Source organism: Lampetra planeri, chromosome 15 (assembly GCF_965212315.1).
Source record: "Lampetra planeri chromosome 15, kcLamPlan1.2.h2, whole genome shotgun sequence".
NCBI classification, from domain to species: domain Eukaryota; kingdom Metazoa; phylum Chordata; class Hyperoartia; order Petromyzontiformes; family Petromyzontidae; genus Lampetra; species Lampetra planeri.
The window spans coordinates 7,660,213-7,881,877 of record NC_136121.1 but is presented as its reverse complement, the minus strand read 5'-3'; the positions used below and the strand labels follow the sequence as shown (position 1 = coordinate 7,881,877).

Sequence of the window (221,665 nt, the reverse complement as noted above, 5' to 3'; positions counted from 1 at the left end):
CCACTCACTCCGCGCCGCCTCGTCATCTGTCACTCCCGGCGCGCGCGTCCACACCACGCCCACAACGCGTGCCCAACCCCGCACCCCGCGCCGCCCCGTGATCCATCACTGTCACAGTCGGCGCACGTCAATACCACCACTACATCACCCCCTACCACATAGCTCGCAGCCGCCCCGGCTGCTACAAAAATTACAGACCCTCCCTGTGTGCCCCGTAACACAACACAACAACAAGAACAACAACTAAGCTAACAACACAACACGACGCGAACACCACCATCCGCAACCCTCAACCAATGCCACCGCGACAACAGAACAATATATACAAACCGGCGAGTGACAATAGCAATGTGTATACAAAAAAAAATAAATGGAAAATATTTTTTTTCTTTCGACTCGTGCAGTGTCCCCTTTTCTTCCGAGCGTCCCTACAACGGGACATTATCCCGGCAGAGGGGAACACCGGGCGAGCTCGGTGTAGAGCACAAAAAAAACCCGTCCTCATGAAAATTGTTGAGACCTAGCCCGAGTCCGCCTTGCCGGTCCGTCGTACGGCACCAGACGCGGTTGAACGTCCGGTGGTGCCGGCGGTTCAGGAAGACATCGGCCAGGCATCGAGGACTCGTGCGTGCCCCGGGGTTCAGGCTCTCGATGGTCAGCAGCCGTCAAGCCCGAGGCACCTGGGGGTGGGTCAGGTGGAGACACGTGAGGATCAGCCTGCGACACCTCCCTCCCCGAGTCGACGGTCACATCACACGCCCGGTCGTCACGGCACAGAACGGGGTCACGCGGTGCCGCATAGGGCTTCAGTCGGGAGGGGTGCACATACCAACGGCGTTTCCCCCATTTAATCTGTATACTCTGGGGCCGTGCAACCCGCACAATTTCCACCGGTCCCCTCCAAGGTCTCAACAACTTGGGGGACGTAGCCAACGGTGCATGTGGACAATGCAGCCAGGCCTTATCGCCTGGTTTCCAATCATGCGTATGCACCCTCCGCTCATGCAATTTCTCGTTTGCAATTTGCCGCGACCGCGAATTCAACCTTGCCCCCTCCCGCGCTTCAGTCAATTTGGCGATATTAAATTTGATGTGGTCTGCCAATTTAGATTTTGCACGTGGCTGGGAAATCCCCAGTTGGACGTCCATGGCCGGATCGGCCTCCCGCCCATACATAAGAAAAAATGGGGAAAACCCTGTCGCCGCATGAGGGGCCATTCGATAGGCCGCGAGTACCCCCGGCACCTGTAAGTCCCAATCAACCTGATCGTCGCAGACCTGTTGGCACAACATAGACGTAATCGTTCTGTTCAGACGCTCAACCATCCCGTCAGTCTGCGGGTGGTAGGGGGAAGTACGCACTTTCTTTGTACCCAACAGGTCGCACACCTCGCGCAACAAAACGCTCGAAAAATTCTTCCCTTGATCCGTCAGCAAGCGTTCGGGGGCGCCCTTGTCCAACACATAACCCTGGACAAAGGCGTCCGCCACCGCCGCAGCCGACTGGTTGGCGAGCGGCCATGCCATAGGCCATCGGGTGAAGTATTCCACGCCAACCAGCAGGAACCTATTTCCCCTTGGTGTAACCGGAAAGGGCCCCAAGATGTCCAACGCTACCAATTCGTTTATACGCGAAACCTGAATGGATTGCAGCGGTGGATTAGCCGCCAATGGTGGCGGTTTCCTTTTGGCGCACTCTACGCATCCCTTAAGAATATTCGCCACGTCGTTACCCATCCCCGGCCAATAATAGTCTCGCTGGATTAGGGCGAGCGTTTTGTGAAAACCCAGATGCATGAGCCGTTCATGAGCTGCCAGAACAATCCTACCCCGCATAGCAACAGGCACCACGAGCACGTGACGCCGGGACATGTTGTCCCACCTCATCAACAGGCCCTGTCTGCACACCCAGGAACCGACCCGCGCCTCCCCTTGTTCGGGAGCGCCAACTTTCCGACGCAGCGTAAGTAGGGAGCTGTCGGACATCTGGAGGCGGCCCCACTCAATGAGGGGCAACGACAACAGCGAATCCCTCCCCGTGGGGGCGTCCTCTCCCGGGGTGTCAGTGGCGGCGAGCGCAACTCCCGGGGCGCCGGCGACCGGGGGTTTGCACCGCGCTGATCCCAACAAACATGTGCAGTCCGTGCACGGCGGCAACCGCGACAAGGCGTCCGCGTTTGAGTGCCGCAACCCTTTTCGGTAAATCGTCGTGAATTGGTAGTCTTGAAGGACCTCCAACCATCGGGACAATTGGCCCGATGGCTGCGCCACGCGCATAGCGTATTGTAGAGCCGCATGGTCCGTCCGGACCGTAAAATGACGGCCGTAAAGATACGGCCTGAATTGCTGTGTAAAAAACACAATGGCTAACAATTCACGACGAGTTATGCAATAGCGTTGTTCTGCGGGGGAAAGAACCCTACTACCGTAGGCGACCACCCGTTCAACCCCCCCGACCAACTGTGAGAGCACCCCCCCGATACCCGTATTGCTGGCGTCCGTGTCAAGCAAAAACGGTTGTGTGAAATCGGGGTAACACAAGGGGGGAGCCTGCACCAAAGCGTCACGGAGGGAGCAGAACGCATCCTCCTCCTCTGCCCCCCAGTGAAACCTCACACCCTTAGCCGTCAAAGCGTGCAGGGGCTTGGCTATGGTGGCAAATTGCTTGACAAAACGACGGTAATAGGAGGCAAAACCAATGAAACTACGAACCTCCGTGACCGAGGTTGGCGTTGGCCATGAGCTGACGCAATGCGTCTTAGCAGGGTCCGTCGAGATCCCTGAACGACTCACGATATGGCTCAAATACCTGACAGATTCCCGAAGCAGAAAACATTTAGCCGGTTTAAATTTTAGCTTAGCGGAACGCATCCTGAGGAACACCGCTCTCAGTCGCTGGAGGTGCTCCTCGAAAGTCCGACTAAAGACGATAATATCGTCAAGATAAATCAAACAGGTATCCCATTGGAGGCCTGACAAAACCAATTCCATGAGTCTCTGGAACGTGGCGGGGGCGGAATGTAAGCCCATGGGCAAACGGTTGAATTCAAAAAGGCCCCCAGGTGTGCGGAAAGCAGTTTTAGGTTTAGACTCGTTATCGAGTGGCAATTGCCAAAATCCAGAAAGCAGATCGAGTGTGGAAAAAAACTGCGCTCCCGCCAAGGCATCCAGCGACTCATCCATCCTGGGGAGCGGATACGCATCCGCCATCGAGATTTTGTTTAAGCGGCGGAAATCGACACAAAACCGCAAGGACCCGTCCTGTTTCTTTACTAGGACAATAGGAGCACCCCACGGACTAGAAGAGGGCGAAATGATATCGGCCGCCAACATATCATTAACCGCCGATTGCACATGTTCCTTCTCGGCCGGGCTGAGCCGGAAAGGATTCTGACGAATAGGGGCCGCGTCCCCTGTAGCTATGTGGTGGCGCAACAGGTCAGTGCAGCCGATATCGTACTTATGTTTGCTGAACACGTCAGCAAACTCGATGAGCAAACCCCTCAATGCTCCCAATTGCACCCCGGACAAGTTAGCAGAACCCGCACACAGCGAGTCCAACCACTCAGTCCCCTCATCACTTTGAGGATGCGACTCGACAGTAAAATCTGCTTGAGCCACGAGCCGTTCCTCAACGGGCAGCGGCGCGGCGTGAGCCAGCACCGTTCCCTGCGCAATTACGGCCGGCCGCGACCCCGTATTCAGGACCATTACGAACGGCTCACTGTCCCCTCTCACCATGGTTTGAGCAACCGCTAAGTCGAGGCCCTTACTGGCTCTGTTTGACGGCCCCAACAGCACCCCCTGTGCCTCCGCACCCACCTCGAGTGGCTTCCTGAACCGAAGGGGTACTAACATTTGCGATCCCGGGGGTACCCGTACAGTGTGAGTCGCCAGCGCCTGCACCGTCGCACAAACCGTGCGCACTTTGATAGGGCTCGACAAGAAGGCAACCCGCCGACCTGACGGAAGCTCTATGCAGGCCTGATCAATAAGAATTTTGATGGGCATTTTTGACAAAAAGTCCGTACCTAGCAAACAGGGAACGGCCAGCGATGATGATACAAAAATAGGGCCCGCTAATTTAATGTCCCCAATGCAAATAGTCGCCCGAATCTGGCCGATGATCCCCAGGGATCCCCCATTCGCCGCATAAAATGGCACGTCTACCGGCAGAAGGGGTCTACTTTGGACGGGAAGGATGTTATAAATAAGGTCCGAGATGATGGTGGCCGACGCACCCGTGTCAACAAGCACCCGGACCTCAACCCCGTCAATGAACCCCGTTACCACGGACGACCCGGCTGACGCAGCCACGATCCTGTGGGCCAATTCGGACCACTCGACTGCTTGCGGGCCGCGTACGGACCCCCCCCACCGAATTGAACCCCCGGCACCCAGCCGCGAACCCCCCACCGCGAAGCGGCGACCCGAATGTGCCGTGTTTGTGGACCGAACGTGTGAGGTGCCGCGACTTGCCGGGTTTTGTTGGGATGACTTGTGGCCCTGGTCGTCGTCCCGACGTGGTCCTGCGGTGCGCGGACGCGGGGCCCGGCACCCGGCTGCGACGTGACCCCGAAGGCCGCAGTTGTAGCAGACGACGGACGTCGTAGGTTTCGGTTGCTCCAGCTTGCGGGGCGAACGTGTGGGCGAACGACCTCCCGTTCTCCACTCCCCCGGACACGGTGCAGCGAAGGCCCGCTCCTGCACCGCAGCTGGCTGAGGTTCGGCGATCGTGGCGGCCAGTGCCGCATTCCCCGGCCATTTGCAGACGACCCCCGGCTTGCGTTTGAGGACCTCGTACGCGTGAATGCTCGTGGCGATCGCCAGGGAGCAGATCTCCATCTCGTCTGCCACGTTGATGGGGACCCCCAACTCGTGGGCCAACACCAGCAGCTGCTCCGTCACCATGGCGTCCTTCCCCTCCTTATCCATGCGGGGAAAAGCCGCGTCCGCCAAGGCGAGCAGTGCCGTGCGGTAGGCTAGCGTCGTTTCCCCAGCCACCTTCCGCCGATCGTAGAACTGGTGGCGGCACGTGGAGGGCGGCCCGAACACCTTCGCCATCAGGTGTAGTGCGGCCTGGAGCGTAGAGCGGGACGACCTTGCAGCAGATGTGAAGGCTGCAAGCGCGTCGTCGTCAAGCATCGCTGGCAACGCACGCAGGGCAGTGGTGTCGGACCACCCCGACATCTCCTGATGAGCGAGGAACCTTCGTTGGAAGGCTCCCCAGTCGCCCCCATCCGCCTTGAACGCCGACAGCGCGGGCAATCTTTGCTGGAGGACCCGATCGTCGTCGACGTCGGAGAGATTTTCCCGCGCTCCGCTGGAGTTGTGTAAAATGTCGGCTCGGTTGTCAGGCGCAAAATGGAGGGCTCCGGCGCGCGCCGATGACGTGGGCTGCGCTGCGCGGAGGTGTCCGGCCACGTGGCGTCCGTCTTTCCCGCCAATCGGTGGCGGCCCCCCAAAAACGGCGGCAACTTCCAGGCTTTTGGCGCGAAGCGCCCTTTGGCGGGAATCCTCCACCGTCGCTTCCTCCACGACCCCCGCAGCCGTTTTTTCCGCTCGCCGGAACGGAGATGTCGGCCAAGACAGCGGCGGCGGCGAGTAGCAACTCCGCCAAGCGGGCGTGCGCGTCCTGGAGGCCGGTGTCGGAGGCAAGCGGAGCGTCGGCCATCACCGCGAAGTGCTGCATCGGCGGCAACTCCTCGTCCTCTACTCCCGAGGTCGGTGTCCCCGGTACGCCGTCGTCATCCCGACCTCGCTCGTGGGTACGGGTAGTCTTCCTTGTGTCCATACTTCTTGAAGACAGGTTTACTTCTGACGCCAGTTGTAATGTAGTAACTCCACGGGAGACGACTTCACGGGTAACACACTCTTTATTTTCTCAAACTTGGTTACAGGTGACTAACACCTACTTTGTATCTCGGGTGACAAACACCCACTTCGCTACTTGGCGACTAACGCCCACTGAGTTACTCGGATGACCAACATCCACTTAGTACTCGGGTGACAAACACCCACTTAGCTACTTGGCGACTAACGCCCACTGAGTTACTCGGATGACCCACATCCACTTAGTACTCGGGTGACAAACACCCACTTAGCTACTTGGCGACTAACGCCCACTGAGCTACTCGGATGACCAACATCCTCTTAGCTACTTGGCGACTAACGCCACTGAGCTACTCGGATGACCAACATCCACTTAGTACTCGGGTGACAAACACCCACTTAGCTACTTGGCGACTAACGCCCACTGAGCTACTCGGATGACCAACATCCACTTAGCTACTCGGCGACTAACGCCACTGAGCTACTCGGATGACCAACATCCACTTAGCTACTCGGCGACTAACGCCGCTGAGCTACTCGGCTTCACTAGGTCTTCAGCTCCGTCTTCGGGTCTTCAACTGGGTAACTCTCCCCGAGTGCTCTCGCGCGTCCCCCTTTATACCCCACCTGCGGACGTCGCTGCGAGCACCCACTTATTCGACCAATCGCCGGGTGCTGGCTACGATCCTCTTTTCCCACATCTCATCGTGCCTCACCACTCACTCCGCGCCGCCTCGTCATCTGTCACTCCCGGCGCGCGCGTCCACACCACGCCCACAACGCGTGCCCAACCCCGCACCCCGCGCCGCCCCGTGATCCATCACTGTCACAGTCGGCGCACGTCAATACCACCACTACACATACGTAGGTCTCTAAAAGGACTCAGCATTCATGAAGACTGTGGAGGCATCCTGATATTCTGAAAGTGGCTGTCAAGGGACCTCTGTTCTAAATGTTTGAAATCCAGATGTTTAAAGCAAAGTGCAAAAGAGCTGTTTATTATAGGTATTTGGGATGTACCAATGGATTAATACAATGATGATTACTATTGATTCTTTGGCAGAATTCTGTAAAAAGTCAAATAAATGTATCACCAAATCAATAGGTAAACTTGACAACAGCACAATTCTCCTCAATGTTCTCCCCTAATTCCCAACAACGATCCTGTAACTCGCACCCATTGTTCCCACACCACAGCAAATGACCCCAGTCGTGAAAGGCGACCCATTCGTTTGGGGACAATTTCAGTTGTGGGAAATTGAGTCTGCTCACAAACCAGTGTGTTGTGCTGTAATGTAAACCGATTGCTTCACATACAGATACCATTACAGAGGTGCAGAAATGATATAGTTTCCTCAACACGAGCTGTAGCAGGGGGGTGTCGTTCGACATCAGCCTACGCCGACTCTAAATTAAGCTATACACTATTTTTTTATTTCAACAGGTAAGGCTCTTCTTCGGAAGCGACCTGACCACAAATGATAGCTCAACGAAGTGGCTTATCATGTGGAATTTTTTAGCAGCCACATACTCTCAACGTCTGCTTATGAATGTGGAGGGATAACCAGGAGGACCCGGAGGAATATACAGACGTCAGGGTCGCAATTGAAGCCACAACCTCCTACATACCAGGCGAGGGAATTAACACCATTATAGAAGTAATGAGATAGTTTCCTAAAGCAAGATGTTGCCCAGGGGATTTCCAATGACGCCAGAGGAATCTCGCTCTCTCTGACTCCCTTTCGACATCAGCCGTGCGCCGACTCAAAACCCCAAGGATGGAACCCAGAATAATTTTCCCTCTGCTCTGTGTGACTTCAGATTTCCTCACGATACTTTTTTGCATGAGAAGGAATAGGATCACGTATGTTAGAATCGATGTTTAAAAAAATAAATGGTATATGGTGTCAATGGGTTCACATTGCCCCTGCATACACTGTGGCCATTTACATTCACCACAATGTAATCGGAGAAATTTCCTGATCGTGTCAAATAATTGCAGTGCCGAGGGGGGGTGAATCATTCCAGATTTATTGCATAGGTTGCAGAATCATTGGAAGTCTCTTCACTTATTAAAATGCCTTTGTACGACAGCGGGATGTTTATTTGCCCTAAGACACCCAGTGCTGGTGCTGCTATTAGGAATATACTAACACAATATATAACCCTTGACTGTAACCTTCTATCATTTACGAAAATAATGATTTAAAATTAACCACATGTATATCGTGTCGTATACAGTAGACATATTTTTTTTTTACATCTGGTGGTTTGTGGGGTATATACGGAAGGCAAAATGTTGAGCGTGTCGTTTCCTCTCAGCATGAATTCCTGTATTTTATTATTTTATACAATCAATGTTCTCGTGAAGGAGCATAAACCATCACGTCAACTCCGCTCATCCTCACAGTGGCTTTTGGCTAGCGATCGAACAAAGACGGTCACTGTATCGCGCACTTTCAGATGTCCTTCTGCGGCCGTTTGAAACGGTCTTCCGATATTAGGAAGCTGCTGGAGCTACGCACTTTTAAATCATCTACATTGAAAACTCATTTTTTAATAACTGCTTTTTGTCTTTCATTTTGTTGTCCTTCCCCCACACCTCCGATTATCACGGTTGGCTATGTACGGTGTGAAAGAAGTTCAACATACGTATGTACAATGTATGTGTATGGGGCATGGTTGCTGAAGCAGAAAAATGTATTTCCCCCCACCCACCAACTTCATGATGCACTGGACAGTCGTGGTTGATTATGCTCAAATTATATCTGGTGATGCCTCTGCGTTGCCAGCGGTGCACAGGCATAATTATCAAAAATGTCAACACATTCGCCAATAACACTGTGGCTTTAACAGAAAATGTATACAATCGGCGACAATCCAGGCAATGGGGTTTCATATTAATGTACATACATTGAATAGATTAGATCTCCAGGATTGTTGTATGGAAATAGGAGTGGAGATCAGAGAGAGCCCTCTTTATTAATTGTATGCACATAAAATGCACAATGCAAACAAAGAGTCATTGCCCAAAACGTCGCCTGTTATTTATATTTCCTTTGAGGCAGTGTGATTGACGAATGTGTTGAGTTTCATGGTTGATTACTGCATTGTTTTATTTGTGCTGAATTTCATTGTGAAGTGTAATTATTTCACGAGTAAAAAACAGAAAAGAAGCATCCAATGTGTTCGCATTCACACTGAGACGGGTTTTTTTTTCATACATGGGCATCTCGGAAATGCAATATTTCCATTCAAGTCACTCATAAGCATCGCAAAAAATCTGAACCTACGCAGAGCTGAGGGGAATTGATTCTGGTTGCCACCCTAGGAGTTTTGAGTTGCGGTGGTGAGATGTTAATTCCCTCGCCTGGTATGCAGGCGATTGTGGGTTCGATTGCGATGCTGACGTCTGTACATTCCTCCGGGTCCTCCTGGTTTCTCTCCACATTTAGAAGCATACGTTGAGAGTATTTGACTGCTATAGATTTCCACATGATAAGCCACTTCATTGAGCTATCATTTGTGGGCCAGGTCGTTCTGAAGAAGAGCCTTAAACTATATCATCCCTGCACCTCTGTAATGGTATCTTTATGTGAAGCAATCGGTTTACATTACAGCACAACACACTGGTTTGTGAGCAGCCTCAATTTCCCACAACTGAAATTGTACCCTAAATGAAGGGTCGCCTTTCATGACTGGGGTCATTTGCTGCGGTGTGGGAACAATGGATGCGAGTTATAGGATCGTTGTTGGGAATTAGGAGTGAGGATCAGAGGGAGAGCCCTCTTGAGAAATTGTGCTGTCTCTTTGTGATGTTTACCTATCGATTTGGTTACACATTTATTGATTTTAGTTTTTACAGAATTCCGTGGAAATTTTTCCTGTGAGCATCCCATAACGTTGTAGCACCTCGTGTGTGAGCAACTAACACTATCTCTTTTTTAATTAATCCCTTGCCTATTATAGAACGCAACCTCCTTAATTAAGACCACACCCTCTATTCTGTGGAGAGATAATTTCCTCCCTAAAAAAAATGTACAATTACCGCACTGCTAATGAGAATAGCTCAATTACAAGAGAACGAGAGTGATTTGCTACACAATTCCCACTGCTTTGCAGTTTATTCTCCGTGGCTGTCTTCGTATTAAGTTTCCATTTCCATTCCCCATAATTGGTATGCTGTGGGGCTAAGAGTGCACATCAAAATAACTTGATGATGACTTCACTGTTTCCCCAGCCCTTTACAGCTTATATTCAGCGAGTTTCAGTTGCATTGTGTGCTGCATGGATTATTTATCATTATTGCACAGCCATTCGATCTCAGTGCTTTTTTTGAATGTGAGTAGCCATGCAGAAAATTCCGTTTATTTTCTGTTATTCATGAAGTATTGGGAATTTAAGCACTGTTACCAACGTTTACTGGAATGTGTGATTGATTTTTTTAAAAGTTGTTATGTCTATGAATTCAAGTACGCGATCATCGTTTGCTGCACCTCTCTATTAAACACCTCGCAAAAAATCCCATTGTAACATTTTATATTCTGTAGTTATAGTAATATAATGCAATTTCATGAATCGAATGAGTTTAATGTGTGCACATCGCTGCAGAGCGGTCACGTGATAACGATTTAGTGACCTAATAAAGGTGTAGACAGAAACATCTTCAGGAGAACTTAATTAAATAAAAGATATCGATTAAGACATCCTACTACAGGTAGCAGTTATATAATATACAAACTACATGATGAGGGGATGTAATTTTTACCCAAAAATCGAATTGTCGGTGACTTCCTATGTGACCCAGGTGGCCCTGCGTGACGCACTGTCTCGGCACTTGCGGTGGGGATTGATCATGTGCCCTCAATTGCGTGAAGGACAGAAAAGCAAATCTTTGTGTCACACTATAAGTCACCAGTGCTGCAGTTACAGTTCAGTTTCATTTATTTGGTATTGCCCTGTGAGCCATTCGCCTCTTGAATCGGGTGCAACCACAACAAACAAAAACATGAACAAGAAACATCTTAAAGTGATATTCTTGGTTCTTTCGGTAAAGTCACGTATAAGGGAAATACAATAATAAAAATAAAACAATAAAAATTTAATTTTATTACTTTCCTTCTATGTGACTTTACCGAAAGAACCAAGAATATGAATCCCTGCAGTCACGAAAGCTTAAAATCGAACAATCTTAAAGTGACTACGCGCAACAGAAAAATTCAGGGAAAAAACAGCAACGTCCTCCAGAAAAAGCACCGTATATCAATGCTGTGTGCAAAAATCCCCAGTGGGATACAAGTGAAACAATAACAACCATAAGACAATTTTGATTAAAGTTACCAGTCTAACTCTGTACTACAACAGGACACGGAGTGGCCCCTCAACCTGGAACGCCGCCCTCCTTCACATTCACAGCGCTGACTCTTTTACTTACCTTTAAGCGCCTTCTTGAAAAAAAAATATTTCTATTTTTGACTTTTACTGAGCGGATCTCTGAGCTGGGCTCTGCACCTCAGGTTCGCTGCCTTCGGTCAAGTGAAAATTGTGCGCGATACAAATTAACATTATTATAGAAGGGCCCTTGGGGTTTCAACATAGCTCAGGCATGCTGCCCAACTTAGTGAGGATACAATTTCAATACAAGTAGTGGAGCTATAGTAATAATGCTTAAGGGAGTATACCCATAACATCATTGCAGAACTAACTATTAAATGCAATTTTATATAAACGTCAAACTTAAACCGCATCTCAAGACATTGGCATAGAAGTGGGTGACCTGGGCACAGATATCTGTGTCCTGCTTGCTGACTGCAATCCTGTTTAATGCAAACATTTATTTAAATAAATTAGAATAGACTGTTGTTTAAGGTGTGGGGAGGCCCTCATCCAGCAGTGGATTGACAAAGGGCTGTATATATATACAAAGCTTGTTTGCTGTGCCACTGTGTGTCATCTTCATCCGGAGAAATGTTGTGTGTGCATCCTTCCCTGCCTCACAAACATACCCTCCTCGGTCTCTCTTACAAAGTCTGGATGTGACAGCGTGCCGCTGCGAAATTTGTAAAGCACCGGCGGATGCGGTGTGACATGAATACTGCATTTGCAATGCTGTTGAATTTATACTAATTGCTTCCAGTACACGATGGTGGCACGGCGCAGTGGAAACGTGGACACGCAATTAATTTAATACCACGGTAGAGGCGGGCAGCCCTTTGCCGGGTTATGGTGCTGGGCCGGTGGCCAGAAATCACCTCCCTAAGGCTCAAAGAGTTAGTCCAGCTCAGATTCGGTGAGGTGTGGAGAGAAAAAGAAGGGAAAAAACACCTGGATAATTACTCTTTGGTTCTTTCGGTAAAGTTACGTCGAAAGAAAATAAATTAAGTAGTAGAATACGACGTTTCGATTGCAACACAAGCAATCGTCATCAGGTAGAACAAAATTTGAGAAAGAGACAAAACACAGACACGGAGACACACAGACAGACACACAAGCAGAGAGAGACAACACAGACACAGAGACAGACACGAAAACTTCAAATCAACCTCGATAATTGTCGTCTGTTCACAGAATCATTGTTATTTATATGTTTCACAGCACACAGATGTTAATTAGTGATTTAGGCTAATTATGTTTTGTTAAACTTCTGTTTGGGAGATTTTAAAATTCCATCCTGGCTATATTTGTTGTAATTTTAAGTGAAATATTCGGGCTGCGTATGGTTTCATTGTTTTGTTGTCTTTTCAAGTTAAGTCTTTGGGTTGTGAAGTAATTTTCAAAATCAACAAATCTTAATTAGAAATGAGAAATGCACGCTGTTTTGTTAATGCATTTGTTTTGTAGCTTTTTAAAAATGTCTTTATTGTTTTAAAGTGAAATTTCAGTTGCGTCTGGTTTGTCCTTGAATGAAGGTCACTTTAAAAACAATTCTGAGGATCCATTAAATGTAGTGATCTACAGAGGTATCTCATCACCAACACCTCACTGGTGTCTCTGTAGGACACCAGCTAACATCAGGTTGACATGGGTTTCCACGAAGCGTCCTTGCCTCGAGATTATCTTTCAAGGTCACTCTCCACTGAAGGCAGAAGTTCATTCTGTTGCGCTTAAAAGGAAATGGTCAAACTTAACCAGCCATGTTGGACACCTAATTGACCATTGCAGAAAGGCACACATACGAACGATCTGCTTCAGTGGCGCTTGAGATGTTTATAATTGCAGCCCAACAATATCAGCCTACAGTTGTGGTCCATTTGTTATTACGACTAAACAATGCATCCACACAACACAAAGGCTCCATCCACATTGCCTAGTCAATCCATCTTGAGCCATTTCCACACCAATGGATGCCCAATTTACCCACTGGGGTGTTGTGCATGGTCCATTTGCTTGTGTAGTAGACATTATGACAACCATCACTACTGCCAGACGTTGGATAGGTGCCCATGAATTAAGCCTCGTTCACTCTCCGCATGGGTCTACAAATGCTAATGCAGGCACAGTAAGTAAACCTTCTTCGTTGCTGCCTTTCAGACATGGGCTTGCACCGGGTGAGAGTCTTCTCAGACCAAGGAGACTGTGTGTTTTTTTCTACTTTAATGAATTCGGCAAGAGAAGCCCAAGGTCTCTGCGGTGCTGGCTTTTTGCTTTGCATTTTAATTTGAAGTTGGCAGAACTAATATAATTGCTGTACCTGGAGCTGGCTTTTACCTAAACAGCCATGCAAGCACAGTTATGCTGTTATGCAGTCCAATGTATAATTTTATGCACAAGAACAAAATTATCAATTCCCATTTGTTTTACCGTCCAAAAATCTATCTACCGACGATTTGAGTAAGGGCATGATTCTCAATTGCCACACTTTCTTTTATCCTTCTGCTTTCATGAGAAATGTGATGGAATGTGGAGGATGAATGATATGGTTAAAAAAGACTATCCTAATCTGAAATGACTTTACACTTTCTGAACCATGACACCATATCACAGTTTGAGATGATATAGTACAGGGCTTATCTTTGATATGTGTGCTACAGATCACCTGAGAAATCTTTCAAACGGCCTGAATAATAAAAAACGGATAATGGATCGTTCCATCGGTGATAACACAGGTGGTGCAGTGCTACGTACGGTGCGAAAGAAGTTCAACACATACTGTGATGCCATAATTCCATAAATAAATGGGTTTAAAACAAGGGCATTGCCATTTGGGTGTACAGCACTGTTACTATACTCCAATGTCTTTGCTCCCCGCTTTTGCTAATCCGCACTGACCAGCATGGTGAAATATGGGCAAATGACCCCCACGACCCGCACGACGTGGAGTGGCCCTCATCCAGCAGTGGATTGACATAATGAATACAGCATTGAAACACAGAACTTTAGGGTGGAAACACCCTGGAAAACGTCAATGATTTCAGTTGTGGTATTTGTTTGGGGTGTTCTGGCGGATCGATTAATCAATTTTAAGCTCACGGTACACGCATTGAATTGCGTGTTTAAAAATCAATGTGTTTTTTTGTTTCGTGTTTATTGTATGTAAATCAATAAAATGTATAGGAATCGTGATCCCTACAGTGGTCACTACATATACCCCATCGTTACAAATCATAGATTTTGTTGTCTTCCTCAACATTTTGTTTTATTATCCTTGTTTGTGCAGTCACCATCACGTCGGGAGACAAAATAATCCATTCAGAAGTCGTCCAGAGCAGTGCATCAACCCCAGAGACTTTAATAGTAGGGTTTTACCCTTTCAACTGGTACAAAACTGACACCTTTATACAAGGGATCATGTTTGAAATAACCACAACACAAGCAGTCAAAATGCAAACAAAAAGAAACTCTGATAATGATATGCACTGTCATTATATGATATGCACTGTCATTGATAATGATATGCACTGTCATTATCAGAGTTGTTTCTTTTTGTTTGCATTTTGACTGCTTGTGTTGTGGTTATTGCAAACATGATGCCTTGTATAAAGGTGTCAGTTTTGTACCAGTTGAAAGGGTAAAAACCTAGTATTATTTATACTCTTAGGTTTTTCTCGGTAGTCACGTATGAAAAAATTAATAATAAAAGTAAAAATAATAGATTTTTTAAAATATTATTTCTATAATTGTTACTTTATTTATTTATTCATTATCTTTATTATTAATCTTTACCTACGGGACTTTACCGAAAAAACGTAAGAGTATGGGACCCTTGCAGTCACGAAAGCTTCAAATCTATAATTAATACCTTCCTGAATTTCCAAGCGACGAATATTCCACAACACTCCCCCACCCGCCTTGCTGCGCGGAGCAATGTTCGTAAATGTTATCATTCACCGAGCTGGAATTAATTGAGCACAACATCAAATGTGATAGACACGTTCACCAACATTTGAGACCTCGGTTTAAATCACGGATTATTGCAGCGGTAAGAAGCTCAAGACTACGGACTCGAAGCCACGTAGCCACCTAAAACATAATAATTCATTCTTGAATCGGTGGTGGTTGGTGAAGGAGGGGGGGTGGAATGAGCTGCATCTTTACACCACAGTACTGTTTACCACCTCTAGTTACTAGGATGACACAGAGAGATTTAGTTATAAACCTAAGAATCTTTCGCGTTTTCGTTCTCAGCATTTGCATTCGGGGACCCGTACACAGTGGGGGCGGTGTAGTCAGGGCGGGGCTAGGTGTGGGTGGAGGGGCGGGGGCTCGTGGGGATTGGGTGGGGCTAGTGGGGGCGGTGCTAGTGGAGGTGGGGCTAGTAGGGGTGGGGCTAGTGGGGGTGGGGCTAGTAGGGGTGGGGCTAGTGGGGGTGGGGCTAGTAGGGGTGGGGCTAGTGGGGGTGGGGCTAGTAGAGGTGGGGCTAGTGAAGGTGGGGGCGGGGCGAGTGTGGAGAGTGAGAGTGGGGCTAGTGGGGGTGGGGCTAGTGGGGGTGGGGCTAGTGAGGGCGGGGCTAGTAGGGGTGGGGCTAGTGGGGGTGGGGCTAGTAAAGGTGGGGGCGGGGCGAGTGTGGGGAGTGAGGGCGGGGCTAGTGGGGGCGGGGCTAGTGAAGATGGGGGTGGGGCTAGTGAAGGTGGGGCTAGTGGGGGCGGGGCTAGTGAAGCTGGGGGCGGGGCGAGTGTGGAGAGTGAGGGCGGGGCTACTAGGGTGGGACCGCCCACTATTTGCCCTCAAGTCCCCGGCCCCGCCTACCACCCCCACAGCCAGGAGACGACAGCGGCGACGGCGGTGGTGGCGGTGGCGGCTACGCGGATCCAGCGCTTTTGTTTTTGTTGTCGTCGTCGTCTCTTGATGTCTCCGTGTTGGAGATAGCCGTCAAAAACAACAAGCAACCGTGAGCCGCGTCTCGCGACCCATACCTCGAGCTGTGAGACCTCCCACCTGGACCCCCTCCCGTTCCACACAACACCACACACCACCACAACGTTGAAAGCGGCCAGAGCGACATTCAGTGACTAACAGTGGCGCACGTTGATAAATAATTAACCCGCAACTTGAATCGCTGGAAGAAGAAGAAGCATAAGAAAAGAAAACATCAACATCGGCGCAACAATGCGTTTACTTCACCTATCGTCATAACATCGCCGTAACGAAAACAAAAAAGGAGGGGGTGGGGGGGGTAGCGTTCCCACCGTGTGCTGTGATTATTCCGTGTAGGAAGTATCATCATTGTGTTGGTGTATTTAGCATCGTGAATGGCGTACGTGCTGGTGGCCGACGCGGGCCCTCTGGCCTCCCCGCTGCTGCGGGCCTGTGCCCAGGGCGACGCGGCGGCCGCTCGCCGCATGCTCGAGAGCGGCTCGGACCCCTGCGCGCCCGACGCCCGCGGCCGCACTCCGCTGCATCTCGCCGCGGCCCGGGGTCACCTGCCCGTGTGCCGCCTCCTGCTGCGGCACGGGGTCGACCTGGCGGCCACCGACGCGCAGGGCAACACGGCGCTGCACCTGTGCGGACACGGGGACACCGTGCGCTTCCTCGTGGCCAGCGGGCTCAGGCCGGACCTCGGGTACAGGGGTTGGAAGGGAGATGTTGATGGGAGAGGGAGGGCAAATGTCGTGGTGGTGGTGCTGTTGATTATCTCTTCAGCACACCGGTGGGCTAAAGAAGTGAATTGTTTTGTCCTTTGAAAAACGTGACACATTTTTTTACTGTTTGGCCGTGTCGGGTGGTGGAGGGTTACGACACATTTATAAATAACGCGATCTGACCCAAAAACCTATACTATGAATATTATGGGTAGTGGTGGTGGTGTTGAAGGTGCTGGTGAGGTTGAGTTGTATAGTGAGTGTCGTGATGGTTGAGTGTGGGGTGGGCGGGTGTGAGAAGTGCCTGGTGCGGTGTGTTAACATCGCCACTGGGGGAGACAAAGGCGGCCGGGCGTGGTGTTGGACACCCACCCCCTAGTGTGGCCGTACCGGCGTTTATAGTGCATAGGTGCCACTCGCTAACAGTACTTGCCCCAACAGTCTGTTAAGGCTATACGGGGAATCTTTTGTGAGAATGTTGTGCGTGGTAGTGGTGAAGGTGGTGCTAATGAGGATGGATGGTGGTGTGGGTTAATGATGGTGATATGGAAGGTGTGGTGGTGACGCGTGGCGGTGAAGACGACGATGATGGTGGTGGGTATTGTAATGCTGTGTTGTGGGTGGTGTATGTGAGGTTGGGTTTGGTGGCGAGTCATGTAACAGTATTATTGAGTGCTGTCATGTTGAGGGTTCTGGTGGTAAGGGTGGACCCCCGGGGGTCAGGATAGTGGTAAAGGGGGGTGGTGGTGAGTGCTGTGGTGGTGAGGCTACAGAAGGTTAGGGTGGTGGTAATGAGGGTAGTGGTCAGTGCTGTGGTGTAACTGCCATGGCAGTTGTGGTGGAGATGGAGGACATGAGAGTGTTGGTGAGGGTGGCATCACAGTGGTGAGTGGCATGGTAGTGAAAGTGGTGGTGAGTGGAGAGGTGTTTGTAATGGTGAGGGTGGAGGTGTCGGTAAGAATAAAGCGGAGGTGATGAGGGTGAATGTAGTTTAGGGCTGGTCATTGTAGAGGTTAAGCTGTTGGTAGTGATGATGGAGGTTGTGGTATTGGTGGCAGTAAATGTATGTATGTTGAACTTCTTTCGCACCGTACGTAGTCAACCGTGCTAATCGGAGGTGCTGGGAGTGGTGAGAGTGGTTGATGCTGGTTGTGGTTAGCTGGTGGTGGCAGATGCATTGCTTGGAGTCGGAGGTGGTGGTGGTGAAGCTGCTGGAGTTGATTGTGGAAGTGGTAGAAGCTGCTTGAGGTGGAGGTGTTTTGGTTGTGGTGGAGCTGTTACAGGTGTGGTTAGTGGTTGAGTGTCTAAATGTGGTGGTAGTGGTTGTATTGGAGCCACTGGTGATAGTGGTGTTGTCATTTAGTTTATCGTGGTAGTTATGGTGGATTTGCCGGAGGGAGCTAGGTGGTATTTGCGGTTGCTGAAAGTGGTTACAGAGGAGTTATTGGTTGTGGGGCTGCATTTGGAGGGTGTATTTTTTTTAGCAATATTTAGCTTTAGGAGCAATATTTTAAATGCCTGAGATTAATCACCACAGATATTATTGGAAACTCTTTTATTTGGGTTATTCTTCAATAATATGCTTTATTAGATTAACATTGATTCATGCAGTTATTGATGGGATTATGGTTTGGAAATTGAGATTGCATTTAAATCAAATTGTTTGTGCCCTGAACTTTAATATATTTGACCATGTCACTGCTCCTTATTTAAAAATAATAGCAATTAATTGAGTCGTTTTCTTATGAACATGCGGCGTAGGCTGTAAGGAGTAGTGGTGTAAAATGTATTCCCCCTCCAATTCAGTGAGCTTTGCTTTCTTCAAGCATCGTGTTTGTTTAGTATTGTCGTGTTTGTAATGGCCTTGTGGTTGCAGGGATCACTGGAGCATATAAAATATATAAAGCAAAAACATCCATTCTTATGCGAGTGCATATGTTGTGACTTCAATAATCCATTATAATTGATGGCTCGGTGCATCTTTGGATTTCCTTTTAAAATGTGCGTTTGACTGAAGCATGTGATGCTGCTGTGTGACAGACATTAAACTGCACAGCAGGACACCTTTTCGAAGGCTACCAAGATGGCTTTTGTGTCTGCTTCTAGACATTATAGGTCCCGCTTTGCCAGTTACGAGGGAAGCATATGTTGTACTCATCTTTGCTATGATAACTTAAAATGTTCACCCCTTGTGATATTTCCCAGTAATGATATGTACATAATTATCATTTTCTTTAATGTGCATCGGAGAATGTTTGAACCTAATGTGTCATGCCAGACTATCTAAAATAGATGATTACTCCGTGTCCCCACCAGGGCTACGCTGTAAGGGTGCGCTCTCATCTCGCTTGAACATCGTGCCACAATCAATATATGTGTGTGAAGATGACAAGTCTTGTGACATGTGAACCTCTGGCGTCTCATTATCTCCAGAACCGCCCCATTATCCAGGCGCACTGCGTAATTACTCAAGGCTGTATATTTTCATTTCTCCGGCCATGAACTTGGTTGTGCTGTTGAGTTGCTATTAATTTCCACAGTGCCAGCAACTATCCATATTCACTTTGTCATTCTGCTTGGAAACAAGCTTATTGTATGGACATTGCAATCACAAAGGCACGCTTTTATCATCCAGATTTTAGTTTTCTATTTCATAGTGTTTCTTGTGCTAACGATATTGCAATGTACGGTGCATTTTTTTAAGCGTATGGTCCATCATGATTGTTGTTGTCTATTCTGGACGTGCATAATTGTACATACGTTTCTTATCTTTCTGATTCTGGTTGTGCTGTTGAGTTGCTATTAATTTCCACAGTGCCAGCAACTATCCATAATATTCACCTAATTTAGTGTCTCCAACAACATCTGCTCTCAAATGTGGACGCTCCTTTTGATTGTGCCTGATGTCTGATCCAGCCACGATACTCCCTATTGGCATAGGGCCACTCATTATGCATAAAGGAGGATGCATATAACAGTGGCACGGAGTACAGTGTCTGCTTTGAAGAATTGTTTGTCTGTTTTTCACTTTAACGCCCCTACGTTATTTAGTGCGACACTGTGCTGCTGAATATTGATGTGCTGTGGCGATGGGCATTGAGTGATTTTTTTTGTTCTTTTTTTTCTGCACACAGCAACCACCAGGGTGCCACCCCACTGGTCCTGGCTCGGAGACGTGGAGTGTGCAAAGAGGTGCTCCGTCTCTTGGAGTCTCTGGAGGAGCAAGAGGGGAAGGGGCTAGCTGCTGGCACGCCACCCACCATGGGGAGCATGGGAGCCATTTCACTCGCCGAGAACGAAGGGTACGGCTCGTGTGTGCAGATAAACAAGCATTTTAAGTTGCCGATTGTGCCGGAAAAAATATGAGAAGGCCAGTCATTTGACTGCATGCTCACAATACTGGCCACATTACAAATTGCATCAGGTAATGCACGTGTAATCAGGGATGTCTCTGTTTGGACACAATGGTACTTATTTTATGTTGAAATTATTTGGTCCTTGTGCACAGATATCCATTCTAATTGTTTTCATTGTACATCATTAAAAGTACTATCGGAGGTTCAGCTTAAAAAATAGCAATTTACCGTATTTTCCCGCATATAGCCCGCATACGCATATAACCCGCAGACGCATATACCCTGCAAAAATAGCGTTTTGTGTTAAACAAATTTCAGATAGTCCACATCGTCATATACCCCGCATGCATTCATATCTTTAACGTCGTTACCGCAGCTTAATTCCATCATATTAATACAAAGTTTACATTTTTAATACATTCCACTATCAATAACATTCATATAACGTGCACAAAGAAAACAAACTAACTGGAAACGAGCGAACTTAAAACAGTAAATAAGTAATTAAAGTAAATATCCAATAAATAAGTAGCACATAACTGGTAGATAAGTAAGTAAGCGTACTATTAGGCTTACCAGCATTCGAACTCATCATATTATAGCTACTGGACCGGTAGTTACCCCTGTACAGTTTCAGCACTGGTAGATTGTGCACTGCGCAGACAATAGCGGCACTATGGTAATGTCATTGTCTCCTGGCAACAAAGCCATTGGAAGTTTGAAACAAAGCTCATGGTCGCGACTGTTTAGTGCTCAGCCAATAGCAGCGATCTAAGGGACTCGGCAATTATGATTCCGCGTCTGGTAGACGCTTTTTAAGGCCCTTCCCATTGCACAATGTAAACATTGTACGAACAATTCGAATAATTTAAAACGTGATAAGATAACATGTGCAATTTTAATATTAGTGGTTTATTCAGCAGTGCTTTAGTCAAAGGTAAGTGTTGCATAGTGGATAGTCCTACCATGAACAAATTAAACGAGTTATGACATGTCACACGTGTAAAATATTTTTGGGATAGCCCGCATCTCCATATACCCCGCAGGGTCTTGTTTTGTTTGTAAAAAGTGGTATACCCCGCGGGTTATATGAGGGAAAATACGATATATATGTATCGCGTACAAAGACTGCCTATATAGCAACTCTAGAGATGGCTTTATGCATGCATACTAACCTAGATGAGGCTTATAACTTCTCAACTGGCTTCATAAGAAGCCACCATTATTTTGGATGGTGGTGCCATTTTTATCCCAATATGCAGGGTGCTTAAAATTTGTTTGAACACTTGTGAGGATATGCAACAATATACCACAAGAAATGTGCCTCCGGGCTCTAGAGACCACCTGGAGAAGCTATTAACATACATGTGTTATCATGTTACAGTATATTATCCGTTGTTTTCCCATTAAAAATGATAGTCCCATATAAGTGTTAACATATTTTGTTAAGCACCCTGTACATAAGGTCTGATTTAGTTGCTTACAAAGGCAGGGCACTTTAACAATTATTTGAATTCCCAAAAAGGAACAACGGTTTGTGAGGTGTAAGAAGGGCACTTGAAAGAGGAGAGGGCCTGGGCATAAGCCCAGCTGGCAACCCTCTCCTGCATGTGTTTCTCTCCAGTGATTGCGCATTATGATGTGATTTTCATTTTTAACCCTGACATCCACTTTCTGACTGAAAAATTTACTCCTGACCTTCTAAAAAATATATATATAAAGTGTCATCATTTTTACAAAACCACCACTTCGGGATTTTGCACAGATTTTTGTTCGATTGTCCACTCCTCTCTTTTGGCAGCTGCATTTCCATTTCGTGTCTATAACCGTTTTTGTTTCCAAAACATGAAACCTCTGTAATGTTTTGTTTGGCCTGAGGTTATGCCAGTATTTTTTTTTTCAAACTCATGGTAATATTATGCTGTTTCTTTGTAATACTTTAAACTCTACTCACTTGTTTTGAACATCTTAGGCTCGAAACGCAAGATACACAGTGGTATTCACCAAAGTTTAAGCCATATATACCTATTTTAAATGAATGGTAGCCTGAATGAATATATAATGGAAAGTAAATGTAATTTAATTGGCAATCTCTTTAATGTACTTTAAGCTAAAACTTGTGTAATATTTAACAGCCTAAAATGTAATCTTATTCAAGACATTTTGGAAAAATCGTGCAAGGAATGTTAATTGGTTTGGCTGTTTCAGGTAAAATGAATTAAGTAAAGTATTTCATATATGGTAGTACATGTGATTAGGGTTTAATTTGTAATAGGTATTTTGAACAACTTTATAAATCTTCTCTTGGTTCACTCCTTGAATGTTACATAGCCTCATCACTGCATATTTAGAAAAACAAAACCAAATAATATCAAGGTAATTTTTTGTTACACGTTTTGCTGCTGTGGTTTGTAACTTTAATATAAAAGTCAAAATTGTATCACTGCACCACATTTAGAAACTGCTGTTATGCGAGCCATATACTGGAAATTAAAATAAAAACCATAATAGGTACTTGGTGAAGAAATTGTCCTTGTAGTAATGAGGTTCCTAGTACAATCACTCCTCGCTTAACATCAGCCCCTTTAACGTTTCGCTGCAACCTCACCGATGAATCACTACCCATTTAAGCATTTAACGTTGTGTGGTATCGCTCTAACGTCGCTGCTGGTGGGCAACTAATTTCCATGGCTGCATGCCACGTGCATTGCAAGGCGACACACGCTACTGGCCCAGTGTATATCTACGCGGCCAGACTACTGCAAGTCCTCGCTTTCTTGGGCTACATGGGTGAGCAAAATGATACAGTATGCGGAATTATAAAGTACGGGGCGGCGTACCCTCATCTCGGTTAATTTTAGTGATGTCATCGCCACTTCGTAGCGAATGGCGGTTATTGTTGTGAATGGGGTGGCACAGTGGTTGGTGAGCTGTGCATACAAACCCGGCAAAGACCCAAGTTTAATTCCTGCCCACAACCACCACTATCAACATCAGTGGCAGCGATTATCTCAATCATGTCCTGGGCCTCCCATAGTTCGACTCAGCCCCAAATGAATACCTGGTGTGGTGTGTATTAAACGTCGCCACTTGGGAGACAAAGGTGGCCGGGCGTGCGTGATGCTGGCCCACCCGCCTCCTCGTGTGCCGTGCCGGCCTTCACAAGTGCTACTCGCTAATAGCACTTGCCACTAGTCTGTTAAAGGCTACAGGGGGGTCTTTGGTACAGTGATTAGTGCACTGTGCTACGAACCCAGCTGACCTGAGATGAATTCTCCCAAAAAATTAACTCGACACATTCGTCAATGATCCACATTGTGTGTGGCCTGAAAAGAAAACTATAAAATCGGCGACGTTTCGGGCAATGGCCCTTCATAGCACACACGGGTGAGTGTTAACCTAAACTAACCTTTTCTCTACTTCTAGCAACGGTTAATCAGTAGTGTTATTAGTTTTTACATTAAATGTATATGTTAAGAATGTTTATCATATTCTTAAGTGTGATAGGAAATTTCACAGGAACATGACCTCCCCTATTTGCATTGTTTCTTATGGGAAAGTAGGCTTTGCTTCACGTTGCTTCACTTAACGTTGCTTCAATTTAAGTCACATTTTCCAGGAATGCAACCCCGACGTTAAGCCTGTAGGTTATGTGTTGGTTAGAAGCAGCAGCAGTACACATTCCTGGGATTTGTTCAGGGTGCTTGCAACCATAGATGCCAGTTACTGTTTGCATATTGTATTTCACATATCTACAGGAATGCTTCGAACCTGTATTGGAAATGCATATAAGGTGATATGCAATATTACATTTTGTCCAATTATCATATTAATGGTATAAATTAAGTTGTGTTTATTAAAGAATTAAAAGGTTAAAATTAGTCCTCTTGAAATTATTACACAGTAGACACATTCTCTTTAAACAAATTGTTTTCAATGGATGTATAACGTTTTGTAGCTAATAATTAGTTTAGTAAATTATTAATTTTGCTGCGTATGCATGTTGTATGTTCAGGAAGTGCTGAATTATTAATACAAAAAACTCTAGGCGAGTTTAACATAACCATAAATTAAGGAAAATATGAAGAAGTGCTGTCAAAATGACACCATAAAATGTCATTAAATCTACATTTTAAGCTTTGGTTATAAAAATTAATATGAATGCTCTAAAATAATTATAGGCATATTGTTTATGCATAAACAAAACGAGTTTATTACAACAGTGATCATTGTTTTCTCACTAACTTGCATTTGCCCATTCTAAGATTTTCCATGCATACATTTTGAAGGACATTTTTTTGCCAGAGGCAGCACTAAATAACAAATATCCTCTTGGGATGTGAAACAATTACTTTAATGGTCTGAATATTTAAGGTAATTAAAACATAATTATAACAAAGAAATCAATGTATGGAAAAGCATACAGGTATCTAATTTTTTTAAATTAAACTATTGTATAAATATACGTGAGCAGGTTTAATAAATAGTACATCATTTTAGCACTTACCCATTCATGTGAACAAATTCGTATCCTACTTGTAATGAAATAATTAATCTTTAGTTTCTCCACGTTAAACCTGACACTGAACATTGTCATGGCCGTGTAGCCGTTGGGTGGGTTACGATAATCATATTTTACAAGACATGTTAGCATGGGGAAAGTTCGTACACTTTTTAGTGTCTTAATCGACAATAATGGCAGTGTTGTATTATGACTTGTTTTTTTACGTTTTTATATTGCTTTTATCCCCATGACTTAAGTATCATGAATGTTATATTCAAATATTTATTAAATTATATTGATTCTATTACATTTATCTTTAAACTTTTAATGTCCTCATTGTTAAAGGTAGTTTAATGATAGCCTCAAAATACAATGTCTACCAAATATTTTCAATGTATATTGTATATAGTTCTGCACAGTGTAAATACCATACCCTTTATTTTCACTGGCTGAAAATATTGGTTGACAGCTATGTAATATATGTGTATCCTGCTGATAGACTAAAGATCTTACATATAAATTGGTGGTCATACTTATTTTAAATGCAAAAGGCTGAGTGTACAAGATGATTTTATGGCAGTCCATTGCAATCCATTTGTCTTCTCCAAAACAGATTTTCTGTTATATATATTCTTGAAGTAGGTAATTTATGGCACCAGTGAGTATCGATTTATGAAGGTGTCCCTTGTGCCCGAGGCTTATTGTTGGCTAGCTGGCTTTAATGTCTGATTGCTTTGTTCTTTGGGTGGCCAGTGAGAAAGTGTGTTTGCTACGTTTGGTGCGAAATAAGTTTTGCATGCATACTTATGTGAGGTCAGGCAGTTGAGTATTTTTGTATGTAACTTAGCCCCGACACTAGGGTGCATCTATGATTACAGAGTATAATGATGGAGCAGTCCCCACAGATTGGTAAAATAAACAATGAAAAAGTTAGCAGATATAGAGAATGGATCACATAGCTCCACATAAAGCAAGGGGGTAAACAAAATTAGACTTTTAGGCAAAATATTAACTTGTTTTCATATAAACAACACCCAATTTTGGGCAAAATATTAACATGTTTTCATACAAACAACACCCAATTTTAGGCAAAATATTAACATGTTTTCATACAAACAACACCCACGTCGAAAAGACAAATAATGTATGAAAAAATATTACAGATTATGAATGAAAAAATATTAGAGATTACACTTGTGGCTTTACTGTTAGTTTTTGGTTGTGATTGGAAATTTAATTGAAAATTGTTCCTGAAAAATAATGACAGGTGAAATTATATGGATATTACAATATTTAGATCTCTAAGCGAAGCTCACTTACTATATTGATTCTTGTAATGGCATATGGAAATGAACAAGATTAAAATAGCACCGACTTTCCACTAAGTCACACTCACTTTTGTGTATTCAGCATATGTACATAATTATTTATGAATGCATTAAGTTCATAGGCAGATTTTATATTTTGTGTTCACTATCAGTTTTTGTTCTAAATACAATAATTTCAGATATTAGTATACAACGTAGATGTACAAGAGTACGCATGTGATGTTGGTAATTAAATGCCATAAATGCCCCTGCTGACTTGAGTAAAGCCTCTCTTTTAGCGCGTGTGATTATGGAGTATTGTGAACTGTGTTGTAAACAATGTCTCGAAGCCATGTCACATAACACTGCTCTCTTCTTGAGCTTTTGCAGTACAGTCGACCTGTGTGGATGTGTTCTGTTCATTTTGAATGCCGATTAGGCACGTCATGTATTTCTCTATGTAAATGCAATCATCCGAGCAATGAAAATTGCATACACTGATTTTTCAGATTGGTGGCATCTCGGTGAAATGAGTGTGTCACCTTTGTTTTCATAATGCAGTCTTGTGTAGGCGGCTGCTGGGTGTTTATATGTTTAATTGAAGACGCCAAGATAGCCTTAATTCGCAAGAGTGATCTGGGTCATCAAAATGCCAAAAGGACAACAATGAAGGAAAATAGAAATAGAAACAAAAACAACTGTCACTTGAGTGCTCTAAAATAGTGCACAAACATAAATCATTGCAGAGTAATAATTTCTCTGGAGCCTAATATGGCTGGGGCAGAGTACAATTACCAATTAGGTTACAGAAATAATGAACAGTTATTGGATGAAAATTGCAAGTGAGGTTATCAAAGAATTGACAGTTTAGCTTCAAATGTTGATTTACATGGGAGAGTAATGGAAGACATTTCTAAAGCGATGGAATTTCGGGTGTTTGGGATATGAACAGAGAATGACTGCTTGATTTAATACACGTTAATGTTGTGGGGCATCTAATATTTCAAGGGCTTTGGTTCTGAATAAACACTTTGGATAGGTAAAGGACAGAGTTATGTGCGTATGGATTATAGAATAATAGGTCCAATGAATCTCCCGAGTTGAACGTGGTTGATAACCAGCCTTTGAGTAAAGATCACAGTGTTGAGTGGAGTAATATGTAAGATGAAGCATAACGCTGAATAAAAGATAGACTTTTGCAAATTCAATGTCGTTTTAAAGGTTGATTTGTATATGATGTCAGTATAGTCTAGAATATGCATAAAGGTAGTAGCTTTTAAATGTCTTGGTGGAGAAGATGAGAAACGTATCTGATTCCCAGCATTTCAGTAATCCCAGTTTAATTATCACCTGGTTAAGCAAAATAAAGTTCAAGCCTGATCCACTGCTTATTATTGTAGAGTTCGAATGGTCCATGTTGTTTTTTTTATATGCAAAATTTAACACAGCCTACAAGCAACCTTTGCTTATAAGTTACATTGCTTTAAGCAGATTGCAAAACTTGATATTGAGATGCATCATTTTATAAATCTGCTCCAGTCATACCCTGATTTATGTCTCACCCTTTTTACATCGATTCGCAAATAAGTCGTCACTTTATTAATACCCCTACCTGATTTGCATCGCCTCAACCGACACTGAAGTCGCTGACCGCATTGTCCGTCCTGTCTCGTTATCCGTCGCCTCTTAGCCTTCGCCTCCACCACCTACCCTGTAAATCTCATTAATTGACGCCGTTTCGATATTCATCTTACCACTATTCAGGAACGCATCCCCGGCGTAAACCGGGGTATTACTGTATTCTACAAATGTCATGGTTGGATGTTTCCTGTGGAATGAGAGAGCAGCTGGGGGTGAGGAAAAAGTAGCATTTCGCAAATATATGTCCTTTAAGCAGAGTCAATCGAAGCAGCTTTAATGGCATCTGTGGATACAGTACTTTGGAAATGGGGAGAAAATCACTTTAACAGCAGGAAATGGGGCCCACCAGAGTGAAGGCCACACTGAATTTAATCTGCCTTTTGTATACATCGATACTTTGCATATGCTGTCATCTGCTTCGCTTTAATGGCACATTTCTGGATTCTTGATATTTTTCATTCTCTGTTGGATCCTGAATATAGGATTACCAAATGTTTTACACCTCACTTGATGATTAAGACACCCCTACAAACAGATCCTTCTATAAAACTCTTTACCACACAGTAGTTGATTTTATAAAAAATATATATTTCATTCTGCTGATTACTTTTTGGAAGGTAAAACGTTATGGTTAAAGTTTAATTGACTAAGAATGGGTGTACCACTGGACATGTATAAATTCGATAAACAAATGCAGATAAGTATGCATGCACGTTGAACTTCTTTCAAACCGTAAGTAGCCAACCGTGCTAATCGCAGTGAAACATTCCACACAAGCCAGTCACATGAGCCTCAGAGGATTGTTTATTCTGTCTGAAGTTATACCTTTAGCTATGCCACCTTTTAAATTCACTGCAGTAAATTAACAATGCAACTTTAGCCATGATGTGAAGCTGTCTGTTTAATCATGGGACCTCCTTTGCAGTACCAAAATATGAGAAAATGTTTTCCCCTTTTTTCTGGCAACAAAACAGGTGTTTTAACATCTTAACACCTGTTTTGTTGCCAGAAAAAAGGGGGAAAACCTTTTCCTCACGTCTGTTTAATGTTACAAGGCAAGATAATAGTTCATCACATTTGTTTCAGAGCATTAAGTTATAATCTTAAGTAATTTTTTAATGTTAAAATGAAAGTCGGACAACACCACGCTAAAAAGTATGCATAACATGTCTTAGATCAGGGGTCGGCAACCAAAACAAAAAGATACATAAAAAAAATTTGGTTAATAAAAAAATGCAATATATGTGAATAACGTCACAAAAAGTCCTTAATGAGCCACATACGGCTCCGGAGCCTCAGGTTGTCGACCGCTGCCCATGGTGAACTGGACTTCCATGGTCAGGGGTCGGCAACCAAAATAACAAGAAGAGCCATTATTTTCGAATTTCAAGAGCCACACTGCAGTCCTTAAACGAGCCGCATGCGGCTCCAGAGCCGCAGGTTGTTGACCCCTGTCTTAGATATGTTTTGTGAAAGTCTGCATGTGTCTGTGTGTGTGCCAGCACTTGTGGCAACAGTCTGTTAAGGCTATCCTGGGGGATCTTTGTCTTTATTTTTGCCAGGGTAATGGAGAGCCTGCTGAACCCAGGCGTTCTACGCGAGGAAGGAGTGCTGTCCAGCGTGCGCTCCACCTGGCGTGAAGTCGTGGCTGACCTCGGCCTTGGCAAAGTCCTGATGCTTATCCTGGCCATTGCCCTGCTATCACTTGGCGTCGCCTACTACGTGAGCTCTGTGCTGCCGTACAACGTGGGCCACGAGATCCTGCACTAACCAAGCTCGCTGCCATTCTGAGTATTCATTTTGACGTCCAAGGCTGAGAGAGCCATTGAGGCATTCTGCAAGGACTCATTAAAACAACACCCTGACGAGACATTGTTTAAGCCAAACCTTGTTTGAAAATGTTTTCCTTAAATTTTGTTCATAAATGTACATTGGGTTCTAAATGGCTCTGTGGTCCAACCAATGAGAAGAAATTGTTTATTTTGAGAAAAATAAATTAAGTTAGTTCTTTGCAGGCCTTATTCTATAACCATCAGAAGGCACTGATCTATACTAAAATGTGGTCCAGAATATTAGTTACATCTAATGGTATCGTGGAAGTAGTAAATGGCTTCGTGGGTTAAACCCCTGCATGGTTATTACTTTTCCAAGTGTCACTGTGTCCCAAATGTATGTTCCCATCAAGGGAAGAATAATATAAACTCGCTGTGAAGTAGTAATTTCACAGCACAGAAGTTGACGATATAATGCGGTGATATAACATTTGTTCAATTTCATCATGAGACACTTTCCAAATGGTGAGCAGAAGGTATGAAGCTAATGCAGCAGTGTTCTCAACCACATTTCGAAATGCGATCATTATAAAAATGCAGCATTGCAAAATTGGTTGGAGTATGACATTATTGATCTCATAAATAAAAGAAAATTCACTGAATACAAGGAGCCACTGCCAGGTGGAAGAATCGCTTTGGGAAATGTCATAATTTACACAACTATCTTCTGAACTTATTTTTAGAAATATGAAATGAGGTAGGCTATGGCCTCAACTGCCTTACACCATTTTTTTTTTACAATGCACCATGACAAATGTGAACATACAGAATTCCTGTCTCCCAGAAACGTCGACAAGGCTGCCATGTTTTTTTCCTGCAGAAAACGAGATGGCTCGAGTTTGAAATGTTTTCAAGCCATAAGTACTTGAAATTCCTTTCCACTGTACAATTTAATCTGGCAGGCGTTGAGTTTATCCCAATAAATCACTGTAAAGGTTGTCAACGTCAAGTTGATGCCCTACGAATAAGTGAAAAAAATACAATAAGCCCAAGAAGTAAATCACACTTGTGGTTTTTTTTGGGGTTCTTTTATCCTCATAATATGTTGGGCTGTAGCACAATAAAAAAAATGTGCTTAAAGACATCATGCAAGTCAACTCGCATCAACAAGTTTGACTAATGGCGAGCATTTGTAGGCGGTGGCACTGCGGCAGACTTGAGAGTGGGCAGCTTTCGTGATCAAGCTGTCGGTCTGCGTTTAGCGTGCGAGCACTTGATGTAATGTCAGGAGGTATAATTAAACATTCCTGGGTAAGAAAGTGTTGGGAGGATTTGTCAAACCTACGGCTACTGTGGATAGAATTTCCAATTCCACGTGTACTTTGGAAAGTCATGTGTTGCTACTTGTTTTTTTTGCTACTTTGAAGTTTCCATGAAAACTGAAAAAGAATACATCCAGTACCATTTCAGGAATTGTCACATGGAGGCATTGTGCCAGCTGTGTGTTCTTGTTAGTTTCTGACAACAATCATGTGTTGCTAAACAGCAGAATACATGCCAAAAAACTGACTGCAGCATGTTCTGATGGTCAGCACTCAAACAGGGACACCAAATCATCGATCAAAATGAGGTTTGGTTACTATCATCGTTTCCATCAAGATTCTTTCAGATTGCGCTCATGGGAAAGGCTTGGATAAAATCAGAATGCTTACTAATGGGACATCTTATGATACTTCCTCTTGGTGACTGCTGTTTGCCATCGAGAGAATGTTATTTGCTTTCCTGGCAGTAAACTTCATTGCAAATGAGAACACTGGAAAAATCCATTCACCTTCTTTAACCACCCCTTTACAAGTCAGATGATTACATGTTTTGTGCCATCTGCTTGGAACTATTATTTTGTGATAAATACTAAAACGTCTCAAAGCCGGACTAATTAGGGGAGAGTATTTTTCTGGTGAGGTCGGGATTTCTATTATAATGCCAATAATTTATATTTAGCAATTTAACTACATATCAATTTAATTGAACCATAATTAACACCTAATACATTAATGAACACTGAAGAACTATTAAAAATATCAAATGTGTGCGATTTTATGAGAATTCCGAAATCACTTGTGTACAGTTTAAATCCAGTACACCATCACCATGAAACACAGGTGGAAACTGGGGTGAGGGAAGGACTGAAGAGACCTTCTGATGGACCGGTTTTACCACGTGGCCCGGTGATGACATTGTGCTCTGAATTTTTTTACATACATTTTCTAAAATAAATGTTTAATTATTTAAACTTCAATTTTTTAAGAAATGTAAATGTATTTAATTCATGTATGAAAATAATGTCCAACAGAGGGTATTAAATCGTCACCGGACGACAATGTGGTAGACTGAGGCATTGATTGCAGAATCCCATATCCTACCACGTGCACCCCAATTAGCACGCAAATAATGTTCCAGTTGGAGGTTTTAGTTTATTTAATTTGATTATTTTATTTATTTTCAAGTAGCGACTTGGCTCATGCTGAATTCTGGCTGACTTAAACTGGCTTTGGGAGGTTTTGCTGTAAATATCACAATGATGACATGACGGATAGTGTTGCAAACATTAGGTCGACAGTTACTAAACAAAGTCGTTTTTCTGCCTTATTGTTTTGTGCCAGTATTTTTAAGAAGAATATCTTATACTTTTATGCAATTCTGGGTGATTCATTTACCTGCTTGTTCTTACATCACTAAATTGACAACACATTTTAAATACAGTAATATATTTATCGTCTTAATCAATAAGTTAACTGAAATTAGATTCGCTATGTGTTAGCTATTCTTATTTACTTGTTCTTTGAGCAAAGTTTGTTTTTATTCACCGGATAGTCATTTGAAATCTATATTTTTAAATAATTTTGGTTGGCAAATTTTCTTTGCTAAAAATATTCACGTGAAAATAAATAATAATTAAATCTTAGCTTGGTAGTTTGTGCATCAATGTGCACAACTTGTATTGCTTTTTAGTCTACTACTGTCAACTTAAATATTTAGTTTTGCACATTTAAACTGGTACTGTAGCCACACTGTATTATGTTGCATATCTTAATGCATTAGCAGGGCTTGTAAAATATTGGTTTTCCCCCAAATAATTCGTCTTTGTTAATGAATTAATATGTATAGGCGCGGATTGATATTATTAATGTTCGCTAGTCCAATGGATTGTTTTTTATTTTTACATATTTAATATCCACCTATATATTTTTTTTGCTACAGATGCTTCTGTATTTCGCTCATTCCCTACACAGCCATTGACGACCTAAGTGGTTCATTGTAATTATTTTCGTAGGTTTATCAAGCACACGTCGGGGAATGGGTTCAGTTAATGAAATTATTAAATGCTAAATTATTGCACAACAGCCCATTTTGTGCAACACCTTTTGGGAGGGTGTAAAGGACCAAAAGGGCCTTTTAGTATTTGCTCGCGAAAATGATAATGGATGCCCCCGAAAGCACCATCGTCATAATACATGCACCTTGGGAAACATTTGTATTCCACCTCCTTGGGTTCCAAAACAACAATTGAATTAAAACAATGGCAATGATATAAAGCTAGACTTTAATGTAAACAACTGGAATAGCTACATCTGATTAATTTGCGTCACTCGTGGACTGTATACATCAATTTGGATTTTTACTGTTCCTTACACAATGGACTTTTGTTCCAGTTTTTGGTTCTTTGTATCCACACTGTTATTTCTACATGTATGTATGTTGAAGTTCCACCGGACGTAGCCTACCGTGCAAATCGGAGTTGTGGGCGGACAACAAACTAAACACAAAAAAGCAGTTCTGATGCAACAAATTATGTAAATTGGATGTTAGGTGTTTTAACATTTTGCAGTTAATGAGGCGGCACAGCAGCCGAGAGGCAGTTGACAAAGGAGGGACGTAATTCTTGCCCATTGAATCACTCCAGACCCCCCCCCCCCATCGTGCATCCAATGTGCATGCTCCATACACGATGCACATCGTGTGCACGTGTTGTGGAAGGGCACGGCAAGCCAGGTTGAGCCCCCTCGGTATGTCCTTTAACACCCATCTGGCTGTGCCACTTGTACAATGCTATTAATGCTTATAATTAAAACATTGTTGTCTTTACTATTTTAATGATTTGCCTCATTGAGTATTGTGGGTACCATTGGGCTGTTTTTATTTGATTTCGAGGTTGCATTTTCATTTAAGAAATGTTTTTAAATGCTTTATAATGTTTGTAACGTTTTCAGTGTCTTGCATTTCACCCTCCCCCTGCCAGAAGTTCTTTTCAATTGATGATGACACCACGTCGTCGGGACATTTTTTTAAATAACATTTTTAAAAATTACATTTTTTGAATTGGAAGAAATTTATTTCAGTTAAATCATAGCTCGCACTTTTACTCGACAGCAGTGTATGGACCAAATGTTTTCTACTGGTCAATGAGATAATTTTATATGGATTTTTTGGGTAATTCAGAAACATTTTAGTGGCAATGTTACGTGGGTTGAAATGTATTTTGTTTCCTTGGGGAAAATGTAATTGTATTTTATGGCTTTTGTGTGTTAGTCATTTTTTTGGTTGTAATGGGAAAAAAGAGAACCATTCCAGCATTAACTCCCCAATGGCTTGATCATATGCACCTTGTTCTATTTTGGAATACAGCCCAGACAACTGGAATTGGTATGCAGCTTCTCACAGACAGTGATGGTGCGTAAGTTTAACGATTCAGACTTTAAAACACTGCCCGTAAAATGTTGGAAAATTAAACCGTTGAAAGATTTCTTTGAAATGCTGAAAAGGGTTTGAGTTTTCATTCACTGTGATGTCCCATCTAAGCCACATGCACAGTGATATGCCCACCTACATAATAATTGCCATACATATTTGGAAGCCAATGGGCAAATAGTGCAAGCATATATCAATAGTGGACTGTTGCGACAGACAGCGTAAACAGGCTCGCACTGAATCGCTGACATTCCATGAACAGCAACTTTGTTCCCTGGTAAAATTGTATATTGGTAACATGTTCAAGTGTCGGTTGTTAAACTATGTACCGATGGTGTTTTGTAAAGTAAACAATGTTGAGAGAACTGGGTTGTGTTTCTCTTTCGTGGCATTGTGCTAAAATGTCTTAGCTAAAAGCAGTTTGTCCTCCGTAACCATCCTCTCCCACAAATGCATTTCTTTGCAGTGTTATCCAGATGTGTAGTGTGACGGTAGTTTTATTTTTGAGTGTTGAAAAACCTCATCAATATTTACAAAAAAATGTATCAATCCACTATGGGATGAAGGCCTTCCTATGCTGCCAGTTGTGAACGTCGTTTGACCATACTTCACCTTGCTGGTCATTGTAGGTTGAAGTCGGGGACCCAGGGTCTTTTCACATATCACTTGCCACTGAGTTTCGCCAAGGCCGGGAATAGAACTTTGGTCCCTGGGTTGAAAGTGCTTTGCACTCATCGCTGCGACACTGCTGCATTCTATTAAACTCATTGATAATCTATAAATAATGACAATTTTTCTAGTTATATGAATTTGTGTAATTGCATTAACATTTTTTTGGAAACAATTTGAAACATTTTACATTATTGTATTGTTTATTGTCATGGCTTAGAAATGTTCCTGCAGTGCCACAATGATTTCATGCATTCCTGTAGATGTATTACAATAAACTATATAATTGTCTTTCCCTGAAGTTTTATCTTTATTTACTTAAACTTGCACCCAAATAGTGCCATATATTTCCAGCTATTTTTCTATTAAGTTATCAACAATTCGTATGGCTGTTTTAAATTCTTGTTTGGTGCCTTTTTAAAGTGTTACAGTATATTTTAATGACATTTTTATGCAACTTCACACTGCTGATACCAATTTGTGTTTATACCCAGAGTTCAATTAAATATGTATTTTGCGTAAAATAATTTTTCTAAAGAATTTACATGTAAAATGTATAACGGATAATAAGATGGTAATTTTATTTAGTTTTTCGAATGTTATGCGTCTTGGTACCAAAATGCACATGTGATGGATAAATGCACGGTTGGCATATGCACATTACAGTTCTGTGCAGTGATTTACAGAAAGTCCCCTTAAATAAATTTAAAGCTGATGCGGTAATCAAGTTTTTCTCCCTCAAACAAATAACGTTGCATTTTAGCTGTGTCACAGCTGGCTGCAGCTGGAGTCTTGCTGTTCTAAAGGAGGATAACCCCATTTGGTAGGTGGTAGCTTCACTAAAGGTTTTAAGCTGCTTGCAACCACCGCAAAAAAAGAATGCCACAGCAAGGGACGTACAATATGCATTTGGAATTTTAAAAACGTACAACGACCAGGCAGATTTAATGAAAGGAAAATCAAACCAGTGTGGTCTAATTATTTTATGCCACAATTTTGCATGAAAGAAGCAGTTGATATGAAGTGACTGGGTTCTACTGTATACTGTTTTGTCATGATTGAAGGTTTTGGCACAGTGCAGCCAATAAACTGCAGGGAACCAGTTTTTTTTAAGGACAATTTGTATTCTTTGAGCTTTTACACTTGTGGGTGCATACATGCATGATTGAAGAAGATCGACTGAGTGGTCATGCTTCTTATTACCCAAACTGTTAATGTAACCTTGCCCATAAAGGCGTTCGAGTGCCTTTTCAAGTCTGGACTGGAGTTTAATTTGGATTGTTGGAAGAGTCAGTTATGCTTTAATACATGTCCTTAAAAGTTCCTATCAGGATGTCCTGTGCTTGACGTTCTGAACTGGAGCCAACTCAATGGCAGTATCTTCCAATACGACTGCCTTCCAAGATATGGTCTTACCAACACAAACATGAGCTTGTTCGTTCATATTTCACTATTTATTTCAGTTTGTGGTAGCTTTAGAGCAGCAAAGGCAATGTACTGGGTAATCCAACGATCAAAACATGGGCTGTGGTAAGCCAAGGTGAAGACTGCACTGAACATGTTGTGCATTAAGCATACCGAGCAGTGGTTCAGTCTTTCCTTTCCATATAATCCAATACATTTTTCCACAGCCACCATTCGGAGAGTGAATTGTTTCACTTTCTCAATGGGAATCCTTGTTCGCAAGTCAAATTTATCCCGATGGCCATTTTATGGATGATAATGTTTTTGATGAAGTAATGGAGACACCATTGCATAGAAATCTTTTTTATTCTGATTTGTTCAGGTTCGTTAATACAATTCCTAAATGATATAAAACAATTAATTTTCTACAGTTGCCAAGTTGTGCCAACCAATTGACACTCACCTTGTGCGTTGTCTTGTTACAAATTCATTGTAATGCCTGCCCAGGAATGTGCAGTATTAGCAGACTTGAACATGCGGACATATCTTCCATACATCATGCCTCTCGGTTAGTGTACATTAAAAATACATTTCAAATCACTGGTGAAAATTCTTCTCAATTCAATGCGTTGTTAATGCATTTCAGCTGTCATAATATGCTCCGAAATAAGATCGTCAAGTAGTATGTACCAGTAATTATGATAGGCAGTTTTATCCAGTTCAAATTAATCTTGCTTAACCAGATGAGCACTAACGAGACCAGGAAAGTCTCAAATGCAAAAGTCACCAGCGTAGCGATATTAATGTATAGCTGTGCAATGCAAAGGTTATGCCTTCAGGGTTTTTTAAGTTGATTGTGTTTTTATTGATCTTCAAAAGTCACACTAAATTATACACTATCGGTGGCCGATTAGGTTTAAACAAATGATTTCGCACATTATCTTATCTACATGATTTAGATAATGGATAGAAATTTTATATTTGCGGACAATCTGTATGTCATCAGTTGCAGTATGGGTTGCCGCAGGAAGAGCATTTTCATTTTGCCCTTCAAATGTCTGTTCATGTTTCATCTTGTCCCCTATAATGCAAAGAGCAGGCTGTATTCATGTTGTGCTCAGACAGAAAAAAGGCGTGCCATCAGTGCTTTTTATTTTTCATAGAATATAGATGATCATTTTTCAAAAATACAAAAATCATAACTGTACAAAAGCCCACCACTGTTTGAAAGCAACTTAAATCTTTCATTTAAACACTTCCAATCCATAATGTCCCCGAGTGATTAACACAAAAATGCGTCCCTGCACCTGCGTGCTTAGAATACAAATGACTTGCATGCATTGCATGGAAATTCACTGCTACTCCCGGGAAAAGAAAAAATATATGATTCAATTATGCTTTTTTGGCTTCAGGGTGAGCTTGTTCAGCACACACAGCCAAACTGGCTCAAGTAGGTCGTTAACTGCAGGGGAAAATATCCACACAGTCGACATGCTGAAAATGCAGCCTGGTGTAGTCTCAATTATCTAACCACTTGTACGCAGGAGATTGTCATTTCCAAGCACAATTATCTCATTGTTCAATGAATGCCACGATTCACTTTAAATTTAAAGCCACGACCAAAAAATTGCCACCCATAGTTCAGAAGTTTACAGTCCATCCTGTTATGCGAATTTTTCTAATGGCTCATCTCAACCTCGCACCGATGGTAAAGTAACTTTTAAGATTTCACGCAATGGCAAAATGTCTTTAGCCTTTTATGTTGGTTCTAAAGAAAACTTGAGAACAGATCATTTTTGCTTAGTCCGGGTGGCATAAGACACTAGTTTCCCAATTTCCCAGCAGCCTGTAACACAATCTCACAAATATTGCTGTTATGTTTTGCTTTCTGTTCATTCAAATATGGCAAATACAGGACTTAAATTTAGAAAAAAAAGACAGATTCCTCTTATAGCCTTAACATACTGGTGGGGCAAGTGCTGTTGGCGAGCATTTATGAAGGCCGGAACGGCACATGAGGGGGTGGGTGGCCAGCACCATACCCAACCGTCTTTGTCTCCCCAAGGGCAATATTTATACACTACACCGGGTACTCATTTGAGGCCGAATCGACCTAGGGGAGGCCCGGGACCGGTTCAGATAATACCGGTAGAGTAGGCAGTATCACACATTCATTTGTTAATGGTCATCAGGAATATTGCAGTGCAATCTTTCCATAATAAAAAAAATTGTATCACACTATTGCCACTATACAGTAATCAGATGTTCCAACCACTGGGAATAATTTTACAAAAGTTCACATTCGCAATCATTAAATGTGAAATAACCTTGATACATCAGATATTCCCTTAACCAATCAAATTTCCAATCAGCTCTAATATAGCACTAATATAACTTGCCGAGAATGGATTCACAGCTGAACGGGTACACGAGAATACATTTTCGTACCGCTACAAATCGAGATTCCGACTGTCGCCGATGAACTACCGTAAAACCTTTGTGGCGTCGGGAACACGCTGCAAGAGTTTCCAATTGAGGGAAATGATGGTGGACACGACGTCGGGCACCGTGAAGTCCGTGCCAATCACGTTTACACAAGCGGGGGCGGCACCCGGAGTCTGCTGCACGAGCCACTCCATGACGGCAGGAAGCGCGCCCTCGGTTATCTGACGGATGGAGCCGCGCAGGTTCTCCATGATGTACCGCGAGTCTGGCGTCAGGTTCATGCCCGCCACAAAAAATCCATCTGCCACAAATAATCCACATGGATGCAGTCAAAAATGTCAAAAGCATGTACTGGCGCTCAAACAAGCATTAGGCAGAGCGCATATCAAATGACAATCCAGAGTCAAGTCGTGATAATTACATTTCTACGATAGGAATTAGCCTGTGTGATAACCACCATCATCTTTTACAAAGGAGGTAAATTATTTTATGGACCTGGAACACATGATGATGGGCCAAGTCGTCCGCAATCAGGATTTGAACTCGTGACCAGTGACTAAACATTTGCCGTGCTCCCACAGCGCCACCCAACCGACATCAATGTGCATTGCAGCATATTTTAATATTCGTGTATCAATTTATAGCGACGCGACACCACCTTCGGGCTTTTATCGAGGTGGTGGCAGCATGCTCCTGTAAGTTATTATCGGATTGCTCTGCACCACGCAGTCCTGTACTGCGCATGTAGTCGTTTGGATCCCCCTCTCCCCTGTGTGTGGCTCACCCCTCCGTCCCAGCTGCAGCTCCCGGTTGAGGTATTCCAGTAGCTTCTTGATGTCCGTCGTATCTCCCCATAGGTACGGAATGTTGTGCCACAGTTGCTCGTGCAGAGACACGCTTTCCCGGTTGTCGTAGAAAACTATCACCTGGTATCCGGCGCTCCACATCCAGCGAAGGGTCACCTGCTGCTTTAATAGGGAGAATGGTGATAGGGTTGACATTCAACTTTTTTTTTTCTCAATGAGAACTCAGACGTTCACGTATGCCATCAATACAAATGTCACGATCCTTTATTTATACCGCACTTCCAATGCCGTGCACCGAGAATTATCGTAAATAATGAAAGCTCCGTCAGTCCGCTGCTATGGCGAGGCTTCCCCACGCTGTGGCGGTCATAGGGATAGTTTCGATCATACACGTCGCCTAGCTAGCGGTGAACTCTCGGGGATGGCCTGCGCCTCAACACCTGCTCTTGCCGTGGGCACAGCTTGGAGCCGAAGGTGGCCTTCAAGGCAGCGATGAGCATCTCGTGCATCTGGCTGTTGACGTCGTAGAATGCAGCGCAGTCGAGGAGCAGCACTTCGCGTGGGTGAGCGTTGAGCCATTCGCGCATCTCACTCAGACTGTCCTGGGAGGGCAAGAGGTGGTATCGGGTTGGAGGAGGGGGGGGGGGTTCTTCACTGATTGAAGAATGCTTCATCGAGTCTCAAGACTTGCAGCTAAGTCCCCATGTTGTGAGATGTGGACAAGTATTTAATCCAAGGTTTGAATGTTCAAGCAAGGCATATACAGGGACAGAACTCGAAAATTTAATACACATGTAATAATGTTCCAGGAGACTGGACGCCGGGGTTTGGAGGCACACGTATTTATTTCGTGTCGGTACAGCACAACACTGACATACAACACTGGAGGGGGTATCGGCCCCCTCACCCGTCTAACTGGGGATACACTCTCTAGCTACGCCTAGCCTACCTCTGGGTCCTCCACTAACGGGCTAGGGGAGGCTAGCTAGCCCGACACTGGTAAGTCGGGCTCACGGTACCCGGAGTCCCAGACCAGCTCTTACAAGAGCACCGGCTCTGGCTCTCGGGACCACGCCACTGGCTCGATCCTGTTCGGCCCTGATAAGGGCGGCGATCCAGGGGAGTCCAGGGCTCTATCTACGACGATCTTCAGCCTTCACTGGTTAGCTTCAACATCTCTCCCCGAGCCCTCCGGCTCATCCCCTTTTATACCAAAACCCCCGCTGAGGGGTGGGGCCCCGGGGGATCCCAGCTCCGAGTCAGCCCCCCAGGCTGCCCGATGCGGACGTCGCTGGGAGCACCTTCCCGTGCACCGACATAGCCACGCCCACTGTTTTTTTCCCATCTGATCCCATTCTATAACAGCCCCTCCGTAACACCCCTACACACATTTAACTAACAACCTCCTTCCTATCCTGTCATCTGTTGGGCATCTCCCATCTTGATAGGCTGGGAATCGCATACAAAGACCTTTATCTTTATATACGGATGATTATGGCAAGTGCTGTTTGTGAGCACCTATCGCACGAGGTGGTTGGTATGGCCAACACCACACATGGACACCTTTGTCCCCCCCCAGTGCTGTTTACACACTGCCACATACACAGTATTAATTTAGGCGGAGTCAACCTCGCGGAGTCAAGGGACCAGTTCAGATAATCACCACTGGTGTTACCTGTGCTAACCATTGGACTACTGCTCCCCATAAGTCACGCACACACACACGTCTATGTTGGCATGAACCAACAAAACTGACTCCAAGGCTAGGGGACTACAGGTGTATGCCTCCACAACCAGCAGCTCCATCTCATTTGCACACACAGCAACAGAACTCCTTCCGCACCTGCACGGTGAGCGTGGTGTAGAACCCGTGAGTGTAGCGCAAAATCTCCGTGGGGTCCTTCTGGTAATGCGCGATCCGCAAGTCGAGGTAGCGCACCCCAATGTCGAGCTGCCCGCTCACACCGAAGTCCTGCGCAAGGGCGATAAACAGTCAGGGTTCAAGTCCCGGATCTCCACACAGTCCTGTGAACCGGCACCATTCCTGGCGGTTCAGGTGACGACCGCCTTTTTACACATCATCGTGTGTCCGTGAGCAGTTTCTATCGAGCGATGCCAATGCAACGCCACAAAATTAAATGGCAAAATTGGAAACGTTCTACATCGTTTTCATGGGCAATTACTGAAGTGCATGTTGGAATTGAAGACTTTTGAGCACTTTGGAAATGCCATTTGTTTCAGACAGCTAAACTAACGCACCCTAACAAGACAAAGGATGTAAGAGTTGTTGAAATAAGACGGCATACCCACATATTTATTACACTGGTAAAGTTCATTTCAAGCAAGCAAGCAGGCTTTTATAAGTGCACACCACTCAAATGAATGATAACCAGTGATTACATGTGGGGAAGATTGGCTCCTCACACTTGTTTGAATGTGAAGATAATTAGCCTTTCTTTATTATTATTATTTTGTTAATGGAATGTCAGCCAAGGCAAGTAATTAGACTTATAGAGGGTGATGAATGGGAGATGGAATCTGCGTGCTTTAAGCAGCTGCGCCAGGACTAAAACTGAGGCCGTCGGCACGGAGAGAGGCTTCAAACTCAACGACTGCCCTGGGACTCGTTGGTGAATGGAACCCGGCCTCCCCTGAAAAACCTCTGGGGAGGTCCTTTTTGAAGGGCCCTCACCCCATGTGGATGTTCAGATATCTGGCTGCCCTGGTTGTCCCTGGGACTCATTAGGGGGCTCATTGTTGCTGGTGCGGATCCCTGGTTGCTTTGTGACAGGCTGTACCACGGAATTGCTCCATTTCGCCTCTCCCGCACTTACCTCCCTCGACCCCCCCCCCACATCCTTTCTATGTTGACATAGTAGTTTTTCACATTTGTAAAGTGCCTTGAGAAGCAATTGCATTTATATACGACTAGCTTTACTACCCGGCTTCACCCGGGACTTGGATTCACCACGCCCCGCCGCCTTTGTCTCCCCAGTGGCGATATTCACACCACAGCAGTTACTAGTTTGAGGCCGAGTCGACCTAGGGGAGGCCCAGGACCGGTTAAAATAATCGTCACCGGTGGTGGTCGTGAGCAGGAATCAAACTCGGGTCGCCGGGTTCGTAGCGCAGTGTGCTAAGCACTACACTACCGCTCCCCACACGCGCGTCCACAGGTACACATACACGTGCTTGCTGCAGACAACTTTCAGGGTGCGTACGGCAGTAAACGACTGAAATAATAAAGCAATGCTGCGCGAAGAACGCCTTAGACCAACACATTTGTATGGCACTTTACCCGCGGAGGGTTAGGGGGGTGACATCAGCAGGCACACTGCGTGACGCTTCCGCACACGGGTCACATGACAGATGTGACGTCACAGCTCACTTGCCGTGCAAAATATATGCATAATTGCGCCCTCCCCCCCCCCCCAAAAAATACAAAAGTCTATTTTTAAAAAAAATTTCATGGTGTACAGTCTGGCAAATTTCAAGTTTGTTGATGTCGGGAAGTATGCTAAACATTTTGAACAGACACACATATTCACAAATTTCCCTTTTATATATATAGATATACATTGAAAATGCTGTTCATTGGACCACGAGTGGCTGGCCAAGCCGGTTTACATGGGCAAGCGACGAGCACTCACTTGCGTGTAGCTGTAGCTGTAGATGATGGGGCGCGCGATGCAAGGAATCACTTGCAAGAGCGTGTGCAGGATCTGTGGCTGAGATGGCTCAAGCGACGATGTTGCATCCAGGTCGAAGGTCATGGTGTCGTGGCTGCCTGCCGACAGACGTAGCCACACTTTTAGGATGAAGTCCAGGAGTAGACTGGGAGGTGTGAGTGCTTCAGCAACAGGGCTGTTCCCTCCACACAGTGTCTTCAACCCCCAACTGACTTTACATAATAACCTTTATTAAATAAGGCTTGAAGTGAACCTCCATTCTAAACATTTTCTGAATCAGCATTTAAATAATTCTGAGACAGGCATATTACCGCACTTTTAAAATCAAAGTATTGGTTACGGATTTAAGACTCTTTAAAAAAAGTCTTAACATCTGATGTAATTTTTTTTTAATTATAAACCTTTGACAAACACAATTACTGACCAACACATGGAAATCATGGTTGTGATTTTATTTATTATACCAAAGACACATTTATTATTGGCCAATGGAAAAGACACATTTAGGAGCTGTATGCAAGCCGAGTCATGCATCTGATAATGGATCTAAATTAATTTCAAGAGACAGCATTCCAAACAAACAAACCTCATTGCAGATACATACCTATGCAGTGTCCAGGGTTATCCGACTCAAGTTATTTTTTTTATTAAGTAGTGAAAAGTATTTTTTTTTCATCACAGACATTAAGTGACAGTGCTCTCGTGACAAACTGCATTGCATTAAAAGTATTTGTGAAATCGCATTCACATCACTTTTGTTCGTATGGCAAATAAAAAACAACTGTGTGCCCGAGTCTGGTAATCCATTTTATGGCATGAGAAGTTGTATGATGTAAAGTATAGCGTCCATACCTCCTGTGTAATCCTATGTGTAGTGGTCGGTTATGTAAGAATCAGAATATATATTTATTCGGAACGAATCCAAAAAACTATAAAGCTCTTTCTCAGATGTCCAGTAGAATAGATTTAACTTTACCACATTTACAAAAGGGAGACTATTTTTTTTATTTGTGAATGAAATAGCCGCACCTGTTGTGCTTTGTTCAAACAATTACACGCAGCCCCATTGGCTTCTTCTATACTGGCTGAAGCAGCAGGTAATTCCCGAATAGGATAATTAATTTCAGAATGAGTTTCAGAAAGAGTTTCAGAATGACGCACTTGGCCATAACTATAAAAGTCTATTTTAGTAACAATGAAGCGTCAAACTCCTTTCGGACAGAAAAGGAATACACGTCAACCTAGATGTGTATCTACATTAGCTGTTAGCTTTTTGTACTGCATCTTCCTCAAATGGGAAGCTACTTTCACGTAATAGCTAGCAAACTAGACTTCCAATTCAGTTCTGTGGGTCAATCTCCTGGCATGGCAATTGAAACAATGGTAAGGCTTAATAAAAAAAATCTCCCACCTGTAAAAATGATAAAATAAAAAAATAGTATAATGGATACTGTACACCACAATGGGTATGATGTTACAAGTGGTGGGTACACCCACCTCTTCCAAGATGTCTGGTCAGTGTGGAAGAGTAGGCCAACATATCCTCCGTCGTGTGGAGGCACCTTCCTCAAGCAGGATAGTGTGAGAGCAAACACAACGCAGGGCCCGCTGCAACCTTTAACCTCACCATCATTGCCGTGCTCAACGATTCATTTACCTGGGATGGCGAGGTGACACAGGGGGATATCCCAGAGAGCTTCAGGCAGCCCCGCCATCCAGTCGCTGTTTGGGATCCGTCGAGTTGCCTTGACCAGGGCGAGGTCTTCCTCCAACACGTCTACAGTACAAGTGCTCATCTCGCCAGAGGTCAGCTAACAGGGGTCGTTCTCTAAAACAACAGCAGCGCCAGTCTTAAAAGACATCAACAATACCCAAACACCGCTTCTTAATCACGGAAAAGAAGACTTGAAATGTACTTGTGTGTTGAATTTCTTTCGCACCGCACGTAGCCAACTGTTCTGATCTATACCGATTTAACCCTTGGGGCTAAAAAGCAGTCGCTCTTTGGTCAAACGAGGTACTGGCGACGGAATTCTCGTTCACGCTATATATAGCACGACGCAGTGACATTTGACAAATGACTCGGTTCGTTCAGAGTCAATTATTCGTTGCAACGCCAGCCTGGTTTCAACTACGACCGCAATCGAGCCCGGTGTTTGTTAGCAATGACAACATTCTCATCAGCTGGCTCTCGGTCTAGGCGGTCAAACGAGCCGCGCGTATCGTGCATTCGTTGGGCTTTTTTTTATTTCCAGCACCGGGCATATATACTTTAAACCAAACCCGAGCCCTCTTCACAGTGCAGCACAGCCAACTAATTGTCTGGCTCGACGCCCACCTTCAACAAACCCGCATTAAACCAGGGCGGTGATGTATGGTCAAGGAACCCCTCGGCGTGGGGAGGGACTAATCTAGCAGCGGGTTGAAATGGGAGCGATCACCGCATTAAAGACCCCCCCCCGCCGCCTCGACAAAGGTGTTCGTGCAGATCAGATCGCAAACGCGTGGTCATTAAAATCACCGCAAATGCAAACACATCTACACCACATTACGACGCAGACGTTGCCCGTTTAAATAGACAGAGTTGCGGAAAAGCGTTGTAAAAGTTCCCCTTTAAAGGTTTAAATACACAACACGGCGAGGTAGGCGTTACAGTCCCCATTAAAAAGTGTTGACATGGACACGATGCGCGCGTGTGTGGGCGTACTGCCAACGCCGGTGCTGCGCTAGTCGTTTCAAAGAAAGACTGTACACCGAGCAATGTCATTTGTCGCACAGATCTGCACAGACGAATTCCATCCCCCACCCCCACGCACACGCCTCCTCGTTGCGCTTGTTTGGATTTAAAACTCTTAAAACTCATTATCCCGGAGAAGCCGGGATAAATGACAATACGCGGGGATTACTATAAAACTACTGGGGAATTTTTTTCTTATATTACCAGGTCCTTAAGGCACACTTAACTATAAAGTTATTTGTTAGATGCGACCTGGCCACAAATGATAGCTCAACCAAGTGGCGTGCCATGTGAACATTTATAGCAGCCAAATACTCTAAACGCGCTTTTCTAATTCTAAATGTGTTAAATGGAAAAACCAGGGTGGGGATCGAACCCAGGTTCGCCTACATACCAGGCGAGGTAATTGACATCACGCGAACATGGCGCCCCTAATAATGTTAGTAGTCCACGAGACCTCTACTGCTGGATGAACGCCTCAAGCCGTAGGCATTTCCCACGACCCGACGACGTAACAATACAGCGAGCACCTGCACGCGAGCCATCTCCTCGATTGACGAACCCTATAGTGCGTGTTCTCTCCTTTGGCTGCCACTCCGTCGTAAATCACGACCCCCGGCTATCAATCTTCTACTTCCGTGTCCTGCCCATGATGTATGCACTTTAATCCATGCGTTCCTCTTCCCGTCTCAGTTTAATTCCAAGCACATCTTCATGCTTCGTCGCGCACATTTCAGCGCCTTCCTTTGCTCATGACGGTTCTGAACAATGTCACCGGTCACGCACACAAACTGATGGACCTTAAAAATAGAAATCGAAACAATAACAATAATACTGGGATGCTTCAACAGAGCACGCTTTAAAAAAAAACAGAGGCTAATTACCTCGCCGCGTTGTCTCGACAGCTTGGCGTGCGATCTGTCGTCGTATACTTTGCTGCTTAACTGCTTCCGTTGGAAATCGTCCAACAATTAACTTCCTCGCTCCAGCCTCACCCCTGCTGTATTTTTATACGCGCGGTGGCAGCGGCGGCCGCTCCGCCCACGTGGCGGCGGCAGCGGCGGCTCCACCCACGTGGCGGGCGGGGGGCGGCACCCGGAAGTCGGCGCCGCGCGTCACTCAAATCGCGGCCGTCCGATTGGTCGCCGCGTGCCCGCTTGAGCCCGGCGCGCCGCGCTCCGATTGGTCCGCGAGCTCGCGGGGCGGGGCTATTCGAGCGGTGAATTGAAGCGGGAGAGACGCTTTACGTGAGGCGATGCCGGTGTGACTTTCGGTATTTTTGTCGTTGTTGTTGTTAAGCGTAAATAGTTTGAAGTGAAGGGGACGTTTACGTGAGGGGGTGCCAGTGTTGCTATCGATATATTTTTGTTAAGCGTAAATGGTTTTACGTGAGGGAGACGTTTACGTGAGGGGATGCTAGTGTTGCTTTCGGTATTTTTGTTCAGCGTAAATAGTTTTACGTGAGGGGGTACCGGTGTTGCTATCGGTATTTTATTGTTAAGTGTAAATTGTTTTCTTTTTTTAAGTAAATAATTTCCAGCCGTCGGGTTCTCTCTCCGTAATTTGTACTCTGTTCGATTGTTTTTTAGCGTCGTTAGTCGAGACGGGAGTGCGTCAATTGACACCAGGCCGCACCCACCGGTAATCGCGGTTTGCACGTGAAGTTAACACCCTCATTGCAACGATTGTGAACGTCCACGTACACCGTCGATGGCTCGTGATTTGTTGTCGATATGATTTGCCGTTTGGCAGTGAATCCACGGATCGCGAGCGATGAGCGCTGAGGATGCGGCGTTCCTGAGGCAGCAGGGTGAGGAGCCGTGTTGCCACGGCGACACAAGCGGCGTCACGCGATTTCCCTTCCACATCCATCATCATCATTATAATAACTATTATAGATATTATTGGTTCTTTCGGTTATAAGTCACGTAGAAGGGAAATAATAAAATAATACAAATATAAAACAATAAAATTCTCACAGCGTCGCGAGATTTCCCTTCCACATCCATCATTATTATAATAACTATTATAGATATTCTTGGTTCTTTCGGTAAAGTCACGTAGAAGGGAAATAATAAAACAATACAAATATTAAACAATAACATTTTCACGACATTTCGACTGCAACACAAGCAATCCCAGAGGTCGCAATCGGGTACCCTTACCCTACCCGATACCCGGCCGGGTACGGGTAGCCGGGTATCGGGTAGGGTACGGGTACGGGTACCCGTTTGCGACCCTGGTGCGGCCGGGTACGGGTAAGGAATCACAACCCGTTTGCGACCTCTGGTGCAGTGTACTATCCGCTGTGCCACCCAATATACAATGCATTTGCATTACAGCATTATCATTCAACCCAGGGTAAACCCATGGAGAACTGGTGCAATTGTTCCTACGAATGCCTATATGTCGTGCTAAACAGTAATAGTTATTTATTTTGAGAGCCCAATAAGAGACTGTGTGTGGCTCTTGCATGAGGCAGATCCAGAATTATACGAATAACTAAATGTGATGCGGTGGTCTCGTGTCCAGTGCAACGGCTCAACGCAGTTCTCAATCGGTACCAGGTCAAGTACTTGGCCCCACCTGCCTCCACACCGGTACGTGCTGCATGTTTCCACATGCTGGCTGCTCACTCGAGCGAATAAATACACTTTTCTCAGTCTATAGGCTTAATTTATTTCACACATAGTTTGCACAGGCAGTGCATATTTAGTATGTGTTCATCTAAAATACTAGCACACAACACGATGTAACTAACCCATTATACAGGGTGTTTCAAAAAGATGGACCCGATTTGAAATTGCTATATCTCTGCAACCACGAACCGCCCATGAATGAAACTCTTACCACTTGAAAGGGCGGGGTATAGAGTTTTAAATGATTACCGCTAGATGCCTCTCCCAGCGCACTAACAGCCCCTAGCCTCAGTCATTCGCAAGACGCGCTGCCTCAACGTTGGATGGGTCGCACGGGACCCCAAGACTTGGCGCTACAATAGCCCCCAAGATCCCCAGACATCACACCCTGCGACTTTTTCTTGTAGGGATTCGTCAAAGACCGTTATTTTGTGCCCCCATTAGCGACTAATCTGGATGACATCAAAAACAGAATCACGGCAGCGGTGACTTCAGTGGAAGAAGACACTTTGAGAGGCGTTTGGGACGAATTCAACTATCGTCTCAATGTTGTCCGTACAGCAGGTGGAGGGCACATAGAGCATTTATAAAATGGTTAGTAAAACTTGATAACTCATTCAACCGTTTGTGACTTTTTGTGTAATTGTAACATGTTGCCATCGTGAAATATACTGCTTTGAAATTGGGTCCATCGTTTTGAAACACCCTGTAATTTAATCTGAGAGCTAATTTGTTGATAAGCAGCTGTATTCACTATTACTGTATGTAATTAGAGTAAGAAAACATGTCAAAGCATGAAATATCATACCTGCTTGAAAGGTGCTCCTGACTGACTGTCCGTGCATCCAGTTGCAGACTGGGCAGTGTAATTTTTTCAACGTGATTTTTGTAATCCGCTTTTTGAATGTATTTATGAACTTAACCTCCAGCACCTGAACCAGCACCTAATATACATTTGCTCTGTTGATAAAGCTGAATAAATAAAGACAAATTTCAACATGGTTGTCCAGGCAGGAGTCTTTGGTGAGGGGGACCCACCAGCCCCATGGCTGACGGACAAAAGGTGAGCATATTTACACATTCGCGGCCGGTTTGAGCATTAACGGCAAATTTCAGAAGGCGAAGAAGCAAACAGTAATTCCCAGGCTTGGTCAGTGTGGCAATTCATTGCACAGTTTGTTGACCGTCCGTTTGAGCCAAAATATTTGTACTTGTCACGACAGCCTGCTCGCACCCCTCATGGCCGAATACGACCGCCACTTGGAGGAAATGGAAGGGCAGCTCCGCAACTACCAGGTGGGTGGCAATGGACCCATCCTGCATCAAACTCACAGCACAAGACCTGTCCTCTAACACGGCAACATATTTGTTTTATATCAACAAACAACATGCAACGTCTTTATAAATAGTTTGTTCTTAAGCCGTGTAATAAAAAAAAAAATATTGAATACCTTGTTATAAATCAGCCATGATCTATCCACTGTTGAATGGTGGCCTATCCAAGTTTTTGCCTTCTTTCATGGTGTCATAATGCAACGATCCAGCTTCAACATATGAGTTTATCTCATCCCTGCATCTCATGGAAGTTATCCTCTTGGACTCATTCCCTCCTTTAGCTGCCACTTTCCTCACTCTCAATCATTGCCCATCATCCCTTTTTAGCCATGCTTTCTGCCTAAGAGCATTTATTTTTCTTGACAGTCAGTGTGATGTTGATGCATCTCTTCATGCTTCTTTGTGCGCTTTTCAGATTTTGTTCCATATTCTTTATCTGTTTGTATATATGATGAGACCATAACCTTGTTACACGTGAGAACCCGGTTTAATCATGGATAGATTTAACCTTGATTCGAACCTTGATTTGAATCCTGCATCTCAGCAATGCCAGCTCATTGCCTTGACTTGGCATTATAAACGGTCACCAGGCCACCTAAGATTCAATAAAAAATATTGACAGCTCCAATGTTGCCAACTTAGAGGTGTGCCTGGCGGTGCCCTCACCTGCTGCTCCTATTTGCAGTTACTTGGCTGCTGAGACTGCTGGGGAAACTGTAATTTACTGCATATTGCCCTGATGGTTGTGTGTGTAATGTGCAAGTGTATAATGCATTTTATTGGCTCATAGAGCACATTGTGGTTTAAAGTTAGCGCTGTTTTGGGGGGGGGAGAAAATAATGGAGCGGTGCTTAGATAAGCCATAGCATTTAGCTTGCAGTGGAAGGTGTTCATGGCAGATCGATTGGCGAATGTGCTCATTGTTCCGTCACATCGTCAAAGCATGTCTCATAAAATCCTCACTATTTTAAAAGCTCGTGAAGTAACCACACTTCGTTGCTGAGCCCACTACACATTACATTATGCAGCTAATCTTTGTTTATATTTAATGCTAATTCTTTGCAGTACTGTTATCAGGACTTGCGTGCGAATAAATGTATGTATGGCTTTAAGTACACCGGGTATAAAACCTAGTGGCTCCTGCCAAAACCACTATATTTTGGCTGCTTTGATTTATTATTTTATATAACTTTGTGCTGTTTTCTTTTAGGCTTATTGTTGCCAGCCCAGTGAAGCATGACCGCCTTGTAGCTTATTTTTAATGTTTGAGCCGGCAGCAAAAACACTTTTTGTGGCCATATCGCCCCCACATAGTCTTGGTGTCACTATTGTGAGAGGACCCTTGAAATGCCTTTTGTGGGCAGCTCCTCTAAAGCCTGCAACCGTGGGTCGGCTCTTACTAGAGACCTGCACCAGTGCTGTTGTGTACGATAAGAGAGGGTCTCTTTTCAAATGTGTGCCTCTCCTCCTCAGAGCCTGATGGGCGAGATGAAGCTCAAGATGGATAGAGTGGTGGTGGAAAACGAGAGGTGGGACAACTTGTTTATAAAATGTAAAAATATGACAGCGATTCTAATTCACCTAAACAGTAACTGTTCAGCCAATCATTTTGCGAACCGAATGCATCCAGGTTACTTTCTGCATATGTAAAATCACCTTCTTCTTGAGTGCAAACTGTATTTTAGTTTTGATGTATGAGACCACCATAGCACAATGTACAATAGATGGTTACTCTGGACACTAAGTTTAAGGAGGCCTAATTTTAAATTTCCTTACGCTTTCCAACCAAGGTTGACATCGTTAATGCATTATAGCTGTCTGTCTGTATCCATCTGTCTGTAAGGAGGAAGCACGGTAACGGTCGTAAAGATAAACCATCATGAACAAAAGGGTCCTATAAAGTTGTGTTGCTATTAGAGACGTATCCTATGGAAAACCAGGAAATTTATCCAAAGGGTTATTCATACCCTCTGGGGCCTGTTGTATCATCGTAGCCTGAGGATGTATTGTTTCTTGCATGCATGGTCTGAGACCGATCATTATTTGAGCTAATTAAATACTTCCGAGGACAAATGCATCTTAGAAAGCGATACAAAATCCATGTACATGCATGATTCTCTTCCTTGTTTATCTTCTCTATAGGCTGCATGCGGAGCTGAGGAAGAGTGTTGAAACACAGCTGGATGGTGCGGCCACAAGTCTGGGTGTGCTCACTTCTGACCTTACAGAAGAGGACATGGCCAGAAACCTGCAGCAGCAGGTCCAGTTAGCCAATCAGGTGAGAACAGCATGCATGATGACACATTCTCGGACAAACCCTGTTGGGTGCAAATACAGCGACTTTATGTGGATAAACACAATCTTTGTCGCTGTGTGTTTGTGTGTGAGCATCTTGTGCGTGTTAGTCCATGCTGTGCGCAATCGCCCCTGCTTGATTGCCACTGCGCATTGGCACACTTTCCACTTGGCACATGGGGCATTGGTAGGCCTGTTATGATTCATCCTGTCCATGATTCAATTAATTGTTGCAATTAAATAAGAATGAGACCCTCTGCACACTATGTAGGTCATGGGGAATATTTGACCATACTTCACCACACTGATCACTGCAGGTGTTCTGCAGAAGGTGGCCAGAACTGATTCGGATATCAATTGCCACTGATGTTAGCCGTAACTAGGAGTTTAGCTCAGTCTTTGGGTTCATCGCGCAGCACGCTAACCACTGCGTCACCGCTAATACAGTTGTATAAGAATCATTAAATGCCTTTGGCTTACATGTACTTCCCTCCCTCGCACCTACCCCATGACCACCGCTGTGCTCGGCAGGAGAAAGAGCAGGCGCTTCAGATGTGGCGCATAACCTCGGAGGAGCTGGAGCAACTGAATGAGCTCTACCAGGAGCACGTGGGCGACGCTCAGCTACACCTGCAGGAGCGGCAACACTACAAGGTTCCTCCTCTCGCTGTCCGGGAGCTGGCAACAGAACCACCAGCAGCTGCAGCCACTGTTATTAACTTCCTTTAGTCTAGTCTGCACTTCAGCTGCAACATATAGACATTAAGCAATCTAATGTCACGTGCTCATGTGCATTGTAAAACATATGCTTATAAATAATGGCTTTGATACTGGGTTCTTCAACAGGCCCTTGGAGTGGCCTACCAAGCTCTGGCCCGCAGACAGACATGGCGTGCTGGAACAAAGAGAGACAAATTAGTGAGATGACGGAGAGAGGGTGATAAACAGGCAAGCTGTAGGAAAGATATAACGAATTGTATGATGGAAGAGAGTAAACAAGGGAGGGACAGATAAGAGAATTTGAGATAAGAAGTACACATAACGTCATGTGACATAACCTTTGTCCACTTAACCTATGTTGTCATGTGGCCCTCCAGAACACATGCATAGTGTCACATTATTACGTAGCCCGCTGGAAAATATAGTTGAAGAACCTACCTTTAATCAAGGTTAGGTCTCTTTCACTCTGGCAACACATACATACCCACCTTCTAGGTTAGTAAACAACCAGTGAACAACATGCATTGGTATGTTTACAAAGGATCAGAGTTCACTTCTGTTCTCTTTATCTTGTGAGAACCTATTGAGACGACTATGTTGTAAAGAAACTTTGTGTTCTCTTTGTTTTCTTTATGTTGCTGAAGTACTGTTGGTACATTATTGCCAACATTTGTTCCCCACTGATACTCTTTTGCACGTTTTCGAGCGTGCTGTCCATACATTTATATTGCGACACCTTAAAAAATCTCCAGCCCAGGTTTTTGTCTGGTGTTAAGCTCAGGATTTGGATTACCATGATCAAAGTTACGCTTTTCCCTTTACATATTCAATACCCTGTTCTCCAGTGAACACTCACGAATACATCGACACCCAGACATAACTTAGGTTTGTCACAGGGGCTTATGCAAGAGCTTAAATACATAATTAAGGCCCGAAGGGAAGTCTAAAATTGGGAAGAGGATTTGAAAGTTAAGCCCATATGACTTTCGGGAGCCCGAGGCTAGAGTTTGGATTTTCTAATGAATTTAAACACTTTTCCAGAGTACTCATGGCTCACTTGAAGTATATCATTCTGATGATATCTTTCAGGTATTTACCATTATTAAAAGTAGCAAATGATATGGGAAGTGTTTGATGGGCTGCACAGTATTCCTTTGAGCAGCATTTTCCACAAGGGAAAAATAGTTGGAAATAATAAAAGTTTAAAGGTCAAGGTTTATGATGTAAAAACTTTTGGCACCCTGATTCTATCCGCTGATGCTGCTGCTGTGCAATATTTATGATGCAGTCTTGCTGCTGACACATGTCTTCCTTAAAACGAACAACAAGCTCTGTCTGTGTGTGTCCTCCTGCAGGAGCATCTGATGGAGGTGCAGCAATTTTCTCAGCAGCTGCAAGTCGCTAAACAGAGGCTAGAAACGGTGAGAAAAACACAAGTCACCGACGGGCATGTTGGTTTTCAATAACTTTGTTTGACGAATATCTTTGAAATGTAACGGGGAATATCTAATTTTGGGTGACTGTACTGTGTCATTGCAGAGCAACCAGCAGCTGGCGAAAACACTCGGTGACCAAAATGTGGAGCTGAATCAGCTGCGCCTTCAGCTCCGGTACGGTCGACTCTGGCGTGCTGCACCTGGCATCGCTCTACTCTGTTTTGCTTCATCCTGCCTCATGCTCACCCTACTCCGATGCATTCTCTCTATCCACCCTGCTGTGTTGCACCCTTCCACCCTCTTGTACACCATCCTGCCTCAGTCCACCTTTTATAGCTTCGCCCGTTTGTCTTGTCTTGTCCTGCTGTGCTGCATTCTGCTTCAGTGCACAACCCCGTCTCACACTGTAACCTGTGTCACACTGCTATGCGTCACTTCTTATTCCATGAACATTTATTTAAGGCATTCATTTGAAAAAGTAAATCAATGTAGAGAAACAAAAAATATGTAAGTTGTAACAATGGTCATACATTTGAACACAGTACAATAATTCAATTCATGTGAAATTCAGTCAGAGTAATTGCTGTTGTTTGTGTTTTCATTTGCTTCAGAAATAATTACATTCATGTTTGCACATCAGTGGTGTAATCTGTAAAGTAATATTCGATGGAGATGTCAGAGACGGTGTAGTGGAAGACAGCCCTAAGGCTCCGATGTGCCGTACCCAATGCCATCACCACCACTGCCCTTTTATGGTGCCCACCCTGTATCACCCACATGTGTAGGCAGGCCAAGATGGAGCTGCGCACGTCCGATGCTAAGTCTGAGGAGCTGGGCAGGGCAATGCAGAGTCTTCGCGAGGAGCTGCTGAAGAAAGTCAGTACAGTCATGCAATGCTTGTTTCTTACATACACGGTACAACTAATCCATATATGCACGTATATCCCTTTTTTGTCAATCCACTATTGGATGTAGGGGCTTCCTCACGCCAATGAAGTTGGTGGGAGGTGGGGGGGCACTATTTGATCATGTTCACCATGCTGATCAGTGCAGGTTGGTGAAGGGGGGGGGGGAGCATAGACATTGTACAGTACAACGATTGATTTAGGTGCACTGCCATCTGCTGCTCACAACGTAACCACACCATACAATTTCCAAAACATTTTGCCATTCAATAATTTAGGAAAACCTCTACGAGTTCAGAGACACAAACACATTGGAATTTTTGACAAACGCTATTTTATATTTTTTAATGGGATCGGAAACTGGAGTTCCCAAAGAAAACCCATACAGTACATTAAATAACTACAGGCTCACACACTAATTTGCTGTACTGCCATCTCCTGGCCACCTCACAGACCAGTGGGCTTGGAGTCGCACTGTGCCGGATGACAGGCATGGACTTTCTCCTGGCATATATGGGTTTTTAACGTGTCTGAATGCGACCCCATCTCAAAATTATATTTCAACAGGGGGTCCATATGGATCTTGGGAGCTATAGTAAGTGGAACATGTTTAAAGATGGGAGGTGGAGGAGATAGTAGGCTACAGGGATAAGATGGAAAGCCAACGAGGGTAAAGGTGAGAATAAAGATTCTTCACCGAGTGAGACACTCGTAGTCAGTGGGGGAGAGGAATGTTCAGCCTGGACTTGTTCACAGAAAGGAAGTTGGCAGTGCAGTAGGTCAGGCAGAATAAGTACCAGATAACCAAACTTCCATTAAGCAGTGTACGTAACATTGCAGTGTACATACATAGTATTACTACTGTTATAATAAACATAATAAGGTTTATTATTCATCTGTGAATCCTCAGTGAGCCTCAGTGTTTTTGCCTGGATTTTTGTTGTTGTCAAACAGCAACCTTTATGTTTGTGCGTTTTTCAGCTGATTCTACCTCGATTATCTGGAATTTCCTTGCTTTAAAAGCAGGCTGCCTATTATTTACTGTTTTTTTTAAATGAGGTGTCTTAACTGCACTTCCGCGACAATGTAATTCCAACTCCCTCTCTGGTCTCTAACTTCCTCTCCTCAATTAAAACCCTCTTAAAATTCTCTACATATGCACAATTTCCCCAAGTTTGTATAGCATCTTGGCATGTGGTTGAATTTTTATGGTTTAGAATCCACATGGTAATTGCCATTCTCCAATATGTGTGGTCTTTTTACTGGGCTTCCCAGTTTCCTCACCCAAGCAAACATTAACAAAAACATTATTGGCCAGAGATCCCAAGCTGGGTTGTCATCATAATAAAATGAATCTGCTTGTTCTTGGGTAAACATTTTAAAATGGCTCTGTAGTAATAGTCTAGACTCTAGCATATATTCGAATTTTACCATAGGTATAGATCCTGGGAGGGCGATTTACTCATCAATGTTGCTCATGACCTGTGTAGGCGTCGTCACCAGTTAATTGTTGTGAAATAGGCAGGGAGAACAGACACCAGTGGAATAAGAGAAAAGGGTAGTCTGTAGCTGTTGGCATCATTTTTCTACAGCTGTCCCCACTGGCTCTGCTGCTCTTTGTGAGATCAGTCTGCTGAGTAGGGATGATGTGGTATGCGACCAAGATACTGGTTATTCATGGGTCTGAGTGATGATGTTCACAAGTCATGCAACAATAACTTGATTAATTAAATGAAATTAGTTTTTGTGCTCACGACCAATGCATCTTATTGTGAACATGAAAAATCTGTTATTAATGGTTTCTGCAAATGCTATGCAATTATTATGCTCGTGTTACATTTAGGCTGTTTGAATTTTTTTATTTTGACCATCTTATTTGTACTCTTTGGTAAAATTTTCTTTAACTTTCTGACATTTCTCTTCTAATTTTTATTTAAAAAATTCTAAGCAGTATAAATGAGAGCATTTAAATAAGACAAAACAGAATCAACCGTTGATTCGAATTCCTACCCTGAATCAAACAATTAATTTGCTGGGCAGACAGGGAGTTGGGGGTAAGGCCCACTGAGCTGTATAGATCTTTTTCAGTAGCGACCTGGTCACAAATGATTGCCCAGTGAAGTGGCTTATCATGTGGAAATGTATAGCAGCCAAATAGTAAACGCAAGTGGAGGGAAAAACTGGAGGACTTGCAGAAAAATCCATGTGACCACCGGGAGAACATGCAAACTCCAAATATACAGGTGCCGGGGTTGGGATAGAACTCACGACCACCTGCATACCAGGCAAGGTAGTTAACATCACGCCACCGTGGCACCCATGTTAATGTTCATACCCGCGCGGTGCCGCAGGAGGAGGAGGACACGGCCATGCGGGGGCAAGAACAGGCGACCGAGCGCCGCTCGCAGCAGATGCGCAAGACAGTGACGCAGCTGGATGCCAGGTATGGCCCCCCCCTCTCTCCCTCTGTAATGTCACTATAACACAAAGCAAGCACAGACACACAATCAGAGCTGTACGTTACTGTATATGTACAGCCCTTTTGTCGAGGCACTGCTGGGGGAGAGTCTCCCCACGCCGTGCCGGTTGTGGGGGCAATTTGACAATACTTCACCATACTGATCAGTTTGTGTTGGTGAAGATGGGAAGCGTAGACATGGCAGTTTCGAATCGAGAATATCAATGGTTTTTCAGCACTACCCTCTGCTGATAACGTAGCCCCTCGGTTAGCTTACAACACCTGCTTTATGCATGGCTTAGCTGTCGATATCTGATGGGATTCGTCGTGTTCCAGGTGATTTGGTCATAGGCAACAAAAGGAATAGCTGTACGTAATCCACACGGATTATATTTAATAAAATGTACGCTTTGATTTAAAGCTTTCGTGACTGCAGGGATTCATCTTCTTGGTTCTTTCGGTAAAGTCATGTAGAAGGAAAATAATAAAAGAATAAAAATAAAGCATAATAAAATAATTCTCACGACGTTTCGCCCACAACGCAAGCAGCCGTCTTCAGGTGGAGAACAGGTCTGTCGACAGACCTTTTCTCCACCTGAAGACCTGATCTCCACCTGAAGACGGCTGCTTGCGTTGTGGCCGAAACGTCGTGAGAATTATTTTATTATGTTTTATTTTTATTATTTTATTATTTTCCTTCTACGTGACTTTACCGAAAGAACCAAGAAGAAAAATGTACGCTCTCTATTCTTAAATGACGATGTACATTGTCAGCATTGCTTGCATTCAATTGCAAATGTGAAAATAAAAACTACAGAAATAATGTTCTTAAAGCTGCTGTGTGTGGGCAGACAACTGATTATATGATGTTACTGTGTTCTTCACAAACCTCACGAGAGAGTGCGAAAAAAAATTGCCCAGTGACATTTTTACACGGGTAATCCATTCTCATCTGTCATGTCTATAAACGTGATTTATTGGGCCAAATTCACTGCAACCCTTTTCAATTGCATACCACCAGGCAATATAACTTCATATCGTTCCAATGCATATTTTTGGTTTGATAGATTACATTTTAAGAAATATTACATCCTAATTTATTAACATCCAAGATAGAGTAGTGGTGCGTGCAGCTGTTAGCACACTTGGTTTTGTAGCTTGCGAGCTGTGTTTAATTCCAGGTCATGGCTATCATCATGAGCGAGTTATATGTAAACCAGTCCTGAGCTACCCATCCTTTATCAACCAACATTGACGAGCATGGTGAGGTATGGTCAAACAACCCCCCCCCCCCTTGACTCATATGCTGTGAGACAGAAAGAATAACCCAAGAATTACAAAACATGTGAAGATTGGTCAAAATCATATTGGCTGTTTTGTTATGAAAGTGGGCTTGGCAGGACATGTCATGAGAAGGGATAGTGCCCATTTTTCGTGACTGATGGTGGAGTGGAAGTCTAAGCATGCATGGTGGTGGAGTCATGACATCAGCTCGTGCAGAAGCTAGAGGGGTTGTTGAATCATGGGAATGTGAGGGATGGTGATGCCTTGGGGAGGCCTTCATAGGTAGAGTGTGGCAGCTGATGATGATATCTCTCACCCCTTGGTCAACTCTCTGCTCCTCTCTGGCTTCCTAGTCACTGTGGTGGTGGTGATGACCATAATGACGGCGGCGGTGGTGGTGATGATGATAGTAATGGCGGTGGTGACGATGGTGTTGGTGTCAGTGATGACTGCAATGATGGTATCGATAATATCGATACAGGCTACGGTTGGCAGCACAGGATGGTGACTCGCTGCGCAGGGAGCGTGATGCCCTGCAGGCACAGCTGGGGGAGGCTGCACTCCGAGCAGCCCAGCTGGAGGAAGAACGTTTCCAGGCAATGCGAAGGGCAAGTGAGGGTCTGCAGCTCCTCGATGAGGCTACGCTGATCAAGGACCAGGTGAGCCAGTTGCACTGCGAAGCTTTGCTGTTTGCCAAAAAGTAGGGATGCAGGCAGTGTGCCTTCGTCTTCCGGACATGGTGCTGATGATGCTCGTCTCTGATCCGGTAACTCGGACATACAGTTGTTAAGTCACAGACCCCAAACTGCACAGCTATGCAGTGACTTGTAGGAGGTGGAACAGCAAGTACGCTTTTGACCTGTCTGTGCATATTTTTATGTGTTATTACATTTCTCCGAGCGCTCTGGTTTATGCATCCTTAGCGTGAGTAAAAAATATATTATAATATTTTTCTCTCCTTAATTCTAGACTGCTACCCTGTTATACTCTACACTAATCCAGTTGTTGGGTCTGGAAGAGCTACAATAGCAATAATATATTTTTACTCACAAATGGTGACTTATCACTCCCTTTATTTAATACGATGCTAAAGGTATGTTATAAGGTCATGCTAGATCCCGTGAATGTATACCATAGACATTGCGCTAGATCTCTTTGACATGGCTGCATCCCAGTGTTAGACACGCGAGGGTGATTCTGCAGTGCCCGTGACATGGAAGACACGCTGTAAGTAGGGGATGTCGCACGTGTGATGGTCGTGATGGAGTTTTTTGCCGTTGGCTGCAGGCACTCCTGTGTGAGCGGCAGAAGGACGAGGAGCTGGAGAGACTGAAGGAGGCCATGGCACAGCTGGTACAGGAGGCGGCTGTCAGGACCCGCAAAGAGGTGCACACCTCCGAGCCAGGGCTGGACCCTCTTTGACTTCACGGTTGAGCGTTACAGTGGACACAACATGGCTGAGGGACCGGTATTGAAATAATTTTGGCACAAACAAGAATGAGGCCACTTTATTCACCCTGAACATTCTCAGCAATTCATGGGAAAACACTGTTTGTAGAGAAACGAGGCTCCTGATAATGGACATGCCTACAGCAGCCCAAAAGAGAGAGACATCCAATGAGGTGGCTGAAGATTAGGCCATTAAGGCCACAGACTGATGGGATTTAACAGCCAGGCACAGGTATGCCTGACTCGTTCAAGTCGTGTCGCGACGCCGAGTGGACGTAAATGTAACCCACATGTATCTTCGATCTCGTTTTGTGGCCGGGCAGGTGGAGAACGTGAAGAAGCAGTGCAACGTACAGATTTCACATTTGGTTGCGGAGCTGTCCAACCTGCAGATGGTAGGTCTTATGGCTGGCTGCAGCAGCCCTGATGCTTTGGGAATTGGTGTTTGGGCTTCGACCCTGGGACTCGTTGGTGCAGTCCTGGCTGACCCCGGTTGTCCCTGGGGCTCGAATTGGTGTTGGGCCTCGGTTGCTTTAACCCAGGATGTGCCGTGTTGTTGCTCTGTCTCTCCTGGTAGACGCAGAGGGGCATGCGTCACAAACTCTGCTCAGTTTAATGGGAAAGAAGACACTGTCCTCAGCCCCTCGACTCTGCTACTTCCCTAAATATATTTCATTGAAGCATCCTGAAATATGTTAGTTTAATTTAGACGTTACATAAATTCAGATAGTTGTTTATGTTGTGGCGCCGGTGTCACTATAGGCGACTATAGTGACACTGAAAATGGCAACCGCTGCTCTGCTGTGGGACCGCAGAGGCAATCATGATTTAACTAAGGGGGTTGTCCTAGTCGGTGTCACTTCCCTTCATAACAATAGTTTGAATTTATATAGCATAGAAATGCAATGATAATTCTGTATGGAGACACCATGTCTGCATTTAGACGCTTTCTAAATTATAATTGTTATTGCGACTCCAGCGATGGTGACATAGAAAATGTGAACCACTGCTGTAGAATATCGATCTGCGTTACACGGAGTCCTGTTTCATTCAGGGCAGGGTCAACGCGGCAGCTCGCTCCCGTTGTTTGTGACGCACGCCCCTCTGTGTCCACCAGGAGTGCAGTGACAAGCAGAACCTGATGGATCGGGCCATCAGGGAGAAGAGGGCAGCCGAAGATGAGCTGGAGAAGGTGCGGTATTTGTGTTGTTTGTCCATCATAAGTAACAGGTGCAATAGTAGCATGTGAAGTCAGAGATTATATTAATGCATTCTAATAGTAATGATAATTTATATCGCAGCGCAACATGCCAAAACACATTACAAGACTGCTGATTCATCATCTTATGAATCCCACTGGTATACTCACATTGGGGTAAATAAAAGTCAATGATGGCCTGAAAGCAAAACAGGCTGCTTATTAAAAATAATAACCATTATTGTAAATGTTAGCCTATTACATGTTTTTTTGTTACAGGGAAATATTAATGATGAATCATTGTGAGTTTTTTTTTTATGTGTTTACCACTGACAATGAATTAACTATTTGGATTGTGTTTAGTTTCTACGATGCACCAGTCTGCCCAGAGAGTGATGATTGATGGCAATGAGCGACTGAAGGCCACAACACTCAGACTTCAATCTGTAGAGAACCTGTTGCAAAACTGTTTGCTAGATCACCTCCTGCAGGCACCCCACCCAATTATCTTACAAGAAGTGTTTAATTTGAGCCACCAATCCCGTCTCTACGTCACTGAATTTAAATGTATCACCATTATACCTGGACCAGGTCTTCTTTTGTGCATCATGTAATCTCAGTGAGCTCTTACCTGTTTTAGGGGTCTATTGATTAATACATGTGAGGGACGTTTTAAGGAACAAGGCTTTTTTTTTTTATTCCATTTGTCAGCTCTACCGGGAGGGCCACGGGACCGAGGGAGAGCAGCGCAAGTCGGACGTGCTTCTTCAGCGCTGTCTGGTGGCAGAGAGAGCCCGTGACGAGATGGTGCTCAGCCTGCAGGCCACGCAGGCGAGGCTTAGAGCTGCCGAAATGCAGTGAGTGGGCGCTAACCAGGGCTTCGTTCATCAATGGTCATTTTCCAAGTCACTGGTAGACTGGAGTTGGTACGCGAATAGTAGGCACAGTCATAGGTAAAGGTATATTGGATGTGGTGTGCCAAGTGCGGAAATATGAAGTTAAGCTCTGTCGATAACCATCAAACACAAGCATGCTTGTACACACACGCACACACAAAGACCGATAATCTGTTTAGCCATACAGACTTCTAGGGCAATGACATCTTCAGGCTGGCACGGCACTCCAGGATGTGAAATATTCAGCACTGCGCCCAGCTGTCTTTTTTTCCCCCAGTGCTAATATTCACACACTGCCAGGGACTCATTTAAGGCTTAATCGAGTTCGGAAATTAGGTTCAGGACAAATTCTGCAGCACTTTCCACTAATGTTATTGACAATCTAGAATCTGATTGTAGCACAGGGCACAAACTACTGCAACACAGTTGCCATTACACAAATGTCTCAACAGACATTGAACACAGTACTATTTTTCTGCATGTTGTGTTATTTGTGTTTTCATGTCCTCTTGTGTTTGGTTGCCATTTTGTGCAGTATTGTATCTTTGTTACACTGTGTTGGAGTATGGCATGGTATGTCATGTTTTCATTTCAGGTTGTGTCGTATGTCATGCCATTTCCTGTTCAATATTTGTATGGTGTATCTTGTTTAATTTGTCATGTCATGCTGTTCTGTAAAGATGCACTGCATTCTGTCTTGTTGCATCGTGTTGTCATGTTGTCTCGCGTCATTTCAAATCACCGTCTGCATGGTGGTGGCGGCGGTGGCTCAGGCTGGAGGAGGAGCGTTCGCGTGCGAGGGCGGACGCGCAGACTCTGCGTTCACAGCTGGAGGCAGCGCGGGCCGAGTGCCAAGATGCCGGCGAGCAGCTGCTGGCAGCACAGCGGCAGGGCGACGAGCTGCGGCGGCATGCGGAGGGGATGCGCCGCGAGGGCCAGGAGGCGACGCGAGCCGCACGCAAAGAGGTGCTCGGCCCAGCGCCGGATGTTAACCGAACTCTTCTTTCGTATGGCTGATGTAGATGCAAAGAAACAACTACAATTTCATATTCAGGTTGTCAAGCCAGATAACTGCGTCAGGAGCAGCGGGGCGTATCGCTGTGATGTATATGTGTATCGGGTATTGCATCCTTGTACGATATGTGATCTGTTCTGGATATTAACCATTGCGTGCCAGCAGGGATGTGCAATGAAGGTCCTGGTGATAACGTGGCTCATTGGTATTGTCGCTCGTTGCTGAGGTTTGTGGTTCGGGTCCACGGACAGCCGTGGTTAATGTTGCGGTTGTATTAACCATATGATACATGCCGTTTTTATTACACTGGATGTTAAATATCCCATGTTACTTTCTAATGAGTCAGGGGGGTGTCAGGGGCATAGTTCAGTCTGACTGCCAAATTTAATCAATTACCCACCAGTTACTTCATTGGAAATCCACATAGCAACATCGCCCCAAACTGGCACACGATTGCCCATATGTTGGCAAGTGCAGCATTTTTGTCTCATTAACCTTGTGTCTCTCAGAGGCAGCTGACACAGAGATGTGCTGTATGGGAGACGTGATAAAAATCTTAAGCGGTGATGATGATGCGGTATTGATAGCATTCTGGCGTGGCAGGTGTGGCGCATGCAACACGACAGCAAGGCACAGGAGGCAGCGCTGGAGGCACGGCTGAAGGAGCTGCAGATGGCGGGGCATGCGTCTGTCGAGGAGCTGCACCGTATGTTGGGGGCGCAGCAAAGTCTCACCACGCGCTTCCGTGAGGAGGCGCGCAATGCCACCGCTGCTGCACAGAGGAAAGTCGCCAAGCTTGGGTGAGTGGCGCTCTGTGGGTGGGGACACGAGCCGACACGCGGTTCGTCTGGTGGCAGCAGCAGCCGCTCGTCTTAACATGCCACCAGATGCGCACTGCTGCTCAACTCTTATTGGTAATGCTTTGTGCCATGGCTGCTGGTTTGCGTTTCTGGTTCACTGTTAGGCAATGGCAATGTTGACGATATCCTCAAAAGAAGAAATTCTTGCATTGGTTGAAAAGTCAGTTTATCTTTGCCAGTGGACAGCACAGAGGCAAAAGTATGTTTGAAGCAATTTTATGTATCAAAAATACATTTGTATCAAACCAATGCAAAAGGCAGGGGTGGGGAACCTATGGGCCCCTCCTGGGACAGATAGAGCCTTTGACTTAATTTCATACGACCCGTAGCCACATGAGGCCTCCCACTTTGAAACGGCCCGCAAACGTTACTTATTCATCACTGCATCTCAACCACACGAAACTTGCACCAGAAGGGGATATTTTTGGCCTGGAAACATTTTATTTTTTTGCTCAATGCTGTCACTGCAAGGACTTGTTTGTGCTTATGCGGACATTGTTTTTGCCGTGATTATTGCATAATGTTCACAAGTGTAAATGTGTGGCTCACCAAAGGGATTTCAGAGTCCTATTTGGCCCTCGATAAGGAAAAGGTTCCCCACCCCTGGCATATAAATCATAAAAATAATCGTGTTGTTATATTTGTGTGTGCGGCAGAGCGGAGCTGAGCCGGCACAAGCAACACGCACAGGAGCTTACCGCTCTGCTGGAAGCTGCCCGCATGGATTTGGTTGAGGTGAGTTAATGTGTAGTGCATGTACATGTAAAGCCCTTTAGTCAATTGACTGCTGAATGAGGAATTCCTTCATCCTGCTGTGTAAATAAATTACATCATTTTACTTTCACAGGTCTTCCTTATTAAAGCAGACGTGGTTTCAGTGGGCACATAATTGACTTAACAGAATCGTTGGATGAATACACGAGTGCACGAATTAGGAATGTGGAAGTAATGATATTGTCACCCCTTGCCCCCCCCCCCCCCCCCCAGAGCCAGCAGCTGCAGGCTGAGAGCCAGGAGAAGGTGGAGCGGTTACAGAAAAGGTTGGCACAGGCAGAGAACCGCGCCACCGCTGCCACTCAGCAGGTAAGCGGCCCTCCCCTCTGACCTCCCACGCCGGTGCCCGCCTGAGTGCCCATGTGACTCACTCACCTGAATCTCATATCCCCACGTGGCATAGAGCCGCTGGGGTTGCCATTTCTGAGGTGTAAAATAACGGCATCATGTCATGTGAAGGATTTTCTCTGGGAAGATTTTCACATTTCCTAGGACAGCTACTTCCTGGAAAAGCCATTTCAAGTGGCAATCCTAACAATGGCACGCGTTCCTCCCGTTCTGTCTTCACCACGTGTGCGTGCAGCTGAATCGCTACTCGGCCCAGGGGATTCCGATCCGTGATCGTTGAGCCTAAGACGGCGACAGCCACTGCATTAAGTTTACATCGTCACAGTGAACATGCCCACACTTCACCGGCATCAGATTGGCATGGCATATCAGCGCATATTTAACATCAAGTACAGAAATCTAGTTTTAACTAGAAAAGGGCAAAGTTTTGCCAATGTATAATGATAACTATAAAACTGTTACCTCAGGGAATCTTGGATTCTTTTTATTTCGAAAGTCCTGCTTGGATTGACAAATAACTTATGATAAAACTTTGTAATTACGTAAAGGATGTGTATAGGTCATAGCAAAACAGTGGTAACTTATCGGTATCTTCTCTTCGTATCAACTATAGACCATGCAGAGAAGTCTGTTGAAAACGGCCTCCCAATCCCCCTCCTATACCTGTCAGTGTGAATGGGGCTCTCTCGTGCCTTTCTTTTCACGGCAATGTGAACACTGTTTACAATATATATCTGTAACCACCAGGAAGCCATTATCTTCTGATACATGACAATGGGGGGCTTCCCCTGTGACCTTCCTCTTGCCTAATATATGGTGCAGATGGAATCCCCTCTTTTGTCAGGCCTCGGCTCATTACTTGGGGAGGTGGGTGGGAGCCCCGTAGGTGTTGCCATGGCCTGCAACAATCCTTTATCTTTGCACATCCTGGCAGCCACCCACAGGAGTAGCCGATAAGTGTATGTGTACAGTTCTCAATCCACTGCTGGATGAGGGCCTTCCCATGCTGTTCTGGTTGTGGATGTTATACAACCATACTTCACCACACTGGTCAGTGTCGATTGAAATTAAGGAGCATAGAAGTAGTGCAAGTGGATTTTGCTGCACTTCATTCTAATTCCCACCACAGCCCTGCAGCCTATAGCAATTTGTGCATGGCCGTCACACACCAGAGTACTGCCGAGGCTGAACCTTGCTTAGAAAAAGAACATTGGGTGCATTGTGGGAGACTCGGACATGGGTAACTGATAAGTATAGGAAGGGAATTGGAGCTGGCTTTGTGAGACTTCTCTGCATGGCTTAACATCCATAGTAGATTCCCATTACTACTGTGGGTGCTGACATGTCCTAAAACGTTTGTATCTTATTTCAGACAAAATGATCTTGGCCCATAATTAATTGATTTATGTTTATGCAACAGTTCTGCCAAGCATAAGGACTTATATTCCACTATTTAAGTAACACACAATTATCATTTGTGTTGTTTACCTGTGGATTTATGGAAATAATTGTAATTAAATTAATGCAGATAATGGTATTTGTAATATGTAATATCGGGACCCCTCTGAGTTAGAAGGCACAAGTATGTTTTATTTTTTATACAACTGTGAATGTTACATAAGTTTGCTGATGTTTTGTAGCAATACCATTTGTATTTTTTCACATTTTACTATTTCGTATGATCTGTCAATATTTTAGAGATATACAATTTTAATAAGTGATCGTGCTTGCTGTAATTTGACTAAAAATGGATGGCCAACTTTTCATTGTAAAATGTGCATGAAATTGCAGTAATTATTTCTGAAAATTATTTCAAAACAAATTTGCTCATAAGAATTCACCACTTCTGGGAACTGACATTCATATTTGATATTGATACAGCATTTATGTTCTGTACAAGTGGGCACGTGTGCAGTATTGTGGGCGGGTGCCTCTAAATATTTGTAGTGCTCCACACTGTAAAGAGCTGACATTGACGAAGGTGATATTCTGGCTTTTTTGTTACTTTCTGCTTGTTCATATTTCCACAGTTTAAAGGTTTCTCTCTTTTAAATAATTTAACAGCGTCAACTTAAAAGTGACTTAGAAAATTCAATTTTACTTTCAATGGACATCCTTTTTAAAGTGATATTGATTGACAGGCGTTAATGCACCAGCACTCGCTTATCTGTAGAACCCAGTATAGTAGAAAAAAGTAAACAGTCTTTAAGGAGGGGGGGGACACGCTAATTTATTTGGCATCTTGAGGTACAACCACACATTGCAAAGAAAAATGTAAAACACCGACATTTATATGCAACATTTGTAAGCTTAACTGGTTTACACTGTATGCATATTAAACAAAATTTGTAGTTTATGCGCATTAAACATTCCAATTATGGATGTGTCATGGATTTAATTTAAAGTTGCTTATTTTGCACCTCATTAGCAATAAGCATCTCTCACGAATTAGTGCAACGTTCGGGCCAACATGAATGCATGCAGAGTCTCCAGTATGGTGGCTGGAGTCATTTTGGATGTATCATTCAAATCAAAAGGTGCTGTTGGAGAAAAACAATAACTCAAGTGACCTCTGGCCGAGTTTCAATGGTTACAGGAAGCTAAGAGACCAACAACCTCTGCTGTATCTTTTTCTGCTTTTACTACCCACGCCTAGAGGAATTTAACATACAAGTTGGCCGTTGCATTATTTTGGTTCTGCACCATATGTCCCATATATTCACATACCACGTGTTAATTATGTATTATTAAATGTAATGGGAGTCTTTTGTTCAGCATTTACCAAAATGATCAAATATTAGTCTTGAAAATGGCTGTTACAGAACAATATTTACAAAAGTGGAATTCTGATTTATAAAATTAACTGTTCAAAATTCCACTTACTATTAGGCTTTTTTACTGTCAACTACAAAACAAAGCAGTGAACTTTAACATAAAAAAATCAGGTTACACACTTTTAAAAAATCACATTGGAAAAAATAAGGCTGTATCAAAGCAACGTTAAATGCACAATAAATAACATTTACAATTTCCAGAATACATACGTTTTGTACACAATCTAAATAATTCAAAAGTGTGTGCCACCCTGCCTTGCAACACCACGTGGCGCTTATGCCATGGTGGTGTTAGTTTTTAATTCTTAGATTTGCCCATTACTTGATCTGCACCAGAATGGGTCACTATTGGGTGGGTTGATAGAATTTACTTTCCAATGTTTATACAAATAATATACCTTGAGTTAATTCATGTTTGGTAACTATTGTACATATTTACTCATGCTTATGCCAAGAAACGCTTTAAAACCGTGAAAAAACAGAGCAATTGGCGATTTAATTTGTCTCGTCAACAGTCATTGAGGTTGAAAACTAAGCACGCTAACGAGTGTTATTGAACGCTGGCTCCACGTTCAGAGAAGGCATGGTAACATTAACCTTCTTTAAAGAATGCACGTTGTTTAGGTCGCGCTGGTAAGCTCCACGTCCGTCTATTGTCAACCTCTTAACCAGAGGCCGTAGAACTGGGCGAGTGGGGAGGTGATGTCCATTTTGCAAACTGAGTTTACACAATGTAAAGTGCGCGGTTCAACATAATATTGGCTGCAGCGTTATACACGCAAACGTTGGATTGGTAATTTAAAAGCACCAATGGCTGGTACTGTAACTAAGTGAAGACCTTCAAATTTGTTACAACAAAAAAAAACGGTGGCACAAACATCTCAGTGTTTGCTTTTGGCAAATGCCAATTGCACGTTCCTTTTAGTTGGCCATTATGTACATGGGGGCAGAACACTGATTTATAGGCTTACCGACTTATGTGCAATCTCAGTCGATTTAATAACAAAACTACACCTGAAGATCTCTACTCTGGCCCCAGCACGCTTCTCTTTTGGTTGAGAATGCACTTCCAAATCGCAGCGACTAAGATTTTAACAAAACATATATTCACATGTTGACCTCTTAACAGGCTTAACCTAAGATCCCTTTTAAGGAACAGACCACAAGTTAATCTTGCTCACCATGTAAAATGACAGTCTACTTTAAACATTTCATAAAAACCAACGAAACAAAAGCTCCAACGCAGGTGCGAATCAGTTTTGGCAGGGCCACAAACACATTTAGTCCGTGTCTTACTTGGGCTGGCGATGACACAACTGCGTTACGTACGTCCCTGCTGCTGGTCGCGCCACTAGATCAGTCAGGCAGATCGATGCACAGCTTGGGTGGGGGTGCCAGGTACTTGCCGGGGCTCTGGGTCACCACTCCCCCCATCTTCTTGCTGAAGATGGGCGGGATCTTGTGCGTCTCGTACAGCGGCGGGTCCTCAGGGTCGTCGGCAAGCGAGCCTCCTCCATCGCTCGTGTCGCGCTCGCTCTCGTACGCGATGTTCCCGTACTCGCGCAGCGGAGGCAGCAGCTCCAGCAAGAACTGGCAGAAATCCTTACGGATTCCGAACCACCCTGGGTGCACAGCCAGGAAAGGGTCAGGGGTGGTGGAAGAGACCATGTTCATGGAAGATGCAGATTAAATAAACTATAAAAACTAAGCTATTTTTATAAATTTTACCAGGTAAGGCCCACTCGGCTATATAGCTCTTTTTCATAATCGACCTGGCCACAAATGATAGCGCAAAACAGTGGCTTGTGGACATTTATAGCAGCCAAATACTCTAAACGCATGTTTCTAAATGTGGAGGAAAAAACCGGAGGACCTGGAGAAAAATCCACGTGACATGCATACTCCAAATATACAGGTTTGTACCCACGATCTCCTGTTTTCCAGGCGAGGCAGATAACATCACCACCGTGGCACCCACAAATGGCCCTTTCCTTGTAAGCACATATTTTAACTGTGTGACCATGCCTCTGTGTAGCATTTCATCAGCATATCCTACGCACCACCCTCGGGGCTAAAGCCCTGCCACTTACAGTGATTCCCTCCCTTCTGGCCAATGGTGCTGATCATGAGCGTGAGGAGAGACAGCCAGAGCGGGATGAAGATGTGGACGTAGGAGAGCGAGGAGTTGCCATCTATCTTGTGCACCAACAGCACCTGTAGAGAAGGAACGGAATACAACTTTGTAGCCTTTAAGAGTCTACTGTGATTTTATAAAATTTCACAACCGGTTAATCACTCGCTCGTGCTCTGACATTAAGATGAATGACACGAATCCGGTGTAAATTCGTTAAGTGCTCACGATTAAATCATTATGGAGTGGACAGCACAATTTGGAACATCAATTGCTGTTTTAGTGAGAATTAATTTGCTCAGATTAGAAAAATTCGAATTAACAGTTTAACATCACAATGGGCATCAAGGGATGAAGAGTGGATGGGCGTATGAGCAGGTTGGCTGATAAGTGGGTGAATGAGTAGTTGGTTTAAAGAGTGAATGGGTGCGTGTGTGTTGGTAAGCATGGCTGGGTATGCAAGTAAATATTTGGATTTAGGTTAGAATGCAAATGTATAGGTTGTGGGTTAGTATGGCCTCGTGTTGTGGACAGTGTACGAGTTGGTGTGCACATGTTTAGTTGGCTATGGGTTAGTGTGCAGGTCGGTGCCGTGGTTTGATGTGCGGCTAAGGGTCTGAGTTGGCATGAGTGGACCGTGGTTGTGCGAGGCCAGGCCGGCGCACCTCAAATGCAAGGAGCGGCACCACAATGGTCATCCACGTGACGGCCATGGTGACGTGGCTGCGGCGCTGCTCAGCCATGACCTCGAGCGAGCGTAAGAAGAGAAGGGACCACACGATGTAGTAGAGCACCACGAGGCACAGGAATGACATGAGGATCCACAGAGGCACGCAAACCACCTGCACACACAGGAATTGGAATGCGGAACAGGGGCTCCAACAAACACCATCTAACCAACAGAATGATCCTATGTCTGCCTGTCTTAGGCTTCGAGACTGTATGGGAAAATACTGTTAGCGAGAATTAAGGCCAGAAAATTGCCTGGTCGTATGTGCATCAGTTACTCATGGAAGCAGTAGACAAAGATGGGTTAATATCCGTGTTGCATCAGTGGCGTGGCTCTCAGGCCCTGCTGTGGCTCCATCGGCAGTGTTAGGACATTTTCCTATTTTCAATGAAGGTTTTTTTTATTACAAATTCTTCTACATAAACTTGAGGTAATACTGCATTTCGACTAAATGTTTGTTTTTGACATTGGGCATGCCTAAGATGTAAAACCCAGTCAGCAAGATTGTACGCTGACCTACCATTACAATAATGCCCTCAAGACATGCAGGCACAGTGGGTTTTCCCGATAGTGCACATTACAATACAATTTGGAATGTTAAATGTTTCTCAATGTGACTTCACCCACTAGTGTGGCCTATGCATTTTTATAATGAATCGGCAGCTTTAGATGCAATAGTGGAACACTATACAGACCACGGTTGATATGGATTCCGATATGTATTAGAATTACGACTGGAAATAGCCGAAACACATTATGACGCGAGTTGTGAGTCATATGGTTAAAAGTCTTAAGTATGATTCATGGTAGGGTGTGTGTTGTATCCAGAGGTAAAAAATAACATTAACAGCTGCCAGGGGCTACACGCTTGCAAAACAACTCACCATCCAGGGCCACGATATGATGCTGTCCAGTCGCAGGGCGATGAAGATGAACTGCAGGATGTTGACGGAGCACAACGTCTCCAGCTGTGGTAAAGGGACAACTTGCACATTTGTGACATGGTCAAGCCTTCCCCGTTGGACCACTCCCACTGTTGATATAATTTGTTTTTAGGTCTCATTTAAGCACAATGATGGTCATTAAGCAAGATATATCTGGCTTGTGACCAAATAAACCTGAAAACGCCATGCAGCAAAACACATTGCTGTCCTGTCCTTGTATGATCCTGCATCTGATTCCCTCCACCTTCACTAAGTGTTGAGCAGTGTGGTGAAGTATGATCAACTAACCCTCATGACCCACAAAAGCATGGGAAGGCCCTCATCCAGCAGTGGATTCATAAAGGGTCGTACATCTACACTATATTTGGCTGACAAAGGACAACACGGATGGTCACGGGTGCACTTTAAGTAACAAAGCACCGGGACTGGAAACTCAAGGAATGATTTAATCACTAAGACGATAAGGCAGAATAGAGCATCCGAGTCTCCACCCCACAGCCCAACACACAGGTTTCATTGAGCCACACGAGTGCAATCACCACCACCGCCACCGCCAATTACCTCGAGCGAGCGGTCATGGCGGAAGCCCCAGATGCACGCGGCGACGGAGACAGGCGAGATGAAGAAGAGCGGCATGAAGACAAGCAGCCAGAGGTAGCCGTGTGACTCGATGCGGTCACACACGAGCACCTGGAACATGAGCAGCAGCAGGTGTAGCCCTACGGTGATCAGCATCGCCTTGAACTCCACAAACGCCTCGCCCTCCGTCCTGGGACACGGCGAGAGTGGGGGAACGCGATACGATATGGGAACCGTGATGGGAGAGGAGGGACATGATGAGAATGGTGTGGGTGGGGGGGTGTAAAGCGAAACAGGGGGGCATGTTGATAGGGAGGACAACGAGAGTGGAGGAAATGGGGAAAAAACAGCAACAGGTTAGATCAATAGAATGAAGATGCTGCCCTCGTATGTAAAGTAAGCTGAAACGTCTACATAAGTGTTTAAAATAAAACAAATGGAATTATTTTTAATAAAAACTGATGAACACCTTTCTTCAATGTGACGTGCATTTCTGAGATGTTTGTGTATGTCATTTTGTGCTTGGCAAATGAAGGAGCAACCACACTGGCACAGTAACATCAACCCCCGTACCCATACTAACAACAAATAATCTGTACTGCGAGATGAATATCCACATTGATACCCTGTTTTCACCTGTACCGTGCATTACAAAGACAAATATCCCTGTAAAACCTTCAGACTTTTTAGGCAAGTGCTGTTTTGGAGCACCTTTGAAAGCCGGCACGGCACACGAGGTGGTAGGTGGCCATCATTATGCCCAGCAACCTTTGTCTCACTACACATCACCCCAGGTACTCATTTGAGGCTAAGTCGACCTTCGGGAGACCCAAGACCGGTTCAGATAATCACCACTAGTTTTGGCCATAAGGGGAAATCGAACTCGGGTCTTTGGGTTTGTAGTACAGAGCGCCAACCACTCTGCCACCGCTCCTCACACAATTACATACCCTCACTAACACCCTTGGTCTCACCTGTACTGGGGGTTGCGAACCCATACGACCAGGCCGCTGGTGGCCCCGGCAAGCACGAGCAGCTTCCACAGCCACAACGGGATGAACACGGCCCAGTAGCTCCACTCGATGACATTATCAAGCCGCAAAGCAAGGAGCACGGAGAAGAGCAGCAGGCAGCAGTACACCAGGAACTTGCTGCGAAGGGCACACGACACAAACCACTCATCAGCAATACAACAGCACAAAAGCACCGAGATTGTCACGTCGAGCTGCATCGATCAACCCACGTCGTATCACGCCACTTGGCACAGTTCGCGAATGTGCAGGCGGTGCAACTGTACCCGGGACCCATGGGTAGGAGGAGGGGCACAAGCACTGGTATACAAATAGGGGGGGAATTAAACAGGGGGCCCAATTTAATTCCTTGCACTAGCGCCTATGCCAACCACACTATGCCTCTGCGTCATTCTCGCCATATTGTCCACCCCTTATGAGAATATCTGCCAGTGAGGTGGACTGCGAGGCCTGGAGTGGCTGCCCCACCCAAATAACTTAGCCTCACTTTGCTGTATTGACTAATTATGAGTCGGAGAGTTTATTTTAACAGGGCTCTTTTATGATATTGACCTGCTCAAGATGGCTATAGAAGTCAAACAAAGAGAATACAAGCAAACAATGTATGTTAAGTGAGCATAAACATAGATGTAAGATAGAATAACGTAATTAAAGACTTACATCATAACCATGTAACTTTACCTACACCCAGGTGATGTGGTGAGGTGCTGCCATCATGCCACATGATTCACTTTACACATACAATTTCGAGTTGGATAAATTCAAAATGCAACCGTATCTCAAGATGCTGTATTGTAATGTGTAGAAATAAATACGCAGTACGTCGTAGGTAGAGGGAAAACAGGAAGGTATTGAGCTTGGACTTGAAAGGGGACAGTCAATAGCACGAATGGCAGGGGGAAAGGCAGTTCCAGTCCTGTCATAGCCGATTACCGAGAACGTGAGATGTGTTAACAGAGACACACTTTGCTCAATCACTTTCAATACGATTTAAACTGTGCTCTGAAAAGGGTCCGTACCCGAAACGTTGACTTACCACGGTTTCACTTAGATAGGTGGTGTTAAGTCATAACGAATGTTGAATATTCTTTAACAGAGATTAAACCAATCGAAATCGATTATTCATCTCTATCATTGTTAAGTCAAAGTCCTGATTGCTTTTTTTTTTACGTGAAAATTGTCTTTCGTAGTCTTTTGCAGTTACTGGAAATGTCACGTTCCTATACCAGGGACCACCACACTTAATTTAACGTACCAACAGCCACTGTTGTGTTCTAATGAAGTGGTACAGGCTCTCTGGATACTGCAAATTTTACCAAACACGAAGTGACGATATCGTCGTACAGTACCGTATTCGTGGAGAAAATAGAACGTTAGTCGTAAGAGTATAGTAATTGTGATGTTTATGGTGATGGTATGCGTAATTCTCATGATATTGGTAGCGAGGGTCTTAATCATTGTCGATGATAGTAGTGGCACTTAAGAATGAGTCATGGTGGTGATATGGGAAATGGTCATCGTGATGGTATTAGTCATATAATGATGAGCATTGGTGACGATATTAGTAATCATTATGATGTTCATGGTGAGAGTATTAAGTGATGATGATGGTATCAGTGATTGCCAGCAGTGGTCAAATTCACATTAAGGGTGATGGTGCCGGTGGTATTATTGATTTTGTACTGTAGTGTGGTATTTGTCATGATATTACTCATGTTAATAGTGCCAATTAAAACTATGGCACTACACCATCGCTCACTGTTACACTACTGCACACTCTGTACCCAACCAGCTAAACCAAATTAAGATCCTTCACATTCCGCCTCAAGAAAATCACCACCGTCAACATCGCCGCCACCATCACACAAACACAACCCCATCACCCCCTTTATAAACACAAATGCCACGACTGTTCGTCGTCATAAGCCACGACGATCAAGCCACTGGTGGATGTAGGCCTCACAAAGCTGTCGTAATATTACAACCTGCTGCTTTGTAACAATCAACCCCAGCACCTGCACGCGAGCTGATTTCATCGCTCCATCTCCTCCTATAGGCAAGTCTCTGGGAAGCGTGCCGACCATCGCTCCTACTGCGTTATCATTCTTGATCATCGGCCGTCACTCCTTCCACCTACCGTGTCCTGTCCAAGCGCTCTTGCTATTAGAGAGCACCCATTAAGGCCGTCACGTCGCATTGAAGGGCTGATGTGACCAGCATCACGCCCGGCCACCTTTATCTCCCCGGTGCTGATATGTACACACCGCGCCATGTGAACTCACTCGCACGAGACTGTGTGAACTTAAGAGAAAGCTTCATAAGGGGATTAAGATCGTCGCAATTGATGTTGAATAAAATCCACTTCCCGTATCGCATTGCGCCAACCACTGCGCCACCGTTCGCCCACTCTCACACACAACCGGGGCCCGGCAACAACGATGAGGTAGGCCGATGGGGGAGTGATGATGACGACGGCGTCCTCTGGCGTGAGAGGAATGCGGGAGGAGGGTCGTAGGCACCTGGGGTTGAAGTCCTGGAAGAGCCCGCGCAGGTTCATGTCGCCTGCTCGGCCACCCCGCGCCGCCACTCGCCGCTGCGGTTGCCGCTGCTGCTGCTGCCCGGTCCCTAGCGCGCGCCGATTGGTCGAGACGCGGTCACGTGCTGCCGCAGCCCAAGCACTGAGCCAATGAGCGCAGTTATAAGAGGGGGGGTGTGACGTCACTTCCTGGGGAACATCCCGCCCGGGATGACGTCATGTACCGGGCTGAGTTAAATGGCCGTGACGCTCGGGGCGTCGTGGTAAAAATGACGTAATGTTACCAGCTGTCTCGGGTTTAAGGGTTTATTTTTGTTTTAAATCAATTGGCGCGAACTCAACAACAAAATCACGAATTGTCTGCAAGAGTGACTGGCCTGTGTCAACTAAATGACAAGAGCAAGACGGTAAAAAAAAAAAATCCAAAGTAGAACAATGAACCAAATATAAATTTGAGGGGAAAAAACCCGATAAGAATCAGACCAAACACAGCAGAGAAATAAGAACTAAAACTGCCGCGTTTCAGAATCATTCGAAAGCAATGCACAACCATTCTAACCACTTTTACTGGTAGGAACCCACTGGTTCCACCAGCCCACAGAGGATTATTGTGTCCGTCGTGCAGGGAGGGGCTGGGTGAGGAGGGGCTGGGTGGGGAGGGGATGGGTGGGGCGGGAGGGGATGGGTGGAGAGTGGGGAGGGGCTGGGTGGGGAGGGTGGGGAGGGGCTGGGTGAGGAGGGGCTGGGTGGGGAGGGGATGGGTGGAGCGGGAGGGGATGGGTGGAGAGTGGGGAGGGGCTGGGTGGGGAGAGTGGGGAGGGGTTGGGTGGGGAGGGGCTGGGTGGGGGAGGGTGGGGCTGGGTAGGAGGAGGCGGGGCTGGTCACCCCGTGGTGCCCTTATAAAACTCAACGTTTAACCTACTCACGCCGGCTTGTGCCCGCCCTCAGTCGGGCATATTTGCGGAATACACCACGCCACCGTTGACCCTGGCCATTGACCGAGCAACCCAACGTTCCTACCAGCTCCCTCTGCAGGAATGTGTTTATACCCGTTTAGTCCCCGCGTGGGATTGATCTATCGATTATCGAGCGATAACATACGTCGATTGGATTCCTGGAGATCCGTTGCCTTGCGGTGAGGATATTGAGACAAAGCAATTAACGACGAGGAAGGGCAAGAGAGCAGATGATTAAAACAGGACCCTGCGGGGTGGGCTGGTAGGAATAATACTTAGTACCGGTACAGGGATATCGACCGGGTATAGAGGAGTTAAAGAAAAAATTACTGTATTCTAGTGTAACGTTAATTAAAAGTGTTTGTTTTGACAAGAAACGCTGTGAGATTTAAAGACTCGTAGTCTTTCATTTCCAAACGATCAATTTGTTGAGTCCTGGGAATAGCTCCAATAAATATCTGGTGAGATAATTGCGATTGTATCCCGGTGCCCATCAATAGCTCTGAGCACCGTGCTGATTGGCCCGTGGGCCTCGCAAATAAGGCGATTAAATGTATCTCGTGTCTGTGTTAACATAAATGTATCTTGTCTCTGTGTTAAAAAAACGTGCTGCGTTTCAGTAAAGTAAATTTGAAGCGAAGTTTAAAGTTTCGCCGTGAGGCGCCGGAAGCGATGGCCATCTTGTTTAGTTCACAGATCGCAAGGGGAGCAGGCGGCCATCTTGTCGGACAGACGGACAGTCGGACGGACGGACACATTAATCTATTGGTGGTCTGGTCCACTTCGTTCCTACCAGTATAATTGCTCATCTGGATAATACTGTCGTGAGATTACGAAAGTGTAAAGAATTACAACTCCATAAATACCACAAACATCAAGCTGATTGTGTTTAATTAACAATGCAAAACGGTACTTACAAATTCATTTTTCAACATCACCAAGAACCGTTAAATAAGTGTAAATAACTCCTAACTGTATACATAACTCTAAATTAAGGTTTTAAATTTGTGCTTGGAACCAAAGTTTGGTCAACGACTCCATTGAGTCTTGACCTTTTAATTCAGCTTCCCCGTGTAAAACATTATACAACTGTTAGGACAACAGCATAATAACTGCGTACATATTCGAAAACATTAAAAAAAGGCTCACCTTCAATTGGATAAGTATTCCTACAGCAAGCATTTAAACGTGACCACAATATCAAGAAGACGCTGTACAGAAATAAGTTGGCATATTTATTTAGAGAGAGAAATTAAGTGGGCACTTTTAGGTGGAGGTGAATAGAAAAAAGCCTTAAGCCCTGACTTAACAGGCACAGGGAGTCAACGCCACAGGAAGCGAACGGAAAGGAATTTCGGACTATTAAGACAATGAGAAAATGAGGGCATTCCAATACCATATGAACATAGCAAACTGTACTTATTTATATTTGTTGCTGCGATTACAAATAACTGTACATCATTTAAGTCAGGGTTTCCCAGACTCTAGCTCTTCGCAAACTACCACAAGCCACCTTTCCAGTTACCAATCTCTCAATACAAACGTTACCTTAACATGTTTACCAAACTCCTCTAAATACAAACGTTCAATGCTGCATGTGCTTGGTGGTTGGTATAAACCAATCGCAGCTCTTAATTTAAAGGACATTGTTATTTACATCAAAAATCCTCCATATAGCCTTAACAGACTGTTGGGGCAAGTGCGGTTAGCGAGCACTTATGATGTTATTTACATCATGCATATACACACATTCATGCACAAGCTCTATAACCTATTTGGAATGAGTGTTCTTTATGGCATGTAGCTTGTGCAATGTGTAACGAATTAATTTGCATCTGAACAAAGAACATGGGTAAATGAGTAAAGGCAGACTAATTGTGACCCTGCTTTAACCGCTGATGAATATGGGGAAGGCCATTCTTGCTTCCCGAAACACATCAGCATGTTTAGCAAGCCTATTGCTAAGACCAAGGATGTCAAAACGTAAACAAACGCTGCTAGATATGGGTTTGAAAAGCCAATAGTCTGATGGATTAAAACATTTTATATGGAAAGAATGCAATTCTGTATATATATACTTTTACCCATAATATTCCAAAGCAATGGAAAATGACATGGCCAAGCAATAGTTTACAAATAATTTAAATGGGAAAACACAAAGCAACATCGCCCCCAACTGCAAAACTACTGCAGACTATGTGAAACAAAGCACCTTTAATGACAGCTTTTGTGCTGCGATAAGAATGGCACGAAAACCAAATGTGTAAAGCACATGGTGCTCTTGTATTTATTGTGCTGGGTCCCCCTCCTCTTCCATCTCCTCTTCCAACCCAATGGGGTTGGGCACCTGGATGCCGCGGCCACTGCGGATGAACAGAACCCAAGCGCGAATAAAGCGAGCATTCTGTGAGCACTGCTCCGAGAGGCTCTGCACCCCTTGAGCGGCAGCTTCCGTCAGGGACAAGAGCTCCACGAGCTTCTCCGTGGCCTTAGGGGAGGGAGAGGTGGTGGTCAGGGTCAGGATGGAGAGAAAGTGCGTGGCAGTCAGACCTGGGGTCAATTACAATTGTGTCCCACAATAACTTCATGAAATAAATCTCCCATGCTCTTGTTCATAATCATCATTAGCCACGTCTTAACCACTACTGGATGAAGCCTTCCCCAAGCCGCTGACATCTCCCACATTCCTGTAATACAGCGGTTGGGAACCTATGGCTCGCGAGCCATATATGGCTCTTCCAGTGACGGCATATGGCTCCCAGACAATTTTGAGTTGAAAAAATAAAAAAAAATCAGTTTGGAACTGATTTTTAAATACTTGTGATATTGCTTAATAATACTGTGTCATTTTAAAGTAAACAGAAATTAGTTTTGAAGATAAATTTCACGGGTCACGCCTGCATGAAGCTCAACCTCACCACGTATGAACCAGAGGCCATCAGCAAAACCATGCAGCACCAGAAGTCGCATTAAAAGTAAGACACATTTAATTTATTATACGTTAAAAATACTATATGGCTCTCAATGAAATATATTTAGAAATATTTGGCTTTTATGGCTCTCCCAGTCAAAAAGGTTCCCGACCCCTGCTGTAATATAAAAATGCACCTAGCACTTTGACACGAGCTGATTTCATCGCACCATATCCTCATCAGAGACACTATCTGCCTTGGCTGCCACTGTCGTCATTCTTTGAGAGATGTATGCCTGCCTAGGCACACTTCATCTTATTAATAGCTAGTCATGTAATTATCCTGCATATGTTCTCGATATCCATATTCCTCAAATAACCATAATGGTTACATGTTGGCAATAATGTAATACATACTTTAACTTTATATCCAGTTGAGTACAATATATTGGGACAAAATTTTGAGATGCTACTCTGACCTTCCTAAGGTTTATTTCATTTTCCACACTGACCTTCGTGGTTCCGTTTAAATAAATAAAAAGTGTACTTTCAAAAGCAGGTGAATGTTTTGGTTATAATTTGTTAATGTCACATCACAACTCGGTGTCAACATGTAAATTCCCTGTCTCAGGAATGGGGCCTAACGTTTCATTGGCCACATTAAAACACTTCAAGGCACGGGCAGGAGCGCTCTGAAAATGTCACTTCCACATCACCCTCGTTCATTTTAACACGTCCACTGCATTCTGTCAACAGATAGCCTGATAATTTTTTCAGGTTCATTTTAAAATAAATTTACGAAGCTGTGAACAGCGCGGGACACGCAACCAAGGTGTCTGCTGTATATGTGAGCTGAAGCCGCTTAATTTGTTCTAATAAAGTTGAAGCGAACTTGAAATGCATCTCATGGTGTCCAAGACTTCAAACACAGCCAATGGCAGCCGCAACATCACTTCCTTCGAGAAAAGGTTTTCCCATTTTTTTCTGGCAACAAAACAGGTGTTAAGATGTTAAAACACCAAACTGAAACCTTTTACAAGGAATCATGTCTGCATTAACCACAATACTTGTGATCAGAATGCAAACAAAACACATACTCTGATCATATATGCATTATCTTTGGAACTGATTGGTCCACACCAGAGACAGCTTTCTTTTGAGCCTAGTCTCAAAACGGTGTTAGACCAGAGTTTCAAAGACAATGCATATATTACCAGAGTACGTTTTTTGTTTGCATTCTGATCACAAGTATTGTTGTTAATGCAGACATGATTCCTTGTAAAAGGTTTCAGTTTGGTGTTTTAACATCTTAACACCTGTTTTGTTGTCAGAAAAAAATGGGAAAACCGATTCTCATATTTTGGTACTGGCAAAGGAGGTCCCATGATCACTTCCTTCTGCCAGAATTCTCTCCCCAACCCCCAATGCCCCTGCCGACCTGCTGGCACCAAGGGTGGCACAGTCGGGATTTTTATATTAAACCCGATCATCTGAGATTGGGAGAAATCCGGTTTAATTGGTTCTAATTTCAGAACCGCACTTCGCCAACTTCTCAACGATGGGCTTCATCCATTCCAAGCTAAGGAACTCACTGGCGCCCACGATTGTGGAGAAGCTCGTGTTCATCAAGACCAACCTGCCCGCATTCTACGACTATCCCGTGCCCGACGGCCCCGAGTACGATATCAGCACCGACGAGGAAGCAGCCTAAGCCTTGGATCAGAGTTTCGTATTCATTAAACCAGGTTTTAATTCCCCGAAATCGGGTTTAATTGTATTAAAGAAAAAACCCGATGCCTGCCGCTGGAAAAATCGGGTTTTTTTTCCACCCATGGCTGGCACGCACCCGTTCGACGTACAAGTGCAGCTCCTCTCTCAGCTCGACAGCGTCGCTCGGCTCCTCCCCGGGGCTCTGCGTGGAGGCGTCCCCGCGGTCTTGCACGGTCAGGTCGCCGGACATCGCGACCCGAGTAGCCTCTGCGAACAAAGGCGGCTCCTAGAGTGACAGAGAGCTGGGAACAGAACAGGATCCACGATTTCAGACGCTGTCTCCCCGACAGACCTGGTCTTCACCTGAGGACGGCTGCTTGCGTTGTGGCCGAAACGTCGTGAGAATTATTTTTATTATGTGTTATTATTTCCCTTCTACGTGAAGAAGGATCCACGATGTCAATGAAGACCAGACTGCTAACGTTCGAATGACGAGCAGCGCGTAGTGTGTCTATTTCCACTTGGTTGCAAGAGAGATGCCGCGCGAGACGGACATTAACTACGAAGTGGAGACCGAGTGAAGGCAAAGGAAGGTCGGTCCGGTGGGAGAGACGAAACCAGAGTTCGGAGGCCACGAACTATGTAAGAGAACAGAAGAAACTGGGGGAGGCCGTGGTTGCCCAGCAGTGGAACGTGAGAGGCGACAACCGCTAAAGTATTTCTAGACGAATAAATAAAAATAGAATAATAATATTTCTATTATTTATTCTTACCTACGTGACTTTACCGAAAAAAACTAAGAGCATGAACCGCTAAAGTAACTCTTACTTTTGTTCCAAGGAGGCTCTTGATCGTTCCACCTGACTCGATACAGATGTAGACGCTTAGATTAAGACGTGCGCAGTGAGATCAGCAACGAAATCCGGGTTTCCCGCGCAAACGGAACAGCTGATCGAGGACCCCGCGAGAGGTGTCCGCGCGACTGCCTGATAAAAAAAAACCTTAACTCCTGTAGCAAAACAACTAGTTCAAGTTCATTGATTAGGTATAGCCCTGTGAGCAGGGTTTTGGTAGTACATGTTGTTTATGTCATTTATTGTGAAAATTCCGTCACAGTTCCTATGATCACTGTTACATTGCTTTCATGGCTTTATTTTGGTGATTTCGAAAAGTGTATTGGTTTAGCCATGTTTGTTTGTTGTAGTACAGAGTTAGACTGATGGCCTTAATCTAAGTTGTCTTCTGGTTGTTGTTGTTTGACTTGCATCCCACTAGGATTTTTGCACACAGCGTTGGTGTACGGTGCTTTTTTCTGCAATATTTTGCTGTCTTTTCTTGGATTTTCTGTTTGCACTCAGTCACATAGTCACTTTAAGATGTTTTTTTGTTCATGTTTTTGTTTTGTTTGTTGCGATTGCACCCGATTCAAGAGCCGAATGGCTCACAGGGCTATACCTAATAAATGAACTTCAACTATAACCCCAATTCGCCAAGTGACCAATCACCGTGAGAGCTGTCGTTGAGAGGGGAGGGGTGGGGATAGGCGTGTAGGCGTGGTTATGACATTGACCAATCGCGTGCGCCGTGTGACTTTGATTGACAGCCACCACCAACAACGCCACACAAAACGCGCGCGCCCCTCCTACACGGGCGGCCATATTGCGTAGGGAGCACCCCCACACAAATGTTATGAAGGGGCCCTAAATAAGTAAATAAAACACTGAAATATATATATTTTTAAATGACTTGCATAGTAAAGTGATTGTATTTTTTTTATTTACTACACAACTAGGTAATACGACAAATCGCTAACCTTAAACAACCCAGTCGTTCATAAAAGTTGAAGGCGGTAAAGTACTATAGCAATAGAGCAAGTGCAGAATCACTGAACCGGAATTGATAGCTTGAAAGCAATTTAGCGCGGGGGGCCCTTGAAAGTACGGGGCCCGTAGCATTATGTAGCTACTGTTGCTACTGGGATAATCCGACACTGGACACTGGACACACCATCACCACCCCTACCACCCTGGCGAGATTTGGGTGACATCCACCGACCTCGCCTTGTGCACTTGACCAAGATGGCGGCCGTGCAGGCTTCAAATCCGACAAACGTCGCAGTGGTGGTTTGCGGTAACCCCTCCTCCCCCCCCCTCGTCCTCGTCAACAGCAGCAGCAGCACGAGAGAGGACGCAGGGGGTGGTGGTGAGAGAGCGAGAGACGAGGGCGCAACACTCCTCAACGATTCATTGACGAGCTGCTGTTGTTGTTGTCGACGAAGCAGTGGAGGGGTGAACAACGGAGGCTCATGGCGTTTAAGTTGGTGTCGTGTTGGCCCGCAGGTGAGGCTGCAGCGTTGACACCACGCACATCGCACTGCTGCTTAACGTGCACGGGGCAAGCCGTCTCTTAAAGTCCATTATCATCACCTGCAAGTTTAGTTTTGATTACGGATGAATTACAATTGAACGCATTTGTGCTAGCGAGCGTTGTGTGTGAATCCCGGTCGCTGTTGATGAGTGAGTGATTGCTTGAGGAGTCTGTGTGTGTGGCTGGCAATGGGCCCAAATGAATGGCACGGGAATGTGTGGCAAAGGTCATTGGAGGAAGGTTCGCTCTTGATCCTTGAGTGTTAACTTGATTACCAATACGGTGGTAGTGTTCATGTGGTAAACCTCTTAACATGCAAATGAATACGGTAGTTTGCTTTGACATGGCTGCTTTTGTGTAGGGTTCTGATGGTGGGCTGTTACACAAGCGTGGTGAATTATTTACACAAGTCAACACTGGGTTTACATTGCACGAAAATGTTGCGTAAATGCGTTACCGTGTGAGCGATTGTGTTGCCTTGCTTTGGAATGCCAAACTCTAAATGTGGCACGAGGTGCACGTGCAGTTTTCGAAGGGAAAAGATAAGAAGTTTATAAGCTTTATTGAGTTGGTTGCGTTACACACTTAAATATGGTTACAATTAAGTACAGGTGGACGCCTGCAATGGGACCCAATGTCTCAGAGGTGCTAGCTTACTTCACTTACAGTATTTATAAGTAGTTTCACTTTAGGTGATCGTGGAAGAGGCAAGCATTTGCTCTAGATGGGCTCTGTTGAACTCCGTATCGTGCGCCTTAACCTGTTCCACTTGAAGCGTTTACTTTAAAAAAATAGTTACACAAGAACATTCAAAGTTTTTTTTATGTTTTGTCGGAATTAATGCATTTGTAAAGCATAAAAGTTGACGGGTAAACATGTTAATGTTACAAAATGTAAACCCGATGAGTGTGGAGTTGGTTGTCTGCATGTTGAACTTCTTTTGCACCGTAGTAGCCAACCGTGATATCATCGGTGTTGCGGTTCTATAAAGGGGACACTTTGAGTGCATTGCTATTGTGATGAACGGTGCAATGAAGTGCCCCTGTGCTGTCTTCTGGACTTGAGTGCTGTAGAGGTGGCCCCGAGTGGCTCAGAGGTCAGAGCGCTTGAGTTGGCACCGTTAAGATTCAGGGTTATACTGGTAGGAACCTCCTGGTTACACCAGCCCACAGGGGATTATTGTGTCCGTCCGTCGTGCAGGGAGGGGCTGGGCAGGGAGGGGGGGCTGGGTGGGGAGGGGCTGGGTGGGGAGAGTGGGGAGGGGCTGGGTGGGGTGGGTGGGGGGTGGGAGGGGTGGGGCCGGGTGGGGAGGGAAGGGGCTGGTCACCCCGTGGTGCCCTTATAAAACTCAACGTTTAACCTACTCACGCCAGCTTGTGCTCGCCCTCACAGTCGGGCATATTTGCGGAATACACCACGCCGCCGTTGACCCTGGCCATTGACCGAGCAACCCAACGTTCCTACCAGCTCCCTCCACAGGAATGTGTTCAGTTGTAGTGAGTCGATCGTCTCAGTCATGTTACCCGTTACACAAAAAACTTCACTTTAAATATGCTTCCGTGCTAAGCTGGATAAGTTACAGGGAATTAAAATTTAGCAATCGGTTTGACCGTCATGCGACAAACATTGTTACGCGGGAAAGTTGTTGCTCCCCCTACAGTGTGCACCAGAAGTCACTTGAATGGATTTCAGAGGTAGTTCTGTTGTATTCTCTTCTGTGGGCCATCCTCACACAGGATGGGATTGCACTGCTATTCATCCCATAACATGACACCAGGATATCACAATTAGGATACAGTTCAAGAAAATTACACAAATATAAGAAAACAAGCATTCACTCCCGTGTGTATGGGGTTGTTTTTAACCTCTGCGTCAACCCAAGCACAATGTTTACAGCTCCCTTTCCTCCAGTCCCCTGTAAGGAATGCAGATCAGGGCTCTGCGGACATCAGCCAAGCCAGAACCCCACGGGGCTTCTTAGGGTTCGTGTTTACGGCAATGTCTTTGGCGTGGAATATAATTTTCACAGACACATAAAAATCATGTTCTCAACATTTTTATAGAAAGTGGCTCTGAGAGGGGTCAGACTTAATAATATTGCAATAGTAATCAACTGCTGTATATCCGCTGCTGGGTGAAGGCCTTTCCATGTTACCATCCCTCACAGCTCTGCGATGCCACAATCCATCGTATATCAATGAGGTGATCTCAGCACTTCATCTCTATGGTGGTCTACCTGTTGGGAATGTTATTTCCTTTGGCTGCAATTCCATCACCAGTCTAAAACTATCTACTATCATCGCTTATATCGATGTCTTCTGCCCAAGCCCATATTCTTTCACAGTGAACATCATCCCTCTATTTTGCATTCGTTCTGTGATCCATGTGTTCCTCTGTCTACCCCTCAGTGCAATTCCTGGCACCCTTATCACCATGCCTCTTTGCTCACTTTTCAGCTTTTGTTCCAGGTTATTTGCCATCGTCCATACATCCTTACACCATGGCAGGTGATATGCACTGATTAAGTAGTTTAATGTTTAGGTGTATTGTTATGCTGCTTTTCATTATCAAATGGAATTTTCCAAAATCACTCCATCCTGTCCTTGTGAACGTCTTTATTTATTTAGATCCAGTCTGCCTCCAATATTTGCTCTAGATATACATACTTAATTTGTTTTTCAGGTGTTTCCTTTGGCTTACCGATATCATTGTTGCACATCACTTTTGTTTTACTTATCTTTATCAATAGCTCAACTTTGCCAGGTAATTAATAACACTGAGGAATTGGCGACCAAGGCCTCACATTGATTTGCTTTAATTGGCTAGCCTCCAGTGATAAAAATAAAATCGTAAATAAACCCATGACGCCTGCCTTCCTCAGGACGCAAGCAGCCTCTGTCTCCATTTACCTCTGAACGGAAGTTCAGTTTGACAAGCAGTTTTGGCAGACAAGTTATCAAACTTGAATTATTTATCCTTGTGCTCAGCCAAAACTGTAGGTGTTGTTTGGTCTTAGCATCCTTCTCAAAGACGCAGTGTACTGCTGTTCAAAGTTGAAGATGTTTATGTACAGCCCTTTGTCAGTCCATTGCTGGATGAAGGCCCTCCCATGGTGGGTTGCTCATAGGGGTTGCTTGAGCATGCTTTACCGTGCTGTTGAGTGCAGGTTTGTGTGACGTGGGGGCCAAGGACTGGTTCAGATGTCACCACTCAGGTCACCGGGTTCACAGCCAAATGCATTAACTACTGCGCCACTGCTCCCACCGCTTGGAAGAAGACAATACAACTTGTATTGAACGCAATTTATATATCTTAGAAAATGGCAATAATTGCACAGTGAATGCAGGTGAACATGAATCGACATCATGCATTTTATTCGCATGGGAAAACTACAGTAATGACTCAGCCACAAATTACCGTAATTCCCTTGCAGTTCTATTAACGGGTACACTTTCAGCACCTTTCTCAAATACACGCAAAGATGTTGATGAGGGGTCCAGAGGGCTCATGGGAGCTCAGGTCTTTCCTTCCCACATTCTCGGTTTCTCCCACGCCCTTCCAGTTGCCCGGCCCCTTTCGTGGTCTGGATTTCACATGATGGGGTCACCGAGAACTGGGACATGCTCCAAGTCAAAACCCAGCATCCTGGAGTGACTGCAGGGAGCACAGACAGCTGCACCGTGTGCACACGCGGGATTATTTTAGAACGAGGCAGCTTTGTGTGAGACAGTGTGCGCCACCATGTGACATTAAAACCAGCTGTGCACAATTTAATACTCCTGTTACACTGTATGTCTGGTACCTGCACTGCATATGCTTGCGTACTTTATATAGTAACTAAATAACACGAGAGTATGGAGAAAGCAATGGCTCAGTCGTTAGCACATTGTGCTATTAACGTGGCCACCCGAGTTTGATTCCCAGCCATTGAGAACATCAGTGACAAGTGACATCTGAAATGGTCCTCAGGCTCTTCCATTTCACCAACCTACAATGACCGACATGGGGAAGCAAGGTCAAACAATCTCCACGACAGACACGCTGTGGAGAGGCCTTCATCCAACAGTGGATTGACACTGCACGCATACAAAGTCAGAGTGGTTTCCTGCATAAACGCGTGGCAGTGCTTATCTTATACAGCCAGTGGTAGATATGTGTCATTCTTATGGCAGGGAAGAGTCTATAGCTCAATAACTGTTGCTTCCCACAGCATCAGTCCTTAAGGGATGAAGGGTCGAGATGATCTCTGGTATTTGAACACGCGTTTGGATGCTTCATAATTTCAAATTGTATCGTAATGTATGTTATGTTAATGCATACATCTATATATGCATTAACTCTGTATATTATACATAATTCTCTGATATAAGACTTATGATTCCTACCTCCTAACAGTGTTGTGTTTTTCTGTCACGAGCTGCATTTGGATTGTTTCTACCAGTACTTTTTCGTCAAGATCTGGCTTGGTTCTGTGTCTTCCATTGAAGGCCCCATCTTGGATCATAATGTTCTCTGCTTGTGCAGTGCATGAGGAATGTTCTGTAAATACAGAGCTTGGCGTAATCACCTTGCGTTCGTGTGCGTGTTCCGCAGTGCGCCACTGCCTACCCGCCGTGCGGGGTGCCGAGAGGGGCCCAGCATGTATCGCCGCCTCCTGCCGCTCCTTCTCCTCGGGGTCAGAAGTCACGCCCAAGATAACGACGCACTACACGGTGCACCCGCGGGACAATGACCCACGATGGGCCGGTAACGACCATGCAGCACATGGCACCACTCGCACCACTGCCGCCACCAGCACTCACACCACCACTGCCAGTGCCTTGAATAATGAATGCAAATTGCAACTATTTCTCAAGATAAACCCGCATGCAGGGGCACTCTGGAATGCCCGAGTTAGGGCTGGGTGCTTTGCTGGACTGCTCCAAACAGGTGGCAGAGCTAAAGGTCTCGCTTGACTGGTTGTAGAGTGAACTCGGTTGACTTGCTTTTGTTAGTGGTGCACACTGTAATCAGCACTATGGAGGCAAGGGTTTGTGGATCGAACAGATTTGTGAAATTTCCCGCTGGAGATGGTAGGACAGCAGGTGGGTTCTTGAAGCCATCTGAGCAGACCTATTTATCTCCTCGTTTTTTTCTTATTTTTACAAATAAATTCCAAGTTCATGCATTATCTATCAATGTATAAAATGAAGAAGCCATGTGCCAGAGAAAGGCTGCATATGAGATTCTTCACGTGACATCTCCAAAAAGAAACATCCGGTGACCTATCCTTTACACAGTAGAGGGCACACTTCATACAATAAGTAGGGGTGCCCTCATGATATTGTCACATGACCGTCAAACATTTTGAATTCTCAAAGCTGGAATTTAGACAAACTTAGAAGAGGGTATTTTTGTACAGTCATTGGTGGCTGAGCTTTAAACATCAACTTGCTGCATGTAAGAACCTGGTTTTATTATGGGTAGCTGCCTGGATTTGAACCCACGATTTCAGTGGTGCCAGCTCAGTTTTCTGACCTCCAAGTCACCCGGCCACCTTTTGTATCCACTTGTACTCCAATTTCCTACACCATGCAAATCACTTTTGGCCACGCTTCTATATGTAATAATTAAAATACATTACTTTTGCCATTAATCTTATAAGTTGGCGTACAGTCTGACTCAGAGGGCCAAACAGCATCTTGCCAATGAGTCTCCTCCATACGACCGACATTGCAATAAATACCTAAGCATCATAGCTGACAACACGTCTTCTAAGTAGAGAAACGGCAGTGGTTTGTTCTGGTGGCAAGCACAGCTGGAGTGTTGAGTGTTTTTGATCCACATCGCTACCTTGGAAGGCTCCTGTGAATTTCCAACGACACAAAACAGTATGATTGGGTACACCACAGTAAAACGATTGGCAGATCACGTATGGTGGTGAGTACTCCCACCTGTACCAAGAGGTCTGGCCAGCGTGGAAGAGTAGGCCAGTACCCTCTATAAATGATGTTTAGAGCTACTTCAAGTGGAGGCCCTTCCATCAGCAGTGGTGTGAGAAAGAGATGGCAGGGCTGCACCTTTATCTTTTTAACTTTTCTGAAAACTACAGTTTACGTGACCTAACGTGAGTCCGCTTCTGAAGTTCTAACAATCGCTTTTGAAAGATAAATTGACTGTACATGCTGCATGCATCAGACATGTTCCATATGACAAATGACTCCGATTCAAATGAGGATATGGTACGCACGTGTGCCCTACAAAACTCAGGAGTGCGCTCGTTAAAACTCTCGTTGGTGTCTACCAATGATTGGGCACGTGCGGTGTGTAATGACTTAAATTTGGCGTGCGCGCTGCCATCTCTTCTCCCCGTTTCCTCTCTTGTCTTTTGTGCGTCGCACAGACGTGAACATGGAGCGCTTTGTGGACGAGGCGGACGTGGTGATCGTGGGCGCCGGCCCCGCGGGGCTGTCGGCCGCCATCCGCCTCAAGCAGCTGGCGGCAGAGGCCGGGGCAGAGCTGCGCGTGTGCGTGGTGGAGAAGGCGGCACAGCTGGGCGCGCACACGCTGTCCGGTGCCTGTCTGGAGCCCACCGTGCTGCAGAACCTCTTCCCCGATTGGAAGGAAAGAGGGGTGAGCAAAAACGCTGCTGCTACCACCCCCCATCATCACCACCGCTGGGGCTTGTGTTGATTCATCACAACCGTCACCACTACCGACCAACTGCTAGGCTTGATGATTTGTCACAACCACCAACCACCACCGACCATGACTCAATGACTTGTTGCGATTCGTGGCGACGATTTGATTCAAGAATTTGTATGTGTTGTTTGGACCGTCTCTTGTTGTCTCCTTTGTTCCGTGTCTTGTTTGTGTTGTCTCGCTCTCTCATTGATATTGGTCATCTCACTTGCTTCTTCTGGCTCCTTTTCATCTCTTATTTGTGCTATATCATTCTGTCAGTTTCATCTGTACTGTCTGACTTGTCTCCACAATCTGTTTCACATCTTTAATCTCTTTCTGTGTAATTCATTTATGAACCAAAAGGTGTACAATTTTGATATGGGCAAAAATCCCCAGTACAGTAGTCACTACTTACACATATAATTGATACATATATGTTTGAGACATGTAAGAATTTTATTTATGTTATTATTTTCATTTTGAATGTTTAGTCGCCACCATTGCCACATGTCTGATTTGTGAAAAGTTTGTTGATACTGAGAAACGGAGTTTTCTTCGCTCAACTCATTTATACTAGGTTAGCAATGGCCCTCTGTGAAGTAGCTTTTTGATTCATGTGAGCCCATTAGCCACCTTCATAGGAATCGCAAATTTGTGTCCAACTGAATGCATGTATGTATGTATGTATACGTGATTGGCGAGAGTACGGTAATAGCTATATCACAAAGGTAAAAAATTAACCCGTAAAAACAAAGTTTTTCACTATAAATCCTTTATATGCGTGGCATCGGTTTTATTTTATTATTCATTTCTGTTTTTCTTGAGTAAGAGTTTCATTTTTATCACATTGGTATTTTAAATTAAATATGAAAAAAAAAATTCCTAAAAAGTGGAAAATAAATTGTCACGCACAACGAGTCTGTGTGCAAAATGTCAGCTCGATTAGATCACGGGAAGTGGGTTAAAAAACGACCGAAAGATTTGCACGGTCGTAAGCGCGCAAGCAAGTGAACTTAATATAAAGGATTTAAAAAGGAATACATTGTTGAATGGCATCATGTCCCTAAATCATGACAGTTCATGGAATGTGTGAATCATTGCATAATTTTTGTGTCTGTGAACGGTGCTTTTCATGCATGGCAGGTCACGGGTTTGCTTTTACTTGTTTCAGGCCCCGCTCCACACACCTGTGACGAAGGACAGGTTCGGGATCCTCACCCAGAAGCACCGAATCCCAGTGCCCATCCTTCCAGGTGACTTAACACTTCAACAGCCTTATCCTTCACCCAGACAGGAAAATTAAAATTATTCTTTGGTTCTTTCGGTTAAGTCACGTCTAAAGATAAAATAATGAATTAAAATAATAGCGACGTTTCGATTGCAACACAAGCAATCATCATCAGGCATAAGAGAAATAGCAACAAAAATCTAACTAGAAAACTAGTTAGATTTTCTAGTTAGATTTTCTAGTTAGATTTTTGTTGCTATTTCTCTTATGCCTGATGATGATTGCTTGTGTTGCAATCGAAACGTCGCTATTATTGTAATTCATTATTTTATCTTTAGACGTGACTTAACCGAAAGAACCAAAGAATAATTCCTGCAGTCACGAAAGCTCCAAAAATTAAGAAGGAAAATTAAAAGGTTCACTTTATTCAAACCTGCGTGAGTGCCCACTGAGATGCAACATTACGCTCGCAAACAGCCTGGGTGTAAACATTTCAGTGGTGACCGGAATGATAACAACAGGGCACCAGCAAGCTATGAACGCAAGAATGAGACCTTAAGTTCCAACTGCTGCTGCTTTTATCAGATTGGTTATCATCCATGTCTTGTTTCTTGAAGACAGTCTTGAAATCCTGTGTTTTTATTAATATTGTGTTAAAATGCATAGTATATAAAACGATAACATTCTTGATAGCAAGGTGCAAACTGATACATATTGGATACACAACTCTTTATGCCCCCATAATGAATTGCCTTAGTGTAGTGACAGACATTTGTTAAGATGGGTTGATTAACTGCTCACTTTTCTAAAGTCTGTTTACACAGCTCACAAATCCTGTGACTGACCCCTTTCATGTCTGCACAAAAGACTCTTCGCCATACCCTTATCTCCCTGATTTTTCCATTTACCAACAAATTAAATCTGTCCTTTTCCACCTTGAGCTTCAGTCCCATTTAGACAACAACACAATTGTGCGTGTGCTCGACCAATTGGTCTGGTTGTGGGCGACAGGGCTGCCCATGAACAACCACGGAAACTACATCGTGCGGCTGGGCAACCTGGTGCGGTGGCTGGGGGAGCAGGCGGAGTCGCTCGGCGTCGAGATCTACCCGGGCTACGCTGCTAGCGAGGTACCAATACGCGCCGGCGTGCGAGCATGAAGTTTAGTCTGCAAAACGGAGATGTAACGTGCCATGGCGAGACGAACTTGCGGTGTCCGTGCAGCTTGGAGAGGTGTACATTTTTTATACAGGGAAATAATATATTTTATACGTGAATGTTATTTTGGATGTGTATTGAAAATGTGTGAAAAAACAGCCGTGTCCTGGTAATTAAGAAATTATGTCATGTTATTTGTCTCATAAATAGTGTAGAGTCCCATCTGCTGGGCTGATGCATCACTACAGGTACATTGTATAGCTCCGGTGCAAACTGGTATTGTGAGTAGCACGGTTGTGTGGGAGTCTAAATAAATGCTCTTATGCCTACACGCAAGCGCACGCGTGTGAGTTACCAAAGTCATGCCCAAGCTCTTGTGACGGACGACCAGATGAGGTCATTCTGTCTCATTAATATGAAGTGTTATTAATAGTTTATTATTTTGTAATAGTTGCCATCTATTGACATGCATGTGGAGTTATACATATCTTGCTGGTAGCTGTAGCGTCTGGTTGGCTGTATTGCGAAGGCTTGCATGTGCGTTCTGTATCTCCGCATCTCTGTTCCCGGCTCCGCGCGTGCCAGGTGCTGTTCCACGAGGATGGCAGCGTGAAGGGCATCGCCACCAACGACGTGGGCATCCACAAGGACGGCTCGCCCAAGGTGCAGCGAGCTCGCGGTGGCCACCGAACCCCACACCAGTATTCATTCGGCCGGCACGTTTCATTTGAATGACTAAATGAAATCCACGGATTATGAGTTGACTAAATTCCCCAGGTTCTTGTCAATTAAACTAAAGCTACTTAAATGTTGACAAAATTCACACAGTCCCACACGTCTCTTGCCTCTCCTATTACAGTACATAATTGCAGTGTTAACTAACACTGCATATGTTTAATGTTTAACTCTCTGCAGCATGTGTTTTGTGTATTGGTCAGTCAGGATTCCTCTGACTCTCCCTGTAAGCTTCTCATCTCGCGCGGTGGTAGGAGACGTTTGAGCGCGGCATGGAGCTGCATGCGAAGGTGACGCTGTTCGGTGAGGGCTGCCACGGCCACCTGGCAAAGCAGCTGTACAAGCGCTACAACCTGCGGGAGAACTGCCAGGCCCAAACCTATGCCATAGGACTCAAGGAGGTGCGCATGCTCCCACGTGCCCACACGCTGCTCTCTCGCACCCATTCGCGGGCATTGGCGCACACATGTGCAATTGCTCTGACACCCATTAGGGTGTGAATTTTCAGCTATTCATGCTCACCCATTCACACTCGTTTGTACTCGCCCACTTGTGTACATCTGCAGCCCCTTTGTCAATCCACTACTGGATGAGGGCCTCCACAACCCGTGCGGGTCGTGAGGGCTGTTTGACCACACGTCACCACGCTAGTCAGCGCGGGTTAGTGAATTTGGGGAGCGTTGCCATAGGAGCGTATACTGTAAATATAGTACAACAATGGATCTTGTTGCACTGTCCTCTGCTGCCTACAATAGCAACTGCTTCTCATGGACACATTTTAATCACTAGAATTTCGGCGGCCTATTGCCGCCTTATTCTAACTGTTGCAGAGAGGGCTTGTCGGCGCCTTGCCCGTCACCCCTACTGATGTCCTCTTCCCCTCCCTCCCCCCCAATGTGTGCAGATACTACTGACTCTATTGTATGTAGGGTGTATAGGCATATATGCCTACAAAATAAAGATATTTTTGGGGGGGGGGGGGTGACATATTTTTTTGGCGGGGGCCAACTTTTTCCCCCCACATCTGGGGGGGGGGGGGGGGAGGGTCCACTTTATGAAAGTTTTTGATTCAAGCTTTCTGAAAGGCTCTTATAATTAAGTTGATGGACAAACAGAACACCAGGCTTTTATAATATAGTTTGACTTGATTTTCATCCATTCACACTCCCATACATCCATTCGCTCGCACACAATCAACACATTCACCTACTCAAAGCCATTCACATTACCCTATGCATACCTATCCAAACTCAACTTTTTAGGGTCACTCTCTCACAGCCATTAACGCTCTTGTGAGTCCTTGAGTGTTGCCTCTCTCCTATCTCTGCGTGCCGAATCCTCCTGTGCACCTCTCCCCATACTCGTTGCCCCACCCTGTGTGGCTCAGTTGTGGGAGGTGGACGCGAGCCTCTGGCGCCCGGGCCTGGTGGAGCACACGGTGGGGTGGCCGCTGGACCGGCACACATACGGCGGCTCCTTCCTCTACCACCTCAACGAGGGCGAGCCGCTCGTCGCACTCGGATTCGTGGTGAATGGAACGGCGCGCAGGACACGGTAGACGGGACAGGTGGTGTGCACGGGATAGGTGGAGCAGGTGGTGTCCATGGCTTACGTGACACTTGTGCCCACTCGAGGGCCAGGTAGCTCCAGGCACAGTAATTGACATTGCACTGCCGCAGGTGGTGGCTGTAGAATGGCCAGGTCTTTGTCCAAGAAAAGACTAGTAATACATCCTTATGATAAACACGATTTATACTGGACTAAATACTTAGCTAAATATGATTAGGCAAATAATATTGTCCTGGGCAGGACATGTGTGCAGGATGGCCAGTTATAGAGAAAGGCATTGAAATGATTACCGCGAGTCAAGCGACCACAGGGAAGACCTAAGACCAGAAGATGGGGTACTTTTTGGGCCTGGCTTGGAGACCGCGTGTCTGTTGTGCAGCAACTGCGGGATCAGGAGGATGGTAAAAAGCGTTGCTGAGGTGTGATGGCATCAATGTCTTTAGCCATGATGACACCTTGATTTTCAATTACCAGAATGTTATTTATTCAGACAGCTGGAATCTCCTGAGAAGGAGTCTTGAGACTGAATAGTCACCCTTCCTACATGAAGTAATTATTGTTCCAGTTCTAAAACTTTTGTATTGGCCTGTGCTCCTCATTCTGTGTCTACTGCATCACTAAATGAGCGGATGCTTTTCTCTTCTTTGCCCACTAGGTGGGGCTGGACTACCAGAATCCGTACCTCAGCCCATTCCGCGAGTTCCAGCGCTTCAAGCATCACCCAAGCGTGCAGCCGACGCTGGAGGGCGGCAAGCGCATCGCGTACGGCGCTCGTGCTCTCAACGAGGGCGGTGTGCAGGTACGGGCGCCGGCGGGCGCGTCGAGTGGGCGCGGGCACTGGGTTCTTTTACTCAGGAAAGTGAGTCAGGTTTAGGGTGAGGAATGTCAAAACGCACTGGGGTTGTGAGAAGTCATTAATCAGTCCGTCCCTTCATCTGTCAAGCTCTGAGTTTGACTCGTGTGAAATTACTTGAGTTTAAATGTTGTCAGCACATTGTCAATGGCAATACCCAAGTGCTGAAAATGGTCGCGAAGAGTTCGACAAAAATTATTGGTGCAGAATTCATAATTTAAACTCAACCGTTCATTTTCATCACAATGAGTTATGTTGCTTTTACTGACGTTACGATAATGATGACAACATACTGTTTTAGCTGTTGTTTACCAGATGCAGTGAAGGCTCAGGTCATTTTGGGGACTGAACACCGAGATCTCTAATTTCCTAGATGTAATACGTAATATACGTATGTAGGAAAGTGACCGTCTCACGTTGCCAGACAGAACCCTAACATTCCCAGCTGGGGATCCCCACACTCTGTGAACACAAGACCAGCGAGCATTCCCAAGCAACTGTATCCATTGGGTGGCGACCGGTTTGACAGGCAAAACCGCATTTCTGCCGCTGAGAAGTCCGGCACAGGAGGACAGGTGGGGGGTGGTCGTACACAGAGCTGCAGCGCTCCTCACCTGTCTGATGACTCATCCAGTTTGTGTGGGTGTGAACTGTATATCTATCGGGTTGAACAGACTTACGCATAGGTTCATACCATTGCCCCGGAACGTGCTCTAAAGGCATAAGGGGTTGCCATCCTTTTATCTGATGCTCAACCTTTCAGTTCCACCTCGGCGCAGTTCATGTGTTTGGGTGGCTTCGGCTGATGGGGGTGTCGGGCGTTGGCCGTGGTGGTGGGGTCGTGCGTCGGGGAAACCGGGCCTGTAATGCCCGGTCGGAGCTGGTCAGGAGCAGAAGGCGGCTGCCGAGGGGAAGCCCACATCCAGCTGTGGAATGACAAATGGCTGTACATATACAATCCTGCTATGCCTGGCACCAGTGAACAGTAGTGTTTCTCTTCATTGATAGATACAGGTGGACTGATCCACAGTGTCGATGAACTGGAGTATATATGATACAGCAAATCTGGCTGTGACGGTCCCACCTGATGACGGAGACTTGTGTTGCCTCCGAAACGTCGTGATTTTTATTATTTTATTTTATTAATTTACATTTTTTTACCTACGTGACTTTACCAGAAAAAACTAAGAGTTTGAATCCTTGCGGTCATGAAAGCTTCAAATCTAGAAGTATATATGAGGTTTTTCCATGGACCCCTTAACACAGACGAGCCAGCCTCTCATGTCCTTCCATACTTTAACTCTATGAAGCCCTGTGTTTCAAGGGCTTCATGATTGGCATATGACCCTCGAGTCCAAGGACCCCAAATTGAGAACTCCTGCTTTTAGGTATCAAAGATAAAAAAAAATGTTCTTTTCCCTCGTAAAGTGAAGATTCTCTTGAGATTAAACTATACATGTCCTGTATCGCACCTAGAGAAAACCACGTATTTTGGCAGATATAGTCTACGTAATGCTGAATTGTATGTTTTGCAGTCGTACAGCTCGGGGATGGTCTTCGGTCACATGCATTTTTTCAGTATCATCCAAGATATCTTTCAACTCCGTTCCGCAGTTATGTAACTCAGTCTGGGCAGATGAGTTCTGGCGAGTTTCTGCACGATCAGACCACTGCTTTCAGGCACCCACCGATTTGGTGTGAAGGTGCATGTTGGCGTAACATCCATCTTACACCAGTTTAGACACCGCTATATGCTGAAGGTGACCCAGAAACTTCAGCAGTCACTATCCCATTTTCAAAGAACTGCCCTGTGCGTAGGTTTTTTTTGGCCGATTTATCATGAATGGAAATGCCCTCTCAGTATATCGTGCTGACACGTTATCAAATGCCTCGTGATTGCGACGTTGTGAGGAGATCAGTCGTGCCACATCCAACCCGCACAACTACAACCATGGCTGATCTTATCAGCACAGACTTGATTTTTAGCTTTAGACCATCTTGATAAAATCTTGGAACATGGTGTCACCGTTTTGACACAGTTTTCATTTTTATTTGTATAACTCCCAGCAACACAGTTATTACCATATCCAGATGAGCTCATTGTAGATATGTCTGCTTTTGAGCCTGCAGTATGAATAAAATTAACTGGAATAAATCCGCTCACAGAATCTATTGTGAGTGGATTCTCATTGACCTCTGATCAACTGGAGGTGTCCCAGTCAAACTAGATCCTGTTAAGTGTTTGGTTAAAACATAAAAAAAAACTAATTCTGAAAGAAGTGAGAACATATGTCGAGCCTACATTTCATGAAGGATGTTGTAAAATAACACATTGTTCTATTTATGACGAATTTAATGTCATAAAAAGTGGTATAGTCTGTGTGTCAAGTGATAGGTGAAATATTTACAATGATCCATCTATAGAGCTGTTTTAACCGGGACTTTTTTTGCACAATCTTCCATTCATTATGGACATATTCAAAATGTCTCTTGTAAAAGTTACATTTCCTTACGTTATCTTGGCATAGGCGAGTCTCGAGGTCACACATTGTAGCGCGAAACTTAAAAAAATCCACGCCCTTCGCGTAGCGGGCGTAAGGCTGCGGGTTGTACTCAGCGGCCGCTTTCCGCCCCTGACCGGCTCCGACCGGGCACTACTGGCCCAGTTTCCCCGACGCACGAGCCCACCACCATGGCCATCGCCTGACACCCCCATCAGCTGAAGCCACCCAAACACAAGGAAATGAAAAACGTGAAGCACGGCGTCACTGGGTTGTTTTGTACAAAGCGGTGAAGCCGGTGCAAGATAAGTCTGACGCTTGTATCGGAATTGCTGGCACAGTCCCTGCTGCCAATCAGCTTTGTTAATTCACCTGCTGTGTGCTGTGCTCTTTTACTGCAAAGACGTTGCACAAGTTTCATTCAGATTTAAATTTTTTATTAAACCTTCCACAACATGTGAACAAATCATTGTTAAGGACTGTGAAATGAGTATTCTTAACGTGTGACCTGACATTTGACCTTAACGATAGCCCCTAAACCAATTATATTCTGGCCTAACTTACAACCCCTGTTGCCATTGAAGTTATAGGAATGCATTATTTTTTAGCAGGTTGTGATGTGCAAACTAGTGCTCTGATCTACATGTCCGTGTGTGTACTCTGGGTTTGCACTGTGTATGTGTACTGTAGTGATAATTAATTGTATGTGCATATGCTGTGTGTATGTGTATATACATTGTGTGTGTTGGTACAGGAGGGGGGGGGGTACAGCTGGTGCATCTTCCAGTCATCCCAGTTAGCCAACCCATGGCACCTCAGTCTTTCCCTTGAACCTGCCAGCGAGCCTTCGACACTTCACGTGGCCTCAGGGTGCACCTGGCCTGGTACAGGCGCCGTGGTGACGTTACCGTCACTTAGTGGCGAATGGCGGGTATTGGTATTGTGTGTGTGAGAATCTGTGCCCTGTGTGTATGTGCGTTGTGCACGCACAGTCGATCCCCCAGCTGACCTTCCCGGGCGGGTTACTCATCGGCTGCAGCCCAGGCTTCATGAACGTGCCTAAGATCAAGGGAACACACACGGCCATGTACAGCGGCATTCTGGCCGCGCAGGCCATCTTTCCGAGGCTCTCAAGTGCACAGGGAGGCGAGCACGGTACTAACAATGCCTACAAAAACACCAGACAGTCACGGCCGTGTGGACACGTTCTGAATAACGTCCACTCCCGTGCGCCACATCAGGCCTGCACGTGCCCGAATACGAGGAGGCGCTGCACTCGTCCTGGATGTGGAAGGAGCTCTACACCGTGCGCAACATCCGCCCATCGTGCCACTCGGTGCTCGGCCTCTATGGCGGCATGATCTACACGGGCATCTTCTACTGGATGCTGCGTGGAAAGGAGCCCTGGACGCTCAAGCACAAAGGTGACCGGCCCATCCTGCCCTTCTCTGCACACAGCCGCATAATACCATTGCTGACAAAGATGCCCCATGACTTGGTTGTATCTTCGTGTTAAATTAGGGCACTGCCACTTTACTTCCCATGAGCAGAGAGGTGGTAGAACAGGATTCGTTTCGTATGGGGTGTGCAACAACGTTTGAAGCCCCAGGGCAGAATGTTGTGCGGTGCAGGCTGCTGATGTTTCTGCAGCAGCCAGCGTTTATTTGGAGTCTACGTGCTGGTATCACTACAGACGGCATTGCTTGTAGTTCAGATGACATGCTACACTGGCTGATATTTAAGGAGAGCAGGACCCGGGTTAAATAATTCTGGGCAGCTAAAGTACGGGTTCCTTTGCCTATGTGTGAACACCTTACTGGACGTCTGCGTTTCTGTCTTACATTTAGAGGTGCGGCCACCCTTTGATACGGTACGAAGTCGGTAACAATTTAATGACTGCTGATCATGACTGGTTTGTGCACAAGTCATGCCCTTTGCTTGTACACAGATACCCAGTGCCACCTCTGCCACCCTCATAAGACATCACTACCCTTCCCACGTCCTCGCCATTATCTCCCTGCATCAGCAGAGTTGGATACAGCTGCCTCAGCACATTCCACATCATTTCCTAGTTTGAAAATACAACAGTGAGTGTTTTCACTGTCCACATTGACAGAGGTTCATTCTGCAGTGATTAAATAAAAAGGCAATGGATGCTTCAATCTGTTAACGAATGGACCACCCTGCCCCCACCCTCTCTATCCAGCAACAACCGCCGTTCATTAATACGTGGCAGTGACATTACCACGGCGCTTTTACCATGCCATGTGAAGTGTCGAAGGCCTGCTGGCAGGATGTCACGGAACATACCCAGGTGCCATGGGTTGACTGACTGAGATGACTGGCGTTTTAGTCGCTCGGCGCTCCACTCATTGTTGTGAACGTCATTTTCTGCCCTCCGTTGTTGCTGGAGGGCGACAGCCTCCAAACTCCCCAGCAGCGTCCTTCACGAACCTCCTTCACAGAGGCCGATCTTGACACTGTTGGTACCAGTCATCGGCAAGTCCAATCAACTCCACATCCTTCTGTACCACATGAGTTCATATCTTTCTTAGCCTCTGCCACGCACGTTTAGCCCCATCTATCCAGCCGAACAGAAGCTGCTTGGGCATGCGGTGTCTGGGCATGTGGGTTACATGACCCAGCGAAACCCAGTCTCGCTTGCCGGAGGAGCTCACTGATGGGACTGTGTCAAGATCTTTTAAGGAACTATGAACTCCTCCCACAATCCAGTCTGGTTAAACCCAGGATGGACCGTAGGTAGACAAGTCTGAATGTTTATAACTGACAGATTTTCCTTTAGAGGGCTCCACATTGCACAGGCATAGAGAAGGGAGTGCATAACTATGGCTGAGAAGACCCGGAGCTTTATATAGCGTGATTTATATAGCGTGACAGGCCAGGTAGCTTCCACACAGCGTTAAGCAGCTGATGAAAAGATAATGCAGCTCGACTGATTCGGAGTGAGACCCCTTGGCTGCTAAACCAGAGCTGGTCATAAGGAACACTGTTCAAGTATGGAAACTTCTCCACTCTCTCCATAACTGCCCCATCACTCATGGAGAGTTGAGGAAGGGCAACATTTCATCACCTAAGGCCCCATCTGATGGTAAGGCCCCATCTCTTAGCAGCATGCTTCAGGTACAGCAGTAGTATCAACAACTCCTCGGTGGGCAGCAATCACCTGATCATCCGCATACATATGGTTGACGAATAGGGAGCCATCCCTTGTCCGCACCCAGACATCGATCAGCCTCTAGTTGTATCTATACTAGACAGAAATTCCATCTGTACATCCATGCAAAGCTTCTCGAACTACATGGTAAAAGACGATGTTAAAGTATTGGGGCCAAAGAGCATCCCTGCTGTACCCCCTCTGCTGTAGCATATGGACAGAGAAAACGGCTTCCATGCAGGACCGCCCTGGTCTAAAACCACATTGGGGCTCTGCAAGCTTCTTGGCATGTATGGCAAGGTGATGTTGACAGTACCTTTCCCGGCACAAAGAGAAGGGACATACCCCAGTAGTTGTTGCAATCATTGTAATCCCCCTTTTTAAAAATTGGGACCACTAGGGCATCCTCCCATTCCTGCGGATCCCATCTTGTGGACGAGACAGTTTTAATTATGTCAAATATGGCAGTCTACACATAAACGCCACCCTCCCTCAGCAGTTCGCTTGGGAGGTCATCTCTCCCTTTCGCTTTACCTGGTTTCAAGCTCCGAATCACCTTACGCACTTCCTCAACAGATGACACATCAGCCAACCACTCACAAGGAGCGACTCCTTCCTCCAATATTTGAGGTACAGCAGCACCCAGCAGGGTCAACCCCATATTGCCCTATGATGGTTTTTGAGCTGTTGGGTTTCCCCTCCCCCAAGACGTCACAGAAATGCTCAACAAACCTGTTCTCGGGAGTCGGAGATCGGATCAAAGTTCTTTCCCTGAAGGATGGTTTTTGGGTGTGGCACTGCAAGTTACTTTTTCGATCGTGTTAATAAAGAGTCCTTTGTTATCGTGTGCTGAGGTAGCCTCCCTATCCACACTCAACTACACATACAGTTGCACCTCTCCCCCTCTTCATCCATAGGTTTTGAATTGTGACTCCAAATGCACCAATTTTAACCCACTACTGTTGGTGTTTCTGCTGCTGGTATTTGCTGCTTTCGTATGTGTGAGTCTGCTGGTGTGTATGCGGGTCTGTTGGTGCGCATGTGATTCTACTTGTGTCTATGTAATTCTACTCATGTATATGATTCTGCTGGTGTGTGTGTGATTCTGCTGTTGTGTATGTGGGTCTGCGGTCCAATGCTGGCTGCGTGTGCAAATTTTGCTCATGCACGTGCTTGCATCCAATTGCACCATCACTCCCCTCTCCCAGGTGCCGACTCGTCATCACTCAAGCTTGCCAAGGACTGCACGCCCATCGAGTACCCACGGCCAGATGGCAAGATCAGCTTTGACCTGCTCTCCTCGGTGGCGCTAAGTGGCACTAACCACGAGGGTGACCAGCCGGCGCACCTCACGCTCGCCGACGACAGCGTGCCCGTGCAGCGCAACCTGGCACTCTACGACGGCCCCGAGCAGCGCTTCTGCCCCGCAGGTACCCGGGGAGGGGACACGGCTCGAGGGACACAGACGGGCAGATGTAAGAGGTGCAATCCTCGCGTATGTGTCTGTGTAGGTATGCTCGATGTAAAAAAAGACGAATGATCTCCTGTATAGCCTTAGCATACAGTTGGGGCTAGTGCTTTTAGTGAGCACCCATTAAGTGTCGGCACGACACACGAGGGGGTGGGTGGCCAACAACGCGCTCGGCTGCCTTTTATCTCTCCAGCGCTGATGTTTATACACGGCAGTAGCTACTCGTATATAAGGCTGAATTGACCTGAGGGGAGACCCAGTATCGGTTCAGATATTTGTCACTGATGTTAGTATAATGCGCTATATGCTGCAGTACCTCTTAACCGCTGCACTATTCACACACATGCATGCATGCAGATGTACAATTGTACATATACATATGCACAGATGCATTCATAAACGTACATTTTGCTCCACCTGTTGAATTCACTTCCTGAAGCTCCATCACGTGGAGAGAAAAACTTCAGACATCACTGTGCACGGCGCTGAGTGAGCGAATGCGCGTGCTTGTTCCTCCTGCAGGCGTTTACGAGTTCGTCCCCAACGACAGCGGCGAGGGCATGCGGCTGCAGATCAACGCTCAGAACTGCGTGCACTGCAAGACGTGCGACATCAAGGACCCGAGCCAGAACATCAACTGGGTGGTGCCCGAGGGCAGCGGAGGCCCCGCATACAACGGACTGTGACCGCCCATCTCCTCCTGACCCCCGTTGTTATCAACGCGGCCGTGCCCACTGCCCTCTCCACCCCGAGGGTGCCTGTTTTGAGTTGTCAGGACAACCGGTAGGGTCGTGGCGGATGTGAGCCGGGCTCTCTGATGGTGCCTCCACGTCCCCACTATTGAGACGTGCTTAGACGCAGCCTTGCTTGGCTCGCACTGCCGATAAAAATAATGTCGTGTGGAGTTTCTTGTGTTGCATTCATGGGTTAGTGGTGGTAATTGCCACTGTTCCCGTTCCAATAATGGTGCCACAGCCGCTAAGTTTGATACCATGGGCAAGATCTGTATTTGTTCAAGTAAAATTTTTAATAAGTTAGAAGCTGCTACATATTTTTTGCCAAAGAGAGCTTTTCTTTTAGCGTCGAGTTAACGTTCTGTACTTGAATGTAGGTTGATTATACATTACCATAAAATCTTCGAGACTGTGCGATGAGGTTTCGCGACGTAAAGTCAATGCTGTGCCTCCCTGGCTCAACTGACCTCTGCTCTGAGCCAGGGTTTGTTCTGTGTCTGGTGAAAGCGATGGCTTGAATCCTCTGAACGTACTCTGGCATTGCTGCTTTTGTATGAATCGAGCATTAACGTCTTGCATTTAAATGAAGTTTACCAACTGTGGAAAATTTTAATGAGCCTCAAGGACTGTCTCATTCATTGTATGTGCAACTGTTGAAGAGTAGTGACTCGGATCTCACTGTGCTTCAAAAAATTGTTGTGAAATGAGATGGTTAGGGAGTGTAACTTTGGGCAGTGGGGGAAAGTAAAGTTTATTGTATGACTATGGGCTCATTCAGCTGATGTCACTTTCGACTCTAAATTTGTGTGAGCGCAATGCACTTAGATTTTTGGAACAGAAGTGTTGTGTTGAAGTTTTGTGCATGGTGGTCTTTTTTTAAAGCCTTAAATATAATATCCAAATGTATGAAACAGTATTTCAAAAATAGTTCTACTGTGATTTTTGCCGCAAGTTGTCACTAAGGGTTAGTTTTTTGGAAAATTTAAAAAAGTATTCCGCTGGATAGCATTCACAAATAAAGCGTTATAACTTCAAACGTAAAAATGTTCATCAAACCACAAATACCCACACACCCAGTGCACCAGGCATTTGTTTTAGTCCGCAAGCCCCTTCCTGTGTGAAAAGCCTTTTGTGCTCTGCTGCTGGGGCCTAACCCATGGCTTCCAACAAAATCACAGCCAATGTCACAAGCAGAGGTTCTCTAGTTGACTATTCAATTTAGAATGTGCTCACAGGGAGAAAATATTCTTATGAATAAACCAAAGTGTTACTGAACTGGTACTCAGGAGTTGGACTGGGCCACTAGGAAAACTGGGCATTTGCCCATTGAAACCAGTCATGCAGTTGATCTATCGCACACACTTGACCCCACTTAATTCTCAACTTCAATCTGCCTGCAAACCATATGTAAGTTGGGCTGTGGTTGGACAATTACGGGACTGTCTTAACAGTACTCAATGATTCGTAATTAGAGTGTAAAGAGAAAAAAATTAGGGCAGTGGTCCTTAGGAGGATTGTTGCTGCATATATCATGAAGGATTTGATGCATGTATTGCGAGAGTTGACGGTAATTGATGCATTGCTGAATCATTGCATGCCTCGGGGTAATGCAGTTCAAAGAAAGAAGAAAAGTCATGCGTATGCATGGATTCTGAAACACTTTAAAAACAGTTTGCCCGATGTAGTTTCGTTTTTTAGCAACATGGTACATAACTTTTGAAGCTGAACGAGATGGTCACACTGCACGACCTGCGATGTCGCGAGGTGACGTCGCACATCATCTGGAAGGGAAGGCGCACGTTCCTCCAACTCCAAAGGCGAATCTTTTTAGTGCTGGTTGTCTTAACGTTTTGGGCAGCACTTGAATCAAATTTAGCCACTTCTGTAATGCAAGATCATAAAGAGCAACACAACTTTGCATACAAGTTTTTTTTTCTCATTGAATCCTCTTTATAAGAGTTATCGTCTCCCCACGTTACAGATGGGTGGAATGGACAGCTAATGCGTTACGAGAACAACACGTTACTAACGGGTGGGTTCCCTCCGAGCCCTCTCTGCCCCCACCATTAGCCCTGCTGATGCAGACGCAATGGTGAATGGCGAGAGATGCGTCGTCGTCCTCGTAGCTCACGCACGCTGTTCCCGCGTGCTCTCCAGAGGGAAAAAAACAGCGCATCTGACCCAGTCCCACCCCCCTCCTCACGCCGCCAGCCTCTGTAATTGAAAACTCGTGGTGATTTTTTTTTCATGAGACTGCCTGCACCGCACTGTGTACGTGCACACGGGCCTTGTGTTAAAAAGCACTGCGGGTAGTAAAATGTTCATATGCGGTCGTCACTTAGACCAAAGGTTCTCACCCTGTAGCCCAAGCACGTAGCACATTACTCGTTTAAAATGCACTTTACATTTATACTAGTACAGCACTAACCGGTGTGTTCGAGAGCCAAGCCACAACATTTACAAACTGAGTACGACGTTTCGCCAATAATTACAACTATCTTCATCAGGCGTCAGCCAGATTTGTGGAAAAGTCCACCTGTTTCATTCCTTATATAGAGGCGTAGATGTGTTGACCACACACCGGTTAGTGCTGTACTGGTGACGAATTGGCCACGTTCTGTTTACGTGACAACCTTTACTAGTTGGCTGTGGTGGGTTTTAACGACAAATTTATATATTTACGCGATCTAACCCAAAAACCTCTTATGGATGATATTGGTCGTGAAAGCCTACGTGTTAAAAACGCCCTTTACATTTAATTATAATTAGCATTTTGAGGGCACGTTCATGCAAATGGAATACAGCGTATTTTCACACTGTTCAGTATTAGTACAAACCCGGATCCACACCTGAATGTCACCCTCAAAAGTGCATGAAATATTTAATGGGTTATACACGCGGCTGAATTTCTCACTTGTTATAATCTGAAGTGCTGCTAGGCTGCCTTGCAATAAGCACTACCACGAGAATATAAGGTACACATCCATAATACTATATTATCGTGGCATAATTTAAAGTTCTGCCCTTCAAGACATCTGGTAACCCTAAGCACAATTCATGCCAAACAAATTGCCACACTACCACACACCACATCGGTATCATGAAGGACACAATAACGTGAGATAGGATATGGTGTGCCAATATACTTTATCCGGAACAGAAGCCCAGACTGTTCTGGGTGGAATGAAGCACTGCACTGATGCGTTTACGCGACATGGGCTGAAGCAAGTATTCCAGGAGGCTGTTTGTCGCTGTGTGTTTTTTGTCATTCATTGTAGCTGGATTCACATGCGGTGTGCGTCTGCACAGGCTGCTTTGCGAGAGCACAGGCGTTGGGGCAGCACAGAGTGGCAAGACCCCCCCCCCCCCCCCCCGTGTACGCGGCCTGTTTAATTAATGTCATTAGCTCAGTGTGTGGTTGGCATGGTCCCTTAGTGCAAGGGGGATACGAAGGCAATACAGTCGCACTACCTGCGCATTCCAAAGCTACGCCAAACTGCGTCTGATGTCGTCACATTTTGAGACTGAATGTACTGTCGTCTTTTATTTTGACAATGCAAGTACCCATGGATGACATGAGAGATTTTGTAGAGTGGAGACTTTTTATTGTTTTACTTGGCTCAAGGGTCAAACGCCATCTCGTGTTGGCTTACACTCCCGAATGACCACATCGCGGAATACAAAATGTACAAGCGACAGCAATTAAAAAGGGTGGGTTGTCATTGTCAAGGAAGCAACAGAAAAAAAAAACATTTATGGTGTTAAATGGTAAAACTCGCATGACTAGAAACGTCCAAGCCAAGTGTGACAGGCGTGTGTGGGTGCTGAAGGGCATGGCTTGTTTGGTAGTGTTGGTGTCACAGAGGGTAGGGGCACTGACAAGGGCACTGTCACACTAGTGTGCACACATATTTGTGTGGATGAGGGGAGCGGTGGTGTGGTGCGATGAACCCGGCCATGTGAGTTTCATTCCTGGCTGTATATAACATCAGTGGTGAACATCTGAACCAGTCCTGAATCTCTCCGAGGTGGATTCAGCCTTAAATGAGTACATGGTGTGGGGTATAACCATCAGCACTGGGGAGAAAAAGGTGGCCGGACGTGATATTGGCCACTCTAACCCTCCATTGACCATGCTAGCCTTAATAGGTGTTCGCTAACAGCAATGACCCTAGCCTCTGTTATCAGGCCATCATTTATGAAGCATATTGTGATAGTTTTCAGTATTACCAGCAACATACGTGTATTTCTGGAGTGATTTTGAACGTGCAACAGAGTCCTGAGTCAGCATAATCGTCAAACTTCATAAAACAGACACATTCTCAGAAGTAACTTAATAGCCTCGCACCTTGCTGTAACAGATACTTAACTGACTCAAGGTTGTGTAATTCTGCTAAGTGGCATTGTTCTTAATGGGAGGATCAGAATGTAGGTCTCGTCTCTTGGGAACCATTTGCACTGCACCTGTGCTCATTATTTTATCACTCGCCCTTCTGACATGACCTAATGCAAATTAATTAAGCTCAACCTTTTTGGCCAAAGCGTTCCTAAAAATACCTCTGAGGTGGAGATTACCGTAGTTTTCAACTGAGAAATAAAGGTGTGACCTGGCTTTACGTGGAAACCCTGGTGCAGTAACACATTGGTTCTCTCACAGAGCCATAAGTCGAATTTCACGAATTCCCGTTCCGGTTAACCTCAGACGCGAATGCTATCTGAACTGGTCCTGGACCTCTCCTTCACCAAGATGTACTGACCAAAATGAACTATGGTAAAACAACCCCTGTGGCTGACATGGCGTGGGGAGGCCCTACATCCAGCAGTGGATTTACAAGAAGACTGTCAATGTGTTTTTTTTATATATGCACAAGGACATCAAATCGGTTTTGCTTAACCAGGACAGGTTTCGTCATGTAAAGAAGGTCTGCTGCAGTGGAGTGATTTCTGCTGCCCTGACAACACAGATTGAGCCGGCTGAGTGGTTATGTCACCGCAGCCTGTGTAGCGGGTCCCTGCTGCTGGTATAGGGTTCAGTGTGCTGTGGGTTCATCAGGGCAGTGTGTCGCGGGGTCATGCAGGAGAAAATCTCCGGCTCACTCTCGACTGAGCCTGCCTGGTGCAAATAGAGCCGGAGCGAATGCGAATGGCACTGATAGTTACCCCAGCAGCCGGCACTTGTACGTGTATATTACCAGAACGGTGCTGAGGGTACAGAGAGAGACTTTGGTCGTCGTGGTGTATGCAAGTTCTGTAAATACCTTACCGCTATAGTCCTGAACAATGCTGGCTTGTGCTGCCCTAAACTATAATATACCAATAACCCTACACGTAACACCTTCCCTACATTTAACCAACATTTAGCAATTTTCCGTATGCTTAATCCTAACCTTACATTTTAATGACAATCCTACACTGAAACCATAACACGAAGTGAACACTTAACCCTCATCCTACACATACACCTAATCCACTTACCATTAACCATACACTTAGCCCTAAACTTACTCTAACGCACAACTTTTAACAGTTAACACCAACCTCCACCTCACCCTCATTCTAACCTTGATCATTCTTTATACCCCTAAGGATAACTATAGCTTACACTTAACCATTTTGACAATAAACACTAACCTGTACTCTAACCTTAATATTACCCCTAACAGTATCTCTAACCTACAATTATCCTTTGAGAATATTAACACCAACCAACCCATAACTATACCTCTCGGTCTTGTATGTACGAATGTTGAACTTGTTTCGCACCGTGCTAATCGGAGTCAGGTCTGCGGAAATTGGAGCTCTCCGCTTGCTCTCTGTGATAAAACACCATAACAACCCCTCATTCTACCTTTGCCATTTTTACCTGTGGTCAGTAACCTACACACGTAACCTTTGCGACGATTAGCGCTCACCTCCCTCGAGCACTCCCCCGCATGGCCCACGAGCAGTCCAGGATCAGTGTTCTCGCATTCATGATGGGGAGAGAGAGGGGGGGGGGGGGTAGCACATTGCGTCCGGAGCTTAATCATTCACCGAAACGAACTTCAGACTCGACATTCACCTCTGTCGTGTGACGCTTTTCAGTAATCGGTGGCCCAACTGGGATTGGCGTTCTCTCTCGCCGCCGGTCTTTGCAGCCCGGCAGCGTTTCGTTGTAACGGGCCTCTTGACTCTGCTGATGAGACGAGGAAAGACAAAACGTGTGGCCCAGAGTTTTCTTGCCGAAGCAAGAATGATGATACAGCACTTGGCTGGGTGGAGAATTAAAAAAAACCCACATTGCTTCAGAAGTCCCACACCGCCTGACGGATGAATCCGTGAGATGTTCACCGTGGGTTCACGCTCCCTGTTTTTGAGAGATGTCCACCGTGTTTTTGTGGGCTCCGTGCTACGTACGGTGCGAAATAAGTTCAACGCACAGTGCATTAGTGCTCACGCTCGCCGTGCTGTGAGATTGTTCATCTGTGTGCGCACGATTGACGTGTTGAGTAATGTTTGCTGCGTGCTACGTACGGTGCGAAAGAAGGAAGTTCGCGTTGTTCCTTGTCGTAGTTATGAGTCGTCGTCACTCTTGGCTGTGGGCCCTGTGCCGTTGCCACGGTGAGGCCCCAGCAGTTTGAATGTCCTCGTTGCCAGGACAAGCGCAGTCGGCTCTCGTCACGACACTCAACCCCCAAAGCAAATACACAAACACACGTAGCTTACACGTAGGGGGGGAAGGGAGCGGTGGCGGAATGGTTAGCGCACTAGGCAATGAACCCGGCCACCAGAGTTCAATTCCGTGGTGAGTGGAATCTGAACCGGAACGGAGGCACTGCATCACCAACAAATCCCTCGCTGACCAGTGTGGGGATGAAGTATGGGAAAATCAACCAACATGCCCGTGGAAGGGCCTCCACGTAAAGGGCGGTGTAAATTATTATAAACAAATTGTGCTAACACTCTCGCACGAAGCTTAGTTAAGGGGAACAACAAGAATGCTTTAAATGTTATGGGTCAGGCGAGTCGATATTAGATGACAGGCATCAATGCAGTGATATCACTGGAGTGTTGTCGTGGAGCGTCTAACTAAACAACCTCTAAATAAAAATAATCCAGCAGTTCCACGAATAATCAGTTCCAATAATCCAGCAGTTCTACTGCTGGATTATTTGTTTTCCGCCTGAGGATGACTGCTTGTGTTGCGATCGAAACGTCGTGATATTTTATTTTTTATTTTATTTTTCTACCCACGTGACTTTACCGAAAGAACCAAAAAGTATGGATTCCGGCAGTCATGAAAGCTTCAAATCAAGATTGAACCACTAAAGAGTTTACAAATTCTTATCGGGCATCTATGGGCACAGCCAAGGCGTAATCGTCCATGGGTTGAGTTTTTACCATGTGGGGTTGGGTCTGAAGCACCATTATTAAGGCAAATGTATCATAATGTAGAGCAAGGGGAATCGTTTTAATTGATTTATTCATCCTCGATAAATAGGTGATAGAGAGGAAGACCTGACAGAGAATGGCTTGACGGCGGAAGATATTGGTGCCAGAAAGATGTGGCACTACTTGAGCATATTGGCACAAGACAGAGGAAAGTGGAAATAAATGACGAAACGTGCAGTGGACAACTACGGACTATCTGCCCATGGACCGTGATGATGGTGACAATCCACTGACACTCTTCTTTTTCAAGATCTGGGAGATGCCAGTGGTTTTTCCCTTGAAAACGGCACCAGCATGACAACGTTTAACGAGGCTTTGGGGTTACAAGTTCAATCGGGGATTAGTTTGCGTGGGCATTACCAGCCCTCACGCTGGTACCAATGGCACGGGGTTGCCGGGAATTACCACGAATATTAAAGTCGCCCTGTATCCATCTCCCCGCAACTGGTGTGTGCATTGCGTACCCCCATCCGAGCACGAACCAGGCTCAATTTTCCTTAGCCTAGCTCCCGAGAACTGACACGGAAAGTGAATATCATGCAAAAGTTGTACTACACTTCTTTGCTTCCGCGTCTGTGCTCCCTGCCTTCACCAACCCACACTGCCCAGCGTGAAGAAGGGTAAAATGACCCCACAACCCACAGAGGCACGAGAAGGCCACTCATCCAGCAGTTCATTGACATTTATCCGGAAGAGACTTAAGTCTCTTTCAAGGAGGTCAGTTTTGGGCAGTTCACATTTAAATCGAGTGCTCTTCGTGTCGGAGGAACCCGGAGTACCGTATCCGGAGAAAATCCAAAGGTCGACATAGGTTCAGGAACCCACCTGCAATACTGCCATATTCCCAACTCGCATCCCAAAGCGTCCCCCGGAGTTGAACAAATTGCTGTATCTGCTGCCATTCATCGCCCTTGTCTCCAAAGCTCTGCATTTCAGACGACGCGCCTGCTCTTTAAGATTGTTAAATATTATGAGCGATGTCCGTCACGGGTTGGTGACCCCCCCCCCCCCCCAAAAAAAGTGTCCGCACCCGGCACACCACGTCCAGTATACCCCTCGCTACGGATGTGGATACTAGTTACGTGACGATCACCATCGCAGAACGCCCATGAAATAGAGCCTAGCAGCTCATAGGGCCCTTCCTGCCGAAATAAATCAACTCTTTATATATAAAAAAGCGACCCAGTAAATATTTCCGAAACCGGCACACCACATCAAATATACTCTCTGCTATGCTTGCGGCTACCAAGTGTCTGTCATCGACCCCGGAGGACGCTGTTCTCAGCGAGACATTAAAGCAACACCGGTGGCGGAGGAGGTGTGGGGGTGGTGGGTGGGTTCTGCCTCGGTGCTGGAGAGCGGCCACGCCGTGCGGCGATGGCACCACAGCACCACGTGGAAGCGGCTGGCGCAAGCAGCGACGTCGCGCTCCCAGCGGCCGGTCGGCCAGATGGACGGGGACGTCTGCCCGGGCAGCTGCGCAAAAAACCCGGCGGCGCCTGCGAGCCAATTGCGAGCGACGCCCTGGAGGCGGGATGGGGGGGTCATGACGCACGGGAGTCGGACCCTCAAGGGCAAACGCCACTGTACAGCGGCGGGCACTCATCGGCGAACCTGCACCCGGCCCGGTGGGTTAATAAGGGGACTTGTATATACAGCTGGGGGTAACCTAATATCCACAATGACAGCATTGAGGAGTGACACCAAGCACCTTTTGCAGATTCTTAGTGAGGTTTTTTTTACTGGGGACAATAACGATTTTATTCCGCGCTATTCGTGAATTAATATTCGATAAAACCACGGGTTTTACCGTATCCTTGGTTCCATGAGCCTTCTGTGATAATTTGCATGAGTAAATAGTCATCGATATTTTTTCACGCTCGAATCAATGCATGTCAAGACTCGCTCAATCGTTGTTTGCTAAGCTTCAATTAAATCGCGTTTTTCTGTGAACCAATTCACAATTTGTATGAGACCGTTATCTAATCCGCCACTCACGATTCGACACAACGAATTATGTTCCCTGCCTTAATTGCAGCAAGGCATGTGCTGGAGATTCCTACAAAGGTCACAGACATCGCGAAGTGACCTTCGGCACGGGCTCCACGTGTTCCCGCGCTCACCTTCCCGCGCCACGTGCAAGGTTAACGCCAGTCGACCAATCAGCGCGCAGAGATTACAATACTGTCACGCCCACGTCACATTCCGCCGGCCAATCCGCGGCGGAAGGAGGAAACCCACGCCTCTTGCTATGACGTAATAACAATTACGCGCCAAAAGCAGTAAGCTGTGATTGATAGATTATATATTGATAGATGATATATTAAACAGGACCCTGCGGGGTGGGCTGGTAGGAACGAATAACCAAAGAATATAAACATAATGTATTATTACACTTGTTAAGCCAGGAAAGCCCCACTGAGTCAAAAGGTTTTTGTAGGGTCCTGCCAAGTGTTTGCAGTAGGGGGCGATGTTGATACACGGACGGACGGACGGACGATATAATCTATTGGTGGTCTGGTCCACTTCGTTCCTACCAGTATGATTGCCCTTTAACCAGGTGGGAGGCACTATAACGTGGGTTCCAAAAAACTACACAACCAACAGGAATAGAGTTTGCAATTGAATAAACGCAAATCACGTACCACGTTTGTCACAAGGCACGACCCGTACGTCAAATGTATAAAATTATCCGCCACTTTATTTTAAAACTAAAATTGTCTTTTGGGTAAAAACATATTTTTGTACACGCCCCTTTATTATTGACGTCACGACTTCGGTACACGCCCCCCTCCCCCCCGCATGCTGCTGCAGTAGTGACGTCACCTATCTCGGCATGCACGTGACACCAAAAAATCCTCCCCCCCTTCCAGTCCCTCATCAAGACGCAGATCCTGCAGTGAAGACGTCACACCCCCCTTTTCACCCCCACCCCCTCCCCCCATTCACCGCAACGAACGCTGCCCGCCAATCAGAGCGCTACAAATCCCATCAGGTCCCGGTCCCCTCCCCTCCGCGCGGGTTACGTAACTCGAAGTCACGCGCGCGCGCGTCGACCAATGGGATACGGCGAGATCTGACGGTCGTATTCTCGCGAGATTTCAGCGCTATATATAAGCTCCGTGCACTCCACGTCGGCCATTTCGTCCGACAAGGCGAGGCAGAACGTCTCTAGACTCGAGCAACATCAACCAACAAAGAGTCTTAACCACGAAAATCCCAACTGTTAACAAAAAAGTAAAATTCTTAAAAAAAAAAGAAACTAAAGAGAAACCATGACGGAACAAGCGATCAATTTTGCCAAGGATTTTCTCGCGGGCGGAATCGCCGCTGCGATTTCCAAGACGGCGGTGGCGCCCATTGAGCGAGTGAAGCTTCTGCTGCAGGTACCGTATCTCGCAGTAGCAGCAGCACGGGGGTGATGGTGGTGGAGGGGGGTTATCGATAGTCGTGCGGGGCGCAGCTATTGACGCTTTATATCTGTGAGACTGAGGGAAGGGGGGGGGGCACACGGAGCCGGCTCTCGTCGCATACGCGGCGGCCTCAGGGGCAGTGGGGGAGCAGCCTCGCTAAGATGGCGGCTTAGAGGTGACCCCGTGCGGCCGCCGGCTCTGTCCTCTTCCTCCTGTTCCTGTCGCCGGGAACGACGACGGCTTTCCCCCCCCCACTCCCTTGACTCGTAAGGTCGCCCCGTTGTACGTTTAATTTCCACGTAGTACAATTGGCCGGCACCACCGACATTTTGTGTTTAAACCGTCGTCCAACCCCCCCCAATTTCCGCCCGGCTGCCGCCCCGGTTAATGATAATGATGCGTCTATTAATCGATAAAATACGCGCCTTGTGTGTGGACGCTTTAAATGCCCGTGGCGTTATTCGCAACAGGAGGTCTTTGTGTGTCGGCGTCATAGTCCAAAATATTTAAAATCGAAAAAAATGCCTGCAAATGACTTCATTTTATTAAATATAATTATCGACCCCTACTTGGGAAATAAAATAACCTTAACATGACCCTGCCTATGTTGGCCTTTGCCAACCGTATATAGCATGATCGATGCTACTCTGGTCCAATCTTAAAACCAGCCACTAGTGTCTTTAATCGTCTAATGTATGGTACACATGCAATGCAGTTATCTATGGGATCATCGCATTAATTGTTTGTACAAAGTATATACGCCATTGTATAAACACGCGGTGAGATGTCTACATAAAGTATTACACAGGATGGGTGGGTAGACGAGACAAAGTTGGTTCGTCTAACTCTAAACTCTAAAGTGTGGTGAGAATAGAGTGCACTGCGGTATTTTGTGGGCATTGGGGGCATTCATAAGCGGAGGGAAGTGGAGGCTTAAAGTGCTGGTCCGAAATGGAGAGGAAGTGACATGTCAGGGGGCAGCAGCTGAGCGGGGAGTCACTTTGAGGGCCCAACGATACCGCTGGCTGTCGTATTTAACATCAATACACCTCCATACACTTGAGATATACATCTTACGTGTATCCTGCCGATTCACTGCGTGGCTGTACTGTCGAGGAGCTTTATAATGGCTCGGGATGAAGAGTGGGGGATGGGTTAGAGATGAATTTGAACGCCCTGTGATGAGGGCAATTATTAGGACGGACATTAATGGGGTTTAGTAACTTAGTGTTAGGGCGGGCATAGGGGAATTGTTTGTAGTATCTAGTTCCTATTACCGATTTAATTCGTTTATCCGGGATATTGAGTTTAAAATTGTTAAAGTTGGATGCTATAATTATAGCCGCTTTTCACGCTGCATGTCTTAATTAAAGCTCGCAGATTCGCGCCTCTATATCCACCGAATCATTGGACGTAGCTTTGTTTCATGAGTTAAAGACGCTCAGTTGAGCAAACTTCAGTTATTAAATGATTCCACGCATGAGGTCGCGCTCGCAATGACCTGCCGCCAATGGGTTTAATCTTCCCGCATTAGGGCTGCCTAATGCCCCCATCGCATAATTCATTCAAAGCCAAATGTCCCTTGTTGGCTGCTGTAGCTGGTTTCGCTATTGCGAACGGCGTTGATTGTCTTCGAAGCGGTGCAATTAATAATTGAACGAGCTGACCTTGCCGGTGAGGAGATCACCTTCGTAGAAGCTGAGCGGACAAGGGTCGTCTAGACTTGGTCAAGGTTGAAAGTTGAACCCTGTATTTCTGATCTGGTTTATCATAGATTACGCTTAAGCGATATATTTAGTGCTACAGTTGAGCACATTAAGCCTGCTTTAACAAAGGGTTAGACATCTGTTTGAGCTCTTTAAGTGAAGGTGTTTTATTAAACCGGTTTCATAACTTCCCGACGCATCGTACATAAGATGAGGATTATAAATACTGCGTTTTTAAATACCGACCTTTGGTCTGGCGAACACAGGTCCGTATCTCCGCAATCGTTCCGTTGATTTATCAGCACATCCCAATTAACAAATATTTCACCGATTCTCGTCTGATGAACCTGACAAATACAAGTCGGCACATTGCCTGGCGTTCCAGAACGTCCTCTGCCCATATAAGGAATCTTGTGAGGTTCTTTTAATTTCCCCCCCGGAGGCAAAGGAGCACACGCCTCTGAATTCCTCGTTCCGTGCCGATTCCACCAGCAAGCACCCCCTCGCCTGAAGCCATTCATTCAGTGTCGAGAGACGGAACCGGCTTTCCCACCGAATAAAAGACGGGGGGTGGGGTGCGTTGCTGCGTCCTTCCAATGACGTCCGTCAAAACCACAGCGATATTTAACGCCTCGTTAGGGGGCGCAATTTTCTAGCCATTCACGCGGCATAACGAAGACAAGATGTGTAATATATTTTACTTGGTGCTCGTTTCATGCTAAGGCAAGCTAGGAAGGGCCCAGACACGTTTAATACTGGATTCAATGCATAGTCATTCTTACCCGTAAGTATATTAGTGATGAGCTGCATAATTCAGCACTTGCTAGAAAGCCTAGGCACAAATTCAGACGCATTCTGCCAGCACACGTTGAACTTTCGCGCACCGTACGTAGCCAACCGTGGTAATCGGAGGTGCGAGGGAAGGACAAATTAAACACAAAGCGGATCTAAAGAAATACGTTTTCAATCTATCGCAAAATCATTCCAGATGGCCGCAGAAGCTCATTTCGAAGTACGCGATGCAGTGGCCATCTTTGTTCCACGGCGAGCCAAAAGCTGCTGCAAGGATGACGGGAGTTCGAGTGATCGTTTATGCTCCTTGACGAGAAAATTGGGCCGTCTATGTAGCCGATTGGTTTAACATATATTTTTCTGTAGCATCTAAATGCAAACTGCATCTCGAGTTTGTGCGGTGATTGATGCGATCTCCATTGCCCTCCCCTCTCTCCCACAGGTGCAACATGCCAGCAAGCAGATCGCCGTGGACCAGCAGTACAAGGGCATCATCGACTGCGTGGTGCGCATCCCCCGAGAGCAGGGCTTCGTGTCCTTCTGGCGCGGCAACCTGGCCAACGTGATCCGCTACTTCCCGACCCAGGCGCTCAACTTCGCCTTCAAGGACAAGTACAAGCAGGTCTTCCTGGGTGGCGTCGACAAGCACAAGCAGTTCTGGCGCTACTTCGCTGGCAACCTGGCGTCGGGTGGCGCTGCAGGCGCCACGTCGCTGTGCTTCGTGTACCCCCTCGACTTCGCCAGGACGCGTTTGGGCGCCGATGTGGGCAAGGGCAATGCGCAGCGCGAGTTCACGGGCCTGGGCGACTGCCTCACCAAGATCTTCAAGTCGGACGGCTTCCGGGGGCTCTACCAGGGCTTCAATGTGTCCGTGCAGGGCATCATCATCTACCGCGCCGCCTACTTTGGCATCTACGACACGGCCAAGGGTGCGTGCACGCTTGCTCACCCATCCCCAGCATGAACTGCAGACTCTGTATGTTGCAGTGATTACTGGGATTAGTAGTCGGTGTTGTTGATGGCACTTATGGAAAGTGACAATTTCACTGTACTATGGCCAGTAACCAGTTCCTGTAAGAGACTGCAGTTATCCACGATGCAGTTACTCCATTTATTAGATGTGTAATCTTATGCAGTGACCATTACATCGGAACTCGCCAAAACCAGAAGTTACGGCACCGATAATGCAGTTAATCACAGCAGTTACTGCACTTGTCGTTAGTTATGTCACCGCACAGTGAAACTAGGAGTCTCCATATTTGATACATAATGCTGGTAGCTGTCTTGGGCATAGCCAAGTAGACCTTGCAGCCAGTAATCATGACCCCCCAACACACTGCACTCAATTGAATGCCTCTTTAAAAACATTGCTTTTGTGTCTCTGCCGGTGTGTGCAGGCATGTTGCCAGACCCCAAGAACACCCCCATCGTGGTAAGCTGGATGATCGCCCAGACAGTAACAGCTGTCTCTGGCTTCGCCTCCTACCCCTTCGACACTGTGCGTCGGCGCATGATGATGCAGTCCGGCCGCAAAGCAGGTGGGTTACCTCCATTGTTGGAGGTTGGGGGCTGGTTTGCACGTGTGCAACGTATGTGTTAGCCGCAGCACTCTGGAATTGAATTTATTAATGCATGTTTGTAACAAAACAGATTACTTGATTATGGGTTACTTCGCTTACAGAAAGAGCCAGCAGTGACGTTTCACGGATTGTCATGCATTTACCATGATGGGTGGCTCATTGTTCTCATCGGTCATTCGCTTTCGTAGAGGGTCAATGTTAGGCTTGTGATAATTGAAGCAATTGTGCTGCATGCACCTGCATATCAGCAGCATAACCACAATACCAGTTCAATACACTGGTGGTATGATTGCACTTGATAATTGTCGTTATCAAGGATATGGGACTTATTTGCTCAGGGGACGGATATTTCAAATTTGCCCACTGCCCAATAGTCTATTGCTTGCAGATTCAAACATTAAGTAATGGTCAGCCAAAAATGTCCGAGTTGTCGCAATGCTTTAATTAAACAAACAATTATCTGTCGTGCAGCTGACATCATGTACACGGGAACCATCGACTGCTGGAGGAAGATCGCTCGCCAGGAGGGCACTCGCGCCTTCTTCAAGGGCGCATGGTCCAACGTGCTGCGCGGTATGGGCGGTGCATTCGTGCTGGTCCTCTATGACGAAATCAAGAACGTCATCTAAGCGACCGCGAGCCTGGCTGCTCTGCGCTGCTACCCTGCTCTGTTTCATGCGGCCGGCAGCGCCGAAAAGGTTAACTATAGCCAAAACCGCTCTTATTTTTTTCTGTCGAAAGGATGATAGTTTTTGTTTGCGCCCCTCTCCGTTCCACATTTTCAAAACAATAAAACTTAAGAGGGACATGAAACACAATTGATAAGCTCTTTGCTCCTGCAAACTTCTATTCCGTGTCCATTTCAGTTGCACTGGCTGGTTCATTGTGCGTGGAATTCCCCATCTTGTGACGATGGTTTTTGGGTTGTTGCCCTTGCCTGTTTTGTGAAGGTGGTTCCATTGTGCTTGCTGCGCGTGGGACAGGCTGCGTCTGTATTCCCGCTGTTGGTCACAGCTGTTGTGCCCACCTTGTGAGCGGTGTGCGGGCAACACCAAATGAGTTTAAAAGAATGACAGTGATGAATCAGAAATTGAAACGTGGATTTGGCTTGGGAGAATTTTTTTGGACATGCTTGACAAGTGCGATGGTTCAGATTTGCTTTCCAACATTTCGGTTTACGGTGATGTTTTCTTTCTAAATGTCGGCGACGGTGGCAGGGTGGACAGGCGTTCATTCCAGTAACAATGCGATGATGCAACTGGTGTACTACACATTCAAGGGACCGACTTTGTCTAAATGTCTGAGATTTGCATGTAAAATGTATTACCATTCCACACTGCCCTCTCCACTGTCGCCAGCTGTCTGTCTGCAAATGTTGCCATTTGAGCCAGCCGGTCTGTACATTTTTGTAAGAGGAAAAGTGCAACAAAAAGGAGAAATAAAATATTTGTTGGACCACGGTTAAGTTTTTCTGTGTCTGTGCACAATTGTTTAAACAACTTTTATTTATGACTGAGTGAGGGGGGGAGAATGTGGCTGTTCAATCTTATCTTGGAATCGTAATAAAGGAACCTGACACGACACCTGTGTGGAGCTGATGTGGCTTTGACACTGCATCTGGGTCCATGTACATAGTTGTAGAGGTGCATCTAGTGGAAGGGCCTCCATTTCAGCACAATAGGTTTACAGAGCAGTGGCTGCCAATCTCCTGATCTGCAGACCACCATACCTCCAAAAAACACTTGTAACATCGGTAAAACGAGGGCGTTTTGTCAAAAAATCCCATCTGCAACAGTTTTGTGGGACATGGCCTTTAATGACCACAGGTTGCGAACCAGTTCTTTGGGGTATTACAACATTTTATTTTTCAGACGCAACCTGGCCACAAATGATAGCCCAAGAAGTGGCTTATGTGAAAATGTATAGCAGCCAAATACTCGACACTTCAAAAATGTGGGGGGGGAAACTGAAAGACGCGGAGAAAAATCCATGACCACGAGGAGAACATGCAAATGAATATACAGAAAGTGTCGGTTGGGGGTAGAACAAGACATGTTACCAGGCGAGGTAGTTAACATCTCACCACCATGCTCCATTTGGCCACATGGGCCCATAGGTCTTAGAAGAAATTGGAATATATAGAGAACTCGCCACATGATATGCCAATTGACAGGTGGCAGCATCCCGAAAAAATGGGTGTTTTGATTCCCAGGTTTCCCAATCTGCTTGTCCAAGTGTTGGAAAGTGTCCACCATCAAGGCCAATTAGGCATTGATATGTCTGCCAAGCATTCCACTGCTTTGCATTGGCGTTGAAAGCCAGTATTAATGCCTTGTCCACTGGCTGCTCATTTGTGGATAAGACTTGTCCTGCTTTTACCGAGTTAACTGTCCTCTGTCAAAACCAACTTAAAATAGATCCGTGTTCCACAATGAAAATCTATCAAGTCATAATTTTCCTTCATTTATGGCGGAAACCAAGAGATACGTTTACGTAATTTCCTATGTAGATTTACGGATAGCATAAGGTAAGTAGCTTTATGCCACCCGACCCTGAGTGAAGATGTCAGGATCTCAAGCTTGAGATGCTGATCCATTCGGAGTAGGTAAAATTTACATTGATGGACAACCACACCATCTTTGGTAATGTTAAAGTTTGGTTCCATAGACACTCGACAGGACAGTGTACTGCTTGTAATGTCTTGAAGAGGTAATTTTGCTGTGTAAAAGTGCTTCACGGCCAACTCTAATACCTGAAAATGCACATAAATAATTTAACAATAGTGCACGTCTTGTGATGCATTCAGACGCTTAATTAGGAAAAGGATCATACGTGTGACCAGATAGATGCAGGTGGGGCGATCTCCGCAGACTCACAACTCCCCGTGTGTCACTTTGAGTTGAAACTCCTCGGTGATGTCTGGGTCAAACTGGAAGGCCTGCAATTCAACCAAACACGAGGGAATTTGCATTGTCAAAATGGTTTGCATTAAGAGGAACACTGGTACTGTACTGATGTCAGCCCAAAGGGTTTTGCAACACTTCAATACGTCGGAATTGTTTTTAGTGCTGTACTGCCACCACCTGGCCACATCACAAAACAACAGGTTTGGGAGTATGAAAACATAAGAATAGGTTTCACCCTTTTTTATTTTTTCATACTTTGATATTGGCTAAAAACGTCCCAGGTTTCGGAGTTTCACAAACTTACATTTTAGCTGTACTTGCCTACTATTCAGCTAAAGTGCTCAAATTACTTAAAATGTAAAAATGTTTACAGAAAAGTGGCTTCACATTTTAAAATTTAAATCATTCGTAAATACCGCTGATAACAAGTATGAGTGAGATTAAAATAAAAGTGTTACGTGAATCAAATGTTTTGCTGCTTCAACAGCATCAAGGTTTATACCGAGCATCATCAGGATGTTCCGATCTCAAGTGAAAGCCTCGGTATACAAGAGAATAGGTTTTCCCCTTTTTCTGGCAACAAAACAGGTGTTAAGATGCTAAAACGCCAAACTGAAACCTTTTACAACGAATCATGTGTGCATTAACCACAATACTTGTGCTCAATGCAAACAAAAAACATACTTTGATAGTATATGCATTGTCTTTGAAACTGATTGGTCGACACCAGAGACAGCTTTCGAGCCTAGTCTCAAACTGTTCGACCAGAGGACGCCAAAAGGCGAACAGCCAAAGCTGTCTCGAAAGAAAGCTGTCTCTGGTGTGGATCAATCAGTATCAAAGACAATGCATATACTATTAGAGTATTTTTTTGTTGCATTCTGACCACAAGTATTGTGGTTAATGCACACATGATTCCTTGTAAAAAGTTTCAGTTTGGTGTTTTAACATCTTAACATCTGTTTTGCCAGAAAAAAGGGGAAAACCTATTCTCATATTTTGGTACTGACAGGCATCATATGTTTTAGGTCAAAAAGTTGCCGAAAAGTATCCACCTGCCACAAAGTTGACATCTGGGATTTTGTGGCATCACTTGCAAGAGAGAGACAACACACGCACACAGGTGTGTCTTGGGATCTGAAAAAGACCTTGGAATAGTAGTGCCGAGCCCGCACCGCGTCGCGTGCCACACCCTGGCCCAACTCCAGACAGCGTCCGAAATAGAACGCAGCCATTGCGATGCCTTTGCTGATGTACGTAGGGAGGCAGTCGGTTTCCCGAGCCACACGTGCCACATCCATGGAATCTGCCACCCTGGTCGCCACACAGTACCAGCTGGAGGTCACTCAACTTCAATTACAAAACGACTTTCGAATGTCAGTCTTAGATTTTAACATTACAATTTTGATTGATATGTCAAAATGCTACGACATGGAGACCCCGCACAGTGTCAGAGATGCACTATATGTTATACACGATGTAGCAAACAGTGGGTATACTTTTAGAACGAAGTTAGTCATAAAGTTGAGGAAGTTCTTGAGAAGCAGGTGTCAGAGTCGCGTACACATCCATTTAGATTCCGCATATCAGCAGTGACAGCTCGTTGCTTTGAGTTACTTGTTACACCGCATTCTTAATAACGACATTAGCAATTACATTTCCAATATAGGAATCATGTACAGTATATAAATTTGGATTTGAAAATGTGGTATAAATTTATTTTAGATTTGTTTTCGATTATTATTTATTTTTAAGTAAAAATGTGAATGATGGCCTTTCATTTGCAGAATTTTCAATTTCAGTGTATAGTTTAGTTTTCCCAATGTTTAGGTCAAGACAGACAGCCACATCGATAGACATCTCTAGTTAAACACTAAAGACAACAAAAACATAAATATCTCATCTTATAATACATAGAGAACTTTAAACTCAATTTGACAGCCCATAATGTACAGCCTAAGTAAATCTCGGCAAGGTAATAATGTTTGTGTTTCATCTTCCTTTACCTGGGCAAGAGACAATAAAGATAACACCTCTTGCAAAGGAAAATTGCAGGAATAAAAAGTGGGATAAATGTATACATTTAATGACAATGCTTTGTGGTGTTAGTGATTTGTCCATGTAACCCATACGGTCCTGACTAGGGATGGAGTGGTTCACTCCCAACCTTAATTGCCTTTGATTTAATTACTTCATAATGCCATTATCTAGTTTAGTCTTCTATAATTTGTTATATTAGCCTACATATAACATTTGCATATGGTTTAAATGCATGTATCCTGTTCAATCGTTCAATGCCTACTCTAAGCACTGTTGTATCATTAATTAAGTAAAAAAAAATTGTCAATAGTGTACACTCTTGGATAAAGGCCTCAGCACGCTGTCTTGGTTGTGGGAGTTGTTTTACAATACTTCACCCCACTGGTCAATTGGTGAAGGGTTGGCAGTCCAGAACCACCAGGTTCAGATTTTACTCACCAAGCCCAGCAATCGAACCCAAGTTGATGGATTCCTAGCGCAGTATGATAACCAATGCTCCACCGCTCCTCTCTGCTCGTAACAGCAAAGGCGCAAGATCGAATTGGATGGAGGGAGTTTGAGACAAAGACCTCTCATTGGGCAGGGGTGTAAATAAGAAGCGAAGACTAAAGAAAATGCAGTGCACATCTCAGACTGAACAACGGTGGCGGCGGTCGTCTTCTTTCGTATGGCTGATGTAGATGCAGCGCAACAACTACAATTTCACATTCAGGTGGTCAAGCAAGACAACCACGCCAGGAGTAGCGGAGAGTATCGCTGTGATGTCTCCTTCGTATTTGTGGATCGGGGACTACGTCCTTATACGTTGTAAGGTCTGTACTGGATAACCACAGTCGCAAACTGGAGATTTTTGTATTTTCTATTTGCGCATCAGGTACCCGCATCTGCCATGGTTTGTTCAGTGAACGCGGTTTATGGTGGACCATGATCTTCGTGGAAGATCTTCCGCGTCGGGTCTTTCACTAGGTGTCGGCGGCGGCGGTGTTGGAGCGTGTGCATTACCGCGCGGCGAGCTCGGCAGCGCGCACGTAGAGGCGGCGCGCGTGCAGAAGCGCCATCAGCTGGGCCTGGGCGTAGAGGCTGCCACGCTGCGCTGCCTCCTCCAGGCATTCCAGCGCCGAGTCGGCGTCTCGCCGCACGCCCAGCCCCAGCTTGTACATGAGGCCCAGGGCGCCCTGCGACTCCACGCTGCCGTTACCACATGCCTCCGAGTGCCAGAAGAACGCCTGTGTGGGCACAAGGGCAGGCGGATGCACAGACATATCTATAATAATCATTATACTGGTAGGAACGAAGTGGACCAGACCACCAATAGATTAATGTGTCCGTCCGTCCGTCTGTCCATCCGTATATCAACATCGCCCCCTACTGCAAACACTTGGCATGACCCTGTTCGACAAGATGGCCGCCCGCTCCCCCTGCGATGTGAATTAAACAAGATGGCCGTCGCTTCCGGCGCATCACGGCAAAACTTTAAACTTCGCTTCAAAATTACTTTACTGAAACGCAGCACGTTTATTTAAAAAATTACTTTACTGAAACGCAGCACGTTTTTTTAACACAGAGACAAGAAACATTTATTAACACAGAGACGAGATACATTTAATCGCCTTATTTGTGCACGAAAAGCACGGCGCGAGGCCTAGTGCGGCAGGCTTCGCGAGGCCTAGTGCGGCAGGCTTATTAACACAGAGATGAAACGCAGCACGTTTATAAAAAAAAAAATTACTTTACTGAAACGCAGCACGTTTTTTTAACAGAGACAAGAAACATTTATTAACACAGAGACGAGATACATTTAATCGCCTTATTTGTGCACGAAAAGCACGGCGCGAGGCCTAGTGTGGCAGGCTTCGCGAGGCCTAGTGCGGCAGGCTTATTAACACAGAGACGAGATACATTTAATCGCCTTATTTGTGCACGAAAAGCGCGGCTTCGCGAGGCCTAGTGCAGAGGCTTCGCGAGGCCTAGTGCAGAAGGCTTCGCTAAGTCTACTGCAGAGAAGGCTTCGCGAGGCTTAGTGCAGTAGGCTTCGCGAGGCCTAGTGCGGCAGGCTTCGCGAGGCCTAGTGCGGGAGGCTTATTAACAGAGACGAGATACATTTAATCGCCTTATTTGTGTACGATAATTTTTTCTTTAACTCCTCTATACCTGGTCGATATCCCTGTACCGGTACTAAGTATTATTCCTACCAGCCCACCCCGCAGGGTCCTGTTTATTTGAAGCACGGTGGTCTCCCGGTTCAGCCTCATATTTCACTCAAAGCCGTACACAGACCTTGTCTAAAGCTCGCTCACTGAACTCTCGTGAAGCTTCACGACAGCTACTAGAAAAGCCACGCGGTGTGAGTTTTGGGCCAAATTTGATGGGCGTTGCTCGCCTTCTTCAGGTGCTGGCTCTCGGGGCGCGAGTAGAACATTCCCAGCATGCTCTGTGCCTTCACGCTGGCCAAGGGGTTCCCGTCATCCGCAGCCAACAGCCACCACCTGTGCAAGAGAAACATCACATGGTGGTGAACTCTGTGATCCAGAGCTTTAGATGCAAAGGCTGGAGGATCACATACAAGAGATATATCCGACTCTGTGTTCATACATTCAGTTTCTGTGTTCTATTGCATGCCAAGTGCTAGCCCAAGTCTCCTCGGTAGGATGGCTGCTTCCACCCGTTTGCTTCACCCAGTCTGCCTGAGCATACATGGGCATTGTTAGATTCTTCCCAAATCCACTGGATGGCAATTTGGCCGAGAGATGGCAGTACAGCAAATGGGTTGCAAACCCATCTGTGTGGACATTTGAGTGTTATCCTCTAGCATGTGAGGGTTTTCTCTGGGCATTCCAGTTTTATCCTGCAACCAAAACACTCCTCTATATCGGAATTGGTCAACCATCCGAATGCAGGATCATTATAAAATAGGGTCTTGACACTCAATTAGGCTTTACCGGCTACATCAGTGGCTAAGTAAAACTAAATTAATTGTATTATTACACCTTACCACCGCTACCAGCTCAGGACATACAAGATGAAAGTGTCTAATGTGGACACATAATATCGAGGTGAGGGTTGTTCAACTACAACAACATTGGCATTGAGAAAACACACCACCATATTCATGATCAATGTTTTAGAATACCTTATGGTGGGAACCCAGGGTTCCGAATAAACGGATGTAAAAATCGTAATTAATTAATTTATTTTTGGCGACTCCGTCCCACCGCGCACACAAACGCCGCGACCCACCTGGCGCGGATCATTCTGTTGTTGTGTCGTGTCCAAGCGCAGCAGCGAGGATGAATGAGCAGAAGAGCTGAACAAGCGAATGCACTCCATGCTCGGGTATGGCCAGGATCATAAGTCTTATCCAAAGCTGCTCAAACTGCCTACACGACTTAAGTCCTTTATTTGTCATAAAAGTATGTATAACACAGTGAAACTGCTCTCTTCATTATTATTTGTGACCCACCAATGTCTGCAGCCAAGATCAATCGATGACAATCCGATTACCTGTAGATATTTAACAGATGAGATGCGATGCACCGTTAATTCCTCCTGTTTGATAATACTTCTCTTGTCCGTATGCATCTGTGCAGACAAGTTTTTTTTTGCGGTTAAGCCATAGTCCCCACATACCGCTCGTATCAATGCGGATAAGAGGAGTGGTGACCCACTACTCTGTAGAGTAACACTGGTATAAACGCTTGTTACAATATGAACAGCGCATTGAAAACGCGTACTATTTTATGTACTGTTGACAAAGTGTGTTCACAAATCCACACTGAGAAGCACGATGATTGACAGAGGGGTGTAAATTATTGATAGTGTATTTAAATAGAGGTACTGCAGGTAAGTAGTTTTCAGTTTTAAAGGCATAGTTTAACAGGACAACACTTGCCACCATCCTTCAAACCCATTGGTGAAAAAGAGCACAGTTTTTGTTTACATAATATAATGTTTATGCGAGAGCCGGGGGGCTTATGGGACCCCGGGGTCCCGCCATAAGGTTCATATAATAAGCTAATGTTTCAGACAATGACCACTATTCAGAGTAGAGTGAGAGGTGGTTTTGGTTCTGCGCTTGTACAACGACTGCCAACGTTTGCTCTCTTGTCTTCTGGCCCAATGCCCCTTGCCCAATTTCCAGTGATCAATGCCTCTTGAATAATTCCCTGTACTGCATGACTTATATCCTATGCCTCATGCCCCCTGCCACACCATGCTACTGCCCCTTCTCCCCTGCTCCTTGTATCATGCCCTGTTCCACACCTTTCTGCTTCGGTGTCCGACTGTTTGGCCCCGAAGCCGCTGAAGTGCGCCTGCCCGATGTTGAACATGGCAGCGTACTTGACCAGCCGAGCACGGCCACCCTCCATCTTCGTCACTCCCAGCATGCAGTCCACCCCTTTCTCCTGTGCGTATCACGGTTCAAATCCCAAGTAAAAAAATACTGGGAAATTGGAGAAATGCATAGTGCATCACTCCTGTATTCCACCACGATTGAGGTATTCCCCCAATATTGAGTAAGGGTTGGTGGATCAGAGAGAGTTTGGAAAACGATAAAATGTGAAGAGATTGGAAAATGACAATTCAACAAGTGGGTTTGTGAACCTGTCTGTGCAGACCCGTATCCCCCTGTTTTCATGCGAGGGGGGTGTTCCTTCTACTCTGGTTTCTTCCCACAACTAAACTATTATTTTGTTTGGATATTGTATGCTCTTTAAGTTGCATTTGGTGTTAAAGATGATGCTGATTGTAATAATTCTCATGGCAATGATGTTGACTGTGATGATGCTGACAATGATGCTGATTCTGATGACGATACTGGCAACGAATGATTATGCTGATGGTGATAATCATTAATGATGTAGATGATGATGTAGGGGAGGTTGTGGTTGTGTCTGCGGGGTGTGTGGAGGCGTGCGTCTGTCTCACGAGGTCGGCCGGCATCCCGAGCGTGTCGTAGTGCATCACCCCGAGCTGGTAGAGCGCCCGGGCGTCCGTGTGGCTCACAACCTCAAAGTGAAGGCGAGCGCACGCGAAACGTCCCTGATTGCACAAAACACACGCACGGACACTCACCCGACAATGCACACCACACGGCGGTGACATGGCCAAGCGGTAGCGCATTCGCTGTTTGTTGCAGAGGTTCACGGTTCAAACCCGGCAAGCCGCCCTGGTTATTACTACAGGTGTATTAACCGTACAAAAATACGCCATCCGCATCACTAGTGGATAATGGACATTAAAGATGTAATTTGAAACGTGTAGGCCATTGTGTTCTGACTCCATGGTCCACATTTGAAAAATTACCTGAAAATTACAAATTTGGAATTACACTACCAACATCACTTCCTCCTGGCAGATGAACAGTATCCGTCTAAGAGACACAACACTTCCGTGATTGCCTTATGCTATAAGAATGGCATAAAACCACATTAATTCAACTATCATTATTAACAAACACACAATATGAATGTACAAATAAAATAATTCCCTCTGTAGCCTTTTCACATGCTGTCGTTAGCGAACACCTGTGGAGGCTGCTTGGCGGCCTTTGTCTCATCAGTGTTGATGTTGACACACCATCCGACTGTTGCTGGCGAAGGTGAGTATGCTACGACTGAGCCACTTGCACTCGGCCAAGTAATTTTGCTGCTCCGCGCCATCGCGAATGCACATCGCCCTCGTGTGACCCAGGCTTTAGGTGGTGGATCACTGTTGCCGCTACTGTGGCACCATCACCTTGTGGAAGTAGAGCTGCCCCAGCAGGAAACGCGCTTCCTGGTCTCCAGCGTTGACCCTCGCCAGCAGCTCCCGCTCCTCCTCGCTCGGAGCGTCATCCACCTCACGCGGCGAATCTGACAACGAACACAATGCTCCGATGTTACTTAGAACTTAGCATGGAGTGTATCTCAGAGACATCATTCTGATACCCACCACAACGCTACATGATGAATTCGACTTGCAGTCATGGATGGAATAAATCATGGCGAATGGTGATGGCCTGGCACCCAAAGGAGACAACATCCAGCAGTTGATAAACAATGGCTGCTGATGGTGGTAATGATGATGACATAGGGACAAAATACATCACCTTCTATAATCACATGAACTTATTTTAAATTATTCATCATAAAAATAAAATGATGTGTCCTGCGCACAGCACGAATTTAGTTACAGGAGGGAAAACGTTTCAGATTAAAACAATTCAACCTATGACACCACAGTCCGCTGTTGAGACCAGTGGTCATAGAATTCTAGAACAAAGCGAGGAACTCTTTCCCTACTTATGGGTCGAATACGACTTCTAAATACATGTGTTGGGCAACCACACAATAACACACAGCTCAGTCACTTCTGACTACACGATAACACACACGACAATATAAAAAAACACGGTGGCACCCTGTCAAAAATATTCTCCACTAGTACCCAATTTCCCCACAAGTGTGGCTAAGATGCTTGCATTCACAGATGCACATAACGTGTGTGGGACGTTTCGATGTGGTAGGCTTCGTGTGGCCGTGGCCCGTATGAAATGTAACCGTGGGCTGCGTTCAGCCCACGGGCAGTAAGCCCCCCAGCCGTGGTTTCCAGATCTGCAGGAGGGTGAAGTCTCATTGACGGGATGGATGAGGCTTCTTCTAAACTCCTACAATTAAGTACGAAAAAATGTTGATAAAGGAAAATAGGTAACACTCATAGTAATAAAGCGATGGGCGTCACAGCCTTTCTTCAAGTCAACGGGAACTGAGAGCTGCAACAGAATACTAATAGACAAAATCAAATAATATGCTCACTCATTCCGTTCAGCGTTTAATATTTGTTCGAAGATTTACGTGGACTATGTTGTACACACACCCCTAGCCCTATTCACCCCCGTTCCCCTTCGTTTTTGTATGCCCTACTTTAAACAATATCCCACTACAGGGCTGGGCAAAGGTGCCCTTCACAGTAAACGTGCAAGCACAGTGACTGGTACCGCAGTGCAACACGAATGAGATGAGAGGCAGTGAGTTCAGGGCTTGCGCTGAGCCACGCCAATTCACCTGCGCCTCTTGGCCACGGGGGTCGTGATGCTCATGACAATGACGAGGTATGTTCAGTATTATCCATTGAACTTCTTTCACACAGTACACAGCCAATCGTGCTCATCGGAGGGACGGGGGAAGAACTAAAAACAAAAAATCAGTTAAGACAGAAATACGTTTTCAACCCAGATTTAAAAGACGACGATGTTTATGAAGAGTTTGATGCCCCTAGAGTGCGTTAGGTTAACTTTGGCCAGTTACATTCATTAAGACAAACATCGCATTGTGCAACAGGGCCACTGAACCTCAACTCTGACGGAGCCATCCCTTACCGTGGCCACTGATGAGTGTCGGATTTGGCAAAAGTTCAGGGTTCATCGCCATGGCGAGCAGTCGGAGCCCTGTGAAGGCAGAGAGAGAGAGAGAGATCAGAGCTGGGCTCGTGTTACACGCGAAATCAAGACTGGACAGGTCGTCGTAATTCGAACCTGCAATATATCTCTGCTTTCAAGTCCAATGGAATTCTCGGCACAGCAAGATTTGATTGTGCTCAGAACAAACACCGTGGGGTGAAATCATCACGTGGTTGATATCGAGTTCATGCACATGTTTTTACTCGAGTTAAAGGCCCTTGTTCAAGCGACAATAAAACAACGTCCAGCCACCAAGGGCGGAAACAATACGAGCTTAATAAAACTCGTAGACAACACTAAGCTTCATGACGAGAGTTTACAACAAACGACACAACATCTCAGACGGTCATACAAGCATCAGTAATTCTCACCATGAAGATTATTAGATTACCCGAGGGCAGATTAGGTCGTCAAATCATCTTTGGCGGACCACACTTTCAGGAACACCTCTGAATTATTGCCTTTAGCTAAATTTTCGGTACGATCAGGTCGTTGTAAACTATAACGATGACACGGGATGACACGATGAATTATCTACACACTTGTATTACCGAGTGCGAAGCTGATTACCACATCTAACAGGCGACCTCGCTTATTTAGCAGCTTGGTTCTCTTATTTAAACACAGTTACTGAGCACAGGCCCAGAACGTCAAACAGCACGCGTATCAAAGTTGTAACAGGTAAGAGTTTACACGTTTTTTGAATTCTGAAAAGTTATTAAGAACCCCCAAATGGGAGAAATTGGTGGGTGGAGGAGGGGGTTGACTCTGGCAATCATCACCCTTCCTCGGTCTATAAAATAAGTACTGTACCACAATGCTATCCTGCACCCCCGCCACAGTAACGTGGAATTCCCAGCACTATCACCAACTACCTAATTGGTCAATCTTGATTTCAATCTTGATTTGAAGCTTTCGTGGCTGGTCACCAACATCGACGCCGTGTGAGCTCGGAGGCGTCTACTCGGCTGCTCGACTGAGGATATTGGAGAGTGATCGATACTGGAGAGAGGCCAGGAGGAGGTTGGCCTCAGGCTGATGGGAGTGGAGCTGCAGCGATGACCGCCAATGAAGAAGTCGTCTGTGCCCAACGCCCGCCGGCGTCGCCGTTGCCCGGGGAGACGACTCATCACCGACGCACGTGGGTGTCCTTCCGGAAGACCTCTACCTCCTCTGGAAGACGTCTGCAACTTCTGGAAGACAACCTGCTCTCTTTTGGAAGGCAGCTAGCTACCATACTCTGCCAGTTCTGAAATACTAGCTGGGGGTTTTCTGGAGGACGGCTGCATATTCAGGAAGACCTCTGGCGATTCTAGAGGACTTGTTATATAACTGACGTATACAGTAACGCACGTGTTAAAAAAATGGACTAAACAAGCAACACATCTTTTGATTTAAAGCTTTCGTGACTGCATGGATTCATATTCTTGGTTCTTTCGGTAAAGTCACGTAGAAGGGAAATAATAAAATAATACAAATATAAAACAATAAAAATTCTCACGACGTTTCGACTGCAACACAAGCAATCATCATCAGGTGTGAAATCCACAGCAAGTAGTCGAAACGTCGTGAGAATTGTTATTGTTTTATATTTATATTATTTTATTATTTCCCTTCTATGTGACTTTACCGAAAGAACCAAGAATAAGCAACACATCCTTCACAAATCTGTCCCTCCACAGAAAAAAATTAAAGCAATTACTCTTTGGTTCTTTCGGTAAAGTCACGTAGAAAGAGAAAATAAAAGCAATGTTTTTTCAGATCCCATCAGCTACACACGGCCTACTGGAATGCTTGCCAGATGTTATTGGCAAGGACCCACCCTGTTAGATAACGGGTTTTATACTTCGCTTGGCTATCATTTGTGGCCAGGTCGCTTCTGAAAATATATATATAGCTCAGTGGGCTTTACCTGGTAAGATAAAACATAGTTTAGTTTTACGTGCATTTTTGAAAAGTTTTTTTTACCTTTCCTATACTCTGTAGAGTACTCTAGTTTTTGTATTATAAGTTTCTGTAATGTTCTGACTTGCCCCTACTGGAATATCTGTGGGGAAAGAGAGCATTCTAGCTCATCGTATTCCTCCACTATAAATTAAATTTCGATTTAAAGCTTTCGTGACTGCAGAGATTCATCTTCTTGGTTCTTTCGGTAAAGTCACGTAGAAGGGAAATAATAAAATAATAAAAATAAAACACAATTCTCACTGTGAGAATTGTATTTTATTATGTTCTATTTTTATTAAATAAATAGTATTTTATTATGTTTTATTTGTATTATTTTATAAATTAAATATTCTGATTCTTGAAGTGCTTGCAGCTGAAACCCAAGGAGCCCAATGTGTTCGCGCGCCAGCGCACGTAGGCTCGGCCACGTGGACCTGCCAAGCCCCGCCCGCCGCCTCCCATTGGCTGACACCTCCGAGCGAGAGCACGCCCCCTCATCAAAACCGCGCCTTCGTGGGCGGGGCTTCCGCCTGCCACTGTAAGTCACGCCCCCGCGCGTGACGTCACTCGCTTCTAAGGTATAAAAGGCCGGGCGCACGTGCGACATGTGGCTGTTATTGATGCGGAGGGTGGCGGTGTGTCCGTGTTGGAATCCGACCAGGGGTGGTTGACCGAGGGTTTAGTACAACTTGTACGTACAGGGGCAGTGACGAAGACAGAATGCTTCTGCTCGAGTACAACGGCGAGGTAAGAGGGCATCAAACTCAAGAAGTGGTGCACTGATTTGCAGTGTTGTGCTTAGTTTTCAATCGTAAGAATTACACCTCCCGATTAGCACGGTTCCAAATAAGTTAATACATAGAGGCGAGTTCATTGACTCTAGAGCTTTCGTGAGGGCAAAAAAACGTATTGAAAGCATTGGTGGTTTGTGATAAATATTATACAATATGGCTTTATATCAATGTGGATTTATAGCCACATTGTAGGGTTCGGGTCCATCAGTCCATTGGAGCTCGGAACCAAATGTTTTCTAGCAGAATTTAACAGAAACCCATGGCATGACTGGAGCTTATGCTGCTGGAAAGTACATGTGCCGAAGATTCATGGGCTGATGGACGTAAATGCGAGTTGCGTTTATAGTGATAAACCCCGCCAATTGTCTACGATTTAAGGAGGAAGATTCGTTTATCTGTTGTCGAATTCCTGACGGTTATTCTAGTTACGTTCTATAACACGTTACAATAAATCGAACACCGGTTGTGTAAATGCCTGCGGATTAACTACCACCGTTAAGTATCAATGAGACCCCTATCTGCATCACTAAATGTGGGGCAGCTCTACGCATGCGAGACAAACTGGATTGGGTATTTTTAACTTGGACACGACCTCTATTCAGGCGGAACAGTTGGGGTGGAAGCTCAGGGTGAAGGCATCTTGATTTATTCCGTCGAGTTAACGCTGCGCCTATGACCACGTGTCACACGACATGCGTTCAATCTTGTCACATCTCGCAAACCCAGAAGAAGACTTCAATCTGGATATAGCACTTTGGGTGGGTGTTGTGGGCTGCTATCTGTGTGATGGGCAGCAGGTGGTAGTGCGCATCAAATCCTTTGCTGTACGGTACTCTACTTGTGTATGCCCCCAAGTCTATGCTCACCAAGTATGTATGGCAGGACAACTCCCAATGACACCGCCGGCGTGGGGAGGTGCCTCATCCAGCAGTGGATTGACAAGGGGCTGTGAAATTGAATTACTGTCCTTTCTTTAACCAGGAGAGCCTTCCTGATTGCCAAGTTGAAAATTAACGTTTAGACAATATTAAAATACCGTATTCATAATTTTAATTGTTGAAGATGCTCACGCATGCCAAGCAATGGGGTCAATAAATCGTCAAAAATGAAGTTTATGATTGGTAAATCATAACTGATTGGTAAATCATAATTACGATAATATTTCCTAGAGCATTATGGAATCGTAATGCATGTGCAGGAATTCTACACGGATCTTTATAGGAGGACCTCCTCTAACAGTGGCAATAACAAAAGACTACGCGTATCTTGCTGTAGATGAACTGTTGAGGAGTGTGTGCGTAAGCAGTACAGCTTTAGCCTAACCGCGAGGCATGTACATTTTCAATACAAAAAATTAATATCGTATATTTGAGTGATGCTTAATACATATTTACAAGGAAATGTCTGACGTTCGCCTTGTGGTTGAAATTAAAGTGAAAGTATATGTGGGTTTGTGTTTGCACCGCCGTTATTTGTAAATGCCCAACGTAACTTGACATAGTTTGATAATGAACCTATCGCATCATCAGTTTCCCCTTTACTCCACTGCTGAATGAAGGCCTCCCAATGCCACATCAGTAAGTTGGATTAAAGGAGTGAATTTAATTCGTTACAATGTAGTAAATTTAACTTTAAGAATATACATAATCAACTCAACAAATCATTAATCTGTTCATAGTAAGCTCCATACTAACAAATTTCTGAGCTGTGAAGGGATGAATTTTTGTTACTTGCCGGACTCGTGTATCTTTTATTTAACCAAAAAATTGTCGTTTCGTTATATTCCATCTCCCGGTTTGCTAGCCGCTGGCTGTGTCCCGCTTGCTGGAGCCCAGCAATAGTTGGGACGCGGCCCCGGCAGGGCACACGCCGGCCCACCTCGCGGCTCGAGGAGGGCACGCGCACGGCCTCTTCATGTTCCTGCAGACCGGCAGCGACGTCAACTCACAGGTGAGAAGCTTTTGGGGAAGGGTTATTTTTTGGTGATTTAACAAAAAAAACTGCACCACAATCCCAGGGACCTAGGTTCGACTCCCAGCCGTGATGCACAACACCGGTGGCTACTTGGTATCTGAACCTGATTGAACCGTCTCTTGTCTGGCAGGCAGCTCCTGCTGCTGCAATTCTCATCAGCAACACTGAACGGTCACTCTATTATGCGTGTACCTTAGTCAGGTCTACATGAAGTTCAGAGTTCTCGTCTGTGTGCAGTGCTCGGTCGTAAAGTGTGCATTTCTTCCCAGGATCATGTGGGCGAGACCGTTATGCACAAGGCTGTGCGATCGGGCAGTGCAGCGTGCGTGGGGCTGCTCCTGTCATGCGGGGCCCATCTACAGTGAGTTTCCTGCACAACGGAATCGGAATTTGTATTGATACTGGGAGAAACGCAATGAGCTATAAAGCTCGTTTTTTCGTTTTTGTGCGCCTTTTGGCATCATCTGGTCCAACCCATGTGAGAATAGGCTCTAAGGAAAGCTGTCTCGGATGTGGACCAATCAACTTCAAGGACAGTGCATATATTATCAGAGTTTTTGTTTGCATTATGGCTGCTGGTATTGTGGTCTATGCAAACATGATTCCTTGTAGAAAGGTGTCAGTTTTGTTGCCAGATAGAAGGGTAAAAAACCAATTATCAAGTAAGCACTTGTCCCTTGCTTTTTATTCGACGCGTGTGCGGCGATGGTGCAGCCATCGATCGAGGGTCTAATTCGAACCGCGTGTGATCGGCATCGCGCTCGCTGAAGGAATGCCTTCAGGGAAGTCGTGTACTGTATACACAACTGCGCACAATTCTGAGTCACTTATAATTACTTTGCCGTTACTTATTGCCAATTATGGATTCGGACCATTGTCTTATCATCTCCGAGTCCCTGGCACATAATAATATGCTACACAGTGGCAGTGGGGGTCACAAAATGCCGATTTATTACTAATAAACCCCAATGATCCGATCGAAATTACGGTTTTCGATCAGATCATTGGGGGGGCACGTGCCACCCCACCCCCCCCCACTGGCTCCTCCAGTGTCCACGTGCTACTAGCTTCTTTAGGAAATGACAGCACATCCGTCAAAATCTATGCAGTGGCATGCATTGTGCTTGAAATACAATGGAATGGTTTAGCGGGGACTGCTGTCCTGATGAACGGTGATGTTCGCATGTTCTCCCGCAGCATGAGGAACCATGCAGGCCAAACCCCGCTGGAGCTGGCGCAGGCTTGCGGAAACCTGCAGCTCATCGCCATCCTGTCGTGTGCCGCACAGACCTCCTGCAGTCGTGCCACTGCCTCCACTGGCCAAGCTCTGAGCCTCCTAAAGAGAGGCCATGGGTCTGCGCACACTCAGGGCACGCGTCTCAAGCAGTCCAGATTTTAAAGCCACTATCCGGTGTGGCTTTCTGGACTAGGCAGTGTGTTGAGCTCAACCCTGCGGCCTTCCCTGGAAAACTACATTTGGATTAGGCGTGGCTGCGAAAACCTACTTTCTAAAAAACCACTGTTTACTCTTTGTAAAAATAGAAATCTATCTACTGTTTTATTCAGGTTCTAACCCGAGTGGTTAAACAATCACATAGTTGGACCCTCCTCAATGTGAGGCTTTCCTGAAAATATAGATTGCACTTAAAATAAGCTGTGAATCATTCATGTGCTCTGTATGAGGGAACTACATTTTTTTAAAGTAGGTTTTTCTCAAGCAGCTTTCTCGTTGTGACCACTTATCTCTTCATGGATTTTTTCAAATTGCATTGTTATTGCTGGTTTGTGTTTGATATTTACTCATTCAGGGACAGTTTTGCTCACTTCATTATGCAAGTTTCAAGTGTATTTTGCTTAACAGGAGCGGCCGCTGGATTCGAAACGTGAACCTTCGTAATGAGCGGCGAAATGCGCGACCGTTAGGCCATGCGCTTGCCAAAGTATGTCGAGCTTGCAAACTCGACTACATGCAAACAATCAAGCATTAGTTTGGCAGTGGTGCCGAAGCACAAATTTAATAACATGCCACATTTGTAATTAATACAGCCTTATAACAGAAAAAAATTCGAGAAAATGCTGACATTTTAGCCTAATCTGCTTTAATGAAGGACCAATGCTCAATAGGATGATACCTAGTACAGTCTATGTTATATACATGTTTTATATACATTTAATTAATATTTTATTTATTATAAGGCAGTGGTAATGATGAATCCAATGAGGATTTTTTTTCTTTTCCCAGCTACTTCTGCAGCACGTTTTAAACAAGATTTTCAATACTAATCCACTAGAGGGCGTTCCAGTTAAACAGACGTCGGTGACTGCGATCCAAAACCACTTGCATAATGTTTACAAAAACGTGTGACCACTACCAACGTATTCAGATGTGTTTTTGCTTGACTTACAACATTAATAAACCTCCACCTAACCAGGATTTAAATAAAGCGATTTCAGTGCACGGGCAACACCGTTTTTCACACTTTTAGTGTAAACTCTGGAGGAAAAAACGTTGGAACATTTTATATTTCGCAGAGAAAATAAAGACGATGCACTGCTCTTTTAACGCTTGGAATAAAAGCGAGTGAAAAGTTTAATTTACAATCGCTGGGGTCATTTGGAATGAACCACAAACATGTGAAAAATAAATAGGATGTACCCTTTCTGGCAATACATACGGGTGTTAAGATGTTTCAAACATCAAGTAGACGCATTGCAAGGCATTAAGTTTGCATTCACCACACGTGCTTGTGGTAGAAACGGTCCGTGTTTCAACTTGCGTTTTACTGAATTCAACTATGCTCTTGTACAACTTACAAAAATGCGGGCATTTAACATGTATATAAATAGTTGCAACCTGTACTTGTATGTATATAATTTCCGAACTTACAAATGCTTTACAAAAGGCCCCCCCATAAGGTGTCTTGCAAGTGTTTACATGTCTTGATAAAATAGTTTTCTTTGTCTTTATATTGTATGTATACAGATTCTGTGTACTGTGTTTACACAACCGAAGTATTTTAATAAATGCTTAAGCATCACGCTACCTTTACTTGCCTGATTGCAGTATGCTTTGGTTTCATTAAGTATATACATCATTAGCCATGGACTATCCACTGCTGGATGAAGTCCTACCCACACTCGACATCCCTCACAGTTCAGCAATGACACAATCCATCTCACTCCTGCATTAGCTGATTTCGTCAACATTTCATCGACATGCTGGTTAGTGGTCCTCTGGTGCATTGTAACCTTTGGCTGTTATTCTATAACTAGTTGTGTACATTTGCCATCATCTCGTACTATATATCTATAGGTCCTGTTCAAGCCCATTTACTCTGTCAATATGATGGCCGTTTTCCTGTTTGTTCTCTGATCCACTTTTCTCTTTCTGTCTGGGTGCAATTCCCAATTTATCACGTACTCACAAGCTGTTACATATTGTCTGTCAGTGTACATGTTTACCCACCATATGTCAAAGTGGGCACTGCACTGATTCAATACTTATTTCTTCAGAAGTATTGGTATGTTGCTTTTCATTATCGTTGGAGCGGTGGTTTGCAACATTAAATAGGATTTCCTGAGTTCTCGGACATGGGTAACATTGGTGGCAAGTGATATTTGAACTGGCCCTGGACATCCTTCACTAACCCGCACAGACCAGTCTGGTGAAGTATGGTCAAACCATGACTGACCAACAATATTTAGAGGCTCTCGCGGCAGTGAATTGACATAGATGAAGTAATATTTTTAACATTTTAGAATACTTTATTATTCCCTGAAAAGTTTGTAAGCTTTGTATTGAACATACTGAAAATCATAATCCTTATATAGACTGGAGTAATTCGATGAGCTATGAAGCTCTTTTTCACAGATGTCCAGGAGTTCACATGTCTACTATACGTAATACAATACTGCATAGTTTTAATACATTTTCTCATAAAGCGTGAAATTTATATATTCATAAATTATACATGGGGCAGGTAGTGGAGAATATAGGCCATAACTTTATCAAGTTAGGGTCCATTTCTAACAGAGGTGGTCCTTGAAATGGGTCCAGAGTTTGTGTTGAACAAATGTGGCTGAAATTATTCACTCCCAGAAAGCTGCGTGGTTGAAGGATTGTGCAAACTACTTAAATGTATTCCATACCTGTCAACGCCTTATTAGTGTCTACCTTATTACAGACCAATTTAGACCTTGTTGATCACCCCGTGCCCTTATAAAATCTAAACGTTCATCCTACCATGTCCCATCACAAGGGAGACACACCAATAAATATCTATTTTTGCCCGTATTGAAATGGGTGGACGCCGTATGGACCTGAAAACTCAATTTCCCTGTACAAGAATACGGGTAAACAGTATGGTTTGACAGCTATGGCATTCATCTTCTTGGTGCTTTCGGTAAAGTCACGTAGATAGAAAATAATAAAAAATAAAGTGAATACAAAATTCAAATAATAACAAAAAAACACTCATGTAGACTGTAGCCTAGTTCTTAACCTGAGTGAGTATACTGGCAGTCTATAATGTAGACTAATTCTTGGTTCTTTCAGAAATAAAACTAAAATAAAAACTAACACAAAAATCACGACGTTTTGATCGCAACACAAGCGGTCGTCATCAGGAAAAGAGGGGTTAGCCTCTAAAGGCAAACTGTTTATAAAGGTTTAGAGATGGGCGTAGCCCAAGTGTGTCAGCAGCATGGGCGGGGCAGCTGATGTTAATGTAGCCCACGTGGGTCCGCAGCATGGGCAGGGGCAGCTCATGTTAAAGTGGAAGAAAACAACGACACCGCCAGTGGGTCTACACCAATCAAAGAGCCGCCAGGTAATCATTGCACCCCGCTCCACACACCCACACTGCTGAAGGTGGAGGTTGACAAGAATACACAAATCAAGTCATGACCCAAAGTGGTTGATACCATCTTTCCAATGATTGCTGAGTTTATAACCATCCTCGGTTGAAATTGTGTCTATATATGGATGGCTTCATGACCGAATCTTTGTTGACTAGCCTTTTGCCCATCCAAGGGCGGGTGTATTGCAGTAAATCTGAAACTTGCAAGCGAAAATCAGACCACGACATGATATTCATTGCATCAATTCGTGTGCAATTTGTAAGGGCGCGGTGACACAGACTTATTTCATTTAAAGGTGATAATCCCTTGTTTATCAAGACGTCCTTTTTACTTTGATGTCTCAACAGCGTTACGGAGATCGCGTGACGTGAGGGTTCTGCCTTTGTAGTGAGGGTTGTGAGTTGAGGCCGAGGAGGGGGAAGGAGGCGCCTCGGCCCCCCATGTGGAGTGACGTCAGCCGCTAATTATTATGAATGGCGGGGGGGGGGGGGCATTTGGAAGACGTCACCTCTTCATGATTATTAATGTGGGGGGCTGGTGATGGTTTTGATTGGATCCTCAGATGGCTCCTTAAGTCATCACGGTTGGGGTGATGACTTAATAACCAGGCTACAGTACACATTATACTGGTAGGAACCCACTGGTTCCACCAGCCCACAGGGGATTATTGCGTCCGTCCGTCGTGCAGGGAGGGGCTGGGTGGGGAGGCAGGGCTGGGTGGGGGGTGGGAGGGGTGGGGCTGGGTGGGGAAGGGCTGGTCACCCCGTGGTGCCCTTATAAAACTCAACGTTTAACCTACTCACGCCGGCTTGTGCCCGCCCTCACAGTCGGGCATATTTGCGGAATACACCACGCCGCCGTTGACCCTGGCCATTGACCGAGCAACCCAACGTTCCTACCAGCTCCCTCCACAGGAATGTGTTAGACTGCCAGTACACTTACTCCGATTAACAACCAGGCTAAAGTCTCCATTAGTGTTTTTTATTATTTTTTATTCACTTTATTTTTTCTTACTATTTTCTAACTACGTGAATTTACCGAAAAAAACCAAAGAATATGAATTCCTGCAGTCACGAAAGTTTAAAGTAAAAATTTTGACAGATTTTGCTCATGCATCATCGTGTCGAGTTCATTGACGTGAGCCAGTCCATTATTGAACACCCCTATTTCAGAAAAGCAAACGCAAGCATGTTCCAGTAAACTTTCATCGCCTTATAAAACATATTTCCTTATTCCTTAATGACGATTACTGACTGAAAGGCTGAACGCTTTAAGCACATTTAGGCGCTAATTATTTAAGTAAATCCCCCCCTCATATCAATAACCCACAGTGGACTCGTCCACTCAAAAAAACATTCCAAGCCCCGTGGCGTGATGACGTCACCCGCATACGTGGCTAACGACAACGACACCGCGGTGACGTCCCACGGTGTCCCACCTCCGGCGCATTTCGCGCGATGACGTGGGTGGGGTGGTCCCTCCCCCTCCACCCCCGCACAGATTGGCGCGATGACGTCACGTCTCCGCGGGCGACGCTGCGTGGTGACGTCACCGCACCTCGCCCGTGTAAATAGCCAAAGAGCGGCGAGCGCTCGTTCGCCGATCGACGGCTGTGTTATTTATTTATCGTTTTTGTTGTTGTTATTTTAGTAATCGCGTGCGTGTTTATACATATATATACGTCGCGTGTTTTTATTATTATTTTAAAGCAAAAGAAATCAAGGAAGGAAAGATGTCCACGCCTGCCCGAAGGCGCCTCATGAGAGACTTCAAACGGTGCGGTTCCAGGCGAGGCGGGCCCGAGTAGGCCGCAGCACATACCTACCACACACATACCACACACCTACCACATACGTGGCAAATACGTGGCAGTACATCCGCGGATAACATGTGTGACACTTGCATAACGTGATACGGTACATGTATAACGTTTATAACACGTATACAAGGCGTGACTGTAATGTACGTAGGACATAGTCTCATTACAGTGTCATGTAACGTACTGACTCATTACACATGTACGTACTGTACAGATTACAACACATGTACCATACGTAGTGCATGTATAACATAAATACTGTACACAAGTTGAATAGGTAGTAGCGTACATAGCACATACGCAATACATTCAGTATCGTAGTTTTGAAATAATGGCTTTATTAGACACGCTACACATCCACGTGAAGAATGTAATATAACACATTAAGCGAACAACAACAACAACATGTAATGTGTGACATCGCTCAGGTACACACATGATTCACATGTACAAGGTTTATAACAAAACAGGTACGCGGTGTTTTAGACCCATGACCAGTCTACGTGTGATGGTGGTGTCGTGTCTGTGGGTTGAAACTCCCTCTTGAGAGACGTGAGAAGTCGGAGGAGATGTCATCGTGAGAGCCGCCGAGTGCTTTCAGAGGTTTTTTTTGTTACCATCGCGTTCACAATAGAGTATTTCCTTGAGGAAATGGTTGGCCGTCATAGCCAAACATGACCCTTCTTGTGAAATACATTTTGAGGCTCAGCAGTGAGGTTTTCCTGGGTGAATGAACGACTACAGTACTGCATTGTACAAGAAAATGTGGATTTACGTCGCATACATATATGGTTCCGTCTCTTTCGGACGATGTCCAGTAACACGGGCATATTGTATAAAAGCAATCGGTTATCACATGACTCTGGTAATGTTGTTTATTCCCACTGGTAGTTTATAAATCAAACATGGGTTAGCCGTGGTCTTTTAGATTGAAACAACATCAAGAGGTTAAAGGTGAGAGCTTAGAATGGTGTTTGATTTGTTTTAGAACTGTCAACATTTGGTCACGATTCCGGTGGCACACAATGGGCCACACTCGAGAATCCACGTCGCCAAGGAATATTTCACGTTGCCTTGTAGAATTGCCAAGCGACTGTCGTAGGAGGTTTTTTTTTAGAAACGTTCTGAACAGCCACAGTAAATAGGACTTCTTGGGCCCTCCAATGTAGTTTAGTGTCGAGTCACAGCCGTGCAGTGCGTCACATTGTATGCTAACGAACGTTGTTTAGTTATGGCGCGATAAGAGTTTGGTAAAAAAAAACCTAAACGCAAGATGCACGTCTTCCGTGATGAGACAAGTTGATAATGTAGAGTTATTTAGAAACCTCAGACGTGTTCGCCGCGGCGCAAGTTACGCAACGGGCCTGTGTAGGCAATACCTGAGTAAAAATAATTCCGTGATTCTACAAAAAAACCCCATGTTTGTTTAGACCCTCTAACAAAATAAATAAGCAAACGAGACACTACCCCTCTTTCACATATCTGCCCCGAAACATGAATACAAGTGATTTTTACACATCCCCATTAGTCACTCGCCTTTCTTGGGAGTGCGGAATTTCAACAGAATTCGTTCTAACAAGCAAGCTCTGGACCGGTTTTGACATTCATTGGATGAGTAAAACAGACTCGCATGTGTTAAAGTGGAGCTACAGATGTAGGATAAAGGCGTATTGGAACTTATATATATTTTTAAACGAAGCTAATGATTATGTAAAATTTTGATTTAAAGCTTTCGTGACTGCAGGGATTAATATTTCTTGGTTCTTTTGGTAAAGTCACGTAGAAGGGAAACAATAAAATAATAAAAATATAAAACAATAAAATTCTCACGACGTTTCGACTGCAACACAAGCAATCATCAGATGACGATTGCTTGTGTTGCAGTCAAAATGTCGTGAGAATTGTATTGTTTTCTATTTTTGTTATTGTTTCCCTTCTACGTGATTTTACCGAAAGAACCAAGAATACTAATGATCTTCTTGGTTTTTCGGTAAATCCCTGCAGTCACGAAAGCTTTAAATCAAAAGATGTGTTGCTTGTTTAGTCCATTTTTTTAACACGTGCATTTAATACTAGTGATGATGTGTTTAGATTTTCTGTGTTTTGTTTCCACAATTCAAATGCACTGTCACATGGCTATACACACGTGTTTTGTGTGTATGCATGTTTGGGGTGGAGCATCGGTTTAATTGTTATGGCACCTCGCCATGCAGTCTGTAAACACCACCACGGTGGGACCAAGGTGGCCAAGTGTGGTCACGGCCCCACCACAGCTTCTGCCAATTCTAGTCTTCATAGGTACTCGCGAACAGCATTTGCTTCATCAGCCTGTTAAAGGCTACGTGAAGATTCTTGTGTTTGTTGTAGGTATGCTTATGTGACGTACAGTGCAAAGGGGCAATGCAGGAAAGACAGGATTAACGTTTCCCCCCTTCCCATGGATTCAAGCTGCTTTAGAACCTGTCCTACACATGATCTGGCTTTGGTCACTTAGGGCTCCTTCAGAGGAGTATTTACTCTACATTTTTCCAGGCGGGTTGTAGTCAAGTTCACTACCCACTTTTTACCCCTTTGCCAATTCATACCCGTTCACACCGTGTCAAATTATATGTGAGAAATTAAGGTTAATGCACACCTTACTCTGTCATTAGCAATCCACACACCAGTTGACTCCGTTATCATATGCTCAGTTTCACTCTTGAGCAGTATACATTTTCCGAACGTGATTTTCTGGCTTTGTGGGTCGAGTGTGCTGGGCACTGCACGTTTATGTCCTGGGAGCGAATTGTTTAATCCACCATTGCATATTCCAGTGCTCTATGAGAGTGACTATCTGGCCTCCCTCGGGGTGAGAGGGGAGAAGAGCAATGCTATACTTAGCATGGTGGTCCCTTGCGTAAGAACCAGCTTGTAGACAATCTGAACATGGTGGACAAGAGTTGCATGATGTCTTTAGTGAATGCCTATTTTTGTAGAGCATCAGATATTATGGAGGATAATATAAGTCTATGGTTTGGCGTGAACGAAACGGGAAGGTCACGACATGTTGCTGGGTAGGAGACCTGCTATTGTGGATTGATTGTCACTGTGGTTTCCACTCTTAGTCGTTTGCATTCTCGTGCCCTGCTAGGAGGCTATGTCAGAGTTTAATGATGATGACCTTTTTAGTGAACCCAGAATATGCTTGACTGTGCTTGATGGTTGCTAGTGAGAGCAGGACTGGGTTCAATGAGGCTGATGTTTCATTCGCGTCAATTTGTCACGCTACACAGAGCTGCCCAGCAGTCAGCTGATTTCTAACGCCCTTGTCCACATGTACTAGACGTGTGTGCAGAGTCGAGCCTTAAAAGGTGTTCGTGATGTCGAGAAGAAAACAAATGTCGTGGCTGGCTCCGAGCATATTCTTGTGTAGTCGAAGCTGACAGCTCACCCTGGACACGCATGATACAATAGAATGAGTCGTTTTCACATTTTACTGTTCCGTGTGTGGCTTCAACAAGACCCGTTCCATATTTTAGTATCTGTGGCTTTTACACCAGTTTAGTTTTAATTGCAAATGATTTACTTTCAGGTCCTTTGTTGGCAGTTCATGTTGACTTTGCCATCTCCCTTGTAAAGTATCTTGTAGGAAATCCATTAATTTAAAATTGCCATATGAGCTGCTAGCTGCTATTCTGACTTCGGTGTTAACGTTCAGTGAAGTGCTTTGTTGCATATTTTAATTATGAGGTAATCATGTTCTTGAGACATTCAAATGCAGCCATTAGCATTTTATATTTTAATGGAAATTACAAATCAAATTGGTGACATTCTGTAAAGAAGATTGTCTAAAAAACAGCACCTCCTTGGTGATGGAAATCAATGCAGATCTTAGGTGGATTTCAGAGCCGACTCTTTAAGGAGCCTCCATCGAGGTTGTTTTGCCACTCGTGTTGTTCTTCCTGAGCCCCACCGAGCCACCACAGTGGTTTCCAGTTCTGTGGGCTACGGAGATGACTCGGCATTCGTGGGGCCCAGGCTATGCCTGCGCTTGGCAGGCATAGCCGCTAGTCGAAGTTATTATCAGCATATGAGGATGTTTCGTTTCCTCATGGCTGCGCGGGTGAGTTGCCTGTTAGTGATGCATCGAGGGCCTCTGACGTAATCGGCATAAATGGCATAGCAGAGCAGCTCACTTTGTTCATTGAGGTGTATTATGATAGTTTATAATGTTAAATTATGTCCTGAATCTGAATGCATATTATGATCATAACATATGTAATGTAGTTTTGGCACATATATGCATCTGTATTATAAAACATGAACAAAAAATACAAATGTTGAAACACTGTTTTTTTACATTTAGTTTTCTGTAGTACATGAATATGAAATAGTTATTGGATCAGGCGTGTCATTCTTCTTTGTCTTTCCTGCACTGTACATGTTATTCCTCAATGCCCATTCTCCACATCTCTTCCCCTCCTCAGGTTACAGGAGGACCCTCCGGCAGGAGTGAGTGGGGCGCCCTCAGAAAACAACATTATGCTGTGGAACGCAGTTATATTTGGGTAAGTCAGGTGGGGGACCTCTGACGGTCCCCAAAGCACCCGTCGTTCTTCTTGTATTACCATCCACTTCTGTGCCAAGAATGTCCCTTATACCTAACGACATGTGCACCCTTAGTTTTTAACTGGGATTGCAGTCTCCCTGACGTTACCTAAGCGTCGGCGAGATTTATGGAACATCACAAGCTTTTATGCACCCCGACGATTAATAATTGATGAGGAATGTCTTTGCTGCGTCATCTTTACTGGCTCCACGTGTCTTTTTTTTACGGACCGAGCCTTGTCACGAAGCTGGGCAGGGTGATCAGTGTTCACATTCTGTGTATATGCCCACTAAAACGCATCCTTAATTTGTGTTCACGTTATGCTTTTCAGGCCCGAGGGAACTCCGTTTGAGGATGGTGAGTTGTCATCCTTCCCACTCTTATTTAACGGTGATGGTGTTGAAGCCGCTGTGTAAATCAGTGGAATGGCATTCTCGATTGCTCTGCCAATTGGTTCCTGAACCTCTTCTTGCCCTGACTGCAGGAATTCATATTCTTTTGTCTTTCGGTAAAGTGACGTAGATAAGTTCAAAGAAAAAAACTAAAACTACGTTTCGATCGTAACACAATGCGATGGTCTCACACGAAATGTATTTCTCTAAGATGAAGGTACTTTGCAAGCCCACTGGCTATCAACAAAGATTCGCTCATGAAGCCATCCATATATATAGACGCAGACATAATTTCAACCGAGAAGATGGGTACAAACTGAGCAATCATTGGAAGGACGTTATCAACCAGTTTAAGTCATAACTGGCTATGATGTTCCCATCCTACCACCTTCCGATGTTAGTTGTGCTTTACGCCCATTTCAAGCTTGCGCTTTCACAGGATTCACACTAACACAGCCACTTCGCACGCCGACCCCTGTGATCTACCATTAACATGCTAATATCTCATTAACATGCAAATTTTCACCTGGCAGCCCTTTGATTGGTGGAAAACCAACCACCGTCGGGTTGACTGCCCACCACTTGCATTAACATTGGCATTGGCTGCTGACATTTGGTTTGGGCTACGCCCATTTCAAACCTGTATAAATAGTTTGCCTTTGGAAGCTAACCCCCCTTTTCCTGAAGACGACGGCTTGTGTTGCGATCGAAAGGTCGTAGTTTTAGTTTTTTATTATTTTTTTTGAACCTATCTACGCGACTTTACCGAAAGACCCAAGAATATACTCTTCTTGCCTGTGAACTGAATTGTATTAACTTGCACCCATGTATAATCAGCGTGTTAGGCTCATTAGTTTTACATTTTGTTGGAACTATTGAAAGAAAACATAAATATTGTTGTCGAGTTCCAATTTTGAAGTTGAGAGACTGACATAGACTTGGGATTTAGTGAAAATGCTTTAGGTTTAAAGAGCCAAACTAAATCACCCTAACAAAATAATTGGCACACAACTTTTTTTAATGATAATTTTTATGTTCCTGCACGACATAGTTATTTGCGGAGGTTTTTCCCCTAAAGACTCCAGCTGGAGTTGCTATGTTGCCTCTCTTGGCCAGTCCCTGAGCAAGCTTGCTGTCAGGGCCTGTGTTTTGTGCCTTAGCAATAGGGTTGACAGAGCGCTCGTCGCACCGCCACGGGACGACGAGGCCCCCTCTGGATTTGTCGATTTGGTGTGTTGGTTGTGGTGACCTATTTTTTCTCGCCCGTGCATCGTGAATCTGCACGTAAGAAACTCCCCCATTACTTTGGGAGATGTCGCATCGTGGTGGGAATGCACATGTTTGCCCGGTGAAGTGTTGCTTTCCATGACGTCCTCGTCATTCTGTCATAAAGCATAACCTCTGGTGGTCGATATTGGCCCAGGTAGAGTATGCTGCAGGGATTTGGTGATACCCACAAACACACGATTTTTGTCCTCATGAAGGTAGCTTTGTTGTGAGCTGATCTCCCAATGTGAGCCCAGAAATGGGTTTGTAATGGGGTTTGTGAAGCTGGGTTTTAGAAAATACTAACCAACAAACTGACAGCTGTTATCTCTTTGATATTGTCGAGACTGTTCCTGGCTCTCCTACATAATTAATATGCGAATGAATGAAAGAAAAAAAACTTCAGACGAGCCTGTCATTGTAGTAATCGAGTGACATTCCTGTGTCATCACTCCCAAATGGTTCACTACTTCAATGCAGTGTCATCACTAGAATGATATGACACCTAACTAATTTTAAAGTATATTTTCTCTTTAACGATGCTTCAAACTTATGTTGGACAGCCTTGGAGATGTAGGCTAGGTAAACATAACTTCAAGAACCCTTCTTTGTAATGCATATTGTAATTAATATTTTTTACCCAGCTCCAGTGGTTTCCAAACTCCATCATGACTACATTAACCCCTCCCCTCTGGTTTTCACACCTGATAGGCTCACAGTGATGGCATCCCCTTTACTCTATTTAAGACCGAAACAGGAAGACTTCTGAACAATTCTGGAAAATCGCCTGATGAAGCTGGTTGTAATCACCAGCGAAACATCATCCTCGAATTGTGAATGTTGTGGCTTGTGCTGAAGTAGTAACTAATTGGCACTTTTTGTTTACGTCAGTTAACGACACGATAATATTTACTCGATCTAAAAATAAATTTCCTTTATTATGAATATTATTGGTCGCGAAAGCCTACGTGTTAAACCCCATCACGATGCAGAGATACTCTTGTGCAAGTTCATCTGTTGATTTTAATTCTATAGCTTTTTGCCAATGTTGCTTTGGGTGTTGGCTGTTAGCAGCGGGTGTGTGATTGGGCTGAAATTCGAGGTGAACTGTGTGACAAAGAAGCACCTGTGATGTCGAGTACAGTTTTTTGTTAAGGCAGTCAAATAATGCCCCACCAGGATGGTTCACGTTTCATCCACATTCCTGCTCACTGAGCCCAAAGTTCGTCTGCCATTGTACTACATTAGCAGCAACAATTTGGTTAAAATGTAAATGTCCAACTTGCACTTGGGCTAGAGTAGTGCAGACCAAACTACTTGTGTGTGGATTTGCAATTTGGGTAGCAGTGTCATCGTGGTGCACTGCAATATAATTGCAGCAAGTTTTATTCCTGATAATGATGCACAGTACCAGTGTGAATAGGTGAACCTGGGATGATTGAACTCTCATATTTGTTCTGCTTTTACCACGCATACAACCTGAAAACATATCGGAAAGATGTACGGCACAACCGTGAAAACCCTACGCAGTGATGTTACTGGTATGATTGACTTCAACAAAACAAGTGGCGACGTCAGCGCTGGAGGAGAGAAAGGCGGCTGGACACATGCGATTCTGGCCCCATCATCCCATTGTGGCCTTTGATTGTCCCATTCGGTTTTGTGAGTCCTAGTGCTGTGTTGTGGTGGAGACTGACGAGAAGAAGGGAGCGAGTGTGCGTGCCTGGGCATGCCGTGCCTAACTAGAGCCCTAGCACGGACACTCAGCCTGGTCGCTCCTCTCCCTCCCCCCAACCCCCACCCCTTCCCATGCTGCTGCTGACGCTCAACTGTGCGACCTTGACTGCCCCTGACAAAAAAAAGTAGCGGTCATTTAGGGTCGTTTCATTTACTCGGCTCACATGGCACAGTGTTATTTAAATCAACACTTGGCAAACTCTCTGAGCCCTTGAATTGGCATGTCGGTTTGTTATTTACAACTACAAGTGCAGCCTTTTTTCAATTCACAACTGGAGATAAGGGAGAACCCATTGGGGTGCCTTCAGTTTGTAGAATGTTAAATTCCAGGTGAAGTATGTATTGGTGAGGCAGTGTCTCACCAGGGCCGGTACATCAGCATTCAGTCCTTGTTGGACCACATCTTCAACGATTGCAATGGTATCGGGCACAGGAACTTTGGTGAACAAAGAAACTTCTTCGAAACTAACGAGCAAATCACCAGGGGAGAGTGAGATGTATTTAATTGACGATACCAGATGAGCTAAGTTATGTACAGGAGAGGTGGTCTTACCAGTGAATGGCTGCAAGATTTCAAGACAGATATCGGGCCAGTTTGTAGGCGGGTGAGCCAATGGTGGAGACGATGGGACGAAGGGGTGTACCTTTTTAATGGATTTTTAGTAAGCCATATAATCTAGGTGGTCTCGCAGCAGAAGGTTTTAAGGAAAACCGTTTGATCTGTTCAATTAATGAAGCTGAATCAGTGATGATACTTTTCGTTTTTGTAACGAGGTTGTTGGTGGGATCTCTTGAAATGTTTGTGTAGCTACCATCATTAAGTAGGTCCTGAATTTTGTTATTGTACACGGTTTTGTCCATGAGTGAGTAGTGTCTGTGGAATTTATGGAACATTAAAAAAAAAGCCAAGCCTTGTCTTGATTATCCTGTTAACACTGCAGCCCGCCATTGCTTGTTAGTTACAGGCTTGCTGATTTTGTAAATTATAGCGATCAACTGCGAGGCAAAGTGTTGGTGTTTTGACAAGAGACTGATTTACAGCACTGCTGTTGCTGCTCTTGGTGGTGTGGTGTTGATTGCGGCCGCTGTTGTTGTGCTTTGCAGGAACGTTCAAGCTGACGCTGGAGTTCACGGAAGAATACCCTAACAAGCCTCCCACAGTGAAATTCGTGTCAAAAATGTTTCACCCCAATGGTGAGTTGTGGTTCTCCTCATGTGTCAGCCTTGCTTCAAAGTAACAAATCTCTTTTTTTACCTATGAAATGAAAAGTTGAATGTTAATTGCACTAGCTCGCTGTTGACCTTTGACAATGCCAAGGAGTAAGACGAAAAAATGTTCTGTATTCTTAATCGCGATTAATTATGAAGTGCTGTGATATTGGTACCTGGTTATTTCATTGGCTGCCTTATTGATTAATATGACACATTCATTCCATGCTGCTAATTAAAAATGTTCCTTGAGTGCAGGCAAACTCTGGTTAAAAACAGGTGTTCATTAATGCCAAGTGGGGCGTGCAGTCCTGTAATTTGTCGACATGACTTGTGTTTAACACCCAGGCAAGCTTAGTCACGCTTATCTTTCCATTAAACAATTATTTGTTAAAAAAGGATGATTCATTTGCACACAAAATGTGCAACCCTTTGTCAATCCTCCTCAGACATAGGGGTAGTTTAATTATAATTCATCATACTAGTCAGTGCAGATTGGTAAATGGGGGCACCAGGACCGCTTAATATATTGCACCACTCATGTTAGCTGTTTCCAGGAATCAAAGCCAGTTTGGCAGATTTAATGTTAAAACTTAATGTGAAATGCAGTTTGAGTTAACGGAGCACTTGTATGTGTTTCATTCAGTGTACGCAGACGGCAGTATATGCCTGGACATCTTGCAGAACCGGTGGAGTCCAACCTACGACGTATCCTCCATCCTCACCTCCATTCAGGTGGGTCGCTCGCACTACATTTCCCTGACGTCCGTCATTAGTCCTGCGTCGGTTTGGACACCAATGGGTACTCGCAAAGCGGGTCGGTACTAAGTTGTGTTTACGACTTTCCGTTGGGGTGCGGATTGGTTTGTGTTTATGTTTGGCTGATGTCCGACTCGCACTCCAACGGCAGTCTGTAAAAACTACTTAGTTTCAGACGCACACTGCGGGATCACCCGTGGGTACCCAACCAAATGCAGGGCTCTACATGGTGGAACAGAGTGGTTAGGTATGCCCCCATGGCCCACAATGAGTGCTGTTCTCTGTTAAAACCAGACACAACTCTGGCAATAGATCAGGAGGACTACACTGCTCTGCCAAAAAAGAGGACACATTTGCTGTTTTTCTATTACCACCACTTAATTATAAATATAACAATAATGTCACTAATTTTAGGAAGGAAAGCCTGTGTCTCAAGAGAAGGTTCTGCAATGGGATGTGTATCAAATTCGGTATAAGGGAATGTATTGTGTACAAGTTTTAGACCGAGTACCCAGAGAAAAATCTATGCATACGAGGGTTATAATACTCAAACGGTCGCAGAGATCGATTCACAAAACTACTTGTTAAATTCCCTGGCTCCCTCAAAGCCCGGATTGTTTGGAAGTTTCACACATTCACATGATCTGCCAATCCTTGTTTGTAATGTGCTGGACTACATGTGTGCACCAGCGTTCCCGACTTTAAATAATAGCAACGTGATGAGTTTCCATATGTTCACGTTGCACCCCTGTAGATGGACTCGAGCTCTTGCGACTACGCAGTCATAGCCAGTGCGCTAACGCTGCTGAATGCGCACCCTTTGGGGGTCTTGTCATTGCAGTCTCTGCTGGATGAGCCCAACCCCAACAGCCCCGCCAACAGCCTGGCAGCACAGCTGTACCAGGAGAACAAGCGCGAGTACGAGAAGAAGGTGTCCGCCGTCGTGGAGCAGAGCTGGCGGGACTCGTAACGGTGGCGCAGCGGCTCGCCACGCCACCATGCCACCACGCGGGACTTTTGTAGAAATGGGAGCAATTGTCGGGGGGGAGGTTTGGTGGGGGAGAAGGGGATGCGAGTGAAAGAGTGCAGGAGGGAAAAAAATAAAAATACAGCATGTCAGCATCTCTTAGGTTGGAAAGTAATTGGCAAATGTTTAACCGAATTTGATCCCTTAATTCAGTGTATTACGATAACAAGACTAACAATGACGGTCGTGGTAACCTCTGTCCAGCTCTTGTAATCAGAATCTGGTTCATTTTAATCGTGTGATGTGTAACGCTAAAGCCGCATTGAATGGGTGGAAGGGGTGCAGAGTTTCTGTGATGGCGTTGACATCCTCGTATCCCAAAGTGAGCCGAGTGGGTAGGTCGTCACGCTGGTGGTGGCCGTGTAAGATGATGGCGTGTCGCAGCGTCGCGTCACGTTGTTCCATTGCAGTTGCACGTCGGACCCGCCTGCCTGCTCGCACGCTCGCTTCACAAACCGTCCCATTTGCCGCTTCTGCTGTTTGGCTTGGCCAAAAAAACATTTTTATTTCATGCATAATGAGTGCAGGTATCGCCTGCCCTTGCTTTAATTTTTGGACGTCTTTAGAAGTATATATTATGTATTTGCTGTGTGTCCGACCCGAGCCTCTCTCGTCGGCGTTGCCGTGTGTTGCCCACTGAAAGAGAATCCCCTAAAGGGGGGCAAAGAACTTGGTGCGCGACAAAAATTGCCGCCGTGTTGCTAAAATGGTCGCTTTCACGAGAGGGGGGGGTGCCTGTCCTGTTCGCTTTTTGCTGGGCTCATTGCCGTGTATTGTTCCGGAGCCTATTCCCAAGTGGTGTTTATGTTTGAAAAACGAAGAGAACTTCATACGTCTTTGCACTTTGATTTAAAGCTGTACAATTTCCTTCTGGGTGGAAGGAAAAAATAATAAATCTGTTGAAACCTCGTGAATTTCGTGTTATTTATGGATGGAATTTTTTCTCTCCATTTCTTGTAAAGTTACCACGTAAAATTTGATCACCACTTCACCAAAATGTAGTGGCTACTGTGGAAAACACGTTAGGTCATACAATCAAATGTTTACGAGGGTGATATTTTAAGACTAGGAGTGACACTTCTATGGTGGAGTGGGTAGTGTAGTGATCAGCACAATGTGCTATGAACCCGGTGACCCAAATTTGTATTTTTGGTCATCGCCAACAGTGGTTGAGTAATCTAAACCTGTCCTGGGACTCCTTTCACCAATCTGCTGACCGGCGTGGTGAACTAATCAAATAGTCCCCATTACACATGGTGCCTCTTCATCCAGCAGTAGATTCATAAAAGGGCTATAAATTATATATATTTCAAATAGCTTTACCGTATTTGCTGCGGTAGTATATACTGTTTCGTGCCATGAAGATGTTAAGTACGGTACTGGACATGACAAAGTATGGTGGATTTTGGAAGAATACCTCATTGCAGAAACGCATAAGTGAATCGGTAGAACTGGTCAGCTTAAAAATACAGTACATTTGGGCAGGAAAATCTACATCAATAGCACGGATTTGGTTTGGTCATCATCTGGTTGTATATACTGTATTAATGTCTGTAAGGTGATCTGATAAACCTAATCTCCATCGCAATGAAAGTTGAAACGTTTCAATCTCGGTGACCCTGATTCACCCCGCAACCCTGACTACACCGCAGGTATTGACGTCACGATTGCATGTTAACCAGACCCAGTTGACAGTCGATTAAGGATTTCATTTCGGACCTAATCCAACCGCAACACTCGGCCAGCACAGGTTGTGTGAGCCGAATTCACATGGTGGAACACGCGTCAATAAAATAGTTGAGAGTTTATCATCATTGGGTGAGGGCTCGTTGAGATCAGTCTTGCAAATCAAATATGTAAATGTCGTTATCCCCTCGGTTCATTCAACTTCCATGAACTCAGAATAGGTTTTCTGTGCCTTCACACCAAGTCGGATTTAAGAGAAGCGAGCTTGGTCAACACATTAACTAGAAGGGATGGTCGAGAAGGAGTGACTAAAGAGTGATAGCCAAGGAATGGGACGAATCTTGAGATCTCGTCCGCCGAGAAGATGGAGAGACAATATCAGCCAACATACACGTGCTAAGTGGATTGTTACTTTCCAGGATTGTGCGGGCTCACGCTGGCTTGGTGGGGGGGGGGCTTCAGCAGTGGATTGACCGTGGAAAACTAGAACGGGGTGTCTCAGTCACCACAGCACCACCACGTGGCCTCGTTGGCAGCGGTTTCTTTAAAAGTGGTTGCAATTTAGACTGCGTCAGTCTTCACTGAGAAACCAGGAACGCAGAGACATTCGGTCCTAGCGCCTCCCCTTGGCCATATCTCGACGTTCATCCACGTCCATCCTTCAAACAATTGTGTTTTCGGCAATTCTGTGCACTTAAGAGTGACATTGTAGATATAATACTTATGAACAAAGTTATGGAGAATCTAATAAAATAAATAAGCAGACAATACGGCTGTTTCCTATAATTGTCTCCCCACTTAAAAAAATACAAGTATTTTATACATCCATCAGACACATGGCCTTCTGGGAGTGATTTTTTTTAGTTAATGGTTCAATACAAGCAAATAAAACCGGTTTTGACATTAAGTGTCTTATCAGCAGAGTTGTCTTGCTTGAACAAATGATGGTGACCTATCAGATGTTTATAGCTATGGAACCCTTTTATCCCCATTAGATACGTAGAAGGGAAATAATAAAAAATAAAACATGATAAAATAATTCTCACGACGTTTCGGCCACAGACGCTGTCTTCCCGACAAACCTGTTTTTCACCTGAGGACGGCTGCTTGCGTTGTGGCCGAAACGTCGTGAGAATAATTGTATTGTTTTATTTTTATTATTTTATTATTTCCCTTCTACGTGACTTTACCGAAAGAACCAAGAAGATGAATCCCTGCAGTCACGAAAGCTTTAAATCGAAATTTAGTGTGCTTCATTTGGTAAGGTCAAAAAATGGTTTTGTTTTATTTTAATGTATTTGTAAAAGTGATTTGTGTATCTTCCCTAAACTTTGCACTCCTGTCGTGTTTTTGTATTGTGGTTTTAACGTTCTGACCCGCCCCTAGTGGACATTTGTGAAAAGAGCTTCATAGCTCATCGGATTCCTCCAGTATAAATGAGTATTCCGATTCTTAAGTGTGATATATTCAACGTGGCTACGTTATCTAAGTCTAATCCACGTCCCTCTTGTCTCTCGATTGAATTACAAGCGTGCACATATCCATGCGTTTTTCACATGTTCCTTTGTTCACTCTCTCCATTGTTTCAACGCGTTCTACTTAATTAGTCTTGATATATTTGACTTTTTATTTTATTAAATACGTGCATAATGCACACAACGACCTCGGGCACTGGTGAGTGGTGCCACACGCCTCTAACCCAGCACGTGTGGAAGCGAGGGTTAGTGCCTGGTTGATCACACAAATGATGCAAACACAAACTACGTGGTCGTCGTCACCAATGCAGCAAGCGGCGTAACCCCACCATCTGTACGGAGATAGCGTCGCCCACCCTCGCACATGTGGTGTTTCTCTCGGTGCTCCGGTTGCCGGCCACGTGTATAGTTAATTTATTTGTAAATATCTTAATATATAGAGGATCCAGAGCTCGGGCAATTGTGGCTTCTCATCCCGCTTAGTCGTTCTCACGTTTCGAGTGAAAATGTGTGCGTTTTACAAGTCTAAACTATTATTACTATTATAATTTGTATCGAGTATAAGTGTATTATACAGTGCTGTATATTACAAAACAAGTTTTGCAGGCTGGCTGGCTGCCGCGCGGGCAAGTGCGCGTTGGTGACGTCACGCGCACACGTGCGTGGTGACGTCACGCGCACCCCACAGCGTTGAGCCGAGTTCGTACGTAATGACGTCACGCATCCCCCCCCCCCCCCGTGGATCCCACGTAAATACGCGAGCAGTGGAAGTTTACATTTAAAAAGAGTTTTGCTGATGTAGAACATTCTCCTAACCGGATTCTATCTCTTATCAGGAGTTGTGTTTCCATGTCGGGCTGAGGGCCGCAATTAGCGATGAAGGAATCATAACAAAAGTTCAGATGTCACGCTCCCATTGCTTGTTATGACATCTTCAGTTATTTTTGAGTTGTATTCTCCAATTTCTTTCCTCGTTCTTCCCCCCATGCGTTTACGCAGTTCTTTCTGCGTATAGTTTCTTATGATTTTAATCCCTTATCTTTACATGTATTTTTATAAGATTTTTTAATGACTTGTCCTGTCTTTATTTCGCTTTTTCTACACCCCCCCCGCAAAAAACCACACAGAATGTAAGTCCAGATGTATCCCGCCACTAATGTTGCGTTACTGAATATCATGCAGAACGTGTCCTGAAATCGTGTGCACTGATGACACCCAGAGAAAAGGCTTAAGAATGTGGTGGTTGTCACCTCTATTCCAACATTACTAAACCATTTAATATCCACAGGACGAGCCATCAGATGTGACCCCCGTGTGGCGCTGTTGTCCAACTTCATTCGCGTTTCTGAATCGATAAACATTCTGGCCCGGATGAAAACTACCTGCATGGCTAATGCCTCTGCAGACAAACACGTGGAGCTTCAGTGTGACACCCACGCTTGAGCGTGTCACAAAACATGCTGTGGGTCACATGCGTAGGGCATGTGCAGTACGGATGTTAAACTTCTTTCGCACCGTACGTAGCCAACCGAACTCATCGGAGCTGCGGGAATTAATTTGAGGTCCGGTATGGTTTGATGACCCATGTATGGCTATACATTTGGCACGATTTAAAATAACGGCAGTTAACATTTCACATAGCGCCATTCACACATACACGAATTCCTGACAGTGCATGCGTTTTGTAGAAACAACAAAAATCGTATTTACATTATCAGCCATGATCCAGCCACTGCTGGATAGAGGTTTCCCCAAGCTGTCTCCATTCAAGTATTGTGATGCAAAACTCCACGTCGCCCCTGCACAGGAGCTGATTTAATCGCTCCATCTCCAACGTTGGTCGTCCTCTTCTTTACCACTGCCAATGTCGTCATCAATCTCGACTATCAGCCATCAATTACTGATGATGTGTCCTGCCCAAGCCCAATTACTATCCTGTCAACAATATATCTTAATTTGTGTTCTGTGATCCACGTGTTTCTATCCGTGAATATCCAGAATGTATCTAACAGCAATCAAGTCACTGCTGGACAAAAGCCTTCCCGCACTGCCAGTTCACGGGGAACGTTTGACAATACTTCACCAAGCTGGCGGGGTGAGAGATTCGTGAAGTGACGGCCCAGCATCGGTTCACTCGTCATCGATGATAGACATGGCCAGAAATGGAACTGTGAATCTGTAGTACAGCCGTGTTAAACTGTAGAAAATAATGTCGTGTGACGATATAGAATCCACATCGATATGAATCTAGTGGTGCGAGTTTGTAGTATAGTGCTGTTTTGTAAAATCCCTGTAATGTGCTCCTGTAAGATATACAATGGCACGAATTTACAGGCGTTAACCTGCAGAATCTGCCGGGGTGTGAATCTTTATAGCCAAGTGGTGTTATTGCAGTTTTAAAATATATTGAAGTATCCATAATTGATATTGCTGAAACTTGTTAGAAAGATATCCCTACATCAACACTGACAAGAATGCATGGGATTTCTCTTGGTGAGCAGGTGTGCGATTTCTGCACTTTCGCCCTTAAACCAGACAAACTCGGGAATAGATTTTTCCTTGTCCCAACTTGAATGTAGAATCATGAACATCTAAAGGTATTTCACTAAATGGGCAGTTAAATTAGTTAATCCAATACACTGCAACATACGAATAAAGGATACTCTGTGCACACGATTCGATATGAATAATTAAAGAATGGAATTCAAAACATGATTCGATAAGTGTATAATACTTGTGTTTGTACTGACACCTTCCAATAATCCCTTCCAAATGGAACATTAGTAGGCTGGGGCGTAAAAGATAGCAACCAGTCTTAACAGAAGCATCTGCGAAATCAAGTGGAGAGGCTTCTTTTGAAAGAAAATACAGTATAATACAGACGGGATGACCAAGTGACTCAGATGCTAAAGTGGTGAGTTGGCACTAATGAGATCCTGGTTTCAAACCTAGGCAGTGACTCGTTGTGTCGGGAGTGGATGGTTTCAGCCTGGTCACCAATGCCTGTACAAAAAAAGCATCATACTGACGTGGTTAGTTGCTTAATATGGCTAAATTCGCGAGCTCAAAGAATTAAAAAATAACTTTAATTATCATGCAATGAACACAAAATATAATAGTAGTGCTGGAAAAGTGCACCCCCTACAGCATCTGCTTATGTTTACTTTGTGTAAACATAAAAAGTACTAATTAAGGGAGTTTCATTAGTTCTGTAAAACCATTCTGCACGGCTGTTCTCAGGCACACATGGCCACATGAGGATCTAATGCTGAATATTGTTCATTACAGGATGCAGAGAATGAACGAGGAATGGTGGAAATGTATGCTCTTGAATAGTTAATAATATTGGTGAAAACAATTATTTCTAGACCAGCTCTGCTTTGATAACTCTTAACATTTGTCTATTTTCCAAGGAAACCATTAATATTGCATTATAAATATTATATTTTATATGGAGTCGGATTACTGACAAAGTCCAACCAACCACTCGCGTATATAGTACTTTGGTATTTTCATTAAAAACAAAAACTCTCATGACAAACCAAATACTACAGCCGGATGCTATGGTATATTAAATATTTTATTACGTAAACCCTATTTACACTGAGTTTTTACTGTCAATGCTTACTTTTACAAAGTTAAACACACAACATTAAAAACAAATGGAACCTTAAATTCAATTCAAAAAACCTTTTTATCTTTTTCTAATTTCAAAAAATCTTTATATATATAGCTAGAAAGTTCGGGACATTTGGCTAGCATTGTCAAATAAAAAAACCAAACCTTTAAATACTGATAAAATTGCGGTTTGTGATTTGTATATCGATAATCATACGAAACATCACAAATGACATCATACAAACAGGACGAGACTTCAATGTTGAAAATGACAACATCTACAAATTTCATGTGAGATTTATGTACAGCAAAGTTTTTTCTTTAAAATATTTTAGAAAAAAAACATACAGTATTTACAGCGTTTAACAATCTAAGCCAAAGTGAAGCGTTGCCCTGTGAGCGTGGGGGGCCGGCCGGTGTCCACGCACGCTGGAGTGGCGGCGCTACCTCTGGCGGCGGTGAAGGTTGATCAACATGGCAGGGGCCTAACGTCTAAAACCGTGTCCTCTTTTTTTTAAGCGAGCATTCGTATTACTGAATACACAGAATTCATACAAAAAGACTGGTTACCACTAGTTATTAAGGAGGCGGCGTGAGCTACGACAAGACCCTTTGCGTGGTTACGAGGAAGGTGGCGCGCAGTTCTCGTGCCGTTCACGTGTCGCCATCTCTGCTCGGCTCATTGTATAGTCCACGTTGTTGTCGTCGTCGTCGGCTGTTTTCTTTCATGTTATTTGCGTGTCTTTTATCCCCTCTCGTTTTATTCACACCGTTACAAACAGCAGTGTCCTTTCTTAGGTCATTGGCAGGGCTTGCGGGATGTGGGGGGGAAAGCCGTGGGCCGGCGTGCCTTCAGGTGACGTGTCGCGCCGGGGGACGTCCCACCGCCGACACCACGCCGCCGTCCACCTTCTTGGCGCTGCACGCGACACACAGCGTGGCATGCACGCTCAGCCCTGGCACGCGTCATAGCCTCCACCCACTCCCCCCGCTGCAGGTGCTAATGCTCATAGTGGGACACTAAGATCTGGAAAGTCCATAGGATGTCGAATGAAGGGTCTGATTTGAGTTGGCAGAGAGGCACGTCTTATGCCGAATCACCACTTTCCTGCCGATTTGGCCAATTTTCTACTCCGAATAGCAAAATGTCAGTTTCTGCCACTAAGAGGTGTTTACTGTTGTTTCTTTTTGGATGATTTCAACAAAGCCCCTAATCTATTAAGTTATTATTATTATGATCATAGTGCCTTCAAATAAGGTGCCGCCCTTATTTCATAAACTGTATGAGCCAGGTTAGACCTTCCTTTCTCAGGACGTGTCAAGTGAAAGGGCAGACATGGTTTAGCACTTACAGGGTGCTTTACACACACGCAACTTTCATTAGCACTCTTGGATTCACAGTAAAATCCACTGGAGATGTCAACTAGTGCTTTAGAAAATACTCATTTTAGCAATGTAGAAAAACTGTTGGCTGTGTCATGTTCTTCGTGTTTGGGTGAAAGTTTCTTGACACCTTGACAGCACATGCCTTACGTGGCCACCACCGGTCACCATGACGACTGTGCCAGGCTATGTATGTTTCCACCACACACATACCATAATAACACATTCTTAAGGGCTCAAATAACAAAAAAACTAATTATTTGTTGATACTGTGTTGGCAGAGGTGCACGAGCACAAATAACAAAAAAGGTTGCCGTTTACATTTGTTGAAAATGTTAAAAGTTTGACTTTATTAAATAAAGATGTTAATTTCCAGCCATATAGTTTTTTCGACATCTCACAATGTATACTTCTCACAATATTAAACAAGATTAACGAGATTAAACCATTGGCCCAAATTCGAAGGCCACGATCAATAACTGTGCGCAGCATCGGCGAGAAGCAGGAGTTTGACACGAGCAGCAGGCCCGTGGGCGCCGTGGGGCCGCACAGCACGACAGGACAACTGTAAAAGGCCTTCGCGCTGCTCACAATCTTTCCCGTAGGGGCCTCAACACAATCGCTTCTCAAAAGGAACCTTTGCTTTGGGAAGTCCACACAAGGGAAAAGCACCCAGGATTGTTTTTCATTAATGCCATTGTTCAAACGCCAATTCATACGCCATCTTTAAAACAACACAGCGTGGCAGTCTGTAATGAAGGCCCTAAAAGCCACAGCAGGTCCGAAAAACGTCAGAACATCAACAAAACCTAAGCTCTGCTCTGTACAAAAGACATCGCTCTTGCACTTCCTAGCTTGCTATTCCGCTTAAAACATGAGAGACTTTGCAGCGACAAGTATGCATAAATTACAACAGTGTCGCTGCTAAATCTGCTAAGCTGTATGTTTTTTTTATTTTGTCGTGCGCTGTTATGTTTATACACTTTCCCTGTACAGCATCTTGATAAGCGTGTTGTATTTACATGCTCTATATATGTATAAAAATATTATTTGTCTATTTCCATCCTGGTCCTAGTCTAATACAACCACTCGCAGCAACTGTGCGCCACTCATCCCTCCACACAAGCATATCGGCCAAAGTGCCATAACTCAAGCGTGTTTTCGAGTTACCGGCCGGGCTACCTGGAAACACTTGTATTCTTAGGTTTTTTCGGTAAAGTCACGTAGGTCAAAAATTTAAATTAATAAAAGTAAAATAAAAATAAAATAAAAATCACGACGTTTCGGAGGCAACACAAGCTTCCGTCTTCAGGTGGAACAGTCACAGCACGACTGCTGCATCAAGTAAGAGAAATTCTTGGAATTTCTCTTACTTGATGCAGCAGTCGTGCGAGTGGTTGTATTAGACGGTTCCACCTTGTGTTGCCTTCGAAACGTCGTGATTTCTATTTTATTTTACTTTTATTAATTTAAATTTTTTACCTACGTGACTTTACCGAAAAAACCTAAGAATATGAATCCTTGCAGTCACGAAAGCTTCAAATCTAGAATGAATGGAAACACTTGGTCAGCACTGTGCCCCCCACTGTGTGGCTGGCACGCGGGGGCGGTGAGCACGTGGGCGGCAGTGGGGCCCCCTACCTGGCGCAGCCGCGCTCCTTGCGTGCCCTCTCGAGCAGCGCGCGATCCATGGTGCGCTCGTTGGGGCCGCGGCAGCGCGGGCAGAACCACTTGCCCTTGGGCTTGTGGCTCAGACCGACACAGCCAAAGTGGAACCACTCGATGGCACAAGCTTCGTTGTCGCAGCCGATCATGTCTCCATACGAAACCTGATGGGCGCACGGGGAGTGGTCCCGGGGAAAGAGGTACAAGTGGAGGGAACAAGGAAGTCAGTCGCAAATGTTTAGCGTTTGACGATTATTCAACTTTTTTTCCATGCAAAAGCACAGATGGCCCGCAAACCTATTTTCTGTATTGTTATATACTAGCCATGTCGTAGCCCTACATATTCGGTGTACATCATGATAGTTCCATGATATTTGAGAGACTACAACCCTGCTTGTAATCAATGTTGAATTAGTGCTGTTTTCAGGTAGGCAACAAGTGTGATTAATGGAGATGTGCTAGGTCAGCATGGGATAGCACAAGAGAATGATAATGGAAAGAGGCCACAATGAGTTGTGTGGTGTTAATAGCCTCACTATCTCTTAATACCCAGGTTACACAAAAAAAATCACAAAATAATTATACTTACTCCCCTAAAGGGAATGGCAGTAGAAGGTCACAGGTAATCAAAACATTGTCTTGAAAGATGGCCAGATGGAAGCCATTTAATATTTTTACATTTTCAAAAACAAACACGACAATAATTTCCCATACCTCTAATTAGCACTGTCGGCTAAGTATGGTGCAAATAAAGTTCAACATACATAAATAATACCAATAACTTAAAATGTATTTAAAATACTTTCACGAACTATGATGTAGATACCTGCTGGTAACAAAATGCTTACTTTTTTTTCCTCCAGAATGTAAAATAGCCCACAATTGTACAACTGTACTGCCATCTCTTGCAACTAGGTGGGCAACTGACATAAACACAAGTGGCAATTCATCTTAAACGCTGCATTGCCCTTATGTAGTTTAGCCATTGGGCCACCCCATTGACATCTGTCGCTGTGCGGCAACAAGGCGACCGTAGCGCCGGCCTGCAAGTGAAAATTTATCTGTCAGTAGGGGGCGATGTATAACTGAGAAACGGCTGAAACCTCATCACACAAGTTGCTCGCAGGTAGGGCTGCAAAACGTAACGAAGGCTGAATAGCAGCAGTTGCCACAAAAACTGTAAAAAAAATCCATTACCATACCATTATATATAAAGTGGGACTGAAGTTTGGTCACTCAAGAAATCTTTTAACGAAGCAAATAATGTATACATTCGGTATTTGTGACATTCTTACATAGTGCTAGGCTAACCCCACCCCCTCTGGTCCTTGCACCTGATTGGCTCACATGTGATGACGTCACATTTATCCCTCTATTTAAGACCAAAACAGGATGATTTATCCACAACTCTGGCTGTCGCCTGATGAGGCTGGTTGTAATCGCCGGCGAAACGTCGTACTCGAATTGTAAATGTTGTGGGTTTACTCTCAAACACACCGGTGTGCTCAACTAATAACGAATTGGCATGGTTTGTTCAAACTCTTAGGTTTTTTCGGTAAAGTCACGTAGGTAAAAAAATAGAAATTATAATAGAAATAAAATTATTAATCACGACGTTTCGGAGGCAACACAAGTCTCTGTCATCAGGTGCAACCGTCACAGCTAGATTTACTGTATCAAGTGGTTTGTTCAAGTGACAAACCTTACTAATTGGCTGTGTTGGGTGGTAGCGGGCTTTAACAACATATTTATATTTACGTGATCGAACCCAAAAAAATACTATTAGGGGGAGCTATGTTTTTGGAGGTACGGTGCGGGTGAGCTCACCTGGTTGCAGAGGCAGTAGGTGGGTTCGTCGGGGTCGACCGTGGACAGGTCGAGCTCGGGTGGCGAGTGCGGCTCCGTCTTGCCCCCGCCGCGTCCCACAGATGACCGCTTCTTTTTCTTCTTCCCGCCACCACCTGCGATTGCCAGTGCCACGCGCAGCACGCGATGTTGATGGCGGTTTACGTTGTCGTCATCATCACTGCCACCATCATTTAAGTTTCGTTCAGCAGTGGTACCTCCAGATTAAAAAGTGGACTTGATGTACGATATGACAATTGGCAAACGCGTACATAGTTGGTTCCTCGGAGGTTAATTATGCAGGGCAGCAGCGGAAATATTTCCTTGGAACAAATCAAATGTTATTGTTGGGTTTGTTGAGAATTTATTCATGCATTTATCGCCATATTTTCAATGGAGGAGAATGATTGAATTTTAAGAAATGTGTACTTAAAATACAGCTCTCCCTTGTCAGACAACTGCATAAATAAGCCACTGATGGGATAATTTACCTGCAAAATTTTTTAATGTGTTTTTTATTAAATGGTTTTGCCAAAAAATTTATTTTATGTATTTCATGTTTCCCGGTATATGTTATTTTACAATTGCTGAAAACAGTGACAGCTCAAATGCTGGCTGGTTTATTTTGGATCCGCCCCCCCCTTCATTGACATGAGGGTGGAGCCAACCAGGTGATGTCATGGTCTCCATCTGATAGGCCTCCCAACAGTCACGTGACCGGAGGCTGTGCCTAATCACCACATAATACCTGTGATTGGCCACCAATACGTTTAAAATTACAGCGCAACAGGCAGGAACCCAAGAACTTCAGATGAAGACTGTACAGATTATGTGAACCACAGCCCAGCAGAATAAGGGTGTTAGGGATATCTATTTTTTTTAAAGACCGAAGTGGGGACCTTCTGCTTCTGTGCTGAGCAGCGGCTCTCTGAAAGGGAGGCGATTTGCTTTGCATAAAGTGGATTGACAGCATAAATTACTTAAAAGCAAAAATAAAGGCCTACAGGAAGCAACCGCCATGACCATTGTTAGCCGCCATACCACGAGTGACAGAACAGAAGCGGATTTGGTCTGTGCTGCCGGGCCGAGAGTGTCGCCGTGCGTCGTCCCTCTGCTCACCTCCGGTGCTGCGCGCCTTCTTGGGCTTCGGTGCCTCGTCCAACTGCGCCGCCTCGGCCCCATTGGCCGCCAGGCTGTTTTCCAGCGTCTCTTTGCTGCGCTGCCGGTGCGACCTCTTTCCAGCGCCCTTCTCCAGGACGGGCGTGCCCCCACCGCTGCCGGCCCCTCCGCCGGTTCCCCCGCCTCCTCCCCCTGCCGCCGCCGCCGTCGTCGCGGCGTGGTTGGGGTGGTGCGACGTGTGGTGGTTGTTGAAGTGGTTCTGCGCGTGCGTGTGCGGGTGCTGATTGTTTTCGTGCCGCCCGCCCGCCCCGCCGATCCCGGCTGCCGCCGCCGCAGTGGCGGCGGCGTCGCCCGCTTTGTCCCTACGAGTGACGCCGGCCGTCGGAGTCGCGGCCGTCCCTGGCGCGGTCTCGCCGGCCGCTACGGCCGCCGCCACTGCAGCCGCCGTCTCTTCTTGATCGGCCAAGCGAGCGAGGGCCTCGGCTTGCCGCCAGCGCGACTCCGCGGCATCGGACACCATAGAGACGATGGCGAGCTTCTCGTCGCCGAGCTCGCGCGCACGAACCAGCGCGACCTGCAGCATCTGCAGTGCGCGGGCGCGGGGGCCACCCTCTGCCTCGGCCTCGTAGCGCGCAAAGCAGTCCTCCACCTCGCGTAGCACCTCTGCTCACACCACACATGCACAGAGGCATAAACACACAAATACAGACACACATGCATAAACAGATACATACACACAAAACGCAGATAATACAGAGGCATAAAAAGTCACATAAAGATGCATAAACAGACACACACACCATACTCAATATTCATTTAAGGGTGAGTTGACCTAGTGGTGGATTATAACAGGTTGCACTTGCTACTTGTTATCCATGGCTGGGAATGAAACTCAGGTTGCTGGGTTCATAGTGCAATGCACCAGCTACACTGTACCACTGCTCCGTACCACACACAAATACACACATACACAAGATGTTCGATTAGCTTTATTGATCTCAAGTGCTAATGGTTAGTGTCTATTAAGGAGACACATTGCACTTTTGGATTAGGTAGCCAGCATCATGCACGCCTGACCACCTTTTGTATCCTCTGTGCGGTTGTTGACCATGTTGCACTCGCCGCTTATTTAACATCGAGTCAACACCAATGGGAGGCCCAGTCGTGAGCGATCTCAAATGTCAATGGCGTGAAAGGCCACGAGTCAAATGAGGATTGCGAGGGATTATAACACGGTGAAAGACCACACTACGCTACTTGGTGCATGCAAACGCACACAGCTGCCAGACTATTACCATGTGAGACAGACGCTGCTCATCCTGCAAATAGTGGAAAAATCCCTTGTCGTGTCCCAAAATGACACCACATAAACACATCACAAGATCCACCACATAAACACGTCACAAGATCCATGCGCTACCCTGTCACCAAGAAGCCTAAGTGCTATTTATGATTCCACTTTGCATTTTTTTAAAGAAAGTGGGAGGCCACAAGCTGCACAACTCATTCGTAAAGGAGACCTCGGATAAATGCACATATAATTACAGGTGGAGAGTGCGGTGGGCAATGTATTGGTGGACACAAACAAATATAGTAATAATACAATTTAAGCACTGTGCATGTAGTGCTGAATAAATACAACATTAAATTAAGATACCACAAGAGTCATGTTGTCAGCATTGTAGGATATTATTATACACCAGAAAAAAGTCTATAAATGTAAATTGGACAAGAAAAAGCAGACATTTTTTTAGTAAAATATTTCAACTGAAGCAGAATAGTCTGATACTCTACCTTGCTAATTAACTTATACAACAAGTGCATTCATGCTGTGAAAATAGACGCAGGGCTTCGTTTGATTTTTATATTCGCCTGCCCAAGAGCCGGAGAATGCAGTCACCCAGAATCTGCTGTAAAGCCGCCACACGGGGGAGGAACTCCACAAAAACATTTTGTGCGACGCGCCAACCGCCGATATTAATCCCAACAGAACCTGCAGGGCATCCCCCACGGCACGTTCCTGCTACTCGCATCTCGTTCTCTCGGCGACTTCCACGCAGCGACCGGCAAGAAACAACCCGGCCACCGAGGAGGGAGGAGGTACGAGGTCACCATCACCCTTGTTCGGGAGCCGCCCTAAGGCTCGCCTCATCTCACGAGCGACTAACGTCGAATGCCGACGTCAGGGCATCATGAATTACTCTCCGCTGACATAGCGGCAGCGACCTTCCGTGCTCGCGTAACATGGATCGTGAGAGCCACTTGGAGCATCAAGCTACGACGACACATTTACTTGTCGAGGATATCAGCAAAGACGGATGGGCGGCAGGGATGCCGGACGGAGAGGCGTGCGTGGATAGAATTGTTCACCGCAAGACCATCACCACAGTGCTGACATTTTTATGCTAACGCTGCTCCTCAGCACGGTAAGCGCTCACGGCCGATAGACGCTCATTATAGAATTTTCAGTATGGCGGCGCACGGCAAATTGGACAATAACATCGTTGAGCAGCCTTCTCTGTGTTGTCGGAGTGACCTCATTTGGGGAGTGTGGAGTGGTTCAGGGGCTGCAATCCCTGTCCTTATTCTGGGTCATGGTGTCACCACTTTATAATTCATTTCTGGCTCCTGGGTAGAAATGAATGGCTCCTGGGTACGATGGGAGAGGCGCCCCAACGTGGATGAATCATCGGACTGGCAAGCAAATTAGTAGCACTGTATTTAGAAACACATACACACGTACACTGCATTTAAAGCTTCTTGCATATGGCCAATGATTTGCAACATTTAAAGAATCATTTCTAAGTGATTTAGCCATTCAAAAGCTTTTCCCGAGAGTTGGTGAACTACAGATACACTGCCAAGTTACATGGTTAATGGATTGGAGTTTGTAGCTCCAAACAGAAGATTATTTGATTTTCAAACTTTCAAGTTGGATTTTAATAAGCAGCTTCAGAAAAAAAAGTATTTGCTTTGTTAACGAAGGCATAAAAAATACCCATTGTCTATATATTTATATATCTTAAAGGTCTCAAAAAGCAACTATTTATTTAAACATGTGAAGGTAGGGTTGAGAGCTATGGTGTCCACCAAGCACCGAATAGAGTCCAATGAAGTATGATTTCAGCAGCAGCATAAGAAAGAGGTGTCTCACCTATACGTGCAAGAGTTGGACAGTCTCTCGACGAATTAATGGGTTTCCTGTACACTTTTGTCAAATTACTTGATAATGAAAAACAAGCCAAACATTTAGGAGATAAACCCCCCCTCTAGTTGCTTATAATGCATTTTAGGCTATACACGTGTAGCTTTAACTTGCCTAAAGATCGTTCCTTCCACTCTTTGGAATCGGATAATCAACCCATGGCACAGTGTCGTGTCTGAAGCAGCAAGTTACTGGGGGACGTGCACGCACGATTTAAGTATCAAGACGTAAACATCTGCGCAGTGCTCACGCGGATATTTTCTGCACGATTACTCCTCCTAAGTGATGGCTCCTTAGTTTCATCATCCAAGTTGAAACAGAACCTGCCATTACTCAGCCATTAATACAGATTCATGGCTGAACAATAAAGCACAACACATCCTACTGCTATGCATTTATAACCAGCACTTGGTAATGATATTGAGAACGTATGAATAGCTCAGTGGTCAATGAAGGATCACAACTCAATGGTATTCAAGAAGCTCAATGTTGGATTCCTGATTATGCCGCCAGGTAAATTCTGTAGTGAAAGCACTAATGAGCAAAGCATGCCGCAAAGTGAATGTTAAAGACTGACATATCAACTTGGTTAAAAGTAGGTCATTTTGTAGAAATACAAATCCCAAAACTAATTAAGTCATAACTGTGTAATTGTATGGTAGTGACAACTCGATCATTATAACTGAGCAAAGAAGAATGGAGATAAGAATGCTTTCAATTGAGAGACAGCAAGAGGACCATATCGAGCACAGAATACAAAGGGTAGATATAACTGAAACTTTGATTTAAAGCTTTCGTGACTGCAGGGATTCATATTCTTGGTTCTTTCGGTAAAGTCACGTAGAAGGGAAAGAATGAAATATTATAAATATAAAACAATAAAAATTCTCACGACGTTTCGACTGCAACACAAACAATCATCATCAGGTGTGAAATCCACAGCAAGAACATTTATTTTATTGTTTAATATTTATATTATTTTATTATTTCCCTTCTACGTGACTTTACCAAAAGAACCAAGGATAAAACTGAAACTGTTTAAGAAAAAGCAGAGGCTATGTATTACACGATAGATCACTTTTCTCAGTTTCCCAACTAATTCAAAGGGGAGATCCGTGGCACTTGAGCACAGCAATAAAACAGACAGAAACATCAACTTCATAAAAATTCATAATACACGTTTTTGGGTTAGATCGCGTTATTTATAAATGTGTCGTAACCCTCCACCACGCGACACGGCCAATCAGCAAAAAAAGTGTCACGTTGACAAAAGACAAATAGTTCACTACTTTAGCCCACCAGTGTGTTGAAGAGTGAATCCACAACATTTACAATTTTTGAGTACGACGTGTCGCTGGTAATTACATCCAGCATCATCGGGCAATTGCTGATTGGCCGTGTCGGGTGGTGGAGGGTTACGACACATTTCTAAATAATGCGATCTAACCCAAAAACGTTTATTACGAATAATATTGGCGTGAAAGCCTATGTGTTAAACAGAAACATCAACATTGCAGAGAACGGGTACGGGGTCCTTAAGGAACATTGCACATCATGCGAGGTATTTAACAGTCCGTTCATTTTCCAATTTGCGTGTTTGTGACTGTTGGAATACAATAATGTATATAGTTGGAAGGGAAGACGGCCCATGGTCAAGAATAATGACGGAGTGGTAGCCAAGGAATGGAACGTCACTGAAAGACTGAAGAGATGGAGCAACCAAATCAACTGATGTGCAGCAGGTGCTCAGTAACTTATTACACACTGCAGGATTATGAAAGTTGATGGTGGCTTCGGGAGGTCTTCATCCAGCAATGTGGATTGTGACCATGGCTCATGATGAGGATGACATTGTAATCGTTATAACTACAGTATCTCCATACGCAAACAAATCCCAAAGTATCCGATGATACTGACAGTGAACTCAGTCGGCACTCCATTGTTAAACAAAAGGACACGATCTTGGTGAGAACGCAAAATAATTGCAACAGCCTCTCACCAAATTAAATAAACGAAATAAGGCAAAAGCAATAACGAAACACAACGAGCTCTCACTTTAAGGTCAAGAGATAATGAAAGACTATGGGCTCTCAAGTGATTCAATAAAAACCAAGTGACTAACTTATTTGGGTGAATCACAGTGTATTTCAATGTCACATATCCCACACACTTGACATTTAGCAATACATGAACTGCGTACTTAAGAGTTATCTCTGCAGACGGGCACAAATTAATATTTTCTTCATACACAGCTTCGCGATGGTCAGGTCGCGACTAAAGCCAAAGGGTTCATCAGCTAAAACTTATTTGACTATCGTCATTCAGAGGACATGGTCCCCGTTCATGGCAGTGCCTCGCGTTATAATTTCCAGTCTACAAAGGGCATAGGCGCGCGTGCCATTGGTCGGCAGCGACGGGGTGGCGCTTAATTCGTTGTGGGAAATCGACGGGGCCGTCACCATTGGCATGCGAGCAGAACGCCCACCGCTCTCTGTTTTGATTGACGATGGAGGAGGAGGAGGAGCGCGATGGACGCGCTTTGAGCACGCGGGCTGAGAGGACAAGATGGGAAAGAGCGGAACCACACCAACCATGACCCCGACAAAAGTGTTGGGCCTCGACGCTGAACCCAGTTCTCTTTCCACTTCCTGTAGCCCTGACTCTGAGTCTACCCATGACCCAGACTCTAAGTCTAATTCTAACCTTGACTTTAACCTTTCCGACGACACTAACCAGATGACCCCAACTCGAACCCAATCTCCCCCCACCTCCTGCACCAACAACCGTAAACTTGACCCAACCATGACTAACTATATATCAGTCTAATCCCATCTCTTGCAGCAGCCCTAACCCTGACCATCACAAATAATTAGGGCCCTTTAACACTGCCCCCAATCACCTCTACCACTCTCAAATTATTATAATAAGCATAGACCTGACCGATCTTAATCCAAATGCCTGGCTCGTTCTATGCAGCCACATCTACTTGCAGTGCGTCAACTTCACACATAATCGCCGCTCACGCCAATCACTGTCTCGACTGGCTCTCGCAAGGTTTAACCAACGTGATAGAACGTGTCCATTGAATTGGAAAAGTCAAACCACCACCCCTTCCTGCTTTTGCGAAGCAGCCCCCACTGCACTGCAGTAACGTTGGCATCTACCCCAGGCCAAAGCGTCAGAAGCAACTGTTCACCAAGGGAAATCCGGAAGCTCGTGAGAGCACCCCTCCTCCCACCACCCCAAGTAAAAACGAGCCAGAAAACATCGTCCATATCACTAACAACCTGTACCCTGCACTGTCCATACGCAATACGTGTACGGACGGAGAGAGATGGTGGTGGATATGTGGCGGACAGTCCAGGAGGAGGAGCTCACGAGGTGAGGGAGGGGTTTAAAGAGGTCAAGGGGGAGGGGCTTAAGATTAGGGGAGGGGCTAAAACGCGAAGCGGAGAAATTGTGCAAAATTAGTGATTACATTGACATCGCTTTGCCATAAAACTATCACGCGGACGAAATGGATCATGGTATTAGCTAGGGAAACCTACGTTACGAGCTAACGAGAATGAGGTGAATGTCGGCAGAGCGGTTACGGTCAGGGGGGAGGGGCTGGGCTTGAGTGGGCGGTGCCAGGAGAGGCGAGTGGGAGGAGCCCGGCACCCACGTGGGTGGGTGTGGCTTAATATTTCGCGCGCGCGCTGTGGGCGGACGTGACGGTAGGACATAACTCATTAACATAAATTGTAATATTAACATAAGGATGACGCTTCCGGTCAGCGCGCGCGCGTGCCGGTGGTGGGGGGGTGAGTCGGGAGGAGGAGGGGGGAGACGTGCCACGTGCATCGAGAAGGAGTTGCCGACTCCATTCCCCCCCTATCGAGCATCCCTCTACAAACACAACAACCATGATTGGAACGTACATTGCGCTATACAACAACCCTGGTGCAGCACGTGGAGCGCCCGTTCCCTTTCCCCTCTCGTCGTCCCGTCGTGGCATGTAAGCCCCGCCCTGCCCGCCCGCCCCCCACACACCAATTCTCGCTTGAGGAAGCCGCAACTACAGTGGAGGAAGCAACCATTACAGGCGTCGCGAGGCGAGCACCGCGTTCAACGAACACCCGCAGCAGCAGCTACTCCCCACCACCACCGTTAAGACGACAGTAGCAGCGCGAGTTATTAGCATTCATATTGTCGCCTTGAGGGCCGAGCGCACAGCGAACCCCCCCCCCTCTCTCTCGCCTCGGGTTTTGTTAAAGCTCGGCTAGGGCGGGAGTTGAGAGGGGATAAGTCGTGGCGGGGGGGTCCCGTGTAGGGGAGGCACGGCAGGGAGGAGTGGGAGGAGATGCAGTTGGCCATGCGCGCGTGTGGGGGTGGTGGCGAGGAGGACGAGGAGGGGGGGGGACGTTGCTGGCGGCGGGCCAAGGCGGCACGGAGGCACGTAGCGAGCACGGCTTTCATGGCTTCCGATCCTGACTGCCTGCCCGCCCGCCTGCCCGCCTAGTCAACCCGACTGCCTCGAGGTGCCCGCCCGCCCGCCCGACTGGGAAGGGAGCCCAGTCTGTGCACTGCTGTACAGTAACTCTCCCCGCTCGCTCGCTCACTCCACCCACCCACCGCGGTAATAAAAAAAACAACAAACCTCGCACGAGCAAAGCCCGGGCTTGGTGCCGTGGTTTATAAAACGACGCGAATGTATCTCGCGCGGCGTGCACACAACGGGAGAGACGACAGCACCGCGAGCAAGCCACGGGGAGACCGAAGCTGAACCACGCCAGCACAAGGCAGCCTCGCTCACCACCCTCCCCAGCCATCACCCTCCCCACCACACTCTAGCAAAGAAAACCAACAAGGACTCTCCCGCCCCACTACACCACCACCAACCACACAATACTCCAGCAAAGCGAAGCAAAATGACTCCCGCCCCCCACTAACCACGTCCACCACCGCTAAACGCCAAACACCACGACGACGACGCCAAAGCGCGAGTTGCCGGCGAGACCCAGAAGTAGCAGCAGCAGCGTCAGAGAAACAACAACACCACCAGTCACAAGCAACAAACACAACCTCGATAACATCAGCGGCTTGTCCCTTCTACCGCTCGTGCTGCTGTCGCCTTCTCTACGACTGCTCTCACGTCCCCCCTCCCTGCCCCTGCCGCGATCTCTCCTCCTCCTCTTCGTGTTTGCGCTCTCGTCGCAACTGCGTGTGCGGCTACCGAATCGTGCGTCGCCACCGATTCTGACGCTGTTGATTCTGCTCGTTGCTAACCCCCCGTGCTTGCACTGACAGGACGACTTGTGCCGATCCAACTGCGTGTGGTGCTGCTGCTATGAAAGGGTCGGGGCACTCCATTCCCGCACTGTACCCCGACGCATCGTTAGCGAAGCTGTCTTGGTCCCCCCCCCCGTAAGCTCCCCCCGTGCCTTGGTGGCTCGAGCAATAAAGCAAAGAGGTGAACCCCGAGTATTGGTGCGTGTGTGTGTGTTTGTGTGTGCTTGAAGTAGCAATACGCGGGAGGCTCACACGGACACACTCGTAGACAAAGTGGACAGAGAGACTCGCATGAACACACGCACATATTCGTAGACAAAGCGAGCAAGAGACTCACATGAACACTCGTATACACGGTGAGCAAGAGACATGGATACACGTGGACACACGTACACACTCGTATACAAGGTGCGCAAGAGACATGGACACGTACACACTCGTATACAAGGTGCGCAAGAGACATGGACACGTACACACACGTACACACTCGTATACAAGGTGCGCAAGAGACATGGACACACGTACACACTCGTATACAAGGTGCGCAAGAATGGGCGACTGAGTTCACGTGACAGCCGAGGTCAACAAGACGAGAGAGAGAGACTAAGGAGAGGGAACAGGGATGGAGGTGTACAGCAAAAGAGAGACGACGCAATATGGAGCGAGAGGTTTCAGGCACAAGGTCGGTGATAAGGAAAGGTTCGGGACAAGACGAGAAGGAAACAATGAGAGTTTGAACAAGTAGCGAGGTCTGACAGGGAGGTAGGAATGAGCTGCAAGAAGGAGACGGACAGACGACGACGACAACACCGAGAGGAATGAGTTGACAACAGGATGAGAGAGAGAGAGAATACACGGTACAAGTAACAGGAATGGAGGAAGCGTGGAGAGAGAAACAGGAGACATATAAACAGATGAACTAGGGGGTTGATATAACACGGAGATGGACAAAGATGTTAGGGAACGCGGAAGGCGACAAGGAGACAACATGGGACGTGGACAACTGGATGATAGAGCAATGAGACGAGACACGGAGCAATGCTACAGAACTCAAGAGACGGGCAGTACGGAGTGATGGGAAAAGGTGACTGGACAAGAGGAGGAGGAAGAAGAGGAGGCAGAACTAAAGTGGTGGTAGACGAGAAGCCGACAGAGCAAGTAGACGAACACGAAGAGTTGAACGGAACAAGTGAAAGGAACTCGCGAGACAAGAACGAGGCGGTTCTCATGCAGAGGTGGTGGACCTCCGGAGTGATGGAACAAGCAGGATGGGTCCTAGGGCAGGTGGAAACTCTCGTCCCAGACGGGAGGGAAGAGCAAGAGAGGTGTTTAAGCAAAGGGAAGAAGAACTCCATGCCGTACAAAGCGATGTGAGTGTGCAAGGGTGGGTGGGGGACGAGATGGGGGGGGGAAGGAGGCGAACACAAAGCACGAACACACACACATCCACCACATCCCAGAGGCAGAGAGGAGATACGTCAACGCATGTGTACATGTAAGCACATGCGTACACACAAACAGGGATTTAGCACGCACATACATGCAAGCGTGCACATTGCACGCGAATGTAAAAAAAATAGAAACACGTACAGCATATGGACAGACTGATATATACACACGCACGTACAATAACTCAGACGCACACATTAATGCAAATTCGAACAATGCACATATGCAGGAACACATCATGCAACGCGAATATACTCCAGCACATACATGAACACAAAGACGTATGTACGCGTGACATGCAACATGGCTTAATCGTTAACACAATCCCATTTAAAGACACACGGACATTTACACACGTGTACTTTCAGCATACTTACTGACACATGCAAACGTATCGTACACGTACGCGAACACACACTCGAGTACTCCAACACATACATAATCATATATACACATGTACAAGTACACAAAGACAACCAGACTTACACGTGCATATGTACACAATACAAAACAGGTACACGTGTACACACAAACATACGTTATTCACATACAAAGACAAAACGAACACATCACACGCGTACTCAACAACACTAAAATACACAGGCGTACAAAGACACACACACATACACCAGGTACACACACACATCACACTAACACATGCACACTCACACACACAACCACAAGTGTACACGTACACACATACACAGGGACACACATAAACAGGTATACACACACATACACAGGTATACACCCACACATCACACTAACACATGCACACTCACACACAACCACAAGTGTACACGTACACACCCATACACAAAGACACACACACATACACCAGGTACACCCACACATCACACTAACACATGCACACTCACACGACCACAAGTGTACACGTACACACCCATACACAAAGACACACACATACACAGGTACACACACACACATCACACTAACACATGCACACTAACACACACAACCACAAGTGTACACACCCATACACAAAGACACACACATACACCAGGTACACACACACATCACACTAACACATGCACACTCACACACAACCACAAGTGTACACACCCATACACAAAGACACACACATACACCAGGTACACACACACATCACACTAACATATGCACACTCACACACAACCACAAGTGTACACACCCATACACAAAGACACACACATACACCAGGTACACACACACATCACACTAATACATGCACACTCACACACAACCACAAGTGTACACACCCATACACAAAGACACACACACACATACACCAGGTACACACACATCACACTAACACATGCACACTCGCACACAACCACAAGTGTACACGTACACACCCATTCACATAGACACACACACATACACCAGGTACACACACACATCACACTAACACATGCACACTCACACACAACCACAAGTGTACACGTCCATACATACGAACACGTATAGACACACACACGTATAGACACACACACAATGCCACACACACAGCAGGGAGACAGACACACATGAGTGTTGGGGGAAGCGATGGCAGTGATGGGGCTGACCAGGTACTCTCTCTCTCTCTGTCTGTGTGTGTGGAGGACTAGGATGAGGCTGTGTGTGTGTGGAGGATGAGGATGGTGGATGACTTACCTTGGTATTTCACGTCGATCTCCCGCATGAGGGTGACATTTCTCTGCAGATCAAAGGGGAGCGACTCCACGCTGTCCAGGTAGTCGGCCACGAAGCTCGCCGTGTACAGTCCTCCTCCTGCTGCTGATCCTCCACCTCCACCACCACCTCCACCACTACCACCTCCACCACCGTCCCCACTCGCCTGGCCCAACATCTTCGGTCACATCGATGGGTCCAAGTGGCGGGGTCCGGGCGGAGAGAAGTGGCGGCGACAGAGGCAGACTAAGAGCCGCAGAGATAGGACAGACGTGGGGGGGGAGATAGAGACTATCAATATAGAGGTTGAGGCCACGGACAAAGACACACAACAACACAACAACACCACCAACAAGGGGCACCCCCCCCCCAGCTAGAATCACAGGCAGGAAGACACCGACAGGGAGATAACTACGACGCCGGGGAGACACGGGGCAGGAGAAGCAGAGATGGTGGTGGTGATGGGGGGGGGGGCACACACACGAGGAAGATGATGAGACAGTGTTTAAGAGAGAGATGTGAGAGTGTGCTTAAGGTAGAGAAGAGAAGAGACGAAGGAAGACGAATGGGAGGTCAGAGAGCGGCGGGAGACGAAGGGAGAGAGACACAGAGATAGGGCGAGAGGTGGTGGTGGGAGACACACACACGAGGAAGATGACGAGACAGTGTTTAAGAGAGAGATGTAAGAGTGTGCTTAAGGTAGATAATAGACGAAGGGAGACGAAGGGAGAGAGACGTGGGGGGGGGGGTCGCACCTCGTTCCCGGCAACACCGGACGGGCCGCGAGAGAGAGAATTAATGAATATAAACACACGACACGTACAGAAACAACAGAGAAGAAGAAGACGATGGTGGAGGGGGGGGGTGAGACGAAGAGCGATGACCACAGAAATAGAGAGAGGTTATGAGCGAAGGGGGGGGGGCAGGAAATAATATAGATACAGTACACACGCGGCGGTGGTGGTGCACAGAGACGAGACCAACAGGGCTACTTACACAAACAAGTATGGAGACAAGCTTGGGACGAAGAGAGACGCACCGAGACACAGCGATACACAGAGACACCGAGACACAGGAGGAAGACGAGGAGGGAACGAGGCGACGATACAGACACGGAGTTAACGCCGCGTGGTCGGGGGACGCACAGAGTTGAGGACTGTAGGGCGACACGGGGGGGGCACACGAGAGACGACAAGGCGGACACAGACGATAGGACAACAGTCTGACACACACAGAGACACACACAGACACACACACAGAGAGACGAGGGAGTCCGTCACAGTCGGACACACAGAGAGACACACAGAAACAGACACAGAGAGACACACAGACAGACACAGAGAGACACACAGAGAGACACAGAGAGACAGAGACAGACAGAGAGAGACGAGGGAGTCCGTCACAGTCGGACACACACAAACAAGAAGACACTCACACGTGCAATGAATGTTCGCCGTGCTTCAGAGGGCGCGCAACGCAGTCGCTCGCCCCGGGGAACACGGAGAGAGACGGAGAGAGACACGGACGGAGGGCGAAAGAGGAGAGAGGGGAGAGAGACGGAGGGCGAGAGAGAGACAAAGACGGAAAGGCCAGAGAAGCGGCAGAGGCGATGACGATAATAAACCCCCCCACCCTCAAGTAAATACGCGCCGCGTAAAAAAAAAAATCTCTCACAACGTAGAGAGTGGAGAGAGAGGGGAGTGGAGAGAGGGAAGAGTGTGGGGAGAGAGGAGAGAGAGAGTAGAGAGAGAGTGGAGAAGAGAGAGGGGAGAGCAGCAGCAGCTAGGAGCAGTGGGGCAGCAGCAGTAGCAGCAGTTTCAAACAGGCGAGGGAGCAGCGCCAGTGCGCATGTCCGGAAATGACCAAATATGGGAGGCGCCACGGGGAGGCGGCGTGGCCAGCGGTGAGGGCTGTGGTGCAGTGTTGGTGGGGCTCTAGTGTGAGAGGCTGTAGTGTGTGAGGCTGTAGTGTTGGTGGGGCTGTAGTGTGTGAGGTTGTAGTGTGTGAGGCTGTAGTGTGAGGTTGTAGTGTTGGTGGTGCAGTGTTGGTGGGGCTGTAGTGTGTGAGGCTGTAGTGTTGGTGGTGCAGTGTTGGTGGGGCTGTAGTGTGTGAGGCTGTAGTGTTGGTGGTGCAGTGTTGGTGGGGCTGTAGTGTGTGAGGTTGTAGTGTTGGTGGTGCTGTGTTGGTGGGGCTGTAGTGTGTGAGATTGTAGTGTTGGTGGTGCAGTGTTGGTGGGGCTGTAGTGTGTGAGGCTGTAGTGTTGGTGGTGCAGTGTTGGTGGGGCTGTAGTGTGAGAGGTTGTAGTGTGTGAGGCTGTAGTGTTGGTGGGGCTGTAGTAGTGTAGTGTGTGAGGCTGTAGTGTTGGTGGTGCAGTGTTGGTGGGGCTGTAGTGTGAGAGGTTGTAGTGTGTGAGGCTGTAGTGTTGGTGGGGCTGTAGTGTGAGAGGTTGTAGTGTGTGAGGCTGTAGTGTTGGTGGGGCTGCAGTAGTGTAGTGTGTGAGGCTGTAGTGTTGGTGGTGCAGTGTTGGTGGGGCTGTAGTGTGAGAGGTTGTAGTGTGTGAGGCTGTAGTGTTGGTGGGGCTGTAGTGTGAGAGGTTGTAGTGTGTGAGGCTGTAGTGTTGGTGGGGCTGCAGTAGTGTAGTGTGTGAGGTTGTAGTGTTGGTGGTGCAGTGTTGGTGGGGCTGTAGTGTGAGGTTGTAGTGTAGTGTGTGAGGTTGTAGTGCGGTGGTGTAGTGTTGGTTGGGCTGCAGTGTGAGGTTGTAGTGTGTGAGGTTGTGGTGTAGTGTTGGTAGGTCTGTAGTAGTGGAGTGTGTGAGGCTGTAGTGTAGTGTGAGATTTTAGTGCGGTGGGGCTGTAGTGTGAGGTTGTAGTGTAGTGTGTGAGGTTGTAGTGCGGTAGTGCAGTGTTGGTGGGGCTGTAGTAGTGGAGTGTGTGAGGCTGTAGTGTAGTGTGAGGTTGTAGTGCGGTGGTGCAGTGTTGGTGGGGCTGTAGTAGTGTAGTGTGTGAGGCTGTAGTGTAGTGTGAGGTTGTAGTGTGTGAGGTTGTAGTGTGTGAGGCTGTAGCGTGTGAGGTTGTAGTGCGGTGGTGCTGTAGCGTGGTGTGTGAGTCTGGTGCAGTGTAGTGGGGCTGTAGTGCAGTGGAACCCAAGTGTGTGCAGTGTGAGGCTGTTTCTGCGGTGTAGGGTTTCTGCAGTGTAGGGTATCTGCAGTGTGTGCAGGGTGGTGCAATGTGGTGGGGCTGTAGTTCAATGGATATGAAGTGTGTGTGTGCAGTGCAGGGTATCTGCAAGTGTGGTGGGCCTGCAGTGTGTACAGGGTGGCTGTGTAGTGTTTGAGGCTGTTGTACAGAGTGTAGGGTGGTTGTAGGGTGGCGTGTAGGGAATCTGTCGTCTGTGGGTGACAGTGGGACTGTGGGCCTGAAGTGCAGTGTTGGGCTGTAGTCTGTGTATTGTGGGGCAGTAGTGCAGTGTATGACGTGTGTGTTGTCCACGGTTGTAGTATGTGTGTCGTTAGTTTAGGGAGGCTTGTGTGCAGTGTAGAGTGGAGCTGTAGTGTTACTAGTGTGGTGTGGGTCTGTAGTTTAGTGTACTAGTGTGGTGTGTGGGTCTGTAGTTTAGTGTACTAGTGTGGTGTGGGTCTGTAGTGTAGTGTACTGGTGTAGTGTGGGGCTGTAGTGTAGTGTACTAGTGTGGTGTGTGCCTGTAGTGTAGTGTGGTTCTGTAGTGTAGTGTACTAGTGTGGTGTGTGGCTGTAGTGTGGTGTGGGTCTGTAGCGTAGTGTACTGGTGTGGTGTGGGGCTGTAGTGTAGTGTACTAGTGTAGTGTGGAGCTGTAGTGTAGTGTACTAGTGTGGTGTGTGGGGCTGTAGTGTAGTGTACTAGTGTGGTGTGTGGCTGTAGTGTGGTGTGGGGCTGTAGTGTAGTGTACTAGTGTGGTGTGGGGTTGTAGTGTAGTGTACTGGTGTGGTGTGGAGCTGTAGTGTAGTGTACTAGTGTGGTGTGGGTCTGTAGTGTAGTGTACTAGTGTGGTGTGGGGCTGTAGTTTAGTGTACTAGTGTGGTGTGGGGCTGTAGTGTAGTGTACTAGTGTGGTGTGGAGCTGTAGTGTAGTGTACTGGTGTGGTGTGGGGCTGTAGTGTAGTGTACTGGTGTGGTGTGGGGCTGTAGTTTAGTGTACTAGTCTGGTGTGGGGCTGTAGTGTAGTGTACTAGTGTGGGTTGGGTCTGTAGTGTAGTGTACTAGTGTGGTGTAGGGCTGTAGTGTAGTGTACTGGTGTGGTGTGGAGCTGTAGTGTAGTGTACTGGTGTGGTGTGGAGCTGTAGTGTAGTGTACTAGTGTGGTGTGGGTCTGTAGTGTAGTGTACTAGTGTGGTGTGGGGCTGTAGTTTAGTGTACTAGTGTGGTGTGGGGCTGTAGTTTAGTGTACTAGTGTGGTGTGGGGCTGTAGTTTAGTGTACTAGTGTGGTGTGGGGCTGTAGTTTAGTGTACTAGTGTGGTGTGGGGCTGTAGTGTAGTGTACTAGTGTGGTGTGGAGCTGTAGTGTAGTGTACTGGTGTGGTGTGGGGCTGTAGTGTAGTGTACTGGTGTGGTGTGGGGCTGTAGTGTAGTGTACTGGTGTGGTGTGGGTCTGTAGTGTAGTGTACTAGTGTGGTGTGGGTCTGTAGTTTATTGTACTAGTGTGGTGTCAGGCTGTAGTGTAGTGTACTAGTGTGGTGTGGGGCTGTATTGTAGTGTACTAGTGTGGTGTGGGGCTGTAGTTTAGTGTACTAGTGTGGTGTGGGGCTGTAGTTCAGCGTGGGGCTTTATTGTGGTGTATGGGTGTAGAGTGGCTGTCCGTGCAGTGTGTGGGTGTCGCGTGAGACTGTAATCTGGCTGTAGTGGATGTTGCGTAGGTATAGTTTGGCTGTAGGGTCAAGTTGCATTTAAGCGTAGTGTACATATCTAGTGTGCATGCAGTGGCGTGTATATAATAGTGCAAAAACATGTGTGGTTGTAGTTGAGTGTGTTTCCGCTGTGTAGTGTAAGGCAGTACTTTGTCTGTAATGTGTATGCAGTAGGTGCGGTGTTGTGACGCATGTGGAAGTGTGGATTATTGTGTGCCTATAGTTTAAGTGTGGATTTATTGCTTTGGCGGTAGCAATGGTGTAGGGTGTTGCTGTAGAGAATGGCTATGGTGTAAACACCGAGTGGTTGTTGTAGTGCATGGCCATCGTGTCTTGTGTGTTGTTTAGCTCCATCTCTGGTGTAGTATGCGGTTGCAATTTTGACACTTTGACAGTGGTGTCTGGTTGTTTTATATATAGTGGTGTTTAGTGTAGTGGTGTGGGGCTGTAGTGTGGCTGTATTGTAGGGTGTAATGTGCTGTGTTACACACTTTCGTTGTGTCATGTGGCACGCTGTGGGTCGTGCCACGTGTGTGTGTAGTCACTTGAAGTACTGCGGTTGAGTTTGCTGCAACACAACGAGTCGGTATCACGGTATTATTTAGACATTGGAGGGGACACTTCCATCACGGCACTCTAGCAGATATTGTGTTGTAGATTTCCATATCCGCAAGTACTCTATACACAACAGCAATACTGTGATATCGCGTGACTGATGGTGTTAACAACTGCTGGACAACATTACTATATTAACGCATTGCTCTATCTACGCATTTCACTTCTTACGTTGTAACGTGTGGTCGATTGTATATGTAAATGTTGTCTATTATTCAAACGCAAGATGGGAATACACAGAAGCAAATGCAATTGCAGAAGCCCTTCCCACGCCACCTCCAGCTCATTATATGGAACGCATCCCAATTGATTTATTTTTCGTCTTTATCATCGTCTCGTTGTCTTGCCCTAACCTGCTTATTTAACAAATCTACACGAATTTAGTATTTTGCTATGCAGTGATATAGAGGACTTTTGGGGGGGTTATGCGTGGATGGGACTTACATATGCACCGCATGGCAATGCTCTCCTTAATGAACTGCTGATGTGTTTGTTTTATAATAATAATATTCAAAGGCTATGTGATATTAATTTGTTTGAAAAGTCATTGCAATGAAGTTAATCGAACGTCTTTAACCATTAGCTGACATGCAATGTGGACAATACTGCATAGTACAGAATGTAACTGATTTAACAACAATAAATTCCAGAGTAAACATTTTACAATGATACATGGGTTAAAAGTACACAATTAAATGCTGTATATCAGTGCATTATACCTATTACCAACACGTGTTCTTTATACTGGACTTATATCAATGTGTATTGATTGTAAACAGTAAATTGGTGACATAGTAACAGCTTATGTGAAAGTAAAATTAGAGCCAATGTGATATATAAACGAAACGTTATTTATTGAAGTGGATTTCATGAATAGCTTATGCATTTAAGTTCTTGGGCAATTACTTTTCCTTGCAGTTGACATCTGGACATTTAATTAATGAAGCTACCAAAGCAGTCCCTTTAATAATAACTTCAGTAATGTAACTACAGTAAGGATGTTAATGATGCAACACCTGCATCAGATTATTCACCACACACGTGTCGGCGTAAATTGCCCCCCAAAACAAGTTTTCACAAACTCAACGTATCTGAAATCAACTGAAAGCACACTTAAGTACGTATAAAGTATAACAGTGGACGGGGAATACAAAGTGGCTGTCGCTAGAGCCATTTAATGGTTAAAACTCGCGGGCGCATTCAAATTGCGCGCCCTTTCCCAGCCGCACTCGGCGAGAAGCCCCCAGGAGCGAGGCTTGCACAGCGGCTTGTGTCGCCGGGGATGGGGACACAAGTGTGGGACACCACAGCCGCCACAGCCACCACGGCGGGGGGGGACCCGGGGGGGACGCGGGGCTCGAGGGGCTCGAGGGGTTCATCGCCGCTGCCGCTCGCACCTCGAGCGGCGGCGGCGGCGGCGCGGGGAGCGCAATGCGCGCCATTTCGTGAGTCAGGGGGGCGGGGGAGGGGGGGTGAGGGGCGGGGGAAGAGGGGTAAGGGGCGGGGGAAAGGGGTAAGGGGCGGGGGAAGGGGGGTGAGGGGCGGGGGGGAGGGGGGTGAGGGGCGGGGGGGAGGGGGTTGAGGGGCGGGGAAAAGGGGGGTGAGGGGCGGGGGAAGAGGGAGAAAGGGGCGGGGGAAGGGGGTGAGGGGCGGGGAAAGGGGGGTAAGGGGCGGGGGAAGAGGGAGGGGCGGGTGAAGTGGGGGGTGAAGGGCGGGGGCGGTCGTGGGGCTGAATGGAATGAGGGGCGGGGGATCAATGGGAGGGGGGTGAGGAACGAGGGGCGGGGCCACAACTCCCACTCCCTCTTTGCGCGCCAATAATTATTTTCGAATTTTTTTTTACAAACGTGACGATACAGCAGCCCCCAATGTAAACAACAACGCGCATATTACACACGCAGTGTTAACACCACCACCACAGGCGCAGGAATCCGCCTCATTCATGGCCAACAACCACAACAACATCATCGCGAGCACGATGCGTTGTTGCAGGAGGCGTGGGCTTCGGCTTATTACCGCCGTCCACGAGGAGGAAGAGCCTCGCCACTCGCTACGGTGGTGGGCGGAGACGCCTCGGCTTGTTTTACAATAAAGCGTGGACACTACCGTGTGTGAAGGAAGCCGCGCGACACGAAGGGACGAGCACACAGACCTCGTCGTTGTTGTTACATCGTCAAACGCGTACAGTGCAGTGGCGGCATTGGTTCTATTGAGGGTTTCTCTTGTGGGCGGTTTGAGGTTTTTGGGCTGCTTAGGAGGGGAGGGAGGGGGTTAAAGGGAAGGGCACCGCCGAGCGTTCAGCAGCAGTAGCAGCTGCCCCTTGCGTGTACACAGAGAGAGAGGAGAGAGCGCGCAGCAGTAGAAGGCGGCGTTTGTCCTCAGCGGTGTCGGAATGCGGTGGGGGGGGGCACGTGGGGGGGCGGGGCGGTGGGGGGGCACGTGGGAGGGGGGGGGCGACGCGCGTTGCTATGGTGCAACTTGCAGCAAGCACTTCCGCATTACGTAATCCCCTCAAACCCCGCCCCTCGCCCATAGCCCCGCCCCTCAATCTTGAGCCCCCCCCCCGCCGCTCTCGCCGTCAACACTCGCCGCGCGCGCGGGCGCGCCCTCCCATTGGTCCGCTACATCGAATGTGGGCGTGGCGACTAATGCGGGTTGGTGGCGGTGGCGGAGTTCAAAACGGTCAGTTTGACCAATCACTCGCAGGGACGCGGAGCTTGCGCCGTTGCTTTTGTAACATCGAGCGCCAGATTGGCTCTCCGCTCGTCACGTGGCCTTTTGATTCGCCCAATGGGGGTAAGGCGGGAGCGCGAAGGGGGCGGGAGCGCGAAGGGGGATGGAGGGCGGGCCAGGTGCGTGCAAGTGGCGTCGGGAACGTGCAGAGAGGCGGGCCGGATGGGACGTGAGGAGAGGCGGGCGGCAAGTGAGGAGAGGCGGGCCGGGGCTTGCGGGAGGGGCGGCCCGCACCCCCGCGCTCCGTCACTGCGTAGCGCCCAACAATTAATTATTACTTTACTTGGTGCTTTATCTGCCAAAACGGCGGCCATGTTAGCCAGCCGAAGGTGGCGTGACGCCGCCGTTTTCTGTCGCGTGGCCATCGCCGCCGCCGCGCGTCGCTGCCGCCCCCCGAGGCACTGCCGCAGCCTTTCCGCTGGAGTCGTTCGCTGGTCGTCGTCGTCACCGCCACCACCGTCGGCCTCGGATGGCGTCGTCGTCGACGAAGGCGCTGCGGAACAGGAGGTGGCGCCATTGCCGCCTTCTTCCCCCCCGCGGCGGGGGGCGGAGTGGACGCGCCCGCGGGGTCACGAGACCGGCGCGCGCGTGCACAACGGCCTGACGCGCGCGCGCGAGCCCCTCGTGCTGGCGCGAGACCGCCTCGTCACGTGGTACTAACCCCCCCCCTCCGTCCTTCCCCGCCACCCAAATCTTCCCCCCCTTTCCTCCCCGCCACCCAAATCTGCCCCCACCCCTCCCCGCCACCCAAATCTTACCCCTCCCTCCCCGCCACCCAAATCTGCCCCCCTCCCCGACACCAATATCTGCCCCCTCCCCTCCGTCATACCAAAATCTCCCCCCTCCCCGCCACCCAAATCTCTCCCCCTCCTTTCCCCCAAATCTGCCCCCTCCCCCCAAATCTCCCTCCGCCCCTCCCCGCCACCCAAATTTCCCCCCTCCCTCCCCGCCATCCAAATTTCCCCCCTCCCTCCCCGCCACCCAAATTTCCCCCCTCCCTCCCCGCCACCCAAATCTCCCCCCCTCCCCGCCACCCAAATCTCCCCCTCCCCGCCACCCAAATCTCCCCCCCCTCCCCGCCACCCAAATCTCCCCCCCTCCCCGCCACCCAAATCTCCCCCCCTCCCCGCCACCCAAATCTCCCCCCCTCCCCGCCACCCTAATCCCACCCCTCCCCTCATCCACCCCTTGCCTTCCTCCCCCCTCCAAACCCCCCATCCACCCAATTCCCCACCGACCCCCCTTCCGAACGAGACCAGCTCGTCACGTGGTACTAACCCCCTCCTCTTACCCCCCCCTCCCCCCAAACCCCTCCCTCCCGTAACGTCATTTCAAACCGCGTGTTTAAAAGGGTGTCCCCACGTGCTTGGGGGTCATTGCGAAGCGCGGTTTGCTGGAAGTAATACGCCTGGCCGATAGGGGTCGGGGCTAGACCCGGTCGTGGGTCGCGTGTCCGCCAGGAGAGCTGTGGGGTTTGCTGCACTGCCCGTCCTCTTGTTGCCTGACCACGCAGACCCGCAGCCTATAACAACCATTCATGGTCGCCACCCAAACAAGTAGTCATCCCTGCGTCAAGCCTTTTTACGCTTTCTGAGCCTTTGTAAGATCGTTAATTAAGAATTCCCTTTTTGTTCAGGATATCTAGACCACGTCACAAGCTGCCCCCCTCCTACCCCCTCAAACCAACAATTCCGAAAGTCCCTTGCAATGAGAGATTTTGTGGCAACCATGCAGTGATTCACTGCACCAGAGATTCGTTTAACCATCAAGATTTAGTCGTGATATGATTCATTAATCGATCTTTTTTTAGTTTTCGGTTTATATTGTAATAATTGGTTTAAGAAAACAATACATTGAAAGATGTATTTAATGGCTTTTGGTTGCTGCAATTTTCCTGTCGGACTTGACATTTAAATGTGTTGTCGATGTCAGTCCAACAGCCAAATATTAACAACATCAAGCATTGCTAAGAGTAGGAGTGAGACGCGTCCAAAACCTTCCTGTACGGTAGCCTTGATTACTGCGATTTCAAATCTGGAGGAGTCAGAATAAAAACGGGAAAACCCATCACAACAGGAGGTTTTATTTCAGGCCGGACAAGGAAAAGTTTTAGTTCTCGAAAAAACACCTGTCAACTCTGTACAACAAGCACTCAGCTTGTTGCATTATTCAAAGTGTGTTGATTGTCATAGACATCATATATGGGAGAGAAAAAAACTTAGAAACCCAGAAAGTGTAGCATAAAGAAGTGCGTTGTTTTTTTATTTTGTGGGAGGCAATTGGGGTTCTCTTGCAGACCAAATATTCTGTAGTGACCTCTACCCACGAGTCCTCAGCTGAAATAGTTTACTTAATTACACCCATACATTAAGGCACATTAAGGGGAGGGATGGTAGACTGTTTTCACCCTGAACTATGATCTCAGTGACTTGAGTTAAATTCCCATCCACTGCAAATATCAGTTGCAAGTGATGTCTGAACTGGTCCTGGCTCCCCGGCCCTTCACCAACCCGTATTGACCAGCATGGTGAAGTATGATCAACCAATCTTCATCAACGACATGGCGTGAGGAGGCCTTTATCCAGCAATGGATTGACAGAGCTGTAATTGTGTATGTTTATTAAGGCACAATAACATAAGATTAAGCTACAAGTATCAGGTACGTGGATAATATACATTTGCTGAAAACGCGTGAAGCTACTGCTATTGCAGCCAGGTGCAGGACTGCGTGTCTGTATATCTGTGTTACTTTCCTCAAGAGTCCGTATTGCTAAAGGTGGATCTTTGTGTGACAGGTACAGCTGTGGGCCCACAGTCTACGACCACGCTCACTTGGGACACGCATGGTAGTGCCTCTCACTGAAACATTTCTCACCTTTCTTTATGTCAAGCTTTTTCCTATCTGCATTGTAAAGATAAATAAAGTTCATGTTGTAACTCTCACAGCGAGAGACCAGTCTATCACCATCACCCATTTTCGAACCGATGCATCTACACTATAGGGGCCCAAATTTGGTATGCCCTGCATAGAGTTTAGTGCAAGTCAATCGGACCAAAATGTTAAATTTCCAGAACTTGAATAAATTGAATTTAACGTGATGCATTTTCTGTGTGCAGTCATTGGTGACCAAGCCACACTTGAGAAACCAGTTTAGTTACAGGTGGCTTGAGCCCACATTCAAATCTAGGATCTGTCCTGGTTCAATGCCCTGATGTTAACATCTCCATTACAGGTTTTCCATTAGAGGTAATGACCCCAATTATAGGAATAAAAAAAAATCTGTTTAAAATTTACTGCATCCAAAATGCAATACACAAAAAAGTATAGTTGTAAATTGTTGCCTTCACCTTGACTGATTATACATTGTTTCTAGGAGATATGTACATATACCCAAAATTTTTTTCCAATACTGTTCTGTTCAGATCTATGACACTTGTTGGAGCATAAAGGAAACTAAAACAGTCCATATCTGCATCTTGCATGTAAAACATGTTTTTTTACCATCATCAGAGGGAGATGATTAGTTATTTGGTTGTCATCAATGAAAAACAATCTCTGCAGAAGTTGGCCACAACTCAATTACCCGTGGTGCTAACAATAGGTTTGGTAGTAGGTTCAATACAAGGGTGCATGCGCACATTCAGTCCTGCTTGTGGAGGTTTTAACTTTTGGGACATGTTCCCCATGCAGCTCGTACGTGCGTTTTGACATCATCCGGAGAATCCTCACTGCTGTATTCGACGTCGATGTCATCATGGCGATGGTCATAACGGACATCGATGACAAGATCATCAAGCGCGCGCGGGAGGTGTGTGGGCATGCGCGATTTATGGGAAGGGCCTGCCTGCCTTCGCTCGTCACGACATGTTGAGCTGCAAAACTGATTCGGCTGGTCGAGACCACTGCACATTTGTCAAAAAACATAAAAGTTGACAAACACACCTGGTCTGGTCGGCACAGTAAGTTTTTTTTCACGCTTTTTATTAACTCACTCTGTTGTATCCTCAAATCTTGTAACTCAATTTTTACCCACCTTCCCAATGTGGTATCGACTGCAAACTTGGTATACTTACGTCATACTGATGACAATACTATATTCTATCATAAAAATTTTAAACATATTTTAAAACATAATTTTTTATATGTTATGTTTCGGCTTGTGTCTAATTGTCCACGGTCAACTGACGTTGGCTGTAATTGGCCACGGTCCCTTACGTGATGGCAAGCTTCGGGGCCACTTTCTGGAGTCGTGGAGTTCTTCCATTACTAGTACGGTACATTTCATTAAAGTGTGTTTAAAAAAAAGTTTAAAAAAATATATTATTTATTTATTGCACGTTCAAATATTTTGACCTCGTGCTGAACTCATGTTATTGGCACTTGGCAGGAGTACCTTAATAGTGGGTGGGGTTGGCAGATGAGTAGGGGGGGCCCATGATTACTAGGCGGGGCTGATGTCAGAATGAGCTGAGATGCTCAATGTGGGTGGGTGCAGTGATTGAGTGGGCATGGTTATGTAAAAGTACGCGCGGCTGATGGAGGAAGCAGCTGCTATCTTGCAACGTATCCTGGTTGGGCCTCTCAGAAATGTGGTAGTTTTAAAGATCTCCCTTTCATAGTGCGACTAATTTGCTGTAATTTGTTTTGTGGTGTGCAGCTGGACATGACACCGGACGTCTTAGCTCGAATGTACGAGGAAGACTTCAAGCAGGATATGGCTTCTCTCAACGTAAGATGCTTGGATGAGCCTGTCCTTGTGTATCACAGCTGATGGATCGCATATGTAAATGTCGGTTTTATTATCGTATATTGTTGATAATTGCATATGCCAGAGTGTCTAGAGATTGGGGTAGAGACAAACACTTTAATTAATAATGGAATTTGTTTAAAATTTGAGATATACTTAATCTGAAGCAAAGGATACTAAAATATTTCGATTTAAAGATTTCGTGACTGCAGGGATTCATCTAGGTTCTTTTGGTAAAGTCACGTAGAAGGGAAGTAATAAAACGCTGTCGCCTCGACAGACCTGGTTTTCACCTGAGGACGGCTGCTTGCGTTGTGGCCGAAACGTCGTGAGAATTATTTTATTATGTTTTATTTTTATTATTTTATTACTTCCCTTCTACGTGACTTTACCGAAAGAACCAAGAAGATGAATACTAAAATAGTCTTAAATAAAGCCTTGACTGGTGGTCAGTGTAAGCAGTGTGGATATACATATAAATAAACTTCCATATATAAAGGGCACCAAAGGGAAAGTGATTGACCACTGCTTCCAGTTAACAGAGGTTGACTGGGTATTGATATACATTTTACAGAAAACCTCTTCACTTGCTCCAAGGGGCATTGTTTAGTCATTCATTCAATGATGTAGACTCCGGTCACACATCATCCCTTAAACACTGAGCTGCTTTTGGAGTGGAACGATGTGTGCGTGCCTGTCTGTGTGTGTGCATGGTCCAGGTGCTGCCACCCGCCGTGTACATGCGCGTGACCGACAATGTGGGGCCCATCGTGAGCTTCATTGAGCGCATCGTGGCGAAGGGCCACGCGTACGTCACACCGTCAGGTGAGAACACGCGCACACAAACACACGGACCGCGTGATGTTTAGAAGCACAACACTTGTGCTCAATAAAAATAAGCGTGGTGTAGGGTTTGTCTGCGTTTAGTACGTATGTATTGCAATAAGAGCAGTGGTTATTGCAAGGCGATTTGAACCCAGCGACCTGAGCTTTATTTTTGCCTGCGGCTAACTGTGGTGCGCGATATCTGATTCAATCTACGGCTCCCCCATTCAACAACCAGTGTGGTGAAGTATGGTCAGCAACCCCATGATTGAGGTATCGTGGTGAGGTCTTCATCCAGAAGTCAATGGACACGGCTGAATTTTTTTTTATCACAATTTATTATTCATCTGAAAATGCCAAACAAAAAACGGAAAATGCCAAAGGCATTAAAACGCCTAACGAAAGGTAGAATATATAAAACTCAGCAAGATGAACAAATATCTCGGTTTATTACACACGTAGGGGTTCGCGACAAACATCCATAATCGAGTTTTTTGTTTAGTTTAGATCGTGTAAATATAAGTGTTGTTAGACCTGCCACTTCCTGACACAGCCAATTAGTAAGGTTTGTCATGTAAAAAACATGCCAATTAGGTTCTAGTTCAGCACACCGGTGTGTTGGAGAGTACCAAAATTGTTAATGTTGTGGGTTTACTCTCCAACGCACAAGTGGGCTGAAATAGTAACTCTTGGGACGTTTTGTTTACGTGACAAACCTTACTAATTGGCTGTCTTGGGTGGTGGCAGGTTTAACGACACAATTCTATTTACATGATCTAACCCAAAAAAAAAACTCTTGTGGAAACAAATATAAATTAGAGACTTCATATTGCCTGTTAAGGGAAGTAAGTAGGCTTGGGCAGGATACATTGCTTGAAAGGATAATTGCGGACATATGAGACTGTAGACATTGGCAGGTAAAGGAGGAAACTCGCCCAAGTGGATGACCACCATGGAGGTGGAGCGATGAGATTATCGGTTAACGTGCCGGAGCGAGATGGGTTGTGGCATCCCAAGATCACAAGGCATGGTGTCGGTGTGGGGACACCTTCATTCAGCAGTCACAATCGGAATATTTATTTATACTGGAGGAATCCGATGAGCTATAAAGCTCTTTTTCACAGATTTTCAATAGGGGCAGGTCAGAACGTTACAATGATAAATAACAATGAAAAAACACTTTAGGAGTGAAAATTGTATACAATGTAAGCAAACCACTTAAAAAATATACTAATAAAACGAAGCTTTTTTTTTTACAAATTAAGGCCCACTGGATAAGTCATGGGAGCTGCTGCTGCAAATGACGTACAATTACTATACTCAACTATTTATATGTGTACTTATAATATCCGCATATAATATTCAAGATCACGACTACATTATAGTTAGCCAGGTCTCTGAAAAGACTAAGAAATATATTTTATTATTATTTACGTTTTGCTACTTTTTATGTTGAATGTTTTCAGGTTAGTTGCGATTGTGCATGCTTATAGTCAGCATTTTGGAGTCAAGTGTTGGTGGATCATAGTTTTGTGAAACTCTGAAACCCACTTGGTTGTGGACCTTGAAGTATTATTTGTTATTATGCATGGCAATTCTCCACATACTCTGGTTTTGTTGAAAAAACACTCATCAAAAAGCAATTGATCAAACGTTCGATTGCAGGACACTTGAATGAGCGACTTTTGTGGATACATAAATGACCGCTATCTTTTGAATGATATAGTTAAAATTAAAGTAAAACATATGTTTATTCTTTGGTTCTTTCGGTAAAGTCACGTAGATATGAAATGAAATAAATAATAAATAAAAACCAAAAACTCACGACGCCTGATGACGACCGCTTGTGTTGCGATCGAAATGTCGTGAGTAATAAAAAATCTAATATTTTATTTCCACGTGACTTTACCGAAAGAACCAAAGAATATTAATTCCTGCAGTCACGAAAGTTTTAAGTAAACTGAGAAGAATGAAGAATGCAATATTTCTTCTGGCTCGCCTTGTTTAGTCAATAAGGTGTAAAGTAGTTGTGAGTCTCTTAACCGTTCCAGGTGGTGGAAAGGGATTTTCTCAGCCCAGCGCGAACTAAGTTATGTTGAGTAATTCGATGAGTGCAACTGTGTGGTTATAGCTGAACGCAGTATCTCTGAGCTGCTCGTTAACAGACTTTTAAGTACTATTTCGCAAATAATAGACATTTGCTGTTATTTGTGTTAGTCATCTGGTAGGTCGTGTATGAAAGATAAAGTGTGGGTAGTCCCGCCTCTTCCAAAACATGCCCAGTGTGGAAGAGTTGGCCAAATACCCTCTTAGAGAGGCTATCTTGAGCTCTGTCTAGTGAAGGCCCTTCTGCCGACAGTGGCGTGAGTAAGTAATTGCAAGGGTGCAGCGCCTAGACAATTTGTAAGTGAATAATCTTTCATTGAGCTGTTTATACCTTTGTTTTGCGCAGGTAACGTGTACTTTGACGTGCAGTCGATTGGGGAGCGCTACGGACGGCTACGGAGGGTTCTCACAGACGTCACACCCGAGGCAGGTAAAGTTGTGTAAAATTGGTTTGTTCATCCCTTGTCGTCGGTGTTGGGGTCCAATTTTCATAGAGCGTGTGGTGTTCTCGTGCATCCACAGAGGAGGGCGAGAAACGTGGCATGAGAGACTTTGCGCTGTGGAAAGCGGCGAAGACGTCCGAGCCATCCTGGGACTCTCCGTGGGGGCCGGGCCGACCTGGGTGGCACATCGAGTGCTCGGCCATCGCTAGGTCTGGTCTGAATCGCACCCGATGGTCCCGTGCATCGTCTCACTCGCCAATTAAACGAACCTGCAGACACGGTCACAGCTCGGCACCGTCTTTGGCAGTGGAAGAGCTATGGAGTGTGCAGATAACGCAACTGAACCGGTGCCCACGGGCTGGATGAGCCCAGGCGCCGGGTGTTGGAGAGAAATTCAAAAGGCTCTATTTTGTTCCTCGCACCAGCACCCATGCCAACGATACTATGTCTTTGACTATGTTTTGATTGTTTTTTTACATTCTCATATTTTAAAATGGCAATGTGTTTTTTTTCATAAGCAATTGTTTAAAAATGTTATATAAAACGTTTGGTTCAATTGAAGGATTTCATTTGTTTAATTAGTGGTGCAGTGGCTAGCATGATTGGTATGGCCCTTGGCGCAAATAATTAAATGTAGCCCCATGTCCAATTTTCTTTTTTGTAGCTCAGCACTTGGGCCTGGACACTCGATATCTACAGCAGTAATGGTGAATGTTTAGGGTCACAGCGAATGTGAGTAGTATTGATGGTAAATTTCATTGTGTTGAATGGAGGAGGTTCACAATAGGCCTGTGAATTTAACACATTATTGTAGACCGTTTGGAAATTGTTCTTTATTAATAAGTGTTAAATTTATTGTTCAGCCTACTTTAAAGTGAGTTTGTTTTTGAGAAAAAGTTGATTTGAAGCTTTCGTGAGTGCAGAAATCCATACTCTTTGGTTCTTTCAGTAAAGTCACGTAGATAGAAAATTAATAGATCATGACGTTTCGATCGCAACACAAGCAAGCGTCATCAGGTGAGACAAACACAGCAGAACTGCTGACGCAGTTGTTGCGATCGAAACGTCATGATCTGTTAATTTTCTATCTACGTGACTTTACCGAAAGAACCAAAGAGTATGAGAAAAAGTTGATTAAACTATACCATAAGGCGTGAGTGAGAGAGAAGTGCATGACCAGCAGTGTGTTGACTTACGGTCCTTGCCCCGTAAATCCCTCTTGTTGCGAATCGGCAATGGGCATGGTAGACAAGCTCCTTGAGCGAGGTGGTGCGACATGGCAGTGGGACTCACGTGCCAGTGGACGGTTGTTATCTTTGCACAGCCTGGTGTTTGGGAGCCAGCTCGACATCCACACGGGAGGCATCGACCTGGAGTTTCCGCACCATGAGAACGAGATAGCTCAGAGTGAGGCGTACCACGGCTGCGAGCAGTGGGCCAACTACTTCATGCACTCCGGTACACGGCTCCTCTGTCATCAGCACATTACAGAGCTTTTAATTAAACCGCTGTTTTTGGAAAACGTGAACGTAAGTGATCTTTACTGTTATAATCGTCAGGCATGATTAGTTCACTGTTGGGAAAAGGCCTCCTCCCTGTCGTGATCCTGTAAAATCGAGTAGTGGCGATGAATGCGTGAAATGTCACACTTTTGGAGGAAATTTTGGTGGATCATAGGTTTGTGAAATTAGCATGGTTGGTTACGTGTGGTGTGAAATAAGTTAAACATATACAGTAAAACCTTGGATTGCGAGTGTTTTGCAAGACGAGCAAATTTTTTAAATAAATATTAATTTGATAAACGAGCGAGGTCTTGCAATACGAGTAGTACGTATACGCTTTGTCTGCCGAGCGTCACGTGATCACAACTGATACACGAGTGCTTTGGATTACAAACACGTTTCTGGAACGAATTCTGTTCGAAATCCAAGGTTTTACTGTATACATACATACCAACATACAAAAGTCCGCTGTACTGCAAAATGGCCAGGAGGTGGAATTGCAGGAAGTGGGTTCATAAAATACATCTGTTCTGACTTTTCTTCTTCTCCTTATTGGCAAGGGAGTTTTCTGTGGATGTTCCAGTTTCCTTCAAAAATTGATTCTGCTCATACATCCCAAATCAGGGCCCTCTTGAAAGGCTTGAGACTTGGTGAGGCTTTCCTGAATAAATAAACATCAATATGTGTTTGAATGTGTGGTGTTGTGGCCTTCCACCTCCACAGGACATCTGCACCTAAAGGGCAGTGAGGAGAAAATGTCAAAGTCTCTCAAGAACTTTATCACCGTCAAGGTAGATTGACCCTTGTGGGCTAGTTTCTTTACTCAGTGCGAGCGTTTACATTAAAACTTGCCTGCCACAGTACCAGTACTTGACACATAGTTGGTTCAGGGCCTATTGCAAATATTTTATTTGTAATCACGTCACTCATTGCTTATGTGTATCACAAAAGTAGGTGCAATCCTTTAAGCCTTTTTACTTTAAGTGTGTTTTTGTTAATTGATTAACCACAAACTGTTTCTCAGAAAGTGGTTGTTTTATTGCAAAGCTACTTAGTTTTTACACAGAAGACAAAGGGCTTGCTGGGGATCGTGGGATTCCAAAGCCAATCAGGCGTAGTAACTCACGCACGAGCGCGCATGGAAAATTGGAATTAGTTCAGCGTGCACATGCATTATAGTTTTTTAATAAACGTGGCGTTTTTTCTGAGTTGGATAATGCCATGGTTTTTTTTCTGCTGAATTTGGAGCGGGGGGCTGGGGATGTTCGAGTTGGATCGTTGCGTGGCATGGGGAGGAAAGCCTCCCACTTGGTTATACGATGCAGCTCGCTGACGGACGTGGTATTATCCTCGTGCTTGAATCATTGTTTGGCAGCGTTGTCTGCCCTGCGCGCTCTCTCTCTCGGCGTTTCACTGCCTCGCTCTTTCTCGCCCTCTTTGTTTGCGTGTGATGATTTCCAGGAGTTCCTTCAGAATAACACGGCCAATCACTTCCGCATGTTCTGTCTGATGTCCAGATACCGTTCCGGTGAGTTTATTGATTTTTTAAACATATACTTTAAACATACACACACACAAGTATCTGACAATTGTTAAAACTGAAAATGCACATGCCTAAATACACAGTTGTATATATTTACAGTGTACATATATGCTCACGCCTAACATGTATGTTGAACTTATTTCGCACCGTACGTAGCCAACCATGTTAATCGGAGGTGCATAGTACTTGAGTATGTTGTACATAATTACGAGCCTGTTTAAAGTAGTAGCAATGTCAATATTGCTGATGTCGGAAACATTTCACTTGTTAATTGGTTTTGTTTTGCATAACTTGGGCTTTCAGTGCGAACTTGGCAGTCGTGCTTGAGTAATACATATCTGAAGGGCTGTCAGTTTAGTTTGGAGATGGCACAGTGTACTGTTTGCTATCAATGCTAGCTTTCCGAATGCATATTTTCCAAAAGTGATTGTGCCTTCAGTATTTTATGTTGCCAGAGCATTATGCATTCTTGCCAATAGTATTCAATCATGAAGTGGATTTGTCACGCGTTGATGAAACCGGCTGCACTCGTTGGTGCCAGTAGGATTCTGAAGACCAAAAATCAGTCGACATATTTATCGTGTTTCTTAGAAATAAGACGTGTTATTATTCTAAGATGGAGATGGTTCCACGGTGTAATAGTCCACACACCGGACTTGCAATCCACAGGTCGCTGGATTCTAAAATTCCCCTCGCCAGCAGTATAAAATATGTACACCCCAGCTGAATTAGATCTCGTGATGGTGGGGTAAAGTGTGGGTACTCGAGTTAAAAACGTCTGGCAAGCATGGAAGAGTAGGTGAAATTGCCTGTTATAGGGGCTCTAGAGCTCCCTCATGTTCAGAATCAGAATCTTTGTTTAGGCTGGAGGAGGAATCTGATGAGCTATGAAGCTCTTTCACACATGTCCAGTATGGGCGTCGGGTCAGCAATTTGAGGCCCTTCTGCTAGCAGTGGTTGAGAGAGAAATTGCAGGGCTGGACCTTTGCCTTTTTTTGTTGTTCTAAGAAAACAGACACATTATAACCGAAGTACTGTAACAGATATTTAGCAGTTTTTTTTATACAATAAATTCAGATCGCTTCTTAAATTTGTACTTTTCTTATCCATATATTTTAAACAACACTTTTCACATTTTATATTACCGATCAATTGATCTCCATATCAATATTCGCTGAGTGTAATGAAGTCTAAGGTTATGTTTTTGAGCTGCAAAATCCACTTCTATTATGAGTGAAGTGGTTGAGTGAATAAAGGTTGCTGTGGTTGTTGACTGGATTCTGCTAAAACTTGAGTTGGCACAGTGGGGAGCAGTTTTTAGTTATTTTTCCCAGCTTTATTCTGATTGTTCTCTTCGTATTCCGCCATAGGACAAAGTATCCATTTGGTTCTTTCGGAGAGTTGTGCAAACCTTCTTCATGTTCGAGAATGGCCCACGGAAGCGAATATCACAGAGCTACCTCTGAGATCCTTGTAAATGACCTCTGTTCTGCACAGTAGAGGGCAGCATTCACCTACTATTTCTGACAGAGTAATGTTAGCATATCTGGAGTTTAGAGACATTTAATGTGTAACCAAATGTAATGTAATAGGTTTTTTGTGCAGTCATTGGTGATCAGGCTGAGAGCATCGACGTCTGATACACTTGAGAACCTGGTTTATGTGGGGAGCATAGTTGTAACTGCTGCTGCCAGTCTCCTCTATCTGCTACCCTATAACACCTTTTTTGAAGTCCAAGTCCCGTTTCTTACGACCTAGTCTGGCACAGACACTGCATTGACTTAACTGTAGCTTAGTGGCGAATGACTGCTGTTATTTATTCATTACCTTTTGACGAAACGTTTATGCTACATACTGATGTTGTAGATCTGCTGCTGTTGCTTACAACTGATGCTGTTTCTGCTGCTTTTGTCAATGCTGTTACTTATGATACTGTTGCTGATACTTTTGCTGCTGCGACTACTGCTACTGTTGCGGTGATGTATGTTGAACTTCTTTCGCATCGTACGTAGCCAACCAACCGCGCTAATCGGAGGTGCTGGCTACTGTTGCTGCTTTTGCTCCTGCTGCTACTGCTGCTACTGCTGCTGTCCATGGTGGTGGTGTCACAACAGCCGTGGAGTACAGCGAGGACAGCGTGCGAGCGGCGGTGGACGTGCTGGACTCGCTATTCTCGTTCCTGTCGGATGCGCGCGCCTACGTTGCCGGCACTCTGCACACGCGGCCCATCGACGAGGCTTTCCTCTGGGAGAGGTACCGCCTCCACGCCCCACACCTCAGAGCGAACCTGACCCTCCACTCGCAGCGTGCTTAACGCTACCTGAGCCACGCTTGATATGTTTGGCCATGTCTTCTTGGAGCAGTTTTTTTGTTGTGTTTGGGAAGCAACTGGGTTTCTTGGAGAATACCCACTTTGTAATATATTAAACTTGTGCTGGGTTCTCAAACTGCCAGGTGTAGTGGCACAGACCCTGTCGTCTAGCGCTTTTGGAGGCAAGAGTTGGTGGCCAACACAGAGTAGTGAAACTCCAGAACTCACTGGGCTGTAAGGTGGCCAGTAGATGGAAGTTTTGCAAAAGGGTTCATGAGCCTGTCTGTATGTTTCTTCGAGTGTCATCCCTTTACATGCATAAGCTTTCTCCGGATACTCTGGTTTACTCCCTCATGGAAGGCACTCCTTAAAAAGGCAGCTGAGCAGGGTGACTTTGGACGTTTGTCCTGCTTCTCTTAAGTCCTTTTATAAGTTGCTTTTCTTGAGCTATTTGAGACTTTGGAAAATTACTCTAAGTCTTAAGAATTCTAAACATGGTCGAGTGTGACTTTGGTAACTTGCAGCGATGCCCAGTCTTTTAATACATTATTACGGAAAATGTATATTTTTCTTTGTGTATTAAATCTAATGGTTATTCGTGGTAGTAGTGTTATTGGCCATGTTCTTGCGTCTTAACATGTGTACCGCTGTTTTTTTGCATGATGCGTATCGTGTAATCGTTTCGCACGCTACACCACTGGCGTTTTCTTGCGGAAGATTCTCTGTTTTTTTAACGATAGCGTAAAATCGGATTTTTGAATCACAGTTTCGTAAAAAGTACACGTATGAGTGAGGTGTGATTTTCTGCATTTCACAACAATATCTTCGACTAGATAGAAACCTCATATTTGGAATTAATGTGTGGACGAAGAAGATTGACATAAATATGAGATCCCTGCCCGAATATATGTCTCTGCATACGGGTTGTTTAATAAAACAGTTCATGAATTAGGTAAAGTTGATTGATTTCCTGCATGTCGCATGAATGAGTGCAGAGATAAATAAGTACATTTTCCAGTTGGTGCCTAAAAATATTTTCTAAACCACAACAGCAAACTACTGGAAGTTCTGACATTTGTCAAAATGATGAGTGCATGTGCAGCATATTCGATGTCACCTGTGGGAATTGTAATTACTGCACGCGCATGACTTGGTGGTTGGTGTGTTTGTCACTGCGCCAGTTTACCAGGGGTTGGATTAATTGAGTCCCATAGCTCTGATGATACTTGATGTTTCCGAATTCTACCGTGTACTCTGGAGCATCGTCAGGCAAGGCATTTAACTTTGGTGGCTTATCAACTAATTTGAAAAAAACGCGTAAATTAATATTACGTACGGTAGGCTTAAATTAATGTTCCTGTGTCACGAGACATATTCTACTGAACGGAGTTCATGGGTGATTCTATTTCCTGAGGCTCGTAGCAGTGTCATCCAAACATCTGGTTGCGCTTTCACCGCATTTTGTGACTTCTCGGGCAAATGTGGGTCCGCTGCACGCTGGGAGGCGGAACAGAAATGAAAAGTTAATTCCTCGGTAAAGCCTATTGAGCTCGACAGATCTTTGTCAAGGATGACTCGGCCAGAGCACAACAGCGGCAGCAAAGTCTTACTTATTACAAGTTATTCATATTTAAAAAAAAGTAAATTTTCACAATATCATAAATGTTAACATTTCCACAGATGACTACATTCACATTTGATACTTTGTCATGATCTCAACGGGGTCTGTTTAAATGAGTACAGAGATGGCAAAGTGCATCAAGGCACCGGTTGCTTTGCGCCGCTGGCCGGGCCAAGCAGGGGTTGCTTGATGGCTGTTGTTTTTGTGTCTACTTAAGTGCATGAGCTGGAGTGAGCTTTATTAGAATACAAAGGCAATGCCGAATATTGAGAAGGGAGTGATGCTCACAGCATTCCGCTCAGCCGTGGTTCGTCTCTGACTTGGCTGGAAATTTAATTTGGTTTGTTTAGTGTTGGCAATAATGGAAATTTGAAGTTATTAGGAGGACCGTTCTCGCATTAATTTGGGCACATAAACGAGTGTCACTGTGCAGTGTCATATTGAAAGTTTTATTTATTTATTTTGGTAGTTTTATTTCCAGCCAAGGTGTGGGATTATAATGAAACAGAGTGCATTATAGAGATTTCCTCAAATCCTGAAATAGCAGCGGGGCACTGTTCCGGAAATTAATGTTATGTTATTTTGTATGTGGCTGCATCTTCATTTCATAATTGTATATTTGTTGTCATTTAATTTATTCAAAGGTTATGAAAATGACATTTCCAGTGTTGGTAGCACAAATTGCTTCCAGTAACACAGGACGAGCAGTAATACATCTAAATAATAACGGTGTGTTCCCATTTTCCTTTGGCTTAAAGGCAAAGTATGGTTCAGTCTAATGAAGAGTTAAGTGAGGATAATTTACCACTGGTTTTTCAAGCATATCCTTTCAGCTGTTGCCAGTAGTGGGAACTAGAAAGCACAACATCCATGTTGTCCAGGTCTCCCTTGTAGGAGACACACCTGCTTGCACTGGCCCCTCACCTGGTTTTAATCAGAGCATTGTTTTGTTAAGGCGTCACAGTTTAACATGGAGTGCTGGGCTTGGTGTCAGTCATGTCGGTGATGATAGTGTAAGCATCAGCGGTGATGGTGACCGTGAAGGTAGCTGTGTTGTATGTCAATAAGGGCGATGGTGTCCGCGGTGACGCTGATATGTTGGTGGCTGCGTTAGTGTCACTGGTGATGGTGCTGGTGATCATGACTGTGCTGTTTGTGGTGGTATTGACGTTGTAGATAAGCGGCCGTGTTAGCCTGACTGACCGTGTGTTGCGTGTGTCCCGTGCAGGCTGGCGGAGGCACGGGCCGCGGTGCGGGCGGCGCTGGCTGACGACATGGATACACCGCGCGCCATCAGTGCCCTCATCACGCTGGTGCAGCACGCGCACAGGCAGATGCAGACAGCCAGCCCGGTAATCACATCGACTTGCCTACCCCCAATCCAGTGACCCAGTAAGCACATCCCTGTGACTTAACAGTAGCCAATTCACCAACTCGCAGTGGTCTTGATTCAGCAATAGCAGTGCACGTGCTAAGGACGAGCTCAAATCCGAAGCGAGCACTGGTGAGCTGGGTTATGTCTGGATTGTGTTTAGATTCTTTTCTGGATTTTATTTGGAGTGTTCCCAAACTATATCCAGATTCTTTCTGGATTGTTACCGGATTTATTCTGGTGTAATTGGGATTGTGTCTAGATATTATTATAGGATCCTTATGGCGGTACCCCGGGGTACCAAATAATAAAAAATGGCCGAGGCAATGAAATCTTTTATTTCTGGGACACTTTTTTTCCAGGGGTGTACTTAACTCCGCGACTGGGGTGCCAATCAATCCGAAATCGGTGCTACTCTGCGATGTCTAAACGCAGCGAGGACGATTGCGCTAAAACCCTGAACGCTCGTATGCACCGTAGTGCATCGTGTACAGCTCGTCGAGATGAGTCTATTGCCGCATCGCCGACCATCAACAGTCTAAAAATGACTGCATCGCGGACATTATGCGAGAGCCGGGGTACTATGGTACCCCGGGGTACCGTATGTATGTTGTTTATAGAGTGTTTTTACGTAGTTTTTTTTTATTCGGTCAGAATTGTTCTGGATTGCATTTGGATTACATATGGATTGTTTCTAGTTTGTATCAGGACAGAATCAGGATGGTTTCTGTCCTTCGTAAATCCAGATTGTGCTTGGATTGTTTTTGCATTGTTACTTTATTGTGTCCAGATTGTTTTTGTACTTTGCCTAAGTTTATATACTGTTTCAGGAACGTTTTCCAGATGGTATCTGGATTATTTTCAGATTGGATGATGTCACCACTCTGTCCTGCAGGTGGTGGGGGCAGTACGGAGCCCCAGCGTGCTGGGCGCAATCGCCGCCTTCATCGAGCGGATGATGGAGACGTGGGGACTCCAGCTCCGTGACGCACAGGTGCCACAATCACCCCCAATACACAGCTCTTGAATTATCTTTCACTCTTGAGTATTGTGACTATAACATACAGCGGAGATTTAACCACAAATTTGTCATTAAATCCTCATTTTTGCAATGTGTGTACCTGGCCGATTTTAACATCTGACACATTATTTTTATCAAACAAATGGTCACTTTATAAATGTGCTGTTGTATAGGTCATGGCATCTTCAAGAACATGTCCTCCCTATAGGGTTGTGTGTGATGTAAAGTGCACTTGTACACATTGTAAACATTTTGCTACCAGGTGAGGGTTTGACCCTCTCTGGAGTAGTCTTTTTGTGTGTGGGGAACAGTAGCGCAGTGGTCCGCGCACTTCAATACCAAATCGGATACCCATATTCGATTCATGGCCATGACCAACTTCGGTGGCGATAATCAGAACCGGTCCTGGGCCTCACCATGTCGACTCGACCTTAAATGATTACCTGGTGCGATGCATCAGTACTGGGGAGACCAAGGCAGTCGTTTGTGGTGGTGGCCATACCACCCCTCGTGCGTTGTACCATCCTTAACAGGTCCTCGCTAACAGCACTTGCCCGACAGTCTGTTAAAGGTTACATGGGGGATTGTTGTCATTCAGAAAGTGTTGCTGCTTTGGTTATCGTGCAAATTAAATGTACTCTAATTAAGCCTATGATGAAATCGTCCAGTAGCCATGCAAAGTTGAGCCTGGACCGACCAGTGACCACAATGCATAATAGGTTGTAGAGGCTGTGGGCCTTTGTAATGGGCTGCAAACGACAATATCTGAAATATGATGATAATGTGCTTGTATGCTCTTAAGACCCATGCTGTCCGCATTCACCAACCAGCACTGACTCGTGTAGTGAAGTATGGTCAAATAGCTCTTTCAATCCACACGGCGTGAGAAGGCCATCATCCAGCAGTGGATTGGCAAAATGGGTATACGTGTACAATATTTGCGCAGCGCAGGAACCACTGCTCTACCTCTTTCTATGTAATGGTGAAATAATGGTTGATGGTGACAGTATGTTTTGTCTGTCAAGGTGTGGAGGCTCACATACAGGACTGACATACAGTTTTTTGTAGGCATGTAATGACGTTGCATGAATTGAATAATGTGCTTGAGACTATATTATTTATACAAACTATATGCTGTTTCATACAGGCTAATGGACTAAACTGCACAAATACAACTGAAACAAAGAGAATACCATGACAGTAAAAACAGACAATACAGAATCGATTCATAAATCGCAGGGCCACCCAGAATCGCCACAAATTGTCAAATCGCGGGGAGGGGATGTGGTGTGCGAGTCGTCCCATGCCCCTCTTCGTTTGTGAAACCTGTCGTCGGTGAGGTTATAAAGGTCCCTTATGAACGTTGATGGCACCGCGGCAAGCAGGTGGCGGCGGTCGATGCGGGGCCTCTGGCGGCCGTGCTGGACCACGTGGTGGCATTCCGCAGTGAGGTGCGTGACTTTGCATTGGCGGGGGACGTCGTGCAGGAGGAGCGCCGAGGTGCCCGGGATGAGCGTCGCGCGCTGCTGGACGCGTGCGACCGGCTGCGTGAGCGTCTCGCCTCTTGCGGCATCGAGCTCAAGGTGGGCGCCGCAACGCGAGCCGGGATTATTCTGTACTCCAAGTGCGTGTACGGCTACGGAGATTTAATAGATGTTGTATTAAAGTTTATGCCTTTGCAGTGACATTTAAAATGCTACCATTTACAAGTCGAGTGTTTCTTTCCCACCAGAGATGGGCAGTTAAATGCCTTGTAAACTGTACAGTTGGATGTGGTGGATTGTGGGTGATAAATTAAGGCAGGCAAGTATCTGTTGCACCACACAAATAATGCGTGTATATTTAATTCCCTTTTCCTATGGACCAGTCTTTTTGTTAAATATTTTCTCAGCTGGAATTTGACGAGTTTGTTGAGCTAAAATGCAAGCTAATGAGATGTTAACACCCTCATTGACAAACACCGTTTGGTTATAACTGAGAAGTGTACGAGCTGTGTTGAGAAGTGCTTCAGTTACTCGTAGCATCGACAGTAAAGCATTTGCAGTCTGGGTCTACACTGCCAATACAGTCCTTGCAAGTTGTACCTTCAGTGCCGATGTTGATGGCGCAATCCCTTTGGCGGTCTTGGTAGAGGCTGTGGTCATATTTGAGTTGTGCTGATAAAATATGCTGTTGTTTCGTTCCGACAGGACCGGGGAAACGCATCCACTTGGAGACACACGGAGACGGGGGTGACTGACAGGGGCACGGGAGAGGGCGAGTGACCCAAGCAGAGCACGAGCGAGTCTCGCTGAATCGTACGGAGCGTGCGTCAACCTTGGTGAATCCTGCGTCTGGGGTCGGACCTGCGTCCTGGAGCGGAGCCCAGCCCCTCGGCTCAATTCCGTCATGGGGGAAGTCCCGAGTGAGACCCGATGAGAGGCCTCTGCTGGACGATCACATGCACTACGGCTAAGAGAGCCGAGGTTTGTTTGCCTTGAGGGTGCCACTCCGGTGCCAAGACATTGCTTTTGTCGGGGTGCCGATACTTCAATTTGTGGCTCCCAAGTCTCAGCAGAGGCGAGGTTGTCAATTGCTCCATGGATGGGCACTGCACTGAGCGTTGCCCAATTGTATCACACGAGGCTCAGGTCTTGCCAAGTTTTGACAGGAAATCCGATTTTAAACTTTCCCTCCCCCACATATTGTGTTTATTGACCCAGATTAGTGCCCGAGGAACCGACAAATGCTTTTAAAATTTACAGTCTGCCTTGATTCTCACCCCCTACGTTTTTCTTCACGTTACTTAATGTTGCTGGGCATACTGCCTACAGAGCAACAATTGAACATTAAACAGATTACTTTTTTTGCTTTGACAAGGTGGATTCTATCCTGGCTCGTGCTGCGGCCGGTAATTAAATTCCCCTTCATGCTGCCAGCCAAACACATTAGCACGACCTGCTATGAACGTCTGAAAAATGTTGACTCTGCCTTCCCTGGAAGGGGGTTTATAAAGTGGGATGGACTGAATACGTCGAAGTGTTGAGTGATTTCATTACGGGAAAGCGAGCAGATGTTCACGTAATTCTCAATCTTGTTAGGGATTGGCGAGGCTGTAAATACGATGCAATCCGTGCAGTGACGCACCGCTGTTGCAGCACGTGTTGTTGATCGTAGTCACGTGTTTGTTATTAACCTGTTCGTGTGATGCACGTGGAGCGGTGCTGTCCTGGCTGTGGCAGCCAAAGGCTCTACTTCCCATGTCTATTCATCAGTTAGGTCGCTGGGCTCAAATAAACACGAAGTTGCTTACATCAGGTGAATAACACGATACCCACATTGGCCACCAATGCAGTTAAGGCAAATGTTAATAAAATAATTCAAAATCCTTTACAAGAACAATGATTCGTGGATGGATTTTTACCCTCTTAATGTGTGCATTGAATCATGTATAATTTGATTGGTTCATAAGATCCTGAAGCCATTATCGATTGTACATGTACCACAATGACAAATTGATTAATAAATCGATGCTACCATCCCTATAAAAAACGTATTGAATTGTGGAGGGATTAATCCTTATCCTTGCCATCAGCTAAATTTGAGCTATATGCAAGTCCCCTCTGCTCCTAGTTACAAATATTTTTAACAAACTTTCTTGCATACAAATTATATAATTGTGTGCAGGAGGAAATGCATAACATTCAAATAGCGCAAACACCACCATGGTGATAGGTGCAGGGACAATCAAGATGGTTGCTTAGATTTTCAAAACATTTATTTTCAGTTTTGTACAACTTTGAATCTGGGTTATAATATAAGACAGCCTTAATAGTACCCATTGTTTGGCATATTATAAACACGTAGCTATCATTTTGTGTATTTAATCACCACACCCAAATACATCTTGCACATCATAAGTATTATTGGTTCTTTCAGTAAAGTCACGTAGAAGGGAAATAAAGTAATACAAATATTATTTCCCTTCTACGTGACTTTACTGAGAACCAAGAATATGAATCCCTGCAGTCACGAAAGCTTTAAATCGAAATTTAAATCATAAGTGTTGATAAAGGTGTGGCAAAACCTTAACATAATTTTCCAAACCGAATTGCCGTTTACTTCTATGTAAAAACAACTGCACCTCTCAAAAGCGGCTGTGTAGATGCAGGCTATTTCAGTTTTCCACTAATGATCAAGCTCACCCTGCCACCTTCAACAGAACGAGACTGCAGGCAACATTTTCTCAGAAGGGTGCCCTCCCTCTCACCATTAGCACTGCTTGCTTCATCCATTTGAATGTTTTAAATCCTGCTGTCAGTTATAATTAAGCATGGCCATATCCTGTGGGATTTGCGCACAGTATCAATTCGATTGGAGAAACACTGCAGTTAATGCTCTGGTTTACATTGCAGGAGGGAAAAAAATGTGTGTCAATTACACATTAAATAAAACTTGTAAATCATCACACTTTCCTTAGAAAGGGTGGCACTTCAATTTTGAACGAAACCATTTCACCCCCGAATGTCATCCTTACATAGCACAGGTTAGTGCTTTCTATACTCGGTGAAAGAAAAAAGCAAAGATTTAATATGCTGTTTGATAGGGGCTGCCCAATGTGCTTGGGTGAGCAGTATGGGGTGGGAGGTCAGGCGGGAGAGCGCAATCAGTCCCCGTAGAGCATGCGGAAGGCGGGCCCGATCTCAGCAATCATGTCCACGGTGGTGGTGGAGCGGCCGTGCTTGAGGAAGGCTTGGCGGTTGCACTGCCGCGTGAGAGTGCACGCTCCGTACGCCCCCAGCAGCGTCGGGTTCACACTATGGGAACACGCGCTCGTTGTGGCTTTGTGGTTGCACAATTGAACAAAAACAAGACACTGCATATTTAAAATATATATTAAAATATTGCTTTGAACAGACAAAATACTTGAATATCACTTAAACAACATTTCCAATAATCATGCTTTTGGCAAGGGTGCTTCAGGGCAGACGGTGGCCATAATATTTAAACAAACTTAGATTTGGAGAAGGCATCTTGTAAGTTACTTTGTAATACCTTAAAAAGTAGTAAATGGGGGACTTGCTTTGAGCAATTTTTTGTTGTCAAATACTGTTCGAGACTTAAAATAGCAAAACATTTAATGAACTCAATACAATTCTGGGTGCATCAACCTTTTATAATATAACCAGTGAGTTATAATTTTAACTTAAAAATTAAATTAATTGAAACCAGTTGACACAAGGCTTGTACAATTTAGACTTTAATGCGTGCTTGATCAGCTTTATCTTGTTGGTATTTGCGAGTGTGAAATGTCCGTGATATGGGGGCACATTCATTACCCGTTGGAGACGGTGGGGTTGGCGGCGAGGGCCCAGTAAACCATGATGCCCGTGGCACCAGAAAGGAGGTCGCCCTGGCCACCGCACCTGCGGTAGCTGCCTTCGTGCTCACACACGAGCACTGATGGAGATAAGCGGCGCAGGGCAAAGCGCCGATGTGTTATCGTGGAATTGCACGATCAGGGGTGGAGCCCCCATTTACTTCCTCCAGACACGAGCGGCTGCATTTGCTTTGCAGCATGGCAGCTTTTGAGCAGTGCAAGTGACTTGCACCAGGTGCAGTGTAAAGAAATATCTGTAATTTTAAACCACTACCAGCTGCTATTTTAGCTATCAGAATCTTTATCCTGGAGAAATCCAATGAGCCTTGAAGCTCTTTCACAGATATCCAGTTTCAAGAGTATATATTTTTTATATGCATGCATATGTATGACATCACGGTTGAATCAGACTTGGAGATAGCATCCAACTACAAACTTTGGTGAACAAATCTTTTTTGAGGTTTCTACAGCCTGTGGTGGCCGCAGTGGTCACTGTATAATAAAATAATAAACTGTGGTGGAACCGCACGTGGTTTAGAAAGAAAAAAGGACCAAACTGCTTCTGTCGTGTACTTTGCTGGTTCAACAACATTAGTTTTTAGTGCCATTCAGGATAGAAGCCTCTCAACCGCAATACAGTCACTCACCGGTCTCCCCGTCAGACACCAGGTCTTCCTGCCCTTTCTGCACGATGGTGACGTTTCCCAGGGCGAGGCACAGCTGCGTGAGCGCCGCGTATTTGTTCCCTTGCACAGCCGTGCCCTCTCCCAGCTGTGGGCCAGACTCAGCATGACCACAAAGGATGGCGTCATGTCTGACGTCGTGATACTGATGCACACCTGTCCGTCACCTGTGTACACTCCCTCTCTCTGGGATTATATAGCTACCAAGTTCATGGGAGGCTAAACTGGGACACATGATGGTGAGTGGGCAGTTTCTCCGGCCATCAGCCATCAACTTTTACATAGCCACAATTAAAACACTTGCTCTTTCTGACCTTGACCCCACCAAATATGTGAATCCATTCACTACTTAGATAGCCCCACCCTTTGCCTGTAACAAGCGTCAAGCATAAGGCTAGAAAATCTTACAATGGAACAAAATCCGAATTTTTTTCAATTGCTTTTGGACACGCTTTCTGAAGCCTGGTCTGTCTTGGCCAAACCAAGGAATTTGGTAGTAGCCTTGTAGTTTTAACAAGTATGACTGCTGAGTATTTCTCCATTGGTAGAAGCATTGCTCTTGAGAGATGGTGAGTTCAAGTCCAGATCATTATGCTAGTCATCAACTTATTAAACCTAATTGCCATCTTAATCGTCAACATTTCATCAACTGTCAACATTTCACATCATCATCATTACAAAATGCAATAATCAGATTAACTTCATAATGGGTGTAACCGTTTTCATGACCATCATGATCCCTCACGGTCGTCTGCTGCAGCCGGTTGAACTCAATGGCGTTGGGGGTGAGGATGATGCACCGGTGTCCATGTATAAGAGCAGGGTTCTGTGTCACCAGCCACAGGCCATCCTGAGTGCACGTCACATGCAATACCACGGGAGAGAGCAAGCTGATGGGAGTGCCCTTATGCTAAAATGTCCACTTATGTTTCACATTTGTTGTAATTGAAGGAAATAGTTTTACATCACCTGTTGAATTGCATTCATGGTGCGCCAATGAGTTAAACAGTTATATTAGTTTTAGATGTATTTCATTCACAGCATAACAAAGTTATTAGAATTCTGCACCATCTTCTGGCTGCAGCTAAATATGGTCAATATACACCTGTGGGAGTGTGCATAACAGATTGTGTACTTACAGCATCAATGACAATAGGAATCCCTTTGCTCTTTGCCTTCTCAATAATAATCTGTTCAGAAATGGATGAAAAAGAACATCAGTTCCCAATACATCCGGAGAGACCTGGCAATTGTAAAAAGGTGCATCATGTCCACATCAGAGCAAAATGCTACCAGGATTGTATAGTTGATATTCACCCTTTTTGGAAAAAAAACATGCATACAAAGCATAAACTGAACTTGTAAGACAACCTGCTTAGCACATCTGTTTGTTGGCATCTGTTTGTTGGCATCATCTGTTTGTTGGCATCATCAATCTATTTCATTAAGAGCTCAGTGGAAATCGTTGGGCTTTCAACGCACTTGTTGCCATATGAAGTGATCATGCATGGGCAAGGTCATGATATGAACTGTGGACTAGAGTCCTACATTAGTTGGGTGCCATTTTTCAGGGTACACATTAGCTCTTGTTCATCCCATCATGTTCACGTCATGTCCGGCCTGCATCTCAATAGGAAAGCTTAAAAACAGCCGTGACCCGCTTCGCAGGTCACCCGTGGGTACCTGACCCGATACACGTCACTATCTATGACTCATAAAAGTGAGCCCAGAGAAATCTCCTTATCTCCATATCAAGGCCAAGAATCGTAGTAACCGAGTGCCATGATGAAGAGTCATTGTGTGGCCGCTGAAGCTCAGTGTTTTCCTCGCTGGGTTTTCTATTTTGCTTCGCGTGTTCCCGGGCAGCCCAAGGCTGACCTTGACATTCTCCAGGATCTCGGGGTCACGGCCGAGCCCCGGCCCAACCACCAGGGAGTTAAGACGTGGCAACCATGTGTCCATCTCCTGCCCAATGTTCTCGTGGTCCCTACACAATGACACCGAGCACACAAACACGCACGTTACTCTCGTGTGCACACTGCACCGTTGCTTCACTTAACACCGTGGGTGAAGAATGGTGTTGAATTTAATTTATTCGTCATTGCTAAAATTCAATCATTGGTACAATAGTTAAGATGCGATAGTTAAGCGATTGTTACATCGCAAGTTTGAGAGAGGTGGCAGTGACTCGTGGAGAGCTTCTTCCAATAGTGGATTGACCATAGCTGTACGTATGTAGAACTTCTTTCGCACCGTACGTAGCCAACCATGCTAATCAGAGGTGCGGCCGATGATAATGGAGTTAAGCTGCAAGGGACCATAAGAAAAAAACTCACTAAACCTTATTTGCTATTTGCAGCTGGTTCCTAACCACTAGCATTAAAGAGGCCGACTCATCTTTGTTATGACATTGCAATGAAGTAATTTGGCAAACGTATATCGGTTTCACATTTATAAGGGACTTTTCGTTCTGTGGCTGATACCCTCCTGCCACAAGTTGCAATTGAGCCTTTCGAAGGAGCGATTCCCCCTATAACAAGAGGAATCATTATTATCTCATGGCTTGTAACACCAGTTAGGATGCAGCCTTGGGTCCACGACACCTAGTAATTATGTATTTGGTTTACATGTTACATGCTCTTGCATGACCTTAAACAAGACATTTAACATCTTGCTACATATTCAAATCCATAAGTAACCTTTTGATTGTATGGGTCTTCCAGACCTGACGAATGAAATAATGTAAGGGAATTTCTGGGCTTCATCCACTGCTGAATGTCCAATCTAGTCAATGGGGACATCTTCAGTAATTGGGATGCCATTATGAAGTTGCTCAAGGGGCTTTATCGGTGTGTGGATCATGAAGGTGCCCAGGCTGTGATAGAGGTCCACTTACAGGATTGGGTGAACGATGAGCTCGGGGCTGTAGGACTTGATAACCACCGCTGTGTCCTTCGTGCAGAACACGTGGGAGAGGTCGGCTCCCTGGGAGCGACGCACACAGAGACAAGTGAGACTGGCAGCGTGTGGAGAGAAGCACTGATCAGACACTGCCAGGCAGCAGCATGGGCATGCAGTCCCGGTGTGGTACAGACCTACACCACCCTGCCCTTACATTTTAGATCCACACTTTGCTCGTACAAACACATACCACCACAGTTGTGTAAGTTTCAAAATATATTTAATGTCATATATTTCTCCGTAAAATATTTATGGAGTCTCAAAACTAGTTTCAAGGTGGGTCCTGCATTGGAAAGTTTGGCAAATTAATGTTGAATTAAGTGTGAGGTTGGAGGAATCCAGAGACAAGAGAAAGTTTTGCATTGACAATTTCACAACTCATTTGCTGTACTGCAATCTCCTGGCCACCTTAAGGCACAGCAGGAGTTTCACAATCCTATAGTTCCACCCATCTGTTTCCTCCAAAGCAATAGATTTCAGGCTTGTGCCACTATGATTGGCTCACTAAAACCGCCACAGTTCAGGTCATTGTATAGTCTGCTTTTATAACTTAGAAGTTGACCATCCCTTCAGCTGAAGATTAAGTTTACTGGATTGGATGACAAATTGACATTGCCTATTCTAGTTTCTTGTGATCTATAAGCATTGCATGCATGAGGTTTGCACAATTATATAACTATGTCAACAGTGCACTTGCGAGTAAATATGTACGTTGAATTTTGTGGTTGTACTGTTCTTTTTTCCTGAGCGAAGATATTTGATACAGTATTAAGCACCCCAGACCTCCCTTGCGGATGATATGTCTCAATTTACTTTCCCCTGGTTATAAACTTGACGCATGTATTCACTTACATATAGCTCAGCACAGCATGCAGTTCCGTCACACAGTTGTAAAACATAACACACATGTCCTGCTGGCAGGTTCTGCAAAACTTTCAAACATTACATATCCACTCTGACCAATTAACCACCCTTACACGGAGACCTAATATTTGTAGACATCCGACATTTTCAAATCTCCGCCTATACTTCAGTCCCTAGCGAGTCGGATATTGCAACGTTGTACCATGCCGGGTCAACTGGCGGAGGTGGAAGTGGCCGCGCAAAGATTATTACCACTTTCAAAGCAGAGATGGCAGCAAAATACGGCGCTCCAGCATAGCTGTAGGATACACAGACAAAAGAACATCAATTGTATACATACCACAATATCTAGGTTCAACATATTTGGCAGAAAAGCTGTTATTGTAATGGTAGAAAGCAAAAATGCAACAATTTGTTCGCGTTAATTCTTATGCTCACTATAATAAATGCATGATATTGTACATCATATAATTGAAAATATGATTTAAGCAAATATATGCAAATGATAAGTATAATGGAACGGATTAAATTAGATAGATCAAAACATTAACATGAGACAAACAGCACAGCAGAAATAGGACAATACAATAATTGGTTTCTACATTGAATCCTAACAATTCATTGAATCGCGAGTTGGGGAGCAGAGTAATTTATCATTAAATGACACCAGTGTCTAATATGGTAGTTGTATTTTACTTTTGAGACTAGTCTGGAGGAAATGCTTCACAAGTAGACTTAAAACTCAGTGACAGTCTGCCATAGGGTCAAGCTTGCTGACAAAAGTCATTCATTCCACTAATCATCTAAAATAATGTAAACTGGGACATCTATTCGTAACGACAAAATCCACCTTTGTTTTTCATCCCGGAAAAACAAATATGGATCATAGATATGGCTACGAAAATCTACGTTTTAGTCACACGATTGTCTGTAAAACGGGGGGGGGGGGGCGGGTAAGATTGAACTTTGCGAGTGAGACAACACCAACAAAACACCAACAACGGACGGAGACGTGTGCGAGTTGAATGAACCCACTCCCGTGAGCCGCCCACGATTCCGACGCGGCCGGCTTGGCCTTTGTGTTTTGAGGGAGAGAGCGGAGGGATGATGCCTCGTACTTGCTCCAGAGGGCTCGCCATCCGACCTGTACACGACAAAGATCCACCGTATAGGCTTAACAGCATTTGCCCCAACAGCCTGTTAGCGAGCACCTATGAAGGCCGGCACGGCACACGAGGGGGTGGGTGGCCAACACCACGCCTGGCCGCCTTTGTCTCCCCAGTGGCGATGTTTACACACCGGACCTGGTACTTATTTGAGGCCGGGTCGACCTCGGGGAGGCCCACGACTGGTTCAGATAATCGTCACTAGTTGGCCATGAGTGTGAATCGAACTTGGGTTGCCGGGTTCGTAGCGCAGCACTTTAACCACTGCACTGCTGTTCCCCACTACCGTCCACGACAAATACAGACACACATGTACACAGCTACAGGCATAGACACAAACATGCACACCCTGTTGGAGAAGATTATTACAGTATTGTTATGACATAACTATTTCTTAGGTTCCTTTAAATGCATATAATCCTTAATAGATGGTACAACATCTAAAGCATATTTAAATAACATGGAAAACTGAATAAAAAAATATAATTGATGTAAAGATGCTAAATTGGTAAACGAATTTAAAATAACTGCGCAGTTTTTGCACAAGTTACTGATGACCAGTGGTGGGACCATCACCGCTTCAGAACTCTGTTTTACTCAGGGGTGGCTGGAATTTCATCAACCTGGGATCTCAATTTTGCCTACTCCATGCTGACACAAAAACTGTGTGCCACATCTTAAGCACGTGGATCAAGCGCGCTTCGGACCTCAAAGCAAAATGCTCTTTGCAAAACCCATCTCATTCATGTGGGCACCACCATCAGCACTTCCTCCATCCTTCCGCTTCCCCTGACCTGTGAAGGTCAGTCGCTTGGCGCAAGTCTGCGCAACACTCTGCTGCAGGCGCCTCTTCCTCTTCTTGCCCGACTTGGATGCCTCCTCGTTGTCCTCGATCGCCTCCACCACCACGGTCCCGGCCTCGGCGTGCACCGTGGCCTGCGTGGCGGCCGTGAGGATGCTGGCCGACGGGATGTCAATGGTCTCGAAGACGTACTGCACGCCCTCGGTCACGCCGTCGCTTGGCTCCATCTTGGTGGACAGGTGCTGGATGGCGAAGGAGACCTCGTCGGGCGGGTAGAGCTTCTCAAACTCGGCCGGGTGCTTGGAGCGGATGTGTTTGCGCAGGTTGCTGGTGCTCTGGCGGTACGCGAGAAAATTCTGGCAAAGCTTGCACTGGGCCAGCTTGGTGATGTTGTTGGGAGTCTCAAATACCTCCCACACCTTGGAGTAGCACTTGAGGCTGGTCATGGTTGCATGATGTGGTTCCGAAACGTGGACACGTGGGGCAGGGTTTCGGATAATGCCCCCTCTTTCTGTGTGGGTATGCACGGACCTATCAGGCCAATGAGCTTGACACCACTACTCATGTATTATTACTGTAGTATTGCAGTGAAAGTACACAGTTATGTAGAACTTCTTTCGCACCGTACGTAGCCAACCGTGCTAATAGGAGGTGCGGGGAAGGACAACAAACTAACACACAAAAAGCAATTATATACCGATATAGCCATGCAGATATTATAGTATTGTACAGTATTATACTATGCTGTCTTGTAGAGTACACACGAGATTGAGACTTGCTTGGTTAAACGTACAATAGGCTACGATTCCAAGTCAGTGCCTGGAGTGCTGTTGTCTACACACACACACGTGTTCACTAAACACTCGCCACACTGGTGCTCACTAAACACTCGCCACACTCGTGTTCACTAAACACTCGCCACACTACACACACGTGTTCATTAAACACTCGCCACACTACACACACGTGTTCACTAAACACTCGCCACACTACACACTCGTGTTCACTAAACACTCGCCACACTCGTGCTCACTAAACACTCGCCACACTCGTGTTCACTAAACACTCGCCACACTAAACACACGTGTTCACTAAACACTCGCCACACTCAGCACGTGTTCACTAAACACTCGCCACACTCGTGTTCACTAAACACTCGCCACACTAAACAAACGTGTTCACTAAACACTCGCCACACTCAGCACGTGTTCACTAAACACTCGCCACACTCAGCACGTGTTCACTAAACACTCGTCACACTCGTGCTCACTAAACACTCGCCACACTCGTGTTCACTAAACACTCGCCACACTCGTGTTCACTAAACACTCGCCACACTCGTGTTCACTAAACACTCGCCACACTCGTGTTCACTAAACACTCGCCACACTAAACACACGTGTTCACTAAACACTCACCACACTACACACACGTGTTCACTAAACACTCGCCACACTACACACACGTGTTCACTAAACACTCGCCACACTCAGCACGTGTTCACTAAACACTCGCCACACTAAACACTCGCCACACTCGTGTTCACTAAACACTCGCCACACTCGTGTTCACTAAACACTCGCCACACTCGTGTTCACTAAACACTCGCCACACTCGTGTTCACTAAACACACGTGTTCACTAAACACTCGCCACACTCGTGTTCACTAAACACTCGCCACACTTAGCACGTGTTCACTAAACACTCGCCACACTCGTGCTCACTAAACACTCGCCACACTCGTGTTCACTAAACACTCGCCACACTCGTGTTCACTAAACACTCGCCACACTAAACACACGTGTTCACTAAACACTCGCCACACTCGTGTTCACTAAACACTCGCCACACTCGTGCTCACTAAACACTCGCCACACTCGTGCTCACTAAACACTCGCCGCACTAAACACACGTGTTCACTAAACACTCGCCACACTCAGCACGTGTTCACTAAACACTCGCCACACTCGTGCTCAATAAACACTCGCCGCACTAAACACACGTGTTCACTAAACACTCGCCACACTCAGCACGTGTTCACTAAACACTCGCCACACTCGTGCTCACTAAATACTCGCCACACTCGTGCTCACTAAACACTCGCCACACTCGTGCTCACTAAACACTCGCTACACTAAACACACGTGTTCACTAAACACTCGCCACACTCAGCACGTGTTCACTAAACACTCGCCACACTCGTGCTCACTAAACACTCGCTACACTAAACACACGTGTTCACTAAACACTCGCTACACTAAACACACGTGTTCACTAAACACTCGCCGCACTCATCACATGTGCGCTGGTCACGCCTCCCACAACACACACGTCTGCAACTTCTCTCTCTCTTGCACACACACGATATGCACCAACGCAAAACAAGTTAATTGAACACGCACACAAGACTGCGCACTGAAGGCACGTACAAATAACGCATGCACAGACACACACGTTACGCACGTGTACCCACAGACACGAGCGCGTTAAAGATACTTGTACTATGAGCACATGCCCGCAGACACACATCCACTAATCAGACATACAAAAACGTGCGCTTACCACGATTCAATTGCAACACATGCGTCCGATTGCTGAACGAACACATCGGAGGCCTCCACTCATCACACACCAAGCGCTTGGCCACAGACGAACCACGACACTTCGCTAATCTCAAGGGGCTTCTGCCTGCAACCCATCCAACAAATTGGATCACGGCCGTCTGGAACGCTCTTCCCTCGGGTTATTAGGAATCCACTGGAGCTACGCACTTTTAAATACGGACTGAGAACGGAGAGTGTTTAGAACTGCTGCGTTTTGTGTTTGGTTTGCGGTCCTTCCACCGCACCTCCGACAACAAGCGAAAGAAGTTCAACACGCATGCGAACAAGTTACCTGGCAAACCACGCAAAGATAAACGCAGCACTATTAGCCTGCCACGTGCATGTGGATGCTGCCGTGCACAAGTGACAGCAGCAGCAGCAGCCACCAGCACCGCACACGCAGCGACCTGCACGGGATTAAGACTCTCTAAGCGGCCTCCATCTCACAGCTCGTCAACCACTACGGGGGACACTTCATGGAACACTCCGTTTACTCGAGCCACGACCCTCACCCACATACGGGCGTACAGCCTTGACACACATTGAGACACACACAGAGACACACACACACACACAGACACACACACACAGAGACACACACACAGAGACACACACACACAGAGACACACACACAGAGACACACACACAGAGACACACAGGCACACACAGAGACACACAGGCACACACAGAGACACACAGGCACACACACAGAGAGACACAGGCACACACAGAGACACACACAGGCACACACACAGAGAGACACACAGGCACACACAGAGAGACACACAGGCACACACACACTGAGACACACAGGCAGAGATACACACACAGGCACACACACACACAGAGACACACACACACACAGAGACACACACACACACACAGAGACACACAGGCACACACACAGAGACACACAGGCACACACACAGAGAGACACAGGCACACACACAGAGAGACACAGGCACACACAGAGAGACACAGGCACACACAGAGACACACACAGGCACACACACAGAGAGACACACAGGCACACACAGAGAGACACACAGACACACAGGCAGAGATACACACACAGGCAGAGATACACACACAGGCAGAGATACACACACAGGCACACACACAGGCACAGACACACACAGGCACACACACAGAGACACACACACAGGCACACACAGAGAGACACACAGGCAGAGATACACACACAGGCAGAGATACACACACACAGGCAGAGATACACACACAGGCAGAGATACACACACAGGCAGAGATACACACACAGGCAGAGATACACACACAGGCACACACACAGAGACACACACACAGGCACACACAGAGAGACACACAGGCACACACACACTGAGACACACAGGCAGAGATACACACACAGGCAGAGATACACACACAGGCACACACACACACAGAGACACACACACACAGGCACACACACAGAGAGACACAGGCACACACAGAGACACACACAGGCACACACACAGAGAGACACACAGGCACACACAGAGAGACACACAGGCACACACACACTGAGACACACAGGCAGAGATACACACACAGGCAGAGATACACACACAGGCACACACACAGGCACAGACACACACAGGCACACACACAGAGACACACACACAGGCACACACACAGACACACACAGGCACACACACAGAGAGACACACACACCGACAGACACACACAAACACCGACACACACACGGACACACCACACAGAGACACACAGAGACACACAGACACACACGTGAGGGGTTTCCTCCGTGCCGGGTCTCAGACCCGGGATCGAATCCTCCGGCTCCGGTTCCGCGGCTCTCGGCTCCTTGCGCGGTCCCACAAAATGGCGTTGGAACCGTGGCGGGGTGGGGGCTGCTACTGAATATTCATGAGTTGCGGGGTGGGCGTGGCTCGCTGTGATGACGTTGGGGGAGGAGTCGGGGCTGCGATGTGGGGGGGGGGCTGCGATGTGGGTGGGGGGGGGCTGCGATGTGGGTGGGGGGGGCTGCCATGTGGGTGGGGGGGGGCTGCCATGTGGGTGGGGGGGGCTGCGATGTGGGGGGGGGGGCTGCGATGTGGGTGGGGGGGCTGCGATGTGGGGGGGGGGGCTGCCATGTGGGTGGGGGGGGCTGCGATGTGGGGGGGGGGCTGCGATGTGGGTGGGGGGGGGGCTGCCATGTGGGTGGGGGGGGCTGCCATGCGGGTGGGGGGGGGCTGCCATGTGGGTGGGGGGGGGCAGTCGCCCTCCAGCAACAACGCAGGGCAGAACGGCGACGATCACAAAAAATACAGTTTAATAAAACATCACGACGCTTCGATCGCAACACAAGCTATCTACATGTCAACATCAGAGGGCTTTTGATTAAATTAAGTCAACTAAAACTAGAAGTAGCAAATCTTGACCCGGACATATTTTGCCTAACAGAAACATTTCTCACTCCTGCCGTCAATGACTTGCAGATTACGATTGACAACTACAACCTTTTTCGGCTTGACCGAGGATCTAAAGGAGGTGGAATTGCCATCTATGTTCGTAATACTATTGCATGTTCACCAGCTCACTCCTTGTTTAAAAAATGTTGCTTTGAAGGTCTGGCTCTCAGAATAACTCTCCCTAATAATCAACACATATTGGTAGTGTGCTGCTATAGACCGCCTAGTGGTAAGGATGTTGAAGCTGCATCTGCACTGAGAGAGCTTCTTGGGGGCCTCCCTAAAGGTGAAATAGTTTTAGTGGGTGATCTAAATTGGAATTGGCTAAACCCGCCGGCCGTGGCCACAAATTTTGCAGATGAATTTAACCTGTTTCAATTAATAAATGTCCCCACAAGACCCAACCTAAAAAATCCGGGACAGTCATCTCTGCTTGACGTCCTATTGACAAATGCCCCTCACAATTTCGCACTGACTGGTGTTCTAGGTAATAACCTTAGTGATCACTCCTTCATTTTTGGGGTGAGATCATCAGCCAGACACAAAGCCCCCCCTAAATTGGTTGAGAAGCACTCCATGAGACACTTCAGCATACAGGCATTTACTAATGATGTGCTTCACTCGGATATTGACAAGGTCTG

The 221,665-nt window shown here is 45.7% G+C and overlaps 13 protein-coding genes across 28 annotated transcripts; 7 read left to right on the top strand and 6 right to left on the bottom strand.

The window, feature by feature from the left end:
• Nucleotides 1-16,426: 16,426 nt before the first annotated feature.
• ANKRD46 (ankyrin repeat domain 46) lies at nt 16,427-30,101 on the top strand. The gene is made up of 3 exons (XM_078600961.1): nt 16,427-16,831; nt 19,985-20,152; nt 29,221-30,101. Exons 1-3 carry the CDS (start codon nt 16,521-16,523, stop codon nt 29,426-29,428), a joined length of 687 nt encoding a protein of 228 aa, XP_078457087.1. The 5' UTR covers nt 16,427-16,520; the 3' UTR covers nt 29,429-30,101.
• Nucleotides 30,102-37,387: 7,286 nt separating this feature from the next.
• On the bottom strand, nt 37,388-46,968 carry PLCXD1 (phosphatidylinositol specific phospholipase C X domain containing 1). Of its 3 annotated transcripts, none has more exons than XM_078600958.1 (7): nt 46,814-46,960; nt 44,850-45,020; nt 43,154-43,290; nt 41,347-41,475; nt 39,944-40,105; nt 39,482-39,662; nt 37,388-38,998 (listed from the first exon to the last, which is right to left on the bottom strand). In XM_078600958.1, exons 2-7 carry the CDS (start codon nt 44,986-44,988, stop codon nt 38,736-38,738), a joined length of 1,011 nt encoding a protein of 336 aa, XP_078457084.1. In that variant the 5' UTR covers nt 44,989-45,020; nt 46,814-46,960; the 3' UTR covers nt 37,388-38,735. The 3 variants fall into 3 exon arrangements, with proteins under 3 accessions (XP_078457084.1, XP_078457083.1, XP_078457085.1); XM_078600957.1 differs by having other exon boundaries at nt 39,482-39,665; nt 46,814-46,946; XM_078600959.1 differs by having other exon boundaries at nt 38,463-38,998; nt 39,482-39,665; nt 43,154-43,286; nt 46,814-46,968.
• A 157-nt stretch (nt 46,969-47,125) lies between these two features.
• SCLT1 (sodium channel and clathrin linker 1) lies at nt 47,126-67,926 on the top strand. Of its 4 annotated transcripts, XM_078600952.1 has the most exons (23): nt 47,126-47,190; nt 47,519-47,570; nt 47,682-47,739; nt 48,462-48,529; nt 49,579-49,631; nt 49,792-49,864; nt 51,377-51,432; nt 52,046-52,181; nt 52,730-52,852; nt 54,274-54,339; nt 54,458-54,528; nt 55,140-55,230; nt 57,611-57,702; nt 59,483-59,660; nt 60,289-60,387; nt 60,774-60,845; nt 61,568-61,642; nt 62,360-62,505; nt 63,318-63,510; nt 64,163-64,359; nt 65,076-65,154; nt 65,407-65,502; nt 65,777-67,926. In XM_078600952.1, the coding sequence occupies exons 3-23, from the start codon at nt 47,703-47,705 to the stop codon at nt 65,819-65,821; spliced, it is 2,046 nt and encodes a 681-aa protein (XP_078457078.1). In that variant the 5' UTR covers nt 47,126-47,190; nt 47,519-47,570; nt 47,682-47,702; the 3' UTR covers nt 65,822-67,926. The 4 variants fall into 4 exon arrangements, with proteins under 4 accessions (XP_078457078.1, XP_078457080.1, XP_078457081.1 ...); XM_078600954.1 differs by lacking the exon at nt 47,519-47,570 and having other exon boundaries at nt 47,134-47,190; XM_078600955.1 differs by lacking the exon at nt 47,519-47,570 and having other exon boundaries at nt 47,140-47,202.
• On the bottom strand, nt 67,752-76,439 carry LOC144722665 (transmembrane protein 185A-like). The gene is made up of 7 exons (XM_078600956.1): nt 76,310-76,439; nt 73,734-73,910; nt 72,742-72,949; nt 72,121-72,204; nt 71,172-71,348; nt 70,466-70,589; nt 67,752-69,997 (listed from the first exon to the last, which is right to left on the bottom strand). The coding sequence occupies exons 1-7, from the start codon at nt 76,345-76,347 to the stop codon at nt 69,732-69,734; spliced, it is 1,074 nt and encodes a 357-aa protein (XP_078457082.1). The 5' UTR covers nt 76,348-76,439; the 3' UTR covers nt 67,752-69,731.
• Nucleotides 76,440-78,156: 1,717 nt separating this feature from the next.
• On the bottom strand, nt 78,157-83,371 carry C15H4orf46 (chromosome 15 C4orf46 homolog). 2 transcript variants are annotated; one of them, XM_078600944.1, is made up of 3 exons: nt 82,732-83,371; nt 82,040-82,205; nt 78,157-79,770 (listed from the first exon to the last, which is right to left on the bottom strand). In XM_078600944.1, exons 2-3 carry the CDS (start codon nt 82,151-82,153, stop codon nt 79,570-79,572), a joined length of 315 nt encoding a protein of 104 aa, XP_078457070.1. In that variant the 5' UTR covers nt 82,154-82,205; nt 82,732-83,371; the 3' UTR covers nt 78,157-79,569. The 2 variants fall into 2 exon arrangements, with proteins under 2 accessions (XP_078457070.1, XP_078457071.1); XM_078600945.1 differs by having other exon boundaries at nt 82,040-82,170.
• Nucleotides 83,372-84,062: 691 nt separating this feature from the next.
• Nucleotides 84,063-105,393, top strand: ETFDH (electron transfer flavoprotein dehydrogenase). The gene is made up of 13 exons (XM_078600951.1): nt 84,063-84,242; nt 88,864-89,016; nt 90,653-90,882; nt 92,105-92,186; nt 93,173-93,291; nt 93,905-93,982; nt 94,309-94,455; nt 95,442-95,582; nt 96,279-96,422; nt 99,970-100,132; nt 100,219-100,401; nt 103,361-103,582; nt 104,146-105,393. Exons 1-13 carry the CDS (start codon nt 84,209-84,211, stop codon nt 104,307-104,309), a joined length of 1,860 nt encoding a protein of 619 aa, XP_078457077.1. The 5' UTR covers nt 84,063-84,208; the 3' UTR covers nt 104,310-105,393.
• A 9,508-nt stretch (nt 105,394-114,901) lies between these two features.
• On the top strand, nt 114,902-120,739 carry LOC144722661 (ADP/ATP translocase 1-like). Its single transcript, XM_078600948.1, has 4 exons — nt 114,902-115,174; nt 118,142-118,628; nt 119,097-119,237; nt 119,751-120,739. The coding sequence occupies exons 1-4, from the start codon at nt 115,064-115,066 to the stop codon at nt 119,906-119,908; spliced, it is 897 nt and encodes a 298-aa protein (XP_078457074.1). The 5' UTR covers nt 114,902-115,063; the 3' UTR covers nt 119,909-120,739.
• On the bottom strand, nt 120,186-132,833 carry LRP2BP (LRP2 binding protein). The gene is made up of 9 exons (XM_078600949.1): nt 132,539-132,833; nt 131,583-131,651; nt 129,962-130,077; nt 129,152-129,265; nt 128,486-128,628; nt 126,606-126,711; nt 125,228-125,451; nt 123,334-123,499; nt 120,186-122,217 (listed from the first exon to the last, which is right to left on the bottom strand). Exons 2-9 carry the CDS (start codon nt 131,632-131,634, stop codon nt 122,152-122,154), a joined length of 987 nt encoding a protein of 328 aa, XP_078457075.1. The 5' UTR covers nt 131,635-131,651; nt 132,539-132,833; the 3' UTR covers nt 120,186-122,151.
• A 1,388-nt stretch (nt 132,834-134,221) lies between these two features.
• ANKRD37 (ankyrin repeat domain 37) lies at nt 134,222-139,427 on the top strand. 2 transcript variants are annotated; one of them, XM_078600947.1, is made up of 5 exons: nt 134,239-134,357; nt 136,208-136,354; nt 136,648-136,739; nt 137,576-137,731; nt 138,621-139,427. In XM_078600947.1, exons 1-5 carry the CDS (start codon nt 134,331-134,333, stop codon nt 138,640-138,642), a joined length of 444 nt encoding a protein of 147 aa, XP_078457073.1. In that variant the 5' UTR covers nt 134,239-134,330; the 3' UTR covers nt 138,643-139,427. The 2 variants fall into 2 exon arrangements, with proteins under 2 accessions (XP_078457072.1, XP_078457073.1); XM_078600946.1 differs by having other exon boundaries at nt 134,222-134,357; nt 137,576-139,427.
• Nucleotides 139,428-142,739: 3,312 nt separating this feature from the next.
• Nucleotides 142,740-154,949, top strand: LOC144722658 (ubiquitin-conjugating enzyme E2 A-like). The gene is made up of 6 exons (XM_078600943.1): nt 142,740-143,014; nt 147,524-147,604; nt 147,977-148,002; nt 152,145-152,234; nt 152,896-152,984; nt 153,850-154,949. Exons 1-6 carry the CDS (start codon nt 142,971-142,973, stop codon nt 153,976-153,978), a joined length of 459 nt encoding a protein of 152 aa, XP_078457069.1. The 5' UTR covers nt 142,740-142,970; the 3' UTR covers nt 153,979-154,949.
• A 5,314-nt stretch (nt 154,950-160,263) lies between these two features.
• On the bottom strand, nt 160,264-183,876 carry ING1 (inhibitor of growth family member 1). 2 transcript variants are annotated; one of them, XM_078600941.1, is made up of 6 exons: nt 183,791-183,876; nt 178,405-178,668; nt 166,827-167,489; nt 165,690-165,823; nt 163,839-164,026; nt 160,264-161,733 (listed from the first exon to the last, which is right to left on the bottom strand). In XM_078600941.1, exons 2-6 carry the CDS (start codon nt 178,598-178,600, stop codon nt 161,667-161,669), a joined length of 1,248 nt encoding a protein of 415 aa, XP_078457067.1. In that variant the 5' UTR covers nt 178,601-178,668; nt 183,791-183,876; the 3' UTR covers nt 160,264-161,666. The 2 variants fall into 2 exon arrangements, with proteins under 2 accessions (XP_078457067.1, XP_078457066.1); XM_078600940.1 differs by lacking the exon at nt 183,791-183,876 and adding an exon at nt 179,419-180,243.
• A 2,945-nt stretch (nt 183,877-186,821) lies between these two features.
• Nucleotides 186,822-207,148, top strand: CARS2 (cysteinyl-tRNA synthetase 2, mitochondrial). Of its 4 annotated transcripts, none has more exons than XM_078600928.1 (15): nt 186,822-187,300; nt 189,443-189,493; nt 190,339-190,456; nt 191,306-191,377; nt 192,115-192,220; nt 194,673-194,756; nt 194,849-194,978; nt 196,094-196,227; nt 196,995-197,062; nt 197,733-197,799; nt 199,929-200,067; nt 202,975-203,098; nt 204,014-204,112; nt 205,522-205,722; nt 206,329-207,148. In XM_078600928.1, the coding sequence occupies exons 1-15, from the start codon at nt 186,960-186,962 to the stop codon at nt 206,401-206,403; spliced, it is 1,809 nt and encodes a 602-aa protein (XP_078457054.1). In that variant the 5' UTR covers nt 186,822-186,959; the 3' UTR covers nt 206,404-207,148. The 4 variants fall into 4 exon arrangements, with proteins under 4 accessions (XP_078457054.1, XP_078457056.1, XP_078457055.1 ...); XM_078600930.1 differs by having other exon boundaries at nt 186,823-187,300; nt 205,627-205,722; XM_078600929.1 differs by having other exon boundaries at nt 186,823-187,300; nt 205,525-205,722.
• Nucleotides 207,149-207,878: 730 nt separating this feature from the next.
• NAXD (NAD(P)HX dehydratase) lies at nt 207,879-220,465 on the bottom strand. Of its 5 annotated transcripts, none has more exons than XM_078600934.1 (11): nt 220,374-220,465; nt 215,967-216,615; nt 215,042-215,150; nt 214,259-214,304; nt 213,078-213,166; nt 212,060-212,168; nt 211,321-211,371; nt 210,927-211,031; nt 210,146-210,269; nt 209,458-209,578; nt 207,879-208,935 (listed from the first exon to the last, which is right to left on the bottom strand). In XM_078600934.1, exons 2-11 carry the CDS (start codon nt 216,418-216,420, stop codon nt 208,785-208,787), a joined length of 1,359 nt encoding a protein of 452 aa, XP_078457060.1. In that variant the 5' UTR covers nt 216,421-216,615; nt 220,374-220,465; the 3' UTR covers nt 207,879-208,784. The 5 variants fall into 5 exon arrangements, with proteins under 5 accessions (XP_078457060.1, XP_078457063.1, XP_078457062.1 ...); XM_078600937.1 differs by having other exon boundaries at nt 215,967-216,548; nt 220,374-220,434; XM_078600936.1 differs by lacking the exon at nt 220,374-220,465 and adding an exon at nt 220,340-220,357.
• Between the last annotated feature and the right edge of the window lie 1,200 nt (nt 220,466-221,665).

Excerpts from the sequence above, each read along its gene's own strand:
- LRP2BP (XM_078600949.1), bottom strand. The coding sequence starts at position 131,634 with ATGGCGATGAACCCTGAACTTTTGCCAAATCCGACACTCATCAGTGGC. Across the intron at positions 129,266-129,961 it reads GGCAGCTCTACTTCCACAAG|GGACGTTTCGCGTGCGCTCG; the intron begins GTGATGGTGCCA and ends TTGTGCAATCAG. Across the intron at positions 126,712-128,485 it reads TCGGACACCGAAGCAGAAAG|GTGGTGGCTGTTGGCTGCGG; the intron begins GTGTGGAACAGG and ends TCTCTTGCACAG.
- ANKRD37 (XM_078600946.1), top strand. The coding sequence starts at position 134,331 with ATGCTTCTGCTCGAGTACAACGGCGAG. Across the intron at positions 134,358-136,207 it reads TGCTCGAGTACAACGGCGAG|CCGCTGGCTGTGTCCCGCTT; the intron begins GTAAGAGGGCAT and ends CCGGTTTGCTAG. Across the intron at positions 136,740-137,575 it reads TCATGCGGGGCCCATCTACA|CATGAGGAACCATGCAGGCC; the intron begins GTGAGTTTCCTG and ends GTTCTCCCGCAG.
- PLCXD1 (XM_078600957.1), bottom strand. The coding sequence starts at position 44,988 with ATGAGCACTTGTACTGTAGACGTGTTGGAGGAAGACCTCGCCCTGGTC. Across the intron at positions 43,291-44,849 it reads GTGTCACCTCGCCATCCCAG|GCAGCCACGACACCATGACC; the intron begins GTAAATGAATCG and ends GTCTGTCGGCAG. Across the intron at positions 38,999-39,481 it reads GCTGCAGCTGGGACGGAGGG|ATGGATTTTTTGTGGCGGGC; the intron begins GTGAGCCACACA and ends TATTTGTGGCAG.
- CARS2 (XM_078600928.1), top strand. The coding sequence starts at position 186,960 with ATGTTAGCCAGCCGAAGGTGGCGTGACGCCGCCGTTTTCTGTCGCGTG. Across the intron at positions 194,979-196,093 it reads GAGTGCTCGGCCATCGCTAG|CCTGGTGTTTGGGAGCCAGC; the intron begins GTCTGGTCTGAA and ends ATCTTTGCACAG. Across the intron at positions 205,723-206,328 it reads CTTGCGGCATCGAGCTCAAG|GACCGGGGAAACGCATCCAC; the intron begins GTGGGCGCCGCA and ends TCGTTCCGACAG.
- NAXD (XM_078600934.1), bottom strand. The coding sequence starts at position 216,420 with ATGACCAGCCTCAAGTGCTACTCCAAGGTGTGGGAGGTATTTGAGACT. Across the intron at positions 215,151-215,966 it reads CAAGCGACTGACCTTCACAG|GTCGGATGGCGAGCCCTCTG; the intron begins GTCAGGGGAAGC and ends TGTCGTGTACAG. Across the intron at positions 211,372-212,059 it reads AGATCCTGGAGAATGTCAAG|ATTATTATTGAGAAGGCAAA; the intron begins GTCAGCCTTGGG and ends ATTTCTGAACAG.
- C15H4orf46 (XM_078600944.1), bottom strand. The coding sequence starts at position 82,153 with ATGTCCGGCGACCTGACCGTGCAAGACCGCGGGGACGCCTCCACGCAG. Across the intron at positions 79,771-82,039 it reads TGCACTTGTACGTCGAACGG|GCCACGGAGAAGCTCGTGGA; the intron begins GTGCGTGCCAGC and ends CCCTCCCCTAAG.
- LOC144722658 (XM_078600943.1), top strand. The coding sequence starts at position 142,971 with ATGTCCACGCCTGCCCGAAGGCGCCTCATGAGAGACTTCAAACG. Across the intron at positions 148,003-152,144 it reads GGGAACTCCGTTTGAGGATG|GAACGTTCAAGCTGACGCTG; the intron begins GTGAGTTGTCAT and ends TGTGCTTTGCAG. Across the intron at positions 152,985-153,849 it reads CCATCCTCACCTCCATTCAG|TCTCTGCTGGATGAGCCCAA; the intron begins GTGGGTCGCTCG and ends TTGTCATTGCAG.
- LOC144722661 (XM_078600948.1), top strand. The coding sequence starts at position 115,064 with ATGACGGAACAAGCGATCAATTTTGCCAAGGATTTTCTCGCGGGCGGA. Across the intron at positions 118,629-119,096 it reads CATCTACGACACGGCCAAGG|GCATGTTGCCAGACCCCAAG; the intron begins GTGCGTGCACGC and ends CGGTGTGTGCAG. Across the intron at positions 119,238-119,750 it reads GCAGTCCGGCCGCAAAGCAG|CTGACATCATGTACACGGGA; the intron begins GTGGGTTACCTC and ends TCTGTCGTGCAG.
- LOC144722665 (XM_078600956.1), bottom strand. The coding sequence starts at position 76,347 with ATGAACCTGCGCGGGCTCTTCCAGGACTTCAACCCCAG. Across the intron at positions 73,911-76,309 it reads TTCCAGGACTTCAACCCCAG|CAAGTTCCTGGTGTACTGCT; the intron begins GTGCCTACGACC and ends TGCCCTTCGCAG. Across the intron at positions 70,590-71,171 it reads TGCCGCTCCTTGCATTTGAG|GTGCTGTTGGTGCACAAGAT; the intron begins GTGCGCCGGCCT and ends CCTTCTCTACAG.
- ING1 (XM_078600941.1), bottom strand. The coding sequence starts at position 178,600 with ATGTTGGGCCAGGCGAGTGGGGACGGTGGTGGAGGTGGTAGTGGTGGA. Across the intron at positions 164,027-165,689 it reads CCTACTGCCTCTGCAACCAG|GTTTCGTATGGAGACATGAT; the intron begins GTGAGCTCACCC and ends TGCGCCCATCAG. Across the intron at positions 161,734-163,838 it reads AAGGAGCGCGGCTGCGCCAG|CGCCAAGAAGGTGGACGGCG; the intron begins GTAGGGGGCCCC and ends TGTCGCGTGCAG.
- ETFDH (XM_078600951.1), top strand. The coding sequence starts at position 84,209 with ATGGCGTTTAAGTTGGTGTCGTGTTGGCCCGCAG. Across the intron at positions 89,017-90,652 it reads CAATGACCCACGATGGGCCG|ACGTGAACATGGAGCGCTTT; the intron begins GTAACGACCATG and ends TGCGTCGCACAG. Across the intron at positions 92,187-93,172 it reads CCCAGTGCCCATCCTTCCAG|GGCTGCCCATGAACAACCAC; the intron begins GTGACTTAACAC and ends TGTGGGCGACAG.
- SCLT1 (XM_078600952.1), top strand. The coding sequence starts at position 47,703 with ATGAGCGCTGAGGATGCGGCGTTCCTGAGGCAGCAGG. Across the intron at positions 49,632-49,791 it reads CCATGGCTGACGGACAAAAG|CCTGCTCGCACCCCTCATGG; the intron begins GTGAGCATATTT and ends TTGTCACGACAG. Across the intron at positions 64,360-65,075 it reads AGGAAAGTCGCCAAGCTTGG|AGCGGAGCTGAGCCGGCACA; the intron begins GTGAGTGGCGCT and ends TGTGTGCGGCAG.
- ANKRD46 (XM_078600961.1), top strand. The coding sequence starts at position 16,521 with ATGGCGTACGTGCTGGTGGCCGACGCGGGCCCTCTGGCCTCCCCGCTG. Across the intron at positions 16,832-19,984 it reads GGGCTCAGGCCGGACCTCGG|CAACCACCAGGGTGCCACCC; the intron begins GTACAGGGGTTG and ends TTCTGCACACAG. Across the intron at positions 20,153-29,220 it reads TCACTCGCCGAGAACGAAGG|GGTAATGGAGAGCCTGCTGA; the intron begins GTACGGCTCGTG and ends TATTTTTGCCAG.